General features: G+C 45.2%; 6 protein-coding genes across 12 annotated transcripts in view; 4 read left to right on the top strand and 2 right to left on the bottom strand.

Annotated features, from left to right (window-relative positions):
• LOC109877360 (ABC transporter G family member 20-like) overlaps nt 1-13304 on the top strand; it is a 43980-nt gene extending 30676 nt beyond the window's left edge. The window contains exons 13-20 of one of the 2 annotated variants that reach the window (XM_031813041.1): nt 1076-1125; nt 1257-1313; nt 1674-1744; nt 2448-2536; nt 7384-7487; nt 7773-7932; nt 8675-8779; nt 10580-13304. In XM_031813041.1, the coding sequence (XP_031668901.1) occupies nt 1076-1125; nt 1257-1313; nt 1674-1744; nt 2448-2536; nt 7384-7487; nt 7773-7932; nt 8675-8779; nt 10580-10686 (743 nt within the window). In that variant the 3' untranslated portion in view covers nt 10687-13304. Of the gene's footprint in view, nt 1-1075; nt 1126-1256; nt 1314-1673; nt 1745-2447; nt 2805-3672; nt 4199-7383; nt 7488-7772; nt 7933-8674; nt 8780-10579 lie in introns of those variants that run through there. The other variant, XR_004206745.1, reaches the window with a different exon arrangement.
• A 3037-nt stretch (nt 13305-16341) lies between these two features.
• LOC109877486 (ABC transporter G family member 20-like) lies at nt 16342-80003 on the top strand. 5 transcript variants are annotated; one of them, XM_031813038.1, is made up of 21 exons: nt 16828-16987; nt 17491-17531; nt 19891-20042; nt 27150-27309; nt 29306-29460; nt 35135-35242; nt 35827-35920; nt 50225-50299; nt 53664-53844; nt 54489-54585; nt 54862-55030; nt 56368-56468; nt 59037-59107; nt 59647-59696; nt 60461-60517; nt 60970-61040; nt 62239-62327; nt 63976-64079; nt 68039-68198; nt 71282-71386; nt 73365-80003. In XM_031813038.1, exons 3-21 carry the CDS (start codon nt 19906-19908, stop codon nt 73469-73471), a joined length of 2091 nt encoding a protein of 696 aa, XP_031668898.1. In that variant the 5' UTR covers nt 16828-16987; nt 17491-17531; nt 19891-19905; the 3' UTR covers nt 73472-80003. The 5 variants fall into 5 exon arrangements, with proteins under 5 accessions (XP_031668897.1, XP_031668896.1, XP_031668898.1 ...); XM_031813039.1 differs by having other exon boundaries at nt 16828-16982; nt 17494-17531; XM_031813037.1 differs by lacking the exons at nt 16828-16987; nt 17491-17531 and adding an exon at nt 16342-16471.
• An 11915-nt stretch (nt 80004-91918) lies between these two features.
• Nucleotides 91919-125045, top strand: LOC109876623 (E3 ubiquitin-protein ligase pellino homolog 1). The gene is made up of 8 exons (XM_031813141.1): nt 91919-92380; nt 110080-110289; nt 112798-112927; nt 114777-114878; nt 116234-116431; nt 116674-116862; nt 123100-123300; nt 124270-125045. The coding sequence occupies exons 2-8, from the start codon at nt 110201-110203 to the stop codon at nt 124687-124689; spliced, it is 1329 nt and encodes a 442-aa protein (XP_031669001.1). The 5' UTR covers nt 91919-92380; nt 110080-110200; the 3' UTR covers nt 124690-125045.
• A 7937-nt stretch (nt 125046-132982) lies between these two features.
• On the top strand, nt 132983-134617 carry LOC116352708 (E3 ubiquitin/ISG15 ligase TRIM25-like). Its single transcript, XM_031813202.1, has one exon. It carries the CDS (start codon nt 133064-133066, stop codon nt 134276-134278), a length of 1215 nt encoding a protein of 404 aa, XP_031669062.1. The 5' UTR covers nt 132983-133063; the 3' UTR covers nt 134279-134617.
• A 5691-nt stretch (nt 134618-140308) lies between these two features.
• LOC109877076 (UTP--glucose-1-phosphate uridylyltransferase-like) lies at nt 140309-204870 on the bottom strand. 2 transcript variants are annotated; one of them, XM_031813007.1, is made up of 11 exons: nt 204065-204870; nt 193770-193897; nt 191213-191320; nt 171457-171642; nt 166156-166289; nt 160916-161072; nt 158151-158291; nt 157311-157508; nt 148794-149036; nt 146309-146413; nt 140309-141396 (listed from the first exon to the last, which is right to left on the bottom strand). In XM_031813007.1, exons 2-11 carry the CDS (start codon nt 193866-193868, stop codon nt 141289-141291), a joined length of 1479 nt encoding a protein of 492 aa, XP_031668867.1. In that variant the 5' UTR covers nt 193869-193897; nt 204065-204870; the 3' UTR covers nt 140309-141288. The 2 variants fall into 2 exon arrangements, with proteins under 2 accessions (XP_031668867.1, XP_031668866.1); XM_031813006.1 differs by lacking the exon at nt 204065-204870 and adding an exon at nt 202625-203127.
• Nucleotides 204871-204986: 116 nt separating this feature from the next.
• On the bottom strand, nt 204987-214148 carry LOC109885003 (malate dehydrogenase, cytoplasmic). Its single transcript, XM_020476876.2, has 10 exons — nt 213930-214148; nt 212625-212726; nt 212039-212135; nt 210288-210463; nt 207615-207737; nt 207319-207417; nt 207131-207208; nt 206771-206884; nt 206159-206248; nt 204987-205847 (listed from the first exon to the last, which is right to left on the bottom strand). Exons 1-10 carry the CDS (start codon nt 214131-214133, stop codon nt 205725-205727), a joined length of 1206 nt encoding a protein of 401 aa, XP_020332465.2. The 5' UTR covers nt 214134-214148; the 3' UTR covers nt 204987-205724.
• Nucleotides 214149-227500: the final 13352 nt, after the last annotated feature.

The raw sequence follows: 227500 nt of genomic DNA on the forward strand, positions 1-227500 counted from the left end.
TAGAATAGAACACTGTTAGAATAGAATAAAATAGATCTGAATAGAATAGAACACTGTTAGAATAGAATAAAATAGATCTGAATAGAATAGAACACTGTTAGAATAGAATACTGATAGAATATCTCTGAATAGAATGGAACACTGTTAGAATATAATGCCGATAGAATACAGTAGATCTGAATAGAATAGACCACTGTTAGAATAGAATAGATCTGAATAGAATGGAACACTGTTAGAATAGAATAGAATGCCGATAGAATACAGTAGATCTGAATAGAACAGAACACTGTTAGAATACAATAGAATGCCAATAGAATAGATCTGAATAGAATTGAACACTGTTAGAATAGAATAGATCTGAATAGAATAGAAAACTGTTAGAATAGAATAGAATACTGATAGAATAGATCTGAATAGAACACTGTTAGAATAGAATAGAATGCCGATAGAATAGATCTGAATAGAATAGAACACTGTTAGAATAGAATACAATGCCAATATAATAGATCTGCATAGAATAGAACACTGTTGGAATAGAATAAAATACTGATAGAATATAGTTGATCTGAATAGAATAGAATACATCTGAATAAAATAGAACACTGTTAGAATAGAATGCCGATAGAATAGAATAGATCTGAATAGAATAGAACACTGTTAGAATAGAATAGATCTGAATAGAATAGAACACTGTTAGATTAGAATAGAATGCCGATAGAATAGAATAGAACACTGTTAGAATAGAATAGTTCTGAATAGAATGGAACACTGTTAGAATAGAATAGAACACTGTTAGATTAGAATAGAATGCCGATAGAATAGAATAGATAGTTTGGCTGTGAAATTGACCTCTAGGTGTTAGTGTAGCTGTTTTACAACACTGTGGGGGTCTTCTGAATGATGGCTCATCTCCCAAGTAATGGAAATGGATTTTGAATGCTTTTCAAAGTAAATGATTGATTAGTTTTATTCCAAATACTGTAAACGTTCAAATCATTGAAATAGATCAAACATTTTTTGCTGTTAGTCAAACTTATGGTGACATTGTTTTAACCTTTTAATGTGTTTTCTCCAGATCGACAAATCGCCTTAATGCTTCAGAAAAAAATTAAAGATGCCTTTGAGGTACACCAGAGTTCCCTTTTCTTTGTCTTGTCATTAGGTGACAAATGATACTGTTTTGGAAGAGTTATTTGACTTTTGAGAGTGTTAGTGTTATTATTCATATGGCTTCTGCCTCTCTGTTCCCTCCTCAGGGTTTTATCCAGTATAAGATGAGTAGCAGGTCTTACCTGCTCTCTCTTCCTGTCAAGGTATGACAATCCCCTTAAAACCCTGGTTACGTCCCAAATGGTCCATAGGGCCGTGGTCAAAAGTAGTGTCCTATGTAGGGAATAGGGTGTCATTTGGGAAGCAGGCCCTGTGTTGATAGTATTCTGCCATCCACATCTACTAGCCTTGCTAATGTCTGATAGAGACAAGCTGTTGTCTTCCCAAGACCACAATGTAACCCGTGTTGTTGAATGTATACAAATGTTTGATCCATTCCTGATGAATACACAGATGTATTGTGCACTGGGGGGAAAATATTTCACTTACTATTCTTGTGTCACATTTCTCATTTTTTAACACCTTTTGCTCGCTATTTCTCTTTGTCCCGTTTCTCTTTCCAGTTTGAGGAGCCCATCTATGGCAGCATGAACTCAGACTTCACCACGTTTGTGACGCCAGGAGCCGTTCTGAGGTAGAGATTCAGTCCACGTCTGAACCTAGTCAGCTTTACTGAGACAAAGATGATAATCTGTTAAAATACTGTATGTCTTACGGTTTCCCTCCTCTTACTCTCTCCCTGTCGCTCTCTCTCTTTCTCTCTCTCTCTCTTTCTGTCTCTCTCTCCCTGTATCTCTCTCTCCTGTCTTTCTCTCTCTCTCTCTCTCTCTCTCTCTCTCTCTCTCTCTCTCTCTCCTGTCTCTCTCTCCCTGTCGCTCTCTCTCTTTCTCCCTCTCTATCTCTCTCCTGTCTCTCTCTCTTTCTGTCTCTCTCTCCTGTCTCTCTCTCTCCTGTCTCTCTCACTCTCTCTGTCTCTCTCGCTCCTGTATCTCTTTCTACTCCATATAACTTCCTCAATTTATCCTATTTTTCCCCTTCTCTCATTCCCTTATTCTACCACCTCCCCCCTTCTCTCTCCCCCTTCTCCCTCATTCTACCCCCTCTCTCCTTCTCTCTCTCCCTTCCTTCTACCCCCTCCATCCTTCTCTCTCCCCCTTTCTCCCTCATTCTACCCCCTCCCTCCTTCTCTCTCCCCCCCTTCTCCCTCATTCTACCCTCTCTCCTTCTCTCTCCCCCTCATTCTATCTCTCATTCTACCTCCTCCCTCCTTCTCGCTTCCCCTCATTCTCTCCCTTCCCTTCTTCTCTCTTTCCCGCACGCCTTCTCTCTCTATACAGCATCACTTTCTACCTGGCAGTGGGCTTGACGGCTCTGTCCTTTGTGATAGAGAGGAAGGAGGGGCTAATGGAAAGGTGCTGGGTCTCAGGTAAGAGGTCAAAGTTCACAGAGTGTGTAACAAAATGGTACCCTATTCCCTATTTAGTGCTTACATTTTGACCTGGGCGAGCGTCCCAAACAGCACCTATAGAGGGCTTGCAAGTACGTCACAAATCACCTAGCAACCCCCATGTTGGAAGCCCAAACTCAAGTCTGATGAAGTCCTCCAATCACCACTTGGCTGGCTGCGTTTTGTTAACACCGGAAACTTCGGGAAGATGTCCCAGGAAATGGAGTCAGTGGGAGAACCTATTCAAGTAAGTAAATATATGTTGAAAGTGATCAAAAAACAATGTATTATTAGCTAGCTTGCTACAGAAACTTAGTGTGCAGGCTAACTCAAATTAGCTGCTAACGTAATGTTCGCTAGTTAACAAACTTTACATACTGTATACTGTAGCTAGCTAGCTAGGTGAATCAAATATCACCAGTTTGCTAGCTTCATATTAGCTAGTTAGTTATCTTGATGTATTTATCGTTGTAACTCCAAATGCATGTGTAGCTAGTTAGCTAGCTAACAGCCATGGAAGAGGGTGAAATGATTAGCTCGCAGTCCCAGCTGTCAGAGAACAGAGATCAGGCTACTCTAGATAGGGCAAGTACCTTTGTGGGGGGACATTATGATACTATTCTCTAGTTCCAGTTCCCTAGTGAGATACTGAGGACAGAGAGCAGGCTACTCTAGATAGGGCAAGTACCTTTGTGGGAGGACATTATGAAATTATTCTCTAGTTCCAGTTCCCTAGTGAGATACTGAGGACAGAGAGCAGGCTACTCTAGATAGGGCAAGTACCTTTGTGGGGGGACATTATGAAATTATTCTCTAGTTCCAGTTCCCTAGTGAGATACTGAGGACAGAGAGCAGGCTACTCTAGATAGGGCAAGTACCTTTGTGGGGGGACATTATGAAATTATTCTCTAGTTCCAGTCCCTAGTGAGATACTGAGGACAGAGAGCAGGCTACTCTAGATAGGGCAGGTACCTTTGTGGAAGGACATTATGAAATTATTCTCTAGTTCCAGTCCCTAGTGAGATACTGAGGACAGAGAGATAGAGTAACATAATATTCAGGGCTGTCTAACTTGCGTATAATGCAGCCTGTTTCTTTTCGATGTCTGTCCTCAGATACAGAGTGCTGTGAAACCCTGTCTGCAGATGAAGAGGTCCCAATTAATGTCCCAAGAGAATATACCATGGATTATATATTAGTACATTTTTGTGAAGAAAAATACAGTTTAAAAGTCACACAATGTATAAACACATTACAACTGGAGCGGGCCAACCGTACTGGGTGTGCAGGCTTCTGTTCAAGCCCTGCACTAACACACCTGATTCAATGTATCAAACCTAATGAGTTAATAATCAGGCGTGATAATGCTGGACTGGAACAGAAGTCTGTTCCCCCAGTAGATCAGTGATGTTGGACACCTCTGGTATTGACTTTTTTTTTTGTTCACCTGAAGTTGTTTTAGTAATAACGACATACGTGTTACTAAAATGTCTAACCTTTTACCTAGGAGTTAGCTTACACTTTGACCGTGTTGATTTGTGCAGTTAAGTGTTAATGTAACCATTATTCAAGATGAACTAGTGTTGATGTTGATTGATCACAGATTACAATCCTGCAATAAAGAGGGGAATCTGTCTCTAATTTGTCTGTTTCTGTGTTCTATTCTCAAATGAACATTTACCTCTCCAATTAGTTTTATTTGGTTGTCACTATTTTTTTCAGGATATCGGCCATGTGAACCCATTTTGCAGCCTATAATGGCATGCAGCACCAATGCAGCCACAGGCCTACAGCAGTGGTTCCCAACTCCAGTCCTCCAGTTCCCCACAACAGCCCAACTGTGACATATCAAGATGCTGATTAAACAGCACGTTCATGACACAGGTGCACCTTGTGCTGGGGACAATAAAAGGCCACTCAAATGTGCAGTTTTGTCACACATCACAATGCCACAGATGTCTTAAGTTCTGCAGGAATGTCCACCAGAGCTGTTGCCAGAATATTTAACGTTAATTTCAAACTGGCCTCACAACCGTAGACCACGTGTAACCACGCCAACCCAGAACCTCCACATTCTGCTTCTTCTTCACCTGTGTCTGAGACCAGCCACCCGCTGATGAAATTGAGGGGTATTTCTGTCTGTAATAAAGCTCTTTAGTGGGGGAGAAATCATTCCGATTGGTTGGGCCTGGATTCCCAGTGGGTGGGCCCATGCCTTCCCAGGCCCACCCATGGCTGTGCCTCTGCCCAGTGATGTGAAATCCATAGATTATGGCCTAATTTATTTATTTAAATTGACTGATTTCCTTATATGAACTGTAACTCAGTAAAATCGTATACATTTTTAGCACGTTGTTTTTATATTTTTTGTTCAATATATTTAATTTATTTTTATTTGTATAATTATTTTTTAACTCTGCATACATTGTTGGGAAGGGCTCATAAACTAGCATATCACAATAGTGTACACCAGCGCATGTGACAAATAAAATGTGATTCGATTTTAATCAGAATGATCCACCATCTCCCCCTAGTGGTCAATACTGGTCAGTACACGGATGATGATCTGAGCCCATAGTGCACTATAGAGGCTTGCAGTTGACGTACAATGCTTAGAAGACTACAGCATTAATTATTCTGACAACAGCCAAGTGTCTACATGATAACAGTGCCTAAAACTAGTTGATTCATCACCATGGTCATTTTCTGTAGAGTATTTGGCAGAGGATGGCTACTTTGAAGAATCTCAAATATAAAATATATTTTGATTTGTGTAACACTTTTCTGGTTACTACATGATTCCATGTGTTATTTCATAGTTTTGATGTCTTCAAAAAAATAGAGTAAAAATAGTAAAAATGTAAACCTTGAACCTTGACAGAATAGGTGTGTACAAACTTTTGACTGGTACTATATGTGAATGTGTGTTTGTGTTGTTTCGGTATGCGTTGTGTCTAATGTGTGTGTGTGTGCATGTAGTGTATGTGAGTGTTTTGGGGTTTTGTGTGAGAGTGTCAATGTAGTGTGCATGAGTGTGTATATATAGTCTAGTGAGTGTGTATATATAGTCTAGTGAGTGTGTGCACGGTCAGTGCTGATAGGCTCAGTGCTGATAGGCTCAGTGCAGATAGGCTCAGTGCAGATAGGCTCAGTGCAGATAGGCTCAGTGCAGATAGGCTCAGTGCAGATAGGCTCAGCGCAGATAGGCTCAGTGCAGATAGGCTCAGCGCAGATAGGCTCAGTGCAGATAGGCTCAGTGCAGATAGGCTCAGTGCTGATAGGGTCAGTCCAATAATTGACTATTTAGCTAAATCACCATGGGCCCCACATTATGAAAAAATAAATACATTGCTTCTACCTTTTCCTCTATGTTCTTCCTATCCTCTCTGTCTTCGCTCTCTCTCTCTCTCTCTCTCTCTCTCTCTCTCACTCTCTCTCCTTACTCTCTCTCTTCGCTCTCTCTCTCTCTCTCTACCTCTCCCTCTTCTTTTCTCTCTCCTTCTTACTCCTCTCTCTTTCTCTCTATTCCTCCTTCTCGCTCTCTCTCTCTCTCTATTGCTCTCTTTCTTATTCTCTCTCTCTCCTTACTCTCTCTCTTTCTCTCTATTCCTCTTTCTCTCTTCCTCATTCTCGCTCTCTCCCTCTCTCTTAATTCAATTCAATTCAATTTGCTTTATTGGCATGACGTAACAATGTACATATTGCCAAAGCTTATTTTGGATATTTACAATATAAAAATAAAAATGAGAATCAAAATTGTCAACGGGACAACAGTAACAACAACAACCAAGGTTCAAAATAACCATACATTGAACAATAACCATAACCATACAGTAGAGGACATGTGCAGGTTGATTGGTCTGTCAGACACTGTCCCTCATCTTATGGCAGGCAGCAATGTAGTGCGCTGCCAACCCACAGCTCTCTGCGTCCTCCCCCAACAGGACGGGTAGCCTACTCTCATCAGAGAGGTCTTTGAAACCTTGAATAAGGGTTTTAAATTTGGGGAAATGACACTCTCTAATTGTTTATATTTTTGACATTTTGTCAGGAAATGCAGCTCCGTCTCAGGTTCTGCTGTTGTGCAGTGGTTGCACAGCCTTTCCTCTACAGGGAGCCAGGTTCTGCTGTTGTACAGTGGTTGCACAGCCTGTCCTCTACAGGGAGCCAGGTTTTCCTGTGTCTACCCTCAATGGCAAGGCTGTGTTCACTGAGCCTGTACTTTGTCAAGGTTTTTCTAAGGTTTTGATCAGTAACCATGGTCAAATATTTAGCCACAGTGTCCTCTCTCTCTCTCCCTCTCCTTCTCCCTCTCTCTCTCTCTCTCTCTCTCCCTCTCCCTCTCCCTCTCCCTCTCTCTCTCCCTCTCCCTCTCCCTCTCCCTCTCTCTCTCTCTCTCTCTCTCTCTCTCTCCCTCTCCTTCTCCTACTCCCTCTCCCTCTCTATCCCTCTCGCTCTCTCCTTCCCCCTCTCCCTCTCTCCCTCTCCTTCTCCTTCTCCTTCTCCTTCTCCTTCTCCTTCTCCTTCTCCTTCTCCTTCTCCTTCTCCTTCTCCTTCTCCCTCTCCCTCTCCCTCTCCCTCTCTCTCTCTCCCTCTCCCTCTCCCTCTCTCTCTCTCTCTCTCTCCCTCTCCTTCTCCTACTCCCTCTCCCTCTCTATCCCTCTCGCTCTCTCCTTCCCCCTCTCCCTCCTTCTCCTTCTCCCTCTCCCTCTCTCTCTCTCTCTCTCTCTCTCTCTCTCTCTCTCTCTCTCTCTCTCTCTTTCTCTTTCTCTTTCTCTTTCTCTTTCTCTTTCTCTTTCTCTCTCCCTCTCCCTCCCCTCCCCAAGGTGTGAGTTCAATGGAGACCGTGCTGGCGTATCTCATCTCCCAGCTGATTATCATCAGTGTCCAGATAATTCTACTACTGATCTTAATGCTGCTTGTCTTTAAGGTAACACACACACACACACACCCACACACACACACACACACACACACAGGTCTCTGTATTGTGACAATGTAACAGACACTATATCATTGAATAACATGACATGCTCTTTCACCTTCCTCTCTCTTGTTACCATCCCTCCTTTTCTGTCTTTCTCACTTTTTACTGTCTCCTCCTCCAATCCCTGTCCTCTCTCTCTCCGTCCTTCTCCCCCTCCTCCAACTCTCGCTTTCCTTCCCCTCTCTCTTCCTCTTTCTCCCCCTCCTCCGCCTCCCTCCTTCCCTCCAGATCCCTAATGAGGGGAACCTGATGTTGGTTATAGCTCTGATCGTGCTGCAGGGCATAACAGGCACTTCCTTTGGTCTGGTCATCTCATCCGCCATCGATGACGAACAGAACGCCACCCAAGCTGCCCTTGGTATCTTCTACCCCAACCTCATCGTCAGTGGTACGTCACACACTCACACACGGACGCACATACACACGCTAGCACACAGAGACACACACTGTCTTTTACCTCAATAGTCAGTAGTACGTTTTAGGGGGTTTGATTTCCGTAACTATGCCAAACTACAATAGTGTCTTCCATGTTCTCTCAATATCAAATCAATTTATAAAGCCCTTCGTACATCAGCTGATATCTCAAAGTGCTGTACAGAAACCCAGCCTAAAACCCCAAACAGCAAGCAATGCAGGTTTTGAAGCACGTTGGCTAGGAAAAACTCCCTGGAAAGGCCAAAACCTAGGAAGAAACCTAGAGAGGAACCAGGCTATGAGGGGTGGCCAGCCCTCTTTTGGCTGTGCCGGGTGGAGATTATAACAGAACATGGCCAAGATGTTCAAATATTCATAAATGACCAGCATGGTCAAATAATAGGTCTGGGACAGGTAACAGGATTCCATAGCCGCAGGCAGAACAGTTGAAACTGGAGCAGCAGCACGGCCAGGTGGACTGGGGACAGCAAGGAGTCATCATGCCAGGTAGTCCTGAGGCAATTCAATAAAGTTGAATTAAATCCTATTCAGTTCAGTTCAATTACTCTTTCTGAAAATAACACTTTCTTGGAAGAAGATCCATGTTGCCAGAGACATGTCTCTGTCTTCTGAGCCTCACAAAGAAGAACAGCACAGCACACACACATCTCACTCTCTCTTTCTCTAAGACAGTCTCTTTCCTCCTCTCCCTACAGGTATAATCTGGCCTGTGGAGTGCATCCCCTATCCACTACGTTACATCAGTCTGGCCCTGCCCCAGACCTACGCTTCTGAAGCCCTACGATGCATCATGTACAGAGGTAACACACACACACACAGACACACACACACACACAGACACACACACAAATATAAATACTGTACTTAAACTCAGCAACAACAAAAAAATTCCTCTCACTGTCAACTGCGTTTATTTTCAGCAAATTTAACATGTTTAAATATGTGTATGAACATAACAAGATTCAACAACTGAGACATAAACTGAACAAGTTCCACAGACATGTGACTAACAGAAATTGAATAATGTGTCCCTGAACAAAGGTCAAAATCAAAAGTAACAGTCAGCATCTGCTGTGGCCACCAGCTGCATTAAGTACTGCAGTGCATCTCCTCCTCATGGACTGCCCCAGATTTGCCCGTTCTTGCTGTGAGATGTTACCCCACTCTTCCACCAATGCACCTGCAAGTTCCCAGACATTTCTGGGGGGAATGGCCCTAGCCCTCACCCCCCGATCCAACAGGTCCCAGATGTGCTCAATGGGATTTAGATCCGGGCTCTTCGATGGCCATGGCAGAACACTGACATTCCTGTCTTGCAGGAAATCACACAGAACGAGCAGTATGGCTGGTGGCATTGTCATGCTGGAGGGTCATGTCAGAATGAGCCTGCAGGAAGGGTACCACAGGAGGGAGGAGAATGTCTTCCCTGTAACGCACAGCGTTGAGATTGCCTGCAACGACAACAAGCTCAGTCCGATGATGCTGTGACACACCGTCCCAGACAATGACGGATCCTTCACCTCCAAATCGATCCCACTCCAGAGTACAGGCCTCGGTGTAACACTCATTCCTTCGATGATAAATGCGAATCCAACCATCACCCCTGGTGAGACAAAACCACGACTCGTCAGTGAAGAACACTTTTTGCAAGTCCTGTCTGGTCCAGCGACGGTGGGTTTGTGCCCATAGGAGAGGTGAGGACCTGCCTTACAACAGACCTACAAGCCCTCAGTCCAGCCTCTCTCAGCCTATTGCGGACAGTCTGAGCACTGATGGAGGGATTGTGCGTTCCTGGTGTAACTCGGGCAGTTGTTGTTGCCATCCTGTACCTCTCCCGCAGGGGTGATGTTCGGACGTACCGATCCTGTGCAGGTGTTGTTAGACGTGGTCTGCCACTGCGAGGACGATCAGCTGTCCGTCCTGTCTCCCTGTAGCGCTGTCTTAGGCGTCTCACAGTACTGACATTGCAATGTTTTGTCCTGGCCACATCTGCAGTCCTCATGCCTCCTTGCAGCATGCCTAAGGCACATACACGCAGATGAGCAGGGACCCTGGGCATCTTTCTTTGGTGTTTTTCAGAGTCAGTAGAAAGGCCTCTTTAGTGTCCTAAGTTTTGTGACCTTAATTGCCTACCGTCCGTAAGTTGTTAGTGTCTTAACGACCGACGAGCATGGGAAACAGTGTTCAAACCATTTACAATGAAAATCTGTGAAGTTATTTGTATTTTTACGAATTATCTTTGAAAGACAAGGTCCTGAAAAAGAACACACACACACACACACGCACAACATAGTCCCAAGCTCACAGTGGAGGAAAGATATCCTGCTCTCTCTCAGTCTGTCTGTCTGTCTCATCTTCATATCACAGTACACACACACACACACACACACTCTCTCTCCCACACACACACACAAACTCTCTCTCCCACATACACACAAACTCTCTCTCCCACACACACACACAAACTCTCTCTCCCACACACACACAAACTCTCTCTCCCACACACACACAAACTCTCTCTCCCACACACACACAAACTCTCTCTCCCACACACACACAGAGAGACAGAAAGACACCATCTTACCTTGTCTCTCCCTCAGGCTGGGGTCTCTCCAGGATGATAGTGTGGCGAGGCTTTGTTGTCACCCTGGGCTGGAACACTTTCTTCGTCATCCTGGCCATCGTCATCCTCAAGCTGAGGATGTGAGACACCTGCCCAGGGAAGATGTGTGCTTATGTAGTGTATGTGAGTGTGTGAGGGTTTTGTGTGGGAGTGTCAATGTGGGGTGTGTAAGTGAGTGTGTATATGGTGTGTGTATATATACAGTCTAGTGAGTGTGTATATGGTGTGTGTATATAGTCTAGTGAGTGTGTATATGGTGTGTGTATATAGTCTAGTGAGTGTGTGTAGGGTCAGTGCAGATAGGGTAACTTTCCCCCTCAGTCACGTTAGTTTGGCTACTCAACCTATCTATTTGTCACTCACAAACCAATCAAAATGCCTGAAATGTGCGTCTGGACACTGCACCCGCCCACTCAGGTGTTACGAGTGTAATCACCGTCAGAAGAGTGATCATCGTCTGAGGACTGTTATTATGGACAATAACAAGAATGGGTGTGATACGTTTACAGCACGATTCTACTGTTCTGCCGTTATAAGTCTGTAATGTTAGTGTGTTTTCCCGATACAGCTTTGCATATTGTTGATAGTTAATTGCCATTATTGCATTGGTTGCACAGGTGTTTTATGTAGGATTATTTGTTGTACTGGTAACACAAGGCTGGAATTGTTAAAAGTTAAGAAGGGTCTTTTTTTGTCAAAGCAGCTGTTAGGGTCAGAGTTATGCGTAGCCTCATTAGACTGACTTTCAAACGCACAACTAGGTTGCCTGGCAACTCAAACTGAATCATTCCGCTGCTCGATGTTCGCTACATACTTCGTTGCGCAGAAGGAACTAACGTCCGTGGGCATGGCGTAGCTTTTGGCCAGAGAAAGGATTTTTGGCCCATATGTCATGTCTTTCTAGAATGCCCTTTTAAGAAATATTCATTGGGGAAATGTTTGGTCTCTTTCTCAGAAGTTTCTTTTTACTAATAATATTAAAGAGCTTTAATATAAATGAATCCACAAGTGCTGCCCTACTAAACATGATCTTGAAGTTTCAAAAAATACATTGATGTTTCTTGTACCTTCTGTAATGACCAACATTACCTTCTGTAATGATCAACATCACCTTCTGTAATGACCAACATCACCTTCTGTAATGACCAGCATTATCAACATTACCTTCTGTGATGAACACCATTGCCACCATTACCTTATGTAATGCCCAACATTACCAACATTACCTTCTGTAATGACCAACGTTATCAACATTGCCTTCTGTAATGGCCAACATTACCTTCTGTAATGACCGACCTTGCCAACATGACCTTCTGTAATAACCGACATTACCTTCTGTAATGACCAAGATTAACAACATTACCTTCTGTAATGACCGCCATTACCTTCTGTAATGACACACATTACCTTCTGTAACGACCAACATTACCTTCTGTGATGATCAACATTACCTTTTGTAATGACCAACAGTACCTTCTGTAATGACCTACCTTCTGTAATGACCAACATGACCTTCTGTAATGACCAACATTACCTTCTGTGATGACCAACATTACCTTCTGTGATGATCAACATTACCTTCTGTAATGACCAACATTACCTTCTGTAATGACCTACCTTCTGTAATGACCAACATGACCTTCTGTGATGATCAACATTACCTTCTGTAATGACCAACATTACCTTCTGTAATGACCTACCTTCTGTAATGACCAACATGACCTTCTGTAATGACCAATATTACCTTCTGTTGTAATGACCAACATGACCTTCTGTAATGACCAATATTACCTTCTGTTGTAATGACCAATATTACCTTCTGTAATGACCAACAGGAGACTGCTTCACATTTAGTTTGGTATTGCTCTTATACCAGGAAGCTGTGGCAAGATATCTGAAGATTTTTTTTGATCATAAACATTTTCCCTTTTACTTGAGAATGTGATATTTGGTTTTAAAAGTATAGCAAATAATTTCTTCTTAAATCAACCTCATTGGTATTTTATCTCAATTCCATATTCATAAATGTAAATGACAAAAACCTCTTTACTATTTTTGGAATGAAATTGAACAATATATAAAGAACATGTCTTCTTCTGATAAGAAAAACCAGCACAAGGTTGAATGTAGTGATAAGGTGTTGACATAATGTATGGGCTGCATTACCCTGACTGTTGTTTGTTATGTTTGGATACTCTGTTGTGCACTCTGTTTGTTATGTTTGGATACTCTGTTGTGCACTCTGTTTGTTATGTTTGGATACTCTGTTGTGTACTCTGTTTGTTATGTTTGGATACTCTGTTGTGCACTCTGTTTGTTATGTTTGGATACTCTGTTGTGCACTCTGTTTGTTATGTTTGGATACTCTGTTGTGTACTCTGTTTGTTATGTTTGGATACTCTGTTGTGTACTCTGTTTGTTATGTTTGGATACTCTGTTGTGCACTCTGTTTGTTATGTTTGGATACTCTGTTGTGCACTCTGTTTGTTATGTTTGGATACTCTGTTGTGCACTCTGTTATGTTTAGATACTCTGTTGTGTACTCTGTTTGTTATGTTTGGATACTCTGTTGTGTACTCTGTTTGTTATGTTTGGATACTCTGTTGTGTACTCTGTTATGTTTAGATACTCTGTTGTGTACTCTGTTTGTTTTTCTATATTGGTATTTTTTTTAACAATAAAATTAAAAAGACAACTAGGCATATCAGACTACAAATAAGCAGTTTGTTGTCCTGGCAACTGGGAAGAAGTGGACTAATATAAGAAGCATGGAGAATAACAGTAATGTTATTAATAATGTTATGTGGTTTAGTGTAGGTTGGAGACAGAAATGTGGACTGGAGCCTCTGGATTTTGACCTATTTAAAATATTGTTAATTGAGATAAGTTAAATACAGAGGAAGCTAAACACTTACACAACCAAAAGTATGTGGACATCTGCTCATCGGACATCTCATTCCACCCAATAGTTACGGGGAAGATGAATGAGCCAATTGGAAGCTGGGGATGATTAGGTGTCCATGATGGTATGAGGGCCAGATGGGGAATTTAGCCAGGACACCAGGGTTAACATCCCTACTCTTACAATAAATGCCATTGAATCTTTATTGACCAATTTGTTAGACCAGAGGAAAGAGCGCCTCCTACTGGCCCTCCGACACCACTTCCATCAGCATCTGGTCTCCCATCCAGGGACTGACCCTGCAAACAGCAGTGGGCTACAGGGTGACATGCTGCTGGCCTCTGCTGCACAACAGTGAGTAAACAAACAGCAGTGGGCTACAGGGTGACATGCTGCTGGCCTCTGCTGCACAACAGTGAGTAAACAAACAGCAGTGGGCTACAGGGTGACATGCTGCTGGCCTCTGCTGCACAACAGTGAGGAAACAAACAGCAGTGGGCTACAGGGTGACATGCTGCTGGCCTCTGCTGCACAACAGTGAGTAAACAAACAGCAGTGGGCTACAGGGTGGCATGCTGCTGGCCTCTGCTGCACAACAGTGAGTAAACAAACAGCAGTGGGCTACAGGGTGACATGCTGTTGGCCTCTGCTGCACAACAGTGAGTAAACAAACAGCATGTGACTGGGGACGCCCGGTAAGCTTCATAATGAAACATTGTGACAGTTGAAGTGAACAACTTGATCTTCTTCATCTCCTAATGTATTGCACAAGTTGACTGCAGGTATTTACTTAAAAAGTAAATACAAATATTCAAATGTTTTAAAATAAACTTCAAATAAATAGTTACGATGGAATTTAAAAAAGAACATCCCGTGGCTTTTCTCCAAATACCCCGGTATACAGTACACTGCCCGAGCCTACTTGGCACCTGAAAGTGCACCTCAATAGGCTAAAGAGGATCCTCTTTCCATTGGCTCGGTGCAGCAAGCTCTTCCCTTGGTTGCCTTGCCTACGTGAACACTCTGACAGATGCGGGTCAGTCGGTGCGGTACATGGCTGTTCAGAATGGACACCTGGATGTGGTCCAACTCCTCCTTGAAACAGACGCTGACCCCCAATAAGCCAGCTGACGGCATCTCTATGTCCTGTCCTCTATACTCCGGTAACACACACACAACAGAAGGACTTCGTCAACCTTCTTAGAAGTTTTACATCAAATGTTATTGGATGGTCTGTGTAGCTGTAGACGCTGGACACACAGAGATGGTGGAGTTGCTGGTTCGGGAAGGGAGAGAGGTCAACGGAACATACACAAGACACTGTGGCTCCAAGAGATCCTGCCTTCATCAGGCTGCTCTTAAGGTAAACAGACATACACACACACACCACACACATACAGAACAGATATGGTTCTACATTCTGACCTGTTGTGAATCAGAGATGCAGTATATCCTCAAACACAGGGGCATACCCAGACCAGAGCAGCCGAGCAGGAGCCTCTCCAGACCAGAGCGGCCGAGCGGGAGCCTCTCCAGACCAGAGCAGCCGAGCGGCAGCCTCTCCAGACCAGAGCAGCCGAGCAGGAGCCTCTCCAGACCAGAGCAGCCGAGCAGGAGCCTCTCCAGATCAGAGCTGCCGAGCAGGAGCCTCTCCAGACCAGAGCAGCCGAGCGGGAGCCTCTCCAGACCAGAGCAGCCGAGCGGGAGCCTCTCCAGACCAGAGCAGCCGAGCGGGAGCCTCTCCAGAGCAGCCGAGCAGGAGCTTCTCCAGACCAGGGCAGCCGAGCGGCAGCCTCTCCAGACCAGAGCAGCCGAGCGGGAGCCTCTCAAGACCAGAGCAGCCGAGCGGCAGCCTCTCCAGACCAGAGCAGCCGAATGGGAGCATTCTCACTGGAGAGGAGTTATGTGGACTGTTGTGTGAGGGCCTCAGTCAGTTGTTCTACACCTCCTACTGGCTCCCCCTGTTACTGCAGGCAGGACTGGAACCCTCCCTACAGCTGCATCCAGCATCTAACATGGAAAAAAACACATTTACTTGCTTATGGAATCCATCGTGCCTGTTTCCTTTACTTGTGAGACTTTTGGTGGCAATGGAAGCCACTCCTGGATTTACAGCTGCAGACAGGCCCTGTGAAGGCTTGGTTAGAGGGGCAGTAGCCCTGTGAAGGCTTGGTTAGAGGGGCAGTAGCCCTGTGAAGGCTAGGTCGGAGGGGCAGGGGTAGCCCTGTGAAGGCTAGGTTGGAGGGGCAGGGGTAGCCCTGTGAAGGTTAGGTTGGAGGGGCAGGCTAGGTAACACACAATAACATTTACACATTACATTTTTGTCATTCAGCAGATGCTATTTAGAGTGACATATTTTAATTTCAAAGTGTGTGTGTGTGTGTGTGTCCTCTCTCTCTATCTCTATCTAGAGTGTGTGGCCTCTCTCATCTCTGCAGGCTGTGCGGGTCAGGGAAGAGTTGGGTTCAGTGTTTCTGATGCTCACACAGAGGGGCGGTTTAGACAGGCATGACCAAAAAACGATATAGTTGATGCACACGTTTTTTTTGTTACTCCCATTGGAAAAAGTATTGTCTCATCTGACATTTTCAGACACATAATCTTAATTAATTTGGCCTAAGGCACTTTTCTGTTGATATTATGTAAATTAATTGGCTCTGTTTTGTGTGGTCAGATGTTACTGAACATGTTTATACATGTTTGTATGATTGCCTGTATTGTTTGCATTTGATGCTTGCTAATAAAATATAGTATTGGTCTGTTTTCAGACACCTTTCCTATAGTTCCCTTTCCTTCACCGCCAGTAGATGGAGATAGTAGCCTATTGATTTTAGTGAGGCCATCTGCTGGGGAGCTGAGGCTGGATGCATCTCCCGCCAACCGACGACCATGGCCTCTGAGGCAGCAGCCGCGGATGATGCTGCGACGAAAGGAGGACCGCCCGAATGCACCGAGATGGAGGAGCAGGTATGCCACGTTTGTAAGCCGGAAAAGCTGGCATTATTTAGTGAGGTATTTTATGGAAGATCTGACAATGCAACGCTGATATGTATATGCTGAAATAACTCCATAGACAATTAGCATTTCAGAAAAAAGCACCATAGGCCCAGTAAATAGGGACATCCTTAGGATGTGGGAAAAGATAGTGATGGAATAAAAGGAGACGCGTGTTTGAATTCCGTTCCCGTGGGCATAAAAATGGAATGTCTGGTGCAGAGTGGAAGTGCACTGCGGCGTTTATAAAAGAAGCATTGATTTGAAATGACGTGAAAACCTAGCAGCTGTCTATACCGGCATGTAGCCAACCGATGTATAAAAATAGCCAGGCACCAACACGCATCACAGGTCATGCATGCATGACGCTTTCGCTGCCGAATTCATGGTCAATTGTAGGATAACTGCGCTAGTTGGGCGAATCGACAGAGTCCGACATGCTCCGTTTTGGACGTGCTGTGAAGCGGAAGTTGGCAGGCTCTCTGTAAGGTAGTTTTTGTCTACAAGATGATTGGAGAGCGAAAGCTTGTTCTATATTCTGTATCGGATTGTGATGATAGCAGACAGGCTAAATTAGCTTTGGATAAATGCACTGCTGATTCACGAAAGAGCGAACCGGCACCAGTTGGAATGTTATTGCGCCTATAAATGAATTTGCTGTTACAGTTACAACAGAATATATGGCTGCTCCGTTTATTACGATGGAGTCCCGCTGCCATATATAGGCTACCTAAACTGAAGGAAATCATAGGAAGGTGTCGTGGTAGGAGTGTCGTGGTTTGTTTTTCTAGTTTATAATTTGTCTCGCTAATTCTCTTGTTAATGTAATTTAGTAGTAGAATAACAGGTGCATGTATTCCAGGGAGAGACTTCTCCCTTCTCGAAACCCAACCTGCTCTACCACGTTGCAATATAACCTACCTACACTTTTGGCTAGGCAGACACACACAGACTACAGTGCAGGTGGCTACATTGTTGCTCTTCATCCCCAGTAGGCTACTAAACGTCTCCTTGAGGAGAAGGACTATTACAGGTGAGTCCCTGTCACAATGTTGGACAAGCTGTTATTCCTAGTTGGCTAAATTAAGCATTCAGCTTGTGTTTTTGTGTTTTTATATAGTTTGTGATTGTCCCTCTTTCAAAGATTAGGTAGCTTAAACGTATAGTACAGTATCAGTGGGTATCTGATATAATAACGACAAATCGGTGTGACACTCGTCGTTAGCATCAAATGTAGCCTACCTGGCTTCCAATTTATTTTCTTAATTTGAAGTAATCTGGTGAACACAGTAGTTTACTTCAACATCTTGTTGGATGGCTCAAATGATACCTTTTTTACCCTTTTCTTATTTTTATGGAGCTTCTTTAAACTTGACCTGGACTCTTTAATCTGTTAATATCAAGTATTTCAGATCATTTGCGGTCTACAATTTGATTAATAAAAAGTTGAACTTCAAGCAGAAAGAATAGAACCATGGACAAATTCCCTTACAGTGAATGAATACGTCTGTCAGTGTAGATGGGCTTTATAATGTCTCACTTATCAATATCCTATATTACAACGTTATCACAGCACAACAATGTCCTGGCTATTACTATTATAACAATAGTACCGGTCTGTACATATGCTGCCAGGTGGAATTGTGTCAAAGAAGGTGACCTTGATCGAATGAGTCAGATTACGGAGTGGTTTCCCTCTAATCTCGTCACGGTGGAATGAAAGATGCTGGATTATGTGAGGGAGAACGGGGAAGCCAACACAGAGAAAGGGAGACAAATGAGGGAAGCCAACACAGAGAAAGGGAGACAAACGAGGGAAGCCAACACAGAGAAAGGGAGACAAACGAGGGAAGCCAACACAGAGAAAGGGAGACAAACAAGGGAAGCCAACACCGAGAAAGGGAGACAAACGAGGGAAGCCAACACAGAGAAAGGGAGACAAACGAGGGAAGCCAACACAGAGAAAGGGAGACAAACAAGGGAAGCCAACACAGAGAAAGGGAGACAAACGAGAGAAGCCAACACAGAGAAAGGGAGACAAACAGGGGAAGCTAACACAGAGAAAGGGAGACAAACAAGGGAAGCCAACACAGAGAAAGGGAGACAAACAAGGGAAGCCAACACAGAGAAAGGGAGACAAACAGGGGAAGCCAACACAGAGAAAGGGAGACAAACAAGGGAAGCCAACACAGAGAAAGGGAGACAAACAGGGGAAGCCAACACAGAGAAAGGGAGACAAACAGGGGAAGCCAACACAGAGAAAGGGAGACAAACAGGGGAAGCCAACACAGAGAAAGGGAGACAAACAAGGGAAGCCAACACAGAGAAAGGGAGATAAACAGGGGAAGCCAACACAGAGAAAGGGAGACAAACAAGGGAACCCAGGGAAAGGAGGCAGGGATTAAAGATGATTTTGAACTAGGGTGCGTCCCAAATGGTACCCTATTCCCTATATAGACCACTATATCCCTATGGGCCTTGGTGAAAAGTTGTGCACTACGTAGGGAATAGGGTGCCAGTCTGGGTTGCTCTATGACCTAGATTCAATGCAGGCCAAGTTACAGGCACGCCACCACCAGACCTGGATTCATATTCTGTTTTGAACTCTCTCAAATACTTTGATCGTTTGCTTTAGCCTGCCTGGAGTGCCAGATGGGCAGGGTTTACAGTTGTGGGACTATTCTATTGGTCCCATTAAACCAGGCAAGATCAATCAAGCACAGAGAAAGCATTTGAAATTATTTTCAAATAATATTTAAACACAGGTCTGCTACAGGACACAGACACAGATTCATGGCAGCTAGTTGCTGAGGAGATGTCATTTAGTTCACTTTCTGTTGTCCGTAATGAGCAAGTCCTTAGTTGGTCTGCATCCCAAATGACAACCAATTTTCCATATTTTGACCAGGGTCCTATATGGGCTCTGGCCATAGATAGTGCACTACTTTTGACCAGGGTCCTATATGGGCTCTGGTCAAATGTAGTGCACTACATCTGGAATATGGTGGTGCCCTTTGTAACGCAGCCTAGTGTGTTTTCCCTGTATGTGCTACTGCGTCTGTTTCTGCAACGAGACCCTTAATGGCATAGGTGGTAGTACACTTGCCCTGTAACCATAGACGCCGGTTCACGTCCTGCCCCGGCTATTCTCCCTCAATTGCTACTTGGGCTGCAACATTCGGGTAACTTTCCCCAAATTCCCAGGTTTTCCTGAAACCCTGGTTGGAGGATTCCTGGATTTCCTGCCTATTCCTACCTGATTCCATGAATCTTCTAACTGGGGTTTCGGGAAAACCTGGGAATTTTGGGAAAGAAACCCTAATCACAACACTGGGCCATAATGCTGTGAAGGGGGGTGATTGATTTTTTTACATTTGTTTTTCTTCTTCCAGTTGGCGGAGGGAAGGATGAAGGCAGACGAGGAAGCTCCTCCCCCCTCCCCGGGGCTGGGGGGTTCGGCGATCCGGTGTCGGGAAGTGTGTCGGTCGTACGGTGAACTCAAAGTCCTGAGTAACCTCAACTTGACCGTACCACAGGGACACATGTTAGTAAACCACATTGACACTACAACCTTACCCAGTCCTAACCCTGACCTTACACCATGACACTGACCTCAGTAGTGCGTACTGCCCTGTGGGGTATTCAATCAGAAAAGGTTGTCCTGAGTGTCCAGGATAAGTCAAAACACCACTTCACCCCGCAGTAAGACAGAGCATGTTCATATCGCTAATAAGTAATGGACTTACATGGTATTAATATGTAATGGACTTACATGTTATTAATATGTACTGGTCTTACATGTTATTAATATGTAATGGTCTTTCATGTTATTAATATGGAATGTTCTTACATGTTATTAATATGTATTGGTCTTTCATGTTATTAATATGTAATGGTCTTACATGTTATTAATATGTAATGGTCTTTCATGTTATTAATATGTAATGGTCTTTCATGTTATTAATATGTAATGGTCTTTCATGTTATTAATATGTAATGATCTTACATGTTATTAATATGTAATGATCTTACATGTTATTAATATGTAATTGTGTTTTTGTCCACACACTGATGATAGCCTAACAGCTGAAATGTTTGTTGCCTCAACAGTAGTGGCTGAATATTGTCCTTTGACAGTTGTAACAGCTGAATACTTTCTCTTCAGCACAATTCTCTTTCTTATAAAGTATTGTTGTTTCAACATCTCTCTCCCTGAGTGGCAGGTGATGTGAGCTCCACTGACACACAGCTCAATTAGATTGGATTTACACAGAGCCTCAGATTCCATTACAAAAGGGCCTGGGTCTGAACCTAGTGAAAAGCCGGAGTAGGGCGACAGGGTGGTAAACACTCAGAGGAGGAGGAGTAGGGTGGTGAACACTCAGAGGAGGAGGAGTAGGGTGGTGAACAATCAGAGGAGGAGGGGAAGGAGGGTGGTGAACACTCAGAGGAGGAGGAGTAGGGTGGTGAACACTCAGAGGAGGAGGGGGAGGAGGGTGGTGAACACTCAGAGGAGGAGGAGTAGGGTGGTGAACACTGAAGGAGGAGGAGTAGGGTGGTAAACACTCAGAGGAGGAGGAGTAGGGTGGTGAACACTGAGAAGGAGGAGGAGTAGGGTGGTGAACACTCAGAGGAGGAGGAGGAGGGTGGTGAACACTGAGAAGGAGGAGGAGTAGGGTGGTGAACACTCAGAGAAGGAGGGGGAGGAGGGTAGGTGAACACTCAGAGAAGGAGGAGGAGTAGGGTGGTGAACACTCAGAGGAGGAGGAGGAGGGTGGTGAACACTCAGAGGAGGAGGAGGAGGGTGGTGAACACTCAGAGGAGGAGGAGTAAGGTGACAGGATGGTGAACACTCAGAGAAGGAGGAGTAAGGTGACAGGATGGTGAACACTCAGAGAAGGAGGAGTAGGGTGGTAAACACTCAGAGGAGGAGGAGTAGGGTGGTAAACACTCAGAGGAGGAGGAGGAGTAGGGTGGTAAACACTCAGAGGAGGAGGAGGAGTAGGGTGGTAAACACTCAGAGGAGGAGGAGGAGGAGTAGGGTGGTGAACACTCAGAGGAGGAGGAGGAGTAGGGTGGTAAACACTCAGAGGAGGAGGAGGAGTAGGGTGTTAAACACTCAGAGGAGGAGGAGGAGTAGGGTGGTGAACACTCAGAGGAGGAGGAGGAGTAGGGTGGTAAACACTCAGAGGAGGAGGAGGAGTAGGGTGGTAAACACTCAGAGAAGGAGGAGTAGGGTGGTAAACACTCAGAGGAGGAGGAGGAGTAGGGTGGTAAACACTCAGAGGAGGAGGAGTAGGGTGGTAAACACTCAGAGGAGGAGGAGGAGTAGGGTGGTAAACACTCAGAGGAGGAGGAGTAGGGTGGTAAACACTCAGAGGAGGAGGAGGAGTAGGGTGGTAAACACTCAGAGGAGGAGGAGGAGTAGGGTGGTAAACACTCAGAGAAGGAGGAGTAGGGTGGTAAACACTCAGAGGAGGAGGAGTAGGGTGGTGAACACTCAGAGGAGGAGGAGTAGGGTGGTAAATACTCAGAGGAGGAGGAGTAGGGTGGTAAACACTCAGAGGAGAAGGAGGAGGAGGGTGGTAAACACTCAGAGGAGGAGGAGGAGGAGTAGGGTGGTGAACACTCAGAGGAGGAGGAGGAGTAGGGTGGTGAACACTCAGAGGAGGAGGAGGAGGGTGGTGAACACTCAGAGTAGGAGGAGGAGGGTGGTGAACACTCAGAGGAGGAGGAGTAAGGTGACAGGATGGTGAACACTCAGAGAAGGAGGAGTAAGGTGACAGGATGGTGAACACTCAGAGAAGGAGGAGTAAGGTGACAGGATGGTGAACACTCAGAGAAGGAGGAGTAGGGTGGTAAACACTCAGAGGAGGAGGAGTAGGGTGGTAAACACTCAGAGGAGGAGGAGGAGTAGGGTGGTAAACACTCAGAGGAGGAGGAGGAGTAGGGTGGTAAACACTCAGAGGAGGAGGAGTAGGGTGGTAAACACTCAGAGGAGGAGGAGGAGTAGGGTGGTAAACACTCAGAGGAGGAGGAGGAGTAGGGTGGTAAACACTCAGAGGAGGAGGAGGAGGAGTAGGGTGGTGAACACTCAGAGGAGGAGGAGGAGTAGGGTGGTAAACACTCAGAGGAGGAGGAGGAGTAGGGTGGTAAACACTCAGAGGAGGAGGAGGAGTAGGGTGGTGAACACTCAGAGGAGGAGGAGGAGTAGGATGGTAAACACTCAGAGGAGGAGGAGGAGTAGGGTGGTAAACACTCAGAGAAGGAGGAGTAGGGTGGTAAACACTCAGAGGAGGAGGAGGAGTAGGGTGGTAAACACTCAGAGGAGGAGGAGTAGGGTGGTAAACACTCAGAGGAGGAGGAGTAGGGTGGTAAACACTCAGAGGAGGAGGAGGAGTAGGGTGGTAAACACTCAGAGGAGGAGGAGTAGGGTGGTAAACACTCAGAGGAGGAGGAGGAGTAGGGTGGTAAACACTCAGAGGAGGAGGAGGAGTAGGGTGGTAAACACTCAGAGGAGGAGGAGTAGGGTGGTAAACACTCAGAGGAGGAGGAGGAGTAGGGTGGTAAACACTCAGAGGAGGAGGAGGAGTAGGGTGGTAAACACTCAGAGGAGGAGGAGTAGGGTGGTGAACACTCAGAGGAGGAGGAGGAGTAGGGTGGTAAACACTCAGAGGAGGAGGAGGAGTAGGGTGGTAAACACTCAGAGGAGGAGGAGGAGTAGGGTGGTGAACACTCAGAGGAGGAGGAGGAGTAGGGTGGTAAACACTCAGAGGAGGAGGAGGAGTAGGGTGGTAAACACTCAGAGAAGGAGGAGTAGGGTGGTAAACACTCAGAGGAGGAGGAGGAGTAGGGTGGTAAACACTCAGAGGAGGAGGAGTAGGGTGGTAAACACTCAGAGGAGGAGGAGTAGGGTGGTAAACACTCAGAGGAGGAGGAGGAGTAGGGTGGTAAACACTCAGAGGAGGAGGAGGAGTAGGGTGGTAAACACTCAGAGAAGGAGGAGTAGGGTGGTAAACACTCAGAGGAGGAGGAGTAGGGTGGTGAACACTCAGAGGAGGAGGAGTAGGGTGGTACATACTCAGAGGAGGAGGAGTAGGGTGGTAAACACTCAGAGGAGAAGGAGGAGGAGGGTGGTAAACACTCAGAGGAGGAGGAGGAGGAGTAGGGTGGTGAACACTCAGAGGAGGAGGAGGAGTAGGGTGGTAAACACTCAGAGGAGGAGTAGGGTGGTAAACACTCAGAGGAGGAGGAGTAGGGTGGTAAACACTCAGAGGAGGAGGAGGAGGGTGGTGAACACTCAGAGAAGGAGGAGTAGGGTGGTAAACACTCAGAGGAGGAGGAGTAGGGTGGTAAACACTCAGAGGAGGAGGAGTAGGGTGGTAAACACTCAGAGGAGGAGGAGGAGTAGGGTGGTAAACACTCAGAGGAGGAGGAGGAGGGTGGTAAACACTCAGAGGAGGAGGAGTAGGGTGGTAAACACTCAGAGGAGGAGGAGTAGGGTGGTGAACACTCGGAGGAGTAGGGTGGTGAACACTCAGAGGAGGAGGAGTAGGGTGGTGAACACTCAGAGGAGGAGGAGGAGTAGGGTGGTAAACACTCAGAGGAGGAGGAGGAGTAGGGTGGTAAACACTCAGAGGAGGAGGAGTAGGGTGGTGAACACTCAGAGGAGGAGGAGTAGGGTGGTAAACACTCAGAGGAGGAGGAGGAGTAGGGTGGTAAACACTCAGAGGAGGAGGAGTAGGGTGGTAAACACTCAGAGGAGGAGGAGGGTGACAAGGTGGACTGTAGAAAGCAAATAATATAAGAATTACATGAAGAAAACCCAGTAAAATAAACATCTACAGTATTTAATGAAGAGCCTCTTGTTGATGTTGAAACTATCTTTCTCTTTCCTCTCTTTCTCTCGCTCTCTTACTCTTTCTGTCTCTATCTGTTTTTGTTTCTCTTTCTCTCTTCCTTTTCTTTCTCTCTGCCCCCCCTCTCACACACACACACACACACACACACACACACACACACACACACACACACACACACACACACACACACACAGCCAACACACACACACACACACACACACACACAGCCAACTGCTTAATCTGCGTTATTCTGTGAGTTGAGGGGACTTCAAAAGGACAAGAACTTTGTTTACTGAACTCTGCTCGAAGTGAGCTGCATTTGAACAAGCTTGTTTAGTAAAATTACTAATTCATGTTTGCTCAAAACCACACACATCATTACAATATTTCCCACCATGCTCTTGCAGGTTGATTTTCAGAATTGTTTGTTTCAATACCTGTTTTTTTAATGTAGCATACACATTTGTTGGTTGATTAGTCTTATGCTACACAAACATAAATAACATAATAGATGTTTCTAAACTAATCCAATCTGTTCGTAGTTGCACCTGTTAATGAGATGGCTGTTCCAGGTAAGATGATTTAGGTAGTCTCAATAATCTTCCCTACCCCTGCAGTCATCCTCAATGCAGGTAGCGCATTAATTAAAAGTTCCAGTTGTTGAATATCCTTACTCTGGCTGGATTCCAATAGGAATTACACTTTTCAAGCCAGCATAATACTACTTACAAAACAGGAGTTTCAAACAACAGTTTTAAGGTGTAACTTGGCCCTCAATGGAAGGCCTTATGATTTTTGGTCATAAAAAATAGAATTTTAAAGATAACATTCACTTGGTGAAGGCTACAGGAATGAAAGCCATTCCACAACCATGTCTCTGTCATTAACAAATACAGTCATGGGTGGTAACTACAATTCACTGGAAAAGGCAAGGCACACTGGGAAATATGCAAATACATTCTCAGATTGAATTGTATGTTTACTGAACCTAAAATGTAAAGTTGAGTGAACATACAATTCAACATGAGAATTTCTGTAGGTTCAGCCAATATGTTAAAATGTTGAGCAAGACTCACAATCCTCAGCCAATATGTTAAAATGTTGAGCAAGACTCACAATCCTCTCGCAGCGTTACAAAAGTATGTTGAATCAACATATTTTTCTTTTTACAGTGCTGTTATTCTGTGTTGTATTTCTCCACAGTATAATGTGCACTCTGCTTAAAACCTAATGATACTCTCTAACTTCAAACTGAACTCTGGGCCTCCAAGCCAGTTCCACTGCATTGTTCCCCTCTAATCGGGGACTGATTTAGACCTGGGACACCAGGTGGGTGATTCCCCTCTAATCAGGGACTGGTTTAGACCTGGGACACCAGGTGGGTGATTCCCCTCTAATCAGGGACTGATTTAGACATGGGACACCAGGTGGGTGATTCCCCTCTAATCAGGGACTGATTTAGACCTGGGACACCAGGTGGGTGATTCCCCTCTAATCAGGGACTGGTTTAGACCTGGGACACCAGGTGGGTGATTCCCCTCTAATCAGGGACTGATTTAGACATGGGACACCAGGTGGGTGATTCCCCTCTAATCAGGGACTGGTTTAGACCTGGGACACCAGGTGGGTGATTCCCCTCTAATCAGGGACTGATTTAGACCTGGGACACCAGGTGGGTGATTCCCCTCTAATCGGGGACTGATTTAGACCTGGGACACCAGGTGGGTGATTCCCCTCTAATCAGGGACTGGTTTAGACCTGGGACACCAGGTGGGTGATTCCCCTCTAATCAGGGACTGATTTAGACCTGGGACACCAGGTGGGTGATTCCCCTCTAATCAGGGACTGGTTTAGACCTGGGACACCAGGTGGGTGATTCCCCTCTAACCAGGGACTGATTTAGACCTGGGACACCAGGTGGGTGATTCCCCTCTAATCAGGGACTGATTTAGACCTGGGACACCAGGTGGGTGATTCCCCTCTAATCAGGGACTGGTTTAGACCTGGGACACCAGGTGGGTGATTCCCCTCTAGTCAATGACTGGTTTAGACCTGGGACACCAGGTGGGTGATTCCCCTCTAATCAGGGACTGATTTAGACCTGGGACACCAGGTCCTTGCAATTTAATGATCAGGGAGAACAGAAAAGCAGCAGGCTCCCGGACCTCGTAGGGTCAGACTTGAATACCCCTGATCTAAACCTTAAAGTAGACAATGTCATTGGGTTCTTGCATATATAAATTACGTTTAACATGGATTCCCATGTTTTATGTGAGTTATGCTGAAGAGTCAGACCATACTGAGTTATACAGATTACATACTGTACTATCATACTGGCATATTGAGAGCATCTTGACTATACTGTCATACTATACTGGCATATCATACTATACTGTCATACTATACTGGCATATCATACTATACTGTCATGTCATACTATACTGTCATACTATACTGGCATATCATACTATCATAATATGATATACTATAATATACTATCATATCATATGATACTATCATACTATACTATCATATCATATGATACTATCATACTATACTATCATATCATACTATACTATCATACTGTACTATCATATCATACTATACTATCATACTGTACTATCATATCATACTATACTATCATACTGTACTATAATACTATGATATACTATCATACTATACTATCATATCAAACTATACTATCATACTATACTATCGTATCATACTATCATACTATACTATCATACTGTAGTAATATGTATGATTTAGTTCTTCCTGTTATCTTACAGCTACGGCCTGCTGGGTCCGAGTGGGTGTGGGAAGACCACACTGTTGAAATGCATTGTGGGAACACTGAAGATCTCCCGAGGGCACATCAGCGTGTTGGGGAAGCCGCCCGCATTTCCTGGACACCAGGTCCCTGGGAGGATGGTGGGGTACATGCCACAGGTAAACTGTTAACTTATAGGTACACAACATACCACAGGTAAATAGATTCATAGATGACGCAATCTCTATCTCACTCCAAACTACACTTTCCCACCTGGACAAGAGGAACACCTATGTGAGAATGCTGTTCATAGACTACAGCTCAGTGTTCAACACCATAGAGCCCTCCAAGCTCATCACTAAGCTCAGGACCCTGGGACTGAACACCTCCCTCTGTAACTGGATCCTGGACTTCCTGACGGGCTGCCCCCAGGTGGTGAGGGTAGGTAACAACACATTGATCCTCAACACGGGGGCCCCTCAGGGGTGCGTGCTTAGTCCTCTCCTGTACTTCCAGTTCACCCACAACTGCGTGGCCGCGCACGACTCCAACACCATCATTAAGTTTGCTGACGACACAACGGTGGTTGGCCTGATCACCGACGACGACGTCAACAAGACAAATTAGCTGATAATGGACTACAGGAAACGGAGTACCGAGCACGCCCCCATCATCAAGCGCTTCAATTTCCTTGGTGTCCACATCACTAAGTAATAATTATCGTCCACACACACCAACACAGTCATGAAGAAGGCACGAAGGAACTCCTCTCTCCCCTCAGGAGGCGAATAATATTTAGCATGGGCCCTTAGATCCTCAAAAAGTTCTACAGCTGCACCATTGAGAGCATCTTGACTTGTTGCATCACTGCTTGGTATGGCAACTGCTTGGCATCCGACCTCAAGGCACTACAGAGGGTAGTGCATACGGTCCCAGTACTTCACCAGGGCAGAGCTCCCTGCCATCCAGGACCTCTATACCAGGCGGTGTCAGAAGAAGACCCTAAATATTGTAAAAGACTCCAGCCACCCATGCCATAGACTGTTCTCTCTTCTACCGCAAGGCAAGCGGTGCTGATGCACCAAGTCTAGAACCAACAGGACCCTGAACAGCTGCTACCCCAAAGCCATAAGACTGCTAGTTAGTTAAATAGTTTACCAATTGCTACCCGGACAATCTGCATTGACCCTTTTTTCACTAACTATTTTGACTCATCACGTACACTGCTGCTACTGTCTATTATCTATCCTGTTGCCTAGTCCCTTTACCCATACCCATATATCTACCTCAATTACCTATGGACTCGATACTGGTAACCCCGTGTATATAGCTTGGTATATCGTTACTCATTGTGTATTTATTCCGCGTGTTATTGTTGTTCTATATTTCTCTCAGCATTGTTGGGAAGGGCCCCGTATGTAAGCTCTCAGCATTGTTGGGAAGGGCCCCGTATGTAAGCTCTCAGCATTGTTGGGAAGGGCCCCGTATGTAAGCTCTCAGCATTGTTGGGAAGGGCCCCGTATGTAAGCTCTCAGCATTGTTGGGAAGGGCCCCGTATGTAAGCTCTCAGCATTGTTGGGAAGGGCCCCGTAAGTAAGCTCTCAGCATTGTTGGGAAGGGCCCCGTAAGTAAGCTCTCAGCATTGTTGGGAAGGGCCCCGTAAGTAAGCTCTCAGCATTGTTGGGAAGGGCCCCGTAAGTAAGCTCTCGGCATTGTTGGGAAGGGCCCCGTAAGTAAGCTCTCAGCATTGTTGGGAAGGGCCCCGTAAGTAAGCTCTCAGCATTGTTGGGAAGGGCCCCGTATGTAAGCATTTCACTGTTAGTCTACACCTGTTGTTTACCAAGCATGTGACAAATAAGATTTGATTTGATTTGACAGATGCACAAACCTCAGTTCCAAATGGACTCCTAACCTTTTAGACACTATGGAAGTGTATTGACATATGACTATAAATACCATGACAACATGATATGTCAACATAACATACTGTAGCAAAACACACCATTTTAATTTGTCTCGTAATTTAGTTCTTGTCTATCTTCATTTCAAATTTGTATAGAAAACGTTTAGTGTTTTTATCTTTCTCACCTTTGTAATAAATGTGCTGTATAAATAAAGTTTGATTTGATATGAACACAACACATACCATGACATAATATTGTGTTTCTCCTTTAGGACCTGGCGTTGTACAATGAGTTTACCATCAGTGACACCCTGACGTTCTTCGGAAGGATCCACGGCCTGTCATCTACGGACACCCAGGCACGCATGGACTTCCTGGTGGACTTCCTGGACCTACCTCAGAAGAGCAAACTAGTCCGAAATCTCAGGTAACACAACCGTGTCAAAACAGTGGTGTCAAACATACGAGCCCATTAAATATGGCCCACGGATGGGTTGGATTTATATCATTGTTCATTTATTTGTTTTAATTAGGGGAAAACGATATCAATACACATTAAAATAACAAAAACCAAATGGAAACTATGTATAAATGATAATGTACCTACATCTATGGTCTCTACACTCTGTCCTAACAGTCATCTATAGTCTCTACACTCTGTCCTAACAGTCATCTATAGTCTCTACACTCTGTCCTAACAGTAATCTATAGTCTCTACACTCTGTCCTAACAGTCATCTATAGTCTCTACACTCTGTCCTAACAGTAATCTATAGTCTCTACACTCTGTCCTAACAGTCATCTATAGTCTCTACACTCTGTCCTAACAGTCATCTATAGTCTCTACACTCTGTCCTAACAGTAATCTATAGTCTCTACACTCTGTCCTAACAGTCATCTATAGTCTCTACACTCTGTCCTAACAGTCATCTATAGTCTCTACACTCTGTCCTAACAGTCATCTATAGTCTCTACACTCTGTCCTAACAGTCATCTATAGTCTCTACACTCTGTCCTAACAGTCATCTATAGTCTCTACACTCTGTCCTAACAGTCATCTATAGTCTCTACACTCTGTCCTAACAGTAATCTATAGTCTCTACACTCTGTCCTAACAGTCATCTATAGTCTCTACACTCTGTCCTAACAGTCATCTATAGTCTCTACACTCTGTCCTAACAGTCATCTATAGTCTCTACACTCTGTCCTAACAGTCATCTATAGTCTCTACACTCTGTCCTAACAGTCATCTATAGTCTCTACACTCTGTCCTAACAGTCATCTATAGTCTCTACACTCTGTCCTAACAGTCATCTATAGTCTCTACACTCTGTCCTAACAGTAATCTATAGTCTCTACACTCTGTCCTAACAGCCATCTATAGTCTCTACACTCTGTCCTAACAGTAATCTATAGTCTCTACACTCTGTCCTAACAGTCATCTATAGTCTCTACACTCTGTCCTAACAGTCATCTATAGTCTCTACACTCTGTCCTAACAGTCATCTATAGTCTCTACACTCTGTCCTAACAGTCATCTATAGTCTCTACACTCTGTCCTAACAGTCATCTATAGTCTCTACACTCTGTCCTAACAGTAATCTATAGTCTCTACACTCTGTCCTAACAGTCATCTATAGTCTCTACACTCTGTCCTAACAGTAATCTATAGTCTCTACACTCTGTCCTAACAGTCATCTATAGTCTCTACACTCTGTCCTAACAGTCATCTATAGTCTCTACACTCTGTCCAGCTGGATAACAGTCATCTATAGTCTCTACACTCTGTCCAGCTGGATAACAGTCATCTATAGTCTCTACACTCTGTCCAGCTGGATAACAGTCATCTATAGTCTCTACACTCTGTCCAGCTGGATAACAGTCATCTATTGTCTCTTCACTCTGTCCAGCTGGATAACAGTCATCTATAGTCTCTAGATAACAGTCATCTATAGTCTCTACACTCTGTCCAGCTTGATAACAGTCATCTATAGTCTCTACACTCTGTCCAGCTTGATAACAGTCATCTATAGTCTCTTCACTCTGTCCAGCTGGATAACAGTCAATTATAGTCTCTACACTCTGTCCAGCTGGATAACAGTCATCTATAGTCTCTACACTCTGTCCAGCTGGATAACAGTCATCTATAGTCTCTACACTCTGTCCAGCTGGATAACAGTCAATTATAGTCTCTACACTCTGTCCAGCTGGATAACAGTCATCTATAGTCTCTTCACTCTGTCCAGCTGGATAACAGTCATCTATAGTCTCTACACTCTGTCCAGCTGGATAACAGTCATCTATAGTCTCTTCACTCTGTCCAGCTGGATAACAGTCATCTACAGTCTCTTCATTCTGTCCAGCTAGATAACAGTCATCTATAGTCTCTAGATAACAGTCATCTATAGTCTCTTCACTCTGTCCAGCTAGATAACAGTCATCTATAGTCTCTAGATAACAGTCATCTATAGTCTCTACACTCTGTCCAGCTGAGTGAATCTAAACAGAAGTTATACAGTCGGGTGCATAAAACACTCCAAAAGCGATGTATAAAGGACTATATATTTTTAAATGTTGACGTTAAGGAAATATAATACATTTTAAATGTGTCACTCCAGACCTCTGTGAAGAGCGTATGGGACCTGCAAGATGTTATCGTCCACGTTCATTTGGTGTGGGGTAGTTTCCTGTTGCCCATGATGATCATTTGGCGTGGGATAGTTTCCTGTTGCCCATGACGTTCATTTGGCGTGGGGTAGTTTCCTGTTGCCCATGATGTTCATTTGGCGTGGGGTAGTTTCCTGTTGCCCATGACGTTCATTTGGCGTGGGATAGTTTCCTGTTGCCCATGACGTTCATTTGGCGTGGGGTAGTTTCCTGTTGCCCATGACGTTCATTTGGCGTGGGGTAGTTTCCTGTTGCCCATGACGTTCATTTGGCGTGGGGTAGTTTCCTGTTGCCCATGACGAGGAGGGGCCAAATACAGAGGCAGTGACCCATATCCACATTATGGAGTTGGAATGGAGTTATCAGTCCCCAGAACACACACACCTTTCTGGGTTAAAGCGTTAGTGGGTTGAAGGGTTAGTGGGTTGAAGGGTTAGTGGGTTAAAGGGTTAGTGGGTTGAAGGGTTAAAGGGTTAGTGGGTTGAAGGGTTAGTGGGTTGAAGGGTTAGTGGGTTGAAGGGTTAGTTGGTTGAAGGGTTAGTGGGTTGAAGGGTTAGTGGGTTGAAGGGTTAGTGGGTTGAAGGGTTAGTGGGTTGAAGGGTTAGTGGGTTAAAGGGTTAGTGGGTTGAAGGGTTAGTGGGTTGAAGGGTTAGTGGGTTAAAGGGTTAGTGGGTTGAAGGGTTAGTGGGTTGAAGGGTTAGTGGGTTGAAGGGTTAAAGGGTTAGTGGGTTGAAGGGTTAGTGGGTTAAAGGGTTAGTGGGTTGAAGGGTTAGTGGGTTGAAGGGTTAGTGGGTTAAAGGGTTAGTGGGTTGAAGGGTTAGTGGGTTGAAGGGTTAGTGGGTTAAAGGGTTAGTGGGTTGAAGGGTTAGTGGGTTGAAGGGTTAGTGGGTTGAAGGGTTAGTGGGTCTCAATCTCATCATGTCCACAAAACCATGTGACCTGTGCCTAGAGACTATGGCTGAGTCCCCAATTGCACCCTATTCCCTATACACAGTGCCCTGGTCACTAGTAGTACACTAGTATATCCCATTTTGATCTGGGGACAAAGTAGGCTACAGCCAAGGCTCAGATGGCTAGAAATAGAAGGAAACAGTTTCCTCCTGAGTGAGTTTCTGTTTGTGTGTCACGGCTTCTGTAAAAATGCTGTGTTTTTGCAACAGACATCTGTCAAGATGTCAATGCCAAAAGAAGGCTCCCTCACTGACTGTACAGAACCAACAGCTCTCAGTCCCAGTATCCTGACTGTACAGAACCAACAGCTCTCAGTCCCAGTATTCTGACTGTACAGAACCAACAGCTCTCAGTCCCAGTATTCTGACTGTACAGAACCAACAGCTCTCAGTCCCAGTATCCTGACTGTACAGAACCAACAGCTCTCAGTCCCAGTATCCTGACTGTACAGAACCAACAGCTCTCAGTCCCAGTATTCTGACTGTACAGAACCAACAGCTCTCAGTCCCAGTATTCTGACTGTACAGAACCAACAGCTCTCTGTCCCAGTATTCTGACTGTACAGAACCAACAGCTCTCTGTCCCAGTATCCTGACTGTACAGAACCAACAGCTCTCTGCCCCAGTATCCTGACTGTACAGAACCAACAGCTCTCAGTCCCTGTACAGAACCAACAGCTCTCTGTCCCAGTATCCTGACTGTACAGAACCAACAGCTCTCTGCCCCAGTATCCTGACTGTACAGAACCAACAGCTCTCTGTCCCAGTATCCTGACTGTACAGAACCAACAGCTCTCAGTCCCAGTATCCTGACTGTACAGAACCAACAGCTCTCTGTCCCAGTATCCTGACTGTACAGAACCAACAGCTCTCAGTCCCAGTATCCTGACTGTACAGAACCAACAGCTCTCAGTCCCAGTATTCTGACTGTACAGAACCAACAGCTCTCAGTCCCTGTATTCTGACTGTACAGAACCAACAGCTCTCTGTCCCAGTATCCTCACTGTACAGAAGCAAGGCCTCCAGATAAATGTGTCTTAACTAACTCACCAATTATGTCATAGTAGTGTAATTGGCCCTTGAACCTGTGAAAGCACTGGTGTGGCCCCCAGCTCTCAGCATCCCCCCTACCTCACAAGGATCCAGTACTGCCCTGTAGTACAATAAACATCCCCCTTATACCTCACAAGGACCCAGTACTGCCCTGTAGTACAATAAACATCCCCCCTACCTCACAAGGACCCAGTACTGCCCTGTAGTACAATAAACATCCCCTTATACCTCACAAGGACCCAGTACTGCCCTGTAGTACAAGAAACATCCCCCTTATACCTCACAAGGACCCAGTACTGCCCTGTAGTACAATACACATCCCCCTTATACCTCACAAGGACCCAGTACTGCCCTGTAGTACAATACACATTCCCCTTATACCTAACAAGGACCCAGTACTGCCCTGTAGTACAATACACATCCCCCTTATACCTCACAAGGACCCAGTACTGCCCTGTAGTACAAGAAACATCCCTATTGTACCTCACAAGGACGCAGTACTGCCCTGTAGTACAATAAACATCCCCCCTACCTCACAAGGACCCAGTACTGCCCTGTAGTACAATACACATCCCCCTTATACCTCACAAGGACCCAGTACTGCCCTGTAGTACAATACACATCCCCCTTATACCTCACAAGGACCCAGTACTGCCCTGTAGTACAAGAAACATCCCTATTGTACCTCACAAGGACCCAGTACTGCCCTGTAGTACAATACACATCCCCCTTATACCTCACAAGGACCCAGTACTGCCCTGTAGTACAATACACATCCCCCTTATACCTCACAAGGACCCAGTACTGCCCTGTAGTACAATAAACATCCCTCTTGTGCCTCACAAGGACCCAGTACTGCCCTGTAGTACAATAAACATCCCTATTGTACCTCACAAGGACCCAGTACTGCCCTGTAGTACAATACACATCCCCCTTATACCTCACAAGGACCCAGTACTGCCCTGTAGTACAAGAAACATCCCTATTGTACCTCACAAGGACCCAGTACTGCCCTGTAGTACAATAAACATCCCCCTTATACCTCACAAGGACCCAGTACTGCCCTGTAGTACAAGAAACATCCCTATTGTACCTCACAAGGACCCAGTACTGCCCTGTAGTACAAGAAACATCCCTATTGTACCTCACAAGGACCCAGTACTGCCCTGTAGTACAATAAACATCCCTCTTGTACCTCACAAGGTTAATGTTGCAGTTTCTCTGCTGCCTTACCAGCCCTGCTAACACACCTACTACACTGAGAAACCAGTGAGTGTGATGTCAAACAAATGCAGCTGGATGGATCAGATATATCAGGTGTTTTATGTAACATTGTGTGTGTGTGTGTGTGTGTGTGTGTGTGTGTGTGTGTGTGTGTGTGTGTGTGTGTGTGTGTGTGTGTGTGTGTGTGTGTGTGTGTGTGTGTTTACAGCGGAGGGCAGAAACGGAGGGTGTCTCTAGGAGCAGCCTTACTTCAAAACCCCCAGTTATTGATTCTGGATGAACCCACAGTCGGGGTGGACCCTGTGCTGAGAGCCAAGTATGTACTGAACACACACACGCACGCACGCACACACACACACACACACACACACACACACATATATATACATACAAAACCTTCTACAACAATTCACCTGCTTCACATTTCCCCCTTTTACATCCAATATAATGAATGTCATATACAGTCTGAAGATAACAGAGTAGTTTATGAACAACACTCTGTCTCCAACAGTCTGAACCTGTCAAACACACTCTCTGCCCCTCATTACAGAATCCATTTTGTCTCGCATTCAGAATGACTGTATAAATCCTGTTGGAAATATCTGGGTGTATAATCTGATTGTGTAATGGTACCAGTGCTCTGTTACAAAGCCCAGCCAAATCAGTCCAGTCAGGGTAATCCCAGGCAGGTCATAAGGTTAAGGCTGTGTGTAAAATGGCACCCTATTCCCTTTATAGTGCACTACCAGGGCTCATAGAGCTCTGGTAAGTAGTGCCCTTTATAGTGCACTACCAGGGCTCATAGAGCTCTGGTAAGTAGTGCCCTTTATAGAGAATATGGTGCCATTTGGGACCATAGGATGTTGCCCTTAAACTGAGTTGTGTCATGTGTCCCTGTAGGATCTGGCAGCATCTAGTAGAGATTGTGAAAACTGGAAAAGTATCAGTCGTCATCACCACTCACTACATCGAGGAGGCCAGGCAAGCCAACGTGGTAAGATACAGTCTATATACATGAGAACTACCTACTGATAGACACTACATCGAGGAGGCCAGGCAAGCCAATGTGGTAAGATACAGTCTATATACATGATAACTACCTACTGATAGACACTACATCGAGGAGGCCAGGCAAGCCAATGTGGTAAGACACTCAATCTGTCACACACAGTCCTTTTGTCAAATGCTCCTCTGTGAACGCTGTGCCTTGTTTATCTGTTGCCATAAGAGGAGATGGGAAACAGACAGAGCTTAACTGACCGTCCCTCCTCAAATACTTTATGAGCAGGCAATTATGAGGTCCCCTCTGCTGAGAAACAATGGGTCCTTTGGTAGTTCCTGTAGTTCTTCTGTGTTTTACCGTTTTAGAAAGGGGGGAGAGGTGCACTATGGGTCTGCGTGTGTGTCACAGCGTCAATGGTCTGGTTGTCTTCAATCAGAACACACTATTCCAGTTGTATACACTATTCCAGTTATATACACTATTCCAGTTTTATTCCAGTTATATACACTATTCCAGTTGTATACACTATTCCAGTAATATACACTATTCCAGTTGTATACACTATTCCAGTTGTATACACTATTCCAGTTGTATACACTATTCCAGTTGTATACACTATTCCAGTTTTATTCCAGTTATATACACTATTCCAGTTGTATACACTATTCCAGTTGTATACACTATTCCAGTAATATACACTATTCCAGTTGTATACACTATTCCAGTTGTATACACTATTCCAGTTATATACACTATTCCAGTTGTATACACTATTCCAGTTGTATACACTATTCCAGTTGTATACACTATTCCAGTAATATACACTATTCCAGTTGTATACACTATTCCAGTTGTATACACTATTCCAGTTTTATTCCAGTTATATACACTATTCCAGTTGTATACACTATTCCAGTTGTATACACTATTCCAGTTGTATACACTATTCCAGTTATATACACTATTCCAGGTGTATACACTATTCCAGTTGTATACACTATTCCAGTTGTATACACTATTCCAGTAATATACACTATTCCAGTTGTATACACTATTCCAGTTGTATACACTATTCCAGTTTTATTCCAGTTATATACACTATTCCAGTTGTATACACTATTCCAGTTGTATACACTATTCCAGTTGTATACACTATTCCAGTTGTATACACTATTCCAGTTGTATACACTATTCCAGTTATATACACTATTCCAGTTATATACACTATTCCACTATTCCAGTTGTATACACTATTCCAGTTGTATACACTATTCCAGTTATATACACTATTCCAGGTGTATACACTATTCCAGTTGTATACACTATTCCAGTTGTATACACTATTCCAGTAATATACACTATTCCAGTTGTATACACTATTCCAGTTGTATACACTATTCCAGTTGTATGGCCCTCACCATGTTCTCCATCAGACTAGTAGTGTTCATTCCCTATCCTGGCTGGTTCAAAGTCTAATGCCTAGGAGCTACTGCTCTGTAAATCCACAGTACTGAGAACTACAGTACTGAGGGATGTTTTGGTCCTGTACCACATGAACTATGAACTACAGTACTGAGGGGATGTTTTGGTCCTGTACCACATGAACCATGAACTACAGTACTGAGGGGATATATTGGTCCTGTACCACATGAACTACAGTACTGAGGGGTGTTTTGGTCCTGTACCACATGAACTACAGTACTGAGGGATGTTTTGGTCCTGTACCACATGAACTACAGTACTGAGGGATGTTTTGGTCCTGTACCACATGAACTACAGTACTGAGGGATGTTTTGGTCCTGTACCACATGAACTACAGTACTGAGGGGATGTTTTGGTCCTGTACCACATGAACTACTGTACTGAGGGATGTTTTGGTCCTGTACCACATGAACTACAGTACTGAGGGATGTTTTGGTCCTGTACCCCATGAACTACAGTACTGAGGGGATGTTTTGGTCCTGTACCACATGAACCATGAACTACAGTACTGAGGGGATGTTTTGGTCCTGTACCACATGAACCATGAACTACTGTACTGAGGGTATGTTTTGGTCCTGTACCACATGAACCATGAACTACAGTACTGAATACTACAGTATTTACATGCCTTATTTGTTCATATCTGCTTAGAGCTTCATTTGAGCAAACTGGTTGTTTAAGATCCATATGCTTGCTCATATTGTATTCTTAACAGATTCATGAACAAATTCATGAGCAGATTCATGAACATATTTCGTGAATAGATTTCATGAACAGATTCATGAGCAGATTCATGAATAGATTTCGTGAATAGATTTCGTGAACAGATTTCATGAACAGATTCATGAGCAGATTCATGAACAGATTTCGTGAACAGATTTCATGAGCAAATTCATGAGCAGATTTCATACACAGATTTCATGAGCAGATTCATAAGCAGGTGGAAAAAAGCATACAGTAAGAATATACAGTAGATTGTCTGTAAATAACTGATGTGAATATGTACAGAAAACCAAAGGAGAAAGTCTTCACAGTATATCTGGTTATTTGCCTCAATGAGCCCTGGTCAAAAGTAGTGCACTAAATAGGGAATAGGGTGCCTTTTGGTACACGCAATAGATGTCCTTTATAATACAGATCTAAGATCAGATTACATTTAGCCCCCATAGAGCTGTATCAATATAGGGTTGGAACATATCTGACCCTGTGTGTGAGGTATCAGTGGTTAGTGGTAACTTCTGCCTACTGTATTCCATTCCCTCTGACCTATTACCACGAGACAGACATTTAGACAACTTCTGCCTACTGTATTCCCTCTGACCTATTACCACGAGACAGACATTTAGACAACTTCTGCCTACTGTATTCCATCCCCTCTGACCTATTACCATGAGACAGACATTTAGACAACTTCTGCCTACTGTATTCCATCCCCTCTGACCTATTACCATGAGACAGACATTTAGACAACTTCTGCCTACTGTATTCCATCCCCTCTGACCTATTACCACGAGATAGACATTTAGACAACTTCTGCCTACTGTATTCCATTCCCTCTGACCTATTACCACGAGACAGACATTTAGACAACTTCTGCCTACTGTATTCCATCCCCTCTGACCTATTACCACGAGACAGACATTTAGACAACTTCTGCCTACTGTATTCCATCCCCTCTGACCTATTACCACGAGACAGACATTTAGACAACTTCTGCCTACTGTATTCCATCCCCTCTGACCTATTACCACGAGACAGACATTTAGACAACTTCTGCCTACTGTATTCCCTCTGACCTATTACCACGAGACAGACATTTAGACAACTTCTGCCTACTGTATTCCCTCTGACCTATTACCACGAGACAGACATTTAGACAACTTCTGCCTACTGTATTCCCTCTGACCTATTACCACGAGACAGACATTTAGACAACTTCTGCCTACTGTATTCCCTCTGACCTATTACCACGAGACAGACATTTAGACAACTTCTGCCTACTGTATTCCATTCCCTCTGACCTATTACCACGAGACAGACATTTAGACAACTTCTGCCTACTGTATTCCCTCTGACCTATTACCACGAGACAGACATTTAGACAACTTCTGCCTACTGTATTCCATCCCCTCTGACCTATTACCACGAGACAGACATTTAGACAACTTCTGCCTACTGTATTCCATCCCCTCTGACCTATTACCACGAGACAGACATTTAGACAACTTCTGCCTACTGTATTCCCTCTGACCTATTACCACGAGACAGACATTTAGACAACTTCTGCCTACTGTATTCCATCCCCTCTGACCTATTACCACGAGACAGACATTTAGACAACTTCTGCCTACTGTATTCCATCCCCTCTGACCTATTACCACGAGACAGACATTTAGACAACTTCTGCCTACTGTATTCCCTCTGACCTATTACCACGAGACAGACATTTAGACAACTTCTGCCTACTGTATTCCATCCCCTCTGACCTATTACCACGAGACAGACATTTAGACAACTTCTGCCTACTGTATTCCCTCTGACCTATTACCACGAGACAGACATTTAGACAACTTCTGCCTACTGTATTCCATCCCCTCTGACCTATTACCACGAGACAGACATTTAGACAACTTCTGCCTACTGTATTCCCTCTGACCTATTACCACGAGACAGACATTTAGACAACTTCTGCCTACTGTATTCCATCCCCTCTGACCTATTACCACGAGACAGACATTTAGACAACTTCTGCCTACTGTATTCCCTCTGACCTATTACCACGAGACAGACATTTAGACAACTTCTGCCTACTGTATTCCATCCCCTCTGACCTATTACCACGAGACAGACATTTAGACAACTTCTGCCTACTGTATTCCATCCCCTCTGACCTATTACCACGAGACAGACATTTAGACAACTTCTGCCTACTGTATTCCCTCTGACCTATTACCACGAGACAGACATTTAGACAACTTCTGCCTACTGTATTCCATCCCCTCTGACCTATTACCACGAGACAGACATTTAGACAACTTCTGCCTACTGTATTCCCTCTGACCTATTACCACGAGACAGACATTTAGACAACTTCTGCCTACTGTATTCCATCCCCTCTGACCTATTACCACGAGACAGACATTTAGACAACTTCTGCCTACTGTATTCCATCCCCTCTGACCTATTACCACGAGACAGACATTTAGACAACTTCTTCCTACTGTATTCTATCCCCTCTGACCTATTACCACGAGACAGACATTTAGACAACTTCTGCCTACTGTATTCCATCCCCTCTGACCTATTACCACAAGACAGACATTTAGACAACTTCTGCCTACTGTATTCCCTCTGACCTATTACCACGAGACAGACATTTAGACAACTTCTGCCTACTGTATTCCATCCCCTCTGACTTATTACCACGAGACAGACATTTAGACAACTTCTGCCTACTGTATTCCATCCCCTCTGACCTATTACCACGAGACAGACATTTAGACAACTTCTGCCTACTGTATTACATCCCCTCTGACCTATTACCACGAGACAGACATTTAGACAACTTCTGCCTACTGTATTCCATCCCCTCTGACCTATTACCACGAGACAGACATTTAGACAACTTCTGCCTACTGTATTCCATCCCCTCTGACCTATTACCACGAGACAGACATTTAGACAACTTCTGCCTACTGTATTCCATCCCCTCTGACCTATTACCACGAGACAGACATTTAGACAACTTCTGCCTACTGTATTCCCTCTGACCTATTACCACGAGACAGACATTTAGACAACTTCTGCCTACTGTATTCCCTCTGACCTATTACCACGAGACAGACATTTAGACAACTTCTGCCTACTGTATTCCCTCTGACCTATTACCACGAGACAGACATTTAGACAACTTCTGCCTACTGTATTCCATCCCCTCTGACCTATTACCACGAGACAGACATTTAGACAACTTCTGCCTACTGTATTCCCTCTGACCTATTACCACGAGACAGACATTTAGACAACTTCTGCCTACTGTATTCCCTCTGACCTATTACCACGAGACAGACATTTAGACAACTTCTGCCTACTGTATTCCATCCCCTCTGACCTATTACCACGAGACAGACATTTAGACAACTTCTGCCTACTGTATTCCATCCCCTCTGACCTATTACCACGAGACAGACATTTAGACAACTTCTGCCTACTGTATTCCATCCCCTCTGACCTATTACCACGAGACAGACATTTAGACAACTTCTGCCTACTGTATTCCATCCCCTCTGACCTATTACCACGAGACAGACATTTAGACAACTTCTGTCTACTGTATTCCATCCCCTCTGACCTATTACCACGAGACAGACATTTAGACAACTTCTGCCTACTGTATTCCCTCTGACCTATTACCACGAGACAGACATTTAGACAACTTCTGCCTACTGTATTCCATCCCCTCTGACCTATTACCACGAGACAGACATTTAGACAACTTCTGCCTACTGTATTCCCTCTGACCTATTACCACGAGACAGACATTTAGACAACTTCTGCCTACTGTATTCCCTCTGACCTATTACCACGAGACAGACATTTAGACAACTTCTGCCTACTGTATTCCATTCCCTCTGACCTATTACCACGAGACAGACATTTAGACAACTTCTGCCTACTGTATTCCATCCCCTCTGACCTATTACCACGAGACAGACATTTAGACAACTTCTGCCTACTGTATTCCCTCTGACCTATTACCACGAGACAGACATTTAGACAACTTCTGCCTACTGTATTCCATCCCCTCTGACCTATTACCACGAGACAGACATTTAGACAACTTCTGCCTACTGTATTCCATCCCCTCTGACCTATTACCACGAGACAGACATTTAGACAACTTCTGCCTACTGTATTCCATCCCCTCTGACCTATTACCACAAGACAGACATTTAGACAACTTCTGCCTACTGTATTCCCTCTGACCTATTACCACGAGACAGACATTTAGACAACTTCTGCCTACTGTATTCCATCCCCTCTGACCTATTACCACGAGACAGACATTTAGACAACTTCTGCCTACTGTATTCCATCCCCTCTGACCTATTACCACGAGACAGACATTTAGACAACTTCTGCCTACTGTATTCCCTCTGACCTATTACCACGAGACAGACATTTAGACAACTTCTGCCTACTGTATTCCATCCCCTCTGACCTATTACCACGAGACAGACATTTAGACAACTTCTGCCTACTGTATTCCCTCTGACCTATTACCACGAGACAGACATTTAGACAACTTCTGCCTACTGTATTCCCTCTGACCTATTACCACGAGACAGACATTTAGACAACTTCTGCCTACTGTATTCCCTCTGACCTATTACCACGAGACAGACATTTAGACAACTTCTGCCTACTGTATTCCATCCCCTCTGACCTATTACCACGAGACAGACATTTAGACAACTTCTGCCTACTGTATTCCCTCTGACCTATTACCACGAGACAGACATTTAGACAACTTCTGCCTACTGTATTCCATCCCTTCTGACCTATTACCACGAGACAGACATTTAGACAACTTCTGCCTACTGTATTCCATCCCCTCTGACCTATTACCACGAGACAGACATTTAGACAACTTCTGCCTACTGTATTCCATCCCCTCTGACCTATTACCACAAGACAGACATTTAGACAACTTCTGCCTACTGTATTCCCTCTGACCTATTACCACGAGACAGACATTTAGACAACTTCTGCCTACTGTATTCCATCCCCTCTGACCTATTACCACGAGACAGACATTTAGACAACTTCTGCCTACTGTATTCCATCCCCGCTGACCTATTACCATGAGACAGACATTTACATCTGAGTAATTTAGCAGATGTTGTTATCCAGAGAGATGGATCAGTTCTCACTTCTCTATTTTAGCCAGTTCCATTGTCCTGCTGAACCACTAAGGCAGAAGTGAAAGTAGTGTGAAGTGCATAGTACTGTATTCTGCATTTAGCTTCTCACACTCAACACAGATCTGATGGAAACACACTGATAAGACTCTCTATGTTCCAAATGGCACCATATCATTATTATTATTATTATAGTGCACTACTTTCTACCAGGACCCTTAGGGCTCAGGTTAAAAGTAGTGCACTATATAGGGAATAGGGTGCCATTTGGGACACCGAGGTTCCTTGTACCACCTGTGTAATGTATTCAAACTGTATTTAGGGCACATTCTATCACCACAAAGTGTGTTCTACAGTTCTACCTCTGTGTTCTACTCTACAGTTCTACCTCTGTGTTCTACTCTACAGTTCTACCTCTGTGTTCTACTCTACAGTTCTACCTCTGTGTTCTAGTCTACAGTTCTACCTCTGTGTTCTACTCTACAGTTCTACCTCTGTGTTCTACTCTACAGTTCTACCTCTGTGTTCTAGTCTACAGTTCTACCTCTGTGTTATATTCATCCATAAGAACTCATGGCTTCATTATAAACATCTTGTTGGTCATCAGTTTGTCAATGGCCCAATGCAGATAACAACATCAACAAATACCTATTTAGACCTAATGCTTTCTAATAAGCTGGAGAGAATAATCAAACTATTGATAACTGAGATCAGATTGTAATTTAACCGTGATTGCAAGAACGCTTACAAAACAGAGTTCCAACAGAGTTTTAAATACTTGTGAGGTAACAAGAACGCTCACTAACTTAAAAAGAAAACTATACTAAGACAATAACATGTAAGAGAAAGAATAGCCTTGGTTAAATGACAGACTGGTCAAATCAGGGTTTAATAGAAAGGAAGAAACCACAAAAAACATCTGGACAGAAATCTGTTCAGAGAGCTGAGAAACAAGGTCATCTCCAGCTACAAGGTCATCTCCAGCTACAAGGTCATCTCCAGCTACAAGGTCATCTCCAGCTACAAGGTCATCTCCAGCTACAAGGTCATCTCCAGGTACAAGGTCATCTCTAGCTACAAGGTCATCTCTAGCTACAAGGTCATCTCCAGCTACAAGGTCATCTCCAGCTACAAGGTCATCTCCAGCTACAAGGTCATCTCCAGCTACAAGGTCATCTCCAGCTACAAGGTCATCTCCAGCTAAATCAAATCAAATCAAATTTTATTTGTCACATACATGGTTAGCAGATGTTAATGCAAGTGTAGAGAAATGCTTGTGCTTCTAGTTCCGACAATGCAGTAATAACCAACGAGTAATCTAACTAACAATTCCAAAACTACTGTCTTATACACACAAGTGTAAGGGGATAAAGAATATGTACATAAGGATATATGAATGAGTGATGGTACAGAGCGGCTTAGGCAAGATACAGTAGATGGTATTGAGTGCAGTATATACATATGAGATGAGTATGTAAACAAAGTGGCATAGTTAATGTAGGGTATGTAAACATTATATTAGGTAGCATTGTTTAAAATGGCTAGTGATATATTTTACATCATTTCCCATCAATTTCCATTATTAAAGTGGCTGGAGTTGAGTCAGTGTGTTGGCAGCAACCACTACAAGGTCATCTCCAGCTACAAGGTCATCTCCAGCTAAGACAATCAACAGACAACTTCTTCATAAATGAGGTGAAAGGTGATTTGGAAAAACAGACAGTTTAACAGGAGAGACACGTTTAAGGGAGATATACAACTGGAAGGTGATGGAAGATTGATAGAGGATAGCTAATCTCTAGCCACTATTTGAATCATTTCTTTAATCAGGTTACAGTGAGAAAGTTATGTATCACCCAATGTGGTGACTTTTTCACAATATTTGTATGATTCCAACTACTGAATCAGGCCCCTCCCTCAGTAGCTACAAGGCTCCAGTGTTCACAGACAGATAAAACCAACAAGGACATAGGTGACATGATGACTGGGCCTGAGCCTTCACCACCTGACGTTAGTGATTTATTTATTTATTTTTTTTATTTTACCTTTATTTAACCAGGTAGGCAAGTTGAGAACAAGTTCTCATTTACAATTGCGACCTGGCCAAGATAAAGCAAAGCAGTTCGACAGATAAAACGACACAGAGTTACACATGGAGTAAAAACAAACATACAGTCAATAATGCAGTATAAACAAGTCTATATACAATGTGAGCAAATGAGGTGAGAAGGGAGGTAAAGGCAAAAAAAGGCCATGATGGCAAAGTAAATACAATATAGCAAGTAAAATACTGGAATGGTAGTTTTGCAATGGAAGAATGTGCAAAGTAGAAATAAAAAAATAATGGGGTGCAAAGGAGCAAAATAAATAAATAAATAAAAATTAAATACAGTTGGGAAAGAGGTAGTTGTTTGGGCTAAATTTTAGGTGGGCTATGTACAGGTGCAGTAATCTGTGAGCTGCTCTGACAGTTGGTGCTTAAAGCTAGTGAGGGAGATAAGTGTTTCCAGTTTCAGAGATTTTTGTAGTTCGTTCCAGTCATTGGCAGCAGAGAACTGGAAGGAGAGGCGGCCAAAGAAAGAATTGGTCTTGGGGGTGACTAGAGAGATATACCTGCTGGAGCGTGTGCTACAGGTGGGAGATGCTATGGTGACCAGCGAGCTGAGATAAGGGGGGACTTTACCTAGCAGGGTCTTGTAGATGACATGGAGCCAGTGGGTTTGGCGACGAGTATGAAGCGAGGGCCAGCCAACGAGAGCGTACAGGTCGCAATGGTGGGTAGTATATGGGGCTTTGGTGATAAAACGGATTGCACTGTGATAGACTGCATCCAATTTGTTGAGTAGGGTATTGGAGGCTATTTTGTAAATGACATCGCCAAAGTCGAGGATTGGTAGGATGGTCAGTTTTACAAGGGTATGTTTGGCAGCATGAGTGAAGGATGCTTTGTTGCGAAATAGGAAGCCAATTCTAGATTTAACTTTGGATTGGAGATGTTTGATATGGGTCTGGAAGGAGAGTTTACAGTCTAACCAGACACCTAAGTATTTGTAGTTGTCCACGTATTCTAAGTCAGAGCCGTCCAGAGTAGTGATGTTGGACAGGCGGGTAGGTGCAGGTAGCGATCGGTTGAAGAGCATGCATTTAGTTTTACTTGTATTTAAGAGCAATTGGAGGCCACGGAAGGAGAGTTGTATGGCATTGAAGCTTGCCTGGAGGGTTGTTAACACAGTGTCCAAAGAAGGGCCGGAAGTATACAGAATGGTGTCGTCTGCGTAGAGGTGGATCAGGGACTCACCAGCAGCAAGAGCGACCTCATTGATGTATACAGAGAAGAGAGTCGGTCCAAGAATTGAACCCTGTGGCACCCCCATAGAGACTGCCAGAGGTCCGGACAGCAGACCCTCCGACTTGACACACTGAACTCTATCAGAGAAGTAGTTGGTGAACCAGGCGAGGCAATCATTTGAGAAACCAAGGCTGTCGAGTCTGCCGATGAGGATATGGTGATTGACAGAGTCGAAAGCCTTGGCCAGATCAATGAATACGGCTGCACAGTAATGTTTCTTATCGATGGCGGTTAAGATATCGTTTAGGACCTTGAGCGTGGCTGAGGTGCACCCATGACCAGCTCTGAAACCAGATTGCATAGCAGAGAAGGTATGGTGAGATTCGAAATGGTCGGTAATCTGTTTGTTGACTTGGCTTTCGAAGACCTTAGAAAGGCACGGTAGGATAGATATAGGTCTGTAGCAGTTTGGGTCAAGAGTGTCCCCCCCTTTGAAGAGGGGGATGACCGCAGCTGCTTTCCAATCTTTGGGAATCTCAGACGACACGAAAGAGAGGTTGAACAGGCTAGTAATAGGGGTGGCAACAATTTCGGCAGATAATTTTAGAAAGAAAGGGTCCAGATTGTCTAGCCCGGCTGATTTGTAGGGGTCCAGATTTTGCAGCTCTTTCAGAACATCAGCTGAATGGATTTGGGAGAAGGAGAAATGGGGAAGGCTTGGGCGAGTTGCTGTTGGGGGTGCAGTGCTGTTGTCCGGGGTAGGAGTAGCCAGGTGGAAAGCATGGCCAGCCGTAGAAAAATGCTTATTGAAATTCTCAATTATGGTGGATTTATCAGTGGTGACAGTGTTTCCTATCTTCAGTGCAGTGGGCAGCTGGGAGGAGGTGTTCTTATTCTCCATGGACTTTACAGTGTCCCAGAACTTTTTTGAGTTAGTGTTGCAGGAAGCAAATTTCTGCTTGAAAAAGCTAGCCTTGGCTTTTCTAACTGCCTGTGTATAATGATTTCTAGCTTCCCTGAACAGCTGCATATCACGGGGGCTGTTCGATGCTAATGCAGAACGCCATAGGATGTTTTTGTGTTGGTTAAGGGCAGTCAGGTCTGGGGAGAACCAAGGGCTATATCTGTTCCTGGTTCTAAATTTCTTGAATGGGGCATGTTTATTTAAGATGGTTAGGAAGGCATTTTTAAAAAATATCCAGGCATCCTCTACTGACGGGATGAGATCAATATCCTTCCAGGATACCCCGGCCAGGTCGATTAGAAAGGCCTGCTCGCAGAAGTGTTTCAGGGAGCGTTTTACAGTGATGAGTGGAGGTCGTTTGACCGCTGACCCATTACGGATGCAGGCAATGAGGCAGTGATCGCTGAGATCTTGGTTGAAGACAGCAGAGGTGTATTTAGAGGGGAAGTTGGTTAGGATGATATCTATGAGGGTGCCCGTGTTTAAGGTTTTGGGGAGGTACCTGGTAGGTTCATTGATTATTTGTGTGAGATTGAGGGCATCAAGTTTAGATTGTAGGATGGCTGGGGTGTTAAGCATGTTCCAGTTTAGGTCGCCTAGCAGCACGAACTCTGAAGATAGATGGGGGGCAATCAGTTCACATATGGTGTCCAGAGCACAGCTGGGGGCAGAGGGTGGTCTATAGCAGGCGGCAACGGTGAGAGACTTGTTTTTAGAGAGGTGGATTTTTAAAAGTAGAAGTTCAAATTGTTTGGGTACAGACCTGGATAGTAGGACAGAACTCTGCAGGCTATCTTTGCAGTAGATTGCAACACCGCCCCCTTTGGCAGTTCTATCTTGTCTGAAAATGTTGTAGTTTGGAATTAAAACTTCAGAATTTTTGGTGGTCTTCCTAAGCCAGGATTCAGACACAGCTAGAACATCCGGGTTGGCAGAGTGTGCTAAAGCAGTGAATAGAACAAACTTAGGGAGGAGGCTTCTAATGTTAACATGCATGAAACCAAGGCTATTACGGTTACAGAAGTCGTCAAAAGAGAGCGCCTGGGGAATAGGAGTGGAGCTAGGCACTGCAGGGCCTGGATTCACCTCTACATCGCCAGAGGAACATAGGAGGAGTAGAATAAGGGTACGGCTAAAAGCTATGAGAATTGGTCGTCTAGAACGTCTGGAACATAGAGTAAAAGGAGGTTTCTGGGGGCGATAAAATAGCATCAAGGTATAATGTACAGACAAATGTATGGCAGGATGTGAATACAGTGGAGGTAAACCTAGGTATTGAGTGATGAAGAGAGAGATATTGTCTCTAGAAACATCGTTGAAACCAGGAGATGTCATTGCATGTGTGGGTGGTGGAACTAATAGGTTGGATAAGGTATAGTGAGCAGGACTAGAGGCTCTACAGTGAAATAAGCCAATAAACACTAACCAGAACAGAAATGGACAAGACATATTGACATTAAGGATAGGCATGCTTAGTCGAGTGATCAAAAGGGTCCGGTGAGTGGAGAGGTTGGTTGGTGATTTAGACAGCTAGCCAGGGCATCGGTAGCAAGCTAGCATAGGATGGAGGTCTGTTAGCCACCCCTTACGTTCCGTCAGTAGATTAGTGGGGTTCCGTGTGGTAGAGGGGATTAATCCAAATCACACAACAACAACAAAAATAAAAACAATAGATATAGTTATAGAGGCCCAAGAAGAAAATATAATAATAATAATTTTAAAAATAATTAAAAAAAAATAATAATAAAAAAATTGTCCGATTGTCTATTCAGATAGCAGCCGGTAAGACAGCTAACGGTTAGCAGGCCGCAGATGGGCGTTCAGGTAACGTCGCGACGGAGGAGCCGGCCGAATAACTCCTTCGGGTAGATAACGTCGGCAGTCCAGTTGTGAAGGCCCGGTGGGGCTCCGCGAAGGCAGTAAAACGGGTCCGGATAGGTGACTGCAGCCCAGGTGTGATTGATGGAACTCAGGAGTGATTGACGGAGCTTGCTAGCTCCGATGGTCACACGGATAGCAGCTAGCTAGCTGTGAGATCCGGGTATGAATGTCCAGGGACATGGAGAGAAAAATTGGTCCGGTATGTTCCGTTCCGAGCCGCGCTGCGCCGTACAGAACTGGCGATAGATTTTCGAGCTAAAGGATAGCTGATGACCACAAAACGATTTGCCAGTAAAGGAGCTAACTAGCTTCTGAACTAGCTTCTGGATTAGCTTCTGGCTAGTTTCAGGCTAGCTTCTTGGAGTTTCTGGCTAGCTTCTTGGAGGATTACAGATCTGAGGTAAATAATACTTTTTTATAAATATACATTGGTGAGGCGGGTTGCAGGAGAGTGTTTTGAAGATGAGTTGATGGAAAATAAAAATAAAATGTATGTGAAAAAGTTGTAAATATATATATATACAGGACACGACAAGACGAGGACAAAAGACGTCTGAACTGCTATGCCACCTTGGAGACTATAGACTGATATAATTATACCATGAGCAGATATCTCTCCTGTCACACTAAGACCTGTCCTACAGGAACATTCATGACTAAGGCTCTTTCTTAATCTTTCCTTGATTCCTCACATCCTCTCTCCTCGCCTCCTTCCTCAACTCCATTGTAAATAACCCTGCTGTTTTCTATCTCTCCAGGTGGGTCTGATGAGGAATGGCCGACTGTTGGCCGAGGGACATCCAGAAACCATGATGAAACAGCACAATGCACCGGTGAGTACCCTACAACACAGTGGACTGCTGACGGAGTAGACTGCTGACGGGGTGGACTGCTGACAGATTGGACTGCTGACAGATTGGACTGCTGACAGATTGGACTGCTGACAGAGTGGACTGCTGACGGATTGGACTGCTGACGGAGTGGACTGCTGACAGATTGGACTGCTGACGGAGTGGACTGCTGACAGAGTGGACTGCTGACGGAGTGGACTGCTGAAGGGGTGGACTGCTGACGGAGTAGACTGCTGACAGATTGGACTGCTGACAGAGTGGACTGCTGACAGAGTGGACTGCTGACAGATTGGACTGCTGGCGGAGTGGACTGCTGACAGAGTGGACTGCTGATGGGGTGGACTGCTGACGGAATGGACTGCTGACGGAGTGGACAGCTGACAGAGTTGACTTCTGACGGAGTGGACAGCTGACAGAGTTGACTGCTGACGGAGTGGACTGCTGATGGAGTAGGACAGCTGACAGAGTTGACTTCTGACGGAGTGGACAGCTGACAGAGTTGACTGCTGACGGAGTGGACTGCTGACGGAGTGGACTGCTGACAGATTGGACTGCTGACGGAGTGGACTGCTGATGGAGTAGGACAGCTGACAGAGTTGACTTCTGACAGATTGGACTGCTGACAGAGTGGACTGCTGACGGATTGGACTGCTGACGGAGTGGACTGCTGACAGATTGGACTGCTGACGGAGTGGACTGCTGACAGAGTGGACTGCTGATGGAGTGGACTGCTGAAGGGGTGGACTGCTGACGGAGTGGACTGCTGACAGATTGGACTGCTGACAGAGTGGACTGCTGACAGAGTGGACTGCTGGCGGAGTGGACTGCTGACGGAGTGGACTGCTGATGGGGTGGACTGCTGACAGAATGGACTGCTGACGGAGTGGACAGCTGACAGAGTTGACTTCTGACGGAGTGGACAGCTGACAGAGTTGACTGCTGACGGAGTGGACTGCTGATGGAGTAGGACAGCTGACAGAGTTGACTTCTGACGGAGTGGACAGCTGACAGAGTTGACTGCTGACGGAGTGGACTGCTGACGGAGTGGACTGCTGACGGAGTGGACTGCTGATGGAGTGGACTACTGACAGAGTGGACTACTAATAGAATTGACATCTATCAGTGTTGAAATCTAGCATTTTTATTGGCTAATAGTGTTGTTAGCTTTGTGAAATGTTAACGATGGTGACGACTAACAGTGTTGACCCCAAACAGTGTTGATGACTTACCATTTTAACTCTTGACTGTTGCCTTTGTGTCCAGTAAATATTTTTGGTTGGCTAACAGTAACCCTTTATCACCACTAGACAACAGTAACCCTTTATCACCACTAGACAACAGTAACCCTTTATCACCACTAGACAACAGTAACCCTTTATCACCTCTAGACAACAGTAACCCTTTATCACCTCTAGACAACAGTAACCCTTTATCACCTCTAGACAACAGTAACCCTTTATCACCACTAGACAACAGTAACCCTTTATCACCACTAGACAACAGTAACCCTTTATCACCTCTAGACAACAGTAACCCTTTATCACCTCTAGACAACAGTAACCCTTTATCACCACTAGACAACAGTAACCCTTTATCACCACTAGACAACAGTAACCCTTTATCACCACTAGACAACAGTAACCCTTTATCACCTCTAGACAACAGTAACCCTTTATCACCTCTAGACAACAGTAACCCTTTATCACCACTAGACAACATTAACCCTTTATCACCACTAGACAACAGTAACCCTTTATCACCACTAGACAACAGTAACCCTTTATCACCTCTAGACAACAGTCCTGTTAACAGTAACCCTTTATCACCACTAGACAACAGTCCTGTTAACAGTAACCCTTTATCACCACTAGACAACAGTAACCCTTTATCACCTCTAGACAACAGTAACCCTTTATCACCACTAGACAACAGTAACCCTTTATCACCACTAGACAACAGTAACCCTTTATCACCACTAGACAACAGTAACCCTTTATCACCACTAGACAACAGTAACCCTTTATCACCACTAGACAACAGTCCTGCTAACAGCAACCCTTTATCACCTCTAGACAACAGTAACCCTTTATCACCTCTAGACAACAGTAACCCTTTATCACCACTAGACAACAGTAACCCTTTATCACCACTAGACAACAGTAACCCTTTATCACCACTAGACAACAGTAACCCTTTATCACCTCTAGACAACAGTAACCCTTTATCACCTCTAGACAACAGTAACCCTTTATCACCACTAGACAACATTAACCCTTTATCACCACTAGACAACAGTAACCCTTTATCACCACTAGACAACAGTAACCCTTTATCACCACTAGACAACAGTAACCCTTTATCACCTCTAGACAACAGTCCTGTTAACAGTAACCCTTTATCACCACTAGACAACAGTAACCCTTTATCACCACTAGACAACAGTAACCCTTTATCACCTCTAGACAACAGTCCTGTTAACAGTAACCCTTTATCACCACTAGACAACAGTCCTGTTAACAGTAACCCTTTATCACCACTAGACAACAGTAACCCTTTATCACCTCTAGACAACAGTAACCCTTTATCACCACTAGACAACAGTAACCCTTTATCACCACTAGACAACAGTAACCCTTTATCACCACTAGACAACAGTAACCCTTTATCACCACTAGACAACAGTAACCCTTTATCACCACTAGACAACAGTCCTGCTAACAGCAACCCTTTATCACCTCTAGACAACAGTAACCCTTTATCACCTCTAGACAACAGTAACCCTTTATCACCACTAGACAACAGTAACCCTTTATCACCACTGACAACAGTAACCCTTTATCACCACTAGACAACAGTAACCCTTTATCACCTCTAGACAACAGTAACCCTTTATCACCTCTAGACAACAGTAACCCTTTATCACCACTAGACAACAGTAACCCTTTATCACCTCTAGACAACAGTAACCCTTTATCACCACTAGACAACAGTAACCCTTTATCACCTCTAGACAACAGTAACCCTTTATCACCACTAGACAACAGTAACCCTTTATCACCACTAGACAACAGTAACCCTTTATCACCACTAGACAACAGTAACCCTTTATCACCTCTAGACAACAGTCCTGCTGACAGTAGCCCTACATTTACCCTATTGCCTCCTACCATCCACCCACCCACTGTAGACTCCTTCAGCTATGTGAGACGTCTGACTGTGTTGACTGCTTTCTGTGTTGACTGCTTTCTGTGTTGACCACTGATCATATAAACCCTTGACTGTGTTGTCTGTGTGTTCAATTGACTGTGTTGTCTATCTCCTCTACTGCCCCATCCACCCACTGCAGACCCTGGAGAAAGCCTTCCTGCAGCTGTGTGAGACCTCAGACCAGGTGGGCTCCAAACACAGCACCTCCCCTCTGGGCGGGGTCCTAGAGAGCAGCCAATCATTCGAGAGCGGCCGGGACGAGAGTCTACCAATCCTGGGAGCCGGATCGGGACCAGTAGAAGAGCTGCCCAAATACTCAGGTAAATGTAGGGTTGTATGGACACTACACTGTATATACTCAGGTAAATGTAGGGTTGTATGGACACTACACTGTATATACTCAGGTAAATGTAGGGTTGTATGGACACTACACTGTATATACTCTGGTAAATGTAGGGTTGTATGGACACTATACTGTATATACTCAGGTAAATGTAGGGTTGTATGGACACTACACTGTATATACTCAGGTAAATGTAGGGTTGTATGGACACTACACTGTATATACTCAGGTAAATGTAGGGTTGTATGGACACTACACTGTATGTACTCAGGTAAATGTAGGGTTGTATGGACACTACACTGTATATACTCAGGTAAATGTAGGGTTGTATGGACACTACACTGTATATACTCAGGTAAATATAGGGTTTATGGACACTATACTGTATATACTTAGGTAAATGTAAGGTTGTATGGACACTACACTGTATATACTCAGGTAAATGTAGGGTTGTATGGACACTACACTGTATATACTCAGGTAAATGTAGGGTTGTATGGACACTATACTGTATATACTCAGGTAAATGTAGGGTTGTGTGGACACTACACTGTAGACGAATATTGCTGAACATTGCTGCTTAAACTGTGTGTGTGTGTGTGTGTGTGTGTGTGTGTGTAGCGGACTGGAAGGTACGAGTCAGGCATGTGATGCCAAAGTGGAGGAACATCGCAGCTCTGATTATCAAGACCACGGTGCGGATGAAGAGAATGCCAGGGTGAGGATGATGATGGTAGTGATGGTGATAGTGATTTTGGTGGTGGTGGTGATGATGAAGGGGGGTGATGGTGGTGAGGATTATGATGGTTGTGGTGGTGGGGGGGGTGAAGGGTGGTAGTGCTAATGGTAGTGGTGGTGATGATGATGAAGGGTGACGGTGTTTATGAGGATGATAATGAGGAGGAGGCAGAGGATGATGACGAAGAGGAGTAGTAGTAGAATGAGAATGAAAGATTTCCAGTAGTATTTGACCCAGTGTCTGGTATCTGTCCAGGTCCCTGTGTTTCCAGTTCCTTCTGCCAGTCATCCAGATCTCTCTGATGTGTCTGTGTATCGGAGGAGACCCCAAAGGAATACAGGTGGCTGTGGTCAACAATGAGACCTCCTCCAGCTCCTATAGCCAATCCCTGCTCTCCTTCCTGGACAACTCCAGCGTGCAACAGGTACTGGACCAATCAACTGGGTGGCATTCATTAGTACATACTGTAGCAAAGCGTTTTGCCACGGAAAAGGAAAAACAAGCGTTTCTTATTGGACAAGTTCAGTTAGTCCCTCCCTGTTTCAGTCTGGAGGCAAACTAAATGTCCGTTTGTTCGGTATTAAGGGGTCAGACAGAGTTTGTTGTGGAGGAGGGGCACGACCTAAAAGAGGAAGTAGGAAGAGTTACACTCTACACTCAGTCCCTGTTTACCTCTAGGTAGTTGGTTTCACTTCTGCTCTGCTCTTTATCATTCCAAAAACACGTTCATGTGCTGTGTGTCTGTACAGAAACAAGCCAAGCAAAAGCACTTTCAGAGCCAACTACATAATTCACCTTTAAAAGGAATTGTGTGTTTTGTTATTACAGTACGGCGAAACAGTTTGAGTATCTACCACACTGTCCTCCTGGTCAAAATCCCGTGAGCAAAATTATGTCTAAAAGATGTATAGAGTACCACATTATGAGTCATAATACCCATAAAACCTAGCGGTCAAACGGGGAAATGGTTCCAATCATTTTTCCACCATTCATTTTTACCATAGTGGATTTTAGAAACACTTTGAATAAGGGCTGTGTTTCGTGTATTCTTACCCTGGGGTGACGTTTTGATAACCTTGTAAATCTCTTTAGGACTTAAAAAAGAAGAAATGTAACCTTTATTTAAACAAGGTGCATTTTGTCTTGTTTTGACTGTGATATGTGATTGTTTATCTACCTTAGTTGAATGCTCTGACTGAAAGTCTCTCTGGATAAGAGCGTCTGCTGAATTACCAAAATGGAAATCTGGAAATGAACGTTATTCTAATGAGCTGCGCCCCCCAAATAAAGACCACATTTGATTGGTCTGAACCGGACCAAATCTTAACCAATCATAATGTCTGTTTCACAAGTGTGGACAGTACAGTAGAGTACAGTGCAGTGCTGTACAGTATACTTTTTTGGACCAAATTGAGGCTGGACCGGATGTGTTTGGACGTTGAAATTAAGGCGTGTACAGAGGTGTCCAGAAAATGTTGTCTGTGGTTGTTGAAATCAAAGCCAGGGCAGACGGACCAAATTTCAACGTCATTTCAACATCAATGGACAAAGGCATTGGACCGTGCTCACTGGGAAGTAGTCCACTAGATGGAGGAATAGGGTGTAACACTGTCCTGCTGGTCAGACTTAGTCCACTAGATGGAAGAATAGGGTGTAACACTGTCCTCCTGGTCAGAGTTAGTCCACTAGATGGAGGAATATGGTATAATTTAAGACCTAGCTATTGTCACTGATGGTGTCCCCTGTCCCTCCCTGCCCTAGGTGAACCTGTCCCATGCTGAGGCTTTTGCAGGGGCCTATAATGGAGAGTACTGGGCCGTCATCGGGTTTGGAAAGAATTTTACCAGCTACCTGACCAAGAGGTGAGACCTACCTCTGGACCTGTCTCTAGTCTCATCTTCTTCCCTTGTTCTTCTGTTCTCCTCTCCTCTCTTCTCTTCTCTTCTCTTCTCTTCTGTTCTCCTGTCTTCTCTTCTCTTCTCTTCTGTTCTCCTGTCTTCTCTTCTGTTCTCCTCTCTTCTCTTCTCTTCTCCCCTTCACTCTAAAACACTGTCAATAACCAGGTTTCCTTCCACAGTCAAACCGTATACATTTTTTTATTTTTTATCATGACAGTTGTGATGGAAACAGTTAGCAGACAGATCATTTGTTCATTCGACATGGTGGGACCTTTTTGTGTCTGTAAAATGCACAAATATTGATATAATAACCATCATATCGAAGTCAACTTGAAGTCACGCGATGACATGTTGTGTGGTCCTCCCACTACGACTCAGGAAACCATACAGTTTATTAGACTACAGATGACATGTTGTGTGGTCCTCCCACTACGACTCAGGAAACCAAACAGTTTACTAGACTACAGATGACATGTTGTGTTGTCCTCCCACTACGACTCAGGAAACCATACAGTTTATTGGGCTACAGATGACATGTTGTGTGGTCCTCCCACTACGACTCAGGAAACCATACAGTTTATTAGACTACAGATGACATGTTGTGTTGTCCTCCCACTACGACTCAGGAAACCAAACAGTTTACTAGACTACAGATGACATGTTGTGTTGTCCTCCCACTACGACTCAGGAAACCATACAGTTTATTAGACTACAGATGACATGTTGTGTGGTCCTCCCACTACGACTCAGGAAACCAAACAGTGTATTAGACTACAGATGACATGTTGTGTGGTCCTCCCACTACGACTCAGGAAACCATACAGTTTATTAGACTACAGATGACATGTTGTGTGGTCCTCCCACTACGACTCAGGAAACCATACAGTTTATTAGACTACAGATGACATGTTGTGTGGTCCTCCCACTACGACTCAGGAAACCATACAGTTTATTAGACTACAGATGACATGTTGTGTGGTCCTCCCACTACGGCTCAGGAAACCAAACAGTGTATTAGACTACAGATGACATGTTGTGTGGTCCTCCCACTACGACTCAGGAAACCATACAGTTTATTAGACTACAGATGACATGTTGTGTGGTCCTCCCACTACGGCTCAGGAAACCATACAGTTTATTAGACTACAGATGACATGTTGTGTGGTCCTCCCACTACGGCTCAGGAAACCAAACAGTGTATTAGACTACAGATGACATGTTGTGTGGTCCTCCCACTACGACTCAGGAAACCAAACAGTGTATTAGACTACAGATGACATGTTGTGTGGTCCTCCCACTACGACTCAGGAAACCATACAGTTTATTAGACTACAGATGACATGTTGTGTGGTCCTCCCACTACGACTCAGGAAACCATACAGTTTATTAGACTACAGATGACATGTTGTGTGGTCCTCCTTATTCTGGTGCCATGAAGCTTAATTTGCCGTTTGACAAATACAAATATTCTTGTTCTTATCCACAATAATCTCATTATGTAGACGAACCTACCCGCACAGCCTACCCGCACAGCCTACCCGCACAGCCTACCCACACAGCCTACTCACACAGCCTACTCACACTGCCTACTCACACAGCCTACCCACACAGCCTACCCACACAGCCTACCCACACAGCCTACCCACACAGCCTACCCACACAGCCTACCCACACTGCCTACTCACACAGCCTACCCACACAGCCTGTGAGCTGTTGGCTAGAGCGAACATGCCAAGACCAGAGTTGACACATTTACTAATCTATGCAACAAAACTATGCGATGGAAACACATTGAACTTCACCAGATTCTATTTCGAGACATGAAACCTGCGTCATCATGGACTGACTTTCATCTGCAACAAGTCCGTTTGGTGGAATCGCACCAATAAAGTACTCATGTCTGTTCTGTGGTGTGTGTTGTACTATACAGGATCCTTACTGTATCATGTCTCTGTGGTGTGTGTTGTACTATACAGTATCATGTCTGTTCTGTGGTGTGTGTTGTACTATACAGGATCCTTACTGTATCATGTCTCTGTGGTGTGTGTTGTACTATACAGTATCATGTCTGTTCTGTGGTGTGTGTTGTACTATACAGGATCCTTACTGTATCATGTCTCTGTGGTGTGTGTTGTACTATACAGTATCATGTCTGTTCTGTGGTGTGTGTTGTACTATACAGGATCCTTACTGTATCATGTCTCTGTGGTGTGTGTTGTACTATACAGTATCATGTCTGTTCTGTGGTGTGTGTTGTACTATACAGGATCCTTACTGTATCATGTCTCTGTGGTGTGTGTTGTACTATACAGTATCATGTCTGTTCTGTGGTGTGTGTTGTACTATACAGGATCCTTACTGTATCATGTCTGTTCTGTGGTGTGTGTTGTACTATACAGTATCATGTCTGTTCTGTGGTGTGTGTTGTACTATACAGGATCCTTACTGTATCATGTCTGTGTGGTGTGTGTTGTACTATACAGGATCCTTACTGTATCATGTCTGTTCTGTGGTGTGTGTTGTACTATACAGGATGATCCAGCGGCAGGTCTCTAAGGAGGTGGTGGATGGAGGGTCGGTGCACGTCTGGTTGGACCTGACCAGTAAGCTTTCACTCCGCAGTCTGTTGGCATGTGACAGTGTTCCAGAATGTACCTTCAAATAGAGTAGAATATACTGCTAGAATAGAATAGATCTGAATAGAATAGAACACTGTTAGAATAGAATAGATCTGAATAGAATAGAACACTGTTAGTAAGCTTTCACTCCGCAGTCTGTTGGCATGTGACAGTGTGTGAAAGAATTCACCCTCAAAGAGACTAGAATTATAATAGAATACTGGTACAATATAATACAATACAATACAATACAATACAATACAATACAATACAATACAATACAATGGAATAGATACGTTGTGTGTGAAAATGACCACTAGGTGGTAGTGTAACAGTGTGGGTCTTCTGAATGATGGTTTATCTCCTAAATGATGGAGATTGGAAAAGGCATTTTAATGATGATTAATCTTCAGATGTTTTTTTAATGTTTATTAAATAGATCAATCAAAAGTGCTTTTTTCAAGCGATAATAGACTTGATAATGATGCCATTGTTTTCACCTCGTAGTGTGTTTTTGTCACCAGATCAACAGATCGCCATGATGCTTCAGAAGAAACTAGCCGATGCCTTTGAGGTACAACCAGAGTTCCCTGTTGTTTCCTCCCTGCAGATCTATCTGCTCTTTCTTCAATGGGAACGGAGTCTTATTGTTTAATGGCGCCGTCTGGCTTTCAAAACCTCATACAGATGATATCTTTATCTAGTGTAATACACACTGACTGCATGGCAGCAGGGTCTTTCTCTGTTCTGCTCATCTGGACCAATCTAAAAACACCATGGATGAAAGCAACATGGCAAATCAATGCCTACTGGAAACGCTTTCAACCTGTCCAGTTCTTTTTTACATCAGTGCAGATTAATGAAATGTGACGAGGTGAGGAAGTCACTTGTTCAGACTGTTGAGATGCAGCCCAGCTGTTGAAGTAGCTTGTTCAGACTGTTGAGATGCAGCCCAGCTGTTGAAGTAGCTTGTTCAGACTGTTGAGATGCAGCCCAGCTGTTGAAGTAGCTTGTTCAAACTGTTGAGATGCAGCCCAGCTGTTGAAGTAGCTTGTTCAGACTGTTGAGATGCAGCCCAGCTGTTGAAGTAGCTTGTTCAGACTGTTGAGGTGCAGCCCAGCTGTTGAAGTAGCGTGTTCAGACTGTTGAGATGCAGCCCAGCTGTTGAAGTAGCGTGTTCAGACTGTTGAGATGCAGCCCAGCTGTTGAAGTAGCTTGTTCAGACTGTTGAGATGCAGCCCAGCTGTTGAAGTAGCTTGTTCAGACTGTTGAGATGCAGCCCAGCTGTTGAAGTAGCTTCATCCAGTAGTGAAGTGAAACAGTCTGTTCCCTCCTCAGGATTTCGTCCAGTATAAGATGGGGAGCATGTCTTACCTGGTCTCTCTTCCTGTCAAGGTAGGACAACAATAACCCCTTAAAACAGTCACTGCACCCTTAAAGGCACCCTATTCCCATAAGGCTCTGGTCAAAAGTAGTGCACTATGTAGGGAATAGGGTTCTATTTGGGGATCACACTCTGTTGATAGTATTTTGCCATCCCCATCCACTAGCCTTGATGCTAACCTTGCTTCCTTATGCTATAGCAACATGTTGTTGTCTTGCCAAGACCATTGATTCTGACGAGGGCCATTGATGGTTGAAACGTCAAGATTTTAACTCAAATTAGATGAAGTATGAAGTTCTTAAATGTGAGCGAGAGTCGCACCTATTCCTTCTGAAGGACTGTGATGTAGCCTGTGTTACTGAATGTATAACTGTGGTCCGTTCCACTGGTCCCTGATCAATACACAGATGCACACTGGGAGGAAAATATTCAACTGACTATTTCTCTTTGTCCCGTTTCTCAGTTTGAGGAGCCCATCTATGGCAGCATGAACTCAGACTTCACCACGTTTGTGACGCCAGGAGCCGTTCTGAGGTAGAGATTCAGTCCACGTCTGAACCTAGTCAGCTTTACTGAGACGAAGCTGTAGTTCTCTCTTTATCCTCTCTTTTCCTCCTTTCCTTGTCTCTCCTATTTCCCCCTCCCTTCTGGTCTCTCTCCCCCCCTCCCTTCTCTCTCTCCCCCCTCCCTTCTCTCTCTCCCCCCTCCCTTCTCTCTCCCCCCTCCCTTCTCTCTCCCCCCTCCCTTCTGCTCTCTCTCCCCCCTCCCTTCTCTCTCTCCCCCCTCCCTTCTCTCTCTCCCCCCTCCCTTCTCTCTCTCCCCCCTTCCTTCTCTCTCTCCCCTTCCCTTCTCTCTCTCCCCCCTCCCTTCTCTCTCTCCCCCCTCCCTTCTCTCTCTCCCCCCTCCCTTCTCTCTCTCCCCCCCTTCCTTCTCTCTCTCCCCCCTTCCTTCTCTCTCTCCCCCCTCTCTCCCCCCCCCCTCCCTTCTCTCTCTCCCCCCTCCCTTCTCTCTCTCCCCCCTACCTTCTCTCTCTGCCCCCTCCCTTCTCTCTCCCCCCTCTCTTCTGCTCTCTCTCCCCCCTCCCTTCTCTCTCTCCCCCTCCCTTCTCTCTCTCCCCCTCCCTTCTCTCTCTCCCCCCTTCCTTCTCTCTCTCCCCTTCCCTTCTGTCTCTCCCCCTCCCTTCTCTCTCTCCCCCCTCCCTTCTCTCTCTCCCCCCTCCCTTCTCTCTCTCCCCCCTCCCTTCGCTCTCTCCCCCCTTCCTTCTCTCTCTCCCCCTCCTTCTCTCTCTTACCCTCCATTCTCTCTCCCCCTCCCCTCTCTCCCCCTCCTTTATCTCTCTCGCCCCCTCCCTTCTGCTCTCTCTCCCCCTCCTCCCTCTCACCCTTCTTTCTCTCTCTCACACTCCCTTCTCTCTCTCACCCTCCCTTATCTCTCCCCCTCCCTCCTTCTCTCTCCCCCTCCCTTCTCTCTCTCCCCCCTTCCTTCTCTCTCTCCCCCTCCCTTCTCTCTCCCCTCCCTTCTCTCTCTTACCCTCCATTCTCTCTCCCCCTCCCCTCTCTCCCCCTCCCTTCTCTCTCTCCCCCTCCTCCCTCTCACCCTTCTTTCTCTCTCTCACACTCCCTTCTCTCTCTCGCCCTCCCTTATCTCTCCCCCCTCCCTCCTTCTCTCTCCCCCCTCCCTTCTTCTCTCTCCTGCACACCTTCTCTCTCCCCTCCCTTCTCTCTCTACACAGCATCACTTTCTACCTGGCAGTGGGCTTGACGGCTCTGTCCTTTGTGATAGAGAGGAAGGAGGGGCTAATGGACAGGTGCTGGGTTGCAGGTAAGAGGTTCATTAAGTGGATAACAGACTGTGTTCCAAATGGCACCCTATACCCTATTTAGTGCACTACTGTTGACGAGGGCCCAAGTGTCCCCAATGCCACCCTGTTATCTATAGAGCGCACCGGACAAAACTAGTGCACTATATAGCCCCGGGGTATTCAACTCTTACAGTGCTGGTTTTCTGTTCTACCTGATCATTAATATCACCCACCTGGTGTCCCAGGTCTAAACCAGTCCCTGATTAGAGGGGAATCACCCACCTGGTGTCCCAGGTCTAAACCAGTCCCTGGTTAGAGGGGAATCACCCACCTGGTGTCCCAGGTCTAAACCAGTCCCTGATTAGAGGGGAATCACCCACCTGGTGTCCCAGGTCTAAATCAGTCTCTGATTAGAGGGGAATCACCCACCTGGTGTCCCAGGTCTAAATGGGTCCCTGGTTAGAGGGGAATCACCCACCTGGTGTCCCAGGTCTAAACCAGTCCCTGATTAGAGGGGAATCACCCACCTGGTGTCCCAGGTCTAAATCAGTCCCTGATTAGAGGGGAATCACCCACCTGGTGTCCCAGGTCTAAACCAGTCCCTGATTAGAGGGGAATCACCCACCTTGTGTCCCAGGTCTAAATCAGTCCCTGATTAGAGGGGAATCACCCACCTGGTGTCCCAGGTCTAAATGGGTCCCTGGTTAGAGGGGAATCACCCACCTGGTGTCCCAGGTCTAAACCAGTCCCTGATTAGAGGGGAATCACCCACCTGGTGTCCCAGGTCTAAACCAGTCCCTGATTAGAGGGGAATCACCCACCTGTTGTCCCAGGTCTAAATGGGTCCCTGGTTAGAGGGGAATCACCCACCTGGTGTCCCAGGTCTAAACCAGTCCCTGATTAGAGGGGAATCACCCACCTGGTGTCCCAGGTCTAAATCAGTCCCTGATTAGAGGGGAACAATGACAAAACACAGTGGAACTGGCTTGGATATAGGGAATATGGTTCCATTTTTATATGCATTGACAGTTTGTGGTCATTATCTATGTAGTGACCAGTACAGACCACTAGGGGGAGGTGGATTATCCTGACCACTAATCAGAAGATCTGGTTAAATCACCATGGGCCAGTTTGTCAGAACATTAAATTATCTTCTCCCCACATTCCTCTTCCTTTTCTCCTGTCCCACTATTCTCTCCCTCTCTCTCTCTCCCTCCCTTTCTCCTCTCTTCTATTTCACTCTCTCCTTCGTTCTCTCTCTCCCTCTTCTCTCCTCTCTCTCTCTCTCTCTCTACCCCTCTTCTCTCCTCTCTCTCTCTACCCCTCTTCTCTCCTCTCTCTCTCTACCCTCTTCTCCTCTCTCTCTCCCTCCCTTTCTCCTCACTCCTCTACTTCACTCTCTCCTTCGTTCTCTCTCTCGCTGTCTCCTCTCTCTCTCCCTCCCTTTCTCCTCTCTCCTCTGCTTCACTCTCTCCTTCGTTCTCTCTCTCTCTCCCTGTCTCCTCTCTCTCTCTCTCTCTCCCTCCCTTTTTCCTCTCCTCTATTTCACTCTCTCCTTCGTTCTCTCTGTCTCCTCTCTCTCTCTCTCTCTCTCTCTCTCTCCCTCCCTTTCTCCTCTCCTCTATTTCACTCTCTCCTTCTCTCTCTCTGTCTCCTCTCTCTCTCCAGGTGTTAGTTCGTTGGAGACTGTGCTGGCCCATCTCATCTCCCAGCTGTTTGTCATCAGCATCCAGGTCATTCTACTACTGCTCTTAATGCTGCTCGTCTTCAAGGTAACACACACACACACACGTAGGCATACACACATACAAACACACACACACACAAGCACACAGACACACACACACATACACAGCAGCCTCCATCCGTCTTCATCAGCAAGGCTTATCATGACTCCTGAATGATTGAACATCCCTGTCTCATGTTCACTTCCCTGTGCCACTGGTGTTGTACACACACTGAGCAGCACGGTGTGACTGTGGAGATGTATATAGTGTTGTACACACACTGAGCAGCACGATGTGACTGTGGAGATGTATATATTGTGTTGTACACACACTGAGCAGCACGGTGTGACTGTGGAGATGTATATATTGTGTTGTACACACACTGAGCAGCACGGTGTGACTGTGGAGATGTATATATAGTGTTGTACACACACTGAGCAGCACGGTGTGACTGTGGAGATGTATATATTGTGTTGTACACACACTGAGCAGCACGGTGTGACTGTGGAGATGTATATATTGTGTTGTACACACACTGAGCAGCACGGTGTAACTGTGGAGATGTATATATGGTGTTGTACACACACTGAGCAGCACGGTGTGACTGTGGAGATGTATATATTGTGTTGTACACACACTGAGCAGCACGGTGTAACTGTGGAGATGTTTATATGGTGTTGTACACACACTGAGCAGCACATTGTGACTGTGGAGATGTATATATGGTGTTGTACACACACTGAGCAGCACGGTGTAACTGTGGAGATGTATATATGGTGTTGTACACACACTGAGCAGCACATTGTGACTGTGGAGATGTTTATATGGTGTTGTACACACACTGAGCAGCACGGTGTAACTGTGGAGATGTATATATGGTGTTGTACACACACTGAGCAGCACGGTGTAACTGTGGAGATGTATATATGGTGTTGTACACACACTGAGCAGCACGTTGTGACTGTGGGGATGTATATATTGTGGAGTGTTAGGGAATATGGGGGATAGTTACGCAGAGATGTTGACTTGTAATGCAGAGTTGACTTCAAAAGCTCCTCTGTGGCTGCAGAACCCGAGTTCTGGCTTGACCTCTTCAATACTACACGGTACGGTACCCTGCATTACCTTATGTAGTGGTCCTACACCTCCATCTAGTGGCCACTTGGTGGTATTACTGCACTGACACTGTAAATTGAGAAATAGTTCAGAAGAAGAGGAAGCAGGTGAAGTTTAATTAGTAAAATGTTGAAGAGACATTCTGTGTTTCCCACATCCATGTGTTTTATTTAAAATGAATAATACACCCATGTCTTTTTGAAGAATATAACTGACTTGGATAGTTTTAAAAAATCAAAATGTCTCACACACCAAACAATTAATGCTAAATGTCACCCAACAACAGTTCCATCCACATGCCTATCGACAATCAATGGAGTCTGAAGTTTCTATTCATCCCTTGACCTCAGGTTGACCTATCCAGACCTGGGTTCAAATCTTTCACATACTTTTACTTTCATTTTTCTAACACACTGTTGAAGAAACGTTTTTAAATGTAATTACGCTGCCAGATTATATTGAGGTTTATGGTAATAAAAAACAAAATCTAAGGTAGAGGAGAAAAGAATGTGCCTATTTTAAAGCTATAAATTATTGCAACGTTATATAAAATAAAGTATCTCTCGTGCTATAAAGGAGAAGCGTGACATTGATCCTTAAGAGGATTTATTAAGAACAAATTCTTATTTCAATAACGGCCTAGTGGGTTAACTGCCTGTTCAGAGGCAGAACGACAGATTTGTACCTTGTCAGCTCGGGGATTTGAACTTGCAACCTTGCGGTTACTAGTCCAACGCTCTAAAGCCTCTTGGGGCTAGGGGGCAGAATTTTCACTTTTGGATAAATAGTGTGCCCTATTTCAACTTCCTGCTACTCATGCCAAGAATATAAGATATGCATATTATTCATATGATTTGGAAAGAGAACACTCTGAAGTTTCTAAAACTGTTTGAATCATGTCTGTGAGTATAACAGAATTTATGTAGCAGGCAAAACCCTGAGGACTAACTGTTCAGATTTTTTTCTCTCTCTCTGTTCCCTGAGTTGTCATTGCCCAGGGATATTTCTTAGGAACCTGTTTTAGTTCCTACCGCTTCCACTGGATGTCACCAGTCTTTGGAATTTGGTCGAGGTTATTCCTTTGTGCAATGAAGAAGTAGGCCAACTAGGAACTGGGTACACTTTTGTGAGTTAAGCAAGACGTGAAAAGTGGTGCTGGTTTGTTGTCTTCCTGTATTGAACACAGAAAGACCCGTCTACAATTTGATCGATTATTAACGTTTAAAAATACCTAAAGTTGTATTACAAAAGTAGTTTTAAATATTTTGGCCAAGTTTATAGGCAACTTTTGAAATATTTTGTAGTAACGTTGCATTTTTTGGAAGCTGTTTTTTTCTGGATCAAAAGTGCTTTATAAATGGACATTTTGGATATATAGGAATGTAATTAATCGAACAAAAGGACCAATTGTGATGTTTATGGGACATATCGGAGTGCCAACAAAAGAAGCTCGTCAAAGGTAATGCATGTTTTATATTTTATTTCAGCGTTTTGTGTAGCGATTGCAGGGTTGTAATATGCTAACTCCTTTGTTCACTGCTGGTGCAGATGGTGCAGGCTATCAGATAATAGCTTCTTATGCTTTCGCCGAAAACCATTTTTAAAATCTGCCATGTTGTCTGGATTCCCAACGAGTGTAGCTTTAATTGAGTATCTTACATGTGTGATTTAATGAAGGTTTGATTTGTATAGTATTGTATTTGAATCTGGCGCTCTGCATCTTCCCTGGCCATTGGCCAGTTGAGACATTTGCGTCACGCCTCTCCCTAACTAGGCTACCCTGCCGCCACATAGTCCAAAGAGGTGTATGGAGTATATATTTCTATTCTTACCAGTACCTGAGTCCATCATCTCTAAGGATCACTACTGAATCACCACGACAACAGCCTTTGATTGCTGTGGCAACCGAGCAGCCATGTGCTTTCTCCCTGCAGTCTATTTTTACACCTTGTCAGTGGAGACAGATAGACACACACACACACACACTCACATCCACACACACACACACACACACACACACACACACACACACACACACACACACACACACACACACACACACACACACACACACACTCTCACACACACACACACACACACACACACACACACACACACACACACACACACACACACACACACACACACACACACAGGTCTCTGTATTGTGACAATGTAACAGACACTATATCATTGAATAACATGACATGCTCTTTTACCTTCCTCTCTCTTGTTACCATCCCTCCTTTTCTGTCTTTCTCACTTTTTACTGTCTCCTCCCATCCAACATATTCTCTCTCTCACTCTAATTTTCTCTCTCTCTCTCTCTCTCTCTCTCTCTCTCTCTCTCTCTCTCTCTCTCTCTCTCTCTCTCTCTCTCTCTCTCCTTCCACCTCTCCACCCTCCCTCCCCCTCCTCTGCCTCTTCCCCTCAACCCTCCCTCCCCCTCCTCTGTCTCTCCCCTCACTCCTTTGCCTCTCCCCCTACCTCCCTCTCCTCTGACTCTCCCCCTCCTCTGCCTCTTCCCCTCCCTCCCCCTCCTCTGCCTCTTCCCCTCACTCCTTTGCCTCTCCCCCTCCCTCCCCCTCCTCTGTCTCTCCCCTCACTCCTTTGCCTCTCCCCTACCTCCCCCTCCTCTGCCTCTTCCCCTCCCTCCCCCTCCTCTGCCTCTGCCTCTTCCCCTCCCTCCCCTCCTCTGCCTCTCCCCTCCCTCCTTTGCCTCTCCCCCTCCCCCTCCCCTCCCTCCCCCTCCTCTGCCTCTTCCCCCTCCCTCCCCCCCTCCTTTGCCTCTTCCCCTCCCCTGCCACTTCCTTCTCCCCCTCCTCTGCCTCTTCTCCTCCCCCCTCCTCCACCTCTCCCCCTCCCTCTGCCTCTCTCCCTCCCTCCAGATCCCTAATGAGGGGAGCCTGGTGTTGGTTATAGCTCTGATTGGGCTGCAGGGTGTGACTGGCATCTCCTTTGGTCTGGTCATCTCATCTGCCATCGATGACGAACAGAACGCCAACCAGGCTGCCCTGGGTATCTTCTACCCCAACCTCATCGTCAGTGGTACGTCACACACACACACACACACACAATGTTACATAAAACACCTGATATATCTGATCCATCCAGCTGCATTTGTTTGACATGGGTCACACAAGGACACACACACATACACATATACACACACATACACACACACACACACACACACCTCAGTAGTATTTTATGGGGGGGTCACTTTGTAAATCTACAATATTAGCTCTTACATGTTCTCACAATGTTATTCAGTTAAATTCTAGTTCAGTTCTTTCAACTCTTTCTCTGACTGACTCTCTCTTTCTCTAAGTCTCTCTGTCTCTCTCTTTAAGTCTTTCTCTGACAGACTCTCTTTCTCTGACAGACTCTCTCTTTAAGTCTTTCTCTGACAGACTCTCTCTTTAAGTCTTTCTCTGACAGACTCTCTCTTTCTCTAAGTCTCTCTCTTTAAGTCTTTCTCTGACAGACTCTCTCTTTCTCTAAGTCTCTCTCTTTAAGTCTTTCTCTGACAGACTCTCTCTTTCTCTAAGTCTCTCTCTTTAAGTCTTTCTCTGACAGACTCTCTCTTTCTCTAAGTCTCTCTCTTTCTCTGACAGACTCTCTCTTTCTCTAAGTCTCTCTCTTTCTCTGACAGACTCTCTCTTTCTCTGACAGACTCTCTCTTTCTCTGACAGACTCTCTCTTTCTCTGACAGACTCTCTTTCTCTGACAGACTCTCTCTTTCTCTGACAGACTCTCTCTTTCTCTGACAGACTCTCTCTTTCTCTGACAGACTCTCTCTTTCTCTGACAGACTCTCTCTTTAAGTCTTTCTCTGACAGACTCTCTCTTTAAGTCTTTCTCTGACAGACTCTCTCTTTAAGTCTTTCTCTGACAGACTCTCTCTTTCTCTAAGTCTCTCTCTTTAAGTCTTTCTCTGACAGACTCTCTCTTTCTCTGACAGACTCTCTCTTTCTCTGACAGACTCTCTCTTTCTCTGACAGACTCTCTCTTTCTCTGACAGACTCTCTCTTTCTCTGACAGACTCTCTCTTTCTCTGACAGACTCTCTCTTTCTCTGACAGACTCTCTCTTTAAGTCTTTCTCTGACAGACTCTCTCTTTAAGTCTTTCTCTGACAGACTCTCTCTTTCTCTAAGTCTCTCTCTTTAAGTCTTTCTCTGACAGACTCTCTCTTTCTCTAAGTCTCTCTCTTTAAGTCTTTCTCTGACAGACTCTCTCTTTCTCTAAGTCTCTCTCTTTAAGTCTTTCTCTGACAGACTCTCTCTTTCTCTAAGTCTCTCTCTTTCTCTGACAGACTCACTCTTTCTCTAAGTCTCTCTCTTTCTCTGACAGACTCTCTCTTTCTCTAAGTCTCTCTCTTTCTCTGACAGACTCTCTCTTTCTCTGACAGACTCTCTCTTTCTCTGACAGACTCTCTCTTTCTCTGACAGACTCTCTCTTTCTCTGACAGACTCTCTTTCTCTAAGTCTCTCTCTTTAAGTCTTTCTCTGACAGACTCTCTCTTCTCTAAGTCTCTCTAAGTCTTTCTCTGACAGACTCTCTCTTTCTCTAAGTCTCTCTCTTTAAGTCTTTCTCTGACAGACTCTCTCTTTCTCTAAGTCTCTCTCTTTAAGTCTTTCTCTGACAGACTCTCTCTTTCTCTAAGTCTCTCTCTTTAAGTCTTTCTCTGACAGACTCTCTCTTTCTCTAAGTCTCTCTCTTTAAGTCTTTCTCTGACAGACTCTCTCTTTCTCTAAGACTCTCTCTTTAAGTCTTTCTCTGACAGACTCTCTCTTTCTCTAAGTCTCTCTCTTTAAGTCTTTCTCTGACAGACTCTCTCTTTCTCTAAGTCTCTCTCTTTAAGTCTTTCTCTGACAGACTCTCTCTTTCTCTAAGTCTCTCTCTTGAAGTCTTTCTCTGACAGACTCTCTCTTTAAGTCTTTCTCTGACAGACTCTCTCTTTCTCTAAGTCTCTCTCTTTAAGTCTTTCTCTGACAGACTCTCTCTTTCTCTAAGTCTCTCTCTTTAAGTCTTTCTCTGACAGACTCTCTTTCTCTAAGTCTCTCTCTTTAAGTCTTTCTCTGACAGACTCTCTCTTTCTCTAAGTCTCTCTCTTTAAGTCTTTCTCTGACAGACTCTCTCTTTCTCTAAGTCTCTCTGTCTCTCTCTTTAAGTCTTTCTCTGACAGACTCTCTCTTTCTCTAAGTCTCTCTCTTTAAGTCTTTCTCTGACAGACTCTCTTTCTCTAAGTCTCTCTCTTTAAGTCTTTCTCTGACAGACTCTCTCTTTCTCTAAGTCTCTCTCTTTAAGTCTTTCTCTGACAGACTCTCTTTCTCTAAGTCTCTCTCTTTCTCTGACAGACTCTCTCTTTCTCTTATCTCTCTCTTTAAGTCTTTCTCTGACAGACTCTCTCTTTCTCTAAGTCTCTCTGTCTCTCTCTTTCTCAAAGTCTCTCTCTCTCTCTCTCTCTCTCTGTCTCTCTCTTTCTCTGTCTCTCTCTTTCTCTGTCTCTCTCTTTCTCTAAGTCTCTCTCTTTCTCTAAGTCTCTCTCTTTCTCTGTCTCTCTGTCTCTTTCTCTAAGTCTCTCTCTCTCTCTGTCTCTCTCTTTCTCTGTCTCTCTCTTTCTCTGTCTCTCTCTTTCTCTCTTTCTCTAAGTCTCTCTCTTTCTCTGTCTCTCTCTTTCTCTGTCTCTCTCTTTCTCTGTCTCTCTGTCTCTTTCTCTAAGTCTCTCTCTCTCTCTGTCTCTCACTTTCTCTGTCTCTCTCTTTCTCTGTCTCTCTCTTTCTCTAAGTCTCTCTCTTTCTCTGTCTCTCTCTTTCTCTGTCTCTCTCTCTTTCTCTGTCTCTCTCTTTCTCTCTCTCAAAGTCTCTCTCGAAGTCTCTCTCTTTCTCTGTCTCTCTGTCTCTCTCTTTCTCTGTCTCTCTTTCTCTTAAGTCTCTCTCTCTTTCTCTGTCTCTCTTTCTCTGTCTCTCTCTCTTTCTCTGTCTCTCTCTTTCTCTAAGTCTCTCTCTTTCTCTGTCTCTCGCTCTTTCTCTAAGTCTCTCTCTTTCTCTGTCTCTCTCTCTTTCTCTCTCTCTCTCTTTCTCTAAGTCTCTTTCTCTAAGACAGTCTCTTTCCTCCTCTCTCTACAGGTATAATCTGGCCTGTGGAGTGCATCCCCTATCCACTACGTTACATCAGTCTGGCCCTGCCCCAGACCTACGCTTCTGAAGCCCTACGATGCATCATGTACAGAGGTAACACACACACACACACGTTATCCAATAGCAATTAGCTACACAACACAGTACATTGAAGCTTATATCCTGTCTGCACTGAGTCAGCCCTTAACACACACACACACACACACAAACACGTGTTACCTGAGACTTTAGACACCTGATTTGTCCGGAATCAGCAGTGAACTGTTCTAAATGTTTTACAATGCCAGTAGTCACACAGTGTTCTAAATGATTCACAATGCAGTAGTCACACGGTGTTCTAAATGTTTTACAATGCCAGTAGTCACACAGTGTTCTAAATGATTCACAATGCAGTAGTCACACGGTGTTCTAAATGTTTTACAATGCCAGTAGTCACACAGTGTTCTAAATGTTTTACAATGCCAGTAGTCACACGGTGTTCTAAATGTTTTACAATGCCAGTAGTCACACAGTGTTCTAAATGTTTTACAATGCCAGTAGTCACACAGTGTTCTAAATGTTTTACAATGCCAGTAGTCACACGGTGTTCTAAATGTTTTACAATGCCAGTAGTCACACAGTGTTCTAAATGATTCACAATGCCAGTAGTCACACGGTGTTCTAAATGTTTTACAATGCCAGTAGTCACACAGTGTTCTAAATGTTTTACAATGCCAGTAGTCACACAGTGTTCTAAATGTTTTACAATGCCAGTAGTCACACGGTGTTCTAAATGATTCACAATACCAGTAGTCACACAGTGTTCTAAATGATTCACAATGCCAGTAGTCACACGGTGTTCTAAATGATTCACAATGCCAGTAGTCACACGGTGTTCTAAATGATTCACAATACCAGTAGTCACACAGTGTTCTAAATGATTCACGATGCCAGTAGTCACACGGTGTTCTAAATGATTCACAATGCCAGTAGTCACACGGTGTTCTAAATGATTCACAATGCCAGTAGTCACACGGTGTTCTAAATGATTCACAATGCCAGTAGTCACACGGTGTTCTAAATGATTCACAATGCCAGTAGTCACACGGTGTTCTAAATGATTCACAATGCAGTAGTCACACAGTGTTCTAAATGATTCACAATACCAGTAGTCACACAGTGTTCTAAATGATTCACAATGCAGTAATCACACAGTGTTCTAAATTATTCACAATGCAGTAGTCACACAGTGTTCTAAATGATTCACAATGCAGTAGTCACACAGTGTTCTAAATGATTCACAATGCAGTAGTCACACAGTGTTCTAAATTATTCACAATGCAGTAGTCACACAGTGTTCTAAATGATTCACAATGCAGTAGTCACACAGTGTTCTAAATGATTCACAATGCAGTAGTCACACAGTGTTCTAAATTATTCACAATGCAGTAATCACACAGTGTTCTAAATTATTCACAATGCAGTAGTCACACAGTGTTCTAAATGATTCACAATGCAGTAGTCACACAAACGATTCACAATGCAGTAGTCACACAGTGTTCTAAATGATTCACAATGCAGTAATCACACAGTGTTCTAAATGATTCACAATGCAGTAGTCACACAGTGTTCTAAATGATTCACAATGCAGTAGTCACACAGTGTTCTAAATTATTCACAATGCAGTAGTCACACAGTGTTCTAAATTATTCACAATGCAGTAGTCACACAGTGTTCTAAATGATTCACAATGCAGTAGTCACACAGTGTTCTAAATGATTCACAATGCAGTAGTCACACAGTGTTCTAAATTATTCACAATGCAGTAGTCAGAAAGACACACGTGACTTAGTCATGGGCTTCTAGTGGAGGACATATATCCTGCTCTCTCTCTGTCTGTCTGTCTGTCTGTCTGTCTGTCTGTCTGTCTGTCTGTCTGTCTGTCTGCCTGCCTGCCTGCCTGCCTGCCTGCCTGCCTTGCCTGCCTTGCCTGCCTGCCTGCCTGCCTGATCTTCACGTCACAGTAGGACCTGAGCTTCCATGTCAAACTGACACAACACACACACATCATGTGATGACGTCTCTCCCTCAGGCTGGGGTCTCTCCAGGATGATGGTGTGGCGAGGCTTCGCTGTCACCCTGGGCTGGAACACTTTCTTCGTCATCCTGGCCATCATCATCCTCAAGCTGAGGACCTGAGACGTCTACCCGGGGGGGAGGGGGGGCTTCCTAGTCTCAGGATGTCTGTGTCGGGGGACACTGTGCTTTAAGGGAGAAAGTGCTGGTTTTCCAGAGTTCATCTTGCAGACAGACCCTCACCCACACCGACACGCACAATCACACCCCCTCCTCCCCCCTCCTGCTTGCCAACTAGCCAACCCTGAGAACCAGAGTCTATGGGTGAAGGACTACTAGGTGGGGCAAATCATTCCAAATCTTGCAGGTAGAAATCTACTTCATAGAAAGGATAGCGTTCGCTATTCCATTAGAGAGTTGTGGCTGCTCTTTTATGTTGTCGTCTTTCATGCTGCAATGCTTTGAATGTTTCAACCACCTGAATCTGTTTCTCAACCCAGTTGTTTTACAGCCTGTTCTATTACATACAACCCAGCTAGCACATTTGGTTCCTTTGAAGTTGTAGGAACGTATGTTTTTTGGTTTCACATTGGTTGTGGGAAGGAAGCCATAGTTTCCTGACCGGTAAAGCTGAAACGTTCTTCAAACATTCTGAGAAGAGAAGTTCCAGGAACAAGATAAATTGTCACGTCGTACTTCTCTGAACTATCTGAGAACATTCCCAATGTCAAACCAGTTGGGGAACGTTACCAACATTGAAATGAAATGTAGCTGTAGTTTGAACTTATATGAAACGTTGAAATACATAACGTAATGAAATACCAAAATACGTTTTGTTGTTGTCAAGTTCATTAAATGTGCTGAGAATGTTCCAAAGCCAAACAACTATCCTGCACCATTCCCAGGAAGTTGTGTGAAGGTTGTATGCTAAATAACCATAGAACAACCACGCTCTCACCAAGCTCTAAGTAACATATGGTTCTCAGAACGTTATGTGCTTGCTGGGAGTATTGTCTGATTCACAGTGCAGGGCCGGGCCAAGCTGTACTGGACTGGCCTGGTGACACGTCCACCATAGCTGCTGAAACCATGTTTGAAAGGATCATGTGAAGATAAAATATCAGAGCCAGTACAGTTCAGGTCGTTGCTATAGTGTGAATCAGACATCAGTCAAACGGCTGGTGGACCCAGAGAACTGAGGTTGAGAAACACTGTAGAGTAGAAGTGCTGATCTAGGGTCAGGCCCTCCCTGTCCATAATAATGATTTATTATGATGCAAACGGCTAAACTGATCCTAGATCAACACCCTTACTCTGAGACGCTTGATAATAGGGTTCCTGATCACTGTCATGTATGATCTGCTCCAGAACACACTGTACACAGTACAGGTTATTATAGGCCTTAGGCATGTTTAACACCTGTTCTCAACATAACAATGCATTGATTGGAGGTTTATATTTAGAGTTGCTCTTGAGGGTTTATGAATAACCTCTTCTACAGTATATGTTGACTGTATTTACACAAATGATAGAGAGATATATTATACTATATATTTCATATTTTTGAGGGAACTGTGTGTAAAAAACAAATAATACAATTTGAATGTTTTTGGTATTGTGGTGTTACTGGATAGAGCTCTTCTTAGCTACTGGTGTGTGGGTAAAGAATGGCCACGACAAGAAGGACTCCCGTTTCACAGACGTTTTACTGAAGGATGTTCTCTGATGATGGGAATTCCTGTTCAGTAGATGTTTTCTACAACTGGTGGCGACACCGGCTCTGTCCAGGTACCTGGTCCGGCTCTGTCCAGGGGCTCGGCCCGGCTCTGTCCAGGTACCTGGTCCGGCTCTGTCCAGGGGCTCAGCCCGGCTCTGTCCAGGGGCTCGGTCCGGCTCTGTCCAGGGGCTCGGCCCGGCTCTGTCCAGGCAAATGGTCCGGCTCTGTCCAGGGGCTCGGCCCGGCTCTGTCCAGGGGCTCGGCCCGGCTATGTCCAGGCACCTGGTCCGGCTCTGTCCAGGGGCTCGGCCCGGCTCTGTCCAGGGGCTCGGCCCGGCTCTGTCCAGGGGCTCGGCCCGGCTCTGTCCAGGCGCTCGGCCCGGCTCTGTCCAGGCGCCCGGTCCTGCTCTGTCCAGGGGCTCGGCCCGGCTCTGTCCAGGCGCCCGGCCACAGAACGATGTCCACGTCCGTGCGATTAGCATGCGAGCAAACCCAACTAACTGTGGGAAAACCAGACAACTGGCTAAACTCATCATGGCACACCCACCAACCAATGATCGACTAGCAGAAGGTGGACAGTAGAACCCACGGGGGAGGAGCTATGCCATCTGCACTACAGTATGGATAGAAGTGTATTTTGATGAACTGAAAAGCTAAACTCAATGTCAGACGAAAAAAACTAAACTTATTTTTGTCCTCTGCTATTTCTAGGGGCCTCTGGGTCTGAATTCATAAAGCAGAGTGGAAGTGCTGATCTAAGACCAGTTTTGCCATTTAAATCATAATGAATAAGATTACATGGACAGGAGGGGACCTGATCCTAGACCAGCCTACCAATTCTGAGGTTATTTGTGGATATGAGCTCTGGTCTCTTATCTGTATTTTGTTCTGTTTTGCTTCCTGTTGCCTGTTTTGACAGGAAGTGGTGACCCTGTCTCTATTGGTTACCAGGTGATCTAACCTCACAGTATTGGCTTGCTGCTGAAGTAGCCTTGGCTTCTGGTTATTGGTGGAATGCTGTATTTCTGGAGTCTGTTGTGTGCCTGTGCTTGCAGCATACCCCTTATAAAAAGGGCAGTTTGATTGATTGTCCTGATGGTGATTGCATGGGGCTTGTCCCGTCGTGGTTGACTGTTCTGTCAGTGATCGTGTTTGTTTATTGGGATCCCTGTTATCTTTTGCTGAAGCAGCAGCTACTCTTCCTGGGGTCCACCAGAAACACACAACATGACCAGTAACAAAACACTGGTACACTGATAGACAAGGACAGTCAATACATGAATATACAACAATAAAGTGTGTGTGTGTGTGTGTGTGTGTGTGTGTGTGTGTCTGTGTGTCTGTGTGTGTGTGTGTGTGTGTGTGTGTGTGTTACCTGAGAAGGTCATCAGCTTTTAATGACTTTTGTCTGCCCATCACCCCCCTGCTGCTGGACAGAGTGGTGGCTGCTGGGTAAAGCCCTTGGACATGTACCACAGCAAAGAGTATCCAGTCAGTTCTGTTTTAATGACATCTCTCCAGCATGTCCACTCATTGTGTTTTATTACTGCTGGTATTATAATGTATTATTCCATATGTGAATTCAAAGTGTCCAACAACAGATATTGAGGTCTCTTAACTTCCCTGAGGCGGGATCAATCCATTTCTCTGATCCAATGGGAGCTCTCTATATATTTCAGAGTTTCTATTGGGTTTGGGGATGATTGACAGCAGCCCGTGGTATTCCGGGGGTTCTGAGAGTTCATATCTTGTATTTCTAGTGTCCATCCTTCAAAGTCGTGCCATTGACCACTATTACTGACTGAGAAATATGTTTACACGCATCGAACCGACAAAGTGCTGATGACTTGAACCGACAAAAAGGCTGAAAATAGCTCACGGCAGAAGGAGCTAGTTCACGTCACTCGGTTTGTGGTTTATGAATGTGATAATAGAGAAGGCACCATGTTAAGTTATGAAGCTAAAGCATCTACACCAGCATGTGTGTTACTGTATGAATCACAATTGATTGATGTTTTCTGCAGAATTGTGAATTCTCGACCGTAAGGCAACTTTTCAAGGTGACTGCAGAAGTTACATTTACTGTGCTTCCCAAATGGCACCCTATTCCCGACATAGTGCACTATTTTTGACCAAACCCCTATGGGCCCTGGTCAAATGGGCCCTGGTCAAAAGTAGTGCACTATATAAGGAATAGGGTTGTCATTTGGGGTTCATTCTTAAACGTTCTTGTTTAACGTGGCATATTTTAGAAAAGTCAAGTTTGTATTATAGAGAGAGAGTGTTATACAAATCTAATTTCAATTGAGGAAAGTGACATAAATATTTATATGTACCGTATTGGGGTCAAGAGGTCAAGGACCATCACGGCTGAACCTTGGAGTTTATTAAGTGTTAATTCATGTGGAACTCCATATTTATTGTGTTTCCTGTATTGCTCACGGTCCGTTGCCTTTTATGTGTTTGTTCGTGCTGCTATTTCCCACATCTTAAGGGACACATCCACATTCATCTGGAATGTATGTGTCTTACAAATGACATAACAGGTGTTATAAACACGTGTGACTGCAAATGACTTATAAATGACTTGTGACTTATCTTATGACGACTGACATAACACTGTCATGACACAAACTGGAGTTGGGGTTGGAAATCCATCAAATCCTTCATTAGATTGTAGCCCTGTTATAACAGACATAATATATATATATATAACCTGTTATGTCAGCTTATGACAACTGACTTAACACTGTCATGACACCAAACTGTTATCTAGGTCAGCTAGTTGCCAACTAGCTTATAGATCATTTTAAGACTATTCATGTCATTTGTTTTGTCAATGATATGTAGGCCTTATGCCAGGGCATAGGGTTCAGGTAACGTGTTAGCTGCCATAATGTATAGGTTGCGTCCCAAATGGCACCCTATTCTCTACATAGTGCACTCATTTTTTACCAGAGGCCTATGGGTACTGGTCAAAGGTAGTGCACTATAAAGGCAATAGGGTGGCATTTGGAACACAGCCATAGCGTCAGCTCTGCTGGTGTCTGTGACTCTATACTTCTACCTCCTCCATGTTCCCCCCCCAAAGGGCCTTTTATATATGTATCCATACCAGACCTGGGTTCAAATACTATTTGGAATCTTTCTAATCATTTCATCCTTTGCTTTTAGCCTGTCTGGAATGCGAGATGGGCGGGGTTTGCAGTTTTGCAACTATTCTATTGGTTCCATTGTGCCAGGCAAACATGATCGAGCCCAGCTAAAGGATTTTAAGTTACTGTATTTTGAATATACTGAACAAAAATAAGCGCAAGAAGTGTTGGTCCTATGTTTTATGAGCTGAAATAAAAGTTCCCAGAAATGTTCCATGTGCACAAAAAGGTTATTTCTCTCAAATTTTGTTCACCATTTTTTTTTACATCCCAGTTAGTGAGCATTTCTCTTTTGTCAAGATATTTCATCCATCTGACAGGTGTAGCATATCAAGAAGCTGATTAAACAGCATGATCATTACACAGGTACACCTTGTGTTGGGGACAATGAAAGGCCACTCTAAAATGTTCAGTTTTGCCACAGATGTCTCAAGTTTAGAGGGAGCGTGCAATTGGCATGCTGACTGCAGGAATCTCCACCAGAGCTGTTGTCAGAGAATTTAATTTTAATTTCTCTACCATAAGCCGCTTCCAACATCATTTTAGAGAATTTGGCATTCCGTCCAATCGGCCTCACAACCACAGACCACGTGTAACCACGCTAGCCCAGGACCTCCACATCCGGCTTCTTCACCTGTGGGATCGTCTGAGACCAGCCACCTGGACAGCTGATGAAACTGGGTTTGCACAAAAAAATTATTTGTGCACAAACTGTCGGAAACCATCTCAGGATAGATCATCAGTATGCCTGTCGTCCTCACCAGGGTCCTGACCTGACTACAGTTCGGCATCGTAACCCACTTCAGTGGGCAAATGCTCACCTTCGATGGCCACTGGCACACTGGAGAAGTGTGCTCTTCACAGATGTATCCTGGTTTCAACTATACCGAGCAGATAGCCGACAGTGTGTATGGCTTCGTGTGGGTGAGCAGTTTGCTGTCAATGTTGTGAACAGAGTGCCCCATGGTGCTGGTGGTGTGGTATGGGGAGGCCTAAGCTACGGACAACAAACACAATTGCATTTATTGATTGCAATTTGAATACACAGAGATACCGTGACGAGATCCTAAGGCCCATTGTCGTGCCATTCATCCGCCGCCATCACCTCATGTTTCAGCATGATAATGCTGAATCCATGTCACAAGGATCTGTACACAATTCCTAGAAGCTGAAAATGTTCTAGTTCTTCCATGGCCTGCATGCTCACCAGACATCTCACCACCCATTGAGCATCTTTGGGATGTGTGTTCCAGCTCCCGCCAATATTCATCAACTTCCCCCGGCCATGGAAGAGGAGCGGGACAACATTCCTCTGGCCACAATCAACAGCCTGATCAACTCTATGTGAAGGAGATGTGTCGCGCTGCATGAGGCAAACGATGGTCACACCAGATACTGACTGGTTTTATGATCCACACCTTACCTTCTTTTAAAAAGGTATCTGTGACCAACAGATGCATATCTGTATTCCCGGTTATATGAAATCCATAGATTAGGGCCTAATTTATTTATTTCAATTGACTGATTTCCTTATATGAACTGTGACTCAGTAAAATCTTTGAAATTGTTGCATGTTGCATTTATATTCTGGTTCGGTGTAGTATTTGTACCCAGGTCTGATCCATACTCCTCTGTGACGTCATGTATATGCTGTGACAGCAAACGTGCTGAACCCAGGTCTGATCCCTACTCCTCTGTGACGTCATGTATATGCTGTGACAGCAAACGTGCTCTAAAATACTCTTCATGTCTCTGAAACAATAAAACCTTCATGAGTAACGTGTCTTTGGTTGGGTTGTTTTTCCTGCTGATGGTCCTCTGCTGACTCATGTTGCATGGTTTATACTTGGGGGGTGTTTCCCAGTCAGGGTGTAGTTACATGCATGGTTTATACCTGGGGGCGTTTCTCAGTCAGGGTGTAGTCACCTGCATGGTTTATACCTGGGGGCGTTTCTCAGTCAGGGTGTAGTTACATGCATGGTTTATACCTGGGAGTGTTTCCCAGTCAGGTGTGGTCACATGCATGGTTTATACCTGGGGGTGTTTCTCTGTCAGGTGTAGTCACCTGCATGGTTTATACCTGGGGGCGTTTCTCTGTCAGGTGTAGTCACCTGCATGGTTTATGCCTGGGGGCGTTTCCCAGTCAGGGTTTAGTCACCTGCATGGTTTATACCTGGGGGCGTTTCCCATTCAGGGTTTAGTCACCTGCATGGTTTATACCCGGGGGGCGTTTCCCAGTCAGGGTTTAGTCACCTGCATGGTTTATACCTGGGGGTGTTTCCCAGTCAGGGTGTAGTCACCTGCATGGTTTATACCTGGGGGTGTTTCTCAGTCAGGTGGAGTCACCTGCATGGTTTATACCTGGGGGTGTTTTTCAGTCAGGTGTAGTCCCATGCATGGTTCTATGTGAAATGGGGAGAGAGGCAAGGGGGGAGAGAAATAAAGAGAGATGGAGAGGAAGAGAGTAACAGAGGGACTGAGAAAGAGAAGGTGTGATCTTATTGCATTGAGAGGGTCATTGAGTTCTCCAGTCTATGGCACCCTATAGATACTTGCTGGCTGGAAATATATGCGTGCCTCTATGGGTGTTAGGCCTGCCCTTATTGAGCTCTATGGGGGTTAGGCCTGCCCTTATTGAGCTCTATGGGGATTAGACCTACCCTTATTGTGCTCTATGGGGGTTAGGCCTGCCCTTATTGAGCTCTATGTGGGGTTAGACCTACCCTTATTGAGCTCTATGGGGGTTACTGTAGCAAAAAAAATCAAAATGATGTGCAACAGAAAACAAAATTGTGGGTTTCTTACGGGCCTCCTGAGTGGCACAGCGGTCTAAGGCACCTCATTGCAGTGCTGGAGGCGTCACTACAGATCCGGGTTGGATCCTGGGCTGTGTTGCATCCGGCTGCGACCGGGAGATCCATGAGGTGGCACACAATTGACCCAGCGTCATCCGGGTTATGGGAGGGTTTGGGGGAGATCCATGAGGTGGCACACAATTGACCCAGCGTAATCTGGGTTATGGGAGGGTTTGGGGGAGATCCATGAGGTGGCACACAATTGACCCAGCGTCATCCGGGTTATGGGAGGCTTTGGCCTAGTCGTCCTTACAGGAGTTTCAGCAATGGGACAAGACTGTAGCTACCAATTGGTTTTCATGAAAAAGAGGTAAAATGTTTTTAGAATGATAATGAGGGTTTGTTATTGGACAATTTCAGGCAGTCCCTGTCTGTTTGTTTACTCTTGTTTGGTGCCTAATGAGCCTTTAGAAGGTTATTCTGTAACTCATTTTGACCTGGTTTGGTCTTATTCAAATCTAGATTTTGATCGGTGTTGTTTCTGTTGATGTCTGACGGTATTGGTCCTGGTTCAAAAGTCAAGGACACTTTATTTAAATTGGATGTCTTATTTAGAGCATGGGCTTTTCCTATTGGTGTGAATCCCCTTCTACTAATAGCTTCTCTCTCTCTCACCAAACTGTTACACAAATATAGGTAGATCAGATACGTGACTCTGCCCAGTCACCCGCACGCTCCCTGTAAATTCCCTGCATTATGCTAAACATTCTAAAAACCTGTTCCTGGTTACTGTCTCCATGGCAGCCTGACAACAGTGCACGAGCCGGCCCCTAAACACCAGAGCCTGTGATAATCCTGTGACACCACCAGGCTTCCCTCCACACACACACGTTCTTTAGGTGCCCTTTGCGCTGCTGAATGCAATCCTGTTGTTGCTATGTTTTGTCGCTTTAGCCCCGAGAACAACAACAACACCCTGAAATGCACTCTTGGTAAGAGCAGAGCAGAACACAGTGGTCTCTTTGAATTGGGCCCCTTCAGGATGTAACTCTTGAGTTCCAGTTTGATGTTTCACGAGTCCTCATACAGAGGTGTATTCACTTCAGTGGCATTTTGGAAAGATAACTATTTGCTAAACATCCATCAGACCTGAAGCAGCCTGTGTGCTTTTGCATGTGGAGTCAAAGCGCCTGAGTCAGACCTGCTGTGTTCAAATACCATTTGCAACCTTTTAAATACTTGTAGCATTTTCCCCTAGCCTGCCTGGCGTAGAGACCACGTGCCACATGGGTGAAGTTTGCATGTTGCAACTATTCTATTGGTCGATTGCGCCAGGCAAGCTCAATCAAGGACCAGCTAAAGTATTTACAATTATTTCAAATAGTATTTGAACCCAGGTCTTGACTCTAGAGGTGCTCTGTCCCAAAGTTGGAAGTGTTAAAGGGAGGTGTTGTGTTGGTGTTGTAGCTATGGCAACATAAACAGGAGTAGCAGGTAGTTTGTCAACAGAGATTAGAACATGGGCCTATATACTGTATGTTCCCGTGTGGCTCGGTTGGTAGAGCGTGGCACTTACAACGCCTGGGCCATGTCCCATCCTATTCCCTATATAGTGCCCAGAGCTCTGGTCAACAGCTACAGCCCCCTATTCCCTACTTTTAACCAGAGCTCTGGGCACTACATAGGGAATAGGATGGGACATGGGACTACAGCAGGGACTACACACATACTCTCTCTCTAAGCCTTTAGCTAACACGCTTACATAAAAATATATATTTGAGTCATTTATCAGATGCTCTGCAACATACATTAGTGAGTGCATACATTTTCATACTGGTCCCTCGTGAGAATCAAATCCACAGCCCAGGCCGTAGCTGTGTGTTTTATAGTCCTCTGACAGTGAGAGGGGGGAGGAAGTGTGTGTTTTTGATTACCTTGACCACGGTCTAGTTTAATGAGTATTTAATCTGTCTTTGGCCACAGTTGAATTGTCCCACTTACCTCATCCAGGGGATCACCTTGAAATCCATGTAAGGTGTAGGACAAGGGTCCCCAGGTTTTCTTCCTTTGTGACCCACGAATTGAGGTGTATTTTGAGCCGCAAACCCCCAAAAAAACATACACAGACCAAAGAATAAGTCAAAAATATTAGAGAAAATGTTGGTTTCTAAGCTATTCTCCTGCAATTCCACACGTCCTGGCATGGCGCTGAAAGAAATGTTGCCATTTTAAATCCAATTTCCTGAAATTCTATACACATTTCCATTGAGCTGAGAGAAACATTTGCATTTTTTAAGTTTATTTGTTTTTAAATTCTCAAATAGGCTATTATTGTCAAATGTATAGGTCCATTATCTTTTTACATACTTCATATTTGGTTTTAGTTTACGTTTACACTTGAAAGCATTTTTCTATCCCGAAAATGTATTTCTTGGGGTGGCAATGTCATCCCGCGACCCACAAGTGGGTCCCCGACCCACAGTTTAGGAACCACTGGTGTAGGAGACACGTACGCACGCACGTACGCAGGGCAGGGTAAATTACTTTCTATAGTTACTAGTTAGCTATCCAAATTGTAATCAGTTACATATATTTTGCATTACCCAAACTCAGTAACGTAATCTGATTACTTTCAGTTACTTTTGGATTACTTTCCCCTTAAGATGCATTAGAAGAAGAGAAAAAAGGATCCATCTCAACACATTTGATGTGTCGTCATAGTGATCTCTGACTTGTGGTCAGACTCGCTCAGGTGGCGCAAACTTAAAACTTGTATCTTTTTTCAATGCTGAAATTTGTCATTGACAAAACAGAAAGGTGTCATAATGTTGTTGTTTTTCCCCCACAAACATCCTTTCTGAATTTAAAAGTAATCATCTAGTTTTTCAAAAGTATCTGTAATCTGATTACAATATTTTTTTCTGGTAGCAAAACTGATTACATTTACAGTTTTTTTTGTAATCAGATGACATGTAACTGATAGTATGTAATGAGTTACTCCCCAACCCTGCACAGACAGACAAACGCTGGCATGGACACACACACACACACACTATCTCACTCTCTCAAACACACACACTTGTATGAGCCAGGGGAATGAGTAAGAGACATGACGTGATGAGGTAAACAAGGTAGTGATCAAAGGGATGATGGTGCATTCGGGATGATGGTGCATTTTTCAAACACACACTTTCATTTTCACCTTCATTGTATAGCTTTTGGATGCATTTAGTCTTTGTGTAACGGGACCAATGGAAGTGCATGGAAAAAATGTACACAAAAACTCACAGAACAATGCAAGGAAAAGTGCCATACGCAGAAAAAGGCACCACACAAGCACACACAGCCAAGCACACACACAGCCAAGCACGACACACAGCCAAGCACACACACAGCCAAGCACACACACAGCCAAGCACACACACAGCCAAGCACACACACAGCCAAGCACACACACAGCCAAGCACACACACAGCCAAGCACACACACAGCCAAGCACACACACAGCCAAGCACACACACAGCCAAGCACACACACAGCCAAGCACACACACAGCCAAGCACACACACAGCCAAGCACACACACAGCCAAGCACACACACAGCCAAGCACACACACAGCCAAGCACACACACAGCCAAGCACACACACAGCCAAGCACACACAGCCAAGCACACACACAGCCAAGCACACACACAGCCAAGCACACACACAGCCAAGCACACACAGCCAAGCACACACACAGCCAAGCACACACACAGCCAAGCACACACACAGCCAAGCACACACACAGCCAAGCACACACACAGCCAAGCACACACAGCCAAGCACACACACAGCCAAGCACACACACAGCCAAGCACACACACAGCCAAGCACACACACAGCCAAGCACACACACAGCCAAGCACACACAGCCAAGCACACACACAGCCAAGCACACACAGCCAAGCACACACACAGCCAAGCACACACACAGCCAAGCACACACACAGCCAAGCACACACACAGCCAAGCACACACACAGCCAAGCACACACAGCCAAGCACACACACAGCCAAGCACACACACAGCCAAGCACACACACAGCCAAGCACACACACAGCCAAGCACACACACAGCCAAGCACACACACAGCCAAGCACACACACAGCCAAGCACACACACAGCCAAGCACACACAGCCAAGCACACACACAGCCAAGCACACACACAGCCAAGCACACACACAGCCAAGCACACACACAGCCAAGCACACACACAGCCAAGCACACACACAGCCAAGCACACACACAGCCAAGCACACACAGCCAAGCACACACACAGCCAAGCACACACACAGCCAAGCACACACACAGCCAAGCACACACACAGCCAAGCACACACACAGCCAAGCACACACACAGCCAAGCACACACAGCCAAGCACACACACAGCCAAGCACACACACAGCCAAGCACACACACAGCCAAGCACACACACAGCCAAGCACACACACAGCCAAGCACACACAGCCAAGCACACACACAGCCAAGCACACACACAGCCAAGCACACACACAGCCAAGCACACACACAGCCAAGCACACACAGCCAAGCACACACACAGCCAAGCACACACACAGCCAAGCACACACACAGCCAAGCACACACAGCCAAGCACACACAGCCAAGCACACACACAGCCAAGCACACACACAGCCAAGCACACACAGCCAAGCACACACACAGCCAAGCACACACACAGCCAAGCACACACACAGCCAAGCACACACACAGCCAAGCACACACACAGCCAAGCACACACACAGCCAAGCACACACACAGCCAAGCACACACACAGCCAAGCACACACACAGCCAAGCACACACAGCCAAGCACACACAGCCAAGCACACACACAGCCAAGCACACACACAGCCAAGCACACACAGCCAAGCACACACACAGCCAAGCACACACACAGCCAAGCACACACACAGCCAAGCACACACAGCCAAGCACACACACAGCCAAGCACACACACAGCCAAGCACACACAGCCAAGCACACACAGCCAAGCACACACAGCCAAGCACACACAGCCAAGCACACACACAGCCAAGCACACACACAGCCAAGCACACACACAGCCAAGCACACACAGCCAAGCACACACACAGCCAAGCACACACAGCCAAGCACACACACAGCCAAGCACACACACAGCCAAGCACACACACAGCCAAGCACACACACAGCCAAGCACACACACAGCCAAGCACACACACAGCCAAGCACACACACAGCCAAGCACACACAGCCAAGCACACACAGCCAAGCACACACACAGCCAAGCACACACACAGCCAAGCACACACACAGCCAAGCACACACACAGCCAAGCACACACAGCCAAGCACACACACAGCCAAGCACACACACAGCCAAGCACACACACAGCCAAGCACACACAGCCAAGCACACACACAGCCAAGCACACACACAGCCAAGCACACACACAGCCAAGCACACACACAGCCAAGCACACACACAGCCAAGCACACACACAGCCAAGCACACACACAGCCAAGCACACACACAGCCAAGCACACACAGCCAAGCACACACAGCCAAGCACACACACAGCCAAGCACACACACAGCCAAGCACACACAGCCAAGCACACACACAGCCAAGCACACACAGCCAAGCACACACACAGCCAAGCACACACACAGCCAAGCACACACAGCCAAGCACACACACAGCCAAGCACACACACAGCCAAGCACACACACAGCCAAGCACACACAGCCAAGCACACACAGCCAAGCACACACAGCCAAGCACACACACAGCCAAGCACACACACAGCCAAGCACACACACAGCCAAGCACACACACAGCCAAGCACACACACAGCCAAGCTCACACAGCCAAGCACACACACAGCCAAGCACACACACAGCCAAGCACACACACAGCCAAGCTCACACAGCCAAGCACACACACAGCCAAGCACACACACAGCCAAGCACACACACAGCCAAGCACACACACAGCCAAGCACACACACAGCCAAGCACACACACAGCCAAGCACACACACAGCCAAGCACACACAGCCAAGCACACACACAGCCAAGCACACACACAGCCAAGCACACACACAGCCAAGCACACACACAGCCAAGCACACACAGCCAAGCACACACACAGCCAAGCACACACACAGCCAAGCACACACAGCCAAGCACACACACAGCCAAGCACACACAGCCAAGCACACACACAGCCAAGCACACACAGCCAAGCACACACAGCCAAGCACACACAGCCAAGCACACACAGCCAAGCACACACACAGCCAAGCACACACACAGCCAAGCACACACACAGCCAAGCACACACACAGCCAAGCACACACACAGCCAAGCACACACAGCCAAGCACACACACAGCCAAGCACACACACAGCCAAGCACACACACAGCCAAGCACACACACAGCCAAGCACACACAGCCAAGCACACACACAGCCAAGCACACACAGCCAAGCACACACACAGCCAAGCACACACACAGCCAAGCACACACACAGCCAAGCACACACACAGCCAAGCACACACACAGCCAAGCACACACAGCCAAGCACACACAGCCAAGCACACACACAGCCAAGCACACACAGCCAAGCACACACACAGCCAAGCTCACACACAGCCAAGCACACACAGCCAAGCACACACACAGCCAAGCACACACACAGCCAAGCACACACAGCCAAGCACACACAGCCAAGCACACACACAGCCAAGCACACACAGCCAAGCACACACAGCCAAGCTCACACACAGCCAAGCACACACACAGCCAAGCACACACACAGCCAAGCACACACACAGCCAAGCACACACAGCCAACACACACACAGCCAAGCACACACAGCCAAGCACACACAGCCAAGCACACACACAGCCAGACACACACAGCCAAGCACACACAGCCAAGCACACACACAGCCAAGCACACACACAGCCAAGCACACACACAGCCAAGCACAGCACACCAAGCACACACACAGCAAGCCACACACAGCCAAGCCACACACAGCCAAGCACACACGCCAAGCACACACACAGCAAGCACACACAGCCAAGCAACACACAGCCAAGCACACACAGCAAGCCACACACAGCCAAGCACACACAGCCAAGCACACACAGCCAAGCACACACAGCAAGACACACACAGCAACACACAAGCCAAGCACAACACAGCCAAGCACACACAGCAAGACCACAGCAAGCAACACAGCCAAGCACACACAGCAGCACACACAGCCAGCACACACACAGCCAAGCACACACACAGCCAAGCACCACACACCAGCCAAGCACACACAGCCAAGCACACACAGCCAAGCACACACAGCCAAGCACACACACAGCCAAGCACACACACAGCCAAGCACACACACCGAAGCACACACAGCCAAGCACACACAGCCAAGCAACACACAGCCAAGCACACACAGCCAAGCACACACACAGCCAAGCACACACAGCCAAGCACACACAGCCAAGCACACACAGCCAAGCACACACAGCCAAGCCCACACACAGCCAAGCACACACAGCCAAGCACACACACAGCCAAGCACACACAGCCCAAGCACACACAGCCAAGCACACCACAGCCAAGCACACACAGCCAAGCACACACAGCCAAGCACACACAGCCAAGCACACACAGCAAGCACACACAAGCACACACAGCCAAGCACACACAGCCAAGCACACACAGCCAAGCACACACAGCCAAGCACCACACAGCCAAGCACACACAGCAAGCACACAGCAAGCACACAAGCCAGCACACACAGCCAAGCACACAGCCAAGCACACACAGCCCAAGCACACAGCCAAGCACACAGCCAAGCACACACAGCCAAGCACACACAGCCAAGCACACACAAACAAGCACACACAAACAAGCACACACAAACAAGCACACACACCCTCCTAGGGAATGAGAAGGAAAGACCTCTCTGCCTGTAGGCTTATGTTATGACTCCATTCAATTTCACCCTTCCAATGACATCTAGGGTGCTGGCATCTATAGAACAGGTTCACACGGGTGACATATTTGTCACACACGATGAGTGTCCGCCATCGGCTGTGAGGGCAGTAGACCGTGAGTCCCATGCAACCAGACTTCTGTGGCTTGTTACAGCCTGTCTCAAACTCCTCTGTGGGAGAGAGAGAGTCCCAAATGAAGTTAGCAGCCTAGTATTCCCTATATAGTCTACTACATTTGAGGGAATTTGCCACATATACAATGATACATCTGTGTGGCATGAAGGTCTGGAGTAGAGCGAGATTATATAACGGGCTAGGATCTATCGAACCCAAGATCCATACCTCCATACCTAGATCCATACCTCAGCAATATACCTGAGGTATATATATACCTCCATACCTAGATCCATACCTCAGCAATAAGGTAGGGAGTTCTGTATCATGAATATGGTCACAGGTAGATGTTGTTCAGCCCGGCACAACAGCGGAGGGCCAGTCAACCCATAAAGTCCTTATACTCTTGCATAAGGGCCTTATCTTTTATATCAGTGAGAATTGATTTTAAAAAAACAAAAAAGGTTCAATTGATACACGCCCTCATAGGATTAGGGTTAGTGCTTCCACACATATCTCCATGTTACAGTGCTTGTTTATGGAAAACAGACGGAAGACTGAGGCGACCACCTGTGCTAAAATTGCTATCTAGTGTGCTCCGAACACCTGTGTGTAAGTGTTAACTGGAGAATAGTTCAGGCGGTTGGAGGCACCCATAGCTGTGTGGATCTGTGCAAAACTGTTGCAGTAAGTATCATTTTTATTTAAAAGATTATTCCTCGCTGATGAAAGGGCCATATGTTTCGAAAGCAGTATCGCAAGCAATGATTATTGACATTTCTCAACAGCATGGGCGAAGTTAACTGTAGGGAGAAGGCAGAATTCTGCCTTGAGTTTGAGAGCTAGGATCTATCCACAGATACATGACCTAATGTTCAAGCGCCTACGGCTCACTACGAACAAGCACTGACAAAGAAACATACCATCTCAGAACACAGGACCACACCCCACAACATAAATGTACATAGCAACCATTCAGCATGGACGACACATCACAAAAACATTCATCTGCACAAGTTCATGGGGTGTGGTTTAATACCATTTTAAATGCTCCCCAGTAAGTAGCGTCCCTGGGGAAACACTGACCAAAACTTTGGTTCCTGCCTTGTCACGTACGGTTTGATTGACATAAGACCAGTGATTTACTAGGTTCACCTGAATGAGCAATATTATATTGTCCTTTTCTGCTTTTTAAAAAACTTTTACTTAACTAGGCAAGTCAGTTAAGAACAAATTCTTATTTACAATGACGGCCTAACAAAATACCTCCTGTGGGGACGGGGTTGGTGTTAAAAATAAAATACAAATATAGGACAAAATACACATCACTACAAGAGAGACAACACTGCATAAAGAGAGACCTTAGACAACAACACAGCATGGTAGCAGCACAACATGACAACACAGCATGGTAGCAGCACAACATGACAACACAGCATGGTAGCAACAACAACATGACAACACAGCATGGTAGCAACACAACATGACAACACAGAATGGTAGCAGCACAACATGACAACACAGCATGGTAGCAACACAACATAGCAACACATGACAACAACATGGTAGCAACACAACATGACAAGACAGCATGGTAGCAACACAACATGACAACACAGCATGGTAGCAACACAACATGACAACACAGCATGGTAGCAACACAGCATGGTAGCAACACAACAACACAGCATGGTAGCAACACAACATGACAACACAGCATGGTAGCAGCACAACATGACAACACAGCATGGTAGCAACACAACATGACAACACAGCATGGTAGCAACACAACATGACAACACAGCATGGTAGCAACAACATAACCCAGCATGGTAGCAACACAACATGACAACACAGCATGGTAGCAACACAACATGACAACACAGCATGGTAGCAACACAACATGACAACACAGCATGGTAGCAACAACATAACACAGCATGGTAGCAACACAACATGACAACACAGCATGGTAGCAGCACAACATGACAACACAGCATGGTAGCAACAACATAACACAGCATGGTAGCAACACAACATGACAACACAGCATGGTAGCAACAACATAACACAGCATGGTAGCAACACAACATGACAACACAGCATGGTAGCAACAACATAACACAGCATGGTAGCAACACAACATGACAACAACATGGCAGTGGCACAAAACATGGTACAAACATGATTGGGCACAGACAACAGCACAAAGGGCAAGAGGGTAGAGACAACAGCACAAAGGGCAAGAAGGTAGAGACAACAGCACACAGGGCAAGAGGGTAGAGACAACAGCACAAAGGGCAAGAAGGTAGAGACAACAGCACAAAGGGCAAGAAGGTAGAGACAACAGCACAAAGGGCAAGAAGGTAGAGACAACAGCACAAAGGGCAAGAAGGTAGAGACAACAATGCATCACGTGGAGCAGTCCAACTGTCACTAAGAGTGTCCATGATTGAGTCTTTGAATGAAGAGATACTGTCCAGTGTTTTTGGCAGCTCGTTCCAGTCGCTAGCTGCAGAGAGCTGAAAAGAGGAGCAACGCAGGGATGTGTGTGCTTTGGGGACCAGAGGGCTGCAGTAGATATCTCAGATAGGTGGGAGTTAGGCCTAAGAGGGTACATGCTTTGTCTCTTCTTTGACGGACTGCGTGGTTTTACTCAGTTTCATTACATTCGCTGTAGGCTACCACATGAATGCATAATATATAAACAACTTGCACGTCACATTTCAAAACAAGTACTTGCATGGTGGCTTCAATGACAGGTTTAGATACTCTGCGGTGCCTTGTTAGGTCGAGAGCTCAACTACGATATCCACAATCCCTTTCGCATCATACGCGCCAGGTTTTTCTCGGATCGGAGTACGCTACAATTCAAAACGAGACGTCTCTGTTTATGTTCAACACACCTCCAACATATTATTCTGCTGTCCGCACGGAGAGCGAAGCATTAAAAAAACAAAACATTTGGGGGAATGTAACTTTGTACAGGAAGAAAGCCAACACGAAAGCGTCGTATGATTGGCCATTCTGACTGGTTTTTTTTGTATCAAACATTGAGATTTGTTGATAAATTGCCTTTGTTAGCTGGTAAACAAGCTAACTCAACGAACTTGGTCTGAAGCGGCGGGTGGTAGATGGTTGTCACCCGCTCACTGAGCGGTGTGTCTCGGCAGGAGGAGCGCATCGACTCCGCTGTAAGTAAAACCTAACAATAACCTTCCTCTCATTTACACAAGATAACTAACCATATTAGCTTGCCAATCAGTTGCCAATCTCCTGTTTTCCTTTGTGAACCCGCTGGCTAGCTAACATAAGGGACAGTAGGCTAGCTAGCTAATATGATTGCTTGCTGGTGGAGAGATGTGCCAGGTAACGTTAACGTTACAGTAGCTGGTTATTCCTCTCAAAAACCTAGCTAGCTAACTAATAATGGTCATAATTTAGGCTATAACCAAATCTTCTCTTAACGTTAATCATAACGATTTATTTTGGGGTCATTGTAATGTATCCAAAGCTATTTAGTCATAAATCCTTACGTTTTTACGCATGGTGGTCCCGGGAATCGAACGCACTATTCCGGCTTTGTCTCTACCAACTGAGCTAACTAACAATCTAGGTTTTGCATGTCAAGTTGGAATGGGATATCATTCCCTCGTTCAAGCATCTGATCTGTTGGCTAGCCCTGCTTCTGCCTTTGTTGGTCCGGTCTGGCGATTACTTGGATCCGCCTTTTTGACATCCATGTCCCGTTGTCGTATCAATCATTCGGTTCCCCCTTTCCAATTATCTTATCTCTTATTTCATTGCGGATCAATAGCTCGAATGGTGATTTGACTTGCCACTCAGCTATTGTTTAGCTACAAACGTTGTCGTCATTGCATTGCCACGGGTAAACATGTTGTTTACAAACTGATTTTTGGTCAGAATATGTTTTGTTTTTAAACTTGTGGATGTACACACACACACACACACACACACAAACACCACCACCACCATATGTTTTACTATCCTTGTGGGTACCTAGCCTTAACCTGACTCCTGAACTTAGCCCTAATTGTAACCAAAACACAAAACCTAACCCCTAAACTTAAAATAGCGTTTGTCCTTCTGGGGATGTGGGAAATGTTCCCCCTAGGGATAATGTGCCTTGTTTTACTATCCTAGTGGGGACTTGTTTTACTATCCTAGTGGGGACTTGTTTTACTATCCTAGTGGGGACTTGTTTTACTATCCTAGCGGGGACTTGTTTTACTATCCTAGCGGGGACTTGTTTTACTATCCTAGCGGGGACTTGTTTTACTATCCTAGCGGGGACTTGTTTTACTATCCTAGTGGGGACTTTTGGGCATTTCCATTACCCTCAAGGATAGTAATACACACACCCCTTCCCACTCCAGAGGATCTGAGGGGGGGGGGGGGAGTCTGTCCCACTCCAGAGGCTCTGAGGGGGGGGGGGGGGGGGGTCTGTCCCACTCCAGAGGATCTGAGGGGGGGGGGGGGGGGTCTGTAGGAACCCCCGCCTATCCAGTGTCTGTAGGAACCCCCGCCTATCCAGAGTGTCTGTAGGAACCCCCGCCTATCCAGAGTGTCTGTAGGAACCCCCACCTATCCAGAGTGTCTGTAGGAGCCCCCGCCTATCCAGAGTGTCTGTAGGAACCCCCGCCTATCCAGAGTGTCTGTAGGAACCCCCGCCTATCCAGAGTGTCTGTAGGAACCCCCACCTATCCAGAGTGTCTGTAGGAACCCCGCCTATCCAGAGTGTCTGTAGGAACCCCCGCCTATCCAGAGTGTCTGTAGGAACCCCCACCTATCCAGAGTGTCTGTAGGAACCCCACCTATCCAGAGTGTCTGTAGGAACCCCCGCCTATCCAGAGTGTCTGTAGGAACCCCCGCCTATCCAGAGTGTCTGTAGGAACCCCCACCTATCCAGAGTGTCTGTAGGAACCCCCACCTATCCAGAGTGTCTGTAGGAACCCCCGCCTATCCAGAGTGTCTGTAGGAACCCCCGCCTATCCAGAGTGTCTGTAGGAACCCCCGCCTATCCAGAGTGTCTGTAGGAACCCCCGCCTATCCAGAGTGTCTGTAGGAACCCCCGCCTATCCAGAGTGTCTGTAGGAACCCCCACCTATCCAGAGTGTCTGTAGGAACCCCCGCCTATCCAGAGTGTCTGTAGGAACCCCCACCTATCCAGAGTGTAAGATATCCATCAATCCGGTTTTCAATTTGGGCATTCTGTGTGTGTGTGTACGTGATGTGTGCTGTTCTCTGGAGCTGTTGCGTCATGAGGCTTGGTACTGTGTGTTTGTGTTAACACACTGTAGGCCTGTGTGTTTTGGCTTGTGTGTGTGCACTCTATATGTGCCTGGACTCTGAATGGAATGCCTGGGTAGTTCCCCAGGTCATAACTGTGGGTGTGTACGTGTGTGTTTTTTGCCTACGTTTGTGCATACTGTAAGCTTATGAATCTGTACTCTGAATGACATGCCTGGGTAAGTTCCCCAGGTCGTAACTGTGCGTGTATGAGGCTAGGGACATCTGAGCAGCTTAGGCTAGGCTGTAGGCTACACTCTGCAGTGTATGTGAAGCTTGGCACACTACTCTTCAGTTCAGCTTATTCGCTCCATTCAGTGTGCTGGGTTTGTGCATGTGAGATGGAGGATTACCAGGGTTTGTCATGGAAAGTGGGTCAGACAGTGGGTATGTTTTTACTGTCGTTTCTGTTAGTGGGGATAGAAAGACAAAGGCCTGGTAAAACATCATCAGGTGTTTTTCCAAATTGCTGGGAGCAGATTAGACTGTTGGTCTCTCTTTCTTAGTCTCTACACCTTGAGTCTACTCAGTCTCTCTCTCGGTCTCTCTCTCTCTTTCTACTTCTTCCCTTCTAATTCTTTAGGTATATTCCAAACAGTCTCTCTCGGTCTCTCTCTCTCTCTTTCTACTTCTTCCCTTCTAATTCTTTAGGTATATTCCAAACAGTCTCTCTCGGTCTCTCTCTCTCTACTTCTTCCCTTCTAATTCTTTAGGTATATTCCAAACAGTCTCTCTCTCGCTCTCTCTCTCTACTTCTTCCCTTCTAATTCTTTAGGTATATTCCAAACAGTCTCTCTCGGTCTCTCTCTCTCTCTTTCTACTTATTCCCTTCTAATTCTTTAGGTATATTCCAAACAGTCTCGCTCTCTCTCTCTCTCTCTACTTCTTCCCTTCTAATTCTTTAGGTATATTCCAAACAGTCTCTCTCTCGCTCTCTCTCTCTACTTCTTCCCTTCTAATTCTTTAGGTATATTCCAAACAGTCTCTCTCGGTCTCTCTCTCTCTCTTTCTACTTATTCCCTTCTAATTCTTTAGGTATATTCCAAACAGTCTCTCTCTCTCTCTCGCTCTCTCTCTACTTCTTCCCTTCTAATTCTTTAGGTATATTCCAAACAGTCCCTCACCCTCTCTACTTCTCTCTTTCCCTACTTCTCCATCCCTCTCTGTCTTAATTACGCACATGAGGTCATTCATACATGGAAGGACATACCTTCCAACACCTGAGCTGAAAGAAAATGTCAAATCTGGACACGGGGGCAGTTTGGTTCTGCACCTGACTGGAGAAACATTTAACAGGGGAAAACAACTAAGTCTGTTTGTGTTCTGAAGCTCTACCTTTTAGTCTAGCAGTTCACAACATTACAAATGCTGGTCCTGTGAAGTTTCCCCTGGGTTTGATATATATTATTTAACTAGGCAAGTCAGTTAAGAACATATTCTGATTTACAGTGACGGCCTACACCGACCGACACTGGGCAAGTTGTGCGCTGCCCTATGGGACTCCCAATCACGGCCGGTTTTGATATAGCCTGGATTCGAACCAGGGTGTCTCTAGTGATGCCTCTAACACTGAGATGCAGTGTCTTAGACCGCTGTGCCACTCGGGCGCCCAAGGTACAGATCTAGGATCAGCTTTCCCTCCCCCAATGCTAACTAAAACCTTTAGGGGGGGATGCTAAACTGTCCCAAATCAACATTTAGGAACAACTTCACTCAACTCCAATAAGGTTAGCCCTACTGAAATGAAGTAGTTTGTATTGTGAACACAACATTTATGATGTTGTCTTTGACTTTCACCCCTCAGATTTGGAAAGTGAAAAACAAAGAGCTGGGTGGTGGTGGTAGTAGTAGTGAGGGTTGGTAGTAGTAGTGAGGGTTGGTAGTAGTAGTGAGGGCTGGTAGTAGTAGTGAGGGCTGGTAGTAGTAGTGAGGGCTGGTAGTAGTAGTGAGGGCTGGTAGTAGTAGTGAGGGCTGGTAGTAGTAGTTAGGGTTAGAGAGGAGGGCTGGTAGTAGTAGTTAGGGTTAGAGAGGAGGGCTGGTAGTTGGGGTTAGAGAGGAGGGCTGGTAGTAGTAGTTGGGGTTAGAGAGGAGGGCTGGGAGTAGTAGTTGGGGTTAGAGAGGAGGGCTGGGAGTAGTAGTTGGGGTTAGAGAGGAGGGCTGGGAGTAGTAGTTGGGGTTAGAGAGGAGGGCTGGGAGTAGTAGTTGGGGTTAGAGAGGAGGGCTGGGAGTAGTAGTTGGGGTTAGAGAGGAGGGCTGGGAGTAGTAGTTGGGGTTAGAGAGGAGGGCTGGGAGTAGTAGTTGGGGTTAGAGAGGAGGGCTGGGAGTAGTAGTTGGGGTTAGAGAGGAGGGCTGGGAGTAGTAGTTGGGGTTAGAGAGGAGGGCTGGGAGTAGTAGTTGGGGTTAGAGAGGAGGGCTGGGAGTAGTAGTTGGGGTTAGAGAGGAGGGCTGGGAGTAGTTCTCTCCTCCCCATATCCCCCAGTCTCTCCTCAATCTCTCTCAGGGGCTGCTGCTGCCAGTACAGGCTGTGCTTTAGGCACAGATTTATGATCAGTCTGCCCCCATCAGGTCAGCCCCCCTCCCTGCTGTCTTCCTGTGCAGAGTGAGTCAAGTGAGCCACACTTTCCTCAAGCTGCTGGTCACTGGAACGGTTGGTTGGTTTCTGGGAAGGTCACACAGTGTGTTTTCTACTGGCAGGAAGTAGTACCTAGGCAGGGTGTGAGTGTGTCCATGTGGTTTTGAGTGCATGCGGTGTGTGTGTGTGTGCCGTTTGTTGTCTGTCCGCTGTCGGACTGTGTTCACCTCAGTGAATTATTGATGAGCCTGTAACTTGAACGCCTCCCCTCCTCTCCATCTCCCAGTCTCTCCATCTGTCACCAGTAGCTTACATCCCAGTACTGCCTCCTGGAGTCAGTACACCCCTCTCTCTCTCTCTCTCTCCCAGTCTCTCCATCTGTCACCAGTAGCCTACATCCCAGTAATGCCTCCTGGAGTCAGTACACCCCTCTCTCTCTCTCTCTCTCTCTCTCTCTCTCTCTCTCTCTCTCTCTCTCTCTCTCTCTAGGCCCCTCTCTCCCCTCCCCTGGGTGTGTTTGATCGGGATTACCTACCTAGTGACAATCATTTACTGTTAATGCGGCCACACACACACACACACACACACACACACACACACACACACACACACACACACACACACACACACACACACACACAGGGTGGTGGTAGGGTGGGGCTGTATAATCGGTGCCAGATGGTCTTTGAAGATGGAAGGTGGGGATCTCTGTCCCTAATTACATTGACCTACACTGCGTTGTGTAGTTTTCATGCATTTCAGATCCATCACAGCATGTTACTGGGCTGAGTGGATAGAAACATTGCTCTGAATACGAGTTCAGGTAGGCTACAGCCCACGTTTCCATTCTATGGAATACAGAGTCTAAGATGAAGTCAACCTCTGCCTTTGAGTAGTCCAGAGAAACATGTCTGCTATTGGAAGTCTTTCTCCTGTTAGTCTTATAGGCTATTAAATAGGATTCTGGGAACGTATAATAAATTCCCTGGTTTTCCAGAAATCCCGTTTCCGGATTTCCTTCTTATTCCGATTCCGTTAATCTTCCAACCAGGATTTCTGGAAAACCAGGGAATTTATTGAAAGTACCATGAATTTTGCAACCCTAGTTTTAGATATCTGGAGTGTGTTTTATAAATGTCTGAAAGGCATTTGGGAACCAACCACTAGTGAAATTCACCCTCTGTTCAGTATATTAGACCTTGTGATAATGTCTAGGTCATTTGACTCCCTCCTCTGTGGTCAATCTGTTACTGCTTGGCACTCAGCATTAAGGGGTGAAGGCCCTGTGATAGACTAGTGTCCTGTCCAGGGGGTGTACTGAGGTGATAGACTAGTGTCCTGTCCAGGGGGTGTACTGAGGTGATAGACTAGTGTCCTGTCCAGGGGGTGTACTGAGGTGATAGACTAGTGTACTGAGGTGATAGACTAGTGTCCTGTCCAGGGGGTGTACTGAGGTGATAGACTAGTGTCCTGTCCAGGGGGTGTACTGAGGTGATAGACTAGTGTCCTGTCCAGGGGGTGTACTGAGGTGATAGACTAGTGTCCTGTCCAGGGGGTGTACTGAGGTGATAGACTAGTGTCCTGTCCAGGGGGTGTACTGAAGTGATAGACTAGTGTCCTGTCCAGGGGGTGTACTGAGGTGATAGACTAGTGTCCTGTCCAGGGGGTGTACTTGAACATCAAGCTGCCTCACTACAGGAACAGGAAATGGGCTCGGCTCGTACAAGCCAAGGCTCATGGAAGGCTACTTACTTACTGTGGTCAGTCAGTCCATTTCCCCCAATGGGCAAACGTCCAGTCATCCAGGACCTCAGCTGCCACGGATGACCCAGTTGTCGTGGGAATGGCACCGATTGGTCCCAGATTCTCTTGGCAAGCGGGTCCAGCTGGAACATGGTTTATTTAACCAAGCTAATTTAATACTGAGAAGTATTTCAACCTGCTCAGAAAGATGACAGATAGATGGGGGTTATCTCAAACACAACAACAACCAGCACTACATTGGTAGATCATAGATCCGAGGATGAGGAAGATTCTGGCAATCACACACACAGACAGAGATTGATTGAAAGCCTGAGAAATGTTTGAAATTGTGAAAAGCGTCATTCAATTTTTATACATTCACCTACATTCAGGAAACCATTTTTTTTTTTTAGGTCAGATGCTTGGCAATGGTTACAATGGACCTGATACATTTCCCTTAGTTGGTGGCTGTGTGGGAGAATGTTCTGAGTTGAGTTGGCCACGTCTACTGATGTTTAACCTTTTTCATCAGGTTAGTTTTGTTGAGATTAACATCTCTGTTTCCAGAGAGATCAGGATGACAGCATCAGCACAACAGTATCAGACAAACCACCACATGACATCAGCCAGAGGAAAATGACATAAATACAATAAACTGCATGTTCCCATGTCTGGAGGCGAACTACGCCATCTAGACTCGCCCACAACAATGCATCTCATCCTTTGTAGTCACTGGGTGCCCACTGGTAGATTCCACTGTCTGTGGTGGTTAAAAGGGACAATTCACCACTTCTTCACCTAATACTTACTATGCTGTCTTCAGCACCATACCAGTGTCTGTCTATTACATAGCCTAGCCTACGTGTAGGCCTATGTAACAAGAAGATTAGAACATAAAATGTATTGAGTGTTGTTCTTGTGAGGTTTGTATTCCAGTCTTCTGACAGTTGGGCTGGTTTGTACTCCAGTCTTCTGACAGTTTGGCTGGTTTGTATTCTAGTCTTCTGACAGTTAGGCTGGTTTGTACTCCAGTCTTCTGATAGTTAGGCTGGTTTGTACTCCAGTCTTCTGACAGTTGGGCTGGTTTGTACTCTAGTCTTCTGACAGTTAGGCTGGTTTGTACTCCAGTCTTCTGACAGTTTGGCTGGTTTGTATTCTAGTCTTCTGACAGTTAGGCTGGTTTGTACTCCAGTCTTCTGACAGTTTGGCTGGTTTGTATTCTAGTCTTCTGACAGTTAGGCTGGTTTGTACTCCAGTCTTCTGATAGTTAGGCTGGTTTGTACTCCAGTCTTCTGACAGTTGGGCTGGTTTGTACTCTAGTCTTCTGACAGTTAGGCTGGTTTTCACTCCAGTCTTCTGACAGGTAGCAATGGTAGATTTGCAGTGGAAGAATGTGCAAAGTAGAAATAATGGAGCTAGCTAAATAAATAAATAAATACAGTAGGGGAAGAGGTAGTTGTTTGGGCTAAATTATAGATGGGCTATGTACAGGTGCAGTAATCTGTGAGCTACTCTGACAGCTGGTGCTTAAAGCTAGTGAGGGAGATAAGTGTTTCCAGTTTCAGAGATTTTTGTAGTTCGTTCCAGTCATTGGCAGCAGAGAACTGGAAGGAGAGGCGGCCAAAGGAAGAATTGGTTTTGGGGGTGACCAGAGAGATATACCTGCTGGAGCGCGTGCTACAGGTGGGTGCTGCTATGGTGACCAGCGAGCTGAGATAAGGGGGGACTTTACCTAGCAGGGTCTTGTGGATGACCTGGAGCCAGTGGGTTTGGTGACGAGTATGAAGCGAGGGCCAGCCAACGAGAGCGTACAGGTCGCAATGGTGGGTAGTATATGGGGCTTTGGTGACAAAACGGATTGCACTGTGATAGACTGCATCCAATTTGTTGAGTAGGGTATTGGAGGCTATTTTGTAAATGACATCGCCAAAGTCGAGGATTGGTAGGATGGTCAGTTTTACATGGGTATGTTTGGCAGCATGAGTGAAGGATGCTTTGTTGCGAAATAGGAAGCCAATTCTAGATTTAACTTTGGATTGGAGATGTTTGATATGGGTCTGGAAGGAGAGTTTACAGTCTAACCAGACACCTAAGTATTTTAAGTCCAGAACCTCCAAGTATTCTAAGTCAGAGCCGTCCAGAGTAGTGATGTTGGACAGGCGGGTAGGTGCAGGTAGCGATCGTTTGAAGAGCATGCATTTAGTTTTACTTGTATTTAAGAGCAATTGGAGGCCACGGAAGGAGAGTTGTATGGCATTGAAGCTTGCCTGGAGGGTTGTTAACACAGTGTCCAAAGAAGGGCCAGAAGTATACAGAATACAGAATATGAACATGGTTAGCAGATGTTAGTGCGAGTGTAGCGAAATGCTTGTGCTTCTAGTTCCGACAATGCAGTAGTAACCAACAAGTAATCTAGCTAACAATTCCAAAACTACTACCTTATAGACACAAGTGTAAGGGGATAAAGAATATGTACATAAAGATATATGAATGAGTGATGGTACAGAGCGGCATAGGCAAGATACAGTAGATGGTATTGAGTGCAGTATATACATATGAGATGAGTTCTTTAACAAAGTGGCATAGTTAAAGTGGCTAGTGATACATGTATTACATAAGGATGCAGTAGATGATATAGAGTACAGTATATACGTATACATATGAGAAGAATAATGTAGGGTATGTAAACATTATATTAGGTAGCATTGTTTAAAGTGGCTAGTGATATATTTTACATCAATTCCCATTATTAAAGTGGCTGGAGTTGAGTCAGTGTGTTGGCAGCAGCCACTCAATGTTAGTGGTGGCTGTTTTTCAGTCTCTCGGTCCCAGCTTTGATGCACCTGTACTGACCTCGCCTTCTGGATGATAGCGGGGTGAACAGGCAGGTCACAGTGGTGGGTAGTATATGGGGCTTTGGTGACAAAACGGATGGCACTGTGATATCATCATAATTAGGTGTCGATACAATTTGATACTTCGATTTTTATTGCAATTTGATGTTGAAACATATTGCTATGTTGTATTTACTTCACCACCATGGCCTTTTTTTGCCTTTACCTCCCTTCTCTCACCTCATTTGCTCACATTGTGTATATAGACTTATTTTTCTACTGTATTATTTTTCTACTGTATTTCTACTGTATTATTTTAACCAACACAGACAGTCGGCCTGTAGAGCAGGGTTTTAGAAAGACGGACAAACATCTAGACCTCAAATCAAATGGTATTTGTTACATGCCTGGAATACAGCAGGAATACAGCAGGAATACAGCTGGAACACAGCAGGAATACAGCAGGAATACAGCTGGAATACAGCAGGAATACAGCAGGAATACAGCAGGAATACAGCAGGAATACAGCAGGAACACAGCAGGAACACAGCAGGAACACAGCAGGAACACAGCAGGAATACAGCAGGAATACAGCAGGAATACAGCAGGCCAACCAACAATGCAGTTTTAAACCTAAACAACATGACACTTTTGACAACAGACTTTTAGAAACACAGACACACTCTTCATAGGGATGTTGATTGTTGGTTACCTTGATGCGACCTCTGCTTCATGACCAATAACTCACACTGTGTTGATGTCCCAGCACTGGTAGGATCATTTGCTAGTGAATTTCCCCATCGTAAAGTTATCAGTGGATTTATAATAGACGAGGCCTATCTGTGGATGGCGCATGTGTACAGTACAGTAAGAATGTTGTGTTGAAGTGTTCCACAAACAGTCAGCCAAATCCCAGACCACACACACACACAACCCTCTGCCTCAGCTCTCGACCATTATTTTATTTAACCTTTATTTAACTAGGCAAGAACAAATTTGCAATTCTTATTTACAATCTGGGGAACAGTGCCTTGTTCAGGGGCAGAACGACAACCTTGTCTGCTCGGGGATTCGATCTAGGAACCTTTTGGTTACTGGCCCAACGCTCTAACCACTAGGCTACCTGCCGCCCCAATGCAGGGGGTCAGACGGCCTTCCTAACCCACAGGTTAGTTTCATAAAACACAGCCTTCCTGCTCTCCCAGCCAGGCCCCAGTCCAGTGCTCCAGAACCCCATCCCAGTCCAGTGCTCCAGAACCCCATCCCAGTCCAGTGCTCCAGAACCCCATCCCAGTCCAGTGCTCCAGAACCCCATCCCAGTCCAGTGCTCCAGAACCCCATCCCAGTCCAGTGCTCCAGAACCCCATGCCAGACCAGTGCTCCAGAACCCCATCCCAGACCAGTGCCCCTAACCCCATCCCAGTCCAGTGCTCCAGAACCCCATGCCAGACCAGTGCTCCAGAAGCCCATCCCAGTCCAGAGTAAAAACATTGTTTATCATCCGTATGGAACATCACAGGAGACACAAGTAGCCTGCACACATCCCTTCTCCCTGTCTGGAACACGAATTCCCTCCCAAATCCCAGGTAGCTTACACGCATCCCTTCTCCCTGTCTGGAACACGAATTCCCTCCCAAATCCCAGGTAGCCTACACGCATCCCTTCTCCCTGTCTGGAACATGATTTCCCTCCCAAATCCCAGGTAGCCTACACACATCCCCTTCTCCCTGTCTGGAACACGATTTCCCTCCCAAATCCCAGGTAGCTTACACACATCCCTTCTCCCTGTCTGGAACACAATTTCCCTCCCAAATCCCAGGTGACTGAGATATGATTCCTCCTCTCTTTCTTCTCCTTCCCTCTCTTTTGATATTTTACACATCCCTGCTCATCGATTAGATGGGTTACACAGGAAGAATGAGGGAGGGAGGCAAAGACGGGGAGTCTGTGAGCGGGAGGGAAAGAGAGACTGTGAGAGGTATGTTAGTGTCGATCTCCTTTCCCGAGAGTCCCCTCAGATCGATTACCTGGTCATCAGACTTGTAATCTTCAGCGTGTGCAAACCAATCCTCCTTCTCTGATCCCTCCATGCAACCAGCACACTCAGGAGTCCGGACCGGACGCAGGGCGTAAGCAACAACCAACACACTCAGGAGTCCAGACCGGACGCAGGGTGTAAGCAACAACCAACACACTCAGGAGTCCGGAAAGGACGCAGGGCGTAAGCAACAACCAACACACTCAGGAGTCCAGACCGGACGCAGGGCGTAAGCAACAACCAACACACTCAGGAGTCCAGACCGGACGCAGGGCGTAAGCAACAGCAACCGTAACAGCAACAGCGATGCAGTGCCTTAGAGCGCTGCGCCACTTGGAGACCCGGCCCAATGCGCTTCACTGCTACCATACCTGCCATTGTAGCAGCATCCCATCTATCAGTGACTGGAGTAGCCTACGTTATGCACCTTCTCCCCAACCCCATTCAGAGATCAATGTTCAACAACAGCTTACCTCTTAGCCTGCTCGTTCTCATTTAACTCCACTAACTTTTGTAATTCTGTAGTTTTAATTTAATCTTGCATTGCATTAGTGAACTCTTATTTCACTTGCTACGCATGGAGTCTATTTTTTGGGTGGTTTAACCCCACTGTTCCCCGGTAGGCCGTCATTGTAAATAAGAATTTGTTCTTAACTGACTTGCCTAGTTAAATAAAAAAATAATTTAGAAAATCCCTAATTTTTTGGTAAATGTATCAATGTTATATATATAACCCTACCATCCCTCCCTAATTGGAGTAAACTAATGGACAACACTTAGGCTTCCAGCTTATACACACTATATACATTTACAGACACAGTATATGTTACACTAGTTATCGTTTGCTTGTTTTTAGTCCCATCCTTCAGCTCCCCTCAACCCCTCCCGTCTATCTCTGAACACCATCCAGTCCCATCCTTCAGCTCCCCTCAACCCCTCCCATCTATCTCTGAACACCATCCAGTCCCATCCTTCAGCTCCCCTCAATTCCTCCCATCCGTCTCTGAACACCATCCAGTCCCATCCTTCAGCTCCCCTCAACCCCTCCCATCTATCTCTGAACACCATCCAGTCCCATCCTTCAGCTCCCCTCAACTCCTCCCATCCGTCTCTGAACACCATCCAGTCCCATCCTTCAGCTCCCCTCAACCCCTCCCATCTGTCTCTGAACACCATCCAGTCCCATCCTTCAGCTCCCCTCAACCCCTCCCATCTGTCTCTGAACACCATCCAGTCCCATCCTTCAGCTCCCCTCAACCCCTACATCTATCTCTGAACACCATCCAGTCCCATCCTTCAGCTCCCCTCAACCCCTCCCATCTATCTCTGAACACCATCCAGTCCCATCCTTCAGCTCCCCTCAACCCCTCCCATCTATCTCTGAACACCATCCAGTCCCATCCTTCAGCTCCCCTCAACCCCTCCCATCTATCTCTGAACACCATCCAGTCCCATCCTTCAGCTCCCCTCAACTCCTCCCATCCGTCTCTGAACACCATCCAGTCCCATCCTTCAGCTCCCCTCAACCCCTACATCTATCTCTGAACACCATCCAGTCCCATCCTTCAGCTCCCCTCAACCCCTCCCATCTATCTCTGAACACCATCCAGTCCCATCCTTCAGCTCCCCTCAACTCCTCCCATCCGTCTCTGAACACCATCCAGTCCCATCCTTCAGCTCCCCTCAACCCCTCCCATCTATCTCTGAACACCATCCAGTCCCATCCTTCAGCTCCCCTCAACTCCTCCCATCCGTCTCTGAACACCATCCAGTCCCATCCTTCAGCTCCCCTCAACTCCTCCCATCCGTCTCTGAACACCATCCAGTCCCATCCTTCAGCTCCCCTCAACCCCTCCCATCTATCTCTGAACACCATCCAGTCCCATCCTTCAGCTCCCCTCAACTCCTCCCATCCGTCTCTGAACACCATCCAGTCCCATCCTTCAGCTCCCCTCAACCCCTCCCATCTGTCTCTGAACACCATCCAGTCCCATCCTTCAGCTCCCCTCAACCCCTCCATCTGTCTCTGAACACCATCCAGTCCCATCCTTCAGCTCCCCTCAACCCCTCCCATCTATCTCTGAACACCATCCAGTTTTGATTTCTATTTGCCTGTGGTGTGATATTTCACCAATTTTCTGAACCTTTCTATTCTCATAGATTTTACAAATTTTAAATTAAACATCAACATTTTTGCTAAGAGTATTATTGTATTATTGATCGATTGACTATGACTTTTTAAATCACCCAGCAGTGCTATTTGCAGAGTTGGCTCCAGTTAAATGTTGCAATTCTTCAGCCATTCCTGAACTTGTGACCAAAAACTATTTTGGAGTCATATGGCACAGCTGTCAATTTTTTTGTTCCTAAATGAAATTGCTATACTTTTTTTTATTTATCACTATTTTCTTTAACCAATTTTTGGTTTTTAATGTAGGGCCAACAGGCAAGGTCCTTACTTGCTCCCCCTTCCACTTGCCTCTTCCAGTTCTGCGGTAATGCTGCAATTAGTTGGTTTGTATTTTTGAGTAGAGCAAACATTTCAGTATTTTTGTGTGACAACTCCATTTATGATATCATTTACAAAGATTATACATTTAAAAAATAAATAATAATAATAATAATAATTTTTCCAAATAAATGTTTTTTATAAATTAGTATATTTGAGGTTAACCATAATATTTGTTCTGTCTTTTCTGGTGGATTAAACTGGAATTGCAACCAGCTTTCTATGGTTTGTTTTAAAAATAGCAATATTTTAGAGATTGTTTCATTTTTTAATAACCGAAAGTGAGAGGTTGTGATCTGAATAAATGGGGAAAAAAGCCATTCTTGAACATGGGGTGAGACATTCTTACTAATCTGCTAGAGAAACAGTTTGGATTTTAGGGTCTAATGCTTTAATATTTAATCATTTCTGCCCTCCAAATTCATTATATAAATAGGCCCATTTTAATTTTGTTTGGCTTGCTGTTCCAAATAAAATGGAATATTTCTGCAAATAGATCAACTGGGATATGACTAAAGAGTTAATCCGTTTTTTCACGAATAGACAGGTATTTTCCTTTCCACGGCAGCAAGAGCTTCTCTATTTTTGCTAACTTCCTATTAAAATGTATTGTCGTGAGCCTCTCTGACTGTAGGCCTAGTGAAGCTTTGACTTTTAAAAGTAGTTTTATTAAATTAAGAATTTGAAATATCGTGGTATATCCTTCTATGCAGCAATGTAACATGGATATTTTCATTTTTAAAATAGGCCTGTAATTTTTACTTTTATGAATACTCACACAAGTAATCAAATACTAATGTCTGTTCAGATATTCAAATATTTCAATAACTGTGCCCATCCCCAGTTGAGAGTAAACAACCTAAGTACAGGAGTGTTCTCGCTGAAGGTTGAGAGTTGCCCTTAATGGAGGCTGAAGTGCAGAGAGTTGATAGCCATTAACGAGACTGGCTTAACTATAATATATTCCGCTTAGCAGAACGTTTTGGGATTTGAACCCACTTTCCTGCCGTTACAAGTGCCAGGCTCTACCAACTGAGCTGCAGAGGACCCCTGTTAGTCATTTAACCAGCCAGCCAATTAGCCAATCTACAAACCATTTAGACAGCGAGTCAGCTAACCAGTCAGCCAGCAGCACTAAGTGAAAGTAAGATGACTGATACTGACTTGGCTTAGTACTCTCTCTTAGTGGTGCTGGTAGACTGGGTGCCTGAAAGGTTCGCGGACTGACTAAATGGTTGACTGGGAGGCTGTCTGGTTGGTTGGTCGACTGGCAGGTTGACTGTGATTGACTGGTTAGCTGGCTGTCTGGCTAGTTTGTTGGCTGTCTGGTTGACTTGCTGGCTGGCTAACTGGCTGGCCTGTTGGATATCCCAGGAGGCAGCTGGTGTTTGCCCAGGAAGCAGGCTGTCTGCTGGGGCCACTGATGTGGTTCTCCTTCCCCATGGAGGTCCTCCACCACGCCTAGTCTGTCTGCTTCCTCACCACCAGCCCTTCATCTGGAAACACTCACTCACTCACTCACTCACTCACTCACTCACTCACTCACTCACTCACTCACTCACTCACTCACTCTTACACACTCTCACTCATATATGAAGGGACTTTTCTCTCTCTCTCATGAAATTACTTTTCTCCACTGAGCTGATAACCTAAAAGTTCATTGAGATTCAGACACTTCCTAAAAGAGGGTGTTTGGACTCCTGTCATCAGATTTTGGGTGAGATCTTTGTAGTTGAGTAGCTCCGACCCCTGAGCCTTAGGCTACCCCACACCAGGGGTTCACCAGTGTTTATGTTGATGTGGGCACGAGTGTTATTTTTGGGGGAGACTGTTTCCATCAGGAGGGTGTTGTTAAAGACTTGGGGTGAGGTGAGCGGTTAAAGGTGAGCCGGATCAACAACCTCTGCATCATCAAGACAAGTTGCTTTGTGAGAAGGTGTTAACAGTTAGCCATCTCAGTTGGAAGTTCTCCATTAGTGTTTTTGTGGTTAGTGTGGTGGGGAGTAACATTATTTTAACTTGATGTGAGTGAGGCCTTTGCTTTTTGCAAATGATGCCTTGGCAGCTGAGAGGTATGAAATAGGTTGTGTGTGTGAATCTGTTTCCAGGAAACTGGTCTGATATATTCCATTTGTGAATCACCTCAACTCCCATTTGAAGTGACTTCATCATCGTAGTTCTCACAAGCGTCCCGATCAACAGCCAGTCCAGTGTGCATTCTGAACACTCAAACGTGTCATTGAAGAATAGCACACCTTTCCCTTTCCTTGAACTTCTGAAGGACGGGACTCAACCTGCGTGCCAAACAGGACACAGGCAAATTGTTGGTGTTGTTTTTAGGGGAGAGGGGGACTGCCTGGCTGCACAAAGGCACCGTTGTCTGAGGAAGTGAGGTCACTGTGAAAGCCCTGGGTCGTATTTATTAGGGGAAACGGTAGCAAAACCTTTTGCAACTTGAAACTTTAAGCACCCCTTGTTTTTCTGCCGAGCACATTTGGTGACCACTTGGAGTTTGGTGACCGCGTGGGGGAGTTTGGTGACCGCGTGGGGGAGTTTGGTGGCTGCGTGGGGGAGTTTGGTGGCTGCGTGGGGGAGTTTGGTGGCTGCGTGGGGGAGTTTGGTGGCTGCGTGGGGGAGTTTGGTGGCTGCGTGGGGGAGTTTGGTGGCTGCGTGGGGGAGTTTGGTGGCTGCGTGGGGGAGTTTGGTGGCTGCGTGGGGGAGTTTGGTGGCTGCGTGGGGGAGTTTGGTGACCTCTTTTGGGAGTTTGGTGACCGCGTGGGGGAGTTTGGTGACCGCGTGGGGGAGTTTGGTGGCCGCGTGGGGGAGTTTGGTGGCCGCGTGGGGGAGTTTGGTGGCCGCGTGGGGGAGTTTGGTGGCCGCGTGGGGGAGTTTGGTGGCCGCGTGGGGGAGTTTGGTGGCCGCGTGGGGGAGTTTGGTGGCCGCGTGGGGGAGTTTGGTGGCCGCGTGGGAGAGTATAAACCTATCCTAAGGGGATACACAGACACACAGCAGCAACCGTTTCAACCCCAGACCACATAGCGAACACACACCACACACACACCACACACATGTGTGGGTGTAGTTATCCTTTAATGCAGGTGGCACCAGCCAGAGACCGTTGTTTGGTTAGCGGTGTTTCTGTAGCTCTCATGAGATTTGCAGAGTTTTCTAAGCAAATGGCCACTGGATTGATGCAAATAATCATGGTATCATTCTGCCAGGTAGGTGGCAGATAGGCTGCTTTGTAGTTAACATTAAATTGAGAAGGTTTTTGGGAAAGCCTTTTCATCTACCGGCAGATGGTTATCATTAGCATCATCGCTAACGGCTACACTAAGTGTAGACTAGACATAAGAGCACCACCCTTTCAGAAAGATGCAAGAAATTACTAATCAATGATTTTATTTTACCTTTATTTAACTAGGCAAGTCAGTTAATGAACAAATTCTTATTTTCAATGACGGCCTAGGAACAGTGGGTTAACTGCCTGCTCAGGGGCAGAACGACAGATTTGTACCTTGTCAACTCGGGGGTTTGAACTTGCAACCTTCCGGTTACTAGTCCAACACTCTAACCACCCTGCCGCATTTATGTCTTGTGAGTCACATGGGCAATTTTTAAGGAATGTTATAGTAAGTTCAATACATTTTTGGAGTATTGTTTAATTTGGGTTTAATGTCTGGATTCCACGCCTGGTGCAACGCAGATGTTTTTTTCTAGGGCCCTATTTGTGTGTGTGTGTGTCTTAATGGGTGTGTGGTGGTGTAACTGTCAGTGACTTCCTGTTCAGTGTAAGGTGAGACCTGAGAGATCAGGTGACTTCCTGATGTTGTGAGCTGTGTTGTCCACGTGTGACTGACCTCACGCGCTCTCTTATCTCTATCTAGGGTTGCAGTGGCGACAACCAACAGGCACATGCAGGATGAGGAGGCGGAGCTGAAGCTCAGCTGACCCCACCCATTTAGTGTGACCTCCCTCCTACCCTCACCCATCCAGCCAGCCGGGCCCATGTTCTCTCCAGAGCAGGAAAATATCTCCCCCTCCTCCACCTCCTCCTCCAAAGTGCCGGTGAAATATGGAGAGCTCATGGTGCTGGGGTAAGGAGCCAACCACATAACATTTCACCACTTAGTAACTAACTCAGATACTTATGGCTGTTCCTCTGTTGATGATACTAACTCAGATGCTTATGGCTGTTCCACTATGTTGATGATACTAACTCAGATGCTTATGGCTGTTCCACTATGTAGATCAAATCAAACTTTATTTGTTACATGCACAGAATACAAAAAGTGTAGACGTTACCATGAAATGCTTACTTACATACAATTGGGTAGCTTGGATGAAAACGTGCCCAAATTAAGCTGCCTGTTACTCAGCTGTAAAAGCTAGAATATGCATATAATTAGTACATTTGGATAGAAAACACTCTGAAGTTTCTAAAACTGTTTGAATGATGTCTGTGAGTATAACATGACTCATATGGCAGGCAAAACCCTGAGAAAAAATCCAACCAGGAAGTGGGAAATCTGAGGTTGGTAGTTTTTCAACTCGGCCCCCATTGAAGATACAGGGCGATATTAGTTATGTTTCACTTCCCAAGGCTTCCACTAGATGTCAACAGTATTTAGAACCTGTTTTGGGGATTCTACTCTAAAGGAGAGGCTCATAAGGGCTCTTTGAGTGAGTGGTCTGGCAGAGTGCCACAGCCTCGGTCTGGCAGAGTGCCACAGCCTCGGTCTGGCAGAGTGCCACAGCCTCGGTCTGGCAGAGTGCCACAGCCTCGGTCTGGCAGAGTGCCACAGCCTCGGTCTGGCAGAGTGCCACAGCCTCGGTCTGGCAGAGTGCCACAGCCTCGGTCTGGCAGAGTGCCACAGCCTCGGTCTGGCGCGCTCACGTGAAAGGTAGCTACGTTCCACTTCATTTGTACAGACAAAGGAATTGTCCGGTTGGAACATTAATGAAGTTTTATGTTAAAAACATCCTAAAGATTGATTCCATACTTAGTTTGGCATGTTTCTACGGGCTGTAACGGAACTTTTTGAACTTTTCGTCCGACGTTCGGCGCAACCTGAATGCGCTTTTGGATTTGTTTTCCAAACGCCCTAACAAAAGAAGATATTTGGACATAACTGATGGACATTATCGAACAAATCAAACATTTAAACTTTGAAGAAAGATACAGGTTTTACATATAATTAAAGATACATTGGTTCTTAATGCAACCGCTGTGTCAGATTTTTTTTAAACGTTACGAAAAAAGCCTAACATGCAATAATCTGAGACGGTGCTCAGACGTAAATACACTGCTCAAAAAAATAAAGGGAACACTAAAATAACACATCCTAGATCTGATGATGACGTTGCTTCCTATTCTCTTCAAGGTGGTTATTGTGGGGGGTTGTGTTTAAAAGCACATGCAGGCACGCAGGCATACACACACGTGTGTGTTTGTGTACCTGCGTATGTTTGTGTGTGCTGACTCACTGTTTGTTGTGTAGTGTTGGTCCTGGTCTCCAGGCTGTCAGGGAGATTATTATAGCAGTAGTGTTGGTCTCCAGGTAGATGATTATAACAGTAGTGTTGGTCTCCAGGGAGATGATTACAGAAGTAGTGTTGGTCTCCAGGCTGTCAGGGAGATGATTATAACAGTAGTGTTGGTCTCCAGGGAGATGATTATAACAGTAGTGTTGGTCTCCAGGCTGTCAGGGAGATGATTATAACAGTAGTGTTGGTCTCCAGGTAGATGATTATAACAGTAGTGTTGGTCTCCAGGCTGTCAGGGAGATGATTATAACAGTAGTGTTGGTCTCCAGGCTGTCAGGGAGATGATTATAACAGTAGTGTTGGTCTCCAGGCTGTCGGGGAGATGATTATAACAGTAGTGTTGGTCTCCAGGGAGATGATTATAACAGTAGTGTTGGTCCCCAGGCTGTCGGGGAGATGATTATAACAGTAGTGTTGGTCTCCAGGGAGATGATTATAACAGTAGTGTTGTTCTCCAGGGAGATGATTATAACAGTAGTGTTGGTCTCCAGGGAGATGATTATAACAGCAGTGTTGGTCTCCAGGGAGATGATTATAACAGTAGTGTTGGTCTCCAGGGAGATGATTATAACAGTAGTGTTGGTCTCCAGGGAGATGATTATAACAGTAGTGTTGGTCTCCAGGGAGATGATTATAACAGTAGTGTTGGTCTCCAGGGAGATGATTATAACAGTAGTGTTGGTCTCCAGGCTGTCAGGGAGATGATTATAACAGTAGTGTTGGTCCTGGTGTTGGTCCAACAATGGAAAACAATGGAAAACAGTGATGAGATATCAGCAGAGCTGGATCACACACACACTCATAGCTTAAACCTATCTTTAAATCTAGCCTTTGTACTCATGGGGACCTGGGAAATACTTTTGGGGATTTCCAGTACCCACAAAGATGGTAACACACACACACACACACACACACACACACACACATACACACACAATACAGGCATGTCTGTGAACTCACAGCAACTCCCCCTGCCTGCTCTAGGAACACTTCTTGCTTCCAAAATGGCATCCTATCCCCTTGTTTATCTCTCTCTCTCTGTCTGTCTCTCTCTTTAGGTACAATGGCTCTCTACCCAACGGTGATCGAGGCAGAAGGAAAAGCCGTTTCAGTCTGTCTAAGAGACCCAAGGCTAATGGGGTCAAACCCAGCACAGTGCATGCTGCCTGCACCGCACAGGCAGCTAAGGTAAGACACCCACACACACACACACACACACCCACACACACACCTACAGACACACACACACCCCTACCAGTATCTCTTGTCGTGATTTGTGTTTTGTCTTATATTTGTATTTTTAATTCCAGCACCCTGTCCCTGCAGGAGGCCTTTACCCTGTCCCTGCAGGAGGCCTTTACCCTGTCCCTGCAGGAGGCCTTTTACCCTGTCCCTGCAGGAGGCCTTTACCCTGTCCCTGCAGGAGGCCTTTACCCTGTCCCTGCAGGAGGCCTTTTACCCTGTCCCTGCAGTAGGCCTTTTACCCTGTCCCTGCAGGAGGCCTTTTACCCTGTCCCTGCAGGAGGCCTTTTACCCTGTCCCTGCAGGAGGCCTTTTACCCTGTCCCTGCAGGAGGCCTTTACCCTGTCCCTGCAGGAGGCCTTTTACCCTGTCCCTGCAGGAGGCCTTTTACCCTGTCCCTGCAGGAGGCCTTTTACCCTGTCCCTGCAGGAGGCCTTTTACCCTGTCCCTGCAGGAGGCCTTTTACCCTGTCCCTGCAGGAGGCCTTTACCCTGTCCCTGCAGGAGGCCTTTACCCTGTCCCTGCAGGAGGCCTTTACCCTGTCCCTGCAGGAGGCCTTTACCCTGTCCCTGCAGGAGGCCTTTTACCCTGTCCCTGCAGGAGGCCTTTTACCCTGTCCCTGCAGGAGGCCTTTTACCCTGTCCCTGCTGGAGGCCTTTTACCCTGTCCCTGCTGGAGGCCTTTTACCCTGTCCCTGCTGGAGGCCTTTTACCCTGTCCCTGCTGGAGGCCTTTTACCCTGTCCCTGCAGGAGGCCTTTTACCCTGTCCCTGCAGGAGGCCTTTTACCCTGTCCCTGCAGGAGGCCTTTTACCCTGTCCCTGCAGGAGGCCTTTTACCCTGTCCCTGCAGGAGGCCTTTCTACCCTGTCCCTGCAGGAGGCCTTTCTACCCTGTCCCTGCAGGAGGCCTTTCTACCCTGTCCCTGCAGGAGGCCTTTCTACCCTGTCCCTGCAGGAGGCCTTTCTACCCTGTCCCTGCAGGAGGCCTTTCTACCCTGTCCCTGCAGGAGGCCTTTCTACCCTGTCCCTGCAGGAGGCCTTTCTACCCTGTCCCTGCAGGAGGCCTTTCTACCCTGTCCCTGCAGGAGGCCTTTCTACCCTGTCCCTGCAGGAGGCCTTTCTACCCTGTCCCTGCAGGAGGCCTTTCTACCCTGTCCCTGCAGGAGGCCTTTCTACCCTGTCCCTGCAGGAGGCCTTTCTACCCTGTCCCTGCAGGAGGCCTTTCTACCCTGTCCCTGCAGGAGGCCTTTCTACCCTGTCCCTGCAGGAGGCCTTTTGTCCTTTGGTAGGCCGTCGTTGTATATAAGATTTTTTTCTTAACAACATGTAATTCAATTAAAAACCTACACACAACACCATAACAATACTGCCTTGGTTAACAGTGGAAGTATGTGAACCATGCCTTTACGAACACAGGGAACACCCTGGCTGTTTACGGCAGAGTTGAGTGTGAACTGACCAATGAAGGGCAGCAGAGAGATGTCCTACAAAGTGTGTGTGTCCTTGGAAACACATGTATGTTTCCATCCTCTTAATTAAGTCTTTAAACAGGCCTGTTAAACCACGAGGCTGGGATTGTTGGGGACCATTTGGATTAGTGATTGAGGTGTGTGTGTGTGTGTGTGTGTGAGACGTTTAGAACGCTACTTAGCAGATAGAAATATAACAAAAAGAGCTGAGGACAGAACCTTCTCTGTTAAACATTTCTATACTGAACATTCCTCTTTTCTCAATTTCTTTCCCTGTCTCTGTCCCCGTCCTCCCTCCCTCCCTTTGTCCCTCCCTCCCCTCTCCAGGCTATCAGCAACAAGGACCAACACAGCATCTCCTACACGTTATCCAGAGGTCAGACGGTGGTGGTGGAATATACTCATGATAACAACACAGACATGTTCCAGGTAACTACAAACTCATCGTTCTGTGGGCCCAGTTGCAGAAAACATCCTTAAGGACATTTTCTCTTAAACTTTCCTTCACTTTTTAGTCAGTTGCAGGCAAATTTTCCCTCTTAAATGAAGTGAAAAAGTTAAGGTTGTCCGTGAGGTCTCTTTTTAAGTGCTTCATTCAGTATGGTTTCATCTGCTCACCAGCAGATGTTCAACTTAGTAGTGTTTCTGTTGTCTATACAAAATACTCAGATATCAGTTAAATTAGCCTACCTTTGAAAAGCATAGATATATATTATAGTCGTATCAAGTGTAGGGTGTTATTTAGTCTGGATCATCAGGGTAAAGCACATCTGGAACGTTCTCTCTTCTGGGCTCCTTTCTGCTTTAAACGATAAGCCTGACTCCAGATCATCCCATGTTGGAGAGGGGATGGGGGAGGAACCTGTTAGGGCCGATCTGAGATTTTTACACTGCTTTGGTGCTCTTCACTCTTTCTACATTGTTCTGTTGCTTTATGTTACTAACGACCACATATTTTGAACAATTCGGCAGTTCGGTAAAAAGGGCATTTGGCATGTCGCCGTGATGTCAGACTCTGGTGCTGCGGTCCCGTTTTTAAATATGCTAAACCATAGTTTGTAACATCACAATGTCGCCACCATCAACGATCGCTGTCACACATCGATAGACGATAAAATCTTAGTCACCCAACCCTAATGTAGTGCACATCTTTTAACCAGGGCCCATAGGGCTCTGTAGTGCACCCTATTCCCTAAGTAGTGCACTTCTTTCAACCAGGGGCCATAGGACTATTAGGGAATAGGGCGCCATTTGGGACCTATCCATATTCTTATATTTATGTGAATGTATTGGCTTGTGTTTGTACTTTCAAATGTGTTGTGTGTTAACTAGTTACAGTATGAAGTTAGTAAGTATTGTCTGAGTCAGAATGACCCATGGGGCAGGAGCCTGTTTCTGTGAGGCAGTCCCTTGATAAGACATGAGTTATGAGCATAAATAACATATTACCTGTTTCGAATGGAAGTAGATTTAAATCTACCTGTGCAGTCAATGTCTCTAAACACATTTACGTCCTCTGTCTTTTCTCTCTCCCCATTTCTCTCCTTCTCTCTGTCTGTCTCCCACATAAAGTCAACCTACTTGTAACATATTGTCTTTTCTCTCTCCCCATTTCTCTCCTTCTCTCTGTCTGTCTCCCACATAAAGTCAACCTACTTGTAACATATTGTCTTTCTCTCTCCCACCGTTCCCCTCCCTCTCTCTGTCTGTCTCCCACATAAAGTCAACCTACTTGTAACATATAGTCTTTTCTGTCCCACCGTTCCCCTCCCTCCTCCTGTCAGATTGGTCGTTCCACAGAGAGCCCTATAGACTTTGTGGTAACTGACACGGTGGCAGGGAGCCAGAGTAACTCAGACACCCAGTCAGTCCAGAGCACCATCTCTCGCTTCGCCTGCCGTGTCATGTGTCAGAGGACGCCCCCCTACACCGCACGCATCTACGCTGCCGGCTTCGACAGCTCCAAGAACATCTTCCTAGGGGTGAGTGGGTCGGGGGGAGGGGGGAGTGGGATGGGGGAGGTGTGTGTGGGATGGGGGGTCGGGGGGGGTGTCACTAAAATGAAAATGGGGGGGATTTTCACCTCCCTCTTTGATTTGTTAAAATGTTCAGAAAGGTACATGCATACCACACAGTACAGTAAATCTTGACACTAAATTAACAATTTACTTTCTATTTCCCTCTCTAACCCCCCCCCCCCCCCCCTTGTCCCCTGCCCCCGCAGGAGAAGGCTGCTAAATGGAAGACGTGTGACGGTCAGATGGACGGTCTGACCACCAACGGCGTGCTGGTGATGCACCCTCGCCACGGCTTCACGGAGGACTCCAAACCGGGCGTCTGGAGAGAGATCTCAGTCTGCGGTAACGTCTTCACCCTCCGAGAGACCCGCTCCGCTCAGCAGCGGGGCAAGATGGTGAGACACACACACACAGGGCAAGATGGTGAGAGACACACACACACACACACAGGGCAAGATGGAGAGGGGTAACGTGAAAACACATTCTACTCTAAAGAGAGAGAATGAGAGAGAGAGAGAGAGAAATATGTTTTTTTTTCACTACTTGTTAGCAATTCCAAATGGCAGCGCAGGTCTTTATCAAGCATCATCCCACCTCTCCTCTTTCACCTCTCTTCCTCTCATCCCTCTCTTCATGTCTCCCGATGCAGCAACAAATGAACGAGTACATTATGTTAACCATGTGTGCTCCAGCATTAAAGAACCCACTTCCTATTTCATAGCTGATTGGCTGTTTTAGATACTGGGGGGGCACCAATAGAAACATCTTCATATTTATCTGTCTCAAAAGGAAATCTAAAAAGGCATTAAATTAGATTTGTGTCCTTTCCGATCTACACAACCTATTTTTCCAAATTAATAAAAATGAAGATGTATTGATCGTGTGTCTTCTCAGCCCAGACTTCATACTTGGTGAAAGCACCGTTTGACGGTCGTTACAGCTGTGAATCATTCTGAATAAGATTCTACCGAGCTTGAACAACTCTTAGCCCACATGAAAGTAAGGCCTGGGGGAGTGTGGTATATGACCAATATACCACGGCTAAGGGCTGTTCTTAGACACAACGCAACGCGGGAGAATGAGAGAGATGTAGCTTCGGTCTTTTAGTTTTGAACGGGTTGGGCTAGAGACGAGCGGTTTCCTGCATTGTAAAGGTACAACCACGGAGACACAACCATGCTCTGTGTGTTTCTATGGCAGTGGCTCTGGTATAGCTAAGCCCAGAGCCAAACAGTACCAGAGGCTCTGGTATAGCTAAGCCCAGAGCCATACAGTACCAGAGGCTCTGGTATAGCTAAGCCCAGAGCCATACAGTACCAGAGGCTCTGGTATAGCTAAGCCCAGAGCCATACAGTACCAGAGGCTCTGGTATAGCTAAGCCCAGAGCCATACAGTACCAGAGGCTCTGGTATAGCTAAGCCCAGAGCCATATATTAAGAAATAAATGACTCTGGCTAACGGTTTTCACAGACAAAGTAAAATTATACAAATGACTTTTGCTCCTGATGCTCACCTCTCAAATGTAACATCAGCCTGAGAACACTGGACCTAAAACAACCACACAGATATAACCAAGTGACGTTTAATGTTTCACCTGACCGCCACTAGTGCTCCCAAGTCAAAAGTCCACTGGTCACGTTAATAAGTGAGTGTTTAAAAAATAAAGTTTCCCAGTGCAGACTTCCTCAAGGCCTCGGCACACCGGTTGGGAACCACGGATCTACAGAATGCCACAGGAAAATGACCTCTTGTATAATGTAGTGCAGTCACCTACCTTCCCTGTTCCCTCCTGTATAATGTAGTGCAGTCACCTACCTACCCTGTTCCCTCTTGTATAATGTAGTGCAGTCACCTACCTGCCCTGTTCCCTCCTGTATAATGTAGTGCAGTCACCTACCTGCCCTGTTCCCTCCTGTATAATGTAGTGCAGTCACCTACCTGCCCTGTTCCCTCTTGTATAATGTAGTGCAGTCACCTACCTGCCCTGTTCCCTCCTGTATAATGTAGTGCAGTCACCTACCTTCCCTGTTCCCTCCTGTATAATGTAGTGCAGTCACCTACCTGCCCTGTTCCCTCCTGTATAATGTAGTGCAGTCACCTACCTGCCCTGTTCCCTCCTGTATAAAGTAATGCAGTCACATTAATAAATAAACCTCCACACAGCTGCAGGGTGCAGTAGTGCAGTCACCTACCTGCCCTGTACCCTCCTGTATAAAGTAGTGTAGTCACCCACCTTCTCTGTATCCTCCTGTATAAAGTAGTGTAGTCACCCACCTTCCCTGTTCCCTCCTGTATAATGTAGTGCAGTCACCTACCTGCCCTGTACCCTCCTGTATAAAGTAGTGTAGTCACCCACCTTCTCTGTACCCTCCTGTATAATGTAGTGCAGTCACCTACCTGCCCTGTTCCCTCCTGTATAAAGTAATGCAGTCACATTAATAAATAAACCTCCACACAGCTGCAGGGTGCAGTAATGCAGTCACCTACCTTCCCTGTTCCCTCCTGTATAAAGTAGTGCAGTCACAGTAATACCTCCACACAGCTGCAGGGTGCAGTAATGCAGTCACATTAATACCTCCACACAGCTGCAGGGTGCAGTAATGCAGTCACATTAATACCTCCACACAGCTGCAGGGTGCAGTAATGCAGTCACATTAATACCTCCACACAGCTGCAGGGTGCAGTAATGCAGTCACATTAATACCTCCACACAGCTGCAGGGTGCAGTAGTGTCATGGGGAAGAAGAACAATACCACTTCATCATTTATCCTGAATTTAAAGAGGCAATCTACAGCTTAAACAAAACCCAAGTGTCACCGGTTACTGATGTGGTAAACAGCCGAGGGAGGGGCTGGAAAAATGGAACCACTCATGTTCACAGACATAGTTATGGATACGAGGACTGACCATCCATGATGTCCGACGTCTAGTTTTAGCCATGTTGTGAGGCTATACAGTGTTTGTTTACATTTACGTTGTTTACAAACAGCGAAGGATGACAAGCTTATATTTGGAATTCTGATGAGGTACGACAGTTGAACTAAGCTAATTAGGCACATTATAAGTTATATTCTTCAAGACTCAATGGGTATTATATAAAACAAAAATATGTCAAATGTATGTACAGTATCAATCACAGATGGCCCTATTTTTTATCTGCTACTTTCAGCTCCAAATGAAGAAGCCTGGTAAGCCTTAGCAAGACCCTTTTTACTGGTCTAAACATTTAGTTAAGGAAAAAGGCAAACTTGGGACAAGAAAATGTTTAGTCTTCTCCTTGACATGTCTTAGGTTTAGTGTGAATGTCAGTGATTAGAGGCTGTAGCCTAGTTGATTAGAGGCTGTAGCCTAGTGGATTAGAGGCTGTAGCCTATGGCAGTATACCCAGCCTGTAGTTGATTTGAGGCTGTAGCCTATGGCAGTATACCCAGCCTGTAGTTGATTTGAGGCTGTAGCCTATGGCAGTATACCCAGCCTGTAGTTGATTTGAGCCTGTAGCCTATGGCAGTATACCCAGTCTGTAGTTGTTTGAGCCTGTAGCCTATGGCAGTATACCCAGCCTGTAGTTGATTTGAGCCTGTAGCCTATGGCAGTATACCCAGCCTGTAGTTGATTTGAGCCTGTAGCCTATGGCAGTATACCCAGCCTGTAGTTGATTTGAGCCTGTAGCCTATGGCAGTATACCCAGCCTGTAGTTGATTTGAGGCTGTAACCTATGGCAGTATACCCAGCCTGTAGTTGATTTGAGGCTGTAGCCTATGGCAGTATACCCAGCCTGTAGTTGATTAGAGCCTGTAGCCTATGGCAGTATACCCAGCCTGTAGTTGATTTGAGGCTGTAGCCTATGGCAGTATACCCAGCCTGTAGTTGATTTGAGGCTGTAGTCTATGGCAGTATACCCAGCCTGTAGTTGATTTGAGGCTGTAGCCTATGGCAGTATACCCAGCCTGTAGTTGATTTGAGCCTGTAGCCTATGGCAGTAAACCCAGCCTGTAGTTGATTTGAGGCAGTAGCCTATGGCAGTATTCCCAGCCTGTAGTTGATTTGAGGCTGTAGCCTATGGCAGTATACCCAGCCTGTAGTTGATTTGAGGCTGTAGCCTATGGCAGTATACCCAGCCTGTAGTTGATTAGAGCCTGCAACCTATGGCAGTATACCCAGCCTGTAGTTGATTTGAGAGTGTAGCCTATGGCAGTATACCCAGCCTGTAGTTGATTAGAGCCTGTAACCTATGGCAGTATACCCAGCATGTAGTTGATTTGAGGCTGTAGCCTATGGCAGTATACCCAGCCTGTAGTTGATTTGAGGCTGTAGCCTATGGCAGTATACCCAGCCTGTAGTTGATTAGAGCCTGTAGCCTATGGCCCAGCCTGTAGTTGATTAGAGCCTGTAACCTATGGCCCAGCCTGTAGTTGATTAGAGCCTGTAACCTATGGCCCAGCCTGTAGTTGATTAGAGCCTGTAACCTATGACCCAGCCTGTAGTTGATTAGAGCCTGTAACCTATGGCCCAGCCTGTAGTTGATTAGAGCCTGTAGCCTATGGCCCAGCCTGTAGTTGATTTGAGGCTGTAGCCTATGGCCCAGCCTGTAGTTGATTAGAGCCTGTAACCTATGGCAGTATACCCAGCCTGTAGTTGATTAGAGCCTGTAACCTATGGCCCAGCCTGTAGTTGATTAGAGCCTGTAACCTATGGCCCAGCCTGTAGTTGTACATTTAGATAGTAGTATTTCCAGGCTATATGACAGCATGTGTCTGTTAAATGGGATGTGACTGGTTCTGTGTGTCCGTCGGTCGGTCAGTAGAGGACTCTGTCCACCAGGCAGGTGACTGGGGAAAACAGAAGAGGTCAACACTGCAGCATAGTGTCCTACAGTATGCCCTTCACACACATGCACAAACCATCCACACAGATATGCGCATGCAGACATGTTCACACACACACACACACACACACACACACACACACACACACACACACACCACCAGAACCCAGTGCCAGTGGGCCTGTTTGTCCTTCCCCAGTCTGAGTGTTCAGGGTTGAAGTGATTGTAATTAAGGATAGACCCATAGGAGAACACACTCACACCCTCCCCAGGGCCTGGAGTCCTTACAGTATGTGTTGACAAAAGTCTGCCTTGATTTATAATGAGAGTGTGACATGATTAATGAGTGTGTGTGCAGGAGATGCCAGTGCTAGTGTGTGTTTGAGACAGGATGTGAGTTTGGTGTCGTGTAAGGGACAGGATGTGAGTTGGGTGTAGTGTCGTGTAAGAGACAGGATGTGAGTTTGGTGTCGTGTAAGAGACAGGATGTGAGTTTGGTGTCGTGTTTGAGACAGGATGTGAGTTGGGTGTAGTGTCGTGTTTGAGACAGGGTGTGAGTTGGGTGTCATAAGAGACAGGATGTGAGTTGGGTGTCGTGTAAGAGACAGGATGTGAGTTGGGTGTCGTGTAAGAGACAGGATGTGAGTTGGGTGTCGTGTAAGAGACAGGATGTGAGTTGGGTGTCGTGTAAGAGACAGGATGTGAGTTGGGTGTCGTGTAAGAGACAGGATGTGAGTTGGGTGTCGTGTAAGAGACAGGATGTGAGTTGGGTGTCGTGTAAGAGACAGGATGTGAGTTGGGTGTCGTGTAAGAGACAGGATGTGAGTTGGGTGTCGTGTAAGAGACCGGATGTGAGGTGGGTGTGTGTCAGTAATGTGTACCAGCTCTCCAACCTCCATACAGAGATGTGGAGAACAGATGGGCTAGCCTGCCATCTACAGGGCTATATGAGACACTACACCCCTTCAACACTGTGCTCCTTAAAAGTACTCAGAGATGCACAAAGTAAACAGCAATATTGTCCGGTCCATTTCCTCAACAACTAAGAGCGTTGAAGCGCGCGGCTAAACTTCTCCGCTGTTTTGATCTCATAGCTCACACCTTGTAGCAGTGTGAAGAGCACCTGTGTACATGCAGAGATACTCAGTGTGACTGAGAGAGTGGAGTCATGCACAGATACTCAGTGTGACTGAGAGAGTGAAGTCATGCACAGATAGTGTGTGTGACTGAGAGAGTGGAGTCATGCACAGATACTCAGTGTGACTGAGAGAGTGGAGTCATGCACAGATACTCAGTGTGACTGAGAGAGTGAAGTCATGCACAGATACTCAGTGTGACTGAGAGAGTGAAGTCATGCACAGATACTCAGTGTGACTGAGAGAGTGAAGTCATGCACAGATACTCAGTGTGACAGAGAGTGAAGTTATGCACAGATACTCAGTGTGACAGAGAGTGAAGTCATGCACAGATACTCAGTGTAACTGAGAGAGTGGAGTCATGCACAGATACTCAGTGTGACTGAGAGAGTGAAGTCATGCACAGATACTCAGTGTGACAGAGAGTGAAGTTATGCACAGATACTCAGTGTGACTGAGAGAGTGAAGTCATGCATTGTGCTCATCTCAATATCTGCTCTGCTATTTGTGGTAACGTCATATCGCTGAGTCTCAGTTTACATTTTGTTAAAGTGTAATCATCTGAACATTTTGAAAGTAGGTTTAATGTGTGAAGTTCTGTTCTGATGAAATGACGCGTATGGTTGTGTATATTGTTGCGTGTTTTGAAGATTGTCCCCTCTCCCCTCAGGTAGAGGCAGAGAGCCAGGAGCTGGTGGATGGCTCACTGATAGACCTGTGTGGAGCCACGCTCCTGTGGCGCACGGCCGAGGGCCTGAGCCGCACCCCCACCATCAAACACCTGGAGGCGCTACGTCAGGAAATCAACGCAGCCCGGCCCCAGTGTCCCGTCGGCTTCAACACCCTGGCCTTCCCCTCCATGAGACGCAAGGCGAGTTCCCTCCCTAATACAATGACAATACAATAGAAAATATGCCCCCCCCCATGCTCTTATCCAAAGCAACTGCAGTTATTAGATACAGATATTTAGTCATTTAGCAGACTCTTATCCAGAGACACTACAGTAGGGAGTCATTTAGCAGACTCTCTTATCCAGAGACACTACAGTAGGGAGTCATTTAGCAGACTCTCTTATCCAGAGACACTGCAGTAGTGAGTCATTTAGCAGACTCTCTTATCCAGAGTCACCACAGTAGTGAGTCATTTAGCAGACTCTCTTATCCAGAGCCACTACAGTTAGTGTCTAGGTGGGACAACCACATCTCAGTCATAGTCAGTACATTTCTCCTTAATAAAGTAGAAATCAGTAAAGTCAGAGCTAGTAGGGAAAGACCAGTTGTAGAGTAGAGAAGGCAGCAGGGGGTTTCTGTAGGGAAAGACCAGTTGTAGAGAAGGCAGCAGGGCGTTTCTGTAGAGAAAGACCGGTTGTAGAGTAGAGAAGGCAGCAGGGGGTTTCTGTAGAGAAAGACCAGTTGTAGAGTAGAGAAGGCAGCAGGGGGTTTCTGTAGAGAAAGACCAGTTGTAGAGTAGAGAAGGCAGCAGGGGGTTTCTGTAGAGAAAGACCAGTTGTAGAGTAGAGAAGGCAGCAGGGGGTTTCTGTAGAGAAAGACCAGTTGTAGAGTAGAGAAGGCAGCAGGGGGTTTCTGTAGAGAAAGACCAGTTGTAGAGTAGAGAAGGCAGCAGGGGGTTTCTGTAGAGAAAGACCAGTTGTAGAGTAGAGAAGGCAGCAGGGGGTTTCTGTAGAGAAAGACCAGTTGTAGAGTAGAGAAGGCAGCAGGGGGTTTCTGTTCTATATGTTTTCTAATGTATCCAGGTGTTTTTGTTGTTGCTGTATGTGTTGCTGGTGACTCTTCCATTCTCCCCTTATGGGATTACTCACGATGTATCTCATCTACTGTAGGACACCCCAGATGAGAAGCAGCCGTGGGTCTATCTCCAGTGTGGCCACGTCCACGGTTACCACAACTGGGGAAGCCACCGGGACAGAGACAGGCTGGACCGGGACAGAGACAGGCTGGACCGGGACCAGGAGGAGAGGGAGCAGGGCTGGAGCAGGGAGTGTCCTATGTGTCGAGCCACTGGGCCGTACGTTCCCCTCTGGTTGGGCTGCGAGGCAAGCTTCTATCTGGACACGGCTCCGCCCACCCACGCCTTCTCACCGTGTGGTCACGTGTGTTCCGAGAAGACGGCTATGTTCTGGAGTCAGATCCCGCTGCCACACGGAACACACACCTTCCACGCCTCCTGTCCCTTCTGCGCCCAGCAACTGAGTGGCGAGCAGGGATACGTTAGACTCATCTTCCAGGGCCCTCTCGACTAGGGGGACTATTTGTCCTTGGTCGGAACTACTTTCCGTTTTGGTCGCAAAGGAACAACGCTTAGAACTTCCAACTGCCTGGGATTTTGGGGCGGGGGGGGATTTCTGGAATGTTCTCTCCGTTTCTGTTTGTCTCTCTGTGCTTTTAAGTGACCTTTTCTATTTTAGATTTTTATTGGGAATGAAAACAAAGATTTCTATATTTTCATGTGAAACAAGAAGAGAAAGAAACCAACACTACTGGGTGATATCATTTAGTTTTCTGAAAGAACTGTAAACTGTATTTATCTATTATACTGATATATGACCACATATGGGTTTATTCTCCTTTGTTGTTGCAATATCCATCCTTATACATCTTTAAGACTTCAAGTCCTTTATTTCTGCCCAGACTTCAAATCAAATCAAATGTATTTATATAGCCCTTCGTACATCAGCTGATATCTCAAAGTGCTGTACAGAAACCCAGCCTAAAACCCCAAACAGCAAGCAATGCAGGTGTAGAAGCAGACTTCATAGTAACTCAACCAGAAAATGAAGATAAAGCTACATTAGTTATCCTCCTTTACTCTTCTTGGTCAATATGCTTCACTTCAATACTCTTTTTAACATTTTTATTGTGCTTATTAGACTATAATAATCGCAGATCTCAAGTTCAAGGGTCGTATTCACTCGAAGCTGAACAGAAGCAAACAGGAAGGGACCAACCTCCATTGGTCCAATGAGAAACGTTTGTTTTCCGTTGCAAAACGTTTTGCTACGGTATGCAGTAATGAGTACGACCAAGGTGTGTTTTGGGGGGTTCAGTTTTGCGTATAGTGGTATGCGTCGTGCCCCCCCCCCCCCCCCCCCCCCCATCATGGATCTATTGAGTATCCATGACAACGTCCTGTCGTATTGAAACCTCTGTGTTGTCTGTCTGATGGGGAGTTCTGGCTGTGTGTAAGGGGGTGAAGTTTCCCACTAAGTACTGATCTAGGAGCTGCTTCTCCTCCCCCAATCCTAACCTTAACCGTTAGTGTGGAAAATGTGAAACTGACTTAAGATCAGCATCTAGGGGCAACTCCACCAGAACACCGTGTTATAACTGTTCATTCTTTCCCACAAGGCATTGCCATGACCTTTCACATTTGAAGAAATAGATTTGGATGCAGACTTCCTACTTTTCGAGCAACCTGGGGTTTGTAGTCCCGTGATTGAGTATGATTGACAGCTATGGGATTGCTGTCTGTAGTTTTGATTGAGTGTTGAACACACACACTGTTGCCTGTGTAAAGACAGACGGGTCATGTTGAATGTCATTCTCTTCTTGAGTATCTAGACGTCACGATAATTCTGAATGCAACAGTATTTATAGGGACAAAATACCTCAGTGTAAAGTAGTCCTTCAAGTAGTAAACTTCAACCTTCAGGATTCAGAGGGGGGGGGGGGGCATTACATAGTATAACTTGTCTACGGATGGTATTTGATCATGTTTTCACAGTATGGGTGTGTATTTAGTGTACAGTATGGGTGTGTATTTAGTGTACAGTATTTTGTGTGTTGTGTTGTATACAGAGGTCTCTCCACTGCTCTCTGAATCTGACTGATACTCACCTCAGGGAGAACACACACACCTCTGTCTGCTGTATAGACACACACACACCTCTGTCTGCTGTATAGACGCACCACACACACACACCTCTGTCTGCTGTATAGACGCACCACACACACACACCTCTGTCTGCTGTATAGACACACCACACACCTCTGTCTGCCGTATAGACACTCCACACACACACCTCTGTCTGCTGTATAGACACACCACACACACACACACCCCTGTCTGATCTATACACACACACACCACACACACACACCCCCCTGTCTGATCTATAGACACACCACACACACACACACCCCTGTCTGATCTATAGACACACCACACACACCTCTGTCTGCTGTATAGACACACCACACACACACACACCCCTGTCTGATCTATACACACACACACACACACACCCCTGTCTGATCTATAGACACACCACACACACCTCTGTCTGCTGTATAGACACACACCACACACACACACACACACCCCTGTCTGATCTATATACACACACACACACACACACACACACCCCTGTCTGATCTATAGACACACACACACACACCCCTGTCTGATCTATAGACACACCACACACACACCTGTCTGCCGTATAGACACACCACACACACACACACACACCCATGTCTGATCTATAGACACACACACACCTCTGTCTGCTGTATAGACACACCACACACACACACACCTCTGTCTGCCGTATAGACACACCACACACACACACCTCTGTCTGCTGTATAGACACACCACACACACACACCTCTGTCTGCCGTATAGACAGACCACACACACACACCTCTGTCTGCTGTATAGACACACCACACACACACACACACACACACATGTCTGATCTATAGACACACACACACCTCTGTCTGTCCCATAGATACACACACACACACACACACACACACACACCTCTGTCTGCCGCATAGACGTCCTAACAGACACTCCTCTGTCTGGCCCATAGACATCCTAACAGACACTCCTCTGTCTGGCCCATAGACGTCCTAACAGACACTCCTCTGTCTGGCCCATAGACGTCCTCACAGACACTCCTCTGTCTGGCCCATAGACGTCCTCACAGACACTCCTCTGTCTGGCCCATAGACGTCCTCACAGACACTCCTCTGTCTGGCCCATAGACGTCCTAACAGACACTCCTCTGTCTGGCCCATAGACGTCCTAACAGACACTCCTCTGTCTGGCCCATAGACGTCCTAACAGACACTCCTCTGTCTGGCCCATAGACGTCCTAACAGACACTCCTCTGTCTGGCCCATAGACGTCCTAACAGACACTCCTCTGTCTGGCCCATAGACGTCCTCACAGACACTCCTCTGTCTGGCCCATAGACGTCCTCACAGACACTCCTCTGTCTGGCCCATAGACGTCCTCACAGACACTCCTCTGTCTGGCCCATAGACGTCCTAACAGACACTCCTCTGTCTGGCCCATAGACGTCCTAACAGACACTCCTCTGTCTGGCCCATAGACGTCCTAACAGACACTCCTCTGTCTGGCCCATAGACACACCACACACACACACACCTCTGTCTGGCCCATAGACGTCCTCACAGACACTCCTCTGTCTGGCCCATAGACATCCTCACAGACACTCTCTCCTTGCAACAGACTTCAGAGGATACCTCATCGGTAGTTAAAGGTGTCTGTCTTGTCTTCTACAGCCCACTGTCCACAGCCTCATGTTTATACTCTATGTAAGTACGCAACACAAGCCGAGCCAAATGGCTGTTAGGGTTTATTGTGTAGCAAAAATATGCAAACGTGTTCAGCCCTGCAATTTGTAAATACACAGGATCACCATGTTGTGTTGTTGCGTTGGGTTTATAATACTCTTAACATCTTGTCTGTCAGCTGTTCTATGGACTTGTCAAAGGCACTGTGTTCCTCTTATTGGGGAACGTGTGTAAGGGCTTTACTCTCTGGTCGTCCCTAATGGCACTCTGTTCCCTTCATAGGCCTCTGGTCGTCCCTAAAGGCACTGTGTTCCTCTTATTGGGGAACGTGTGTAAGGGCTTTACTCTCTGGTCGTCCCTAATGGCACTCTGTTCCCTTCATAGGCCTCTGGTCGTCCCTAAAGGCACTGTGTTCCTCTTATTGGGGAACGTGTGTAAGGGCTTTACTCTCTGGTCGTCCCTAATGGCACTCTGTTCCCTTCATAGGCCTCTGGTCGTCCCTAATGGCACCTTGTTCCCTTCATAGGCCTCTGGTCGTCCCTAAAGGCACTGTGTTCCTCTTATTGGGGAACGTGTGTAAGGGCTTTACTCTCTGGTCGTCCCTAATGGCACTCTGTTCCCTTCATAGGCCTCTGGTCGTCCCTAATGGCACTCTGTTCCCTTCATAGGCCTCTGGTCATCCCTCATGGCACTCTGTTCCCTTCATAGGCCTCTGGTCGTCCCTAATGGCACCTTGTTCCCTTCATAGGCCTCTGGTCGTCCCTAAAGGCACTGTGTTCCTCTTATTGGGGAACGTGTGTAAGGGCCTTACTCTCTGGTCGTCCCTAATGGCACTCTGTTCCCTTCATAGGCCTCTGGTCGTCCCTAATGGCACTCTGTTCCCTTCATAGGCCTCTGGTCATCCCTCATGGCACTCTGTTCCCTTCATAGGCCTCTGGTCGTCCCTAATGGCACCTTGTTCCCTTCATAGGCCTCTGGTCGTCCCTAATGGCACTCTGTTCCCTTCATAGGCCTCTGGTCGTCCCTAATGGCACTCTGTTCCCTTCATAGGCCTCTGGTCGTCCCTAATGGCACTCTGTTCCCTTCATAGGCCTCTGGTCAATAGTAGTGCATTGTATAGTACAGCAGGGACGTTAAACCGATCATTATCGACACCGGCATTACCGATCACCTAGCGCATAAACGATCATTATCGACACTGGCAATACCGATCATTATCGATACCGCCATTACCGATCACTTAGCGCATAAACGACCATGATCGACACGGGCAATACCGATCATTATCAATACCGGCATTACCGATCACTTAGCGCATAAACAATCATCATCGACACTGGCAGTACCGATACCGGCATTACCGATCACTTAGCTGATTAAACCGATCATTATCGATACCGGTATTACTGATCACTTATCGTAGGCAGTAACTTATACTAGAGAAATGTGAAGTTTGAAATGAAGTAAGTTTGCCAATATGGTTTGTTAATGGGACAATTGACTGCTACAACCATCTAACTAGTAGTTTCAAGGAGAATAATAGAAACTGTGGTGCAGATTAATGATATAAACATATTTATCAGTATCGCATCAATTCCGGCAATTTATCACCATATGTATTTTGGTCCACGTCACCCAGCTTTACTATATAGGGAATAGGGTGCCATTTTGGACTCGGCCCATGTCTGTCTCTGTATACTGTCTGCATGGTGTCTCTGTTTCTCCATCCCTCTCTCTAGCTCTGGTCCTGGGCGTCAGTGAAGGAAGGCTGAGCAGTAACACCCTGGACCAGAGCTAGAGTATCTCTTCTGTCTGGAGGATTTCTGATGCTTTAAGGCAAAAGCTGAGAATGTTTTCTGATTTGAACAGTTTTTCTACCGACTTTAAACAATAAAGTTTAAAACATGACACGTTTTATATTCTCATTTGTATTGTTTACTCAAATGTTGCCATTGTATTGTGAATAGCGTTTGACTCAACTCTGTCCTCTTGTGGTTGAAATGGTCGGTGTTATTTCATAGTCACATGATACTAGAGTCTCCCTCTCAGCATTAATAAATTCATAATCTCTTGTGGAGAGACTCAAGTAACGTCTGACACAATTATTCTCAATTGTTGTAGTTCCGGGTTTCCGAAGTTAACAAGTTCTTTCAACTTCTCTGTGAGAAGAAAACCAGGACATCTTCCCCCTGGATGAGTTCTGACATCTACATATTTTCCTTTCTTCCCTCCGGCCTGTCAGAGCTGCTCCAGAGAGTCATAAAGATAAGCTGCTCCAGAGAGTCAATAAAGATAAGCTGCTCCAGAGAGTCAATAAAGATAAGCTGCTCCAGAGAGTCAATAAAGATAAGCTGCTCCAGAGAGTCGATAAAGATAAGCTGCTCCAGAGAGTCAATAAAGATAAGCTGCTCCAGAGAGTCAATAAAGATAAGCTGCTCCAGAGTCAATAAAGATAAGCTGCTCCAGAGTCAATAAAGATAAGCTGCTCCAGAGTCAGTAAAGATAAGCTGCTCCAGAGAGTCAATAAAGATAAGCTGCTCCAGAGAGTCAATAAAGATAAGCTGCTCCAGAGAGTCAATAAAGATAAGCTGTTCCAGAGTCAATAAAGATAAGCTGCTCTAGAGTCAATAAAAATAAGCTGCTCCAGAGAGTCAATAAAGATAAGCTGCTCCAGAGAGTCAATAAAGAGAAGCTGCTCCAGAGTCAATAAAGATAAGCTGCTCCAGAGAGTCAATAAAGAGAACCTGCTCCAGAGTCAATAAAGATAAGCTGCTCCAGAGAGTCAATAAAGAGAAGCTGCTCGAGAGAGTCAATAAAGAGAAGCTGCTCCAGAGAGTCAATAAAGATAAGCTGCTCCAGAGAGTCAATAAAGATAAGCTGCTCCAGAGAGTCAATAAAGATACTACTAAAGCCTCCGTCCAGTCAGAGTGGATGTCAGGTGTGATGTGTCAGTGTCTTGTGATGTCAGGGTGGATGCCAGTGTCTTGTGGTGTCAGGGTGGATGCCAGTGTCTTGTGATATCAGAGTTGTCAGTGTCTTGTGATGTCAGAGTGGATGCCAGTGTCTTGTGATATCAGAGTTGTCAGTGTCTTGTGATGTCAGAGTGGATGCCAGTGTCTTGTGATATCAGAGTTGTGTGTGTCAGTGTCTTGTGATGTCAGAGTGGATGCCAGTGTCTTGTGATATCAGAGTTGTGTGTGTCAGTGTCTTGTGATGTCAGAGTTGTGTGTGTCAGTGTCTTGTGATATCAGAGTTGTGTGTGTCAGTGTCTTGTGATGTCAGGGTGGATGCCAGTGTCTTGTGATATCAGAGTTGTGTGTGTCAGTGTCTTGTGATGTCAGAGTTGTGTGTGTCAGTGTCTTGTGATGTCAGAGTGGATGCCAGTGTCTTGTGATGTCAGAGTTGTGTGTGTCAGTGTCTTGTGATGTGTCAGGCTTTGTGGAACTGTTTTGAAGAGGGTTCTCTGTAATGAATGTGTGTCAGGGTGTGAGAGAGGAGGGTTGTTAGTGATTTATTCTGATGGAGCAGGAGAGATGCTTTTGAATTAGTCCAGATCAGAGCTTCTTCTTCACTTTGATCCGAGTGCTGAGACCAAAATAACGGTTCCTCTCTGTGTCCATGCATGTCTTGATTTTCTCCACGGTGACTCTAAGATGCTACTGGATAAGAACATTATTACTATACCAGGCCTAGAATATCACACACCTTTATCCAATCACTATAGTGTGCAGTGATGTGTAAAATACAGAAGTCAAGCTACACTAATGTGCTGCTGATTCCTATATCACATCCCTGTTGGTTTAGTGGTTTGTGTTATTGTTAAAACTCTCCTATCAGACCTGCAGACCAGAGAGAAGGTGCTGTTGCAGAGTTATTAAATGTGTCATATTCATTTATTGTTACTGTAATGATTTTGCACAGCTGTGTTGTTTTCCCCTCTGCAGTCACAATCTCTGCGTGTGTCCCAAATGGTACCCTATTCCCTATGTAGTGCACTACTTTTGACCAGGGCCTATAGGGTTCTGCTGAAACGTAGTGCACTATATAGGGGATAGGGTACGATCCGGGATGTCCCTCTATCTCAAGCCAATCACAAAGAACTAGTCTTCTACACACATCAGGAGTGAAAATAAGCATTCAGGAGTGGGTGACATTGTTAGGTGTGTGTGTGTGTGTGTGTGTGTGTGTGTGTGTGTGTGTGTGTGTGTGTGTGTGTGTGTGTGTGTGTGTGTGAGAGAGAGCAGGCAGGTTTTTGTGTGGGATGTCTAAGTGGGATATGGGAATGGGATTTTCTCTCTTTAAAAATGATTGTATGTAGTACACAACAGGTCAGTAGTGTCTGTCTGGAATCTATCAGCGATTAGGAGAACACATGTTCAGTCTCTCTGGAGAGGAATGGGACCTCTGCTTTGATTCAGTCTCTCTGGAGAGGAATGGGACCTCTGCTTTGGTTCTGTCTTTCTGGAGAGGAATGGGACCTCTGCTTTGATTCTGTCTCTCTGGAGAGGAATGGGACCTCTGCTTTGATTCTGTCTCTCTGGAGAGGAATGGGACCTCTGCTTTGATTCAGTCTCTCTGGAGAGGAATGGGACCTCTGCTTTGATTCAGTCTCTCTGGAGAGGAATGGGACCTCTGCTTTGATTCAGTCGCTCTGGAGAGTAATGGGACCTCTGCTTTGATTCAGTCTCTCTGGAGAGGAATGGGACCTCTGCTTGGATTTGTGATTAGCTCAAAGCAACCATGTCTACTGGAGAATATCTTCCCTCATCACAACAATGCTGGAGGTTTAATATCACATCGATCAGCAGAGGATCTGTTATATCTGTCTGATAGATGAACATAAAGACCATGATGATCCAGTCTCAGCCAGAGCAGAAAGGACTGAGAAACAGGGATGCAGGATTTCTCAATGTGTCCTCTGCAGGCAAGGATTTGCACACAGCACACACACAGAACCAGGACGTTTCGTATTACTCTTGTGGAGGCCACTCCTCTTCCTCTGCACAAACAAGGAAATCGAAAGTTATCTCTGATACTCCTCTGCGACATTTGTTAGTGAGTGTCAAAATGGCAGAGGCATTTTTTGAAGATCGGGATTCATTTAGCTGTTCAATCTGCTTGGATATACTGAAGGATCCGGTGACTACTTCCTGTGGACACAACTACTGTATGTGCTGTATTGAGGGCTGCTGGGATCAGGACGATCTGAAAGGTGTTTACAGCTGCCCAGAGTGCCGACAGACCTTCGTCCAAAGGCCTGTTCTGAACAGAAACACGTTGCTGGCTAAAGTGGTGGAGAAACTGAAACATACTGCTCCTCATGCTGCTCCTCATACTCCTCCTCCTGCTCTCTGTTATGCTGGACCTGGAGATGTGGAGTGTGATTTCTGCACTGGGAGAAAACACAAAGCCCTCATGTCCTGTCTGGTGTGTCTGGTCTCTTACTGTGAGACTCACCTCCAGCCTCACTATAATTTCCCTGCCTTAAAGAAGCACATGCTGGTCAAAGCCTCCACACAACTACAGGATAAGATCTGCTCTCAACATGACAAACTGCTGGAGGTTTACTGTCGTACCGATCAGCAGTGTATCTGTTATCTGTGTACCATGGATGAACATAAAGGCCATGATACAGTCTCAGCTGCAGCAGAGAGGACTGAGAAACAGAAGCAGGTGGGGGAGAAGCAACAGAAATCCCAGCAGAGAATCCAGGAGAGAGAGAAGGAGATGCAGGAGCTGAGACAGGCTGTGGACTCTCTGAAGCTCTCTGCACAGGCAGCCGTGGACGACAGCGAAAGGATCTTTGCTGAGCTGATCCGCACCATGGAGACAAGGTGCTCTGAGGTGAAGGAGCTGATCAGAGACCAGGAGAAGGCTGAAGTGAGTCAGGCAGAAGGCCTCCTGGAGCGACTGGAGCAGGAGGTGGCTGAGCTGAGGAGGAGAGATGCTGAGCTGGAGAAGTTCTCTCACACAGAGGACAACATCCACTTCCTCCAGAGGTTCAAAGATCACAGTGCCCCCCCTGTTTCTGAAGAGAAGCCTGCCATCATCCTTAACCAAAGTCATGCTTTTAAGACGGTGAGGACCTCTGACCTCCAGAAAAAGCTGATGCTCTGCTGTAAGGAGGGAGTAGGGGAGATATCAGCAGCAGTGAAAGCTGTCCACATACTGCAGTCAGCAGAGCCAAGCAGCCAAGCAGCAGCATCTGTCGCACAATATCACAGAAAAAAATACTCTTTCAAGGATAGGTGTTCATTGTCGCAAGGTAAAAATTATGCATAGCCCCCTGGGTAAATGTTTATGGTTTAATTAAGGAGTGATAATATCCTCATCTTGTAGATAAACTATGTGCCATTAAAAGGAGCAGGAGTGTGTTTGTTGTGTGTCACAGTTCAAGTTAACGTACTGTTTACTCCACTGACACCCAAAAGTACTAGTTGTAGAATGCTTAGCAGGACAGGAACATTATCCAATTCACGCCCTTATCAAGAGAACATCCCTGGTCCTCCCTACTGCCTCTGATCTGGCGGACTCAATAAACACAAATGCTTCATTTGTAAATGATGTCTGAGTGTTGGAGTGTGACCCTGGCTATCTGTAAATACAAATAAATAACATTAAAAATGGTGTCGTCTGGTTTGCTTTAAATAAGGAATTTGAAATGATTTATACTTTTACTTTTGATACTTAAGTATATTTAAAACCAAATACTTGTAGACTTTTACTCAAGTAGTATTTTACTGGATGACATTTACTTCAGTCATTTCCTATTAAGGATCTTTACTTTTACTCAAATATTGTAAAGGTTTCCCTCCTCCTCTTCTGATGAGCTGTAGGCAAAGGACAGAGAGACAGCCTGGTGGGGGGGGCTGCCACCGGAGGGCTGGTGGGGGGGGCTGCCACCGGAGGGCTGGTGGGGGGGGGGCTGCCACCGGAGGGCTGGTGGGGGGGGGGCTGTCACCGGAGGGCTGGTGGGGGGGGGCTGCCACCAGAGGGCTGGTGGGGGGGGGCTGCCACCGGAGGGCTGGTGGGGGGGGGCTGCCACCGGAGGGCTGGTGGGGGGGGGCTGCCACCGGAGGGCTGGTGGGGGGGGGCTGCCACCGGAGGGCTGGTGGGGGGGGCTGCCACCGGAGGGCTGGTGGGGGGGGCTGCCACCGGAGGGCTGGTGGGGGGGGGGGCTGCCACCGGAGGGCTGGTGCGTGGAGGTGGCACATGCAGGCCCTCTGGAGCACTTGAGCACCGAGCCTGCCCAACCTTACCTGGTTGAATGCTCCCGATCGCCATGCCAGTGCGGGGAGGTGGAATAGCCCACACTGGGCTGTGCTGGCGAACCGGGGACACCATGCATAAGGCTTCATGGCACCTGGCTCGATGCCCACTCTAGCCCGGCCGATACGAGGAGCTGGAATGTACCGCACCGGGCTATGCACCCGCACTGGGGAGACTGTGTGCTCCACCGCATAACACGGTGCCTGCCCGGTCCCTCTCTCTCTCCGGTAAGCACAGGAAGTTGGCGCAGGTCTCCTACCTGGCTTCACCACACTCCCTGTGTGCCCCCGCCCAAGACATTTTTGGGGCTGTCTCTCGGGCTTCCAGCTGCTCTGCCGTGCCAGCTCCTCATAATGGCGCCTCTCTGCTTTCGCTGCCTCCAGCTCCACTTTGGGACGGCGATATTCCCCTGGCTGAGTCCAGGGTCCTTTGCCGTCCAGAATCTCCTCCCAAGTCCAGCTCTCCTGCTGCTGCCTGTTACCACGCCACTTGGTCCTTGGTTGGTGGGTGTTTCTGTAAAGGTTTTCCTCCTCTTCTGAGGAGGAGTAGCGAGAAGGATCGGAGGACCAATGAGCAGCGTTGTAAGGGTCCATATCGTTTATTTTAAAAAACATTAACTGAACACTAAGAATTCAAAACAATAAACCTGAACAAACCAAAACAGTACCGTGTGGTGACAAACACAGACACGGAAACAAACACCCACAAAACAACAGTGAAACCCAGGCTACCTAAGTATGATTCTCAATCAGAGACAACTAACGACACCTGCCTCTGATTGAGAACCATACTAGGCCAAACACAGAAATAGAAACACAAAACATAGACGTGACAAATATGACAATTGGGTACTTTTCCCACCACAGGTTAAAGCACTAAATAGTGTTTGTGTTTTCGCTGACCAACTGCTTGGGCAGGCCTTATTTCCACTGACCAGTGCTTATCTTTATGTTCCCAGGACTCTGCACACACACTGCCCTGTTACTGCCACGGCTCAGGCCATTAACAGTGTAGGTTTACCGGGTCACTGGCTCTGCATTACCTTGTGACTGCAGTATAACTGCCTTCAGCCTGCGGAGATTCTCAAAGACCTTGAGTCGTCAGAGTGGAAATAGATTTCTGCAGAATGTTAACTGTGGACATGGACTGTGTTCAGAAGCACTCAATTGTGTGCAGCTATCTAAGGTACTGCATCTCAATGCAAGAGGCGTCGCTACAGTCCCCGGTTCGAATCCGTGATTGGGAGTCGCACAATTGGCCCAGAGTCATCCGGGTTTGGCTGGGGTAGACCGTCAGTGTAAATAAATTGTTCTTAACTGACTTGCCTAGTTACATAAAGGTGAAATAAAACCATATCTCGAAGACTGTTGAACGGTTTCCACTGTAGAGGATAATTGTGTTGTTGAGGACAAACCGGCCAATCACGAAGCAAACACGTTAGAAAAAATGTCAAATAGTGAAGACCCCCTACGTAACCACCAGGGAAGACCCCCTACGTAACCACCAGGGAAGACCCCCTACGTAACCACCAGGGAAGACCCCCTACGTAACCACCAGGGAAGACCCCCTACGTAACCACCAGGGAAGACCCCCTACGTAACCACCAGGGAAGACCCCCTACGTAACCACCAGGGAAGACCCCCTACGTAACCACCAGGGAAGACCACCAGATGTCCCAGAAAACCACTAATGTGAAGGAAAGAGTTAGAGAATGAAAGAGCAGTACAGATGTCCCAGAAAACCACTAATGTGAAGGAAAGAGTTGGAGAATGAAAGAGCAGTACAGATGCTGTGTGCTGTACTTTATTGTAATAAGAGTGAACCTCTGGGTTCAATGAAAGGTGTGTTGTCGACAAGCACCCTGACGTTCACAGAGATCAGAAACACTACGGATGTTGGCTCAAGAGTAAATTACCTTAAAGTCTAAATTAGTTAAACACAGACAAGAGGCTTGAGCTAATTTCATATTGCACTTTATTCAGCTTGAGAATAGCATCAGCTGCAGCTGGGACTCCCTTTAAGTCTCAGGACAACACTCGTATTTCTTTCAGTCTCAGGACAACACTCGTACTGCTTTCAGACTCCCGTTCTGCAGACAGTAGGCCCCTCAGACGTTGAGTTGTCATTCAACCGTCTGATAGTAGTGACTTGATTCAATCCGTTGTGCTGAAGATCTGCGCTACAGCGCAATAGAAATGTAAAGGCAACGTTAGCGGGTTAGCGGAGACCGCATTCACCGTTTCCTCATTTAAATCGCGCTATAACGCTGAACTTCTGTGATATGAGATGAATCCAGCCCTAGGTCTCTGTGTGTTATCAACTCTCCTACAGTAGGTCTCTGTGTGTCATCAACTCTCTTACAGTAGGTCTCTGTGTGTCATCAACTCTCCTACAGTAGGTCTCTGTGTGTCATCAACTCTCTTACAGTAGGTCTCTGTGTGTTATCAACTCTCACAGTAGGTCTCTGTGTGTCATCAACTCTCCTACAGTAGGTCTCTGTGTGTTATCAACTCTCTTACAGTAGGTCTCTGTGTGTTATCAACTCTCTTACAGTAGGTCTCTGTGTGTCATCAACTCTCTTACAGTAGGTCTCTGTGTGTTATCAACTCTCACAGTAGGTCTCTGTGTGTCATCAACTCTCCTACAGTAGGTCTCTGTGTTATCAACTCTCCTACAGTAGGTCTCTGTGTGTTATCAACTCTCACAGTAGGTCTCTGTGTGTCATCAACTCTCCTACAGTGGGTCTCTGTGTGTCATCAACTCTCCTACAGTGGGTCTCTGTGTGTCATCAACTCTCCTACAGTAGGTCTCTGTGTGTTATCAACTCTCCTACAGTAGGTCTCTGTGTGTTATCAACTCTCCTACAGTGGGTCTCTGTGTGTCTTCAACTCTCTTATAGTAGGTCTCTGTGTGTCATCAACTCTCCTACAGTAGGTCTCTGTGTGTCATCAACTCTCTTACAGTAGGTCTCTGTGTGTTATCAACTCTCCTACAGTAGGTCTCTGTGTGTTATCAACTCTCTTACAGTAGGTCTCTGTGTGTCATCAACTCTCCTACAGTAGGTCTCTGTGTGTTATCAACTCTCACAGTAGGTCTCTGTGTGTCATCAACTCTCCTACAGTGGGTCTCTGTGTGTCATCAACTCTCCTACAGTAGATCTCTGTGTGTTATCAACTCTCCTACAGTAGGTCTCTGTGTGTTATCAACTCTCCTACAGTGGGTCTCTGTGTGTCTTCAACTCTCTTACAGTAGGTCTCTGTGTGTCATCAACTCTCCTACAGTAGGTCTCTGTGTGTCATCAACTCACAGTTGGTCTCTGTGTGTCATCAACTCTCCTACAGTAGGTCTCTGTGTGTCATCAACTCTCTTACAGTAGGTCTCTGTGTGTCATCAACTCTCACAGTAGGTCTCTGCGTGTCATCAACTCTCTTACAGTAGGTATCTGTGTCATCAACTCTCCTACAGTAGGTCTCTGTGTGTCATCAACTCTTCTACAGCAGGTCTCTGTGTGTCATCAACTCTCCTACAGTAGGTCTCTGTGTGTCATCAACTCTCCTACAGTAGACCTCTGTGTGTCATCAACTCTCCTACAGTAGGTCTCTGTGTGTCATCAACTCTCCTACAGTAGACCTCTGTGTGTCATCAACTCTCCTACAGTAGGTCTCTGTGTGTCATCAACTCTCTTACAGTAGGTCTCTGTGTGTCATCAACTCTCACAGTAGGTCTCTGCGTGTCATCAACTCTCTTACAGTAGGTATCTGTGTCATCAACTCTCCTACAGTAGGTCTCTGTGTGTCATCAACTCTTCTACAGCAGGTCTCTGTGTGTCATCAACTCTCCTACAGTAGGTCTCTGTGTGTCATCAACTCTCCTACAGTAGACCTCTGTGTGTCATCAACTCTCCTACAGTAGGTCTCTGTGTGTCATCAACTCTCCTACAGTAGACCTCTGTGTGTCATCAACTCTCCTACAGTAGGTCTCTGTGTGTCATCAACTCTCCTACAGTAGGTCTCTGTGTGTCATCAACTCTCCTACAGTAGGTCTCTGTGTGTCATCAACTCTCCTACAGTAGGTCTCTGTGTGTCATCAACTCTCCTACAGTAGGTCTCTGTGTGTCATCAACTCTCCTACAGTAGACCTCTGTGTGTCATCAACTCTCCTACAGTAGACCTCTGTGTGTCATCAACTCTCCTACAGTAGACCTCTGTGTGTCATCAACTCTCCTACAGTAGGTCTCTGTGTGTCATCAACTCTCCTACAGTAGGCCTCTGTGTGTAAGAACAACACTTGAGCAGAAAATGCAACTGGTCTCTCTCTTTCTGGACAGAGAGCTATTGAAGAGAGGAATGGAGAGGGATAGAGAGGGATGGAGAGAGGGAGAGAGAGGGATGGAGAGAGAGAGAGAGAGGGGTGGAGAGAGGGAGAGAGAGGGATGGAGAGAGAGAGAGAGGGATGGAGAGAGAGAGAGAGAGGGGTGGAGAGAGGGATATATAGAGGGATGGAGAGAGGGATATATAGATAGAGGGATGGAGAAAGGGATATATAGATAGAGGGATGGAGAGAGGGATGGAGAAAGGGATATATAGATAGAGAGGGAGAGAGAGCGGGGTGGAGAGAGGGAGAGAGAGGGGTGGAGAGAGGGAGGGAGAGAGGGATGGAGAAAGGGATATATAGCTAGAGAGGGATATATAGAGGGATGGAGAGAGGGATATATAGATAGAGGGATGGAGAAAGGGATATATAGATAGAGAGGGAGAGAGAGAGGGGTGGAGAGAGGGAGGGAGAGAGGGATGGAGAAAGGGATATATAGCTAGAGAGGGAGAGAGAGAGGGGTGGAGAGAGGGAGAGAGAGGGGTGGAGAGAGGGGTGGAGAGACAGTAAGGTACAAGTGGAATAAGATTACAGTGAAATAATCATTTTGATGTAAAAAAAAAAATGTTTTAAAAAGATACCAGTCATAATATTGTTGCCTGGTATTCCTTCGATATTGTTGTGGACATTATATAATATTGAATTGTCAATTAGGGCCGGGATGCAATCCGATCCCGCTTTGTCTTTAATGCATGTTTTAAAGGCAATGTCCCACGTTCATGGTCACTACATCCACGGTAAACACTGTATCTGTCGGCCCAATCAGGAGTTACCTTTAAATGGTGCAATGTCCAAATCCCCGATCGGATTGAATCCCAGTCTAAGACTGTACTGACATGTACAGTAGATATTGAATCCCAGTCTAAGACTGTACTGACATGTACAGTAGATATTGAATCCCAGTCTAAGACTGTACTGACATGTCCAGTAGATATTGAATCCCAGACTAAGACTGTACTGACATGTACAGTAGATATTGAATCCCAGTCTAAGACTGTACTGACATGTACAGTAGATATTGAATCCCAGTCTAAGACTGTACTGACATGTACAGTAGATATTGAATCGCAGTCTAAGACTGTACTGACATGTACAGTAGATATTGAATCCCAGTCTAAGACTGTACTGACATGTACAGTAGATATTGAATCCCAGTCTAAGACTGTACTGACATGTACAGTAGATATTGAATCCAGTCTAAGACTGTACTGACATGTAAAGTAGATATTGAATCCCAGTCTAAGACTGTACTAACATGTAAAGTGGATATTGAATCTCCCATTGACATCACATCCATATGACTTCTATCACGATTCTCATCCAGTAAGGGAATCTAATGGGCAGGGAGCTGAAATACTACAGGAATAGTATAGCTTGGATATCACATCACAATCTGTTGGGTATGACACCCCTCTCTAAGGAGTTTATTTAAAGGAGTCTGGATCAAGTCTGCCTCGGTCACATGATTGGGGTGAATGTGTCTGGTCACATGATGGTGGTGGATGTCTGGTCACATGGTTGGGGTTGATGTGTTTGGCTTGGTCACATGATGGTGGTGGATGTGTCTGACTTCGTCACATGATGGTGGTGGATGTGTCTGGCTTCGTCACATGATGGTGGTGGATGTGGTGCTGGAGGAGTAGTTAAAGGCTTCAGTGGTCCAGGATGCGAAGGTTGCCCGACACAATCTTGTTCTCCAGTATCGTTCCAGCCGGGATGTCGATACGATCTCCGTGATTGGCTATGATGATGACCGTTCCCTACAGGGAGGAGAGGAGGGGCATAAAGGGGGTAAAAAGGCAAGGTTCAGGTTCATTTTTTTGTGCTTTTTAATTTAAAAAACCAACTTTATTTTAGATTTTCAGATATAGCAACAAAAACAGTACAACCCCTCATTCGCCGCCCCCCCTCCCTCCCTCCCTCCCCTCCACCCATCCCTCCCTCCCCTCCACCTCTCCCTCCCTCCCTCCCCTCCACCCATCTCTCCCTCCCTCCCTCCCCTCCACCCATCTCTCCCTCCCTCCCCTCCACCCATCTCTCCCTCCCTCCCCTCCACCCATCTCTCCCTCCCTCCCCTCCACCCATCTCTCTCCCTCCCCTCCACCCATCTCTCTCCCTCCCTCCTGTACTGTACTGTAGTCTCTAGTACTGTAAATAGAGAGATAGTACTGTACTGTAGTCTGTACTGTAGTCTCTAGTACTGTAAATAGAGAGTACTGTACTGTAGTCTCGAGTACTGTAAATAGAGAGATAGTACTGTACTGTAGTCTCGAGTACTGTAAATAGAGAGATAGTACTGTACTGTAGTCTCGAGTACTGTAAATAGAGATAGTACTGTACTGTAGTCTGTACTGTAGTCTCTAGTACTGTAAATAGAGAGATAGTACTGTAGTCTGTACTGTAGTCTCTAGTACTGTAAATAGAGAGATAGGTCTGTACTGTAGTCTGTAGTACTGTAAATAGATATTCCCACCCAACCCAGTTGAAAGCCTTCTCAGCATCAAGAGAGCTGACGATCTCTGGCTGTAGAGTTGAGTGGGCAGAATAAAGAACATTAAATAGCCGGCTCATACTATAGAAAGATTGTCCACCTGAGATAAATCCGGTTTAATCACAGTTAATTATATTAGGCATCACTGTCTCTAAACGGCGAGAGACGACCTTAGTGAGAATGTTATAATCGCAGCATAAAAGGCTTACAGGGCGGTATGAGCCACAGTCTTAGGGGATTCTGGTCTTTTTTAAGCTAAACCGAAATAGTCGCCTGGGTGTCTGTGGCAGTTTCTGACTAGAAAGGATTTCAATGTACATTGAGCTGAAGAATGGGGATCATTTAGAGGAGAAGGCTTTGTAAAATTCAACAGGGAAGCCATCAGGCCCAGGGGCTTTCCCACTCTGCATGGACTGGATTGCCAGAGTAGCTTCATCATCACTTATTGAGGCATCCATGTTGGTTTGTTCATCTGAATTGAGACAGGGGGTGTCCAGAGTGTCTAGAAATGCATGCACACGAGATGTGTCAGGAAGAGCCTCAGACGAGTAAAGAGCAGAGTAGAGTTGCTTAAATTGATTGTTGATTTCTTTGGGATTGGTGGAAGTTAAATCAGCTGCAACACAGATTTCAGGTATGGTGCTGCTAGCAGCGGATTGTCGAAGCTGGTGAGATAACAACTTTCTCTCTGTGTTCAGAGAATCTTTACCTCGACTTAAACAGAAGCTGCTCCGTTTGTTTGATGGAAAGATTGTGAAATTCTGATTGGTGTAGCAGTCTCTCTTTGTAGATTTCAGGAATCGGAGACGAGGCATATCTGTTGTCCACATCTAGAATGAGTTGTTATAGCGTCGCTAAGCGTTTGCTGTTCGTTGTCATATGCTGTGTATGAAATAATGTAGCCCCTTAGATCAGGTTTTAACATCTCACACACAGTAGAATGAGACATGTCAGGGGTGACGTTGATCTGGAAAAAGACATCAATGTGAGTTTCTATTTATTTTTTAAAGGCACTACAGGATAGTAGTAGTGGGTCAAGTCGTCTCGTGAGTTGTGACACAGTACTGTCCGGAGAGTGGATATCTAGCTGGACAGGTCTATGGTCTGAAATAGGACAGGTCTATGGTCTGAGATAGGACAGATCTATGGTCTGAGATAGGACAGATCTATGGTCTGAGATAGGACAGGTCTATGGTCTGAGATAGGACAGGTCTACGGTCTGAGATAGGACAGGTCTATGGTCTGAGATAGGACAGGTCTATGGTCTGAGATAGGACAGGTCTACGGTCTGAGATAGGACAGGTCTATGGTCTGAGATAGGACAGGTCTATGGTCTGAGATAGGGCAGGTCTATGGTCTGAGATAGGACAGGTCTATGGTCTGAGATAGGACAGGTCTACGGTCTGAGATAGGACAGATCTACGGTCTGAGATAGGACAGATCTATGGTCTGAGATAGGACAGATCTATGGTCTGAGATAGGACAGGTCTATGGTCTGAGACAAGGATATTGTGATATTGGCTATTAGTTACAAAAGGAAGAATTCTATTGTCCAGCAGGAAAAAGTCAATCCTAGAGTTTGAGCTGTGGACTGGAAGAAACAAGTCAAACCTAGAGTTTGAGCTGTGGACTGGAGGAAACAAGTCAATCCTAGAGTTTGAGCTGTGGACTGGAGGAAACAAGTCAATCCTAGAGTTTGAGCTGTGGACTGGAGGAAACAAGTCAATCCTAGAGTTTGAGCTGTGGACTGGAGGAAACAAGTCAATCCTAGAGTTTGAGCTGTGGACTGGAGGAAACAAGTCAATCCTAGAGTTTGAGCTGTGGACTGGAGGAAACAAGTCAATCCTAGAGTTTGAGCTGTGGACTGGAGGAAACAAGTCAATCCTAGAGTTTGAGCTGTGGACTGGAGGAAACAAGTCAATCCTACAGTATGAGCTGTGAACTGGAGGAAACAAGTCAATCCTACAGTATGAGCTGTGGACTGGAGGAAACAAGTCAATCCTACAGTATTAGCTGTGGACTGGAGGAAACAAGTCAATCCTACAGTTTGAGCTGTGGACTGGAGGAAACAAGTCAATCCTACAGTATGAGCTGTGGACTGGAGGAAACAAGTCAATCCTACAGTATGAGCTGTGGACTGGAGGAAACAAGTCAATCCTAGAGTTTGAGCTGTGGACTGGAGGAAACACGTCAATCCTAGAGTTTGAGCTGTGGACTGGAGGAAACAAGTCAATCCTACAGTATGAGCTGTGGACTGGAGGAAACAAGTCAATCCTAGAGTTTGAGCTGTGGACTGGAGGAAACAAGTCAATCCTACAGTATGAGCTGTGGACTGGAGGAAACAAGTCAATCCTACAGTATGAGCTGTGGACTGGAGGAAACAAGTCAATCCTACAGTATGAGCTGTGGACTGGAGGAAACAAGTCAATCCTACAGTATGAGCTGTGGACTGGAGGAAACAAGTAAATCCTACAGTTTGAGCTGTGGACTGGAGGAAACAAGTCAATCCTACAGTTTGAGCTGTGGACTGGAGGAAACAAGTCAATCCTACAGTTTGAGCTGTGGACTGGAGGAAACAAGTCAATCCTACAGTTTGAGCTGTGGACTGGAGGAAACAAGTCAATCCTACAGTTTGAGCCTACAGTTTGAGCTGTGGACTGGAGGAAACAAGTCAATCCTACAGTATGAGCTGTGAACTGGAGGAAACAAGTCAATCCTACAGTATGAGCTGTGGACTGGAGGAAACAAGTCAATCCTACAGTATGAGCGGTGAACTGGAGGAAACAAGTCAATCCTACAGTTTGAGCTGTGAACTGGAGGAAACAAGTCAACCCTACAGTTTGAGCTGTGGACTGGAGGAAACAAGTCAATCCTACCATAATTTGCAAATAAATTCATTAAAAATCCTACAATGTGATTTCCTGGATTTTTTTTCTCATTTTGTCTGTCATAGTTGAAGTGTACCTATGATGAAAATTACAGGCCTCTCATCTTTTTAAGGGGGAGAACTTGCACAATTGGTGGCTGACTAAATACTTTTTTTGCCCAACTGTACATTTAAACAAAGTTTTTCAAAATTCCTGACATTTAATCATAGTATAAATTTCCTGTCTTAGGTCAGTTAGGATCACCACTTTATTTTAAGAATGTGAAATAGTAGAGAGAATGATTTATTTCAGCTTTTATTTCTTTCAACACATTCCCAGTGGTCAGAAGTTTACATACACTCAATTAGTATTTGGCAGCATTGCCTTTAAATTATTTAACTTGGGTCAAACGTTTCGGGTAGCCTTCCACAAGCTTCCCACAATAAGTTGGGTGAATTTTGGCCCATTCCTCCTGACAGAGCTGGTGTAACTGAGTCAGGTTTATAGGCCTCCTTGCTCACACACACTTTTTCAGTTCTGCCCACACATTTTCTACAGGATTGAGGTCAGGGCTTTGTGATGGCCACTCCAATACCTTGACTTTGTTGTCCTTAAGCCATTTTGCCACAGCTTTGGAAGTATGCTTGGGGTCATTGTCCATTTGGTAGACCCATTTGCGACTAAGTGTTCATTTCCTGACTGATGTGGTACCTTCACGCCTTTGGAAATTGCTCCCAAGGATGAACCAGACTTGTGGAGGTCTACACATTTTTTTTCCTGAGGTCTTGGCTGATTTCTTTTGATTTTCCCATGGTGTCAAGCAAAGAGGCACTGAGTTGAAATACATCCACAGGTACACCTCCAATTGACTCAAATGATGTCAATTAACCTATCAGAAGCTTCTAAAGCCATGACATCATTTTCTGGAATTTTCCAAGCTGTTTTAAGGCACAGTCTATTTAGTGTATGTAAACTTCTGACCCACTGGAATTGTGATACAGTGAATTATAAGTTAAATAATCTGTCTGTAAACAATTGTTGGAAAAATGACTGTTGTCATGCACAAAGTAGATGTCCTAACCGACTTGCCAAAACTATAGCTTGTTAACAAGAAATGTGTGGAGTGGTTGAAAAACGAGTTTTAATGACTCCAACCTAAGTGTATGTAAACTTCAAACTTCAACTGTATCATTGTTATTGTAAAGTTCCTCCATTCCATCTGGGCCCAGATGTTTCTCTGAGATAATAGAGGACTAAGAATCTCCCTGACCATGTGACCTAGCCAGAAAAAAACTCAGGGGCCTGTGAACTCACCTTGAGAGAAACTTGTTTTCCAAACGTGACATCACCGGACACAGTCAGGTGATCCAGCTCCAGCATATCAGGGATGCTCTCGAACCGCGTCTGGTATTCCTGGACCTTAGAACACACAGACGGGTATGTCATGCTGAGTTTAGAGCAGTAACATATACTTTGAGGAGAGGGAGGGAAAGAGAGAGCTCTATCTTGGTATGTTTATTCCCACTGGATGACCTATATAAACAGAGGGTGAATGTATGGTAGTACAACAATAGAGCACCAGCTCAACATGTATGCAGAGTTTGGTGTGTTCAGCTTTAGTTCAACTGTAGGAGGATACAGTGAGAAGAAAAGGACAAGGATCTTAGATTCCCTACGTATGCCCCATTCAAATGTACTGTGAATAAAGGTTAGCATGCCCCATTCAAATGTACTGTGAATAAAGGTCAGCATGCCCCATTCAAATGTACTGTGAATAAAGGTCAGCATGCCCCATTCAAATGTACTGTGAATAAAGGTCAGCATGCCCCATTCAAATGTACTGTGAATAAAGGTCAGCATGCCCCATTCAAATGTACTGTGAATAAAAGTCAGCATGCCCCATTCAAATGTACTGTGAATAAAGGTCAGCATGCCCCATTCAAATGTACTGTGACTAAAGGTCAACATGTAGAGGATGTATCTGAACCAACAAACATCAAGAGGAGGTGTTTCATCTGGACGGGCTATTCAACTATGGTCCTTACGAAACATTTGTTTTTCCTTCTCTCCTAATCAGGGACTGATTCAGACTGCACACATGTTGAGTGAACTCTTTCACCAATCAGAGACATTCATTAAACAATTAAAGGGAAGTCCAGGATTTTACAACTTGATGTAAGATGGTTCCTCACCCTGAAAGTAGTCTATGGGCCAGGAGAAACTGGAATCCATGCTTCAGTTTTCTTTAAACATCCACTACAAACTTCAGCAACATGAAAACATTTTTTTTAGATGTAACTTTTATTTAACTAGGCAAGTCAGTTAAGAACAAAGTCTTATTTACAATGACCGGGGAACAGTGGGTCAACTGCCTTGTTCAGAGGCAGATTTCTACCTTGTCAGCTCGGGGATTTAACCACTAGGCTACCTGCCGCCCCTAACATTAGCCACCGCTAGCAAACAATCAAAGGGAGTGACGAAGGCAACCCACATTTTTTTGTTATGGCCAAATCAACTCAAATAACTAAATATTTGTTTTGGCATTAAATGCCCAGAGCAACATTCATATTTTTCTCTGTTTGTATTACATTTTTATTTTTTTATTTAACCAGGCAAGTCAGTTAATTAAGAACAAATGATTATTTACAATGACAGCCTACCAAAAGACCTCCTGCAGGGACGTGGGATCAATGAAAAAATATATATATAAATAAATAACTTAGAAATATAGGACAAAACACACATCACGACAAGAGAGACAACACTACATAAAGAGAGACCTAAGATAACAACATAGCAAGGCAGCAACACATGACGATACAGCATGGTAGCAACACAACATGAAAACAACATGGTAGCAAAACAACGTGGTAGCTTACATTGTACAACAGCTGTAGAAACAAACACTGTAAGTGTGAACAATTTATGAGTATTATTTCCTGATAGTTGCTGGTAGAGAATAATCTACACAGGCCCTTCTAATCAGCAGGTCTTGCATGGGTGGAGTTTTGGCTTGCCTGGTGACATCACCAGTCTGTATTTTAGTTAAATAGACCAATGAGAAAAACAGTTCCAAACCTCTCTGCCAATAACAGCTAGTTTTCCGTTTTCAGAGATCACTCCCAGACAGTCCAAGCAAAATTCTTGCGTGAGAAATAGTTTTTGGCTAAAATGTTACTTTTGTTTCTTTTTGACCATTTTAATCTAAAACTATTACAGTAAGGTACTTAATTGTTACCCAGAAATGATATGATACTGAGATATAAAAATAAAAAACGGCTGCATGAGGCTTTTATAAAGGTGACTTGGCCATAGAGATCCACAGTATGATATCGAATCAGAGTAAATAGAGCCAAATATATTTAAAAGTCACCTTGTCCAAGAGATGGTCATCAAAACGTCACCCCAGGGTAAGAATACACGAAACACAGCCCTTATTTTAAGTGTTTCTAAAATCCCCTATGGGAAAAATGTATGGTGGAAAAAACGATTGGAACCATTTCCCTGTTTGACTGCTAGGTTTTATGGGTATTATTACACCTCCACCGTGGGGCTCTATTTAAGATTAAAACCAATATTTATTGGTTGCTCAAATGCAATGCGCTTGTCAACAAAGCACCTTTGATTAAATCTTGCCCTCAGCAGTGGAAATCCAGCCTTACCTTAGTAAAGGAGGTTAGTTAGTAGTTATAGTAATAGTAAGGTTACGTTAGTTACCTTAGTAAAGGAGCTGCCCAGATTGACGTGGGGCGTGGTTAAGGTTAGTTAGTAGTTATAGTAATAGTAAGGTTAGGGTTACCTTAGTAAAGGAGCTACCCAGCTTGACGTGGGGCGTGGTAGGGAACTCTCTCTTCTGGCTCATGGTGAGAGAGCCCGCCTCCAGGCTGTAGAGGTTGGACATGACCAATAGGAGGTCGGAGACGGTCTTGACGGGCAGGAAGCGGGATCGCGGCACGTTGATGCCCAGGGCGTTGTCGAAGCTCTTGATGGCCGCGCCCACCGCCGTCTCCAGCTGGATCACGTTCTGACCCCCGTCCAGTGTCTGGCAGGAGAACAGGTGGTTAGTGACACACACACACACACAGACACTAAAGGATGTAGGTAGTGGATTCGTATACAGACACACACGCACACATACACAAACAAACTTAAGAATGTACTGTAGGCCTCAGGTAGTGGGTTCAGATGGAGAACCTCTGAGCTTAGTCACGAGACAAGTTTTAGGCTGCTTCACTAGGATCTGAATGATCCACTTAATATCACTACATCTACTAGCTAACAACATCAGGTCAGTAGTTCTATAATATACAGTAGTGTTCTGTTCACTACATCTACTAGCTAACAACATCAGGTCAGTAGTTCTATAATATACAGTAGTGTTCTGTTCACTACATCTACTAGCTAACAACATCAGGTCAGTAGTTCTATAATATACAGTAGTGTTCTGTTCACTACATCTACTAGCTAACAACATCAGGTCAGTAGTTCTATAATATACAGTAGTGTTCTGTTACCTACATCTAACAACATCAGGTCAGTAGTTCTATAATATACAGTAGTGTCCTATTACCTACATCTACTAGCTAACAACATCAGGTCAGTAGTTCTATAATATACAGTAGTGTTCTGTTACCTACATCTACTAGCTAACAACATCAGGTCAGTAGTTCTATAATATACAGTAGTGTTCTGTTACCTACATCTAACAACATCAGGTCAGTAGTTCTATAATATACAGTAGTGTCCTATTACCTACATCTACTAGCTAACAACATCAGGTCAGTAGTTCTATAATATACAGTAGTGTTCTGTTACCTACATCTAACAACATCAGGTCAGTAGTTCTATAATATACAGTAGTGTTCTGTTACCTACATCTACTAGCTAACAACATCAGGTCAGTAGTTCTATAATATACAGTAGTGTTCTGTTACCTACATCTAACAACATCAGGTCAGTAGTTCTATAATATACAGTAGTGTTCTGTTACCTACATCTACTAGCTAACAACATCAGGTCAGTAGTTCTATAATATACAGTAGTGTTCTGTTCACTACATCTACTAGCTAACAACATCAGGTCAGTAGTTCTATAATATACAGTAGTGTTCTGTTACCTACATCTAACAACATCAGGTCAGTAGTTCTATAATATACAGTAGTGTCCTATTACCTACATCTACTAGCTAACAACATCAGGTCAGTAGTTCTATAATATACAGTAGTGTTCTGTTACCTACATCTACTAGCTAACAACATCAGGTCAGTAGTTCTATAATATACAGTAGTGTTCTGTTACCTACATCTAACAACATCAGGTCAGTAGTTCTATAATATACAGTAGTGTCCTATTACCTACATCTACTAGCTAACAACATCAGGTCAGTAGTTCTATAATATACAGTAGTGTTCTGTTACCTACATCTAACAACATCAGGTCAGTAGTTCTATAATATACAGTAGTGTTCTGTTACCTACATCTACTAGCTAACAACATCAGGTCAGTAGTTCTATAATATACAGTAGTGTTCTGTTACCTACATCTAACAACATCAGGTCAGTAGTTCTATAATATACAGTAGTGTTCTGTTACCTACATCTACTAGCTAACAACATCAGGTCAGTAGTTCTATAATATACAGTAGTGTCCTATTACCTACATCTACTAGCTAACAACATCAGGTCAGTAGTTCTATAATATACAGTAGTGTTCTGTTACCTACATCTACTAGCTAACAACATCAGGTCAGTAGTTCTATAATATACAGTAGTGTTCTGTTACCTACATCTAACAACATCAGGTCAGTAGTTCTATAATATACAGTAGTGTCCTATTACCTACATCTACTAGCTAACAACATCAGGTCAGTAGTTCTATAATATACAGTAGTGTTCTGTTACCTACATCTACTAGCTAACAACATCAGGTCAGTAGTTCTATAATATACAGTAGTGTTCTGTTACCTACATCTACTAGCTAACAACATCAGGTCAGTAGTTCTATAATATACAGTAGTGTTCTGTTACCTACATCTACTAGCTAACAACATCAGGTCAGTAGTTCTATAATATACAGTAGTGTTCTGTTACCTACATCTACTAGCTAACAACATCAGGTCAGTAGTTCTATAATATACAGTAGTGTTCTGTTACCTACATCTACTAGCTAACAACATCAGGTCAGTAGTTCTATAATATACAGTAGTGTTCTGTTACCTACATCTACTAGCTAACAACATCAGGTCAGTAGTTCTATAATATACAGTAGTGTTCTGTTACCTACATCTACTAGCTAACAACATCAGGTCAGTAGTTCTATAATATACAGTAGTGTCCTATTACCTACATCTACTAGCTAACAACATCAGGTCAGTAGTTCTATAATATACAGTAGTGTTCTGTTACCTACATCTAACAACATCAGGTCAGTAGTTCTATAATATACAGTAGTGTTCTGTTACCTACATCTACTAGCTAACAACATCAGGTCAGTAGTTCTATAATATACAGTAGTGTCCTATTACCTACATCTACTAGCTAACAACATCAGGTCAGTAGTTCTATAATATACAGTAGTGTTCTGTTACCTACATCTACTAGCTAACAACATCAGGTCAGTAGTTCTATAATATACAGTAGTGTTCTGTTACCTACATCTACTAGCTAACAACATCAGGTCAGTAGTTCTATAATATACAGTAGTGTTCTGTTACCTACATCTACTAGCTAACAACATCAGGTCAGTAGTTCTATAATATACAGTAGTGTTCTGTTCACTACATCTACTAGCTAACAACATCAGGTCAGTAGTTCTATAATATACAGTAGTGTCCTATTACCTACATCTACTAGCTAACAACATCAGGTCAGTAGTTCTATAATATACAGTAGTGTTCTGTTACCTACATCTAACAACATCAGGTCAGTAGTTCTATAATATACAGTAGTGTTCTGTTACCTACATCTACTAGCTAACAACATCAGGTCAGTAGTTCTATAATATACAGTAGTGTCCTATTACCTACATCTACTAGCTAACAACATCAGGTCAGTAGTTCTATAATATACAGTAGTGTTCTGTTACCTACATCTACTAGCTAACAACATCAGGTCAGTAGTTCTATAATATACAGTAGTGTTCTGTTACCTACATCTACTAGCTAACAACATCAGGTCAGTAGTTCTATAATATACAGTAGTGTTCTGTTACCTACATCTACTAGCTAACAACATCAGGTCAGTAGTTCTATAATATACAGTAGTGTTCTGTTACCTACATCTAACAACATCAGGTCAGTAGTTCTATAATATACAGTAGTGTTCTGTTACCTACATCTACTAGTTAACAACATCAGGTCAGTAGTTCTATAATATACAGTAGTGTTCTGTTACCTACATCTAACAACATCAGGTCAGTAGTTCTATAATATACAGTAGTGTTCTGTTACCTACATCTAACAACATCAGGTCAGTAGTTCTATAATATACAGTAGTGTTCTGTTACCTACATCTAACAACATCAGGTCAGTAGTTCTATAATATACAGTAGTGTTCTGTTACCTACATCTACTAGCTAACAACATCAGGTCAGTAGTTCTATAATATACAGTAGTGTCCTATTACCTACATCTACTAGCTAACAACATCAGGTCAGTAGTTCTATAATATACAGTAGTGTTCTGTTACCTACATCTACTAGCTAACAACATCAGGTCAGTAGTTCTATAATATACAGTAGTGTTCTGTTACCTACATCTAACAACATCAGGTCAGTAGTTCTATAATATACAGTAGTGTTCTGTTACCTACATCTACTAGTTAACAACATCAGGTCAGTAGTTCTATAATATACAGTAGTGTTCTGTTACCTACATCTACTAGCTAACAACATCAGGTCAGTAGTTCTATAATATACAGTAGTGTTCTGTTACCTACATCTAACAACATCTCTGCATCACTCCCCCAATCAGGCCTTTATGGTAGAGTGGCCAGATGGAAGCCAATCCTCAGTAAAGGGCACATGACAGCCCGCTTGGAGTTTGCCAAAAGGCACCTAAAGCCTTTCAGACCATGAGAAACAAGACTCTCTGGTCTGATCAAACCAAGATTGAACTCTTTGGCCTGAATGCAAAGCGTCACATCTGTAGAAAAACTGGCACCATCCCTACGGTGAAGCACGGTGGTGGCAGCATCATGCCGTGGGAATGTTTTTCAGCGGCAGGGACTGGGAGACTAGTCAGGATCGTGGGAAAGATGAACGGAGCAAAGTACAGAGAGATCCTTGATCCTGCTCCAGAGTGCCCATGACTTCAGGCTGTGGCGAAGGTTCACCTTCTAACAGGACAATGACCCTAAGCACACAGCTAAGAGAAAGCAGAAGTGGCTTGAATGTCCTAAATGTCCTTGTGTGGCCCAGCCAGAGCCCGGACTTGAACATCTCTGGAGAGACCTAAAAATAGCTGTGCAGCAACGCTCCCCATCCAACCTGACAGAGCTTGAGAGGATTTGCCGAGAAGAATGGGAGAAACTCCCCAAATACACGTGTGCCAAGCTTGTAGAGTCATACCCAAGAAGACTGGAGGCTGTGATCACTGCTTCAACAAAGTACTGAGTAAAGTAAATACTTATGTAAATATGATATTTACATTTCTAAAACCCTGTTTTTACTTTGCCATTATGGAGTACAGTGTGTAGATAATTTAATCAATTTTAGAATAAGGCTGTAACGTAACAAAATGTGGAAAAAGTCAAGGGATCTGAATACTTTCCCAAGGCATTGTATATCCAATAGAAGTAGCAGTCTCTGTAATGTCTCAGGGCAGCTCCACTCTGTAATGTCTCAGGGCAGAGTCACTCTGTAATGTCTCAGGGCAGCTCCACTCTGTAATGTCTCAGGGCAGAGCCACTCTGTAATGTCTCGGGGCAGCTCCACTCTGTAATGTCTCAGGGCAGAGTCACTCTGTAATGTCTCAGGGCAGAGCCACTCTGTAATGTCTCAGGGCAGAGTCACTCTGTAATGTCTCAGGGCAGCTCCACTCTGTAATGTCTCAGGGCAGCTCCACTCTGTAATGTCTCAGGGCAGCTCCATTCTGTAATGTCTCAGGGAAGAGCCACTCTGTAATGTCTCAGGGCAGAGCCACTCTGTAATGTCTCAGGGCAGCTCCACTCTGTAATGTCTCAGGACAGAGTCACTCTGTAATGTCTCAGGACAGAGTCACTCTGTAATGTCTCAGGACAGAGTCACTCTGTAATGTCTCAGGGCAGCTCCACTCTGTAACTCTGTAAAGAACATTCCAGAGCATTAGTTAATGTTTCTGTTCTATACCGTACCAGGAAGAGATGGTTCCAGTTTGGAGTCGGAGGACCAGACACTGGTCTATACCGTACCAGGGAGAGATGGCTCCAGTTTGGAGTCGGAGGACCAGACACTGGTCTATACCGTGCCAGGGAGAGATGGCTCCAGTTTGGAGTCGGAGGACCAGACACTGGTCTATACCGTGCCAGGGAGAGATGGCTCCAGTTTGGAGTCGGAGGACCAGACACTGGTCTATACCGTACCAGGGAGAGATGGCTCCAGTTTGGAGTCGGAGGACCAGACACTGGTCTATACCGTACCAGGGAGAGATGGCTCCAGTTTGGAGTCGGAGGACCAGACACTGGTCTATACCGTACCAGGGAGAGATGGCTCCAGTTTGGAGTCGGAGGACCAGACACTGGTCTATACCGTACCAGGGAGAGATGGTTCCAGTTTGGAGTCGGAGGACCAGACACTGGTCTATACCGTACCAGGGAGAGATGGCTCCAGTTTGGAGTCGGAGGACCAGACACTGGTCTATACCGTACCAGGGAGAGATGGCTCCAGTTTGGAGTCGGAGGACCAGACACTGGTCTATACCGTACCAGGGAGAGATGGCTCCAGTTTGGAGTCGGAGGACCAGACACTGGTCTATACCGTACCAGGGAGAGATGGCTCCAGTTTGGAGTCGGAGGACCAGACACTGGTCTATACCGTACCAGGGAGAGATGGCTCCAGTTTGGAGTCGGAGGACCAGACACTGGTCTATACCGTACCAGGGAGAGATGGCTCCAGTTTGGAGTCGGAGGACCAGACACTGGTCTATACCGTACCAGGGAGAGATGGCTCCAGTTTGGAGTCGGAGGACCAGACACTGGTCTATACAATGAAAACTGTTGACACAGCAGATACTGTCTGCTATGAATTATATATATCTTTCATACAGATCTTAACCTTGTGACCCGTCCTATATATCGGTTGTTCGTCATGTAGGTTTAAAGGAGTGTATCTTGGCTTTAAAAGACCTTTGTACTTTTGTCTCGTGGCTCTCAACGAATCATTTGATCGTGATTCGTCGACCAGCCATCCTTACCGTAGAGCAGTCAATCGATTCACTTTGAATGAGAAGTGTAATCTTAGTAAATACAGCCATGCAGGGGAGGTTAGCCTACCCTTAATACATGCTAACATCTCACCCTTACAATAACAGGGGAGGTTAGCATACCCCCAAGACATGCTAACATCTCGCCCTTACAATAACAGGGGAGGTTAGCATACCCCTAAGACATGCTAACCTCGTCCTTACAATAACAGGGGAGGTTAGCATACCCCCAAGACAGGCTAACATCTCAGCCTTACAATAACAGGGGAGGTTAGCATACCCCTAAGGCATGCTAACACCTCACCATTACAATAACAGGGGAGGTTAGCATACCCCCAAGACATGCTAACATCTCAGCCTTACAATATCAGGGGAGGTTAGCATACCCCTAAGAGATGCTAACACCTCACCATTACAATAACAGCGGAGGTTAGCATTTTTGGGAGGGTATGATATTTGTGCATCTGTAACTTTCTCACTCATCATTATTCATGATTAATTCAGGACTATCTGTAATCATGGTAGAATCCACATTAATGTAGAAGTGTTTAGAAACATATTATGTTCTTATTTACAAATAAAGTGACTCCAAAATGACACAATACATGATTTACCGTTCATTTCTATTGGGCACAAAGCTTGATGTAGTCATTGCGTGTTATGAATATGGGACCAAATACTTAACTTGTTCCTACTTTACGGGATGAGAAGTGTGGGAACAGAGCAGGTTTTTGGAGTCGGAGTGTAACTGAAGAGGAATTGTGCACCACGTCTCTCTGCCTCCTCATTGACAAGTTTACAGTTGATTTATTCAAAATGGTCAGCTGTTGAAATTAGACTTCTACAGATGCACAATCGAGAGCATCCTGTCAGGCTGTATCACCGCCTGGTACGGCAACTGCTCCGCCCACAACCGTAAGGCTCTCCAGAGGGTAGTGAGGTCTGCACAACGCATCACCGGGGGCAAACTACCTGCCCTCCAGGACACCTACACCACCCGATGTCACAGGAAGGCCAAAAAGATCATCAAGAACAACAACCACCCGAGCCACTGCCTGTTCACCCCAGCTACCATCCAGAAGGCGAGGTCAGTACAGGTGCATCAAAGCTGGGACCGAGAGACTGAAAAACAGCTTCTATCTCAAGGCCATCAGACTGTTAAACAGCCATCACTAACATTGAGTGGCTGTTGGCAACATACTGACTCAACTCCAGCCACATTAATTATGGAAAAATCTATATAATAAATGTATCACTAGCCACTTTAAACAATGCCACTTAATATAATGTTTACATACCCTACATTACTCATCTCATATGTATATACTGTACTCGATACCATCTACTGCATCTTGCCTATGTCGTTCTGTACCATCACTCATTCATATATTTGTATGTACATATTCTTCATCCCTTTACACTTGTGTGTATAAGGTAGTTGTTGTGGAATTGTTAGGATAGATTACTCGTTGGTTATTACTGCATTGTCGGAACTAGAAGCACAAGCATTTCGCTACACTCGCATTAACATCTGCTAACCATGTGTATGATTTGATTTGATTTGGACTATTAACCATTTGGTGGATCCAACATATGGATAAGGGGCTCAGTCGATTCTATTAGTCATTTTGAGACATAGAATATATACATTCAGCTGGTTTGACCTGAGCTGGACTGCCTTGACCGAAACAGCATCAAACTGTACCGAGCTAAGTGGGTTTTGTGTGTGCATGTTGACCCATGCACAACCTGCATGGTGTGTGTGTGTGTGTGTGTGTGTGTGTGAGTGTGTGTGTGTGTGTATGTGTGTATGTTGACCTATGCACAACCTGCACGGTGTGTGTGTGTGTGTGTGTGTGTGTGTATATGTGTGTGTGTGTGTGTGTGTGTGTGTGTATGCCTGCCCGTCTGGTCTCTCACCTTGGGGTTAACGATGATCTCCATGTCCATGGCGTTCTGCTCCTGCAGCCTCTTGATGGCGCCCAGAGAGATCCACAGGTTGTTGGTGTTGAAGATCTTGAACTTGGTGACTGATTTGAACTCATCTACATGGGCCTTGGGGACCTGGGCTATCTCCAGCAGACGCAACTTGTTATCATACTGAATAAGAGTACCGCCCTAGAGAGACAGAGAGACAGACAGAGAGAGAGACACAGAGACACAGAGACAGAAACACAGAGAGACAGAGAGAGAAAGACAGAGAAAGAGACAGACAGAGAGACACAGAGACAGAGAGACACAGAGAGACAGAGAGAGACAGAGAAAGACAGAGAGAGACAGAGAGAGACAGAGAGAGTCAGAGAGAGACAGAGAGAGACAGAGACAGAGACAGACAGAGAGACACAGAGACAGAGAGACACAGAGAGACACAGAGAGACAGAGAGAGACAGAGAGAGAGAGAGAGAGAGAGAGAGAGAGAGAGACAGAGAGAGAGAGACAGAGAAAGAGGTTATTTTGGGTTCTGATGTGGTAGTAGAGTTTAACTAAAGCTCATTATTTATTTATACGTTATATTCTTTAAAAGTAAATGGCTATATATAATTATAATTATAATTATATATAATTAATTTAAAAGTAAAAAAAGAAAGAAGATATACCAATTCCACATTAATGAATTAACAATTGAATCAACTGTTTATAAAGTGTGAATAAAATGATGACAAAGTGTTAATAGTGAGAGGTGAATGAAGAAGACAGAATAAACCACTAACAGAGACCACAACAAGGTATACAACACGCCTCCCTCCTCCTGCCACCCACCTTGACGTCAGCGCGGGTCTTGTCGGTGACCTCCATGATGAACTCACAGCGTTTCCCGTTGGGCTGGCTCACCAGGTGATGCAGGATGTTCAGGTCCACCGTAGCACCCAGGTTGTCAATGTTAGACACAAAGATGTACTCCTGAAGAGGGGGGGGGGGGTATTTTATTAGGATCCACAAAGATGTACTCCTGAAGAGGGGGGGGGGGGTATTTTATTAGGATCCACAAAGATGTACTCCTGAAGAGGGGGGGGGGGGGGTATTTTATTAGGATCCACAAAGATGTACTCCTGAAGAGGGGGAGGGGGGGGGGTATTTTATCAGGATCCACAATGATGTACTCCTGAAGAGGGGGGGGGGGGTTTTATCAGGATCCACAATGATGTACTCCTGAAGAGGGGGGGGGGGGATTTTATCAGGATCCCCATTAGCTGTTGCGAAAGCAGCTAGTCTTCCTGGGGTGCAACTCAATATTAGGAAAGTGTTCGTTGTGAAATAGAAAGGCTTTGTTGTGAAATAGAAAGCCGATTCCAGATTTGATTTTTGATTGAAGATGTTTGATATGAGTCTGGAGGGAGAGTTTACAGTCTAGCCAGACACATAGGTATTTGTAGTTGTCCACATATTCTATGTCAGAACCGTCCAGAGTAGTGATGGTGGTCAGGCGGGCGGGTGCAGGCTGTGAACAGTTGAAAAGCATGCATTTGGTTTTACTAGCATTTAAGAGCAGTTTGAGGCCACGGGAGGAGTGTTGTATGGCATTGAAGCTCGTTTGGAGGTTAGTTAACACAGTGTCCAAAGAAGGGCCAGATGTATACAGAATGGTGTCGTCTGCGTAGTGGTGGATCAGGGAATCACCTGCAGCAAGAGCGACATTGTTGATATATACAGAGAAAAGAGTCGGCCCGAGAATTGAACCCTGTGATACCCCCATAGAGACTGCCAGAGGTCCGGACAACAGGACACAACAGGACACACTGAACACACTGAACTGAACACACTGTCTGCGAAGAAGTTGGTGAACCAGGCGAGGCAGTCATTTGAAAAACCAAGGCTATTGAGTCTGCCGATAAGAATACGGTGATTGACAGAGTTGAAGGCCTTGGCCAGGACGATGAAGACTGCTGCACAGTACTGTCTTTTATCGATGGCAGTTATGATATCATTTTGTACCTTGAGCGTGGCTGAGGTGCACCCATGACCAGCTCAGAAACCGGATTGCACAGTGGAGAAGGTACGGTGGGATTCGAAATGGTCAGTGATCTGTTTATTAACTAGGCCTTAGATAGGCAGGGCAGGAGTTCTAGGTCTATAACAGTTTGGGTCTAGAGTGTCACCCCCTTTGAAGAGGGGGATGACCGCGGCAGCTTTCCAATCCTTGGGGATCTCAGACGATACGAAAGAGAGTTTGAACAGGCTGGTAATAGGGGTTGCAACAATGGCGGCGGATAGTTTTAGAAAGAGAGGGTCCAGATTGTCTAGCCCAGCTGATTTGTACGGGTCCAGGTTTTGCAGCTCTTTCAGAACATCTGCTATCTGGATTTGGGTAAAGGAGAAGCTGGGGAGGCTTGGGCGAGTAGCTGCGGGGGGGGGGGGGGGGGGAAGCTGTTGGCCGGGGTTGGGGTAGCCAGGAGGAAAGCATGGCCAGCGGAGCTGTTGGCCGGGGTTGGGGTTGCCAAGAGGAAAGCATGGCCAGCTGAGCTGTTGGCCGGGGTTGGGGTTGCCAGGAGGAAGGCATGGCCAGCTGAGCTGTTGGCCGGGGTTGGGGTTGCCAGGAGGAAGGCATGGCCAGCTGAGCTGTTGGCCGGGGTTGGGGTTGCCAGGAGGAAGGCATGGCCAGCTGAGCTGTTGGCCGGGGTTGGGGTTGCCAGGAGGAAGGCATGGCCAGCCGTTGAGAAATGCTTATTGAAATGTTTGATTATCATGGATTTATCGATGGTGACCGTGTTACCTAGCCTCAGTGCAGTGGGCTGCTGGGAGGAGGTGCTCTTGTTCTCCATGGACTTTAGTGTCCATGGAGAACAGTGTGTTTGAAAAAGCTGGCCTTAGCTTTCCTGACTGACTGCGTGTACTGGTTCCTGACTTCCCTGGCCAGCTGAGCTGTTGGCCGGGGTTGGGGTTGCCAGGAGGAAGGCATGGCCAGCTGAGCTGTTGGCCGGGGTTGGGGTTGCCAGGAGGAAGGCATGGCCAGCCGTTGAGAAATGCTTATTGAAATGTTTGATTATCATGGATTTATCGATGGTGACCGTGTTACCTAGCCTCAGTGCAGTGGGCTGCTGGGAGGAGGTGCTCTTGTTCTCCATGGACTTTAGTGTCCATGGAGAACAGTGTGTTTGAAAAAGCTGGCCTTAGCTTTCCTGACTGACTGCGTGTACTGGTTCCTGACTTCCCTGAACAGTTGCATATCGCGGGGACTATTCGATGCTATTGCAGTCCGCCACAGGATGTTTTTGTGCTGGTCAAGGGCATTCAGGTCTGGAGTGAACCAAGGGCTATATCTGTTCTTAGTTCTACATTTTTTGAAAGGGGCATGCTTATTTAAGATGGTGAGGAAAGCACGTTGAAAGAACCTTGCCTCTCTCTCTGTGTGTGTGTGTGTGTGTGTGTGTGTGTGTGTGTGTGTGTGTGTGTGTGTGTGTGTGTGTGTGTGTGTGTGTGTGTGTGTGTGTGTGTGTGTGTGTGTGTGTGTGTGTGTGTGTGTGTGTGTGTGTGTGTGTGTGTGTGTGTGTGTGTGTGTGCGTGCGTGCGTGCGTGCGTGCGTGTACCTTGCCCTCTGTGATGAGCTGATCCAGCAGACCAGAGTTGTAGAAGCTGGCGTAGATGTCCCCGTGGCCAGGAGGGTACCACACGTCAGCGTTCTCACCCGTCATACCAATGTCTGTGGCCACAGGCAGGAGGGACTCTTTATTAATACGGGGGTACCTGGGACAGAGGGCAGGAAGGACTCTTTATTCATATGGGGGTACCTGGGACAGAGGGCAGGAGGGACTCTTTATTAATACGGGGGTACCTGGGACAGAGGGCAGGAGGGTGGGAGGGACTCTTTATTAACACGGGGGTACCTGGGACAGAGGGCAGGAGGGCGGGAGGGGAGAGACAGGGTGAATTAATTTAGTTAAATAACCTAATTGTAGGCTACTTCCAGGTTTCATGTTTTACTTTTAAATGATGTGAATCCTGTTAGGAATGGGTCAATGACGGGAAGACCAACTGAACAGATCAAGGAGCCCTCATCACTTAACGTTTATCAGCTGATAAAAGCAGATTAGGAAGGAGAACGTTTAATGTCTCCTTACAGAGCTGAGGATGGTCTGAGATCTGTCTGTCTGTCTGTCTGTCTGTCTGTCTGTCCATGAGAGGGGAGAATTACCTGAGATCTGTCTGTCTGTCTATCTGTCTGGTCATGCGAGGGGAGGATGACCTAAGATCTGTCTATCTGTCTGGTCATGCGAGGGGAGGATGACCTAAGATCTGTCTGTCTGTCTGGTCATGAGAGGGGAAGATGACCTAAGATCTGTCTGTCTGTCTGGTCATGAGAGGGGAAGATGACCTGAGATCTGTCTGTCTGTCTGGCCATGAGAGGGGAGGCTTACCTGAGGTCTGTCTGTCTGTCTGGCCATGAGAGGGGAGAATTACCTGAGATATGTCTGTCTGTCTGGCCATGAGAGGAGAGGATTACCTGAGATATGTCTGTCTGGCTATGAGAGGGGAGGATGACCTGAGATATGTCTGTCTGGCCATGAGAGGGGAGGATGACCTGAGATATGTCTGTCTGTCTGGCCATGAGAGGAGAGGATTACCTGAGATATGTCTGTCTGTCTGGCCATGAGAGGGGAGGATTACCTGAGAGGGAAGGGGAGGAGAGGGAAGGGGGAAGACAGTTCTGGCATGCATAAGAGGGCTCAGATGAGAGAAGAGAAGAGGAGAGGGAAGGCAGAGGAAAGAAGGGGAAGAAAGGAGAGGGAAGGGGAAGGGGGAGGACAGGGAAGGGGGAGGGGGAGGAGAGCAGTGGGGAGGGGAGGGAAGGCAGAGGAAAGAAGGGGAAGAAAGGAGAAGAGAGGGAAGGAAGGAAGGGGGAGGAGAGGAGAGGGAAGGGGCCTCATTAAAAGAGGATTAAGTTGTCATCTGACCAGGCTTTTTGACACACTCCAGCTTGATCCTCACTTTGTGTTTGATTGTATTCCAAAGGCGTAGGAGCTTCTGAGGTAAAGCCCTCCTTGAGGAAGCTGATAAAATATTAACACTACAAGCCTTTTAGTCTACAGTCCAATTCAACAGACAGTCCACTGCTTAAAAGGAAAGGTTCACCCATGTTGAAAGTTATATTGTTTTTGTGCATCTCTGAGGGATGTTCTATGGATTCTCCGGGTCAAATCCTGTTTTCACGTGTATCTGAGTTATTGGCGTTGAAGCAGGCAGCACTCCGGCCGCTATGACGTAGCACTGTGATAAAGTCGCTCTGACTACACTGGAAGTTAATAGGAAAACAACTTTTAGATCACCAAAACGTCTCTCATACACGTCAGATTTCAATACTGGACGATGTCATAACTCCGGAGAATGTCTTCTCTCAAATAAGACTTTGATTATATTTTTGGGATATTCCTACCTCGAGAAATGTGTAATTTAACGGAGGGTCTATGTAGCACATTTTTCCTGTTTGTCTGCCTCTTTATCCCAGGGTGCATTGCATGGTGCTGTTGCCTGAGATACTATGGAAAGAAGATGAAGAAAGGGAAATATAACGCCCCACCCAGCAGACTGTGACAAATCACATTCACGTCGTCATGCTGCGTCACGCGGTTTCTAGGCTAATTGTAACGCAATCCCTTCAAAGTCAGTGTATATATCAAGAAACTTGCCAATTTCCCTCAAAAGTACATAATGTCACGATTCTAAAGCTATATGATATTACAGATAGCAAGTGAATTATCTCACATCTCTGAGAAGTATTGTAATGTTGTACTTCTGGTTGATGAAATTGGTGCTAAAGTTGGGTTTTTGAGCTAGCGCCCATTCACTCCTTGAAGGAGAGCGCTCCTTGTGCAGGAATTTCCCAGAATGCACCGTGGAGCCCAATGATGTAGCATGGCAGAAATGCCTTCTGGAACATGTGAACTTCCATGTGCACTCAATGGTTGTACAGTCGTCTCAAATAAAACTGTGAAGGACCTCGGCGTTACTCTGGACCCTGATCTCTCTTTTGAAGAACATATCAAGACCATTTCAAGGACAGCTTTTTCCATCTACGTAACATTGCAAAAATCTGAAACTTTCTGTCCAAAAATGATGCAGAAAAATTAATCCATGCTTTTGTCACTTCTAGGTTAGACTACTGCAATGCTCTACTTTCCGGCTACCCGGATAAAGCACTAAATAAACTTCAGTTAGTGCTAAATACGGCTGCTAGAATCCTGACTAGAACCAAAAAATGTGATCATATTACTCCAGTGCTAGCCTCTCTACACTGGCTTCCTGTCAAAGCAAGGGCTGATTTCAAGGTTTTACTGCTAACCTACAAAGCATTACATGGGCTTGCTCCTACCTATCTTTCTGATTTGGTCCTGCCGTACATACCTACACATACGCTACGGTCACAAGACGCAGGCCTCCTAATTGTCCCTAGAATTTCTAAGCAAACAGCTGGAAGCAGGGCTTTCTCCTATAGAGCTCAATTTTTATGGAATGGTCTGCCTACCCATGTAAGAGACGCAAACTCGGTCTCAACCTTTAAATCTTTACTGAAGACTCATCTCTTCAGTGGGTCATATGATTGAGTGTAGTCTGGCCCAGGAGTGGGAAGGTGAACGGAAAGGCTCTGGAGCAACGAACCGCCCTTGCTGTCTCTGCCTGGCCGGTTCCCCTCTTTCCACTGGGATTCTAACCCTATTACAGGGGCTGTGTCACTGGCTTACTGGGGCTCTTTCATACCGTTCCTAGGAGGGGTGCGTCACTTGAGTGGGTTGAGTCACTGATGTTCTCTTCCTGTCTGGGTTGACGCCCCCCCTTGGGTTGTGCCGTGGCGGAGATCTTTGTGGGCTATACTCTGCCTTGTCTCAGGATGGTAAGTTGGTGGTTGAAGATATCCCTCTAGTGGTGTGGGGGCTGTGCTTTGGCAAAGTGGGTGGGGTTATATCCTCCTCTCCTGACCCCTCCGGCCTCAGCCTCCAGTATTTATGCTGCAGTAGTTTATGTGTCGGGGGGCTGGGGTCAGTCTGTTATATCTGGAGTATTTCTCCTGTCTTATCCGGTGTCCTGTGTGAATTTAAGTATGCCCTCTCTAATTCTCTCTTTCTTTCTCTCTCTCGGAGGACCTGAGCCCTAGGACCATGCCTCAGGACTACCTGACATGATGACTCCTTGCTGTCCCCAGTCCACCTGGCCGTGCTGCTGCTCCAGTTTCAACTGTTCTGCCTGTGATTATTATTATTTGACCATGCTGGTCATTTATGAATATTTTAACATCTTGGCCATGTTCTGTTATAATCTCCACCCGGCACAGCCAGAAGAGGACTGGCCACCCCACATAGCCTGGTTCCTCTCTAGGTTTCTTCCTAGGTTTTGGCCTTTCTAGGGAGTTGTTCCTAGCCACCGTGCTTCTACACCTGCATTGCTTGCTGTTTGGGGTTTTAGGCTGGCTTTCTGTACAGCACTTTGAGATATCAGCTGATGTACGAAGGGCTATATAAATCAATTTGATTTGATTTGATTTGCATTAATAACAAACTTGTATTCCATCTGTAAATATGAATAAAATTGTTAAATTATGAGCCTAGTTGGTTTAGCCACGGAAAAAGACAGGAACCTAACTGGTAGCCATGATTGGCTGACATAATGAATGGGCTGGACATGCCGGGAGATGAGTTTGGATTAGTCTGCCATATAGCATACTTCTGTCTATAACGTGAGCTGCTCAATACTGTATATGTTGATAATCCTTTCTACTGTAGCGTTTTTGAAAGATATAATGTTAGCCATGAAGAACTACAAAAGATTAGCTACTTTTCTCTTTAATGGCCTGAATTTAGCAGGCGCTATCGACAGATCAGTTTCTGCCCACGCCACGGTCTGTGTGAACCGCAGTGACTTGACACAACGCTGACAAACAAGATGTAGCTACAAACAAAACTGAGTTAAATGGTTCCGGTGAAGCGTTCATTAGTGTATACCGTTAAGAGTTTAGCTACAATTTCAGATATTCGAAGTTTCTAATTTTGTCAGAAAGTTGTTTTCATTGCAAGTTAAAGTGTACTGTTTGCTAGCTAGTGAACGTTAGCATGCTGGCTCGCTATCTAATCTGTATAATCTGTGCAGTAATATTATTTGAATCAGAAATCCATTTGCATTGCTAGTTATAGCCTAATGTTAGCTAGCTAACATTGATCCTAGTTGGTTAGCTTTAGCTACCTGCAGATTCATACTACAGCAATGACAATGTTTGTATTGGTAGTAGTATGATATAACATTTTCTAGCCCAAGTCTCTACTTTTATCCAATGTAAATCAAATAGAAAGTAAAATGTTGCTACATAGGACTGATTCCAGGTGATGGGTCACAATTGATAGTGCTGTTTATTTAGGCAATTTTACAGCTAACTATCTACTTTACATGCTGATATTATCTTCGGTATTATTGTGTGTAGCTAAATTTCCTTGCTAGCTAGCCAGCCAGCCCATAGAGAGAGCGTTGCATTGTGGATTTTGTAGTTGATTTGAACTGCAACAGATTTCCACAATGATTTTCCATGTTGCTACCAACCTTATTATAACGGCAAAATTAAATATTTAAATACTCACAAGTTTAGCTACTTTTCTCACACATACTCACATGTTAGTGTTATTTAACAATGTAAATGAAAGGAATTAGTGGTTTTGGGTGGATTTTTCTTTTGAGTCTTTAGAGTCCATTCATTACCGCTACAGACAGGATTTCCAGTTTTATGTCCAGTATGTCTCATATATTCTGATCAAGCAAAATATGAGACATACTGTGGTGCGTGTGTTACCTGCTCTGGTTGAAGGTGTGTATCTTGACACGGTGGTGTGTGTATTTCTGAAGGATCTTCTTGGTGTCTTCATCCGTGTTGAAGGAGTTCATCAGGACCAGAGGAACGTCTGTGTTGTACTTCTTGTTCAAGTGCTGAGGGAAAAAGATATTGGGTTGAGAACAGGGGAAAGGAGTGCTTGGTAGCCATATTGGATTGAGAACAGGTGAAAGGAGTGCTTGGCGGCCATATTGGATTGAGAACAGGTGAAAGGAGTGCTTGGCGGCCATATTGGATTGAGAACAGGTGAAAGGAGTGCTTGGCGGCCATATTGGATTGAGAACAGGTGAAAGGCGTGCTTGGCGGCCATATTGGATTGAGAACAGGTGAAAGGAGTGCTTGGTGGCCATATTGGATTGAGAACAGGTGAAAGGAGTGCTTGGCGGCCATATTGGATTGAGAACAGGTGAAAGGAGTGCTTGGCGGCCATATTGGATTGAGAACAGGTGAAAGGAGTGCTTGGCGGCCATATTGGATTGAGAACAGGTGAAAGGAGTGCTTGGCGGCCATATTGGATTGAGAACAGGTGAAAGGAGTGCTTGGTGGACATACTGGCCACAGCAAACCAAGTGACAGGCTGGTTGGAGCTAATTCAATGGCAGTGTTGGAGAGCATCAAATCCGAGATGCATTGTGACTGACTGATTGACAAATCATAATGAGTAGTTATTTATGATGCAAGGTGATTTGTAGCTCAGTTAGTCGGCAGTCTGGCTGCCCAGTCGGCTGCAATGCTGAACAAGCCAGAAGACTCTAGAGTCCAGACTTTAACGAGGGAGGGGTTGTTACGGTAAACTGTAAAAAAAACTGTGTGGGTGTGTGGTGGAGTTTATGAAGCAACCAGGCTGGTCCAGGTTCGTCTCGGCTTTATGAGGTCATTAAGGGTGGGACTGTCCTAGGAGAGGTGGGGTCGTGTGAAGTTCAGCTCCACTACCAACCAATGTAACTACCAGGATATGACACAAACAACGTAACTATCAGGAAATCACACACTGTCTGACTGGCATAACAGGATCTATTCCACTGTAGGATGTTTGTTTAGATTTAGTGCAACCATTTTAAGTTTCGTTTTATGAATTTTGGGAAGTTATGAACTCCCATTTCCTCAGAGGACCCCAGGACAGAGTTGAAAGGTCAGCAGGCTAGAGAGGAGGGATAAAGAGGTCCTGTGGATTAAGAAAACAGCCCTTCTCACCCACTCTCCAAATTACAAGCACATTCTCTCTCTCTCTCTCTCTCTTTCTTCCCCCCCCCCCCCCTTGGCATGGGAAACATATGTTAACATTGCCAAAGCAAATGAAGTAGAGAATATACAAAAGTCAAATGAACAGTAAACATTACGCTCACAGAAGTTCCAAAAGAATAAAGACATTATAAATGTTGTATTATGTATCTCTCAAGTTGATTAAACAGCATGATCATTATATTTAGTATATTATAAGATCAGCTGAGGGTCTGTGTAAAGCTCTCTAATGTCTTCAGGCAGGCTGACTGAAAGGAGAGCTGTTATTCTATGGGGCAGGTCTGTGGGTTTGGCCAGGCAGAGGGGGGACAGAGAGCGCAGTGTGCTGGAACTGAGAGGTGTGTGTGTGTCAGAGCAAGAGAGAGGCGGTATTTGTTTGCGGACTTGAGTGTGGTTGTCTGTATATGTGTGTGTATCTGTGTGTGGTTGTCTGTATATGTGTGTGTGTTGTCTGTATATGTGTGTGTGTTGTCTGTATATGTGTGTGTATCTGTGTGTGTCTGTGTGTGGTTGTCTGTATATGTGTGTGTATCTGTGTGTGGTTGTCTGTATATGTGTGTGTATCTGTGTGTGTCTGTGTGTGGTTGTCTGTATATGTGTGTGTATCTGTGTGTGGTTGTCTGTATATGTGTGTGTCTGTGTGTGGTTGTCTGTATATGTGTGTGTCTGTGTGTGGTTGTCTGTATATGTGTGTGTATCTGTGTGTGTCTGTGTGTGGTTGTCTGTATATGTGTGTGTATCTGTGTGTGTCTGTGTGTGTTGTCTGTATATGTGTGTGTATCTGTGTGTGTATCTGTGTGTGTCTGTGTGTGGTTGTCTGTATATGTGTGTGTATCTGTGTGTGTCTGTGTGTGGTTGTCTGTATATGTGTGTGTATCTGTGTGTGGTTGTCTGTATATGTGTGTGTCTGTGTGTGGTTGTCTGTATATGTGTGTGTCTGTGTGTGGTTGTCTGTATATGTGTGTGTATCTGTGTGTGTCTGTGTGTGGTTGTCTGTATATGTGTGTGTGTCTGTGTTGGTATCTGTGTGTATCTGTGTGTGGTTGTCTGTATCTGTGTGTGTATATGTGTGTGTATCTGTGTGTGGTTGTCTGTATGTGTGTGTGTATCTGTGTGTGGTTGTCTGTATATGTGTGTGTATCTGTGTGTGGTTGTCTGTATGTGTGTGTATCTGTGTGTGGTTGTCTGTATGTGTGTGTATCTGTGTGTGGTTGTCTGTATGTGTGTGTATCTGTGTGTGTATCTGTGTGTGGTTGTCTGTATATGTGTGTGTATCTGTGTGTGGTTGTCTGTATATGTGTGTGTATCTGTGTGTTGTTGGATGTATGTGTGTGTATCTGTGTGTGGTTGTCTGTATGTGTGTGTATCTGTGTGTGTATCTGTGTGTGGTTGTCTGTATATGTGTGTGTATCTGTGTGTGGTTGTCTGTATGTGTGTGTATCTGTGTGTGTATCTGTGTGTGGTTGTCTGTATCTGTGTGTGTATCTGTGTGTGGTTGTCTGTATCTGTGTGTGTATCTGTGTGTGGTTGTCTGTATCTGTGTGTGTATCTGTGTGTGTTGTGTAACGGCTGCAAGCAAAGGGAAAGGAACAGGGAACAACTGAAAGCATTCAACTGAAATATGTCTTCCACATGTATCCCAACCCGCTCTGAATCAGAGAGGTGTGGGGGGGGGGCTGCCTTCATCAACATCCACATCATGAACACTCTCCCCACCTCCACACACTGTGTCCTGTGTCTGTCTCACATCCCAGTGGGTCTGGGACAATCATTTTACCCTCCAGATATAGGCATATTACCTCCACTGTGAATCAGGCCATTTAGGGATAAAATGGATACCAACTCACATTAATGTTCACCAACTCCCACCTCTGCCCTCTCCCCTGAGTAAAGGTTCTCAGTCATCTCTGTGTGTGTGTGTGTGTGTGTGTGTGTGTGTGTGTGTGTGTGTGTGTGTGTGTGTGTGTGTGTGTGTGTGTGTGTGTGTGTGTGTGTGTGTGTGTGTGTGTGTGTTGTGTGTGTCCAGTCATCTCTCCCTCATTAAAGTCATAATCTGGAGTCCTTGCTTCAGCCCCACCGACAGCCCAGTCACTTGGTTTGGTACGTTTTCAGAAATGGGGCTGAGGGTTGATGAAATGTAACCAATATACAATTCTTATGATGTCTCTTATGTCATGCGTACAACACTCTTGTGGCACATACAGTGGGGCAAAAAAGTATTTAGTCAGCCACCAATTGTGCAAGTTTTCCCACTTAAAAAGATGAGAGAGGCCTGTAATTTCCATCATAGGTACACTTCAACTATGACAGACAAAATGAGAAAAAAAAATCCAGAAAATCACATTGTAGGATTTTTAATGAATTTATTTGCAAATTATGGTGGAAAATAAGTATTTGGTCAATAACAAAAGTTTATCTCAATACTTTGTTATATACCCTTTGTTGGCAATGACAGAGGTCAAACGTTTTCTGTAAGTCTTCACAAGGTTTTCACACACTGTTGCTGGTATTTTGGCCCATTCCTCCATGCAGATCTCCTCTAGAGCAGTGATGTTTTGGGGCTGTTGATGGGCAACACGGACTTTCAACTCCCTCCAAAGATTTTCTATAAGGTTGAGATCTGGAGACTGGCTAGGCCACTCCAGGACCTCGAAATGCTTCTTACGAAGCCACTCCTTTGTTGCCCGGGCGGTGTGTTTGGGATCATTGTCATGCTGAAAGACCCTGCCACGTTTCATCTTCAATGCCCTTGCTGATGGAAGGAGGTTTTCACTCAAAATCTCACGATACATGGCTCTATTCATTCTTTCCTTTACACGGATCAGTCGTCCTGGTCCCTTTGCAGAAAAACAGCCCCAAAGCATGATGTTTCCACCCCCATGCTTCACAGTAGGTATGGTGTTCTTTGGATGCAACTCAGCATTCTTTGTCCTCCAAACACGACGAGTTGAGTTTTTACCAAAAAGTTATATTTTGGTTTCATCTGACCATATGACATTCTCCTAATCTTCTTCTGGATCTTCCAAATGCTCTCTAGCAAACTTCAGACGGACCTGGACATGTACTGGCTTAAGTAGGGGGACAAATCTTGCTTGTTTGTAGGTGACCAAATACTTATTTTCCACCATAATTTGTAAATAAATTCATAAAAAATCCTACAATGTGATTTTCTGGATTTTTTAAATCATTTTGTCTGCCATAGTTGAAGTGTACCTATGATGAAAATTACAGGCCTCTCTCATATTTTTAAGTGGGAGAACTTAAACTAAATACTAAATACTGACTAAATACTTTTTTGCCCCACTGTATCTGTTATAACAAGTCATTATGAGTTATAATGATATAATGACAGTTATGACAACAATTTGTAACCTTTATTTAACTAGGTAAGTCAGTCAAGAACAAATTATTTTTACAATGACGGCCTCCCCCGCCAAACCCGGACGACGCTGGGCCAATTGTACACCGACCTATGGGACTCCCAATCAAGGCCGGTCGTGATGCAGCCTGGAATCGAACCAGAGTCATTAGGGACGCCTCAAGCACTAAGATGCAGTGCCTTAGACCGCTGAGATGCAGGGCCTCAGTCTGCTGAGATGCAGTGCCTCAGTCCGCTGAGATGCAGTGCCTCAGTCCGCTGAGACGCAGTGCGCTGAGATGCAGTGCCTCAGACAGCTGCGATGCAGTGCCTCAGACCGCTGAGATGTAGTGCCTCAGTCCACTGTGATGCAGTGCCTCAGTCCGCTGTGATGCAGTGCCTCAGTCCGCTGTGATGCAGTGCCTCAGACCAATGAGATGCAGTGCCTCAGTCCGCTGTGATGCAGTGCCTCAGTCCGCTGTGATGCAGTGCCTCAGACCAATGAGATGCAGTGTCTCAGTCCGCTGCGATGCAGTGCCTCAGACCACTGCGATGCAGTGCCTCAGACCGCTGCACCACTCAGGAGCCAGATAAGCCCATGACTGCTCATGACATGTATATGACTGCTGATGACATTCTAACAACATATTGACGACAGGTACCTCTATCTGCTGCACGGTGAGGTCCAGGAAAGTGTTCTCGTTGCGGACGCTGATGAGGCTCTTGGGGCCTTTACAGCCCATGCTGGTCCCCAGGCCTCCATTCAACTTGACGACCACCAGCTTGTTGAGACTGTCTGCCAGGCTGTCCGGCAGGGGCAGCGCTGCTATCTTATCATAGGGCTGGATCTGTGGAGAGAGAGAGGAGAGACATTTAATATGTTCCCTTTGGTATTGTATGTGGTAACACTTCTGATGTGGGCGGAGGGGGATCTTATCTTGATATTTAATCTATGGAGACTCAGGGACTGAAAAAGGACTGAAAAAGGACTAGGGAAGAAATGAAACCACAGAAATTGCTTTGTTGTTGTGTTCATTTCTGAAGACAAAGGAAAGAGTGTAATCTTTGACAGGACTGTAACACACCCAGGGCCCTGCATTCAGCTTGAATCAATAAGGTCTGGCATCTCAAACAGATAGCTGGAGGTTCACAACTATACACAATGAGAAGGAGCACCCAGGACATCAAATCTGAAACAGATGTCGTGTGTGTGTGTGTGTGTGTGTGTGTGTGTGTGTGTGTGTGTGTGTGTGTGTGTGTGTGTGTGTGTGTGTGTGTGTGTGTGTGTGTGTGTGAATGGGCACAATAGTATGTGTGTGTGTGTTGCATGTGTGATTGACCCTAAGTAGCTGAAGGGTCATAGGGTCATGGCTCATCCTGTGTTGTGATGACTCATGTCCTGCTCATTGCACCAGAGCCTGGATATGACACCAGAGCCTGGATATGAGGCCTAACACACACTAGATACAGCCCAACACACTGGATACAGCCCAACACACTGGATGCAGCCCAACACACACTGGATACAGCCCATCACACACTAGATACAGCCCAACACACTGGATACAGCCCAACACACACTGGATACAGTCCAACACACACTGGATACAGTCCAACACACACTAGATACAGCCCAAAACACTGGATACAGCCCGACACACACTGGACACAGCCCAACACACACTGGACACAGCCCAACACACACTGGACACAGCCCAATACACACTGGACACAGCCCAATACACACTGGATACAGCCCAACACACACTGGACACAGCCCAACACACACTGGATACAGCCCAACACACACTGGACACAGCCCAACACACACTGGATACAGCCCAACACACACTGGACACAGCCAAACACACACTGGACACAGCCCAATACACACTGGACACAGCCCAATACACACTGGATACAGCCCAACACACACTGGACACAGCCCAACACACACTGGATACAGCCCAATACACACTGGACACAGCCCAACACACACTGGATACAGCCCAACACACTGGACACAGCCAAACACACACTGGATACAGCCCAACACACTGGACACAGCCCAACACACACTGGACACAGCCAAACACACACTGGATACAGCCCAACACACACTGGATACAGCTCAACACACACTGGATACAGCCCAACACACACTGGATACAGCCCAACACACACTGGACACAGCCCAACACACACTGGACACAGCCCAACACACACTGGACACAGCCCAACACACACTGGATACAGCCCAACACACACTGGACACAGCCCAACACACTGGATATAGCCCAACACACACTGGATACAGCCCAACACACACTGGATACAGCCCAACACACACTGGATACAGCCCAACACACACTGGACACAGCCCAACACACACTGGACACAGCCCAACACACACTGGACACAGCCCAACATACACTGGATACAGCCAAACACACACTGGACACAGCCCAACACACACTGGACACAGCCCAACACACACTGGATACAGCCCAATATACACTGGATACAGCCCAATATACACTGGACACAGCCCAACACACACTGGACACAGCCCAACACACACTGGATACAGCCAAACACACACTGGACACAGCCCAACACACACTGGACACAGCCCAACACACACTGGATACAGCCAAATACAGCCCAATACACACTGGATACAGCCCAATACACTGGACACAGCCCAACACACACTGGATACAGCCCAATACACACTGGATACAGCCCAATACACACTGGATACAGCCCAACACACACCGGATACAGCCAAATACAGCCCAATACACACTGGATACAGCCAAACACACACTGGACACAGCCCAACACACACTGGATACAGCCCAATACACACTGGATACAGCCCAATACAATGGATACAGCCCAACACACACTGGACACAGTCCAACACACACTGGATACAGCCTAATACAGCCCAACACACACTGGATACAGCCCAACACACTGGATACAGCCTAATACAGCCTAATACAGCCCAACACACACTGGATACAGCCTAATACAGCCCAACACACACTGGATACAGCCTAATACAGCCCAACACACACTGGATACAGCCTAATACAGCCCAACACACACTGGATACAGCCCAACACACTGGATACAGCCTAATACAGCCCAACACACACTGGATACAGCCTAATACAGCCCAACACACACTGGATACAGCCTAATACAGCCCAACACACACTGGACACAGCCCAACACACACTGGATACAGCCTAATACAGCCCAACACACACTGGATACAGCCCAACACACTGGATACAGCCTAATACAGCCCAACACACACTGGATACAGCCTAATACAGCCCAACACACACTGGATACAGCCTAATACAGCCCAACACACACTGGATACAGCCCAACACACACTGGATACAGCCCAACACACTGGATACAGCCCAACACACACTGGATACAGCCTAATACAGTCCAACACACACTGGATACAGCCTGAAAAAGCATATTAGGGAGATACTGTATATGGTTGGCTGGAGCTGCTCTAACCTAATCTCTGGTGGGCAGAAATTGTACTGTAGGTCAGTCTTTATACTGTGGCCACCAATAGCTAAAGAGCAGCAAATCCTTCTGGACGAATCACGATTCCACAGGTAGATAGCATCTTTCTAATTTCAGAAGGGGAATTCAGCCCATAGACTGGCTCTTAACTAGCAAAGACAGAGGAGGAGGTGACATTCAGCCCATAGACTGGCCCTTAACTTGCAAAGACTGAGGGGGAGGTGACATTCAGCCCATAGACTGGCCCTTAACTTGCAAAGACTGAGGGGGAGGTGACATTCAGCCCATAGACTGGCCCTTAACTTGCAAAGACTGAGGGGGAGGTGACATTCAGCCCATAGACTGGCCCTTAACTTGCAAAGACTGAGGGGGAGGTGACATTCAGCCCATAGACTGGCCCTTAACTTGCAAAGACTGAGGGGGAGGTGACATTCAGCCCATAGACTGGCCCTTAACTTGCAAAGAATGAGGGGGAGGTGACATTCAGCCCATAGACTGGCCCTTAACTTGCAAAGACTGAGGGGATGTGACATTCAGCCCATAGACTGGCCCTTAACTTGCAAAGACAGAGGGGGAGGTGACATTCAGCCCATAGACTGGCCCTTAACTTGCAAAGACTGAGGGGGAGGTGACATTCAGCCCATAGACTGGCCCTTAACTTGCAAAGACTGAGTGGGAGGTGACATTCAGCCCATAGACTGGCCCTTAACTTGCAAAGAATGAGGGGGAGGTGACATTCAGCCCATAGACTGGCCCTTAACTTGCAAAGACTGAGGGGAGGTGACATTCAGCCCATGGACTGGCCCTTAACTTGCAAAGACAGAGGGGGAGGTGACATTCAGCCCATAGACTGGCCCTTAACATGCAAAGACAGAGGGGGATCTCCTCGTTCTAGCATCCCTTCACTCACTGAGGATATACCAAAACAACAATAAAACAATCACCTGTTCCCCGCCCTCCTCTGTTTCATAAAGCTCATCGTATGTGTAAGAGAGAAGGTGTGTGTGTGTATGTATAAGAGAGAGAAGGTGTGTGTGTGTATGTATAAGAGAGAGAAGGTGTGTGTGTGTGTATGTATAAGAGAGAGAAGGTGTGTGTGTGTGTGTGTGTGTATGTATAAGAGAGAGAAGGTGTGTGTGTGTGTGTGTGTGTGTGTGTGTATAAGAGAGAGAAGGTGTGTGTGTGTGTGTGTGTGTGTGTGTGTGTGTGTGTGTGTATAAGAGAGAAGGTGTGTGTGTGTGTATGTGTGTGTGTGTGTGTGTATATAAGAGAGAGAAGGTGTGTGTGTGTGTGTGTGTGTGTGTGTGTGTGTGTGTGTGTGTGTGTGTGTGTGTGTGTGTGTGTGTGTATAAGAGAGAAGGTGTGTGTGTGTGTATGTGTGTGTGTGTGTGTGTATATAAGAGAGAGAAGGTGTGTGTGTGTGTGTGTGTGTGTGTGTGTGTGTGTGTGTGTGTGTGTGTGTGTGTGTGTGTGTGTGTGTGTGTGTGTGTGTGTGTGTGTGTGTGTGTGAAGCACCGCTGCAACGCGTAATATTTTAACGTGAACACTGCAGCAAAAGCAAACTCCTTCCTCCACTGCTCCAAGCTGTGAAGAACCGGGGAAGCTGTGAAACACCGGGGAAGCTTCCGGGGAAGCTGTGAAGCACCGGGGAAGCTGTGAAGCACCGGGGAAGCTGTGAAGAACCGGGGAAGCTGTGAAGCCCCGGGGAAGCTGTGAAGCCCCGGGGAAGCTGTGAAGCACCGGGGAAGCTGTGAAGCCCCGGGGAAGCTGTGAAGCCCCGGGGAAGCTGTGAAGCACCGGGGAAGCTGTGAAGCCCCGGGGAAGCTGTGAAGCCCCGGGGAAGCTGTGAAGCACCGGGGAAGCTGTGAAACACCGGGGAAGCTGTGAAGAACCGGGGAAGCTGTGAAGCACCGGGGAAGCTGTGAAGAACCGGGAAAGCTGTGAAGCACCGGGGAAGCTGTGAAGCACCGGGGAAGCTGTGAAGAACCGGGGAAGCTGTGAAGCCCAGGGGAAGCTGTGAAACCAGCTGTAGACTAGTGCGTGATCGTGTTCATGAGTCTGTTATTAAATGTGTATGTTTACTGATTTTCATTCAATCCCATATTCATTCATATGGGCAGAATACTGTACATGTAGTTTACAGATTTAATTATGGCCTAAAATAAATGTGTTCATGTGGGCCGAGGCTACAATATTCTGCCCATATGAACATGTTTATTTTAGGCCATAATTAAATCTGTGACATTCTAAGTGTGATCTGTGAAAAGTTATTTTCCACGTTTCTGATTTTCTCTATTTTTTTTCACAGTTTTGATACTGAATGTTATCAGATCTTCAACCAAAACCTAATATTAGATAAAGGGAACCTGAGTTTACAAATATTTAATTTAGTTAAACAAAGTTATGCGAACCACAATTCCCGTGTGAAAACGTAATTTCCCCCTTACACTCAATAACTGGTTGTGCCACCATTAGCGCTAATGACTGAAACCAAATGCTTCCTTGTAGTTGTTAATCAGTCTCTCACACTGCTGTGGAGGAATTTTGGCCCACTCTTGTATGCAGAACTGGTTTAACTCTGCAACATTTGTGGGTTTTTAAGCATGAACTGCTTGTTTCAAGTCCTGCCACAACATCTCCTAGGCTGGTGTCTGTCACGCCCTGACCTTAGAGAGCCTTTTTATGTCTCTATGTCTCAGGGTGTGATTTGGGTGGGCATTCTATGTTTTGTACTTCTATGTTTTGTACTTCTATGTTTTGGCCGGGTATGGTTGTCAATCAGGGACAGCTGTCTATCGTTGTCTCTGATTGGGAATCATACTTAGGCAGCCTTTTTCCCTTTGTTATTTGTGGGAAGCTGACTTTGTTAGTGGCACTATAGCCCTCTTAAGCTTCACGGTCGGTTGGTATTGTTTATTGTTGGCGACATTAGAAATAAAGTAGTGTGCGGTCACCACGCTGCGCTTTGGTCCATTTCTTCTGACGGTCGGGACAGTGTCTTTATAGTTTCTACAATGTATTTTAGTTTATTTTTAAATTTTTTGTTTATCTAGTTTTTACAAACTTCTCATATCTTCTTACAAATCCTCTTATGATGTTTGTCGCTAGGCAATCGTTTTAGCTAGCTATCTAGCTAACAATGGCAATCATGTTAGAATATTTCTTACTAAGATTACTGTTCTAAAACATGTTCTTGGGTTTAACATAATCACTATTGAAACTTTCAGATTAAGTTTGCGTCACGACTTCCGCCGAAGTCGGCTCCTCTCCTTGTTCTGGCGGTGTTCAGCGGTCGACGTCACCAGCTTTCTAGCCATCGTTTATTAATGTCACGACTTCCTCCGAAGTCGGTTCCTCTCCTTGTTGGCGCGGTGTTCAGCGGTCGACGTCACCAGCTTTCTAGCCATCGTTTATTAATGTCACGACTTCCGCCGAAGTCGGTTCCTCTCCTTGTTGGGGCGGTGTTCAGCGGTCGACGTCACCAGCTTTCTAGCCATCGTTTATTAATGTCACGACTTCCTCCGAAGTCGGCTCCTCTCCTTGTTGGCGCCGTGTTCAGCGGTCGACGTCACCAGCTTTCTAGCCATCGTTTATTAATGTCACGACTTCCGCCGAAGTCGGTTCCTCTCCTTGTTGGGGCGGTGTTCAGCGGTCGACGTCACCAGCTTTCTAGCCATCGTTTATTAATGTCAAGACTTCCTCCGAAGTCGGCTCCTCTCCTTGTTGGGGCGGTGTTCAGCGGTCGACGTCACCAGCTTTCTAGCCATCGTTTATTAATGTCACGACTTCCTCCGAAGTCGGTTCCTCTCCTTGTTGGCGCGGTGTTCAGCGGTCGACGTCACCAGCTTTCTAGCCATCGTTTATTAATGTCACGACTTCCGCCGAAGTCGGTTCCTCTCCTTGTTGGGGCGGTGTTCAGCGGTCGACGTCACCAGCTTTCTAGCCATCGTTTATTAATGTCACGACTTCCTCCGAAGTCGGTTCCTCTCCTTGTTGGCGCGGTGTTCAGCGGTCGACGTCACCAGCTTTCTAGCCATCGTTTATTAATGTCACGACTTCCGCCGAAGTCGGTTCCTCTCCTTGTTGGGGCGGTGTTCAGCGGTCGACGTCACCAGCTTTCTAGCCATCGTTTATTAATGTCACGACTTCCTCCGAAGTCGGTTCCTCTCCTTGTTGGCGCGGTGTTCAGCGGTCGACGTCACCAGCTTTCTAGCCATCGTTTATTAATGTCACGACTTCCGCCGAAGTCGGTTCCTCTCCTTGTTGGGGCGGTGTTCAGCGGTCGACGTCACCAGCTTTCTAGCCATCGTTTATTAATGTCACGACTTCCTCCGAAGTCGGCTCCTCTCCTTGTTCTGGCGGTGTTCAGCGGTCGACGTCACCAGCTTTCTAGCCATCGTTTATTAATGTCACGACTTCCGCCGAAGTCGGTTCCTCTCCTTGTTGGCGCGGTGTTCAGCGGTCGACGTCACCAGCTTTCTAGCCATCGTTTATTAATGTCACGACTTCCGCCGAAGTCGGTTCCTCTCCTTGTTGGGGCGGTGTTCAGCGGTCGACGTCACCAGCTTTCTAGCCATCGTTTATTAATGTCACGACTTCCTCCGAAGTCGGCTCCTCTCCTTGTTGGGGCGGTGTTCAGCGGTCGACGTCACCAGCTTTCTAGCCATCGTTTATTAATGTCACGACTTCCGCCGAAGTCGGTTCCTCTCCTTGTTGGGGCGGCGTTCAGCGGTCGACGTCACCAGCTTTCTAGCCATCGTTTATTAATGTCACGACTTCCGCCGAAGTCGGTTCCTCTCCTTGTTGGGGCGGCGTTCAGCGGTCGACGTCACCAGCTTTCTAGCCATCATTTATTAATGTCACGACTTCCTCCGAAGTCGGCTCCTCTCCTTGTTCAGCGGTCGACGTCACCGGCTTTCTAGCCATCGCCGCTCCATTTCTCATGTATCCATTTGTTTGGTCTTGTTCCCTGCACACCTGGTTTTCATTCCCCAATCACACTACATGTATTTATTCCTCTGTTCCCCCTCATGTCTTTGTGTGATTTGTTACGTGTCATTTTTTGATGTGCTTTTCTGGTGCTTTTTCCTAAATTGCTTCAGGGGAGCCATACTACTATTGCTGGCCATGTAAAACAACGCATTTCACTGCAGCTATCCGGTGTGACAAAATATTTAAAATAATTCTCCCACCTCTACCTCTCCTCCCCCTCTCCTTCCCCTCCCCCTCTCCTTCCCTTCCCTTCCCCCCTCCCCCTCCTCCCATCCTCCCTCTACCTCTCCCATAAGACGGACTCTGTTTGAGAGGAGTGAGTGTAAGTGTGATTCTCTCTCTCTAATAAATGAGAAGGCCCAGCAGTGAGGGTCTGCTACTGAGGGGGAAACAACCCGGGATTTGTGTTGTGTGTATGTGACAGTGTGTGTATGTGACAGTGTGTGTGTATGCCAGTGTTTGTGACAGTGTATATGTTAGTGTGTGTGTGAGCCAGCTAGGCCCAATTTAGCATCAGGTCATCCATAGCACTTAGCCTCCTCTCCCTCTCTACGCAACGTAAACTCTGCTTCCAGATAGTGACTCAGTCTTTTTCCCAACAGCCGGGGTTCTATCAGAACAGCAACAAGACATCAGAGAGGATACAGAGGCATCCAGACAGAGAGAACACACTGAAACCAAACTACAGAGTGTCTCCTCAGAAGTTCTCCACACACACATCTTGGATTCCTTCACTTTCCTTTCCTTCATTCTCCATCCCTTCCCAACTGTGACTGAGTTCAAGGTAAAGTCTCAAGGAAAGTGTGCTATAAAGGGAATAGGGTTCCATTTGGGACGTGCATTTGGAACCCAGACCCCCCCCCCCCCCCGTGTGTGCATTCCAAAATGGCACCCTATTCCCTATATAGTGCACTGCTTTTGACCAGAGTCCACAGTATAGTGAATTAGGGTTCCCTTTGGGATGCAGCCTGTGTGTTGATGCTGGATCAGAATACTCAGTAGTACGACTGACGCACACAGCTGAGAGAATGGACTTCAAAGAGCATCCCTAGAGACATGGCAACCCTGTGGTTTAAAACAGAGAAAACTATGGTAATACTGGAATTCTATACTGAGGGAGAATATGGCAACACTGTCATTTTATACTGAGAAGAAACTATGACAACCCTGTGGTTTTAAACCAAGGGAGAATATGGCAATACTGTAATTTTATACTGAGAAGAAACTATGACAACCCTGTGGTTTTAAACCGAGGGAGAATATGGCAATATTGTAATTTTATACTGAGAAGAAACTATGGCAACCCTGTGGTTTTATACTGAGGGAGAATATGGCAACACTGTAATTTTATACTGAGGAGAAACTATGGCAACCCTGTGGTTTTAAACTGAGGGAGAATATAGCAATATTGTAATTTTATACTGAAAGAAAACTATGGCAACCCTGTGATTTAAAACCCTATTCCTGAGTACCTGTATGTTGGCAGGGAGCCTAGTGGTTAGAGCGTTGGACTAGTAACCGAAAGGTTGTAAGATCAAATCCCAGAGCTGACAAGGTAAAACATCTGTTGTTCTGCCCCTGAACAAGGCAGTTAACCCACTGTTCCTAGGCCATTACTGTTCATAACTGACTTGCCTAGTTAAAAAAGAAATGTCTGAGTCCTCAACTCAACATCAGACCTGACAGAAATCTCAGTGGGATTGAAATGTTGTCTGTGTGTCTAAATAAGAATTGGTTGTTAACGTGACTTGTCTGGTTAAATAAACACGACAGCTGATGTTAGAGATCTTCATTGAGTAAGATGGCGCCGGAGAAGATGGCAGACGTTTTACGTGCCCCCAGCCGATTGTGTTTGGTTGTTTGTTTATTTGCGTTGTAACTTTTTTTTTAAACTTATTTTGTACATAACCTCTACCGTCTCTTATGATCGAAAATAACTTCTAGACATCAGGACTGCGACTACTCACCACGGACTAGCAGAATCCTTTTTCTTCTTTCACGACTCTGACGAGCCCGACGCAAAAGATACACTTTCCTCTGGAACAGGACCCGATCCCTGTGATCTGCGTGAAGAGGAGGCGGGGAAATAGAGAGTCCAAAAGTCGGGCTGCCCACCTCCCTCCATTCTGCTAGCAAACGTGCAATCTTTGGACAATAAAATCGACGAGTTACGCGGAAGATTAAACTCCCAATGGGGACATTAAAAACTGTAACATCTTATGCTTCACGGAGTCATGGCTGAACGATGACAATATCAACATACAGCTGGCTGGTTATACGATGTACCGGCAGGATAGAACAGCGGTGTCTGGTAAGACAAGGGGCGGCAGTCTATGTATTTTTGTAAACAACAGCTGGTGCACGATATCTAAGGAATTCTCAAGCTATTGCTCACCTGAGGTAGAGTTTCTCATGATAAGCTGTAGACCACACTACCTACCGAGAGAGTTTTCATCTGTATTCTTTGTAGCTGTTTATACAAACCACCACAGTCAGAGGCACTAAGATGGCAGAATACAGCTTATTCAATGCTATAAGCAAACAAGAAAACGCTCACCCAGAGGCGGCGCTCCTAGTAGCTGGGGACTTTAATGCAGGGAAACTTAATTCCGTTTTACCAAATTTCTATCAGCATGTTAAATGTGGAACCAGAGGGGAAAAACTCTGGACCACCTTTACTCTGGACCACCTTTACTCCACACAGAGACGCATACAAAGCTCAGGACCACCTTTACTCCACACAGAGACACATACAAAGATCTGGACCACCTTTACTCCACACACAGAGATGCATACAAAGCTCTCCCTCGCCCTCCATTTGGCAAATCTGACCATAATTCTATCCTCCTGATTCCTGCTTACAAGCAAAAATTAAAGCAGGAAGCACCAATGACTCAGTCTATAAAAAAGTGGTCAGAGGAAGCAGATGCTAAGCTACAGGACTGTTTTGCTAGCACAGACTGGAATATGTTCCGAGATTCCTCCGATGGCATTGAGGAATACACCACATCAGTCATTGGCTTCATCAATAAGTGCATCAATGACGTCGTCCCCACAGTGACCGTAAGTACATACCCCAACCAGAAGCCATGGATTACAGGCAGCATCCGCACTGAGCTAAAGGATAGAGCTGCAGCTTTCAAGGAGCGGGACTCTAACCCGGGAAGCTTATAAGATATCCGCTACGCCCTCCGACGAACGGTAAAACAGGCAAAGCGCCATACAGGACTAAGATCGAATTGTACTACATTGATGCTCGTTGGATGTGGCAGGGCTTGCAAACCATTACAGACTATAAAGGGAAGCACAGCCGAGAGCTGCCCAGTGACACTAGCCTACCAGACGAGCTAAACTAGTTATATGCTCGCTTCGAGGAAAATAACACTGAAACATGCATGAGAGCACCAGCTGTTCCGGAAGACTGTGTAATCACGCTCACCGCAGCTGATGTGAGTAAGACCTTTAAACAGGTCAACATTCACAAGGCCGCAGGGCCAGACGGATTACCAGGACGTGTACTGCGAGCATGCGCTGACTAACTGGCAAGTGTCTTGACTGACATTTTCAACCTCTCCTTGTCCGAGTCTGTAATACCAACATGCTTTAAGCAGACCACCATAGACCCTGTGCCAAGAACACTAAGGTAACCTGCCTAAACGACTACAGACCTGTAGCACTCACATCTGTAGCCATGAAGTGCCTTGAAAGGCTGGTCATGGCTCACATCAACACCATCATCCCAGAAACACTAGACCCACTCCAATTTGCATACCGCCCCAACAGATCCACAGATGTTGCAATCTCCATTGCACTCCACACTGCCCTTTCCCAACTGGACAAAAGGAACACCTATGTGAGAATGCTATTCATTGACTACAGCTCAGCATTCAATGCCATAGTGCCCTCAAAGCTCATCAATAAGCTAAGGACCCTGGGAAAAAACACCTCCCTCTGCAACTGGATCTGGGACTTCCTGATGGGACGCCCCCAGGTGGTAAGGGTAGGTAACAACACATCCACCACGCTGATCTTCAACACAGGGGCCTGTGCATGCTCGGTCCCCTTCTCTACTCCCTGTTCACTCATGACTGCACGACCAGGCACGACTCCAACACCATCATTAAATTTGCTGATGACACAAGTGGTAGGCCTGATCACCGACAACGACGAGACAGCCTATAGAGAGGAGGTCAGAGACCTGGCCGTGTGGTGCTAAGACAACAACCTCTCCCTCAACATGATCAAGACTAAGGAGATGATTGTGGACTACAGGAAAAAGAGGACCGAGCCACGCCCCCATTCACATCAACAGGGCTGTAGTTGAGCAGGTTGAGAGCTTCAAGTTCCTTGGTGTCCACATCACCAACAAACTAACATGGTCCAAACACACCAAGACAGTCGTGAAGAGGGCACGACAAAACCTATTACCACTCAGGAGACTGAAAAGATTTGGCATGTGTCCTCAAATCCTCAAAAGGTTCCTACAGCTGCACCATCGAGAGCATCCTGACTGGTTGCGTCACTGGTTGCCTGGTATGGCAACTGCTCGGCCTCGGTACCCCCCTGTATATAGTCTCGCTATTGTTATTTCGCTGCTGCTCTTTAACTACTTGTTACTTTTATCTCTTATTCTTATCTGTATTTTTTTGAAACTGCATTGTTGGTTAGGGGCTCGTAAGTAAGCATTTCACTGTTAGGTCTACACCTGTTGTATTCAGCATTTCACTGTTAGGTCTACACCTGTTGTATTCAGCATTTCACTGTTAGGTCTACACCTGTTGTATTCAGCATTTCACTGTTAGGTCTACACCTGTTGTATTCAGCATTTCACTGTGAGGTCTACACCTGTTGTATTCAGCATTTCACTGTGAGGTCTACACCTGTTGTATTCAGCATTTCACTGTGAGGTCTACACCTGTTGTATTCAGCATTTCACTGTGAGGTCTACACCTGTTGTAATCAGCATTTCACTGTGAGGTCTACACCTGTTGTATTCAGCATTTCACTGTTAGGTCTACACCTGTTGTATTCAGCATTTCACTGTTAGGTCTACACCTGTTGTATTCAGCATTTCACTGTTAGGTCTACACCTGTTGTATTCAGCATTTCACTGTTAGGTCTACACCTGTTGTATTCAGCATTTCACTGTTAGGTCTACACCTGTTGTATTCAGCATTTCACTGTTAGGTCTACACCTGTTGTATTCAGCATTTCACTGTGAGGTCTACACCTGTTGTATTCAGCATTTCACTGTTAGGTCTACACCTGTTGTATTCAGCATTTCACTGTGAGGTCTACACCTGTTGTATTCAGCATTTCACTGTTAGGTCTACACCTGTTGTATTCAGCATTTCACTGTGAGGTCTACACCTGTTGTATTCAGCATTTCACTGTTAGGTCTACACCTGTTGTATTCAGCATTTCACTGTGAGGTCTACACCTGTTGTATTCAGCATTTCACTGTGAGGTCTACACCTGTTGTATTCAGCATTTCACTGTTAGGTCTACACCTGTTGTATTCAGCATTTCACAGTTAGGTCTACACCTGTTGTATTCAGCATTTCACTGTGAGGTCTACACCTGTTGTATTCAGCATTTCACTGTGAGGTCTACACCTGTTGTATTCAGCATTTCACTGTGAGGTCTACACCTGTTGTAATCAGCATTTCACTGTGAGGTCTACACCTGTTGTATTCAGCATTTCACTGTTAGGTCTACACCTGTTGTATTCAGCATTTCACTGTTAGGTCTACACCTGTTGTATTCAGCATTTCACTGTTAGGTCTACACCTGTTGTATTCAGCATTTCACTGTTAGGTCTACACCTGTTGTATTCAGCATTTCACTGTTAGGTCTACACCTGTTGTATTCAGCATTTCACTGTGAGGTCTACACCTGTTGTATTCAGCATTTCACTGTTAGGTCTACACCTGTTGTATTCAGCATTTCACTGTTAGGTCTACACCTGTTGTATTCAGCATTTCACTGTGAGGTCTACACCTGTTGTATTCAGCATTTCACTGTTAGGTCTACACCTGTTGTATTCAGCATTTCACTGTTAGGTCTACACCTGTTGTATTCAGCATTTCACTGTGAGGTCTACACCTGTTGTATTCAGCATTTCACTGTTAGGTCTACACCTGTTGTATTCAGCATTTCACTGTTAGGTCTACACCTGTTGTATTCAGCATTTCACTGTGAGGTCTACACCTGTTGTATTCAGCATTTCACTGTGAGGTCTACACCTGTTGTATTCAGCATTTCACTGTTAGGTCTACACCTGTTGTATTCAGCATTTCACTGTTAGGTCTACACCTGTTGTATTCAGCATTTCACTGTTAGGTCTACACCTGTTGTAATCAGCATTTCACTGTAAGGTCTACACCTGTTGTATTCAGCATTTCACTGTTAGGTCTACACCTGTTGTATTCAGCATTTCACTGTTAGGTCTACACCTGTTGTATTCAGCATTTCACTGTTAGGTCTACACCTGTTGTAATCAGCATTTCACTGTTAGGTCTACACCTGTTGTATTCAGCATTTCACTGTTAGGTCTACACCTGTTGTATTCAGCATTTCACTGTTAGGTCTACACCTGTTGTATTCAGCATTTCACTGTGAGGTCTACACCTGTTGTATTCAGCATTTCACTGTGAGGTCTACACCTGTTGTAATCAGCATTTCACTGTTAGGTCTACACCTGTTGTATTCGGTGCATTTGACTAATAACATTTGATTTGATTTGAGTAGCCCTGTGCTGAGAGGTACTACACCAAGTAACTCTGTACTTTTGAAATGAGCTCAATCAGCTCAACTCTGTACTTTTGAACCGAGCTCAATCGGCTCAACTCTGTGCTTTTGAACTGAGCTCAATCAGCTCAACTCTGTGCTTTTGAACTGAGCTCAATCAGCTCAACTCTGTGCTTTTGAACTGAGCTCAATCAGCTCAACTATGTGCTTTTGAACTGAGCTCAATCAGCTCAACTCTGTACTTTTGAACTGAGCTCAATCAGCTCAACTCTGTGCTTTTGAACTGAGCTCAATCAGCTCAACTCTGTACTTTTGAACCGAGCTCAATCAGCTCAACTCTGTGCTTTTGAACTGAGCTCAATCAGCTCAACTGGATGAAGAGTAGCAGTAGTGTCTCAGAGCAGCAGGCCTGATCTAAGATCAGATCCTCTCTGTCCATGTCATCTTATTCATTGTGATCTAGAACAGGGTTTCTTCTTCCTGGTCCTGGTGATGCTAAAGGGTGCAGACAGCTGATTCAAATTATGATTTGAATCAGGTGGGTAGTGCTGAGGCAAGAACTACTAATGATTAAGAAACACTCATCTGAAAGGCCATACTGGATGAAAGTAGAGAAGACTTGCAAGGTCAGAGAAACCTGGTCCTGAATGGTGTCAAGATGAGAGAAATGGGAAACCTGGTCCTGAATGGTGTCAAGATGAGAGAAATGAGAAACCTGGTCCTGAATGGTGTCAAGATGAGAGAAATGAGAAACCTGGTCCTGAATGGTGTCAAGATGAGAGAAATGAGAAACCTGGTCCTGAATGGTGTCAAGATGAGAGAAATGAGAAACCTACTCCTGAATGGTGTCAAGATGAGAGAAATGAGAAACCTACTCCTGAATGGTGTCAAGATGAGAGAAATGAGAAACCTGCTCCTGAATCGTGTCAAGATGAGAGAAATGAGAAACCTGGTCCTGAATGGTGTCAAGATGAGAGAAATTAGAAACCTGGTCCTGAATGGTGTCAAGATGAGGATGTGAGCTGAAGAGGCCCTCTCTACACTCTCGCTCCCTATTACCTGTCATCACTACTACATGACATAATGCTCCTTAAATAAGGGGCAATCAGCAGTTGTTACATCCATTTTTGGACATACAAATGAATGATATGCCTCATGAGCTTGTCGTACCCCATCAGAACCCAAAATATAAGCTTGTTTTACTCCAATGTTTGTAATCAAAGTAAACAAACACTATATAGCATCAAAACATGGTTAAAGCTACACTTTTGATATCATGGATGCTACGTCTATGAATTTGAGAGTGGTTCCATTTCTCCAGCCCCATCCCTCAGCTGTTTACCGAAACAGGGGCGGGGAATCACTTTGTTATTGTTTCTACTGCTGATTGTTGCTTTAACATTTGTACTGACCTTCTAATAATCTCACAGTGAAGCTGATATGTCAGAAACAGGATAAACAGGTTACCAGATACCTGATATAAACTAGTATGAAAATGTGGATAATTATTTAAAAAAATATTCCACAAGAAAGGAACCTGTAATTCAGGTAAGATAAGTGAGGTAAGGCAATAAATAGGCCATGGTGGCGAAGTACAGGAATTAAACACTGGAGTGATTGATGTGCAGAAGATGAATGTGCAAGTAGAGATACTGTGGTGCAAAGGAGCAAGATAAATAAATAAATACAGTATGGGGATGAGGTAGGTAGATGGGCTATGTACAGGGAGGCAGTGATCTGTGAGCTGCTTAAAGCTAGTGAAGGAGATATGAGTTTCCAGCTTCAGTGATTTTTGTAGTTCGTTCCAGTCATTAGCAGCAGAGAACTATAAGGAAAGGCGGCCAAAGGAGGAATAGGCTTTGGGGGTGACCAGTGAGATATACGTGCTGGAGCACGTGGTACGGGTGAGTGCTGCTATGGTGACCAGTGAGCTGAGATAAGGCGGGGCTTTACCTAGCAGAAAGGGCTTGTAGATAAGGGGGCCAGCCAACGAGAGAGTACAGGTCGCAGTGGTAGGTAGTATATGGGGCTTTGGTGACTAAACGGATGGCACTGTGATAGACTGCATTGAATTTGTTGAGTAGAGTGTTGGGGGCTATTTTGTAAATTACATTGACAAAGAATAGTGGAACACTCCAAAGAATAGTGGAACACTCCAAAGAATAGTGGAACACTCCAAAGAATAATGGAACCCTCCAAAGAATAGTGGAACACTCCAAAGAATAGTGGAACCCTCCAAAGAATAGTGGAACACTCCAAAGAATAGTGGAACCCTCCAAAGAATAGTGGAACACTCCAAAGAATAGTGGAACCCTCCAAAGAATAGTGGAACACTCCAAAGAATAGTGGAACCCTCCAAAGAATAGTGGAACCCTCCAAAGAATAGTGGAACACTCCAAAGAATAGTGGAACACTCCAAAGAATAGTGGAACCCTCCAAAGAATAGTGGAACCCTCCAAAGAATAGTGGAACCCTCCAAAGAATAGTGGAACCCTCCAAAGAATAGTGGAACCCTCCACAGAATAGTGGAACCCTTCAAAGAATAGTGGAACCCTCCAAAGAATAGTGGAACCCTCCAAAGAATAGTGGCACCCTTCAAAGAATAGTGAGCTCTTCCTATCTCCCAGAAGGTTCCTGAATCCTGTTTCCCAGCAAGCCTATGTCATCCAATCCCTCTGTCCTTCACTCTGCCCCTCCCTAGCTTCAGCTTGGAACACATTGCAAACAATAATTCTTATGCAACTGAGGCCAAGAAGGGAAATAAGCCAGGACCGTCCCAATCCACAGGCCAAACACTGACACGTTGTCAACGCCAGGTTATCAGGTTGGGTTACTTTAATGCATCACTCATATCGCCCATCAAGGATGGATGGACTGTTTTGTATTCAAACTAGTTGAATGAATAAGTAAGGTTCGCAAAACATTTCCACCTGGCCCACTGGTCAGTCATCTGGCCCACTGGTCAGTCATCTGGACCACAGAGTTCCTGCTTGCTGAAGCAGTGCAGTTTCACTCGCTCTTTCCTTTGTGAAATGCTTTCGGATTGCAATGTTTCAAAATGGAGGCTGAACGCCAGGGGAAAACCCTGTATTACAAGCAACCACTGTTCTTACTGTTGGGGGGGTCCCCGCTTTCTGGTCTGAATTGTATTTACTATTGAACAAAGGGCACTACTCCCGACTGCCATTCAAGGTGGTTGCATGGGCCTATACATCACATGAACTGTTATATACCAATAACATGGCTAACCATCACTAATAGGCTACATTTAGCGAACCACTTCCTCAGATGGGGAATTAGCCCCAAATGAATGAACCTATGTGATATTATGTGAGTTAAAGGATGTTTAGGTTCTGCTCTCACACTAGTCCCCATTTGGAATGTTAGTATAGAACCACGTGACTAGGCTCTGATTCATTGAGCAGAACATGTGAGTTAAAGGATGTTCAGGTTCTGCTCTCCTCACGTATACAGAACACACACCCTCACAACATAAATCACTCAAACATGCACACAAACATCCATCATCACACACGCACACATACTACTCATCACTCATTTTGAAGACTGCTGGTTCATAGGAACAAAGCCATCAAAGGTCATTTCAACATGAACAAACTACGACACACCCACACCCAGCCCCACCTCTCACACACACACATGTATATGTGCAGTCCTACACGTAAACAAAACTGCACAAAAAATTTATCTTACGGTGCCCTCTGTCACTTTCTTTCCCTATCCACAAAACCTAATGAGACATCCCTCTCTCTCCATTCTGTCTCTATTTCTTTCCCTGGTCTCTGTTTCTCTCTCTCCTTCTTTCTCTGTCACTCTCTCCTTCTGTCTCTCTCTCTCTATTCTGTCTCTCTCTCTATTCTGTCTCTATTTCTTTCCCTGGTCTCTGTTTCTCTCTCTCCTTCTGTCTCTGTCTCTCTCTCTCTCTATTCTGTCTCTCTCTCTCTATTCTGTCTCTCTCTCCTTCTGTCTCTCTCTCTCTATTCTGTCTCTCTCTCTATTCTGTCTCTCTCTCTATTCTGTCTCTCTATTCTGTCTCTCTATTCTGTCTCTCTATTCTGTCTCTCTCTCCTTCTGTCTCTCACTCCTTCTGTCTCTCTCTCTCTATTCTGTCTCTCTCTCTATTCTGTCTCTCTCTCTATTCTGTCTCTCTCTCTATTCTGTCTCTCTCTCTATTCTGTCTCTCTCTCTATTCTGTCTCTCTCTCTATTCTGTCCCTCTCTCTCTATTCTGTCTCTCTCTCTCTATTCTGTCTCTCTCTCTATTCTGTCCCTCTCTCTATTCTGTCTCTCTCTAGTCTGTCTCTCTCTCTATTCTGTCTCTCTCTCCTTCTGTCTCTCTCTCTATTCTGTCTCTCTCTCTATTCTGTCTCTCTCTCTCTTTCTTCCCCAGGTCTCTCTCTCTCTCTCTCTTTCTTCCCCAGGTCTCTCTCTCTCTCTCTCATTCTTCCCCAGGTCTCTCTCTCTCTCATTCTTCCCCAGGTCTCTCTCTCTCTCATTCTTCCCCAGGTCTCTCTCTTTCTTCCCCAGGTCTCTCTCTCTCTTTCTTCCCCAGGTCTCTCTCTCTCTTTCTTCCCCAGGTCTCTCTCTCTCTTTCTTCCCCAGGTCTCTCTCTCTCTTTCTTCCCCAGGTCTCTCTCTCGCTTTCTTCCTCAGGTCTCTCTCTCGCTTTCTTCCCCAGGTCTCTCTCTCGCTTTCTTCCCCAGGTCTCTCTCTCGCTTTCTTCCCCAGGTCTCTCTCTCGCTTTCTTCCCCAGGTCTCTCTCTCGCTTTCTTCCCCAGGTCTCTCTCTCTCTCTTTCTTTCACAGGTCTCTGTTTCTGGGCCCAGTCAGCTGTGAGAGAAAGCTTGGGGGTTGTGGAGGGAGCCCTGGAGCTCTAGCAGAGACAGGGGGAGCCAGCTGGCTGCATGCCCAGAGGAAGAGACCCCAAAGCTGGCCTCACCGTGTGAGCTCTCCCCCTGGCCTCCACTGTTCCCATCTGCCTGAGAGAGTCCACTTCATCACACCGTATTACTGGATCACTCACTGATGAGCTAACAGATACACACACAATGTACAGTACACACACACACACACACAGGGTTTTTATTTGAGCCTTACTGAGTCTTCTGGAGGTCTGTGTATCTTGGGCCAGTCCACCGATGGCCCTTTCACCTGCAGAAACCTGTGGAACAGCTTCTTGAATCCATCAAAGTCCTTCTTGGAGACCTGGAATACACAAGGAGTATACGTTAGAACAACAACATTACTTTCTCCCCAGTAGGCATACAAACAGACAGAGATATGCTGGGTTACTGGTTGTACCAAATACTGTATCGGTGTTTGATTGAGCTGCCTGTTGCAATGGAACCAATAAATAAAAACATCTCAAAAAACAAAACTCTGTCCTCCTGTCACTCCAGACAGACTAAAACAAACTGTCCTCCTGTCACTCCAGACAGACTAAAACAAACTGTCCTCCTGTCACTCCAGACAGACTAAAACAAACTGTCCTCCTGTCACTCCAGACAGACTAAAACAAACTGTCCTCCTGTCACTCCAGGCAGACTAAAACAAACTGTCCTCCTGTCACTCCAGGCAGACTAAAACAAACTGTCCTCCTGTCACTCCAGACAGACTAAAACAAACTCTGTCCTCCTGTCACTCCAGACAGACTAAAACAAACTGTCCTCCTGTCACTCCAGACAGACTAAAACAAACTGTCCTCCTGTCACTCCAGACAGACTAAAACAAACTGTCTTCCTGTCACTCCAGACAGACTAAAACAAACTGTCCTCCTGTCACTCCAGACAGACTAAAACAAACTGTCCTCCTGTCACTCCAGGCAGACTAAAACAAACTGTCCTCCTGTCACTCCAGGCAGACTAAAACAAACTGTCCTCCTGTCACTCCAGACAGACTAAAACAAACTCTGTCCTCCTGTCACTCCAGGCAGACTAAAACAAACTGTCCTCCTGTCACTCCAGGCAGACTAAAACAAACTGTCCTCCTGTCACTCCAGACAGACTAAAACAAACTCTGTCCTCCTGTCACTCCAGGCAGACTAAAACAAACTGTCCTCCTGTCACTCCAGACAGACTAAAACAAACTGTCCTCCTGTCACTCCAGACAGACTAAAACAAACTGTCCTCCTGTCACTCCAGACAGACTAAAACAAACTGTCCTCCTGTCACTCCAGGCAGACTAAAACAAACTGTCCTCCTGTCACTCCAGGCAGACTAAAACAAACTGTCCTCCTGTCACTCCAGACAGACTAAAACAAACTGTCCTCCTGTCACTCCAGACAGACTAAAACAAACTGTCCTCCTGTCACTCCAGGCAGACTAAAACAAACTGTCCTCCTGTCACTCCAGACAGACTAAAACAAACTGTCCTCCTGTCACTCCAGACAGACTAAAACAAACTGTCCTCCTGTCACTCCAGGCAGACTAAAACAAACTGTCCTCCTGTCACTCCAGGCAGACTAAAACAAACTGTCCTCCTGTCACTCCAGACAGACTAAAACAAACTGTCCTCCTGTCACTCCAGGCAGACTAAAACAAACTGTCCTCCTGTCACTCCAGACAGACTAAAACAAACTGGCCTCCTGTCACTCCAGACAGACTAAAACAAACTGTCCTCCTGTCACTCCAGACAGACTAAAACAAACTGTCCTCCTGTCACTCCAGGCAGACTAAAACAAACTGTCCTCCTGTCACTCCAGACAGACTAAAACAAACTGTCCTCCTGTCACTCCAGGCAGACTAAAGCAAACTGTCCTCCTGTCACTCCAGGCAGACTAAAACAAACTCTGTCCTCCTGTCACTCCAGACAGACTAAAACAAACTGTCCTCCTGTCACTCCAGGCAGACTAAAACAAACTGTCCTCCTGTCACTCCAGACAGACTAAAACAAACTGTCCTCCTGTCACTCCAGACAGACTAAAACAAACTCTGTCCTCCTGTCACTCCAGACAGACTAAAACAAACTGTCCTCCTGTCACTCCAGACAGACTAAAACAAACTCTGTCCTCCTGTCACTCCAGACAGACTAAAACAAACTGTCCTCCTGTCACTCCAGGCAGACTAAAACAAACTCTGTCCTCCTGTCACTCCAGACAGACTAAAACAAACTGTCCTCCTGTCACTCCAGGCAGACTAAAACAAACTGTCCTCCTGTCACTCCAGACAGACTAAAACAAACTCTGTCCTCCTGTCACTCCAGACAGACTAAAGCAAACGCTGAAGATGTTTAAAGATTTAAACCCAGTTCTACATAGTATAGATGAAAAAGCAGATCTCATCTCGGAGGCTGAATGTTTTCATCGTTCATGTAATATGGTTGATTTATTGATGAGGACATTTATAAACACATCATCAAACAGCATTTCTGTTCAAAGCCAAACAATATCATCATGGCTTTCATGATTGATGTGAAATGCTTATAGGTGTGTGTGTGTGTGTGTGTGTGTGTGTGTGTGTGTGTGTGTGTGTGTGTGTGTGTGTGTGTGTGTGTGTGTGTGTGTGTGTGTGTGTGTGTGTGTGTGTGTGTGTGGACTCTCTTTGACACTCTGCTACAGTATGTGTCACTCGCCTGATTTCCCCTCCCCTCATCTTGGGAACACAATCACTACCAGACGGACTCAGGGAGAGGGAGAAGTGTGTGTGTGTGTGTGTACCTCCTTGTCGACCCCCGTGGCAGTGTCCAGTAGTTTGTCCAGCTCTGCGTGCATGGAGGTCTCCAGCTGCTGCCTCATCTCCTCCTGAAACTGGGCCATCCCTCCGTTAGGCACACCCTTACTGAGACCTGAAACACCATGTCAACTCTGTTAGATACACCCTTACTGAGACCTGAAACACCATGTCAACTCTGTTAGATACACCCTTACTGAGGCCTGAAACACCATGTCAACTCTGTTAGACAAGCCCTTACTGAGACCTGAAACACCATGTCAACTCTGTTAGATACACCCTTACTGAGACCTGAAACACCATGTCAACTCTGTTAGATACACCCTTACTGAGACCTGAAACACCATGTCAACTCTGTTAGACACACCCTTACTGAGACCTGAAACACCATGTCAACTCTGTTAGATACACCCTTACTGAGACCTGAAACACCATGTCAACTCTGTTAGATACACCCTTACTGAGACCTGAAACACCATGTCAACTCTGTTAGATACACCCTTACTGAGACCTGAAACACCATGTCAACTCTGTTAGATACACCCTTACTGAGACCTGAAACACCATGTCAACTCTGTTAGATACACCCTTACTGAGACCTGAAACACCATGTCAACTCTGTTAGACAAGCCCTTACTGAGACCTGAAACACCATGTCAACTCTGTTAGATACACCCTTACTGAGACCTGAAACACCATGTCAACTCTGTTAGATACACCCTTACTGAGACCTGAAACACCATGTCAACTCTGTTAGACAAGCCCTTACTCAAACATATAAAACCTGCATTTCCTGGACCTGACTTAGTCACTTAGACCTGGACCAGGAAATACAGGGGAGACACCTTAGTCACTCAGACCTGGACCAGGAAATACAGGGGAGACACTTTCTACTCTTTAAAATCCCATGCCAGATGTTAAATAAAGTGTTATCAACAGCACTATTAAGCAGATTTGGTTGATTTTGTGGTCTCAAACCAGTGAGCTTGCCACCATTCACCATCAAGAATATGAGCTTTATGGAGTTATATACAATGGAAGAGGTGGTCATTTTGTTCCCTTGTCATATAATTGCAACAACAAAAAATAGATGTAAACCATAATTCCAATCTGGTTAAATGTGGGTTCCGAGGCAAAGGGGGCGGATCCTGCAGGCATCATGGTTTAGAACCTGCTCTACTGAGATACTCTACAACGTTAATCAAGCCTGGTACTAGAATGTGGTTTGACTTGACTCCTGTCAGGTTATGGAATGTTGTGCATTCCAAGAAGCTACCATATGTTTGATTTGCATGTTGTCATCCACTTTAATTCCCAACAATGTATGCTATAAATGTCACTGAACAGCTGGCATGGACTAGTACCTGTTGTGAGTTCTGGGTCATGTTCATTTGGCAACAAACTGAGAAAAATAGCTGTGAAACAGGGAGAGAGTACCTGGACTTGTCCAATGAGAAAATGAGTGCACAGATAAATGTGGCGCATGAAACCCTCTCATTTTCCAGGGTGGGAAGCCTTCCTTAGAGAGAAGTAATCATAGAAGGTGTGCCACTGCCGCAGCACAGTAGTGTGTGTGTGTGTGTGTGTGTGTGTGTGTGTGTGTGTGTGTGTGTGTGTGTGTGTGTGTGTGTGTGTGTGTGTGTGTGTGTGTGTGTGTGTGTGTGTGTGTGTGTGTGTGTGTGTATGAGAAATCTAACTTAACCACAAGCCATGGAGTGGCTTCAGCCAACAGTGAGATAGATGAAAGAGAAACTAAATCCCATTGCTACCAAACTCAACCCCATTGCTCCCAAACTCAACCCCATTGACCCTTGTGTTTACGTTTATTCCCTTAAAGAGTGTTTCCCAAAGGCTGGGTCAGGAGGTGTGGAGAGACTAGCGACACAATCCTGGGTAAGGAGGTGTGGAGAGACTAGGGACACAATCCTGGGTCAGGAGGTGTAGAGAGACTAGCGACACAATCCTGGGTCAGGAGGTGTAGAGAGACTAGCGACACAATCCTGGGTCAGGAGGTGTAGAGAGACTAGCGACACAATCCTGGGTCAGGAGGTGTAGAGACTAGGGACACAATCCTGGGTCAGGAGGTGTAGAGAGACTAGGGACACAATCCTGGGTCAGGAGGTGTAGAGACTAGGGACACAATCCTGGGTTGCTTTTGTCCAGTTCTTGAGCCTTGTAGGTGATATCCTAGCTCTTGTAAACATATTGGACCAGAGCTAGTGATATCCTTCTGTAGGCTATTGTAAAACGCCTTGGACCAGAGCTAGTGATATCCTTTTGTAGGCTATTGTAAAATGCCTTGGACCAGAGCTAGTGATATCCTTATGTAGGCTATTGTAAAATGCCTTGGACCAGAGCTAGTGATATCCTTATGTAGGCTATTGTAAAACACCTTGGACCAGAGCTAGTGATATCCTTATGTAGGCTATTGTAAAACACCTTGGACCAAGGCTAGTGATATCCTTATGTAGGCTATTGTAGCTGTGCCTCTAGCCCTGGAGTGGAATTTGGAATAAATAATTTACCCCACCAATTTCTATTCACTCTGATGGGTTGTGGCTAAAGCATGAGGTTGTAGATGATGTTGTGATGATGGGTCTCCTTATAACATGAGGTTGTAGATGATGTTGTAGATGATGGGTCTCCCTATAACATGGGGTTGTAGATGATGGGTCTCCCTATAACATGGGGTTGTAGATGATGGGTCTCCCTATAACATGGGGTTGTAGATGATAATGTAGATGATGGGTCTCCTTATAACATGGGGTTGTAGATGATGTTGTAGATGATGGGTCTCCCTATAACATGGGGTTGTAGATGATGGGTCTCCTTATAACATGGGGTTGTAGATGATGGGTCTCCCTATAACATGGGGTTGTAGATGATAATGTAGATGATGGGTCTCCTTATAACATGGGGTTGTAGATGATGTTGTAGATGATGGGTCTCCCTATAACATGGGGTTGTAGATGATGGGTCTCCTTATAACATGGGGTTGTAGATGATGGGTCTCCTTATAACATGGGGTTGTAGATGATGGGTCTCCTTATAACATGGGGTTGTAGATGATGGGTCTCCTTATAACATGAGGTTATAGATGATGTTATAGATGATGGGTCTCCTTATAACATGGGGTTGTAGATGATGTTGTGATGATGGGTCTCTTTATAACATGGGGTTGTATATGATGGGTCTCCTTATAACATGGGGTTGTAGATGATGGGTCTCCCTATAACATGGGGTTGTAGATGATGGGACTCCTTATAACATGGGGTTGTAGATGATGTTGTAGATGATGGGTCTCCCTATAACATGGGGTTGTAGATGATGGGTCTCCCTATAACATAGGGTTGTAGAGGTTGTTGTAGATGATGGGTCTCCCTATAACATATCTATGAGATTCTAGTCTAGTCTAGTAGCTCCCCAATCTAGTCTAGTAGCTCCCCATCTCCCTATAACATATCTATGAGATTAGTAACAGTCTAGTAGCTCCTCATCTCCCTATAACATATCTATGAGATTAGTAACAGTCTTGTCTAGTAGCTCCTCATCTCATTTTTTGTCTATGAGATTAGTAACAGTCTAGTAGCTCCCCATCTCCCTATAACATATCTATGAGATTAGTAACAGTCTAGTAGCTCCTCATCTCCCTATAACATATCTATGAGATTAGTAACAGTCTAGTCTAGTAGCTCCTCATCTCCCTATAACATATCTATGAGATTAGTAACAGTCTAGTAGCTCCCCATCTCCCTATACCATATCTATGAGATTAGTAACAGTCTAGTAGCTCCTCATCTCCCTATAACATATCTATGAGATTAGTAACAGCCTAGTCTAGTAGCTCCTCATCTCCCTGTAACATATCTATGAGATTAGTAACAGCCTCGTCTAGTAGCTCCCCATCTCCCTATAACATATCTATGAGATTAGTAACAGCCTAGTAGCTCCCCATCTCCCTGTAACATATCTATGAGATTAGTAACAGCCTAGTAGCTCCTCATCTCCCTATAACATATCTATGAGATTAGTAACAGTCTAGTAGCTCCCCATCTCCCAATAACATATCTATGAGATTAGTAACAGTCTAGTAGCTCCCCATCTCCCAATAACATATCTATGAGATTAGTAACAGTCTAGTCTAGTAGCTCCTCATCTCCCTATAACATATCTATGAGATTAGTAACAGCCTCGTCTAGTAGCTCCTCATCTCCCTGTAACATATCTATGAGATTAGTAACAGTCTAGTCTAGTAGCTCCCCATCTCCCTATAACATATCTATGAGATTAGTAACAGTCTAGTAGCTCCCCATCTCCCAATAACATATCTATGAGATTAGTAACAGTCTAGTAGCTCCCCATCTCCCTATAACATATCTATGAGATTAGTAACAGTCTAGTAGCTCCTCATCTCCCTATAACATATCTATGAGATTAGTAACAGTCTAGTAGCTCCCCATCTCCCTATAACATATCTATGAGATTAGTAACAGTCTAGTCTAGTAGCTCCCCATCTCCCTATAACATATCTATGAGATTAGTAACAGTCTCGTCTAGTAGCTCCCCATCTCCCTATAACATATCTATGAGATTAGTAACAGCCTCGTCTAGTAGCTCCTCATCTCCCTATAACATATCTATGAGATTAGTAACAGCCTCGTCTAGTAGCTCCTCATCTCCCTATAACATATCTATGAGATTAGTAACAGCTTCGTCTAGTAGCTCCTCATCTCCCTATAACATATCTATGAGATTAGTAACAGTCTAGTAGCTCCCCATCTCCCTATAACATATCTATGAGATTAGTAACAGCCTCATCTAGTAGCTCCCCATCTCCCTATAACATATCTATGAGATTAGTAACAGTCTAGTAGCTCCCCATCTCCCTATAACATATCTATGAGATTAGTAACAGCTTCGTCTAGTAGCTCCCCATCTCCCTATAACATATCTATGAGATTAGTAACAGTCTAGTCTAGTAGCTCCTCATCTCCCTATAACATATCTATGAGATTAGTAACAGTCTAGTCTAGTAGCTCCCCATCTCCCTATAACATATCTATGAGATTAGTAACAGCCTCGTCTAGTAGCTCCTCATCTCCCTATAACATATCTATGAGATTAGTAACAGCCTCGTCTAGTAGCTCCCCATCTCCCTATAACATATCTATGAGATTAGTAACAGTCTAGTAGCTCCCCATCTCCCTATAACATATCTATGAGATTAGTAACAGCCTCATCTAGTAGCTCCCCATCTCCCTATAACATATCTATGAGATTAGTAACAGCCTCATCTAGTAGCTCCCCATCTCCCTATAACATATCTATGAGATTAGTAACAGCCTCATCTAGTAGCTCCCCATCTCCCTATAACATATCTATGAGATTAGTAACAGCCTCGTCTAGTAGCTCCCCATCTCCCTATAACATATCTATGAGATTAGTAACAGCCTCGTCTAGTAGCTCCCCATCTCCCTATAACATATCTATGAGATTAGTAACAGTCTAGTAGCTCCCCATCTCCCTATAACATATCTATGAGATTAGTAACAGCTTCGTCTAGTAGCTCCCCATCTCCCTATAACATATCTATGAGATTAGTAACAGCCTCGTCTAGTAGCTCCCCATCTCCCTATAACATATCTATGAGATTAGTAACAGTCTAGTAGCTCCCCATCTCCCTATAACATATCTATGAGATTAGTAACAGCCTCATCTAGTAGCTCCCCATCTCCCTATAACATATCTATGAGATTAGTAACAGCCTCGTCTAGTAGCTCCCCATCTCCCTATAACATATCTATGAGATTAGTAACAGTCTAGTAGCTCCTCATCTCCCTATAACATATCTATGAGATTAGTAACAGTCTAGTCTAGTAGCTCCCCATCTCCCTATAACATATCTATGAGATTAGTAACAGCTTCGTCTAGTAGCTCCTCATCTCCCTATAACATATCTATGAGATTAGTAACAGTCTAGTAGCTCCCCATCTCCCAATAACATATCTATGAGATTAGTAACAGCTTCGTCTAGTAGCTCCTCATCTCCCTATAACATATCTATGAGATTAGTAACAGCCTCGTCTAGTAGCTCCCCATCTCCCAATAACATATCTATGAGATTAGTAACAGCTTCGTCTAGTAGCTCCTCATCTCCCTATAACATATCTATGAGATTAGTAACAGTCTAGTAGCTCCCCATCTCCCTATAACATATCTATGAGATTAGTAACAGCTTCGTCTAGTAGCTCCTCATCTCCCTATAACATATCTATGAGATTAGTAACAGTCTAGTAGCTCCCCATCTCCCTATAACATATCTATGAGATTAGTAACAGTCTAGTAGCTCCCCATCTCCCTATAACATATCTATGAGATTAGTAACAGCCTCATCTAGTAGCTCCCCATCTCCCTATAACATATCTATGAGATTAGTAACAGCTTCGTCTAGTAGCTCCCCATCTCCCTATAACATATCTATGAGATTAGTAACAGCTTCGTCTAGTAGCTCCTCATCTCCCTATAACATATCTATGAGATTAGTAACAGTCTAGTAGCTCCCCATCTCCCTATAACATATCTATGAGATTAGTAACAGTCTAGTAGCTCCCCATCTCCCTATAACATATCTATGAGATTAGTAACAGTCTAGTAGCTCCCCATCTCCCTATAACATATCTATGAGATTAGTAACAGTCTAGTCTAGTAGCTCCTCATCTCCCTATAACATATCTATGAGATTAGTAACAGCCTCGTCTAGTAGCTCCTCATCTCCCTATAACATATCTATGAGATTAGTAACAGTCTAGTAGCTCCCCATCTCCCTATAACATATCTATGAGTTTAGTAACAGTCTAGTAGCTCCTCATCTCCCTATAACATATCTATGAGATTAGTAACAGCCTCGTCTAGTAGCTCCCCATCTCCCTATAACATATCTATGAGATTAGTAACAGTCTAGTAGCTCCCCATCTCCCTATAACATGTCTATGAGATTAGTAACAGTCTAGTAGCTCCCCATCTCCCTATAACATATCTATGAGATTAGTAACAGTCTAGTAGCTCCCCATCTCCCTATAACATATCTATGAGATTAGTAACAGCCTCGTCTAGTAGCTCCTCATCTCCCTATAACATATCTATGAGATTAGTAACAGCCTCGTCTAGTAGCTCCCCATCTCCCTATAACATATCTATGAGATTAGTAACAGTCTAGTAGCTCCCCATCTCCCTATAACATATCTATGAGATTAGTAACAGTCTAGTAGCTCCCCATCTCCCTATAACATATCTATGAGATTAGTAACAGCTTCGTCTAGTGCAACAGTAATACAACAGCTCTATTCCACTACCAGGAAATAGACTTTGACCGGTGACATCCATTTTGAATAGGCTACATGTCAACACTGTGACTTGTTCTATGGTTTTGGGACATCTGACACTGTCATTTCTAATAAGCTATCACCAGGCAGTGGTTCCTGTATGGCGTGAGTGACTGACAGGGAAATTTTTTAAATTGAACATTTATTTAACTAGGCAAGTCAGTTAAGAACAAATTCTTATTTACAATGACGGCCTACACCGGCCAAACCCAAGACCAAGAACCAAAATGAATGAGTATATGGTAGGCTGGGGCTACCAAACTGCTGGCCTGATTGGACAACAACAGCAATGAGTAGCCCAACTAGAGGCCGAGGATACCAAACTGCTGCCCTGATTGGACAACAACAGCAATGAGTAGCCCAACTAGAGGCCGAGGATACCAAACTGCTGCCCTGATTGGACAACAACAGCAATGAGTAGCCCAACTAGAGGCTGAGGATACCAAACTGCTGGCCTGATTGGACAACCACAGCCATGAGTAGCCCAACTAGAGGCTGAGGCTACCAAACTGCTGGCCTGATTGGACAACAACAGCAATGAGTAGCCCAACTAGAGGCCGAGGATACCAAACTGCTGGCCTGATTGGACAACCACAGCCATGAGTAGCCCAACTAGAGGCTGAGGCTACCAAACTGCTGGCCTGATTGGACAACAACAGCAATGAGTAGCCCAACTAGAGGCCGAGGATACCAAACTGCTGGCCTGATTGGACAACCACAGCCATGAGTAGCCCAACTAGAGGCTGAGGATACCAAACTGCTGCCCTGATTGGACAACAACAGCAATGAGTAGCCCAACTAGAGGCTGAGGCTACCAAACTGCTGCCGTGATTGGACAACAACAGCAATGAGTAGCCTAACTAGAGGTTGAGGATACCAAACTGCTGGCCTGATTGGACAACAACGGCAATGAGTAGCCCAACTAAAGGCTGGGGCTACCAAACTGCTGGCGTGATTGGACAACAACGGCAATGAGTAGCCCAACTATTGCATTCTCAAATAACATAAGCTACTATTGTTATATTACTCTAATTATGTCAGAGGAGAAAGAACAGCTATCTCTGGTATGGAGGATTTAGTGGGGGTACCCATTCTTGACCTGTCAGCGTGCAAGTTTGGAATTGGACATGACAGTAAGAAGTGTGAGCTAATTTGTTAGGCCCAACCTGAGGTCCAATGGTACTGAGGTACCTTTCAAGTGATAGCAACATTCAACCAAGTAGACTAAGACAATTCATTGTTATTGAATTACATTGAATTCATTTGGATAAAAAAATATATACAACAATGTGTACATTGTATTCCCAGAGGATAGTACTTCAAATTATAACACTAGTTGGTACTTTAGACCGTGTCTCCAGACAATGTACAAGTAGAAGCTGTTAAACTTATTTTCAATACATTCATTGTGGTATTCATTCTTCATCATTGTAGTAGGCTGCATCCACACAATCACTTACCTTCAAAATAACGTGCCATATTCCCGAAATGTTATAAAGGCTCAATAATCAGAAATCACCTATGGAGGTCAAATGTTCTGTATAAATCCAAAATCGGTATTTCCACTAGGCAGCCTATAAAGTTATCAAGGATATTCAACTATAACTATATTGAAACGAAATTGGTCAAATAGTCCAATAAAATGTAAGACATATTCCAGAAGAAAAATAACGTTTTTTTTGTTGTTTTTTGTAAAACCCCAAATGGTCATTCAGTCATTCATCTATATGGCCACCCCAGTGCAGAATGGACTGTTGAAGCCATAACTTGCTAGAGCACTCCTCTCTCACAAATGAAATCCTTTTCGCAATTCCTCCACCGCCAGCACTTTCCAAAGCGTGACAACCCGACCTTTATTCCATCAATCGTTTATCTCACTTGACTTCAGCCTAATGAAACGCACCCCCCCCGGCCCGACTGTAGCCTACCTATTGGTATTTATGTAGACTATATTTCACAAATACAATTAGCCTATGCCTTGTACGGATTTCGGGTCTGCCCCTTTCCCAAGCAAATAAACCACGTCACATTTCCTCCCGGACTGGCTCTGGACCTTTTGGTGCTTTCAAGACAACTTGGAACTAAAAAATTATAAAAAATATATATATATATATAAAAGGCCAAATAATGACGTCAGTGATCTTCAGGTCAAAAAGTCGCACCTCAACAAAGATGCCCTAGTTTCCCACTTGGAATTGGATGACGATTCTAAACTATTTTTTTCCATTAGGAGCTAGTTTTCTCCCCCCGAGTTCCCAGTTGTCATGAACGCACTGAAGCCGGAGATTTCACAAGTTCCCAGTGGGTTTGAACGCGGCATTTGCTTCTACTAATATACTCCCTCTCTTGCTTTAGCCTCGCCCCCATGATATCTTATATATATATATATATATATATTAAGATAGTCTAGCGTAGACAATCAGATAGATACAGTAAATCAGTAACATATTAAAGCCAGCATAGACCCGGCCCACACGAATAACCGATCTATAGGTCTAGCCTAACCTTAAAATAAATGTAGCCTAGTGATATCGAATCGACTTGTTAGTTACATTCCCGAATGCAGAACGATGGATGCGGAAATGATGGGGACAGGTTATTACGTTTTTTCCACTGTATAGCATAGCCTACACATCAAACACGATTTATACATGATTGAAAAAATAACATTTCAACATTATCACCAGATCAACTGGCTATTGTTTCTATTCGTTTTCCAATACATTCAGAATATGCTATGACAATGTAGATAGCCTACCCAATAATAGGCCTACAAAGATCAAACCACTCGTAGTGCTATTGGGCTACTCTTGTAACTTCTTTTACGACGACAGTTATGATTATTGGCACCCAGCAAGGTATTGGACAATTTATTTGAGCTAATAAATGCATTTCCTTACTGTTTGACTTGTAGTATGTTGGCGACAGGAAAATCGTGCGATAGGCTTGTCCAAGTATGGACACAACCGCGAAGACCTGTGAAATTAGCGCAACTAATGTCCCCTTGGGAGTTTATTTACATAAAAATGACATGCAACACATTGTATTGAATATTGGGCAGGTATTTTAGTAATTAGTTCACACAAAACACTATAATAGATTAATTTGATCAAAATGATATAGAAATGCCATTCTAAAACAAGGACCAATGAAAAGCTTGTATCCGAATGCTGTGGCCAATGAAAATGCAGTTTTTCACGACGTTCCTGAACCCCAAATACCAGAACCACGACATTGATGCCACGTCAATGAACACATTCATACTAATGGGTTCATAGCTAGAGGCCTGGGCAACTCGAGGCCTGATTAGTGTCATACTTTCCCCCCAGCTAGAACACAGGACTCCAATGGGGGGGGGGGGGAAGAGACACACCACTCCGGCCTGGAGTTGCCCATCCCGGAGTCAGGCCTACGGGTATTTGGGTTAGAAACCAGACTATTAACATGGAACGTAACAGAATGCTTACGAACATGGTCACTCAGTGATTTTAAATAATGTTCTGATTGAATTGCAGTACATAAGTCCTTACGACTCAAATGGAAGGACTTTTTTTTTTTTTTTTACTACAGGTGACAAAGCAATACAAGTCAAGGAAAATCTGATATAGGACATTCTGGGTGTAAACTATATATAATTTAACATTTATGGATCACACTTCCTCCGACTAATCTTAATATTTGTTTTACTAACTACTTTATAATAGATGCTGCACTGTTGAAAGGAGAGCTGGCAAGCTAGCACGTCATTATACTGTGGCTAGCTACACTATTCATAGGACTAATAAAATGTTGATTTGTGCAGAAATGGTGAAATTTACTGAATCAGTTGAGGATAAATGTTTTATTGTTTAGTCAGGAGTGAGTCCAGGGAGATAATATCCAGAGGTTTGAAACATAATTAACCATAGATACACTTTACTGTCCTGGGTTTTACAGATTAGAATGTGCTACCCCCTAGTGGCAGGACTATGCCATAACCACCTGCTACAATTATAAATAGGATTACAGGTGGTGATCACATTCAGATTGTCAAATATCATAATGGGAAAATGCCAAATAGTAAACAAAACAAAAAAGTAAGGGTAAATAATTTAACCAAGAGTTGTTTCACAAAAATATAAATTTAAATCTAGAAACACTATACATTGTTTGCTGATTTTATTGTTCTGACTGAGCAACAATTTAAGTTGAACAATGATCGTCATAGTAACTACTAGTGCATCAACTACCAATAACAATTCTCCATTCCATGGTAAGCATGGTAACCATCCAAACAGGGATAACCTGTTCAGAAGTTTGTAACATTAATGTTTTGGACACAGAGCTGCAGCAGTGAGTGTATCATGCCATGTTCATGTGCTATCAGAATGACCAGAAACTCAGGTCAAAAAAAAAAAAAACATAAGTTAAACCGTTCATATGGAACTTCCAAGTTGGATATTCCAGAGTTTCCTAAGTTCCGAGTAGCACGTGAATGCAGCATCACAGACGTGAGTCTGGAGGTCTGGGTTCTGCGTCCAAGTGCTGTTTCCGGGTTGGTTGTCGTGGCTGGGAGCGTAGTCAAGCGCTGAGGAAGGTGACGGCGGTGTCCCTCTCCTCCACCAGCTCGGCTGCCGTGGCGTCCATCTTGCCTCGGGAGAAGTCGTTGATGGCCAACCCGTCCACAATCTTCCACTGCTTGTCCTGAGGATAAGACAGGAGAATAATGTATATTGAACAATAGGCCAAAGTGATCAACTTCCCATTGCAATAGGTAGTTGGTCGTAGACTAAAGCACCTGTTTATAGTCACTAGAAGCAGAGCTCTCTGGTTAAGTGGTGATGACAGCTGATCATGAAGCACAATTATGATCTTTGTCCCAATTATTGGTTTTTGACCAATCAGATAAGATCTTTCACCAATAATTGGGACAAAGATCAGAATTGTGCGGCCAATGTAAACGCAGCCTTAGTATGGAGGAGTGTAGAGAGCAGAGTGTCTGGGATCTGTCTCACCTTGATGTGAACAGGGAATGAGTAGATGAGGTCTTCGGCGACACCATAGGAGTTACTGCTGGAGTAGACACCCATGGAGACAAACTCTCCCTGCAAACACAAGAGGTCAGGGCTGCGTTCAGGAGCCATTAACCTAAAGACAAGCTGCTCCACGCTGCGTTCAGGAGCCATTAACCTAAAGACAGGCTGCTCCACACTGTTCAGGAGCCATTAACCTAAAGACAGGCTGCTCCACGCTGCGTTCAGGAGCCATTAACCTAAAGACAGGCTGCTCCACACTGTTCAGGAGCCATTAACCTAAAGACAGGCTGCTCCACGATTCTACACCCTCTTCCCAAAGTGTGCAACTGCACACATCTCAGCAATGTAACAATGCCTCCAGCCAAATATTATTCCATGACTTTTTAATCCATGACTGTTTGGAATTCTGGGAGTGCCCATTCTGGGAGAAGGGTGAAGAATTGAGATTCATCTATACTTTAAATAGTAGAGTGCCCTATAGATTAGTAGTTATTAAATATAGCCTTAAAATGTTTACAATGAAGATTTGGGTAGGGTACACTAATCCTAAAACTGTATCTTAAAGCCATAGAGTTGTCCCACTTAGCTGACCTCAGGAGTGCCTGACCAGATGTCCCTCATGTGATCACAGATAGCCTTGGCTGCAGACATGGCACTGGACAGCTTCCTGGCCGCGATAACCGCAGCACCCCTCTGCTGCACTGTCTGAGAGGGGGGAAAAGAGGGGGAGGAAAAGGAGGGGGAGGAAAAGCGATGCCTTACAAAAATGTCTCATCCATACTCCAATAGTCTTCAGCAGTCTCAATTAATCTTTCCAGGATTCCTCTCCCCTTATCAAAACACATGGAGAAGGTCAGAGGTCACTTTCCCGTGGCCCATCTCCTATGAGAAGGGGGGGGTTAAAGTTCACACAGCGAGATGAACATGTGTTTTACAGTAGAGTAAACTCACAGAAATGAAGGCCCCTTTGAGCCAGTCATCGTCCTTAACAGCGGCGAAGCAGGCCAGGTCACTGCCCGCCATGTTGACCTTGGTAAAATAATGACATATTGTTAAATAATATTACACACAGTATTCACTACTGCCTTGCAGTGGAATACTAATACTTCATTATTACATTGTGATAAATGATATATTACCTTGCAGTGGTGGACGTCTGGGTACTGGGTGGACGAATGGTTGCCCCAGATTATCACGTTCTTTACCTGGGTGGCTGGCACACCGCAGCGCATCGCAACCTGGAGGGGGAGGGTGGCAAGAGAGCTGTGTAAGGATGATACCATCTATTAAGATAATCCACACACTATTTGTCCCCAATGAAACTTAAAACACCCACTACAGTTCAAGTACAGACAGACTCAGTCATCATCAGGGATTGGAGTAACTATTCATTCAGGGGGTTCAAGGGAACAAACCCACTTCTCCACACAGGTACCTGAGAGCGGGCGCGGTTGTGGTCCAGACGGGTGAGGCAGGAGAAGTTCTCTTTGGGGATGGACGGGGCAGACTTGGCTGCGATCAGACAGTTGGTGTTGGCTGGGTTACCTACCACCAGGACCTGACGGAGACAAGGAGAGGCCATGTTATAAAACAGTCGTACAACACACACACAGAGCAAGACAGAAAACACCATGGTGATGGGGAGAACCTCCCCTTTCCACTGGGGTCAGTTTGTAGCCCAAACGGTTCAGATACTACAAACAGAAGGTACAGACGAGTCCCGTCAGGCTTGTAGAACAAACAGACCACCCATCATGTTCCTGCGAGTCTCAACGGAGAGTTTCCAAACAGTTGATGCTACAGCCGTTTGTGAGTAGACTTATTAGACTTAACCTTTCTGGAAACGGGGGCAGTATTGAGTAGTTTGAATAAGGAGCCCTATGTAAACTGCCTGTTACTCAGGCCCAGAAGGTAGGATATGCATGGTAGTATTGGATAGAAAACACTAATGTTTCCTAAACTTAAAATTATGTCTGAGTATAAAAGAACTGATATGGCAGGCGAAAACCTGAGGAAAATCCATCCAGGAAATGCTATTATATTGAAATGTCTGTTTTCCCATTGAAAGCCTATCCACCATACAAACAACGTATGACCCAGTTCACTATCTATGACTTCCTCAACATGTGACCAGTCTTTAGGCATTATTTCAGGCTTTTACTTTGAAAAATAAGGGAGAAACAGCACTTTCAATGAGGACAGTGGACATTTCCAGAGATGTGTCCTGCGCGTGACCGGGACTGCGTCTCTTGTATTTCCTTTTCTATTGAAGCTATTGTCCAGTTGAAATATGGATCATTCATGACAAAAACAGAGGATTGATTATAAACATCGTTTGACATTTAAGCTTTCATGGAGTCTTCAACCTTACACTCTGCCTGACTGTCTAGCATGGCGTCTTCAACCTTACTCTACCTGACAGAGTAAGGTTGAGGACACCATGCTAGACAGTCAGGCAGCGTACAAGGTTGAAGACGCCACGCTAGACAGTCAGGTAGAGTGTAAGGTTGAAGACGCCATGCTAGACAGTCAGGTAGCGTGTAAGGTTGAAGACACCATGCTACACAGTCAGGCAGAGTGTAAGGTTGAAGACGCCATGCTAGACTGTCAGGTAGAGTGTAAGGTTGAAGACGCCACGCTAGACAGAGTGTAAGGCTGAAGACGCCACGATCGACAGTCAGGCAGAGTGTAAGGTTGAAGACGCCACGATAGACAGTCAGGCAGAGTGTAAGGTTGAAGACGCCACGATACACTCTGCCTGACTGTATCGTGGCGTCTTCAACCTTACACTCTGCCTGACTGTCTAATGTTGAAGACGCCATGCTAGACAGTCAGGCAGAGTGTAAGGTTGAAGACGCCATGCTAGACAGTCAGGCAGAGTGTAAGGTTGAAGACGCCATGCTAGACAGTCAGGCAGAGTGTAAGGTTGAAGACGCCATGCTAGACAGTCAGGCAGAGTGTAAGGTTGAAGACGCCATATGCTAGACAGTCAGGCAGAGTGTAAGGTTGAAGACGCCATATGCTAGACAGTCAGGCAGAGTGTAAGGTTGAAGACGCCATGCTAGACAGTCAGGCAGAGTGTAAGGTTGAAGACGCCATGCTAGACAGTCAGGCAGAGTGTAAGGTTGAAGACGCCATATGCTAGACAGTCAGGCAGAGTGTAAGGTTGAAGACGCCATATGCTAGACAGTCAGGCAGAGTGTAAGGTTGAAGACGCCACGATAGACAGTCAGGCAGAGTAAGGTTGAAGACGTTCTATCATGGCAGCTTCAGCCTTGCACTCTGCCTGAAGACGCGTTCAATTTTTGCAACAATGTCACTTGGGGAAGAAATGACAAGGGTGCAGGACAAGTGCCAGCACACACACAAGCAGTCACACTCGTCTGACAGCCCAACACCTGTTGCTAGATCAGTGTCCAAGGCCAAAAGGCCTCCTCACAACACACCCACAGTCCAACTGGCACTAGTCGGGACATTCCAGTCCTTGGCGGAGTTCCTATTCTCTACTATTAAAATGACTCATTATAATTCTATAGTTTCCACCATATTCCTCACAACAGTCCATTTATTTTGTAAATCCATGAAGGTGAGTGTCCAAGTGCACACTTGGGGAGCAGGAGAGAATCATAATGTCTCCCTTGACTCCTGGGATGGAACCCAGCCAGGGTGGATACAATGTGAGGCTTCTAGACAGAAGTGGAGCAACTCCTGGGATGGAACTCAGCCAGGGTGAATACAACATTAAGCTTACAGACCAGATGGGTGGGGTAGTGTTAAGACATGCAGGCAGTTTGATTTTTTAAAATCAAGACACGCTCACAAAACAAACCCACAAACTATGCACACACACAATGGCATTCCAGGCCAGTCTTTCCATAGGAATTAAGAGCCCAACACGTGAACTGAATTTCAACAGCTCTGAGGTGCAGCATCACGAGTCCTCTCTATGTCTAAGGACACATTGCTTACACTATACCACAAACACAGGGTACCTGCTAGTGTTGACAGACAGCTAAGTCTGCATTAACATTTAGGGACACATTGACAGTCACCAGACACCCCACACAGACAACAAACCCTGTCTGTTGGGCTCTGGCTATTATCTCACCTTGACAGTTTTCTTGGCGTACTTCTCCAGCGCGGCCCCCTGGCTCTTGAAGATGGCCACGTTAGCCTTGAGCAGATCCTTCCTCTCCATACCCTCTCTCCTGGGCATGGAGCCCACCAGGATAGCAGCATCCAGGTCCTTAAAGGCAACCTCCTCCTTGTCCGTGGGGATGACCTCTGAAAACAGATGGGATAAACAGGGGCTTGTTCAGTCGGTATCAAGTAGTCAGAAAAAAGAAGCATGAAAAGGGAGGGACTATAAGACACTTGTAGGTTTCTTTCCTTGTTTGAGGGAATGACCTCTAGACGAAGCAAAAATACAACAGACCAGGGTTGGTTCAATGGGCAGCACATGGACGACCAACAAACAGAGGGAAAAAAAACTAGATAATAAAGACTACTTAATCGTTTAAGGTTTTACTAGTGTTGTCTAATTAATCTCTAAAGGCTCGGTGTGTCCCCTACAGGACGGTTGAGCTAACATAGGCTAATCACATTAGCCTGAGGTTGTAAGTAACAAGAACATTTCCCAGGACAGACATATTGGATAGTTGCAGACAACTTCAAATCTTGTTAATCTAACTGCACTGTTCAATTTACAGTAGCTTTTACTGAAATAATACCATGCTATTGTTTGAGGAGAGCACACAGTTATGAACTTAAATGTATTAATAAACCAATTAGGCACATTTGGGCAGTCTTGATACAACATTTTGACCAGCAATGCAATGTTCATTGGATCAGTCAAAAAAACTTCACACACACCACTGCCATCTAGTGGCCAACATCTAAATTGCACCTGGGTTGGAATAAAACATGGCCTTTGTCTTGCATTTCAAAGATGGTACAAAAACAGCTTGTTTTTTTTCTTTGTATTGTCTTTAACCAAATCTAATGTGTTATATTCTCCTACATTAATTTGACATTTCCACAAACGTCAGTGTTTCCTTTCAAATGGTAGCAAGAATACACATATCCTTGCTTCAGGTCCTGAGCTACATGCAGTTCGATTTGAGAATGTAATTTTAGGCAAAAATAGAAACAAAAAGGGAGGGGGGGGGGTAATTATGATCGAGGACAGCGGGAATTTGTTTTTTAAGGAGTGCTTTATCAGGCTAAGTCCTTCAAGCACAATGTTTCAGACGTGATCTCTTGACAATGAAAGTGGCCTCTATGGAGAAACAAAGGCTTGTGTTTGTTTTCCCATCACATTGTCTCAGTGTAGTTCCCCCTGTTTCAATCCCCATTTTGTCACAACACCTTACATTCTCATCAGCTCAGTCACACTGTTTTTGCTTTTACAGTTAGCTTCAGCAAACCCTGTATTGATCCCTTTGTTCTGCTACTGTTGTCTGTGGGACAGACTTGCCAGTTAACTGCTTTAAAAGGGATACTGCGAGATTATGGCAATTCTGAAAATCCCACCGATCTGGCAAACACCTTAAAAATATTTGAAAGAATGTAAATAGTGCTTGAAGCCAGATCTGGTTGGGACACAGGGTCACCACACTACAGACATCCCCCACCCCACATTGAAAATTGTCTTTGCAACACACCATACACAGAGAGAACATTGTCTTTGCAGCACTGAGCGTTAATACTGGGGCCTCACAGCCGAGGTGAGAACAAAGCAAGGACACCACCATTGACAACAGAAAAATACCAGTCACAATGGAGATGGAGATACTACTGGTGCCTCAACTAAAGCAAAGCCACGTCAATCCAGTGAGTGTTGTCTGCCCCATGGTTTACCTCTGAGGAGTGGGAGGGCACAGTCCTGTAGCTCCATGACCACACCATCCAGGACTGGCAACATTGGGGTGATGTCCAGCAAGATCAGGGTGATTGGCTGAGAGGAGAGACCATGAAATGACAGGAGTAGATAAATGAGTAGGATCTATTGATCTTTCCGTTGACTTACAGGCTGGTAGATCGCTAACTGAACAGATGTGTATGATGATTACTACATTGACAACACTGCTTGTTATGACTATTTGAAGGGACAGTGTTAGGCCTATGAACCTGCCAGTAGGCTGTATGCTAGTGGTTCTATTTCAGGCAATTCAAGGACACTAAAGCCTTGAGTGAAGCTTTGCAGGTTGTGTGACTGAAGGGGTAGTGTGTGATGCTGCATGTTGCCCATCAGTCATGATTTTTTATTTAATTTAACTGACATCCTATTCCCTATATTGTGCACTCATTTTGACCAGAACAAATAGGGTAAGTAGTGGACTATATAGGGAATAGGGTGTAATTTCAGACAATAGACAACCCCTAACAGGATCAGCTGGGATATTACGTAATGCAAGTCAAGCCAAAGCTTCTTCCTTCCCTCTACCTGATCTTTGCCGAACACATCTCCCTTGGCGATGCCAAACAACAAGGAGTAGGCAATCTGCCCAGCAGCGCCGGTCACCAGAACACGAACAGGTTCAGCAGACTGCAACACAAGACACAGAAACACAGATCTGGGTCCTATTCATTAGGGCACATTACACATAGGTGATTTAGAGACTTATCCAGAGTGAATTAGCCTAAAACCTGTAGTAAAATGTTTCACAATGGAATACAAATGTGTATTTATTTTTGGACAAGTTCAGGAAGTAAGTCAGTTCATTTTCTTCCATTTGTTGACAAAAGAACACAACCAAGCACTGACACATGTTTGGTCCTCCTCACTGAAATTTCAGGGGCACATATTAAAATATTGGAGGTGAACCAGGCATTACTTGGGAGTTTGAGGAAATGATCCAGCTAGGGAAAACATTTGGGTAGTTTTACAATAATATCAATGTTATGTAATAGGCTTGTATAGGAAAAACAGTCAACAGTCAGGTAAAAATGAGGTGTACATGAAATGGGAATGAGGTGAGTGGGATACCTTTGAGGAATTGGCTAAGAGTTCACTCGTAAAGTGACAGTCAGTGACAATACTAGAGAGAACTGTACTAGAATTGTAGCTCTTCTCCAACAATAGTATTTCATATGGGATCCGTGACCGGACAATGTCGGAGTGGAGATTTATTAACTCACGAGGTAAGCCACGGTGAATTTAAAAATAGAACTCTCCTCGAGCCATCTGAGACGAGATATTTATAGCTACTGTAGAAAACTCACCATTAATTCAACCTTTTTTATTTTTATTCAACCTTTCACACAAAGCAATTGCATTTTGCTGGGGAGAAAGTCGCATGCCATAATTAGACAACTTATTTAGATAACGTTAGGCCACATTAACACATTCTGCCAATTTGACCTTGTCAAAGAAATGTAGACACATGTGCATACTACACAGCTGTCGAAATGAGATTATACGAGAACCTGCCAAATTGACTGGCACATTGCCAACAAGGAATTAGAGATTGTACTCCTTCCAACTTATCTTTAGACATATCACAAGCAAAAGTCGTTTTACAAACATGTTTAAATTGATACAAAAGTTGGTTACCGGTAGCTAACTAGCTACTGTATAAATTAGGTTAGCTAAAGTACTTGCAGAAGCAAGCGTTGGTTGCTGGCAACAAGCGAACGAAAAGCCACCTCGCTGTCAGCGTACATACTAGAGCAGGTGTGCGCATTTATAATTTCAGTAAAGCTAAAGTTCCGTAAACAAAGTTAATACAACTTTTTGTTTGTTACTTACCATCTTTGTATGGTAACTTGGACTATTCTCCCACTGTTCTTGCAACAAGAGGTCACCCCTATTTCTTGAAATCAGAGTGGTCACGAGGTGGCCAGTAAATCGTTTATAGGCATGCGCCGCAAAGCTGGTGGCTCTCGGGAAATGTAGTCGGAAATCCTTCAGCCAAAGACAGTAGTACCAGATATTTGTATAACTAACTCTCATTGTTCTATCTGTGATAGTACCAAAGACAGTACAGTACGCTGGGTTCGTTTTTACACATCTTTGACAGTACAGTATGCTTCAGCTGTGTACGTTGACCTTTTTAAAGTTCATGAGGTTGACAGGGGAATAAATAACTACTTGACCCATTATTCAGTACTAACATTTAAAGCCCCCTTTTATTTACTAATTACATAAAGTCCCGAACTGTCTCTTGCATATTTGTATTTGATTGATTTATTCAGTTGAAATAAGGACACTTTAACTTCTGTTGTAAAGCTATCATTTGTATGTATATTTTTTATAGAGCTCTGCTGCTAGCCAAAGGTGTCGGAGCAAGTGATGCCAATTTAGCGACTTTGTTGTTAGATTTAGAGAGTTTTCATTCCCCTCTAGCGGCTTTTATTCGTAAAAGAGTATAGCGACAAATTTAGCTACTTTTTAAGGCTGCCCCAGCGACTTTTTGATGATTTAGCTACTTCCCTGTTTGTGTGTTTGCCCGCTCGGCTGAGTTCAGCTATGCGCCTCCGCCGGCTGCTGCGTGTGTCACTTGAGCCCCTTCTCCCACCTCTATGTCCTCTTCAGCCTCTCGGTCCTCTCCGGCAGCGAGTCAAGTTAATTGATTAAATCGGTTCCTTTGTTGTTAAATGACACCACAGCTCTCCAAGGGATAAATAATAAAAGCAAAACTAAATATATATTTTTTAAATGATATACTTTAATCTGTTTTTTTTCTGTGCTTTTAATTAGTTCAATTTTGTTCTCCTTCAAACATTCCATTTAGCAGTAGTGGTGAATGGATAAAATCACTGAGGAAGCCAAGACAGGAGAAAAACCCATATTACATGTGTTGTTATAATTAAGATAATTGTGTTGTGATAATTAAGATAATTGTGATAATTGTGTTGTGATAATTAAGATAATTGTGTTGTGATAATTGCGTTGTTTGCTCTATAACCTGTTAGTTCATATCCCTTGCCACTCTGATATACAGGCCTAAAGGCCGAGACAATAAGAAGACACAGTGGCAGAATAAATTCAACCACACCTTTGTTTCATCACAAAACCAGAGAGCGACATCTGTATGGTGAAGTACACAAACAGTTACGTGACCTACTACAGTATGGTAAAGCAAGTTAATGTTTACGAGTGTTCTGGACAACTCAACAGCTATGGATTTAGAACCACGGAGAGTTACTGCAACAGAGCTGCCCGCCACTATTCCAGCACCATTTCAACTTCAATATTTCAACATCCTCCTCTCTTTCATGACTCTGTCATACAGTACATGCTTTTAGTTTGTGTTGTCTACCTGGCTCAAATGTTTGCACGCTAGCCTAACTTCCTTTCATGGGAAATGATGTGCCAGGCCAGCTAGTTAACATTAGCCTACTCAGGGGCACAATCAAGCTTACTCAGTTTACCTCAACGCTGATTGGCTTTATATATATATATTTTAAGGGTACTCTTTTTGACGAGACAGATAGATGGCCTACACATGAAGAGACAGAGGGGTACTGTTTCACTCACTCGGATGCTTTTCCTGGAGGGATACATTCAGCGTCTTTAAAATTGAAGGAAAATGATCAAACACAGACAGATGAAAGATACTATTATTATTATTTCTTGGGGAAGCCTGACTTCCCTTGGCATCCATGAATACACACTACTGCTATTTAGTTTTACTTTTGAGAATGTATCATTGCATGAGAGACAGGGACAGCATAAGCCTAAAGCAAACCTTTAAAAAAGTACTACGCCATGACGTAATCTAGCGATTAATGGAGAAACAAACGGCTATGGGGAGGGAGGGAAGAGGAGGAGGGAGGGAAGAGGAGGAGGGATGGAAGATGAGGAGGGAGGGAAGAGGAGGAGGGATGGAAGAGGAGGAGGGAGAGAAGAGGAGGAGGGAGGGAAGAGGAGGAGGGAGAGGAGAGGAGGAGGGAGAGAAGATGAGGAGGGAGAGAAGATGAGGAGGGAGAGAAGAGGAGGAGGGAGGGAAGAGGAGAAGGGAGAGAAGATGAGGAGGGAGGGAGGAGGAGGAGGGAGAGAAGAGGAGGAGGGAGGGAAGAGGAGGAGGGAGAGAAGGGGTTGAGGTGATAAGAGAGAGAAAGGTGCATGAGTGTTGTGGAGGGAACGTTGTCGATAAGATGGCAGGCAGGAAAAAAGGAGAAAAGTGGAACATACGAGTAATATTATGAGTACATTTGATTTGAGTAAATATGGAAATGGGGAAATGCACAAACCTTCTGGAAGACCTGATGAAGGTGGTGGACAGAAAAACAGTAGAAAAGTAGAATATGTTTTGAGTGAATTTGGAATATGGGGAATTACACAGAACTTCTGGAAGAGTTGCAGAAGGAAATTGATCGTGGCGATAGTGAGGATGAATTAACTGCGGTGGCCGGTGAGGTAAAGACCGCCGGGTTTGAGCCTCACGCAGACAAAGTGATGGAGAGAAGTTAGAGAAGCAGCAGATGTGCTGGAATGAGATCAATATGTCTGACAGTTCTGATTATATAGATCGGGAGGATGAGGGTCAAGAATCTGAGTGGTCTGTAGTGGAAGGACATAGGAAGAGGAGAGATCGCGACACTGAAAGGAGTGGTGTGTATAGTATAGAAAGCTTAAAGAGGGCCAGTGTAGGGAGCAAGGATGAATTACCTGCGGTGGCAGGTGAGGTGAGGACGGCCGAGGTTGAGCCTTGTCCCAATGATGATGAAGATGATTCTGTCCCAGTGGGAGTGAGAATTTAGGGTGGAGAAGAGGCTGGGGACTGTTGGGTTGGTGAAAATGACTCAAAGTGGACATGTGCAGATTTTTTTGAGTTTCTACTGTCCAGAAGGAGCGGGCACTCCACACGACACGACTAGGGTCAATAACTATGAATTGCTTTTCTCTCTGGAGCAAGGCACCATTGAAAGGAGTGATACCTAGAGTGGCGTTAAGTGTTTAGGAGGATCAACTGAGGTTTCGTGCGACCCAGACCCGGTGGAGAGCGTGGTGAAACAGAGAAGACACTGTCTGTCCTGCTAAGTTTGATGCAGAGTCTTTACCCAACAATGTCAGGTTAGAATGTGTCAGTTATCCCTTGAGAGCTTTTGTCCCAAACCTATTACAGTGTTTTAGGTGCCGAGCTTATGATCATGTTGCAGCAGTTAGTAGGAGGGAGATTCCTAGATGTGAGAAGTGTGCAGGAGAGCATTAGACAAAGCCATGTGTAGTATAGGTGGAAAAAGCTGTGTGTATAAACTGCAGGAGTACCCATGGTGCTGGAGATCAGAAGTGTCCGGTGAGAGAAAGACAGGTTGAGGTAAATGGTGGTCACACCAGATACTGACTGGTTTTCTCATCCACGCCTCTACCTTTAAAAAAAAAAGGTATCTGTGACCAACAGATGCATATCTGTATTCCCGGTTATGTGAAATCCATAGATTAGGGCCTAATGAATTTATTTCAATTGACTGATTTCCTTATATGAACTGTGACTCATTAAAATCTTTGAATTTGTTGCATGTTGTGTTTATATTTGTTCAGTGTATACATCCAATCCTCGTTCTGAGTAAGGGCTAGGGTTTTGTAAGGGTAAGGGTTTTGGATCAATGTTGTTACCTGGGAGATCCGATTTAAGTATTGTGTATTGTGGATGTGTCAGATGATGTGGCATCGATGAGAGTAACGAGAAGCGGGCTTATTTTTTTTTTTGTGTGTGTATCTATGGAATAGAAGGAGCCTTCTCTGCGCCTCAAGAAGATATCGGATTGGAATGCATCATGTGTGGATCTTTGAAGTAGGGCGCCTATCAAGGGTGTTATCAGAGAACATCTGCGAAAATAGGCATCATTGTGAGTGTGGCTTTTGAGTATGGCATTGTCAGTGTTTTTTGGGACTCTGGGATTTTACAGCAGAGGCATTACAAGGAAGCCTGTGGATGAATGTTCTGTCCTCACAGACACCTGATCCTGTTTAGGGATGGGATTTGAACTGTGACTGATAGAGTGTTATGTTTTTGAAATATTTTGTTTATATTTTGTATGATGTCAGGTCCCCCCCTTCCCGTAATGGAACACTTAAAAAAAAGACCCTGTTCCGTAGATGGTGTCAATATTTCAATAGGGGTAGTCTGCCATAAAACCTTGAAGAAGAAGAAGAAGAAGAACCAATAGCTACTGTTATTTGACTTCAGAAGAGTAATAGGGTGTGTTGGGTGTTGGTGTCCTGTCTTCACAGGCCGCTGGCATGGTGCAGGAGAAGATACAAAGTATAATGGATTCATATAATAGGCCAGTTGGGGCGGTAATGCAACATATTGGACGCCAACCGAACTTAAACTCTGAAGAAGAAGCAGATGACGAAGAAGAACAGCAGCTACTGTCCTTGAAAAACAGTTGGCAACAATGGCCAGTGTTCAGGATGAAAATTAAAACGGTATCAGGGTTCCGGGAGGAGGGCGGAGAGAGGAGGGAGGATGCTTCGGCGGAAGTGGAGTCCCTAGAGAAAGCAAGAACAAGATGGTTGTCAGGAGTAGTGCAGTATTATCATAAGGAGACGAATACTTGGAAAACGGAGGAGGAAAGGAGGGAAAAAGAGGGTGAGCTTGAGTCGGATAAAAATGGTGGGAAAAGGGAGATGGTTTGTTAAAGAAGAATGGTAGAAAGTGTAAGCAGAGGGAGCTGAAGACAGGACAAGAAATTGAAATGACAGTAGAAGTGAAGTTTATGGAAAAAGTGGACTCTTGCCTTTTGGCTGATACATTTGTGGTTCCACGGTGGGTGGAAAAAGAGTTGGGTCATGTGGAATCGGTGAGGGTAACCAGAAGTGGTCTAGTGATAATTGTTTGTGTTTCTGTTGGTCAGATGGAGAATGCGCTCAGAATAAAATGAATGGGAGCAAGAAAAGTGAATTGTTTTGTTCTCAAGAAAAGTGAATTGTTTCGTTCTCAAGAAAAGGGCACCAATGAAAGGAGTAATAACTGGGGAAACAGTACATATAAAAGTTGACCAGCTAAGGGGAAATATTCCCGGTGTTTGTGATGCTCGTCGTTTGATGTGACGCAGACAGGGTGACAAGAGTGGGGAAACAGAAGAGTCATTGTCTGTTCTTTTGAGTTTTGATGTTGAGTCTTTGCCCGACAATGGGAAGTTAGGATATATAAGTTATCCTGTACGATTGTTTGTACCGAATACATTATGTTGTTACAGGTGTCAAGCTTATGGGCATGCGGCAGCAGTGTGAAGGAGGGAGGGTCCAAGGTGTGAGAAATGTGCAGAAGGGCATGAGACAAAGGAATGTGTAGTATTGGGGAAAGTAGTGGAATGTGTTAATTGTCGGGTGCCCATGGAGCTGGGGATCAGAAATGTCCCGTGCGAGAGAGGCAGGTTGGGGTTTTCAGGGTTAGAGTAGTGCAGAAGTTGTCATATGCTGAGGCAGTGAAGACAGTAGAGGAAGATGGATTAAGGGGGAGGAGTGGGGAGAGTAGTAGAGGTATACCAGTACAGAGGGATAGGACAAAACGTGATATAAGTTTCAGTAAGATTGGATTTTTAGCATTTATAGCAATTGGTTATCAACTGTACTGCAGGGATGGAACTGAAGTTTTAGAAAATGGAGGTTGTGGCAGCAGCTGTAGAGAGGTATTTGGGTGTGCAAGACCGGAAGAGTTACAGGGTGTGCTAAGTGGTGTTGTCCCATCCTTTCAGGATGATGGCATGAGGTGGGAATAAATACATGTAATTATTGGAGTAGGGTGGTGTTAATTTATTTTATATAATTTTAAAATTAGTGAGTGTAGTGTTAGATGATAGGGTATTTATTTAGTGCATTTTTATTTTTCAAGCAAAGTATAAGGGAGTACTCCGGTCTAGTAGGTGGCAGGTAATGCAACAAATTGGATGCCAACTGCCGTTAAACTTCATAGAAGAAGAAGAAGAAGACGAAGAAGAAGAAGAAGGCGGCCAGCGTTCCTTCCCGAGTGTCGCGAGAACAAACATCTAGATTTCACGTGGCCAATTATGCTGAAAATAAATGTATTATTATAAAAATGTTCCAAAATTGTGGTAACAAACAAGCCAAATTATGGGGAAAAGGCCAAAATACCCATGTGTAGATGACTTTCTCTTGGTACACGGAACCAGATAGCTTGCGTCGTTGCTTACAAGCTAAGCAACTGTGCTCAGCTGAAAAGTTGAGGGTGAAGCTTGTGGTTGCCTAGAGACGGCACTGAAATCTCCTTTCCGCCCCAAAACACATACAGCTAGCGGTTTCTTTCTAGCAAGCTGGCTAAGCAGTCTTGGATGTTCGTTTGTGAAGATTTATTTCATTTTTCTTCATATGAAACACGTCGGGAAATCCTTACAGCCTGGAAATATGTCAGCTTCACAAGCAGTCCATAGCTTGCTGAATTTGTAGTTACAGATATCTAGAAAACAAGTTGCTGTTATTAGCTAGTGTTAGCTGTCTAGCCAGAACTTCAGTCTTCATGTTGTGATTTCTTATCGGGGGAACATCGAATCTTCAGCATCATCACAGTGTAAGTTGATGCATGCATATATCAATAAACGTTTGAGGCAACAGTGGCATTGTGTGTATATAGCTGCATTTGCATACAGTTTGCATGCAAATTTGAGCATAATCTAACGTTATTCCAGAGACAATGCAAATAGTTGGTTTGTTTTTGCCTCAAAACAGATTCAAGAGACCTGATTGAGGTTAGTGAGTAGCCTAAACAACATGTTGCATTTTTTTGCGTTTTAAATTGAGTCTGGTTTGACAGCTGAAAGTTGTGTGTGTGTGTGAGAGAGAGGATGTTGCCTATCCACCACTCTCCACAAAGTCAATATTATGAAAGAGTGGATTAAACCAAACTAATGATGGAATTGAATTGGCCGGGAGTATTAGGATAAAGTCACCACAGATGAAAGGGGAAGTATCTTTGGTTTCACTATTCCTGCTCCTACAATTTAACATTTTCACCAAAACGTATCATGGAGATTGTTTAATTAATTGGAATAACCTTTTATTGATAATGTAGCGAATTTGGTGGGTAGCGCCGACCGGGACTCAAATCTGTGTCCAGTGATTGTCAAGCCAACACCTCAACCATTACGCAAAGAGGTGAACCTCTTGACTAGGTTAGTGTTGGGTTAAGGTCGCTACATTGTAAATTACCCTCTTCCTTTGGAAACGCGTGATCCCACGCTTCTCTGTACCATGCCCCTCACGTGCACATGCCTCTCCGATGGCCATCCCACTTCTGATACCAATGTAGGGAATTCTGGGGGTAACCCTGACCAGATCTCGAACACGGGTCCAGAAACTGTCAAGCCAACACCTTAACCGTTACGCGAAAGAGGTTCAAATGTCTTGACGAGGTTGCTAGGTGTTGGGTTAAGGACGCAACAAGAATACATTCAAACATCTTGATGTATGCCTTCACTTGGATCCTTCCTGTGTCTTTCCATTTCACCATTTTGTTTTGATTGTATGGAGACTGAGAGGACCCCCTGTATAGTACTGTGTGTGTGTGTGTGTGTGGTGCACGCACAGATAGTATCTCAGTCTCTGTCAGCCGATCCTAGTGATGAATATTATAGTACCCTCATTACAGGGTCATTACATCAGTTGGACAAAGGGACCAGAGTGGTAGGTTACATCCTGTCAACCCTTAGTCTTCTGTGCCTCTACATGCAGATGTGACTTTACACAGCAGGTTAGGAGAATTAACGTAGCAGGTTAGGATAATTAACGTAGCAGGTTAAGAGAATTATCGTAGCAGGTTAGGAGAATTAACGTAGCAGGTTAGGAGAATTAATGTAGCAGGTTAGGAGAATTAACGTAGCAGGTTAGGAGAATTAACGTAGCAGGTTAGGAGAATTAACGTAGCAGGTTAGGAGAATTAACGTAGCAGGTTAGGAGAATTAACGTAGCAGGTTAGGAGAATTAACGTAGCAGGTTAGGAGAATTAACGTAGCAGGTTAGGAGAATTAACGTAGCAGGTTAGGAGAATTAACGTAGCAGGTTAGGAGAATTAATGTAGCAGGTTAGGAGAATTAACGTAGCAGGTTAGGAGAATTAACGTAGCAGGTTAGGAGAATTAACGTAGCAGGTTAGGAGAATTATCGTAGCAGGTTAGGAGAATTAACGTAGCAGGTTAGGAGAATTAACGTAGCAGGTTAGGAGAATTAACGCAGCAGGTTAGGAGAATTAATGTAGCAGGTTAGGAGAATTAACGTAGCAGGTTAGGAGAATTATCGTAGCAGGTTAGGAGAATTATCGTAGCAGGTTAGGAGAATTATCGTAGCAGGTTAGGAGAATTAACGTAGCAGGTTAGGAGAATTATCGTAGCAGGTTAGGAGAATTAACGTAGCAGGTTAGGAGAATTAACGTAGCAGGTTAGGAGAATTAACGTAGCAGGTTAGGAGAATTAACGTAGCAGGTTAGGAGAATTAACGTAGCAGGTTAGGAGAATTAACGTAGCAGGTTAGGAGAATTAACGTAGCAGGTTAGGAGAATTATCGTAGCAGGTTAGGAGAATTAACGTAGCAGGTTAAGAGAATTATCGTAGCAGGTTAGGAGAATTAACGCAGCAGGTTAGGAGAATTATCGTAGCAGGTTAGGAGAATTAACGTAGCAGGTTAGGAGAATTAACGTAGCAGGTTAGGAGAATTATCGTAGCAGGTTAGGAGAATTAACGTAGCAGGTTAGGATAATTAACGTAGCAGGTTAAGAGAATTATCGTAGCAGGTTAGGAGAATTAACGTAGCAGGTTAGGAGAATTATCGTAGCAGGTTAGGAGAATTAACGTAGCAGGTTAGGAGAATTAACGTAGCAGGTTAGGAGAATTATCGTAGCAGGTTAGGAGAATTAACGTAGCAGGTTAGGAGAATTAACGTAGCAGGTTAGGAGAATTAGGTTAATAGGAAAAGGTTAGGGAATGCAAAATCTCTCCCCGATGTGGCCGGTGACACTTTGCTTCTTGCATGTCTAATATTTAGAAAACTTGACTGCTGACATGCAAAACATTTTGAGACTGTATCAATGTCAATATTTCTCAGTGTTTTTGAATGCTTATTAGGCTATATATGGATGTGTTCCTGATGCCGCCCCTCATCTCTGATTCTCTGTGGGCGTGCTATATCAATTGCACCTATAGGCTATTTAGTGTGGTCTCAATCAAATGATCCATAGCCCATACTAGGCTATGAAGTTCATGCTCTGTGAAGCACAGAGCAAAGTTATATTTCCAAGATAGCTGCTGGGATGGTGTGAATAAAACTAGGCTGAATTACACACTGCAAAGGATATTCCAACCCTGAGACCTGGCCTGCTCTGCTCTTGCTGATAAAGGTTTTTCCGTGTGCTGCCTAACCAGTGGCTGTGTAGGGCTACGGTGGCAGTTCAGGAGGAGAGGGAAAGGTTTTTTTTCACAAATCTTTGATTGAGGTAATGTCCCAAAAAATGTGCAACTACTCGCCTATAGCCTACGCTCTGTTCAGTTTGAGAATGAGAATGAGAGTGTGAAGATGAGGAGGACCAGAGGTCAACTACTCGCCTATAGCCTACGTTCTGTTCAGTTTGAGAAGGAGAGTGTGAAGATGAGGAGGAGAGCGTGAAGATGGGGTGGAAAGGTAGGAGTAGGGCACAGTGACCCTACAGTCAAGATAGCTGTCACCCTCCACAGTACCTTCTCTACTATTTAGCCAGCCCGGACAGAAGCCCAAAACAATCTATAATATATATAACAAGTCATCATTACTCATTTATTCCTGTTTACCGTGTCAGTTTCAACCAGGCACTGATGTTAAACACTGATAAGCAGATGTGGGAGCAGCTGACCTGTAATAATGTTCACGCTGTGAGGATATTTACAGCATGTGTTATAAGAATGAAAAAAACACAGTCAATCATAATCATCGATTGTGATCTATTTCACACTGTGAGATTTTCTACATGACAGAGGGCAGACTATAGCTACCACTCTTATCTCCCTCTCAGCCCAGATAGCCTAGCGTTCCATAAACCGTCCTGATAGCAGCGCAACCAGTCTTCCACACACACCACGTCTGCATCCCAAATGGCACCCTATTCCCTATATAGTGCACTACTTTTGACGAGAGCCCTATATAGTGCGCTACTTTTGACCAGGGCCCTATATAGTGCTATACTTTTGACCAGGGCCCTATATAGTGCACTACTTTTGACCAGGGCCCATAGGGTACCATTTTGTGACTCATTCTAAAAACTATCTACATCCCCCATGGCTGATTTATATCACCATCGCTGTCCTGCCAGACATCGTAGACATCATCACCATTATCACTGATCTAATTTATATTACCATTGCTGTCCTGCCAGACATCGTAGACATCACCAGCATTATCACTGATCTGATTTATATCACCATCTCTGTCCTGCCAGACATCGTAGACATCATCAGCATTATCACTGATCTGATTTATATTACCATCGCTGTCCTGCCAGACATCGTAGACATCATTATTACTGATCTGTATCTCAACTAGAGGTCGACCGATTAATCGGAATGGCCGATTAATTAGGGCCGATTTCAAGTTTTCATAACAATCGGAAATCTGTATTTTTGGACACCGATAAAAAAAAAAAAAAGTATTATTATTATATATTTTTTAAATACCTTTATTTAACCAGGCAAGTCAGTTAAGAACTATTTGTTATTTTCAGCCTAGGAACGGTGGTTTAACTGCCTCGTTCAGGGGCAGAACCACAGATTTTCACCTTGTCAGCTCGGGCGATCCAATCTTGCAACCTTACAGTTAACTCGTCCAACGCAATAACGACCTGCCGCTCTCTCGTTGTACTCCACAAGGAGACTGCCTGTTACACGAATGCAGTAAGCCAAGGTAAGTTGCTAGCTAGCATTAAACTTATCTTATCAAAAACAATCAATCATAATCACTAGTTAACTACACATGGTTGATTATATTACTAGATATTATCTAGCGTGTCCTGCGTTGCATATAATCTGACTGAGCACACAAGTATCTAAGTATCTGACTGAGCGGTGGTAGGCAGAAGCAGGCGCGTAAACATTCATTCAAACAGCAGCTCTTCGTTGTGCGTCAAGCATTGCGCTGTTTATGACTTCAAGCCTATCAACTCCCGAGATGAGGCTGGTGTAACCGAAGTGAAATGGCTAGCTAGTTAGCGCGCGCTAATAGCATTTCAAACATCACTCGCTCTGAGCCTTCTAGTAGTTGTTCCCCTTGCTCTGCATGGGTAACGCTGCTTCGATGGTGGCTGTTGTCGTTGTGTTGCTGGTTTGAGCCCAGGAAGGAGCGAGGAGAGGGACGGAAGCTATACTGTTACACTGGCAATACTAAAGTGCCTATGAGAACATCCAATAGTCAAAGGTTAATGAAATACAAATGGTATAGAGGGAAATAGTCCTATAATAACTACAACCTAAAACTTCTTACCTGGGAATATTGAAGACTCATGTTAAAAGGAACCACCAACTTTCATATGTTCTCATGTTCTGAGCAAGGAACTTAAACGTTAGCTTTTTTACATGGCACATATTGTACTTTTACTTTCTTCTCCAACACTTTGTTTTTGCATTATTTAAACCAAATTGAACACGTTTCATTATTTACTTGAGGCTAAATAGATTTTATTGATGTATTATATTAAGGTAAAATAAGTGTTCATTCAGTATTGTTGTAATTGTCATTATTACAAATACATTTTAAAAAATTGTCCGATTAATCGGTATCGGCATTTTTGGTCCTCCAATAATCGGTATCGGCGTTGAAAAAAATCATAATTGGTCGACCTCTAATCTCAACAATGTAACGCATTCCGTCGTCACATTCTCTTGAATTGGATGAGGTGTTAGATGGAAGAGGACCAGGATCAGAGCCTGTATCCACGAAGAGGTGATCTAGGATCTGTTTTCTTTTAGATCATAATGAATAAGACTATGGACAGCCAGGGGGTGGGACCTGGTCCTAGATCAGCACTCGGACTTGAAGCTTTTTAAATACAGGCCCTGGACCAGGCACTATTTTATCCAGTATTGCAGTGCAGATAGTGACAGACAGTGGCTCAATTGTTTGGTATAGAGTAGGTAGACAAATGCAGTAACCTCATGAGAACACTAGATGTCAGTGTTGGGCTGTGTTGAACTCTGGTGTTTGTGCTTGCATGTTGCTGGGTTTGGCCTGCAGGGCTGGGTAACTCCAGTCCTCCGGGCCTGATAAGGTGTCACACTTTCCCTCCATCCTAGTAAACACATTTGATTTAAACTAATTACATCCTAAACTGAAGATCATGATTAGTTGATTATTGGAGTCAGGTGTGTTAGCTGGGACTGGGGCAAAACGGTGACACCAATCAGGCCCCTGACGACTGGAGTTGCCCAGGCCTGCCGGCTATGTATGGTGTATTTACAGCCTAGTCTGAGTACACAGAATGAGGAAAATGCATGAATCATCTATTTTCTAAAATAGTGTAGCATTCACAACTGTCTTCACCAGGTTTCCCTAAGCTGAGAACATTCTGTGTCGAGATAGTTTTGGAGTCTGTGAGGTTGTTTGGTGGACTATATTTACAGCCTAGTATAGGGTCCCCTACTGGTGGTTCTGTTTGTTAGACTATATTTATAGCCTAGTATAGGGTCCCCTACTGGTGGTTCTGTTTGTTAGACTATATTTATAGCCTAGTATAGGGTCCCCTACTGGCGGTTCTGTTTGTTAGACTATATTTATAGTCTAGTATAGGGTCCCCTACTGGTGGTTCTGTTTGTTAGACTATATTTATAGTCTAGTATAGGGTCCCCTACTGGTGGTTCTGTTTGTTAGACTATATTTATAGCCTAGTATAGGGTCCCCTACTGGTGGTTCTGTTTGTTAGACTATATTTATAGCCTAGTATAGGGTCCCCTACTGGTGGTTCTGTTTGTTAGACTATATTTATAGTCTAGTATAGGGTCCCCTACTGGTGGTTCTGTTTGTTAGACTATATTTATAGCCTAGTATAGGGTCCCCTACTGGTGGTTCTGTTTGTTAGACTATATTTATAGTCTAGTATAGGGTCCCCTACTGGTGGTTCTGTTTGTTGAACATAAAAGACTAAAAACACAAGTCCATTTCCAAGTGATTTAAACATTTGGAAATCTGTTCCAAGTTGTTCTGCCTGTCAATTTGCAGTTTACTAATTATTTGTATTAATGTTCCGGCTCCCTGACCATCTGCTCAAGAAAGAATAGTCTCGCGGCCGATTGAGGAAAATTACTGTTTTTAGACTATAAATTGTCTTCATCAGGCTTCCCTTAGCTGAGAACAGCCTAGTCTGTGAAAGCTTGTATGCATTTTCCCTATAATTTGCGGTAACCA

The sequence above is a fragment of the Oncorhynchus kisutch genome, unplaced genomic scaffold (genome assembly GCF_002021735.2).
Source record: "Oncorhynchus kisutch isolate 150728-3 unplaced genomic scaffold, Okis_V2 Okis04b-Okis11a_hom, whole genome shotgun sequence".
Classification (NCBI taxonomy): Eukaryota; Metazoa; Chordata; class Actinopteri; order Salmoniformes; family Salmonidae; genus Oncorhynchus; species Oncorhynchus kisutch.

What these genes read in the sequence shown, in the direction of transcription:
- LOC109877076 (XM_031813006.1), bottom strand. An exon ending in ACAGACCTCCAGAAGACTCA is followed by an intron (nt 171,643 to 191,212) that starts GTAAGGCTCAAA and finishes CTCTCTCCACAG; the next exon opens with ATCCAGCCCTATGATAAGAT. An exon ending in TCACCGTGCAGCAGATAGAG is followed by an intron (nt 166,290 to 171,456) that starts GTACCTGTCGTC and finishes TTTTTCCCTCAG; the next exon opens with CACTTGAACAAGAAGTACAA.
- LOC109876623 (XM_031813141.1), top strand. Translation starts at nt 110,201, where the DNA reads ATGTTCTCTCCAGAGCAGGAAAATATCTCCCCCTCCTCCACCTCCTCC. An exon ending in GCACCGCACAGGCAGCTAAG is followed by an intron (nt 112,928 to 114,776) that starts GTAAGACACCCA and finishes TCCCCTCTCCAG; the next exon opens with GCTATCAGCAACAAGGACCA. An exon ending in ACAACACAGACATGTTCCAG is followed by an intron (nt 114,879 to 116,233) that starts GTAACTACAAAC and finishes TCCTCCTGTCAG; the next exon opens with ATTGGTCGTTCCACAGAGAG.
- LOC116352708 (XM_031813202.1), top strand. Translation starts at nt 133,064, where the DNA reads ATGGCAGAGGCATTTTTTGAAGATCGGGATTCATTTAGCTGTTCAATC.
- LOC109885003 (XM_020476876.2), bottom strand. Translation starts at nt 214,133, where the DNA reads ATGAGAGTTAGTTATACAAATATCTGGTACTACTGTCTTTGGCTGAAG. An exon ending in ACGCCAAGAAAACTGTCAAG is followed by an intron (nt 207,738 to 210,287) that starts GTGAGATAATAG and finishes TGTCTCCGTCAG; the next exon opens with GTCCTGGTGGTAGGTAACCC. An exon ending in TCTGGTCAGGCACTCCTGAG is followed by an intron (nt 206,249 to 206,770) that starts GTCAGCTAAGTG and finishes TTGTGTTTGCAG; the next exon opens with GGAGAGTTTGTCTCCATGGG.
- LOC109877486 (XM_031813036.1), top strand. Translation starts at nt 16,857, where the DNA reads ATGCATGACGCTTTCGCTGCCGAATTCATGGTCAATTGTAGGATAACT. An exon ending in CGTCTGGTTGGACCTGACCA is followed by an intron (nt 59,108 to 59,646) that starts GTAAGCTTTCAC and finishes TTTTGTCACCAG; the next exon opens with ATCAACAGATCGCCATGATG. An exon ending in ACGATGCATCATGTACAGAG is followed by an intron (nt 71,387 to 73,364) that starts GTAACACACACA and finishes TCTCTCCCTCAG; the next exon opens with GCTGGGGTCTCTCCAGGATG.